The sequence below is a fragment of the Pelophylax lessonae genome, assembly GCF_965119305.1.
Source record: "Pelophylax lessonae genome assembly, chromosome: 6".
NCBI classification, from domain to species: Eukaryota; Metazoa; Chordata; class Amphibia; order Anura; family Ranidae; genus Pelophylax; species Pelophylax lessonae.
In genome coordinates this window covers 28934544-29186695 of record NC_138773.1, presented here as the reverse complement: position 1 = coordinate 29186695, position 252152 = coordinate 28934544, and the positions used below count along the sequence as shown (strand labels likewise).

Genomic DNA, 252152 nt, shown 5'->3' with positions numbered 1-252152 from the left:
ATATGTCCTCAAATTTTCCTGGTACACTGTCTGCATATGGTCACGATTGCTCATATATTGTCATGGTTGCCTGTTTGTTGCCCCCACATAATTACGGCTGCCAGCCTGTTGTCTGCATATTGTCATACTTGTGCCTTTGTTATCTGTACGTATACATCCTATAAGGTGAGCACATACTCTTAAGGGGAGTCACAAGAGCGGAGGTAGAACACCAGACAAACCGCTCCACAGCATTGCAGCTAAGGAACATCTATTAAAGTGTCAATAGAACCCTGGTGATTGGGACTAATTAAAATCACGGACTCAGATACACATTTGGAAGTTTTGATTGTAATCATTGATATCCGTGTACTATGGATGTCGATAGAGTGATGTTGTATTGCAGTTATATTTTTTATTCCGCATCTAATTCATTCGATTAATTGAATGTTTTTCACTGGATAAAATATCATTGAATCATATAAGCACTTAAAGTGGAGTTCCACCCATTTTTACAAGTTGAGCTGTATGTAATTCCCTTTAAATATGCTTTTGGCAATGTAAACTATTTTTTTTTTAAGGAAATACCGTGTATCTTCTGTATTCATCTGCACTTCCGGGTCCTGCTGCTTTCGGCGATTACGTCACTTGATGATTCGCAAGGGCTCCTGGGACATGTATCCCAGCAGCCCTTGCAATTCACCTAGTGATGAAATCTCGTGTGATTTCCAGTTCTCAGGTATGTATTTCATTCAGTCCGTGCTCCGCCCCGCCTCCTCTCAGTGACTGAAAGCATTACATCCCGTAGAGCTCACTGAGAGGAGGCGGGGCAGTTTGTCCTCCTTTACATCAGTGTCTTTGTCAGAGTCCTCCTTTACATCAGTGTCCCTGTCAGAGTGCCCCTTTACATCCAGTGTGTCCCCATCAGATTGCCCCTTTACATCTGTGTCCCCGTCAGAATCCTTCCTTTACATCTAGTGTGTCCCTATCAGAGTCCTATTTTACATCCAGTGTCCCCATCAGAGTGCCGCTTTACATCTAGTGTGTCCCCGCCAGAGTCCTCCTTTACATCCAGTGCCCCAGTCAGAGTGCCCCTTTATGTGTCCCGGTCAAAGTTCCCCTTTATTATTTCAGTCAGAGTTTCCCTTTATTTTTCTGGTCAGAGTTCCCCTTTAATATTCCGGTCAGAGTTCCCCTTTAATATTCCGGTCAGAGTTCCCCTTTATGATTCCGGTCAGAGTTCCCCTTTATGATTCCGGTCAGAGTTCCCCTTTATTATTCCAGGTCAGAGATCCCCTTTAATGTTCCGGTTAGAGATCCCCTTTAATGTTCCGGTTAGAGATCCCCTTTAATGTTCCGGTTAGAGATCCCCTTTAATGTTCCGGTCAGAGTTCCCCTTTATTATTGAGGTCAGAGTTCCCCTTTAATGTTCCAATCAGAGTTCACCTTTATGATTGAGATCAGAGTTCCCCTTTATTATTTATATATTACATCCGTGTCCCCGTGTGGTCAGAGTTTCCCTTTAATGTGACTGTTCTGTAATCAGATAATATTCCGCCATTTCTCACGATGAATCTCACATAAGAATAATCCGTTCCGTCCCGCCATGCATTATTCCACAGGACACCGGTCTGGAAATAATGCAAAATTTCGTCATTAGGTGATCCGTAAGGGCTGGTGGGATACATGACGCTGCTATCCCAGGAGCGCTTGCGAATCGCCGAGTGACGTAAGCGCCTGTAGGCGGCCGAACCTGGAAGTGCGGATGAATAAAGAAGAAAAACGGTATTTCCTTACAAAAAAATAAAAAATAGTTTGCATTGTGTCTCTCTCTCTCTCTCTCCTTCTCTCCTTCTTTCTCTCTCTCCTTCTCTCCTTCTCTTCTCCTCTCTCTTCTCCTCTCTTCTCCTCTCTCTTCTCCTCTCTCTTCTCCTCTCTCTTCTCCTCTCTTCTTCTCCTCTCTTCTTCTCTCTCCCGACGTCTCTATAGCAACCTGTACTATGCCTAAAGCATAGTACTGCCCATGTGCGGGATTGCCATCTGCATTCTGGGTAGCCGGAATGTACAGCAATCAGGAAGAAGGACACTAGAATTTAAACTGCGGCTTCAGATGCCCTTAGTAAAGATGGCCACGCACAGGCAGCGATTTTAAAAGTAAGATTTGTACTAAACAGATACACTGTTAAACTCATAAATATGCAAATAGCGAGATGTATTAATATTAATGGGCTATTTTTGTTTAAAAAATGATTCTGAGGGTGGAACTTCGCTTTATTACGGATTTTGACACATTGAGGATTTATTATATGTAATAATCATTTTAGATTTCGCTATTCATTTAATATATTTTTTTATTGGTCACAGTAATATTAGACTTTATCACAATGGTATTTGAATGCACAGCACTTTTACACATATTTAGTACGAGTTTTCAGCACTTACCTTAAAGGGGAGTGATCAGTGCAAGCAGTTTTTTTACATAGTAGTTCACGGGATTATACATATTATTGTTATTCTATTTGCCGATTAAGCATTTTAACATTTGACTTACTATTGCCTGTGTATTGTATACAATTATGTATTGCCAGGACTGATATTTTCTGTTTCTGTATTCTGAAGTCACTGCTGTTTAGAGGCTCATATTAAAATGATGTAATCCCCTGTATGCCTTGATTATAAAAGCATGCCACTACAGGCCGTCCCCGGGTTACAAACATCCGACTTACAAACGACTCCTACTTACAAACGGAGGGAGACAACAGGAAGTGAGGAGAAATCTACCCCTAGGAAGGGAAATTCACTCCTGTAAGAGTTCTCATGGGAATAAGGGGTCTCTACTGGAGCTTTCTCACCAATCCTTGTTTCCACAACAACCCAAACATTTTCAAAATCCAATTGTCATAAGGACAGAAAGTGAAGGGAAATCTTCTGAACAGGGGTAGAGACAGCAAAACAAACCTTACAGGGGTGTTACCCCTTCCCTATGCTATCCAAAAATCGTAAAAATTATTTTTTTGGCTGAAGCGACACTTACACAAATCTACCTTTTCCGACTTGCCAAGAAATTCAACTTAAGAACAAACCTACAGACCCCACACTCACAGCCCCTCCAACCTTCCTAACCCCACACTCACAGTCCCTCAAACCCTCCTGACCCCACACTCACATCCCCTCCAACCTTCCTGACTCCACACTCACAGTCCCACCAACCTTCCTGACCCCACACTCACATCCCCTCCAACCTTCCTAACCCCACACTCACATCCCCTCCAACCTTCCTGACTCCACACTCACAGTCCCACCAACCTTCCTGACCCCACACTCACAGTCCCACCAACCTTCCTGACCCCACACTCACATCCCCTCCAACCTTCCTAACCCCACACTCACAGTCCCACCAACCTCCCTGACCCCACACACAGCCCCTCCAACCTTCCTAACCCCACACTCACAGTCCCTCCAACCCACCTGACTCCATGCTAACAACACCTTTACCCCTTCCCCCTGTGTCACCCATCCACTCTGCTGTGACAACTGTCTCTGCTGTACAAATTTACACGTTCTGAAACACTTTGTCTAGTATTAACTAAAAGTATAATTTTTATAATCTGCTGTCAAATGGAAGCCAAACAAGACAGCAGACACAAAACAGTTAAACATGTATTAGGAATTGTAGCACTTATCTGAAAGTTCTGCAGTGAATGTTAAGGAACAGAGCAAACATAGATTAGAGATATACTAACACAGATATGTGTCGGAAGTGCTGCAGTCAGAACATAGAATAAAGGAATAAAACATGCTTAATTTCATATACTGTGTTCTTAGTCACTTCAACTGTCCAATCATGTGAAAAACATCTGCACCCATTTGGGTATTTAAAGCAAACAGGAATTTGCTTTTCATATGATTGAATAATTGAAGTGAAAACTGTGAATCAACCCAAATGTATAATTATTCACACAACTAATAATAGTAATAATAAAGAGTAATAACATCAGAGATTATTGATCCAGGGATTATTAACCACTGTCTGCGGCAAGTCGGCTCTGTCGGCTCTGGCGGCAAGTCGGCTCTGTCCCGCGAAACGATGTACCTGTACATCGCTTTGTGAGACTGCTAGCCAGGGCGTGTGCCCATTCGCCACAGGGGAAGCCCATCAGCGGGTCCGGCAGCCGCGATTGCTGCCGGGCACCTGCGATCGCTCCCTGTGGAGACAGAACACAGCAGACTGCTGTTCTGTCAGTGATGAACACAGGGGTCCTGTGTTCCTCTTATTTAGGAACACAGGTCTCTGTGTTCATACAGAAAGCCCATCCCCCCACAGTTATAAAGCACCCCCTAGGGACACATTTAACCCATTGAGTGCCCCTGGTGTTAACCCCTTCCCTGCCAATGTCATTAGCACAGTAACAGTGCATATTTTTAGCACTGATTACTGTAGTAATGTCACTGGTCCCCCCCAAAAGTGTCAAAAATGTCAGTTAGGGGTCCAATCTGTCCGCCGCAATGTCGCAGTCCTGCTAAAAATCGCTGATCGCCGCCATTACTAGTAATAAAAATTACAGTTTGTAGACACGATAACTTTTGCGCAAACCAATCAATATATACTTTTTGGGATTTTTTTTACCAAAAATATGTGGCAGAATACATATTTGTCTAGAAAGATGAAAATTCAGATTTTTATTTTTTTTTATTGGGAATGTTAGATAGCAGAAAGTAATATATATATATAGATATATATATATATATATATATATATATATATATATATATTTCAGAATTGTCGCTCTTTTTTTGTTTATAGTGCAAAAAAAAAAATCGCACAGGTGATCAAATACCACCAAAAGAAAGCTCTATTTGTGGGGAAAAAAAGGACATCAATTTTATTTGGGTACAGCGTCGCATGACCGCGCAATTTTCAGCTAAGATAACGCAGTCCCGTATCGCAAAGAAAATGGCCTGGACATTAAGGGGGTAAAACCTTCCAGTCCAGAAGTGGTTAATTGAGGGAATTTCTGAATGCCTTCCGGGTTATCATGTTTTCCACACTGTAGAAAATTGGACCATGCTTCTTTGTTTTTTATTTTGTATTTTTATTCCTTCCTCCGGATCAACTGTGTATAAACGATTTTGTAAATTACGTTTTTTTTTTTTTTATTGGTTGAACTATATGGACCTTTAAGTTAGTTTTCAACATGACTAACTGTAACTATGCAACCTAAACCCTAAACTTTCCACATTTTAATTGACATAACACACAATGAAACTTTCAAAATTGGAATAAAGAGTAATATAGTTCACCAAAACACTGAACCAAACACTTTGGCTATCAGAATGTTAATAAGGATTGGGCTCTATCTGACCATGCTCATTATGACTGAACAACATTGGTTTAACCCTTCCGTGCATCAGTTGGTTTTCCACTAAGAAGGCAACTCTAGATGGCATCTGTCGGACTCCCCTCATTCCCGGAAGGAGTGGAGGTAAGAAACACCATATACACTTTAAAAATGCCTGCTCATTCCAATAGGTTTGTCAAAAAAGAGTATTAATACCAGAGATGGTTGATCCAGGGAAAATCCAACTTCCTTCTGGGGATCAGGAAGAATTTATTTTCTTCCCCACTGGAGCAAATTTGTCCATGCTTTATAGTTTTTATTAACTTATTCTGGGTCAACTGTGGGTATAGGATTGTGCATATGGAGGGTTTTCTATTTATTATTTATTTTTTCTTTTGTTTCAACTGGATGGACATGTTTTTTTTCCAACCTGACCAACCTATGTAACCTAAACTTCAAACTTTCCTCATTAACTTGATCCAGAAAGTCATGATGGCACACAGGATGTGTGTAGCACATCCAGTCCAGCCAGGACTCCCCCTTCCACTCCCCACCAATTAGCGGCTCTGATTAGTCAAAGCCAAAGTTAGGCCCCTTTCACACAGGCAGACCGTTCAGATCCGCCTGTCAGTTTTTTTTTGCGGATCTGTACGGTCACCCCATGCATCTCTATGGGGCATCGGATGTCAGCAGAGACATGTCCGATGACATTCGATCAATCAAATCTGGGCGGATGGAAACCCTATTTTCCATCCGTCCAGTGGATCGGATCGGATGAGAACAGACAGACGGTCCGTTCCCATCCGATTCCTCCATAAAGATGCATGGGGACCTAACAGCTGTGTCTCCGCACACAGACCGGAGACACAGTTGTCATCCTCCTGCTCAGCGGGGGATCGGCAGATCGATCCCCCGCTAAGAAAAACTGAGTCCGCCTGTCAGACTCCCTGTGTGAAACAGCCCTTACTGTGTACACCATGTAGCTCTTGCAGCTGCTGCTGTAAAAAAAGCGGTCTGACTTAATGATTGATGTATTTAATCTTGTTTTTTTTTTTTTTTTTAAATCTTTCATGACTTTTTAACGTTTTTAGCTGTCTATATCAATGGGAAATAAAAAGATGCAAAGTAATTTTTTTTTTTTTTTAAACATTGTTCAGATGGGAAAAGAAAGATACAAAGTAACATTAAGAAACATTGTTCAGATGGAAAATAGAAAGATACGGAAAGTAACATTGTTTACAAATATTGTTCAACAGGAAATATAAAGATAAAAAGTAACATTGTTTATAAACATTGTTCACTTGAGAAATGGAGAGATACAGAGTAACATTGTTTATAAACATTTAATCAATTGGGAAATAGAGAGCTACATAGTAACACTGTTTATAAACATTATTTAGCTGGGAATAGAGAGATTCAAAGTAACCACTAATTCCAAAACTGGACCTAGACATGACATAGAGCCGATGCTGCCCTACTGAGATCAAGGAATCTTGCAACTGCATAAAAGATAAAACAAATGGTGCAAATGCCTAGTGCATTATTATTAGCACTTTATGTAAAATAGAAATAAAATATGAGTACAAACCCACAAAATCAATGAATGTAACAGAATTGTACTTGAACTACAGAACCATATAGTCTTCAATGTTATATCTTCTGTGGCTATACCCTCTTCTTCAGAGCAAAACTCAAAATGATGTTTGTTATTGCTTTTGTGACTATGTGCTCTTTTATTTTAAATAAAGCGCTAATGATAATGCACTAGACCTTTGTGCCGCTTCTTTTATGTTTTGTGCAGTTTTCTATTTATTTACTTATTTTTACTATTGGAAATGGACTGAGTTACAAGTGACAAATCACCTATCTCAATCACCCAGCGCTTAAATGATCTTGTTGTGCAATATACATATATAACAACAAATTATTATATTGTTGATATAGAAGAGCTGCTGCCTAAACATAAAACATGAAATCAAATAAAGTGTATATCACCTCAACAATTGTCAAGAACCATATACACAAGCAGCGCTTAAACACATGACATATTCAAGGGTGTTAGGAATGCGGTTACCATAACAGCAGGACGCCAGGTGGGGACTCGATAGTACTTGCAGACTTCCTGAACGCTGACGAGCAACACGGAAGCCTGGTAGGCTCTCAATGGTGTCCTATGCTGCTCTGCTTTTATGACATTTTACGCAGTTTTTACCTAATGTGTTTGTAAGTGCATTTGTGGAGGGGGGGTTGTTTGGGCATTAATAAACCTTTACTGGCTATACTGCTCTATGTGCCCCTTCTATTTTTCTCCTATGCACTATGCTGGAGCGCTGCCCATCCAGGTGATCAGTGGTATATCTTTCTACAAGTGGATCCTTGAGAGATTCCGGTCTGGATACATCAGTGTATTTTGGACTTTAGTCATAGGTGTGCGCAGCCTATTGCATTAGGGTGTGCACCCCAGAGCTCAAATGCCTTTCTCTGCAGCCTCATCTCCATTGGACAGTATATGGTGCTCTGTGCTGAGCAGCTTCCTGTTCATTCACAAACTGAAGCACAGTAAAGACAGTTTACTATGCTTCAGTTATGAATGAACACAGTGAGAGTATTCACTGTGTTCATTTAGAAAAGGAAGTGGGGGGGGCGGTAAATACCATACTGTATTTAGTAACCCCTGTCCCCACTCTCTATTCTGGGAGTGCAACATGGGGGGGAAGCCCAGGCAATAGGGGGAATCGGCACCGCATGCAATGATTAGGGTGTACCCAGGCACACCTGGCACACCCCCTGCGCACGCCTATGGCTATAGTCTTACCAGTATCTGGTAAGTGTGTTTCCTTAGGGAGTGATGCACACGGTGAGGTGAAGGGATTGAGCATTCTTTTCCGGCTCCAGCACTGGTGACTGATCCCCTTGCGGATTCCATAGAGACTTATCTACCTCTTTCCCTATGAACTTTATCTGGACTTAGATGCCATGATAATGAATATGTCATGTGTTTAAGCGCTGCTTGTGTATATGGTTCTTAACAACTGTTGAGGTGATATGCACTTTATTTGATTTTATTTTTACTATTGGTTGAACTAGATTAATTTATGTCTTTTCTTTTCAACCTGACTAACTGCTTAAATATGTAACCTAAACTCCAAACTTTCCACATTAATTGGCATAACACACAATAAAATTTGTACAGGGGGAATAAGGGGTTGTGAGCTAGCTGAGTTTAGAGACTAAACTGAACACTTTGGTTATCAGAATGTTGATAAAGACCTGGCTCTGTTTTACAATTTTCATTATGATTAAATGACATTGGTTTAACCCTCCCAGGTTACATTTGGTTTTCTGTAGACCAAAAGGAGGCAACTCTAGATAGCAGCTTTAGGACTTCGACTTCTATTCATCTCCGGGAGAAGTTCTTATACAGAGGTGAGAAGCACTTTAGAAATGCCTTTTAAAATTCATTCACTTCTCCTTCGGTATTATCTAATCATCTTCTGGGAATCAGGAAGGAAATTATTCTTCCAGTGCTGAAGAAAATTGGACCATGCTTTATAGGGGGGTATTGCCTTCTTTTAGATCAACTATGGGCATAGGGTTTATATAGAGATTTTCTATTTATTTATCTTTTTCTTTTGGTTAACCACTTGCCGACCGCCGCACGACTATCTACGTGGGCGGTCAGCCCCTCACAGGCAAAGTGACGTAGGTCTACGTCGCTCGCCTGTGAGGGTTTAGGGAGCGAGCGCGCGCCACCGGAGGCGCGCTCCCGCTCCCACGTGGTCACGGACCCCCCCGCGCGTGTGACCGGCGGACCCGATCGCCGCCGGCCACTCTGCGATCGGCGGGGGAGAGGGAGAAAGTCAGGCAGCTTGTGTAAACAAGCTGCCTGTCATTCTCCTCTCTGTATGAGAGATGATCACATGGATCTACTATGTAGATCCATTGATCACTCTGCATACAGTTGAAGCCCCAGCCAATCACAGTTAGAAGCACGCCCCTAGGGACACACACAGCCCCTCCCTCTCAAATAAAGTTAACCCCTTCACTACCAGTGTATTTTTACAGTAACAGTGCATATGTATAGCACTGATTACTGTAGAAATGTCACTGGTAACCCCAAAAGTGTCAAAAATGTCAGTCAAGGGTCCGATCTGTCCGCCGCATTGTCGCAGTACCGCAAAAAAATCGCAGATCGCCGCCATTACGCGTTAAAAAAAAAAACAACAAAAATGACAAAAATATTTCCCTTTGTTAGTAAACGCAATAACTTTTGCGCAAACCAATCAAAATACGCTTTTTGCGATTTTTTTTTTTTTACCAAACATAGGTGGCAAAAAGACAAATTGGCCGAAAATATTAAAAAATTTTGATTTTTACATTTATTTTTGGGGGAATTTCATATAAAAAAAAGGGAAAAAATATTGCTATTTTTGCAAAATTTACGCTCTTTTTTTGTTTATAGCGCGTGATCAAAAAATCGCACAGGTGATCAAATACCGCCAAAAGAAAGCTCTGTTTGTGGGAAAAAAAGGACGCCAAATTCGTTTAGGTACAGCGTCGCACGACCGCGCAATTGTCCGTTAAAATCACGCAGTGCCGAATCGCAAAATACCCCCTGGTCAGGAAGGGGGTAAAATCTTCCGGGGCTTAAGTGGTTAAACTAGATGGGCTTGTGTCTTTTTTTTTTCAAAATCATTTTTATTAAGATTTTACAATTTACAATGAAGACCCTGCAATATACACCTTAGGTATAGATTTGTTCTCCAACATTGAGAGGGGTAATATACTTAAATGAAAACGTAAAGATACAGTGATATTTTGTCAATTACAATATAACAATGACCAATATTGTTCCTCCCAGGGTGTGTTCGTTATTGCGTATAACCTTTTTTTATTATTATGTAATATATCTGGTAACGTCAAATAATACAAAAATGAAAAGGCATTACCAGAAAAGAAAATAACATGCAGTAGAGTGCATGGAGAATGCCTGGGCTTCAGGTATTGAGAAAATATGGGAAGTTTCAAAGTCCTGTTCTAAATTGTTGCCATACTGACCATCTATCGCAGAATTGATTTTGGGTACATTTGTTGTACGCCATTTTTCGTTCAAAGCTGTGGATAACATCCATTTGTTTTTTAACCCCTGGAATACTCGGATCATTTGGGGATTTCCAGTATTTTGCAAGCAGAGTATGGGCTACTGATAAAATGGCTAGGGAGATGTATTGCATATGAGGGGGTGGAGTTTTTGCAGGTTCACACTGAGAAGTGCTTGTGCTTCATTTGCTTTAATGAGTATGACAATTATCGTTGAGTTGAGTCTAAAGACAGAGCTCCGATAACTCCTCAGGCTGGGGCATGACCAGAGCATGTCTTTCAAAGTTTCCACCTGCCTGCATCTCTTCCAGCAAGTGTTGTCCCTAGCCTGGGAGAATTTAGATATGTTGTAGAGGGTTAAATACCATCTTAATTTAATTTTCTGGCTGGTTTCCCAATAGTTAATGCATTTTGAGCATGAGTAGTTAAATGTAATGACTTTCAGCCACTGTTCATCAGATAAAGATATATTGAGGTCTTCTTCCCATTTGTGCAAAGTGGATGGTTTAATGAAGATTATTTTTGATTACAAGGAATTATATAAGATATTCCCTTTTTTCTTGGTGAATTGGCAGTCCAAAATGACCACTAGGGTTCAGGGATGGTCAGGTTGGAGATGGCGTATTTACAGATATAATTAGTCAGTTTGGCATATAAAATAAAGTCCTTTTGTGGGATGTCATTTGTAAAGGTTAGTGTGGTGAACCTAATTAGTTTCTCTCCTTCCATCAAGTCTGATATGGTTTGAATCCCCTTATCTGACCTATATGCAAAGGTATTCCTTTTCAGTGGAAATGTGAATGCACATAGTGGCATGGGTATTACGGCTTAATGGTTGTTTTTGCAACTAGTTTTCAGGTAGTATGACCATGCTCGCAGAGAAGCTGCAATTATTGGATTAGGGATCGAAATGTGTAAACAGTCGAAGGAGGAGATTAATAGAGATTTTAGATTGCCTGGGGTGACTTGTGCTTGCTCTAGCTCAGTGGTCCTCAACCCTGGCCCTCAGGGCCCACTAACAGGCCAGGTTTGCAAGATAACTGAAATACATCCCAGGTGATATCATTTGCTGCTCAGTGATTGCAGTACTCTAATCTGCATCTCCCCAAGGTAATACTTAAAATCTGGCCTGTTAGTGGGCCCTGAGGACCGGAGTTGAGGACCAATGCTCTAGCTGACTCCACAATTTGAAATCGGCAGAAGCTATCCAAGACTTCAATTGTTCCAGCATTGTGGCCATGTGGTAGTCTTTGAATATAGGGATACCCATGTCTCCTACACTCCTGTGTTTAGATAATGCGGCAAGGGGGCATCTTGCACATTTATGTTGCCATATGAACTTAAAGAGCATTGTTTGTAGGGACTGGTAGAAAGAGTTAGGGACATTGATTGGTAATGTTCTAAAATAGTATAATATTTTTGGGAAAATTAACATTTTTGAAGGCTGTCAATCTCCCTGATCAGGAGAGGTAGCATTTTTTGAGGGGGTCTAATTCCTTGTGTAGTGAGTCAAGCAGAGGAATAAAGTTAGCCTTATATAGGTTGGAGAAGGGGAACGTAATGTCAATACCTAGGTACAACAATGATCCCTAGACCCGCGGGTTTGTTGAGATGTGGATGCCTAACAGATGTGATTTATTGTCATTAACTTTATAGTAAGAAATCTAGATTGAATGCCTGTAACACTTTTTGTAGACACCATGCTGCTGGCATTCCCATCTAACAGCGGGGCCACAGTGGAAGCACAAGGCAGAGGAGGAGGAGGAGGTCGCCAACGCAACCAGGGCAACGCCAGCACCTCAGAAGGCAGGGTTAGCATGGCCGAAATGTGGAAAAGCTTTGTCAGCACGCCACAACAAACAGCAGCACCAGCAGCTCAGATGGAACGTCTTAGCAGGAGCCAGCATTTTACCAACATGGTGGAGCAGTATGTGTGCACACGCCTAGACGTACTGAATGAGGGGTCTGCCCCCTTCAACTTCTGGGTCTCCAAGTTGGCCACATGGCCTGAGCTTGCCCTTTACGCCTTGGAGGTGCTGGCGTGCCCTGCAGCCAGTGTATTATCTGAACGGGTATTTAGCACGGCTGGGGGCGTTATCACAGACAAGCGCAGCCGCCTGTCCAGAGACAATGTGGACAAGCTCACGTTCATTAAAATGAACCAGGCATGGATCCCACGATACTTTTCCGTACCTTGTGCAGAATAGCAATGGATACCGACCTTACCCACCCATTGTTCCATTTTTGCTCTTTCTCACTCTTTTGGGGTGTACCCTCATTTAAAATTTCTGAAAAGAAGCAGTGTTGGCTACCTCGTCCTCCTCATCAGGGCCAGATTAACGTAGGAGCTATTGTAGCTGCAGATAGAGGCCCCTACCTTTATATAGGCCCCGGGTTGGCCATATTCACTGTTACCGCTCTTCTGTCACTTGTAAACACAGAAGTCTGGCTTCTATGCTCGCTTCCCCAGGCAGCACCCTCAGAACCTCCCCACACAGCGCGAAGGCCGGACAAGGAGGGACACTTGCCGATGCATGGATGTGTTTATGGGCTTCGGAGACAGCATCCCATGTTGAATTAGGCATGCATGGCTGCACCCTTCCTCCTCTGGGTGCATGCCAAGGCACAGCCCTTAAGGCCCTTCAAAATCCTCAGCACCAAGCCCATGATGCTCTTAATCTGGCCCTGGTCCTCCTCCACCGCCGCTTCCACCTACACCGCCCATAGGTGTGCGCAGCCTATTGCATTAGGGTGTGCACCCCAAAGTTGAAATACACATGCATGTGTTTGCCTACATGTACATGGCCCCGATACATTACCCTCCCTGCTGGCAAAGAGAAATAGAGCACAGCAGGTCCGAGGGAGATCTTTCCCATCTCCTCACTGGCAAACAGAGCGATAATGCTATGTGCCCTAGGTGATTAGGGTGTGCCCAGGCACATCCGGCACACCCTGTGCGCACGCCTATGACACCGCCACATCCACCACCTCAACCTCCCTCCTACTCCATATGGGCCTCGTCCTTCAGAGATGAAGAACATTGTTTTATTTTTCTGTTTTTTTTTGTTGTTTTAAGTTATTTCCCTATCCACATTTGTTTGCAGAGCACTTGCCATGCTCTTAATTACGTTTTGCTGCCATTTGCAGCACTCTAGCCCTTTCCTTTGGTGTTTTAGAGCCATTTTAGTGCCTGAAAGTTCGGGTCCCCATTGACTTCAATGGGGTTCGGTGTCTGGGAAAAGTTCGGCAAAAGTCCGGGACACGGACCCGGACTTTTTTTTAAAGTTCGGCCGAACCCGTCGAACACGGACATCTAGGTGTCCGCTCAACCCTAGTTATTATATATTAAAGAAATAAGGCCTTTACCGCTAGGGTCTTTGAGGCATATATTTTCATAAAAGGTAGGGGAATCTAGGTTGGAAATTGGATAATATTTATGAAAAAATTGTCGAATTTGTAGAAAGTTGCAATGCTCTGAATTCGGAATATTGTACTTTGACTGTAGGGAAGAGAAATCAACAAAACTCGAATCAGTGATGAATTTAGACAGAGTTATCAGGTTTTTATTAATCCAGGGAGAAAGGATACTTGTGTTATAAAGACCTAATGGAAATTTTGGGTCACCAAGGAAAGGTGCATTAATAGGAGTTGTAGAGGACAAATGGAATTTAGAAACATATGTTCTCCAGAGAGATAGTGACTGTGAGACAAGTAAAACAGTTTATTCTCCCTTATCATATCTCCGGAATTCTATGGTCAAAAAATATTCCAATTTTTAGCTTATTTTCTTCACTTATAAATGCAGTTTAAACATATAATTCCCTATAAAAGTGAATGTTAGGGAATAAAATGAAGCTTTTTATTGAAAAAATAGGGCTGATTTTATCTTTCATCCCGTGAGTACAGCAGTCTGTTCTACAGAAGCCGGTCTTACCATCAGCCTCAGCCGAATGTGCATGCTGGAAAACCAACATCCGAATAGCCAATGGCTGCAAACGCTGATCAGTGTGTTCTGGCGGGGGAGGGGAGGGCCCCCCTGTCAGAACACAAAGACACAACGAGGGAGATCGCTGTACTAACATCACTTTGGTTTAGTACAGAAATCTCCCCATTTTTTTTATTTCAGCCCGCTGGGTTGAATGATAACAGAATTATATGATGTACCCAGCATTCGTTTCTTACGTTACTTTTTGTATCATTGGTAGGCAATGCATTTGACTCACATCATTCCCTTTTCTTCCATGTCTCAGTTGCTCTCTTTTATTATATTCTTTCTTCCCCCATTTCCCTCCTTTTTCCCCTCTATTTATTCCTACAACTATTTGTGTGTTTTCCCTGTTTCTTTTTTTTCCATTTCTTCTTTTTACCTCCTTCTCCTTTCTGTATTGGATTTTAAAATCATTATAACGTTTTTTTTTTTTTTTTTTCTAAAATAACAAACGTGGGGGATTTACTAAAACTGGTGAACTCAGAATCTGGTGAAGCTGTGCATACTGGCCAATCAGCTTCTAACTTCAATGATGCAAACAAAGAAAAGCTGCTCAGGTGAGACCAGGTATTCCGGTGCGAGTCGGATCCATCATCCAAATACTTCACAGCCAAAGGAAAAAATTGACCGCACTCAGGAATGAATGAAATTTGAAGTGCTTTAATTCCTCATCAAAAATAAATACAGACAGTGCATCACAGGAACATGCAACAGTATTGGCTTTCGACCAATACAAGGAGGCAAATAGGAAGTGTAAACACGAAATCAGGATGGCTAAAATAGACCTTGAAAGACAAATAGCGGATGATAGTAAAAAAAACCCAAAGAAATTCTTTAAGTATATCAACAGCAAAAAAACTAGGGCAGAGCATATTGCACACATAATTAACAGGGATGGGAGGATGGTTACAGAGGACACTGAAAAAGTAACCGTGCTGAATGCTTTTTTCTCGTCAGTCTTTACTCAGGAAACGGAGGGGTACACTGACCATGACTGTATGGTTAGTAGTAGTACACAGGACTTGCCACTATGGCTAACAGAGGGTGAAATCAGGGAAAGGCTGGATAAACATAACACAAACAAATCGCCAGGCCCGGATGGCATACATCTGAGAGTACTCAAGGAACTCAGTAAGGTTATATCCAGACCACTGTTCCTGATCTTTGCGGACAGTATTAGGACAGGAGATGTACCAGGAGAGTGGAGGAAAGCAAACGTGATTCCGATATTCAAAAAGGGTCAGAGGCATATACCAGGAAATTATAGGCCTGTCAGTCTGACATCAGTAGTATGTAAACTTCTGGAGGGGATGATAAGGGACTATATCGTAGAGTTTGCTAAGGACAACCGCATCATCAGTAGTAACCAGCACCGGTTTGCAACTGGGCGTTCTTGTCAAACCAATCTCTTAACATTCTACGAGGAGGTGAGCTGTGAGCTAGATAGGGGCAGACCAGTGGATGTGGTGTACCTAGATTTTGCTAAGGCGTTTGATACAGTTCCCCATAAGCGCTTAATTTATAAAATAAGGTCTGCAGGTATCGACAGCAGGGTTTGCTCTTGGATACGGAACTGGCTTGAAGGGCGGGTCCAAAGGGTGGTAATAAACAGCGCATACTCAGACTGGTCTGAGGTAGCAAGCGGGATCCCCCAAGGCTCAGTCCTAGGACCAACCTTGTTCAATTTATTCATAAACAGCATTGAGGATGGGATCAGTAGTTCAATATCAAAAACAAATTTTGGGACAGAGAAAGACGGGGCTTTACGGGCCTGTGGGAGTGGAAGGATCAGAAAATAGAACCAGTAGTAAAATCAAAATTACATTTTATTGGTTTCTCAAAATATAAAAAAACAAGCATGGATGACCATGCATGTATATTAACGAACAATTACAACATACAATGATTAAAATATAGTGTCACTGTAATTATAGAAACATATCCCATAAGGGTTTAGAAGCAGAAAAAACAAAGCCTGTATAGGTGGAAGGTAGGTCTCAAGCTGGATTCGGTCACGATAGGTCGTGACCGAATCCAGCTTGAGACCTACCTTCCACCTATACAGGCTTTGTTTTTTCTGCTTCTAAACCCTTATGGGATATGTTTCTATAATTACAGTGACACTATATTTTAATCATTGTATGTTGTAATTGTTCGTTAATATACATGCATGGTCATCCATGCTTGTTTTTTATATTTTGAGAAACCAATAAAATGTAATTTTGATTTTACTACTGGTTCTATTTTCTGATCCTTCCACTCCCACAGGCCCGTAAAGCCCCGTCTTTCTCTGTCCCAAAATTTGTTTTTGAACCCTAAATAGGGGTAAGGGCCAATTTGGCACGGTAACTTTTCTGTCTACAAATAGTTTAATATCAGTTTTTGCAGATGACACAAAATTAGGCAGGGCAATAACAGCACAGCATGAAGCAGATATCCTACAGAATGACTTGGACATAATAACGGAGTGGGCAACGACATGGCAAATGAGGTTTAACGTGGAGAAATGTAAGGTTTTGCACTTGGGGACTAGAAACATAAAAACACAATACACGTTAGGAGGGAACCCTTGGGAGAATCAAAAATTGAGAAGGATCTGGGAGTCTTGGTTGATGATAGACTAGGCAACAGCATGCAATGTCAAGCGGCAGCTGCCAAGGCTAGCAGAATATTAGCATGCATAAAGAAAGGGATGTATTCCAGAGATAAGTCTATAATCCTTCCACTTTATAAAACTCTGGTCCGACCTCATCTGGAGTATTCTGTCCAGTTCTGGTCAGCCGTCCTCAGAAGGGATGTGTTGGAGCTGGAGAGGGTCCAGAGAAGGGCAACTAAACTAATTAGGGTATTGGAGGACCTTGATTATGAGGAGCGTCTGCAATCGCTTGATTTATTCTCCCTGGAGAAGAGACGCCTGAGGGGGGACATGATAGCAATTTTTAAATATCTCAATGGGGATCTAGGCTTAGAAAAAAAGCTGTTCAGTCGAAGGGATTACATGAGGACTCGAGGGCATACAATGCGATTAGAGGAGAAGCGTTTTAACCTCAGGCAACGTGGGGGGTTCTTTACTGTTAGGGCTACAAGATTGTGGAATTCTCTACCACAAGAGGTGGTTTCTGCGGGAAGTATGGTGGCTTTCAAAAGACTACTAGACGTACATCTCAAGGATCAGAACATTCAGGGGTATGCAAGATGATTATAGCCACACACACCTACACAGGTTGAACTGGATGGACTATTGTCTTTATTCAACCTCACCTACTATGTAACTATCGTAACAGGTTGATGCTTTTCACGATCTCTTACTCATAACCACATGGTGAAACGCGTCAACCTGTCGCATGTTCCTGTGATGCACTGTCTGTATTTATTTTTGATGAGGAATTAAAGCACTTCGAATTTCATTCATTCCTGAGTGTGGTCAATTTTTCTTTGACTGTGAAGCCTCTAACTTTAGCATGTAAAAAACTGGAAGCTGATTGGTTTCTATGGAGAGCTGCATCATATTTTTCACCCTCAAGTTTTAGTAAATAACCCCCATTGCATAGTCACTGTACCTGTTCTGTGCAATGGTTTTGCAAAGAGCAGCATCAAACCTCCTCTTCTGGGTTCCCCCAGTGGGGGTCTTGTCTCCTCCTCTTCTCTGAGTGCCCCATAGCAATCCATTTGTGGGCAATCTTGTGGTCACGCTTCCGAGCTGGGCTGTGTGTCCCTATTGACACACACGGTGTGGCTTGGCCCTGGCCCCAGGCTCCTACAGGAATACCACTACATAAAGAAAAAAGTTTTAAAAAAGCAGTTTCCCTTATTTTCTGTCATAACCACTTCCGCACTAGCCCCCGCACTTGTACGGCGGCAGTCTGGCGTTCCCAGGCAAAGTGTCGTACATGTACGGCGCTCGCCTGGGTGGAGCTAGTGGGCGATTGCACACTGCCGGAGGTGCGCTTCCACCCCCGCTCGTCAGCTGGGGAGCCAGCGCGTGTGGCCGGTGGCTCCAATGGCCGCCGACCCCTTGTGATCTCCCGCAGCTGTGAGAGAAGGACGGACGGCTGATGTAAACACAGCCGTCTGTCATTCTCCCTGAAGTGATCACAGATGTCATGTGATCCTGCTATATAGGATCGCATGTCTCTGTGATTACTTCAAAAGCCACGCCCCCTAACAGTTAGAATCACGCCCCTAGGCTCACATTTAACCACTTGATCACCAGTACAGTTAACCCCTTCCCTGCCAGTGTCATTATTACAGTAACAGTGCATATTTTTAGCACTGATTACTGTAGTAATGTCACTGGTCCCCCAAAAGTGTCAAAAATGTCAGTCAGGGCTCCAATCTGTCCGCCGCAATGTGGCAGTCCCACAAAAAAAAATTGCAGATCGCCGCCATTACTAGTAAAAAAAAAAAACAATAAAAATTACATAAATCTTTCCCGTAGTTAGTAAATGCAATAAGTTTTGCGTAAACCAATCAAAATATGCTTATTGCAATTTTTTTTACCAAAAATATGTAGCAGAAAACAAATTGGCCTAAAATGTTAAAAATTTTAAGTTTTAATTTTTTTTGAGAATTTCATATAAAAAATGGGAAAAATATTGTTATTTTTTCAAAATTGTCAGTCTTTTTTTGTTTATAGCACAAAAGATAAAAATCGCCAGGTGATCAAATACCACTAAAAGAAAGCTCTGTTTATGGGAAAAAAAAGGATGTCAATTTTGTTTGGGTATAGCATCGCACGATCGCGCAATTGTCCGTTAAATTCACGCAGTGCCAAATCGCAAAATAGGGCCTGGTCATTGAGCAGCCAAATCCTCCGGTCTGAAAGTGGTTAAAACATATCAAATAAAAATGTCTGGACAGTACAAATGCCTCTTTTTGGAAAGAAGAGACCCCAAGGTGATCTCATTTTTTTTTTTTGCCCCAATTTTTTGGAAGTTAAAAAACATGCTGGATTTGAGGTTGGTAAAAAAAACTTGGCACTTGGTAATGTGCACTAGATACATAAATGTACAGGTCACACATAGAGGGAGGAGGAGGTGAAGGGGTTAACATACAGGTCACATACAAGGGGTTAATTTACAGATTTGCAGGAAAAGGGAGCTGAGGAGTTAAAGTATAACTAAACAAAATATACATTTTTTTTTTTTTTTTTTTTTTTAGTTTTGAAAAGAAATGAGAGGAATTAGAACATCTGTTGGGTAAGATTCACCCTCTCTCTTAACCATTCTCACTGAAAGTGAAAGTAAAAGAAAATCACAAATGTTTGGGATGTCTGCAGGACAGAAATAGCAGCAAAATCTTCCAATGGGGACACTAGTTTTGGTAACTCTGGTGACAACTAGGGATTAGCTCATTTTAGAGGGCTTTGCTCTCACTTCCTGTTTTGTTTATGGGACAGGAAGTGAAGGGAAATCTCCCCAATGGGACACAGATGGCAAAAATAAACCTGACAGGAGCTATAACCCTCCCTTATACCCCCCCCCAAAAAAAAAAGTGTTGCTAATAGTTCTACTTTAACCGCTTGCTGACCGCCGCACGACTATTTACTGCGGCGGTCAGCCCCTCACAGGCAAAGCGACGTAGTACTACGTCGCTAGCCTGTGAGGGTCTAGGGAGCGAGCTCGCGCCCCCGGAGGCGCGCTCCCGCTTCCGCGTGGTCACGGACCCCCACGTGCGTGTGACTGGCGGACCCGATGTCCGCCGGTCACTCGGCGATCACCGGTGCAGAGGGAGAAAGGCAGGCGGCTGATGTAAACAAGCCGCCTGTCATTCTCCCCTGTGTAGGAATAGTGATTATACGGTTCTACTATGTAGGACCGTTGATCACTGTTCCTACACCTCAAGTCACAGCCAATCACAGTTAGAATCACGCCCCTAGGGACACACATAACCCCTCCCTCTCAAAAAAAGTTAACCCCTTCACTGCCAGTGTCATTTTGCAGTAACAGTGCATATGTATAGCACTGATTACTGTAGTAATGTCACTGGTAACCCCAAAAGTGTCAAAAATGTCAGTCAAGGGTCCGATCTGTCCACCGCAATGTCGCAGTACCGCAAAAAAAAATCGCAGATCGCCGCCATTACGCGTTAAAAAAAAAACAACAAAAATGACAAAAATCTTTCCCTTTGTTAGTAAACGCGATAACTTTTGCGCAAACCAATCAAAATACGCTTTTTGCGATTTTTTTTACCAAACATATGTAGCATAAAACAAATTGGCTGAAAATGTTAAAAAATTTTGATTTTTACATTTTTTTGGGGGGAATTTCATATAAAAAAATGTGAAAAATATTGTTATTTTTGCAAAATTGACGCTCTTTTTTTGTTTATAGCGCATGATCAAAAAATTGCACAGGTGATCAAATACCACCAAAAGAAAGCTCTGTTTGTGGGGAAAAAAAAGACGTCAAATTAGTTTAGGTACAGCGTCGCACGACTGCGCAATTGTCCATTAAATCACGCAGTGCTGAATCACAAAATAGGCCCTGGTCAGGAAGGGGGTAAAATCTTTCGGGGCTTAAGTGGTTAATATACATGTCAGATTAAACGTATACTGTAGTGCAGCCTTTTTCAACCAGTGTGCCCAGGCACCCTGGGTTTCCTTGAGGTTTCATCAGGGGTGCCGTGGCAACATGGCTAAAAATTGCCCAAAAATTGTTTTCAAAAAAAGGTTTTCATTATGCACAATTACATCCTTCTAACTGCCGGCATCCTAACGACCATTGGGATAATCAGTTGATAAGGAGGATGTCAGTGGCCTGCATAGCATCCTTGTTTGACCCTCCCCTGCCCCTCACATTAGCTGAATGATAGAGAAAGACTGAGGGAGAAGAGAAACATTGGAATACTAGTCATTACCAGTTTACAAAAGTGTATTTGCTTTGGAAGAATAAATCACCTCTAATGTTGGGTGTCCTACTTGGACTTGTGGATGTTGCTGCTTTATGTAAGACTACTAGAATAGCTTTTACATTTTAGAATGGGGCGCCTTGAGACTGCCTATAATTTTGAAAGAGGTGCCTTGACTGAAAAAAGGTTGAGAAACACTGCTGTAGTGGGGTGAATGACAGTGAAGGTAGATTTTTATACTGGTGGCACTGTTACTGGAAAGCACTGGTGCAGGCTGGCGGTCAAGTGGTTTTCTTTCCGATCAGGGCTTCCTGATCACCGCCAAATAAGTGAAACATGACTGCTGGCTGCAAACTTTTTTTTAACTTTCTGTGCTGGTATGATTAGCCACAATGATCACATGGTACAGAGCCACTCTCATTGGCTCTGTACCTTTTCCCTATGGTCTGCTGTGTCCAATCACAGGGAGATCACAGGACTGCAAATGCACAGGAGCTCAGCTCCCAGAGGGCATTGTGGTATGATGGGGAGGGGACTGGTCATCCATGTACAATGGCTCATCTGCCAGAGGTTCAAAGAGATGACAAGACTACAAGTTGTGTATAAGAAGTTTTTATTTTTGTGCTCATTACCTCTGTTAGGTGTTCTTAGCATCAGTGAAGTTTACAATCAATTGACAAAAAAGTGTTATCACACCAAACCCTGAGACTGCAATCTAATTCCTAAACCCAATCCTAATGTAGACCTTTCAGTAACTTTACAAGACTGAATGACTGACATGTCACAGTAAACAACACTATAATTATTTTTAAAGCTCCACATTTTATCATTAAACATCCATCTTCATTCTTGAAATCCGTTTGAAACTTTGCCTAGGCTTAGATAATGTCACCAGTCTGCTGCAGCAGGAAGAAGCATTTCCTCAGTCTCCCCTCCCCCAGTGATAGCAAGTTATAAGGTGAGAGGCTGCAGAAGAGGCTGGTTTGTGTCAGACATTAGTGAACATGGCCAAGAACTGCTCAGGCACAATTATTTATTTGACTTTGTCATCTATGAGCCGACATCTCAGCCCTGGCAGCAGATGGTGACCCTGGGTGATGCCTGAACAAAGATGGCGCTGTCTGAAGTGAAAAGCAGATGAAGATATTGTCAGGGAAGTGCTGTGATCTCTGTGAGAGGTAATAAACACCTGGAAGAGTTAAACATTAACAATCATGTACTTAACATAAAAAGTATATGTGACGTTAGATCGGCTTTAAACCGACAATATAATCTAATCTAACCAGTTACTTAGGGCTCTTTCACACGGGCGTTCCGTATGTCCGTTTTTCATCTCATCCGTTTGCGGATGAAAAACTGACATAATGTATCTCTATGTAAATACGGATGTCAGTGGATGATCATCCGCTGACATCCGTTTTTCGTCAGTTCAGTTCAGTTCAGTTCAGTTCAGTTCAGTTTTTTTGAACGGAAGAGAACCCTATTATTTCTTCCTTTCAAAAAAAGGAACTGACACAAAAACGGATGTCAGTGGTGTCATCCGATGACATCCGTATTTACATAGACATGCATTATGTCCATTTTTCATCCGCAAACGGATGGGATGAAAAACGGACATACGGAACGGATGGCACAGGTGTCATCCGTGTCCGTTACAAAAAAAAAAAAGGAACTGATCGGGCAAAAAAAAAAGGAACGCCCGTGTGAAAGAAGCCTTACACTTACCCACCCCTAACTATTTACCCCCCCCCCCCCCGATCATCGCTTCTCACACCCATATAATCATTCCAAAATATGACAATTCCGTTATCTTAGGTACAGCAAAAGAAAGATAATAAGAAAGGATTCATTTATCCAAATTATACATAAAGTAAGAAAAGGAAGAAAACATCACTGAGATTAATATGAGATTAATATGACAATGCAACCTGGTTATACATGGAATATTCACACCTAAAATCATCTTTATTTAAGAAAAAAAATTAGGGTTACAAAATTCACAGAGCAATTTCCCCAGGAGAGTGAATGTACATTCATTCTGTGTGAATGGGGCAAATAAACAAATGTTATTATGCCATTTCCTGTGCTGGAATAATATTTCCATTGATTTCATATGGAAAATACTGTATTTGGCCACTAGATGGCACTATTTATGGTAGGAGATATGTAGCACCTTCTAGTGGCCAAATCCAGTATTTTGTAGATCAATATAAAAAACTTTCATGTTTTGGTATTTTCTGTTTTGAATAAAAAAAAAAAAAATGTCCAGCCCAGGAAATGGTCCAATGACATTTGTCCATTTGCCCCTTTCACACAGAATGAATGTACATGTACTTTCACTGGGCGAATTGCTATGTACATTAATTATAAGTACACCCCTTAGTGATAGCAATATTATTTCTGTAGATTGTAATGGGAGGACTGGATATCAGAACACAATGAGGGGATTTAGCAAAACTGGAGCAGACAGAATCTGGAGCAGCTGTGCATGGCAACCAATCAGCTTCTATCTTCAACTTGTTCAGCTTTGAAAATAAAAGATAGAAGCTGATTGGTTGCCATGCACAGCTGCTCCAGATTCTGTCTGCTCCAGTTTTGATGATTTGTGAAACTCCAATGTTGTTGGGGAAAGCAATCCTCTCCAGGACATCCCACATACATTACTAATATTTTACCAAATGTTCTTGTAAATCCCTTCCCTACTTCTGTTCTGTAGATTCTGAGATGTTTTTTTTTTTTAGCACAAATGATGAAATCCATTACCATGAGTGCTAAATAGAAGTTCTGTCTTATTATAATCGTAGTACAATAAAATATTCCTAGAGAGATATCAAATATGTAAAGCGACTTTACCATTCCCAGTACAGTGCTAGGAATGATAGTCAATGGATACAACAATCACCTGGAATATGAATTGGAATGTTCTGGAATCTTCTAAGAGAAGCAATGAGCCCATTATATCATCGGGGGAATGAGAATTCTCAGACATTCTGTTCACACCCTGATTACTGTGGCCATGATTGTGAGGAAAATATTTTAAATGTTTCTCCAATTAGAGAAAATCAATGAAAGGTTATTTTTAATAACAGTAAATGATTTGCAGATAATAACTTGGATGAGGAATTACACGTTGTTGATGTGTCTTCTCTGTTTAGGTATGGAACATTTCCTTTATGCTTTGCAGAGCTTTTTCTTTTGTGATGGAATTCCAGCCATACGGTATTTTTGCTGGTTTTGCATCGTATTCTTCAGCAAACTTCACATTAAACTGCACAAAAATAAATTTCCAGTAATCTGATGACTCATTGTTGAGATCTGGTTGTATGGCCCAATCTGGATAAATGGTACGATACTCCCTGTATGGGTGTGATTTCCATTCTGTGTCTGAATTTTTAAATGTAACATTAGATACAACAGCTGAACTGCATATATCCGTGGTTAAGATTTCAGTATCACTCCATCTGTACATCCCCAATCCTTTGGGTCTATGAAGAGTAGCAAAGTGCTTATTGTGTTTATCACCTCCGCCCTCACAGGGGACTTTACAGAATGGACATTGCTTCCCACAGCCAACAACCTTCCTGAACAATACATCCTGAGGCTTCATCGTCACCCTGGAGAGTACAGACTTTATATCCATAGATTGCAGCTCCGATAAGACTTCTGTTTCTGTATCTTGGAGGAAGAGCTGAATGTTAGATGAAAATTGACCACCTTTAGCTGGGTTCTGGTAAGCGACCAATTGCATCTTATCCTGTGGGATTACTAATTCTTTCTTTAGTATTTCACATACACTTTTCAGAAAACCTGAGACTGATGGATTATTAACAGCGTTTTCTTCATTAAGAGCGACTCTTATCTTTTGGAGCAGTGGAGAGAGCAGCTCTTCCTGTAATGGTTCTAGGATTTGGGGATTTGCATATGTTTCAGTGTAATGTAGTATCCAGGCTTTTGTATATTCCTCATATCTCCGTATATACTTTACATATTTCTGGAAGGACCATTCTTTCAGCAGCTCCTCCAGTAAAAACTCTTGAAAAAATGTTCTACTGCAGAATTTCATGTCTGAACTTACTATTCCATCCACTATTTTCTGTCCAAGATGGTGGAAAATATATTCCTTCATTGCTGGTTTTAGGCATTTCTCACAGAATTCTTTGGCTTTAGTCTGACTTATGTCTTTCTCTTGAAATATGTTGATAAATGTTTCTAAATATCCAGGCTTTAGTTTCTCCAAACACAGTTTTGGATCGTTCTCTTTAATGAATTTATCATGCATCTCCTGAAACTCTCTGGAAGCTTTTCCAAGAATGTAAATCTTGATATCCAGTTCAAACTGAGTGGACAAATGAAGATTTTTGGACTGTTTATTAATCTCTGTTGTAATCATATGAAGTAATTCCTGGCAGTAGTTGTCACAATAGTCCTCTCCAGTTTCTATCTTCTCTCTGATATATTGGTTACAGTTATCTATAAGAGAACGAGCAAAATCATTTATTTGGTGAAAATGTTCTTTTCTCTGCTTAACACCAATTATTTTTAAAGCTGTATCTGTCAATTTCTTCCACCATCCACTCTCAATATATTTCTCATCTATTTTGAAATCAGGTTGTATGGTATCTGCCAAGTCCTTCACACCCAGTAATTGTTGATTTACAGCTGATCCTTTCTTGCTGATGTCATTTTTCAGCTGATGTAACATAGATTTACTGACAATGCATGTTTTTAATTTTTCTATCTGTAGATCTGTCAGTGTCTTCTCCCACATTTTCTCAAATTCTCTCTTTAACTCTTCATTAGTCAGATTTTGTCCATTCTCTCTGCACTCTCTGAGGAGTTCTGTGATTTTGTCTTCAATCAATTTCTGGGAATTATTTCTGATATTCTGAATCTTGAATTTTCCTTTCTGAATAGAAACCGCCTCATCCAACTTCACAAGAGAATTCCTTCTCAATTCCTCCTTCAGGGATGTTGTGCTCAGAATAAAATCTTGTTTGTATCTTTCTATCAGATGAACATTTTCATTTTTATTGTCAAAGTAGTTTTCCAGCAATTTCAACATTTCACTTTCTCTAATAATCAACAAATCATTGAGCTCATTATTAAATTCGGAGCAAAGTTCATCACTTAGACTCTCTAAAGTCTGATTCTTAATGTTTGTCTCTGTACGGATTAGCCAATCGTGGACAGATTTTCGGAACTCCCATCCCCACTGTGAGTATTGTATAGACAGGTTATTATAAGCTTCTGCCACCAGGCTGTTCCTGAAGCTGAAGAGGAATTTCTCATGTTTTACAGCATTCCATAAACTTTCTATCCATATTTTAAAGTCAGGAATAGTTGAAGGCTTGTGCAGAGACTTTTTGCTTGTCATTAATTCTAATAAATACTTTTTTAATTCAGACACATGTTCACTGTACCCAGAATTTACTGGGGCCATTGGTGGAACCCCAAGCCAGAGTCCAGGAATGTACCAGTTGTCCTTCTCCAGATTGTAGTTCATCACATCACTGAAAGATTTCATATGAGTTTGATTTTCCATCTCTGCAGCTATTTTTGTCATTTCATTCAGCTGTTCCAGAAGTTTTTTCCTGTCTCTCATGTTCTTGTCATGAGCAGACACATCACTCACATTCTGATGTACAAACTGGCAGTTGGGTCTCTTTCCTATTTCTTTCATTCTAAGGAAAGCATGGACCACAATCTGTAAAATATCCTTCATTTCTGTTGTGTTTTCCATGGCCATATTGATGATGGTGATATCACTCAACCCAACCACTAGTGTGGCCAGTTCATTGTCATGTTCATAACTGCCCTCCAAGGAAGCCAACTCTGGAGCTTTCAGCCCCTCAGTGTCAATCACCAGGATGAAGTCACAGCCCAGCTCCTCCTGGAAGTTCTCTTTCACTTTAAGAAGAGTCATGAAGGCTCCTCGTGTGCATCGTCCACTGGCCACCGGGAACTGCAGACCAAACATGGTGTTGAGAAGAGTGGATTTTCCTGTACTCTGCACTCCCAGCACAGTGATTACTCTCATTCTGCATTTTCCCCCTGTTTTGTTGTCCAGCTCATTTAGAACATCAGTTATCCACCGTAGAGGAATGTTGGAGGCATCTCCGTCTATCAGCTCCAATGGGAAACCATTTAACAAGAGATCGGCAGCAATTCCTGGCAGTCTAATAAATTGTCTTTTGCTTTCAGCTATTATTTTCTTTGTAGTCATGCAACATTCAGCTTCATAAAACTGTCCCATCTCACGTAGGAAATGTTCAATTCCTAAAGAGCTGGCAGAGATTTTCTGGTCTATCTGTCTGAGTTCTTCATTATTATTCTGCATATTGTTACATTTTTCTTTGTATTCAGCTTGTAGATTAGAAAGATGATCTCTAGCAACTGAATCAAGTTTAAATTTCATCCATTTCAGAAAATATTGTTTCTCAGTCTCAGACAAATCAGTGATTGCATGAATAAAGAGTATTAAACCATGGGGCAGATCATGGTTATATTGTTTCTCACGTATTGAATTGCATTTCTTTATCAGTTCATCTTGATATTCTTGTGTGTCTTTACCACCTTGCTTTGTCATTCTGCAAAGTTCCTTTTCCACTTCAGATAACTCTCTCCAGAGTTGTTCCTGTAACTGCATAATGTTCTTTTTGTACTCAGACACATCTGTTATTTCTTCTGTAATTTTCCTGGCATATTCCCTGGCCTTCTGACATTCAGGAACTCTCTCATCCACTTGCATGTCCAATCCATGAATTTCTTTCCCAAGGTCTCTCATATTATGTTTTTTTTGTGTACTCTTTAAGAAATTAATAATAGTACTTTGTATTCTTTTTACAAATGCTGCCTTGTTTGCTGTGCCTGCATTTATTATCACATTTGATTTTTTGAACTTTAGCACTGGCTTTAAGTCTTGAAGGGTCTTCAGTGTCTGTGTACTCACAGTTTTGCCGGAACCAGGAGTAACAATGAAGTAATACTGGGTGTCAGTGGTAGGGAAGGATGATAACAGTGTGAATTCCCTCTCAGACATTTCCTCAATGAATATAAACACAGCTGATGAAATTCTTGTCAGAAACATGAACTGGTCCCAGTTGGTCTCCAGGTCTCCTCGTAGGTTGGTCACTGCGATGGGTTCTGGGAAAACATCAGACTTACCACAGGGAAAATACCAGGAAACTTCTACCAGTCCATCAGATATTTCCCTCTTAATGTTCCCTCCATCCATGTTGTCATGTATGAAGAAGTTATTATTTAGCTGAGCTGGATTAAGAACTTGGTTCAGGATTTTAGATTTGGATAATTTGTTTTTTCCCAATCTGACATAAGAGAAGATTGGCATGGAAGTATTCACCACATTTTCTTCTCTAAATCCTTTTTCATCTGCTATTGATTGAGGTCTCCACTTCTTTACAATATCTCTCATTGCCCAAAGCATGAGGGTGCAGTGTGACCCCTCACCAGCAGGGAGCAGCAGAGGGACAGCAAACTGACACATGGACAATTTGGTTACAATCTCTTGTTGGAGAAAACTGTCTGAGCAATGCAGGAGGAGACACAGGACATCCAGGGGGTGAATAGAGGCAGATGAATTATCACCTGGAACTAAAGAATCATTAAATAGGTTGTCATCATCATCATCATCATCATCATCATCATCATCATCATCATTGTATACATCAACACCAGTAGACTGATCTTTCTCAAGAAGAATGTCTCTTGCAGTCCTGTTTAGGGCCATGAGTTTCTTTAAGTAATTCCAGGGAAGTTCCTCCACAGTTTTCGGTGATCCATCATGCACATTCTCTAAGCCAACACTCAGGATATCTTTCAGGGTCAATTTTGAATTCAGATAATTTTCCATATTCATTTTTTTTGCAAGCTGATGAACAGTAGTCTTTCTGGTATAAAGTTCTGTAAGAAAAGAGATGTTTAATGTTATCTGTTTCTACATTACCATTCAGTCCACTTACAAAATTGTAACCAACTGGAGAATACAGCAAAGTCAAGCAAGCTGCTACAACCACAGTAATCCATACAATGACAGTGAGGGCCAGATTTATGTGTGATTAGGGATTGTTTAACCGCTTCTGGACCGGAAGGATTTCCCTCTTAATGACCAGGCCATTTTTTGTGATTCGGCACTGCGTTACTTTAACTGACGACTGCGCGGTCGTGCGACGCTGTACACAAATAAAATTGATGTCCTTTTTTTCACACAAATAGAGATTTCTTTTGGTGGTATTTGATCACCTCTGTGATTTTTATGTATTGCGCTATAAACAAAAAAACAGCGACAATTCTGAAAAAAAAAACAATATTTTTTACTTTTTGCTATAAAACATTCCCCAAAAAAATTATTTTTTCATAATTTTAGGCCAATTTGTATTCTGCTACATATTTTTGATAAAAAAAATCCCAATAAGCGTACTTTGATTGATTTACGCAAAAGTTATCACGTCTACAAACTAGGGGAAAGATTCATGTAATTTATCAAAGGGTTAAGTGTATGCCTAGGGGGTGCTTTCTAACTGTGGGGGGGGGGGGCATGTGGAATCAACACAGAGACCTGTGTTCCTAAATAGGAGGATCACAGAAGCTCTGTATTGATTCCTGAGAGAACAGCGGTTTGCTGTGTTTACAACAGCAGACCGCCGTTCTCTCTCAACGGGGAGTGATTGCAGGTACCCGGTGGTAATGACTTCCCTGCTGCCTAATGGGGGCGGGGGCGCGCCCCGAGGTGCCCCCCCCGCGCACCGCCATAAAAGGTACGGCGATTCACGCAGCCGTGCCAGCCTGCCGCAGTATATCTGGGGCTGGTTGTCAGCAAGTAGTTAAAAAATATATATATTACAATGTATTTATTTCCTAGTGTCCCCATGACAGTGAAAGATACCTCATATTTTTTACTTTGGGATTGAAAAGCACTGTCAACTTTTCTGTGTTTTTATCTAACTGACCGAGTCAGCTTCTGAGAAACTTCTCCAGTAGGGTGCTTAGCATAGGCATATAGGGTAGGGGTAGGTTGGTGGGTGGTTGTCATGTCCTCCATGTTTTCCTCGTTTGTTGCCAAGCAAAGGTCATGTGAGAGATCTACCCCAGGGTGGGTTCTTCTGGGCTATGCTAGGCACTTTGATTAGGGTAACTGCCTTACATACAGGGTACATTTACATGGACAGATGACTAACTTTAATAAACTCTCCCGAGGTATTATACATCACCACAGTCACTGATCCATTTAGGAGGGACAGGCAGAGCCAATGCCCACTCCACCTGTCCAGCGTATCACCACTAACTCAGTCCCAGTAATGGTATAGAGCCTCGTCGTGCACCTAGCACTGACCCCATGTGTGCGCTCACTTAACTATTCTGTACCTGTGTACGGACTGGGGACCTCTGCAGTGCTGATCTGCTCTCGTTGCTTTGGGAGACAGACTGTTTACAGAGAGATTGCCGTCAACAACTCCTCCTGCTAGAAGTTGTCCCACCCATCACATAATGTATACATGCTTATGATAGACTGCTAGAGAAACCTTTGTTACCCCTGGTAACCACTTGTATCCTAACACTGTACCAGCTCTTGTACAACTAATGTGTTTATACCCAATGTGCTTAGCTGACTCGAACTGTAGGCTTTATGTGCTGGTTACTTGCATTACACCCCTTGAGTATCTTCAGACCAGGCAAAGAAAATGTTTCAAAAGCACACGTAAATAACATAGCATGACAGTAACACAAAAGCAACAATCTCTCTCGAAACTAGTCCCCAGCTCATGCGTGTGGCTGCCCCAGTGTACCTGCACAGGTAGGGGTCCATAACTGGCCGAGTCCATGATGGCAGGATGACAGGATCCAGGACTGGCATCTTTTAGGGGGACTGCATACCTTAGCAATCACCTTAGGCTAAAGCAGGATCCTGAGGTTGGCGGTGCAATAGTCGAGGTCTCAGCATTTCCAGCAGGCTAACAGGACAGAATCCGGTAACGGTAACATCAGTAACTTCAGAATTGCAGTAGCTTCTCAGCTGCAGTTTTGTGCCCTGTCCCATCTTATATAGCACAGGACCAGTGGGTAAGACCCGAGGAACCCACTAAGAAAGAACTATGAAACATATTTAACACTAACCCTCCAGACTGGGGCAGCATAAAACTCTACCTGTCTACAAGCACAGCACTGTCTTTCAAGGAGACATTTTCCTCAAACTGGCCCTCCCTCCACCTAAAGTCCATGGAGTGAAATATTCAGACTGAATGGCTAGTTGTTAGAATGTTAGAATTACACATGTCAAACATTGTAAAACCAGAAATGAGCGTAATACAGACTGCCCACATACGTCCGGGTACTGACCTGGGGAACACGTAGCAATGAAAAAAAGTTTTTAAAAATGATCGTTTTTAAAGGAGCACTGATTTACTGATTTTATTAAAGGCTTAAAGTGAAACTATAAAAATGAAAAATTCCTTTAAATATCATGCCTGGGGGGGTCCCTTGAATGTGCATGTAAAGTAGTGCATCTCTACGATGTATGTAGCCTGCTGCAGCTATACTGACATTTCTAAAGCAAAAAATGTCATATACAAATATACATACAAATTTCAAATGGCATGTACTTGTCATACAGGTGACAAAAATTGGGCCTTTGGTGTTGGTGGTGCCTGAACATTGTAACCAACCCCTCGCAGTTACTCTTGCTGGGCGCAGGAATGGGACCTGCAGGTAAAAATTCCATACAAATTTGAAATCGCATGTTCTTTAGGGATCGACCGATTATCGGCAAAGCCGATTTTCAGAGGGCCGATATTCACTTTTCCCGATTATAACGGTGTCGGCCCCGGAACTTGCCAATATTACCGATATTGTGCATGGCGCACACGTGACATCATTGCGTGTGTCTCATTCTGCCTTTTTAGGCCACCTCCCTCGCCTCGGACAGCCTCAGACAGTGTGCTGCATCCACAATTCCTCATCACCATGCCATGGATTGGCAGCAAGCAGCCATCCAGCCACCCACATCCTCTATGCCAGCCAGCTAGCCACAGCAGGGTGCCAGCCAGCCAGCCAGCAGCCACAGCAGGGTGCCAGTCAGCCAGCCACCCCACAACAGGGTGCCAGCAGCCAGCCACCCCACAACAGGGTTCCAGCAAGCCAGCCACCCACAACAGGGTGCCAGCCAGCCACCCTCCCCACAACAGGGTGCCAGCAAGCTAGCCACCCACAACAGGGTGACACCAAGCCAGCCACCCACAACAGGGTTCGAGCCAGCCAGCAGCCACAGCAGGGTGCCAGCCAGCCACCCACCCCACAACAGGGTGCCAGCAGCCAGTCACCCACCCGCCCCACAACAGGGTTCCAGATAGCCACTTACCCCACAACGGGGTGCCAGAAAGCCACCCACCCCACAACAGGGTGCCAGAAAGCCACCCACCCCACAACAGGGTGCCAGCAGCCAGCCAGCCAACACAACAGGGTTCCAGATAGCCACCCACCCCACAACAGGGTGCCAGCAAGTCAGCCACCCACAACAGGGTGACACCAAGCCAGCCACCCACAACAGGGTGACACCAAGCCAGTCACCCACAACAGTGTGCCAGCCAGCAGCCACAGCAGGGTGCCAGCCAGCCAGTAGCCACAGCAGGGTGCCAGCCAGTCAGCCACCCACCCCACAACAGGGTTCCAGCAAGCCAGCCACCCACAACAGGGTTCCAGCAAGCCAACCACCCACAACAGGGTGACACCAAGCCAGCCACCCACAACAGGGTGCCAGCCAGCCAGCAGCCACAGCTGGGGTGCCAGCCAGCCTTCAGCCACAGCAGGGTGCCAGCCAGCCTGCAGCCACAGCAGGGTGCCAGCCAGCTCCCCACCCCACAACAGGGTGCCAGCAACCCACAACAGGGTGCCAGCAAGCCAGCCACCCACAACAGGATGCCAGCAAGCCAGCCACCCACAACAGGGTGACACAAAGCCAGCCACCCACAACAGGGTGCCAGCCAGCAGCCACAGCAGGGTGCCAGCCAGTCACCCACCCACCCCACAACAGGGTGCCAGCAGCCAGCCAGCCATCCACCCGGCAACAGGGTTCCAGATAGCCACCCACAACAGGGTGACACCAAGCCAGCCACCCACAACAGGGTGACACCAAGCCAGCCACCCACAACCAGCCAGCATTCACAGCAGGGTGACAGCCAGCTAGCAGCCACAGCAAGGTGCCAGCCAGCCACTCACCCCACAACAGGGTGACAGCCAGCCAGCAAGCCAGCCACCCACAGCAGGGTGCCACTGCTAGCAGCCAGCAACATTTTTAACCTTATATTGTCTCTTTCAAATTGCAATGGAGATGGGATGTAGAGTAAAGTGTAATCTGGGACTATTTCTCATCTCAACCATCTCCAGGAAAAGCAGCGATGTGCAACACATGCACAAACAATGTAAGCATGGGATCTGTAACTGCAACAAAAATAAGAAATACGTCAAATCTTTGGGCCCATCTAAGAGTTCATCATATTGAATTATATCATGCAGCACAGAAACAAAATGAATCACAATGTGAAATACCTCCTCCACTATCCCAGGCAACAATAAGAGATATGTTTCAGAAAAAAAACAGGTGGATAAATTCAAATGGAAGATCCCAACTGCTGGACAGAGTAATCACAGAGATGATGTTACTGATTACCAGCCATTTACAATGGTATCTGACTCTGGATTTAAGCGGTCGATGTCCATAGTTGAGCCAAGGTACACAGTGATGCGTGAGAAGTATTATCGAACCGAAATGCTGGGAAAGATTCACCAAAAGGTCATTGAGAAAGCAAAGGCTATGCTGAAACCAGAGAATGCTGGCAGTTCACTCTCATTCACGACTGACTGCTTGTCAGGACAAACAGAGTCACTAATGAGTCTTGCATGCCACTTCATTGACAGCGGGTGGACAAAAAGGCAATTGGTGTTGAATACAAAAGTGATGCAAGGATCCCACACTGAGTACAGTAGAGAAATGTTTCTAGGCATGATTGAAGACTGGGGAATCAACAAAGACCAAGTGATGCTTGTGCTCCTTCGAGACAACAGAGCAAACACGTGGAAAGGAATGACGCTTGCTGATGTGTCAGACCTCAGTTTCATGGCACACAACATCCTCCAACTTCTAAATGATGGTGTGTCAAGCCAGAGAGCTTTGATTTTTTTAAATTTGACAATTTTTATTAATTTTTATGTACACACAAAACAAACAAGTGATACAGAAAAAAAGAAAAAAAAAAGGAGAAATGTTTAGGGGACAAGAATACCAACACATATTATTTAATTATGGCATCTGCTCCCAAACATCCCACATAGGAGAGTAAAAAAAAAAGGGGGAGGGAAGGGGGAGGGAACGTGCCCCTAACCCATGTTAATCTGGTGTATATACTGTACAACGCACTAATGTGCATACATGCCACCTGCCTAATTCTCATCTTTTTCAAGGAGGATGTAAGTTCCTCCATCTTATGTATCTCTTTTACTTTAGAGTACCATAGCGCCAAGGTAGGCGGCTGGGTTTGTCTTCACATAGCAGGTATACACGCCTTTGCAGAATTCAAAAGTCTAAGTGTTAATGATTTTCGATATCTTTTTAAAGAGCTTTTCGTGAGATGAAGTAGACATAGGGCAGGGTCATCTTGAACCTCTACCGCAGTTAACTGTTTAATAACTAAAGCAATTTGTGTCCAAAACACCTCCATGGAGGGACATAACCAAAAGATATGTAACATAGTCCCTACCTCCGATCCACAATGCCAACATCTATCCGAACTTCATCCATTTTATGCAACACCTCTGGGACTCTATACCACCTGGTGAGTATTTTGTATCCTGTTTCCTGGGTTTTACTGTCCATTGAAGACTTATGGACTGTAGTCAAAATCTTGTTTACCTGTCTGGGAGTCAGGGATACTGCCAGTTCACGTTCCCATTGACGTATAAACGGCAACTGTTGGCCTTCTTGGTTCTCTGTCAGCCATGTGTAAAATAAGGATATCAAATGTTTAGGTGGAGTATTTGAAATACATATCTTTTCGAAAGGGGTTAGTTTACGTGGAACGTACCCCTTTTGCTGACATGTCCTCAGAAAATGTCTCAGTTGAAAAATACTGAGATAATCAAGATCAATATCTGGCCAAGCTGTTATTTCCTCCTGGGTAGGTATATGGCCTTCCTGCCACACGTCAAATATACAAGTCTTGCCAGCCTGTGCCAAGCGTCGCATTTTCGCATTTATACATCCAGGGGGAAATTCCGGATTACCCAGTATAGGTATCAACGGGGAGGGAACTGGAGCTATTTTGAAATGCTGTTGAATATGTCGGGTTTCTCGTATTGTCGCCCCTATAGTGGGGTGTGAAAAAAATCTTGTCCTTGGGAGAGAAAACTGACCACGGTACTGGGGGGGTCATCTGGCCCGCCTCACCGACTTCCAATCCAACCCACAGTTTATTGGCCATATTGCAATTCCAATCCACTACTCGTGTCAAATGGATAGCCCTATAGTATCGAAATACATCCGGTAGCCTATCCCCCCCTGTGATTTTATCAAAGATAGAGTCTGTAGCCGGATTCGCGGTGACCTAAAGGCCCAAATAAAAGAGCGGAACATCACCTAATCTGGTGAAAAAAGCAAGGGGAATTGTTATTGGAAGGGCCTGCATTACATACAAAATCCTGGGTAAAATATTCATTTTGAGCGCATTGCACCTGCCAAACCAGGTTAGAGTTAGTTGCTGCCATATCCTCAGGTCGGCTTTGATCTTCCCTAATAAGGGAATAACATTTTTCCTATATATGTCCAACGGGTCTGCTGTAATTTGAATCCCCAGGTATTTTAATGAACCCTCAACCCAATAAAACGGGAAGGATGCACGTAATTGAAGTTCCTCCTGCAGTGGCATAGAAATGCTCAACGCAGCTGACTTGGTAAGATTGATCTTATAATTGGCTAATGTTCCATATACTCTAAGTGCCTCCAAAATATTTGGAAGTGACACAGTTGGATTAGTGACGAAGAACACAAGATCGTCCGCAAAATCGGCTACCCTGTGCTGTTAGCCACCGATCCACATCCCTGTTATATCTGGTGATCTGCGAATTGAGCAAAGTAGGGGCTCAAGTGTTAAAAAAAAGATAAGAGGCGATAATGGGCAACCCTGCCTAGTCCCATTCGAAATTAAAAATTATCTGATCTCCACTCATTGGCGCGTACTGCAGTTGAAGGGTTGGCATAAAGTGATAAAATATATGTCAACATCTGTGGACCTAATCCAATATATGACAGGGTGGCCTCGATAAAATTCCAGGCCACCCTGTCAAAAGCTTTTTCCACGTCCGTTGAAAGCAATACCATCCTGTTATGAGATTCATGTGCCGCATGGATAATATCTATTACCCGGGTTGTATTATCCCTTGCCTCGTGTGATGGTTAAAAAAAAAACACCTGATCAAAATGTATCAGGTGGGGGATGGAAGGCACGAGGCGGTTTGCAAGTATTTTTTCCATAAGTTTTATATCACAATTTAAAAGTGAGATGGGGCGGTAGCTGCCACATAGTAGAGGATCTTTCCCCTCCTTGAATATAAGGGTGATATACGCCCTTAGTGAGTCTGTGGGCAGCTCCGACCCATCCTGAACTGAGTTCATATGCCTTAAAAGGGGTTGTATTAGGTGTGTCTTAAAGTATTGATAGTAAGGTAATGTAAGCCCATCTGGTCCAGGGGCTTTATGTGTTTTGGCCTGTGATAGTGCAGCAACCAACTCATTATCTGTAATCTCACCTTCCATAGCTAATGTTTGTTCTGCCAACAGCACAGGCATTCCGGAATCTCGGAGATAGGATTCTATCTGCTTTAGCTTTTTTGCATGGTCCAATTTCCCTCCCCCTGAGGTCTGTAAGTTATATAAGGAGTGGTAAAATGAGCAGAACTGCAATCGCCGACGAGGTATGCACCTCCCCGCCACCCGCCGTCTTTATGTGGGAAATATGTGTTTGTTTCCTTGGGCCCCTAAGTGTCCTTGCCAACATCACCCCTGGTTTGTTTGCAAATTCAAAAAAATGTCTTTTGGACCATATCAATTTCTTCATTATTTTTTGGAAAAGAAGGTTATTTGGCTCCTCTCGCGCTCGAGTGAGAGGGGCTAAATGTTCGATAGCCACTGATCTTTTGTGCTGTCTACTGAGATCTTTGATTTGAGAGAGCAGATCATTTACTTTTTTCTCCTGAGTTTTTTTACGTTGAGATGCCAACCGCATTATGACCCCCCGTACCACACATTTATGAGCCTCCCAGATTGTTGAGGGGGACAAGGTATCATCTTTATTTTCTAGGAAATAATTACCTAACGCTTCCTCTATTTTGTCCCTAATCTCTGGAATTTGTAGCAGTGACTCATTCAAGCGCCACGAAGAAGGTCTAGGTGGCCTAGAGTCCCAATCCATGCAAACATGTGCCGGGGCATGGTCTGACATGGAGAAGTCATCGATACAGGATGAGAGAACTAGCGGTAAATCCGACTGAGGAATCAATATGCGATCAATTCGGGTGAAGGCATTATGGATCGGGGAATAGTAAGTAAAATCCCGTACATTCGGGTGCATTAGCCGCCAAGGGTCAACCAGATTTAAAATGGAAAGTTCTTGCTGTAAGCGTCGCAACCGAGCATACGAGATACAGTAAGACTTCTTTGAAGTATCCATAAGAGGTTCCGTAAAAAAATTAAAGTCTCCCCCCATTACTAAATGACCTTCCCTAAATCCCAGGACAAAAGGTGTTAACTGCTGTAAAAATGCCAGGTGGTCTGAATTAGGCAGGTAAACATTCACCAGTGCCAATACTCCCCTTCACTAGTAAATATCTTCCCATAGGATCTGTCAGTACCTCCTTTAGTGTCCATGACATCGCTTTGGAAATGAGGATACTAACCCCCTTAGATCTAGTAATGGGAGAGGGAGCATGATATACCCAGGGAAAATCTCTGTTGCAGAGTTTAGGTAGGAAATCCTTCCTAAAATATGTTTCCTGTAAAAATGTTATTTGAGTGTGATGTTTTAAGTCCTGTAACAGGCGTATATGCTTCTGCGGAGTGGACAAACCTCTGACATTAAGTGTTGATATCTTACAGCCAGTATCCATGTGTCTATGGAGACTCGGTGTTATAGATATCCCCCCTCCTCCTCCCCTCTCCCCCCTCTCACAGCCCCAACCGAGGCCATAAGTACAGGTAAGGAACACAGAAAAAGGAAGGGAAGAAGGGAAAAAAAATTTAACAGATACCCCCCACCCTCCACCCAACCCTTATATGTTCACTCAACTAAAAAAAAGGAAAAACTTCACGCAACCAGGCACGTCCTAATATGGGGTAGGTGTGATCGGCTGGCTCCACGTGAAAAAAAGCATATGAGAAATCCGAAGATTTATATAGACGAAGGAAAAAGAAAAAATTCCACCACTATATATTCGGAGCCGTGAACCGAGTGGGCCCACCTCTAATGTATATATAAAGGGGAGGGAGAGGGGGGAAGGTCCCCCCCCCCGGAGAAAAAGGGGGGAGGGGGGGGAGACATGGAAGGAGGGAGGCACGGGAAGAAAAAGAGAGAAAATTCCCCCCAGCCCCCCAGTCCCCTCCCCATCCACCATAACACCCGGAACCCCGCCACTGACCAACTTGATTTGCCACATGGCCTTATAATTAGTGTTGAGCGAACACGGACTGTATTATTCGTGTTCGTACCGAATAATTGGATTTTTTGTACCCGAACACGGACACGGACACTTTACTGTATGTTCGGGTAAAAATCCGTGTTCGGTCGTTTTATTTCCGGGTTTTGCATGCTTTGGCGCTCTTTTCATGGCGGGCTTTCAACAGCCAATCAACAATCGTTTAACTGGTGTGCCTTAAGCCATCCCAGCCATGCCTGCAAATGTCTCAGTAGCTGTGATTGGCCGTCTGAAGCATGTGACCAAGTCTTTATAAGTTCGAGGCAGCCGCAGCGGCGTCATTCTGCTGCTTAGATCAGGGACAGAGCACACATCAACGTGCTGGCTGCTGATTAGGGAAAGACAGGCAGGAAAAAACCATTTGTGTCCGGATAGGATTGAGGGACAGGTCGGAGTGTTTAGGCAGGGCGAGTTGTAGGCATTTTAGGGAAAGAGTCTGCTGAATTATAGGGTCAGTGTCTTCTACAAACTACAATCGATATTGCTGTGTGGGGGGTGGGGTGACTCTGCACTCAATCCTGATCTACGATCTCTTCTCAATCCTGTTAGGGAGAGGCTGCTGCTGCTGAATTTTAGGGAAACTGTGTTCTACAAACTACAATCGATATTGCTGTGTGGTGTGGGATAGGAGATAGGCAGGTGTCAGTGATCCACATCCATTTTTCTGTGTGTGAGCTGCAGTGAACACAATCTTTTTGGGCTGCAGTGAACACAATCTTTTTGGGGTTCAGTGAACAACGTCCTTTTTGGGGTGCAGTGAACAAAATCTTTTTGGAGTGCAGTGAACAAAATCCTTTTTGGGGTGCAGTGAACAACATCCTTTTTGGGGTGCAGTGAACAAAATCCTTTGTGGGGTGCAGTGAACACAATCTTTGTGGGGTGCAGTGAACACAATCTTTTTGGGGTGCAGTGAACAAAATCCTTTTTGGGGTGCAGTGAACAACATCCTTTTTGGGGTGCAGTGAACAAAATCCTTTTTGGGGTGCAGTGAACACAATCTTTTTGGGGTGCAGTGAACAAAATCCTTTGTGGGGTGCAGTGAACACAATCTTTGTGGGGTACAGTGAACAGAATCTTTGTGGGGTGCAGTGAACAACATCCTTTTTGGGGTGCAGTGAACAAAATCCTTTTTGGGGTGCAGTGAACACAATCTTTTTGGGGTGCAGTGAACAAAATCCTTTGTGGGGTGCAGTGAACACAATCTTTGTGGGGTACAGTGAACAGAATCTTTGTGGGGTGCAGTGAACACAATCTTTGGGGGGTACAGTTAACACAATCTTTTTGGGGTGCAGTGAACAAAATCCTTTGTGGGGTGCAGTGAACACAATCTTTGTGGGGTGCAGTGAACTTAATCTTTGTGGGGTGCAGTGAACAAAATCCTTTGTGGGGTGCAGTGAACACAATCTTTGTGGGGTGCAGTGAACACAATCTTTTTGGGGTGGAGTGAACAAAATCCTTTTTAGGGTGCAGTGAACAACATCCTTTTTGGGGTGCAGTGAACACAATATTTTTGGGGTGCAGTGAACAAAATCCTTTGTGGGGTGCAGTGAACACAATCTTTGTGGGGTGCAGTGAACACAATCTTTTTGGGGTGCAGTGAACAAAATCCTTTTTGGGGTGCAGTGAACAACATTCTTTTTGGGGTGCAGTGAACAAAATCCTTTTTGGGGTGCAGTGAACACAATCTTTTTGGGGTGCAGTGAACAAAATCCTTTGTGGGGTGCAGTGAACACAATCTTTGTGGGGTACAGTGAACAGAATCTTTGTGGGGTGCAGTGAACACAATCTTTGGGGGGTACAGTGAACACAATCTTTTTGGGGTGCAGTGAACAAAATCCTTTGTGGGGTGCAGTGAACACAATCTTTGTGGGGTGCAGTGAACACAATCTTTTTGGGGTGCAGTGAACAAAATCCTTTTTGGGGTGCAGTGAACAACATCCTTTTTGGGGTGCAGTGAACACAATCTTTTTGGGGTGCAGTGAACAAAATCCTTTGTGGGGTGCAGTGAACACAATCTTTGTGGGGTACAGGGAACAGAATCTTTGTGGGGTGCAGTGAACACAATCTTTGGGGGGTACAGTGAACACAATCTTTTTGGGGTGCAGTGAACAAAATCCTTTTAGGGTGCAGTGAACACAATCTTTGTGGGGTGCAGTGAACAAAATCCTTTTTGAGGTGCAGTGAACACAATCTTTGTGGGGTGCAGTGAACACAATCTTTGTGGGGTACAGTGAACACAATCTCTGAAGAATACTTCTGAAGATTTGAGGGTGCTGCCTGTTCCATACTCCTCCTCCTACTGCTCAACCATCCTTTTAGGGGTACAAACAATAGTAATTGGGGCCTAGTGTGGTGGTGTACGTGTGAGATACATACACTTTCTTTTTGATCATATTTTCTATTCCGTTATTCAATGAAAACCTTTGGGGATCAATTAAATTGCGTGATAGTCTGTGTCGGTACGTGTGAGATCCACCTTTCCAAGTTTTTGGGGTTCATCTCATACTTCTGAAGATTTGAGGGTGCTGCCTGTTCCATACTCCTCCTCCTACTGCTCAACCATCCTTTTAGGGGTACAAACAATAGTAATTGGGGCCTAGTGTGGTGGTGTACGTGTGAGATACATACACTTTCTTTTTGATCATATTTTCTATTCCGCTATTCAATTAAAACCTTTGGGGATCAATTAAATTACGTGATAGTCTGTGTCGGTACGTGTGAGATCCACCTTTCCAAGTTTTTGGGGTTCATCTCATACTTCTGAAGATTTGAGGGTGCTGCCTGTTCCATACTCCTCCTCCTACTCCTCAACCATCCTTTTAGGGGTACAAACAATAGTAATTGGGGCCTAGTGTGGTGGTGTACGTGTGAGATACATACACTTTCTTTTTGATCATATTTTCTATTCCGCTATTCAATTAAAACCTTTGGGGATCAATTAAATTGCGTGATAGTCTGTGTCGGTACGTGTGAGATCCACCTTTCCAAGTTTTTGGGGTTCATCTCATACTTCTGAAGATTTGAGGGTGCTGCCTGTTCCATACTCCTCCTCCTACTCCTCAACCATCCTTTTAGGGGTACAAACAATAGTAATTGGGGCCTAGTGTGGTGGTGTACGTGCGAGATACATACACTTTCTTTTTGATCATATTTTCTATTCCGCTATTCAATTAAAACCTTTGGGGATCAATTAAATTGCGTGATAGTCTGTGTCGGTACGTGTGAGATCCACCTTTCCAAGTTTTTGGGGTTCATCTCATACTTCTGAAGATTTGAGGGTGCTGCCTGTTCCATACTCCTCCTCTTACTCCTCAACCATCCTTTTAGGGGTACAAACAATAGTAATTGGGGCCTAGTGTGGTGGTGTACGTGCGAGATACATACACTTTCTTTTTGATCATATTTTCTATTCCGCTATTCAATTAAATCCTTTGGGGATCAATTAAATTGCGTGATAGTCTGTGTCGGTACGTGTGAGATCCACCTTTCCAAGTTTTTGGGGTTCATCTCATACTTCTGAAGATTTGAGGGTGCTGCCTGTTCCATACTCCTCCTCCTACTGCTCAACCATCCTTTTAGGGGTACAAACAATAGTAATTGGGGCCTAGTGTGTTGGTGTACGTGTGAGATACATACACTTTCTTTTTGATCATGTTTTCTATTCCGCTATTCAATTAAATCCTTTGGGGATCAATTAAATTGCGTGATAGTCTGTGTCGGTACGTGTGAGATCCACCTTTCCAAGTTTTTGGGGTTCATCTCATACTTCTGAAGATTTGAGGGTGCTGCCTGTTCCATACTCCTCCTCCTACTGCTCAACCATCCTTTTAGGGGTACAAACAATAGTAATTGGGGCCTAGTGTGGTGGTGTACGTGCGAGATACATACACTTTCTTTTTGATCATATTTTCTATTCCGCTATTCAATTAAAACCTTTGGGGATCAATTAAATTGCGTGATAGTCTGTGTCGGTACGTGTGAGATCCACCTTTCCAAGTTTTTGGGGTTCATCTCATACTTCTGAAGATTTGAGGGTGCTGCCTGTTCCATACTCCTCCTCCTACTCCTCAACCATCCTTTTAGGGGTACAAACAATAGTAATTGGGGCCTAGTGTGGTGGTGTACGTGCGAGATACATACACTTTCTTTTTGATCATATTTTCTATTCCGCTATTCAATTAAAACCTTTGGGGATCAATTAAATTGCGTGATAGTCTGTGTCGGTACGTGTGAGATCCACCTTTCCAAGTTTTTGGGGTTCATCTCATATTTCTGAAGATTTGAGGGTGCTGCCTGTTCCATACTCCTCCTCCTACTGCTCAACCATCCTTTTAGGGGTACAAACAATAGTAATTGGGGCCTAGTGTGTTGGTGTACGTGTGAGATACATACACTTTCTTTTTGATCATATTTTCTATTCCGCTATTCAATTAAATCCTTTGGGGATCAATTAAATTGCGTGATAGTCTGTGTCGGTACGTGTGAGATCCACCTTTCCAAGTTTTTGGGGTTCATCTCATACTTCTGAAGATTTGAGGGTGCTGCCTGTTCCATACTCCTCCTCCTACTGCTCAACCATCCTTTTAGGGGTACAAACAATAGTAATTGGGGCCTAGTGTGGTGGTGTACGTGTGAGATACATGCACTTTCTTTTTGATCATATTTTCTATTCCGCTATTCAATTAAATCCTTTGGGGATCAATTAAATTGCGTGATAGTCTGTGTCGGTACGTGTGAGATCCACCTTTCCAAGTTTTTGGGGTTCATCTCATACTTCTGAAGATTTGAGGGTGCTGCCTGTTCCATACTCCTCCTCCTACTGCTCAACCATCCTTTTAGGGGTACAAACAATAGTAATTGGGGCCTAGTGTGGTGGTGTACGTGTGAGATACATACACTTTCTTTTTGATCATATTTTCTATTCCGCTATTCAATTAAAACCTTTGGGGATCAATTAAATTGCGTGATAGTCTGTGTCGGTACGTGTGAGATCCACCTTTCCAAGTTTTTGGGGTTCATCTCATACTTCTGAAGATTTGAGGGTGCTGCCTGTTCCATACTCCTCCTCCTACTCCTCAACCATCCTTTTAGGGGTACAAACAATAGTAATTGGGGCCTAGTGTGGTGGTGTACGTGCGAGATACATACACTTTCTTTTTGATCATATTTTCTATTCCGCTATTCAATTAAAACCTTTGGGGATCAATTAAATTGCGTGATAGTCTGTGTCGGTACGTGTGAGATCCACCTTTCCAAGTTTTTGGGGTTCATCTCATACTTCTGAAGATTTGAGGGTGCTGCCTGTTCCATACTCCTCCTCCTACTCCTCAACCATCCTTTTAGGGGTACAAACAATAGTAATTGGGGCCTAGTGTGGTGGTGTACGTGTGAGATACATACACTTTCTTTTTGATCATATTTTCTATTCCGCTATTCAATTAAAACCTTTGGGGATCAATTAAATTGCGTGATAGTCTGTGTCGGTACATGTGAGATCCACCTTTCCAAGTTTTTGGGGTTCATCTCATACTTCTGAAGATTTGAGGGTGCTGCCTGTTCCATACTCCTCCTCCTACTCCTCAACCATCCTTTTAGGGGTACAAACAATAGTAATTGGGGCCTAGTGTGGTGGTGTACGTGCGAGATACATACACTTTCTTTTTGATCATATTTTCTATTCCGCTATTCAATTAAAACCTTTGGGGATCAATTAAATTGCGTGATAGTCTGTGTCGGTACGTGTGAGATCCACCTTTCCAAGTTTTTGGGGTTCATCTCATACTTCTGAAGATTTGAGGGTGCTGCCTGTTCCATACTCCTCCTCCTACTCCTCATCCATCCTTTTAGGGGTACAAACAATAGTAATTGGGGCCTAGTGTGGTTGTGTACGTGCGAGATACATACACTTTTTTTGATCATATTTCCTATTCCGCTATTCAATAAAAACCTTTGAGGATCAATTGAATTGCGGGATAGTCTGTGTCGGTACGTGTGAGATCCACCTTTCCAAGTTTTTGAGGTTCATCTCATACTTCTGAAGATTTGAGGGTGCTGTCTGTTCCATACTCCTCCTACTCCTCATCCATCCTTTTAGGGGTAGAAACAATAGTAATTGGGGCCTAGTGTGGTTGTGTACGTGCGAGATACATACACTTTTTTTGATCATATTTCCTATTCCGCTATTCAATTAAAACCTTTGGGGATCAATTAAATTGCGTGATAGTCTGTGTCGGTACGTGTGAGATCCACCTTTCCAAGTTTTTGGGGTTCATCTCATACTTCTGAAGATTTGAGGGTGCTGCCTGTTCCATACTCCTCCTCCTACTCCTCAACCATCCTTTTAGGGGTACAAACAATAGTAATTGGGGCCTAGTGTGGTGGTGTACGTGCGAGATACATACACTTTCTTTTTGATCATATTTTCTATTCCGCTATTCAATTAAAACCTTTGGGGATCAATTAAATTGCGTGATAGTCTGTGTCGGTACGTGTGAGATCCACCTTTCCAAGTTTTTGGGGTTCATCTCATACTTCTGAAGATTTGAGGGTGCTGCCTGTTCCATACTCCTCCTCCTACTGCTCAACCATCCTTTTAGGGGTACAAACAATAGTAATTGGGGCCTAGTGTGTTGGTGTACGTGTGAGATACATACACTTTCTTTTTGATCATATTTTCTATTCCGCTATTCAATTAAATCCTTTGGGGATCAATTAAATTGCGTGATAGTCTGTGTCGGTACGTGTGAGATCCACCTTTCCAAGTTTTTGGGGTTCATCTCATACTTCTGAAGATTTGAGGGTGCTGCCTGTTCCATACTCCTCCTCCTACTGCTCAACCATCCTTTTAGGGGTACAAACAATAGTAATTGGGGCCTAGTGTGGTGGTGTACGTGTGAGATACATGCACTTTCTTTTTGATCATATTTTCTATTCCGCTATTCAATTAAATCCTTTGGGGATCAATTAAATTGCGTGATAGTCTGTGTCGGTACGTGTGAGATCCACCTTTCCAAGTTTTTGGGGTTCATCTCATACTTCTGAAGATTTGAGGGTGCTGCCTGTTCCATACTCCTCCTCCTACTGCTCAACCATCCTTTTAGGGGTACAAACAATAGTAATTGGGGCCTAGTGTGGTGGTGTACGTGTGAGATACATACACTTTCTTTTTGATCATATTTTCTATTCCGCTATTCAATTAAAACCTTTGGGGATCAATTAAATTGCGTGATAGTCTGTGTCGGTACGTGTGAGATCCACCTTTCCAAGTTTTTGGGGTTCATCTCATACTTCTGAAGATTTGAGGGTGCTGCCTGTTCCATACTCCTCCTCCTACTCCTCAACCATCCTTTTAGGGGTACAAACAATAGTAATTGGGGCCTAGTGTGGTGGTGTACGTGCGAGATACATACACTTTCTTTTTGATCATATTTTCTATTCCGCTATTCAATTAAAACCTTTGGGGATCAATTAAATTGCGTGATAGTCTGTGTCGGTACGTGTGAGATCCACCTTTCCAAGTTTTTGGGGTTCATCTCATACTTCTGAAGATTTGAGGGTGCTGCCTGTTCCATACTCCTCCTCCTACTCCTCAACCATCCTTTTAGGGGTACAAACAATAGTAATTGGGGCCTAGTGTGGTGGTGTACGTGTGAGATACATACACTTTCTTTTTGATCATATTTTCTATTCCGCTATTCAATTAAAACCTTTGGGGATCAATTAAATTGCGTGATAGTCTGTGTCGGTACATGTGAGATCCACCTTTCCAAGTTTTTGGGGTTCATCTCATACTTCTGAAGATTTGAGGGTGCTGCCTGTTCCATACTCCTCCTCCTACTCCTCAACCATCCTTTTAGGGGTACAAACAATAGTAATTGGGGCCTAGTGTGGTGGTGTACGTGCGAGATACATACACTTTCTTTTTGATCATATTTTCTATTCCGCTATTCAATTAAAACCTTTGGGGATCAATTAAATTGCGTGATAGTCTGTGTCGGTACGTGTGAGATCCACCTTTCCAAGTTTTTGGGGTTCATCTCATACTTCTGAAGATTTGAGGGTGCTGCCTGTTCCATACTCCTCCTCCTACTCCTCATCCATCCTTTTAGGGGTACAAACAATAGTAATTGGGGCCTAGTGTGGTTGTGTACGTGCGAGATACATACACTTTTTTTGATCATATTTCCTATTCCGCTATTCAATAAAAACCTTTGAGGATCAATTGAATTGCGGGATAGTCTGTGTCGGTACGTGTGAGATCCACCTTTCCAAGTTTTTGAGGTTCATCTCATACTTCTGAAGATTTGAGGGTGCTGTCTGTTCCATACTCCTCCTACTCCTCATCCATCCTTTTAGGGGTAGAAACAATAGTAATTGGGGCCTAGTGTGGTTTTGTACGTGCGAGATACATACACTTTTTTGGATCATATTTCCTATTCCGCTATTCAATAAAAACCTTTCTAGGGCAAGATCTTAAATTACAGAAATATGAGGAGACCGTCAAATAAGGGCCGTGGCCTGGGTCGTGGTGCTGCTGGTAGAGCTCCTGTTGCAAGGAGAGGACGTGGTCGATCTGTGCCAGCTACACGCACAAGTGAAACACCTTCCTCAAGTGTGAGTAGGCGACAGAACCTGCATCAGTATTTGGTAGGGCATCATACGCCCCTAGAAGTGATGAGGCCAGAACAAGTGGAGGCGATAGTAGATTGGTTTGCTGCTGACAGTGCCTCCAGTTCCTTCACATTGTCTATCACCCAGTCTACTGCAGAAAGGTCACAGTTGGCACCTGCAGCCGATGTCCAACCGTCTTTCACCTCACCCCCTTGCAAATCAGGCAAGCAGTCTGAGCCCCAAGCCATACAGCAGTCTCTTCTTCTTTTTGATGACTCTGTCAGCAGGGTTTCCCAGGGCCATCCACCTAGCCCTGCCCCAGAAGTGGAAGAGATTGAGTGCAGCGATGCCCAACCACTTATTTCTCAAGATGAGTACATGCAAGGATCATCGCAGCACGTCTCCGATGATGACGAAACGCAGGTGCCAACTGCTGCGGCGTTCAGCATTGTGGAGACCGACAAGGAGGGCAGGGGTGAAGACTGGGTGGAAGATGATGTGGAGGACGATGAGGTCCTCGACCCCACATGGAATGAACGTCATGCAGGTGACCTGAGTAGTTTTGAGGAAGAGGCGGTGGTCGCACAGAGCCACCAGCACAGCAGAAGAGGGAGCAGGGTGCAGAAGGGGAGCGGCCGTGCCCTAGACACTAAGCCCGCTACTGCCCAACGCAGCAAGGGAACGAGCGCACCAAAGTCAGCTCAAAGGAGTTCTCTAGCGTGGAAGTTCTTTAGAAAATGTGCTGATGACAGGACACGAGTGGTTTGCACCCTGTGCAATCAGAGCTTGAAGCGAGGCATAAACCTTCTCAACCTGAGCACAACCTGCATGATCAGGCATCTAAGTGCAAAGCACGAGCTGCAGTGGAGTACACACCTTCAAAACCAAGAAACGTCTCTGGCTCATCCTGCTTCCTCTTCTGCTGCAGTCTAGGCCGCTCCAGCCACATCTGTTGTGATACCGGCACCTGCCACCCCGCAAACAGACGATCTGTCAGCAACACCACCACCTGGGTCACCAACAACCATCTCCACAATGTCCCGTGGAAGCGTTCAGCTTTCCATCTCCCAAACACTTGAGAGGAAGAGGAAGTACCCCCCTACCCACCCGCGATCCCTGGCCCTGAATGCCAGCATTTCAAAATTCTTGGCCTTTGAAATGCTGTCATTCCGTCTGGTGGAGACGCACAGTTTTAAAAACCTTATGTCGGTGGCTGTCCCACAGTACGTCGTGCCCAGCCGCCACTACTTTTCCAGGCAAGCCATCCCTTCCCTGCACAACCAAGTGGGGGAAAAAATCAGGTGTGCACTGCGCAACGCCATCTGTGCCAAGGTCCACCTAACTACCGATACGTGGACCAGTAAGCACGGTCAGGGGCGTTATATCTCCCTAACGGCACACTGGGTAAATGCAGTGGCGGATGGGCCTGAGGCGGATAGCAATTTGGCGCATGTCCTTCCACCACCGAGGATTGCAGGGCGCTTCAGTTTGCCTCCTGTTCCTAACTCCTCCTACTCCGCTTCCTCATCCTCTACCGCCTCCTCATCCGGACAGCGTAACACCTTCACCACCAACTTCAGCACGGCCAGGGGTAAACGACAGCAGGCAGTTTTACAACTTGCCTGTTTGGGGGACAAACCACACACCGCGCAGGAGTTGTGGAGGAGCATGGAACAGCAGACAAATGAGTGGTTGCTGCCAGCGAGCCTCAAGCACGGCCTGGTGGTGTGCGATAACGGGCGAAATCTCATAGCAGCTCTGGGCCTAGCCGGTTTGACGCACATCCCTTGCCTGGCGCATGTGCTGAATTTGGTGGTGCAGAGGTTCCTTAAAAACTACCCCGATATGTCAGAGCTGCTGCAGAAAGTGCGGGCCGTTTGTGCGCACTTTCGGCGTTCTCACCCTGCTGCTGCTCGCCTGGCAGCGCTGCAGCGTAACTTCGGCCTTCCCGCTCACCGCCTCATATGTGACGTGCCCACAAGGTGGAACTCCACCTTGCACATGCTGGAAAGACCGTGCGAGCAGCAGCAGGCCATAGTGGAGTTTCAGCTGCAGCACGCAAGCGTGAGTCGCTCTGCGGAACAGCACCACTTCACCACCAATAACTGGGCCTCCATGCGAGACCTGTGTGCCTTGTTGCGCTGTTTTGAGTACTCCACCAACATGGCCAGTGGCAATGACGCCGTTCTCAGCTTAACTATCCCACTTCTATGCCTCCTTGAAAAAACAATTCGGGCGATGATGGAAGAGGATGTGGCACAGGATGAGGAGGAGGAGGAGGATGAAGAGGTAACATTTCCAAGGCTTTCAGGGCAGTCATTCGCAAGGGGCTCCGAGGGTGGGTTCCTGCACACACAAACGCCAGGGACACAATTGTCCAGCAGGGGCACAGTTCTGGAGGATGAGGAGGATGAGGAGGAGGAGGAGCTGGAGGAGGAGATGGAACCATGTTCACAGCAGGGTGGCACCCAGGCCAGCTCATGGCCATCACTGTTGCGTGGCTGGGGGGATACAGAGGACACGGACGATACACCTCCCACAGAGGACAGCCTTTCGTTGCCTCTGGGCAGCCTGGCACACATGAGCGATTACATGCTGCAGTGTCTCCACAACGACCGCCGAGTTGCCCACATTCTAACTTGTGCTGATTACTGGGTGGCCACGCTGCTGGATCCCCGTTACAAGGACAACGTACCGTCCTTAATTCACTCACTGGAGCGCGATCGCAAGATGCGCGAGTACAAGCGCACGCTGGTAGACGCCATGCTGCTGGCATTCCCACCTGACAGCGGGGCCGCAGTGGAAGCACAAGGCAGAGGAGGAGGAGGAGAAGGAGGAGGTCGCCAACGCAACCAGGGCACCGCCAGCACCTCAGAAGGCAGGATTAGCATGGCCGAAATGTGGAAAAGCTTTGTCAGCACGCCACAACAAACAGCAGCACCAGCAGCTCAGATGGAACGTCTTAGCAGGAGGCAGCATTTTACCAACATGGTGGAGCAGTATGTGTGCACACGCCTACATGTAGTGAATGAGGGGTCTGCCCCCTTCAACTTCTGGGTCTCCAAATTGGGCACATGGCCTGAGCTTGCCCTTTACGCCTTGGAGGTGCTGGCGTGACCTGCAGCCAGTGTATTATCTGAACGGGTATTTAGCACGGCTGGGGGCGTTATAACAGACAAGCGCAGCCGCCTGTCCAGAGACAATGTGGACAAGCTCACGTTCATTAAAATGAACCAGGCATGGATCCCGCGGGACTTTTCCGTACCTTATGCAGAATAGCAATGGATACCGACCTTACCCACCCATTGTTCCATTTTTGCTCTTTCTCACTCTTTTGGGGTGTACCCTCATTTAAAATTTGTGAAAAGAAGCAGTGTTGGCTACCTCGTCCTCCTCCTCAGGGCCAGATTAACGTAGGGGCTATTGGAGCTGCAGCTCCAGGCCCCTACCTTTTATATAGGCCCCGGGTTGGCCATATTCACTGTTACCCCTCTTCTGTCACTTGTAAACACAGAAGTCTGGCTTCTATGCTCGCTTCCCCAGGCAGCACCCTCAGAACCTCCCCACACAGCACGAAGGCCGGACAAGGAGGGACAGTTGCCGATGCATGGATGTGTTTATGGGCTTCAGAGACAGCATCCCATGTTGAATTAGGCATGCATGGCTGCACCCTTCCTCCTCTGGGTGCATGCCAAGGCACGGCCCTTAAGGCCCTTCAAAATCCTCAGCACCAAGCCCATGATGCTCTTAATCCGGCCCTGGTCCTCCTCCACCACCGCTTCCACCTACACTGCCCATAGGTGTGCGCAGCCTATTGCATTAGGGTGTGCACCCCAAAGTTTAAATACACATGCATGTGTTTGCCTACATGTACATGGCCCCGATACATTACTCTCCCTGCTGGCAAAGAGAAATAGAGCAGAGCAGGTCCGAGGGAGATCTTTCCCATCTCCTCACTGGCAAACAGAGCGATAATGCTATGTGCCCTAGGTGATTAGGGTGTGCCCAGGTACACCCAGCACACCCTGTGCGCACGCCTATGTCACCGCCACATCCACCACCACCTCAACCTCCCTCCTACTCCATATGGGCCTCGTCCTTCAGAGATGAAGAAGAACATTGTTTTATTTTTCTGTTTTTTTTTGTTGTTTTAAGTTATTTCCCTATCCACATTTGTTTGCAGAGCACTTGCCATGCTCTTAATTACGTTTTGCTGCCATTTGCAGCACTCTAGCCCTTTCCTTTGGTGTTTTAGAGCCATTTTAGTGCCTTAAAGTTCGGGTCCCCATTGACTTCAATGGGGTTCGGTGTCCGGGAAAAGTTCGGTAAAAGTCCGGGACACGGACCCGGACTTTTTTTTAAAGTTCGGCCGAACCCGTCGAACACGGACATCTAGGTGTCCGCTCAACCCTACTTATAATTTAACCCTCCGTCCTCCTCTAAAAAAGAGAAAAAAAAAAAAAAAGGAGGAGGAGGGAGAGGACACATACCTAATATAACAGCATTCCATTATATTTTAACAATCCTCTAGAAAAAAGAAAAAGAAGAAAAAAAAAAAAACAGGACCAGCAGAAAATAGAGCAACGGCTCGCAGGTCAGGAGATGGGCAGCACCCCCCCCAAAAAAAAAAAAGGGGGGGAGAGGGCCCTGCGACTATTTCCCATGTTCTGGGTACAACTTCTTTGGGGGCCAGAGGTCTTTACAGGTCCTAAGATGTAATAGAGACTTCCTCTGTTTCTGTTCCTGTGAGATTCCTCCGACGGCGTTGAGGGCGAGATAATGAACGGGTTGATAAAAGTCCTCCAGGGCCCCCACTTCCATATAAACTCAGCCAGTCATGAACAGGTATTGGGGAGATCCCAAGAAATGAAAACAAATCCGGAAGTTGGTCATGCCACCTTAAAAAAAACGTTTTTTTATCTCGTATGACCACTAAATGGAATGGGTGGCCCCAGTGATAAGTAGCCTTTATCCTGTATATCTCTTCTAACAGGGGATTCAGCATAGCCCTCATCCGCAGGGTGTTATGGGAGAGATCTGGTAAAAATCGCAATTGGGTTCCCTCAAAGTACCATGGGCCCTGATTCCAGGCGTGCCTCATAATCTCCTCCTTGAATGCATAAAAATGGATTCTAATTAAGACATCGCGTGGGTATTCTATTCCTGCACTGCGTGGGGCTTTAACCCTATGGACCCTATCTATTTCGATAGGTTCTGTGAGCGCACGCTCCATTAACCCATTTATAATCTTCACCACGCATTACTTAAGATCAGGGCCCAAAACAGACTCCGGAAGACCTCGAAGTCTAATATTGTTTCTACGGTTACGATTTTCATTATCATCTTGCTTAAGTTGTAAAATAGTAATCTGTTTTTGTAACAACAGCTGTGAATGCTCTAATTCAAAAATTCTAGAGTCAGATAAGGACTGTGCCTCCTCCACCATACCAGCCCTGTCCTCCACCTGATCCACTTTTATCTTGATGGAATTAATTTCACCTTTTAGGTTACTCACGATTGTAGTCGCCATGTCGCTGATGTCTTGCTTAGTTGGGATGCGGGATACAAACTCCTTCCATTCAGTGACAGGCAAATATTGAGGTGATAAGATTCTAGGAGCCTGTATTGCCCCATGTTCTTCCATGACTGGATCCTGAGGGGGGGAGTCTCGTGTGAGGAGAGGAGAGTCTCCCATCTTGTCCGTAGTTATTTGTTGTGCTTTTTTTTGTTGTGGAGCAGGGCCTGCGGGTCCAGTCGTCGGGGGTCGTGTCAACGCCATCTTAGAGGCAACTGCGCAGCTTTGTATGGCGGCGGGTCTTCTCAAAAAGTAAGCGGTAATGTCTGCCCACTGCCTAATAACCTCCGGCTGTGCTGAAGTCTGAGTTGCCAGCATGTATGCTGCACATATGGGGGCCAGGACACTGACTGCAGAGGCGCGAGCACCGCTCCGACTCACGGGGCTCCGGCTTGCTGCATGCTCACGGCGCCATTACCTAGCCACACCCCCCAGAGAGCTTTGATTGATATATGTTTTGAGAAGCATGAAGAGAATAAAAATGTTGTGCTAGCAAGTCTTTTGGATCCTCGATACAAGAACCATGCTTTCTCTTCTGATGATGTATTGGCCAAGGCAAAACAATGGCTGACAGAAGATATTCAACAGGAGGTGCAGGAGGTTCCTGCCAAAAAGTCAAGTCCAGAATAGCATTTTTATAATCTGGAAGAGCAGCAGGATGCTGCAAAAACAGAAAAATGTCCAAAAAGGAGACAACGAACAGAAGAGAATCTTCTTGATCGTGGTCAAATTAATGTCATGTTCAGTGTTTTATTGGGGCCTCATGCGGAGGATTCTTCTGAATCTGCAATAATGAGCCTGGATGATGAACTTCATCTCTATTTGAAGGAACCAGTAATTGACAGAAGTAGTGGTGATCCTCTTTAGTAGTGGAAAGAAAATGAGGCACGCTACAAAAGACTTTCCTCTCATGCTAGAAGATACCTCTCAGCTTCTCTTTCCTCTCCTTTACCAAGTGAGCATGTAAATGCAGTGGCAGCAATATATGACAAAAACAGAAACCATTTAACAGGTGAACATGCTGAAATGTTATGCTTTATGTGTCAAGATATGAAAATATATTAAAGACTTTTACATTACATATTCATATTCATTATATAGTCTAGAGTTCCCTCTTAGCTAAAAATATATTTTCAATAATAGTTTTAGAATTCAGTCTGTTATTGCTGGTTATTGCGCAAATGTGTCAAAAGTTGTTTTCCAGATGATGTGAAATGTTCTGCCAATGTCTTATCAAATTCTCAGAAAAGTCTAAAAATTCCCCTTGGCATAGATTATGATTATTCCAGTAAAGAGTCATTAATCTCACATTATCCATCATTTTAATTGTCAAGTTAACCTTTAGCTCATCTCCTTTATGGGTTGAGTTGACCATATGTCTTTTTAAGTAATAATCAACAAAGAATGTATTATGTAATCTTTTGTTTGGACTTGTGCCTGCCATTAACTTGTATGTAAAATTTGTTCATAAAGAGGCTGTACTAAGCTGTAAAAATCACCACATATACTCAGTCGTTTGAGATGTGGTCCTTGCAAGAAATACTCTCAGTAAACTTACAAGAACAGATGCAATCTGATTGGCGTAGATGTCCTTTATTTCAACATAACATTTGGTGACCCCCGAATCGTGTCTTTCTAACTGCATCTCTGCTGCGCCATCACCCCACCACAGGAGGGACAGCACAGAGGCCTCAGGTGAGAAACATTTTTATTTCTCATATTGAAACTGTCTTTATCTGATGTGTGGTGTGCCAGTTGGGGAATGCGGCTAGGAAAGGTAACATGTTTCCTTTGAATTTAATTGCATTCTGTCTGTGTATGGTTACTGAGATTATTACATGGTACCAAGGGGAAACACTGTGCATGCAAAATATTATTTTCTGAAGTACTTCTCTTTTCTCCTTATTACCAGAAATGACAATATAAATATAGTTGTATAATAAGGGACGTATTTAAGCAGGTACCACTATTTTCTGAAGTGAGTGTGTGTTGTTGAAAGACCAATGTGGTAGTATTAGGGCAGGTATTGCCTTAAACCGCAGTGTCTTTATGACCTGCTGAGTGTTATTTGGATTAGGGAGTCAGAGAGATACTAGCCTATTTCCACTCATTAAAGAGACGTCTTTTCTGAGCATAGAACTAAGTGAGATATCTCAAAGTATTGTACTGGGCTAATAAGAAAGAAAGAAAATAACCGCAATATAGGTGAAGTAAATAAGAAAAAAAGCTGCGACTTCAAGTGTGACCACACCCCCAAAATTCAGTTATAACAAAAACCGCGCTAAATGGGATGGAACTAGTAAAAGTCCAAATAAACAATAATGTCCAATATTCCACACTATGAATGTTGTGAAATGGAAGAAGTGTTGTCAGTCCAAACTCCCTCTAGGTAATGCGCTTACCCGAACATGGAATAATTAAAGCCCAAAATCCACATCGGTAAACTTGATGACGTGGTAGCTGTCTTTAGATGAGTCACCGGATACTGGATATGTGAAATCATAAAAAATAGAGAAACGCCATAGCATAAAATCCCACAAATAAATTGAAGTGCTTGTAATTAATGAATCACCAGTGATGTGTTTAAACTATATTGGTAATGGTGAGAACAAGAGTGAATGAATCCAACAACCAGCTTTAGTACTGCTTACCAGAAATAAATGTATTAAAAACAATTAAAAAGGAGCCAAAAACCAGGTATAATAGGAGGAGCTCTTCACCAAAAGGAGGAAACCACCAGATGTTATCCACCACTGATAGGTCAGTCCCTTACCAGACTGAGTGCAAAACAGTCTAAAGAGTAAATGAGTCCAAGCCTCTTACCAAAAGTAGGTAGCTAGCAAGTATTGGATATCGTGGATGGCTGGACCTCCAAATCCCCACAGGAACAAATAAAGCAGATCAGACTCCGATATAGTTGACACAGAGGGTAATTGTTGAATCCCTTGGAAGCTCAATGGTGGTCGGTCCCAAGTAAATAAAACATAAAAACCGCCATAGTGTAAAACCGCAATATGTTTAATAAATTAAAAAGTAGTACACTCACATGCAGACAGATGAACAATGCTCGTACTAGCCGCCAGACGGACGGCTCCGCACATCCGCACTCGTGACTGCACACCTGCGACCCTCCGCCCTGTGACTGCACACCTGCAGCGCCACCGTGTCCCTTTTCTTTGTCCCTCTGGGGTCTACGGGACGTTTTGGGATAGTGCCTTTTCGGCGGGTCGTCGGCCCAGCCACAGACAGCACAAGGTTGTCTGAGTATCTACATCTGGTTTTCTTTATATGTATGTGTTGGGTGTGTTATGTTCATGGCTTCTGTCCCCTGTTCCGGTACTGTTGTAAATGGCGTTGAGAGTTCTGTCGTACAACATTAAGGGCATGAACTCTATACAGAAGCGGTGGTTAGCTCTTAAGGAGTTCCGCTCCTCTGGTGCGGATGTTATTTTGATTCAGGAGACGTATTTCAGGGATGGGGGGTCGTTCAAATTTGCTTCCAAAATGTTCCCTATGGCTTATGTTGCTAGCGATCCCTCTGGTAAAGGGGGAGTAGCGGTTTTGATTAGGAAATTGAAAAGTACCTGGATCCTCAGGGACGGGCTATTGCCCTGGTCTGTGAGTTCCACTCAGCCTCCTTTACCCTGCTTAATATATACGCTCCTAATACTGGGCAAATAGCTTTTCTGGACACTGTCATGGCGAAAGTTTCCCGCTTTGCCCAACCCTTCATGGTGGTCGGAGGCGATTTTAACCTTGTGATGTCCCCCCATAGAGACAGGCAACCCTTGGTTGGTGGTAATCCGTCAAACCGCTTGATAGCCCAATCCAGGGCCTTCCGTAGATGTGTGAGGGCGCATAAATTATTCGACTCCTGGCGGATTAAACACCCTACTTCTAAACAGTTCACTTTTTATTCCCAGCTCACAAGATGCACTCTAGGTTAGATCATTTTTTGGTATCCGCCCCTCTCATCCCCTGCACGGTGCATTGTGACATACTTCGATTACCTGGTCGGATCATGTGCCTGTGGTCCTAGAGCTGTCCCTTGCCCCCACTTCCACGAAGACCTGCCATTGGAGTCTTAATGAACGTCTTCTCCAGACCCAGGTCATTCGAGATAGACTGGCTTCTGGGTTGACGGAATTTTTTACTCTCAATGTGGGCTCCGTGGACGATGTCTCTACGCTCTGGCAGGCCCACAAAGCTGCCTTTCGGGGCTCTTGTATTGCTGAGGGCTCCAGGCTAAAGAGGGAGGAGGGCTGTCAAAAAGCCTCTCTACTGGTTGATTTGCGGGTGGCGGAGGCTCGGCTTGCGGGGTCTCCCTCGGTGGCAAATTTTAGGTCAGTTGTGCACCTCCGAGAGTGTGTTAAATCTCTAGATTTGTCTAAAGTAGCTAAGTCTCTATCCTGGGCCAAGCAGAAGTTTTATGAGTTTTCTAATAAGCCCCACAGGATGTTGGTCAATAAACTTAGACCCCGGCCCTTCCACTCGGTTCCTGACCTATTGGTCCAGTCGGATGGATCCCCCACCCACTGCCCGTATACTATGGCCAAAGTGTTTGGTACCTTCTAAAGTAAGCTTTATAACTGCCTTACCCCTGAAAATCGTTTTATCTTTACTCAGGAACGTTTCAATGACTTTTTTAAGGATCTGTCCCTTCCCAAATTGTCAGCGTCTGCCCTGACTATGTTGAATGCCGATATTTCAATAGAAGAGCTGGCCGCTACCATTAAGGAGCTCCCTTCCCAAAAATCCCCCGGCCCTGATGGTCTGCCATATCTTTACTATAAAACCTTCCAGCCCATTCTTGCACCCCATCTGCTGAAACTCTATACCTCTTTACTTCAAGGGAAAGTCCCCCATCCCCAATTTACTCACTCTTTTATATCAGTCATCCCGAAGCCGGGGAAAGACCCTTCCCTCCCTGATAATTATCGTCCTATTGCCCTGTTAAACTCGGACTACAAATTTTAACTAAGATCCTAGCTAATAGGCTGTCCACCCTTATTCCCAAGCTTGTAGACAGAGATCAAGTGGGGATTGTTTTGTCCCGCTACGCAAGTCATAATACCAGACACACCATAGATCTGATTGATCTTTTGAATAGGTACCCCCGCCTGGCCTTGGTTCTAAGTTTAGACGCCCAGAAGGCCTTTGACTGTCTAAGCTGGCCATACCTTTGTGCTACTATGCAGCGCTTTGGTTTTCAGGGTCCCTTTTATAGGGCTTTAGAGGCCTTATATTCGCCCACGACGGCTCAGGTGCGGATGTCATCTGCATTTATGTCCCCTTCTTTTGAGTTGCATAATGGCATCCGTCAGGGGTGCCCGTTGTCTCCTTTGCTGTTTATACTATGCTTGGAGCCCCTGGCGGCGGCCATTAGACAACACCTTAGTGGGGTGCTGATGAGACAGCGGGAGTATACTTTGTCTCTATTTGCTGACGACATCCTCCTGACCCTCACTGATCCGTTGCTGTCTTTGTCTTCCCTCCACGTGGTCCTGTCCTCCTTTGGGGCCATCTCCGGGTATAAGGTTAATGCTACGAAAACGGAGGCCTTACCTCTTCATATCCCCCCTGGGCTCTTGTCCCATACCCCTATCGTTGGTGCACGACTACCCTTTCCTATTTGGGGATCAAACTTACACCCTCTTACGGGACCCTATATCAACAGAATTATGTCCCTTTGTTTAAAGAACTCCTAGGCTCCTTGCGTCAGTGGATGGGTTATCCCCTCTCGTTATTGGGACGGATTAATGTCCTAAAAATGTCCATCTTACCTAAACTACTATATTTTTTTGACACCTTGCCGGTTCAGGTCCCCATGTCTCAATTGAAATTCATGCAGCGTAGTTTCTTGAATTTTATTTGGAATAATAAGGTTCACAGGGTGGCTTATTCTGTGGTTTTTTCCCTGAGGAGGAGGGGAGGCCTTGGAGCTCCAGACATTATCAAGTATTATTTTGCATCCCACCTCCGGGGGGCAGCCTCCTGGTCTTCTCTGGTGGCCCCTAACCGGTGGTCGGAAATTGAGAGGGCTGTTCTTTTTCCGGTTCACCCCTGCTCTTTGTTGTGGTCGACTAATCTGCACTCGGATAGAGTCCTGCGTACCATGTGCCTTTCACCTATGCTTTGCTCTTTGGATGTGTGGTTCAAGTGTTATAGTAAGTACTCTCTCTCCTCGCCATGTCCGCTGCTTACTAGTGTACCCTTTAATCCACCCATCTCTGATGGCCTGCAGATAGGACGGTGTGGACGTGGTTGCAGGCTCCTCCGTTTCAGCTACATAACCTTGTTCATCCGGTCTCCCATACTCTATATCCCTTTGAAACTTTGCGAGAGAAATATGGTATTTCTAAACATACTTTTTATTTTTACCTCCAGGTCGGCCACTTGTTTCAGTCCCTGATGGGTTCTTTGACTCTGGAGCGGCCCACGGCCTTTGAGCAGTTAACGGCGCAGGGGCCCCACCAGAGGCATCTGATCTCTAGCATTTATAATATTTTACATGACACGCATCCCCTGGTGGAGGATGCTCATCTCTATATGCGCAAATGATCTGCTATACTACAAAAGCCAATTTCTCTGCAGATGTGGGATAAGATATGGACCACGGCTTTCAAATCTTCTCGGTGTGTGGTGCAGAGAGAGACTACCTTAAAAATTTTGTTATTCTGGTATAGGACCCCGGCCAAATTACATAAGATTGACCCGTCTTGCCCTGCTGCTTGCTGGCACTGTAGTACTGGGACGGGCACTCTATTTCATATTTTCTGGCAATGCCCTCTTATTCAACCTTTCTGGGCAATGGTGGAGTCGAAGCTACAGTCAGTACAAGTTTGTCTCTCCTGTTGGACCCCCTACACTATAGCCTGGGCCTTCCCTTCCCCGGGGTCTCCAAGCCTACCAGGCGGTTGCTATCTTTCCTTTTGGTGGCTGCTAGAAGAGCAATCCCGTTGTGTTGGCGGCAGACGGGGCCACCAGATGCTGTTCTTTTTCAACGCCTGGTGTTGGAGATACGGAGAATGGAATTCCTAACTGCTACGGCTCATGACGAAGTCACGCGCTTCAACGCTGTATGGGCTGATTGGGATTTGCAGGACTCTACCCCGAGTTGAGTGTATGGTGCAAGTGGCTGTTTGCTGTTTGCTATGAGGTACTTTCTATTATCCTGTACTTTGGTGACTATGGTTTATATCATATAATCTTTCTCCCTTGTGGAATACTCTTTTGCAATTGCGTGTTCCAACTGGGACTGTTTGACCTTGTTTTGCAATGTTATTGTTTATTGTCTTTTCTTTTTAGGGGTCCCCTACCCCTTGTTTGTTACTTATCTATGCTTATATTTTCAATAAAAATTACAATTAAAAAAAAAAAAACATCATGTAAAGTGGTGCAAAATTACTAAAAAAGCCTATAAAGAGGATCCCTCTAAATGGTGACCACCAGAGGGCTCCCTGAGTACGCCTACAATTGATGCCTTGGTTAACTTGCTATTTAAAATGTCTGATTGTGGGGGAATTGAATGTCTAGCAGCCTGGGAAGAAGTATCAAAGAAAGAGGTGAAGCCCCCCCCCCTTATAAAATGTGCCCAGAGAAAGCTGCTTTAACAAATAGATGAAGAAGAGTAATGGAAACTGTTTTATCAGGGAAAACATAGTTCGCCGTAGTTGGCAGGACACTTTGAGGTTATTTTTTATATAGAATTATAGATAATGAGAAATTACATTTTGCTCATGGGTCCCTGTGTGAAAGGGAGCTCTGGTGCAAAATTTTGAAAATTGGCTACTTTCCAAGAAAGGGTTCAAATGTAAATATCTTTGTTCCCGTTATAGTTATGGAACTTATTTTTGGACAGAAAGGGTTACCGCAATTAGTGTGACCATTGGACCCTGTTGGCACTGAGCCAAAATTTTTAAAACAGATTAACTTTTTATCTGATTATAGTTTTTGAGTGATATTTTAGGGGTGTCCTCTATTGAAGGAGGGGAACCTCTGGTCAGGTTTTTGTAAAATTGACACGAGACCAAAGAGTTTTTTTTGTAAGATTGGCATGGAGCCAAAAAGTTTTTAGTTTTATCCGATTGTAGCATACAAGTGGTATTTGATGTGCCATCTCTACTGATGGCCATACCATCCGATGCTACCCACTTTTACAGTGAAGTGATGTTTTTTTTTAACGTCCTAGTAGAAGAGGAGACAAAGCCATCTTTGTTTCCTGTTTTTCAGTCCGGGTAACTGACCTGGTATAGAAATGCCCTTAAAATTAGGTGATGGAGGTCAGTATACAGCAAGGATAGGGAAAGATTATGTCCCTTAGGCTCCATGTACACGGGACGTTATTAAAAGTCCCTTTGAATGCTGGAATTTTTAGGACGTTTGAAACGTCCGTTCAGTCGCGTTTGTACCCGCGTTTAGTGGGCGTTTAGCAGCGTTTAGCAGCGTTTGCGTTTAGAAGCGTTCCTAGAGGTCATAAAAATTATTCCCCTTTAAAATGGAAAAACGCGAACGCTAAACACGGGTCATCGCGTTCAGCCGCGTTCAGACGCGTTCGGACGCGTTCGGACGCGTTTGTGCGTTTAAAACGCCGGGAAACACACGTTCGAACGCAAATAATTGCGTTCTAAAAACAGTCCCTGAACGCAACTGCCTGCAAATGACTGTAAACGACCTGGTGTACATGGACAGATAAGATAAAATGTAGATGGGTTCAGGGGCTTCTGAAAAAAACGCCCAACTGCTCCTAAACGGCCATTTCCAGCGTCCCGTGTACATGGAGCCTTAGAAGCCCCAAGAAATTAGGACAATTATAGAAGATCTCCCAAACATTGCTAAGTGTCTTAAAGAGATGGTATAAAAGGTTGATGTTAATGGATAAAACTCAGCAAGCTACATATACAGATATGTGGATTTTGATTGATGGTACAGTACATGAAAAATATGTGGATGTATGGAACACATTTGGAAAAAATAAATAAATAAGTGCGCATGAATAAGGGATATTGAAGGTAGAGGCAGATGGCCAAAATACGTATGAAACAAAGATTGATAGGTTGAATGAAATTCTAAAGGAATGGGTAACAAGCATGTTTGATAAAGGACAGGAGATGCAAATGTTATTGGATGTTGTTCAGAAGGAAGGTGAGGATGTATTGAACAATCGGAATAGATTCAAAGATGCTATACAGAAGCATAGTGATTGGGCGACTGAAAGTGAAGATGACATGAAACGACCTAAAGTGATAAATATTTTTTGTAAGTGGATTGTTGTCTGAGATTAGAAAAGAAATGGAGCTCTGCATAGTGGGCTGGAGAATTAAACCTGTCCCTGAGTTGGTTGACATAGCACAGATAGCTTGTGAAGTGTTACAAAAAAGAAAGTTAAAAATAGAGAGAAAGGGAAAAACTAAAATAATGAATATGCAAGTCCCGGAGGTTAAGGAAAAGGTTCCTGAACCCAGGGGAGTGCCAGTTTGTATAGTACAGGTGCCGCCAAGAGGAGTTCCCATGGCGGAACCTCCTTATCCCCTGTCAGGAGTAGTGTACATTTCCAATTATGGGGTCCTACCAGTGGCGGCCCGCCCATAGGGGGCACAGGGGCACCGCCCCCCCCAAACACAAGCAAAAAAAAAAGATTAAAAAAAAGAAAATTTTTCGCCCACTAGGGGCGCCGGACTTAGTGCTGGGTAGGGGGGATAGGGTTTTTGACCCCACCCTTGCCTGGCAGAGGCGCCGATTGGCGCTCTTCTGGGGGTCATCGGGGGGCGCAGAGCAATGCGCCCCGACACACCCCACTTTAACGATGTCCGGGCTGTAAATGGTCCAGAGTCCAGCCTGGACCAATCGCAGGAGGACATCGGACCTGGTGACGTGACGCCTGGGGGTGGTGCACCGCCCCGGCGTCACGATCACCTTCCGTTCCCACCCGCGGCCCGGTGCAGAGAGAGAGGAGCAGCGATCGATACAAGAGTAGCGTGACCGTGGAGGAGCTGATAGTCGGACGGATCGGACATCGGAGTGAGTGAGGTGTAGCCGACCGCGACCTACCGTAGGACTGTAGGAGACGTCCTGAATCCTGGCTCACCCCACCACAGACCGGCACTGACTGAGACGAGACCAGTCTCCTGGAGTCCCACCAGGTCAGACGAGTCCTCGAGTCGACTTCAGGCAGGCTGCAGGCGCAGCCGCGCAGCCAGGGAGGGAAAGTAGACACAGTCCCAGGCTCCCAGCAGTGTGTGACAGACCGTCAGGGACCAGCAGCAGCCCAGCTAACGGTAAGTGAAGAACTTTGAAGTGGCGATATTAGACAATATGGCAGCGCACTGTGTGGTTTTTGTGAAGCTGCATGCCTGTACATTGACCTGTTCCATCATGCCTGTACATTGACCTGTGCTATCATGCCTGTACATTGACCTGTGCTATCATGCCTGTACATTGACCTGTGCCATCATGCCTGTACATTGACCTGTGCCATCATGCCTGTACATTGACATGTGCCATGCCTGTACATGACCTGTGCCATGCCTGTACATTGACCTGTGCCATGCCTGTACATTGACCTGTGCCATGCCTGTACATTTACCTGTGCCATGCCTGTACATTGACCTGTGCAATGCCTATACCATCACCTGTGCCATGCCCATACCATCATCTGTGCCATGCCTGTACCATGACCTCAAAGTCACGCAATTTTTTTACTGCGTTTTTTGCCGCAAAGCAATACCTATTAAATTTTTCTTTTTTCGCCCCCCCCACAAAATTTTTGAGCACCAGCCGCCACTGGGTCCCACAAGCGTTAAAGGAGAAGCTAGATGAATGGCAGCCCCCTAGAGGATCCATATTAGTACAATATGTCGATGATCTTTTGCTAGCCTCCCCCGAAGAGCAGGCCTGTATTGAGGATTCCATTTCACTGATGAATTTTCTAGCCAAAATTGGCCAAAAGGTAGACGCCTCTAAAGTACAGTGGGTGCAATTAAAGGTACAATACCTGGGACATTGCATCTCGCAGGGTGTCAAGCATCTAACTGATAAACGGAAAAAAGTAATTGCTAAACAACAAATGCCAAAAACTCGAAAACAATTGAGAGCATTTCTAGGATTGGTGGGATACTGTAGGCAGTTTTTACCCCAGTTTTCTAACAGTGCCCAGTCTTGGTTTGCCAGATTATAGCAAAGATCTCTTTGTATTTTGCACAGAAATAAATGGACATGCAAATGGGGTATTAACACAACACTTCTGTGCCAAACATCGCCCAGTGGGGTACTACAGTTACCCATTGGACAGCGTTGCTCCCTGGATGTCTAAAATCAGTAGCGGTGGCTGCCCTACTGGTTGAGAAAACTGTAGACATTGTATTGGGCAACACTTTGTATTTGATGTGCCCCCATGATTTGGAGGCTATGTTGAATAGTGCCTATACTAAACACTCCTCAGTACAGAGGATAACACATAATCATTTGATTTTGTTATCAGCTTCCAACCTCAAAATCCAGCGCTGCCAGACTCTGAATCCGGCTACTTTTCTACCGGAAGCTGACAGTGAGGAAGTTGATGATTCTGAATACCTGATACATGATTGTGCTGCCTCTATTGATGAAGTAACAAAACCCAGATCTGATCTTCAGGATTAACCCATTGCTGGTCTGCCTGCATGTGCAGACTTGTTTGTGGATGGATCATCCCTAAGGAGACCAGATGGTCTGACCTTTGCCGCTTGTGCAGTGGTAAATGGCGATAACCGACTACTACATACAGAGATTCTAACAGGTTCCAGATCAGCATAGGCAGCAGCATTAACAGCTCTCTGTGTTGCTTTGGAATTGGGAGAAGGTGACTCTGTTAATATCTACAGTGACTCTGCCTATGCTGTAGGTATATTGCACAGTTTTGCACAATTATGGCAGGAAAGGGGTTATCTGACAGCAACAGGAACACCCATTCAGCACAAAGAGTTAATTGTCAGATTGTTGTCTGCAGTTCAATTGCCCCTTAAAGTAGCAGTAATCAAATGCAAGGCACACACTAAGTCTGATGATTATGTGTCTGTGGGGAATGCTTTGGCTGATAAATATGCCAAAGAAGCTATTCACTCTTATCAGCCACCTGCAGTCTCTACATTTTTTGTCACAGAGCTTCAGGTAGACCTTAGTGTTCTTTTGGCCCTACAGGAAAGTTCACCCCACCGATCCACTTGGTCTGCAAAAGGAGCTGTTTGTGGACAGGATGGTCTGTGGAGGTTGAATGACAAACTGATTGCTCCACCAACTCTTTTTCCTTCATTGTTTGCCTTGAGCCATGGGCCTTGCCATGTCTCAACAGGAGGGATGTGTCGGGTCGTGAACAAACAGTGGTGGGCCCCAGGTTTTTATACATATGCTGCTAAATAGGTTAATCAATGTGCTGTATGTCAAATGCATAACAAAGGTAAACCAGTGCCTACTCCTATGAAACACAATCCGCATACTGAGGAGCCGTTTCAAATTGTGCAGATTGACTTCTCAGATATGCCCCCTTGTGGATGATTCAAGTATCTTTTAGTTTGCATGGATCAATTTTTGGGCTGGGTGGAAAGTTACCCAACCGCAAAGAATGATGCCAGAATAGTAGTTAAGTGTCTTACTAGAGAATTGATTCCCAGGTTTGGTATGGGAGCTGTGATCTCTTCAGACAGAGGTACACACTTTGATAACAAACTAATAGCAGAGGTAATAGATATTTTGGGACTGAAACAAAAGTTACACACACCTTATAGACCACAGGCTAGTGGGATGGTGGAACGCAGTAATCAAACCCTAAAAAGGTATCTGGCCAAGATGACTACTAATGGAAAAAGTACATGGGTAGAAACATTGCCCATAGCCCTAGCAACCATCAGGACTACCCCTAAGGAGAAACATGGACTATCACCTTTTGATATATTGTTTGGGCGCCCCCCAAAAAAGACTTCCTACAGTTTCTGTAACATCAGAAACAGTGACTTTAATAAATGGTCAAGACGCTATGATAGACTATGTACGCAATTTGGCAAATGTGTATTCTGATACTTTTTCCAAAGCAGGACAACCAGTGGACCCAAGTGAAAAGACTCATGGACTATATTCTGGAGAGTGGGTGTATATCAAGAATCACACCCCCAGGACTACTCTGTCCCCTAAGTGGAAAGGACCGTTCCAGATTATTCTTGTGTCTCCCACAGCTGTAAAGCTAAAAGACTACAAGTATTGGGTGCATGGTTCCCATTGTAAGAAAGCAGTAGCTTTGAACAAACATACAAGCCAGTGTACTGTTGGCAAGGACTTTTCTGTACCTTTGCCTCCTAGGTCATCTCCACCATTGACTTGGGCTCGAGCCAGAAGACTACGAATATGGAAGAATGTATCTTATAATGCCTAGAGCCGATCTGCATCTCTGAGGAATTATCCTGAGTGGAGAAGCTTTGGTGTGGATCACAGTCATGATGTATGAATGGATTCACATGATAAAAAAAGGTGAGACGCATGATACCTTTTTCCTCAATGCTACTGTAATGACTAAAAAGTTACACATTACCACAGAGCCTGGAGTTGATCAAAGGCTGAAGAGAGACTTACATGCTAAACTGGGAGAACCCTTCTATAATTCCTTTGTGGCTATGCAGTTGCAAGCTGCCAAGAAGTTGGAAATCACTAAATGTTGGAATGTTGGATATGCACACACTCACCTATCTCGCATAAGACTTAATAATGCCCTTACTAGGTATATCCAGTACCCTAGCTGAGATAGAAGACAGTGCTCATTTTGGTGATATCAGTGCTAATATGGTTGACAAGGCCATCTCACTACTACTATTTACCAATGCCCCAATGAGAATACCAGCAGTATGTATTAACTTTACCCGCATTTATCTGCCAGAACTGCTTGAAAAAGGTTACAAGAATACTGATCGAGTGATTGGAGACTCGCAGTGCATGGATGTCAGGTATTGGTTTGATGGTAAAGATGTTATGTGGAGTAAAGATCGATATCAGGAATTGCATGATTTCACACACCGCCAACATTCACACCAGAACAATTAGAAGTTATTAATGTGCCTGCTACATGGTATATGAGTGACAATGAGTTTAAAGAGACATAATTGCATAAAATCCCTGCCCATTTCTTCAAAAGAGCCCTCACTGAACAGGATATTCCAGTACAGGCTATCCCCGGACAAGTGGAAGATGATACTAGCAGAAATTAGGAAACTAAAGATGACACTGAAGAAGAGACTCATTTTAAAATACCACCCCCTATTCCCACTCAAAATATAGGCCCAGAAAGAGATGATGATGATACTGATATTGAGTCCCATGATAGAGAGATAAGACCAATATTTTCTATACCTTGGGTGAATAGATGTTGTATTAAAAAAGCCTTCATTTTTATTATAGATTTAGCTGACTTAATGGTTTAGCATAACTGCTCTGTATGACAGAAATTTCATATTGATGGCCACTGAATTAAAAATGATTACAAAGGAGGTTTTACAACACCAGCTGGTGTTGGATTACCTTACTGCTAGTCAGGGAGGAATATGTACCGTAGTGGGAACCTCATACTGCAATTATATAGGAAATGATACAAAAGCCGAAGATGCCATCATTTCACATGTAGAAAGGGCGCAGCAATTAAAACTGGATTTTCGTGGGGGCGTGGCCTGGAGCGGCATGGAGTAGGACGCTAGTGACTAGAGCTCCGCCGGCTGATCATCCTTTAACCCCATTTATCCTGCATCCCGGGCCTTACTTTTGGCTTCACGGCACCCTCCTTGTGCCCTAGTACCTCAGGCACCATGTCGCCGCCGAAGAAACCCACGGACACCGTGGCTAAACTCGACAAATTTCGCCGACAGGAGAAGGATGGCTCTTCCCAAGATGGCGCCGAGGCGGGAGCGGGAGGTAGCGTGGCGACTGCGGACACGGTCCGTGTTCTGGATGCGATCTCGCTCTGCCAGACCTCCCTCACGGCCAAAATCGAGGAGATCAAAGTTGACATCTCCCTGATCCGCCAGGACCAACAGAAGCTGCGTGACCGGGTCGGCGAGGCTGAACAAAGGATCAGCGGAGTGGAGGATTCCCTGCTCCCCCTGCAGCATGTCTCTGATCGTCTTCAGCTCCAGGTGAGCCAGCTTTTGCTCAAACAAGACGACATGGAGAATAGACTGAGGCGGTATAATGTCAGGCTGATTGGTCTCCCGGAAGGGGCAGAGGGCAGAGACCCGGCGGATTTCCTGGAGCGACTCCTGACCGATACTTATGGGCGCGAGGCCTTCTCCCCCACATTTACCGTGGAACGAGCCCACCGTTTATCGGGGAAACCCCCTCCTCAGGGGGCGCCTCCCCGCACCTTTATTGCTAAGATGTTGAACTATCGAGATAGAGACACCATCCTGCGCTTAAACAGGGAAAAGGGCAATATCCCTTATGGAAATGGACGGATTGAAATATTCCCCGACTTTTCGGCCAAAGTGCAGAAAAAGCGCAAGACCTTTCTTGAAGCCAAACGTAGACTACGTGTCAAGAACATAAAATATGCCATGTTGTTCCCGGCTCGTCTGCGAGTGGAGGGGGGAGACAGAGTTCATTTTTTTGATGATCCGGAGGCTGCCATATCGTGGCTGGAACACTTGGACACTCGGAACTGAGCTCCCCCCCTGCCTCTTCTCTGCTACCCGCTGGTGACCGGCTTATTGGCACTTTCTCTCACCTGGCAGCTCCCTCTCCGGGTTGAGTATCCTATACCCTTGTCTGGAAGGTGACTATGACTGCTCCTGTGCTGCCTTGACCTCCCTCACTTTTATCCTGCCCGGTCCACGAACCATCCACTGGTCTGGAGGGGGACCACGCTATTCTCCTATGTGCCTTGATATCCTCCCATGTATGCCTTTATATCTCTGTGTCTCTCTCTCCCCTCCTTTTTCGCCTCGGTGATCATACTCTCTTTCTACCTTCTCCTTTATCTCCTCCTATGACTCCATGTGTGTTGTTGAATACTACTGCCCATGGGCTTTCTTGGCCGGTGGGCCCTAGTCCTCTTTTCTTCTTCTTCTCTCTTACCAAACCCCTCTTTTCTTCCCCTTTTCTCTACTTTCTTCTCCCCTCTTCTTCTTTTTTCTTCCTCTTTCCTTACTTTTGGTACTCCTTACCCAGTTTTCTAGCTTTCCTACGATTGTGCCTTTACTACCCAGCGAAGTTTCGCCCGAGGGCTCTGTGTTAGGCAGAGCTGCGCACCAACCACTCCTCCATTGTCTGTGTGGACGGTGGGGGTATATGCTCAGGCTGTTGTTTTCCTGGGCCAAATGCTGGACCTGTTTTTCCCCTCATTTTTGTGCGGGGGTTTTTTCTTATGCTCCTTATTTTCTTAAGTTTTACAGGTCCGGATTCTGTTGTGGTTGGATATGGGATTGAAATGCCCGCACATGTTTGGGTTGGTGCAGGGCGGGGTGGGGGGAACTGTTTTCTTTATTGTTCACAATTGATCAGTATCCGTGGGAATGTATATTGTTTACCCTGTTAAGTTTTCTACGGCTATTTGCAATTTTTATGGAACAACTGTCTCTGTGCCTGACCGAGGCTACTCCCTTAACATGCATTGTAACTCTTATTATTGTGGGTCAAACGGGACTCCCGGGGCTCCTGCGCAGCTTGCTGCTACCGACAATTAATAGCCCAACTTAAATTTCTAACATGGAACGTCCGGGGCCTGGGCGACAGGATTAAACGCTCGGCAGTGTTTACCTCTCTTAAAAGCCAGCGTGCAGATGTGGTGGTGCTGGTGGAGACCCACCTTGAGGGCAGACTTCAGATGGCACTCCGTCGCCCGTGGATTGGCTGGACGTTCCATTCCATGTTCACTTCCCATTCGCGGGGTGTGGCTATACTCGTGGCCAAGACTGTACATTTTGAGCTCCGGGGATCCCTAGTAGACCCTCAGGGTAGATTTGTGTTTCTTTCTGTGCTGCTGTATGGGGAACCTTTCCTACTTATGGCGTATTATGTGCCCCCCCCATTTTCCTCTACTATCCTTATGGAGGGCCTGGATTTTATGATGTCAAACCCCCACATACCAGTACTCTGGTTGGGGGATTTTAATAATACCCTGAATCCTAGTTTGGACAGACTTCATACGGTGCCCCCGTCCTCTCCCTTACCCACCTCGACTAGATTTGCTAGACTGTTGACGGAATTTAACCTCTTTGACACCTGGAGAGCTACATACCCTGATAAGCTGGCCTACTCCTGTTACTCCTCTGCTCGTCAGTCCATGTCTCGCATAGATTTTATCCTGGTCTCCCCTTCCCTCCTCCCACGCCTGTTGGACGCTGGTTTCTCGGCTCGGGGTTTGTCGGATCACTGTCCCTACTGGGTGAGGATTAGTTTTGGCCGTGACCGTCCCCCCCCGGCGTGGAGGCTTAACCCACATTGGCTCGGGCTTCTTCCTGAGGAGGCGGATGTGTCATCGGTTTGGAGACAGTTTTTTGCGGAGAATGACCATTCTGCTTCCCCGTCAGTGGTTTGGGAAACGTTTAAGCTACATGTCAGATCCCATTTAACACATGCAATCAACAAGATCAAGACTGAATCTTTGGAGAGCTATAATGGCGCTCTGCGCCACTTGGCTGCGGCGGAGCAGGCCTTCCAGGCGGCTCCAACGCCGGAGGGAGCCGCGCAGCTTAAACTGGTGACTAGGGTGGTAGCACAGATGGAATACGAAAGGGCTCGTAGGAAGTTATTTTTCCAAAAGCAGAAACTGTTTGAGCACGGGGAGCGAGCGGGTAAGCTCTTGGCTTATCTGGTGCATTGCGAAGATAGACCCCCGGTGGTGATTAAGTTGCGCTCACCACAGGGTTCTTTGACCGCTGATCCTAAGCAGGTAGCTGATTTGTTCAGGGAATTTTTTCGGGATCTTTACACTTCCGTGGCCCCAGCGGATGACTCTCGAATGAATGCTTTTCTGGCCTCTATAGAACTCCCCCAATTGTTGGCCGAGCAGGTAGAGTCTTTGGAGGCCCCGCTTACGGTGGAGGAGATCGTGGAGGCCATATCGCAATTCTCGAGAGCCAAATCACCGGGCCTAGACGGCCTCCAAATAGAATTCTATTCAGCATACGCTGAAGACTTGGCCCCACGCTTGTTGGCGTTGTTTACAGATATCTTTGAGACCTCTACTCTGCCACCATCCATGAGAGAGGCTCTGGTGGTTCTTATACCTAAGCCCGGTAAGGATCCGCATCGTCCAGAGTCCTACAGACCTATATCCCTTCTCCAGGTTGACGTGAAAATTTTGGCGAAACTCTTATCCATTCGGGTCAACAAGGTCCTCCTCTCTCTGATCCACACTGACCAGTCGGGCTTTATGCCCGGCAGGAACACTTCTTTTAATTTGAGAAGGCTATTTATGAATTTACAGGCCACGCACGATAATGTGGGAGCCAGAGTGGTGGTGTCCTTGGACACCGCCAAAGCTTTCGACTCTGTTGAATGGAGGTTTCTTTGGAGATGCCTGGAGGGGTTTGGCTTTGGCCCGCATTTTGTCCGCTGGGTGCAGGTTCTGTACCAGGCACCGGTGGCCAGGGTGTTGGCAAACGGCTGGACGTCTGCTGCTTTCCCTCTTAGTAGGGGGACACGACAGGGTTGTCCGTTGTCCCCACTGTTATACGCTCTAGTGGCGGAGCCCCTGGCCATTGCTATTAGGACCCACCCGGATATAGGCGGCCTCCGCGTAGGGCCTCTGGAGGAGAAGATTAGCATGTACGCGGACGACACGCTGCTGTTTCTTGCGGACCCAGAGGCCTCTCTCCATACAGCGCTGTCCCTGATTGGCAGCTATGGCCAATTCTCGGGCTTAAAAATTAACTGGGATAAGTCCCAAATCCTGCCCATCGACGATATCTCGTCGGTCCCCCACAACCTTGAGTTCCCCTTGTGTAGGGTGGACCGTATTAAATACTTGGGAGTTCAAGTCACGAAGAGAGCGTCTGATTATGTCCCGGACAACTTACTACCTCTCCTTTCCATGGTCAAAATGCGGACTCAGATTTGGGCTAGACTGTCATTGGGGGTCATGGGACGCATCAATCTGATAAAGATGGTGTTACTCCCAAAACTGCTCTATGTCCTGTGGCATTCCCCGATATATCTCCCACTCCGGTATTTTCTTCAATTGGAATCTCTTCTTAAACCGTTTGTCTGGGGATCCTCCAGGCACAAATTGTCCTGGTGGAAACTGAAGAATGCTACCAATCTAGGGGGGATGGCTCTCCCTGATTTTAATTTATACTATATTGCAGCGCAGTTGTCTCATTTTTTCCATTTTAATTCTTCTGATAGGGATAGATTCCTAGCGCTCCTTGCACCGTCTCAGGCCCATGCACTCACAGATCCACTGTCTCTCATAGTCTCGGGTATACGGGGGGCAGATAACAGGGACAGCAGGACTTCAATGTTGTATCACTATCGGAGGCTGTGGGATGTGGTCTCGAGCAAGCTGGCCCTCCCGGACCTTCACGAATACACCCCCTTGTGGTGCAATGCCTCCCTTCCTGAGTTCCAGACTATACCCGATGTGCATGTGTGGGTACGACACGGAATCTTATTCTTGTCTCATCTCCTCACAAATGGTAATATTAGGAACTTTGAGTCCCTCTCCAACAGGTTCCATCTTCCCCCCCATATGCATTATAGATATCTTCAACTGAGACACGCTTTCCAGACACAATTCCCTCAACCTCTTCCTGCCCTTCCTCCAGTTCCTGTGCGTGCTGGAAGTGGTTAGCTGCTCGGACCCTAGTCACCTCATTTCGATCTTATATACTATGTTGCACGAGCCGGCGTCCACGGTCCTTGCTTATGTCCCTAAGGCTAGATGGGAGGAGGATGTGGGAGCCCTGGAGGAGGACGAGTGGAGCGACGCCCTGGATACTTGTAAACTGGCCTCCCCTAAATTGTCCGACCGCCTTACGCAAATATATATCCTTCATCCTGCGTATCTTACCCCCATCCTGACAGCCAAATACAGACGTGACACCTCAGACACCTGCCCTATATGTAAACGGGAGCGGGGAACTTTTTATCACTTGTTGTGGAGCTGCCCAGAGGTTCAGGGCTACTGGGCACAGATAGTTAAATTCCTGCATGACACCATGGGCTCTCCTCTCTCACTGGTCCCCAAGCCGTGTCTATTGGGTATATTTCCTGACACCAGCATGAATAAGTGTACCACTATCTTTCTGCATGAGGTCCTGTTCTCTGCCCGAAAGCTGATTGCGAGAAGTTGGATGCGAGATAGACCTCCTGCTTTTCATGACTGGCTAAGGGAAGTTAATGTCACTATTCCGTATAAGAAACTTCTGTATACTCATCGTGGATGTCCCACGAAATTTACTAAGATATGGGACAGGTGGACCCAGGCCCCGGAGACGTGTATTGGACCCGGTGTCCCGTCCCCCTCCCCTACATAGTTCCCTGGTCCGCAGGCCATTCACAGTGTTCCTCGGTCCTCACGCCTCACGCTGTCGTGTAGTTGTTCCATGCCATTGATACTTGTTTGGGTTACTTTCCTGGGTATGTACTCGCAAATATGTCCTTGGATACTCATACCCTGTTGTTCTGGTCATTGCTTGGCTGATTATTTGTGGATTACTGCATTACCCTGTTACTGTTATTTGCACTTTTTTTGTTCAATAAAGAACTGTTTGGTTAAAAAAAAAAAAAACTGGATTTTCGTAAAGAACATACCGAAACTGCCTGAATTGGGGGTAGCTGGGAAAGCTGGCTTTCTTGGCTAAATCCTGCCAACTGGTTTACCGGTATTGGAGGGTTGTTCGCAGGTATATTGCATGGTATCCTGTATATTGTTGGAATTATAGTATTGATCATACTGGTAGTTAGATGTGTACCAATGCTATGCAAATGTTGTATGAAAATGGCTACTGCTCGTACTAATACTGGTTCTTTTGAGCTCTCAAGGTCTCGCATAAAGACGGCCCATGAGATGGTTACCCGCATACCTGGAGTTCAACGTAACGACACAGAAGAAGTTTGAAATTCAAGTTAGATGAATACCAAAGAATTCTAACCACAGGAGGGAATGTCAAGATTTGAAAATATATGAAGAGCATATCGTTATATAGTCAAAGAGTCCCCTTTAATATACTAAAAAAATATATTCTTCTTAATGCTTAGAATTCTAGTTGGTATGTTTTAAATACTGTGTCTCACGTTGTCCCAGAGGATATGAAATGTTCTGCCAAAAATGATAAAGTTCCCGGAAAGAGATGTTTATGAAATAAGCCCTTATTACCGTAAAATGTTATTTTCCCTAACATATTCAATCTTTTTTAATTGTCAGACTAACCTGTCACTACGCCCTTGCTAGGTCAAAATGACCCGATGTGTAAATGGGATTTTCCACAAGGAATGTATTGTCATCCGCCTAGATCTATATTGTGAAATCTTGTGTAATATTGTGAAACTTTGTGTAATCTGTAACTTGGGCTTGTGCCCGTTTATGTACTATAAAAGCTCTGTAACCAATATAATCTGGGTCACATATCTGTTGGAAGATGTGGACCCGCTGTATGGCGTATATTCTGAGTAAACATATGGAGACGAATGCAAACCTGATTGGCGTAGATTATTTCAAGGCTCAAACTTAACATTTGAACTTAACATGAACTTAACATAGGCACCCTAAATCAGGGAGTGTGTTACTGGCCAGATTACCAGGCGAAAAGAAAGGTAAAGAAATCTAAAAAAGAAAACGAGTGCAGCCACCACATCTAATGATTTGAAAGTTGCAAGTTTTTGGGTTTGGGCTTATTACCACTACCAGGTTACATAGTTACATAGTAAGTGAGGTTGAATAAAGACAGTAGTCCATCCAGTTCAACCTGTGTGGGTGTGTGTGGCTGTAATCATCTCACATAGCCCTTAATGTCCTGATCCTTGAGATGTAAGTCTAAGAGTCTTTTGAAAGCCACCATACTTCCCGCAGAAACCACCTCTTGTGGTAGAGAATTCCACAATCTTGTAGCCCTAACAGTAAAGAACCCCCCTTGTTGCCTGAGGTTAAAACGCTTCTCCTCTAATCGCATAGTATGCCCTCTTGTCCTCATGCAATCCCTTTGAATGAACAGCTTTTTTTCTAAGCGGAGATCCCCATTGAGAAATGTATAAATTGCTATCATGTCCCCCCTCAGGCGTCTCTTCTCCAGGGAGAATAAATCGAGCAATTGCAGCCGCTCTTCATAGTTAAGGTCCTCCAATCCCCTAATCAGTTTAGGTGCCCTTCTCTGGACTCTCTCCAGCTCCAACACATCCCTCCTGAGGACTGGCGACCAGAACTGGACAGAATACTCCAGATGCGGTTGGACCAGAGTTTTATAAAGTGGAAGGATTATAGTCTTATCTTTGCAATACATCCCTTTCTTTATGCATGCTAATATTCTGCTGGCTTTGGCAGCTGCCGCTTGACATTGCATGCTGTTGCCTAATCTATCATCAACCAAGACTCCCAGATCCTTCTCCATTATTGATTCCCCCAAGGGTTCCCCTCCTAGCGTGTATTGTGTTTTTATGTCTTTAGTCCCCAAGTGCAAAACCTTACACTTCTCCACATTAAACCTCATTTGCCATGTCGTTGCCCACTCTGTTATTTTGTCCAGGTCATTCTGTAGGATATCTGCTTCATGCTGTGCAGTTATTGCCCTGGCCAATTTTGTGTCATCTGCAAAAACTGATAACGAACTACTGATCCCGTCCTCAATGCTATTTATGAATAAATTGAACAAGGTTGGTCCCAGGACTGAGCCCTGGGGCACCCCGCTTACTACCTCAGACCAGTCTGAGTATGCGCTGTTAATTACCACCCTTTGGACACGCCCTTGTAGCTAGTTCCGTATCCAAGAGAAAACCCTGCTGTCGATACCTGCAGACCTTATTGTTATAAATTAAGCGCTTGTGGGGAACTGTATCAAACGCCTTAGCGAAATCCAAGTACACCACATCTACTGGTCTGCCCCTATCTAGCTCACAGCTCACCTCCTCGTAGAATGTTAAGAGATTGGTTTGACAAGAACGCCGGTTTGTAAACCCGTGCTGATTATTGCTGATGATGTTGTTGTCCTTAGCATACTCTACGATATAGTCCCTTATCATCCCCTCCAGAAGTTTACATACTATTGATGTCAAACTGACAGGCCTATAATTTCCCGGGATATGCCTCTGGCCATTTTTGAATATCGGAATCACGTTAGCCTTCCTCCAATCCCCTGGTACATCTCCTGTCCTAATACTGTCAGCAAAGATCAGGAACAGTGGTCTAGATATAACCTTACTGAGTTCCTTGTGTACTCTCGGATGTATGCCATCCGGGCCTGGTGATTTGTTTGTGTTAAGTTTATCCAGCCTTTCCCTGATTTCACCCTCAGTTAGCCATAGTGGCAAGTCCTGTGTATTACTACTAACCATACAGTCATGGTCAGTGTACCCCTCCATTTCCTGTGTAAAGAGAAAAAAGCATTCAGCACGGTTGCTTTTTCAGTGTCCTCTGTAACCATCCTCCCATCATTGTTAATTATGTGTGCAATATGCTCTGTCCTAGTTTTTTTGCTGTTGATATATTTAAAGAATTTCTTTGGTTTTTTTTTACTATCCTCCGCTATTTGTCTCTCAAAGTTGATTTTTGTTACAGGAGTCACTTTGGGCATGGGGGTTGTGAACCCCAAATTCCTTTAGAGAGGTCGGGGGGCACCATGCCCAGCCTTATGGGGCTCTCTTATGTTCTAGTCACCCTGCATCTGTTATGGATGCAGGGTGATCAGGAGGGTGGTGAACACTGAGAATATGGTTTGGACTACTACAAATGGGACAGTCATATTCAGGAATAATGTCTCCCTTGTAAAATGATGATTTTATTCCCTGTACAGCATGAGGTCTCTGGCCAGGAAGACCAACTCCTAATATGGTTATTCCAGGAAGTTCAATGAGGAGACGGACTGTCTGAGGTGGCTTTCCATTCACCTATTGTCAGGTGTGCTAATGACCTCACCTGTTGTCTGCTAAGGGATGTATTGACACTCAGAGTAATGTGTATTGAGGGCTCGTTATGAAACCATTGTTCTGTGTCTGGCTATTGTGTACATTGATTGTCCCCTGGGGGCTTCTGTCTCCTTGCACATGGCAGTCCTTCTGGTCAAGCTATCTGACCAATCACTGCTGACTCATTTTCAAGCCCTCATTTGCATGGCTGGAGAGGACCTTATGGGGAACTGCAGGTACTGTGCAATTGACCAATGGGAAAGCGATTGTTGGGGGAAGGATGTTCCAAATTCTGTATAAAAGTGTGCTGTGTTCTTCCAATAAATGTTCTTCCTGTTTGAACTTACATACAGCCTTGCCTGGTGTTTGTTCTAATGGATTCCGGACGGCACATAGCTGTAGTTCGGATCCCGGATCCTTGGTTGACCAAACCATCAGACGTTGCGATCTGCAAGCTGACTCACTAGAAACAGAGGAGTGTCGGGAGAGCGGAAGCGAGCGAGCAAGGGTCTCGTCACAATTTTAGCCATCTTGATTTCTTGTTTACTTTTCTTATTTGCCTCCTTGTATTGCTCGAAAGCCGATACTGTGCCCTCTGATTTATATTTCTTGAAGGCCAATTTTTTTCCCCTAATAACTTTTTTAACGCTGCGGTTTAACCAGCCAGGTTTGGCTTTGTCTCTTCTAAATTGATTTCCCATAGGAATGCACTGCAAGATGCATTTGCTTAATATGTTCCTAAAGCATTCCCATTTTTCCTCTGTGGTCAGTGATCCCAAGGTTTGGTCCCAGTTTACCCTTTCCATCAATGAGTACAATTTTGGAAAGTTTGCCCTTCTGAAGTTTAGGGTTCTTATGTTCCCCACTTGCCTTGTTATATTGTTATTTATACTAAATGTGATCATCCTGTGATCGCAAGAGCCCAGGTAGTCCTGGACTCCTACCTCCGAGATTAGGTCTGGGTCATTAGTGATCAATAGATCCAGGACTGCGTTTTCTCTGGTAGGGGAATCCACCAACTGTGACATGTAATTATCCAGTAAGGTTTCCGTGAATAGACGGGCCTTCTGTGAGTGTGCAGTCCCCTCATCCCAGTCAATTTCGGGATAATTGAAGTCCCCCAATATGATGACTGATCCCAATTTTGCCACTATACCCATTAGTGCTAAAAATTCCAGCTCTACCTCCTCCCCTTGGTTAGGTGGCCTATAGCAAACCCCCATAATTACTTTTCCCTTTTCTCCTTCCACATGGAGTTCTACCCACACAGATTCTAACTCCATGCTCATCCCATCCGTAATGTCACTCCTCTCTATCACCTTTATATTGTTCTTGACATAGAGACATACCCCTCCCCCTCTTTTTCCTACCCTGTCCTTCCGGTACACCGAATACCCTTGGATATTGGCCAGCCAGTCATGTGAGGGGGCGACCAAGTCTCTGTTATTCCCACAAGGTCTATGTCATCCTCATGTACTAACATTTCCAATTCATCCATTTTATTAGCTAGGCTCCTGGCATTAGCATATACCCCTCTTAGTTTTACGGAAGTTAAATGTGATTGGCGGTTATGTTTATTCCTGTTTGGTCTGAGGTTTTCCCGCACAGCCCTGCCAATTGACGTTGTGGACCTACTGTCGCTGCTGACTCTACAACTGCCTTCAGTCCTTTGCTCCCTATTGACTGACTCTACTTCTGAGCCCTCCCCTCTGTCTCCTAGTTTAAAAGCCCCTCCAACTTGGTGGCCATCTTTCTCCCCAAAAGAGCTGTAGCGTCCCCATTAATGTGCAGCCCATCCTTACTAAAGAGCCGGTAGCCGACTGAGAAGTCAGCCCAGTTCTCCAGGAACTCAAACCCCTCCTTCCTACACCAATTCCTCAGCCACTTGTTAAGTTCCATAATCTCCTTCTGCCTCTCTTGTGTGGCTCGAGGTACAGGCACTATTTCAGAGAAAACCACCTTGGAGGTCCTATTCCTCAATCTATTACCTAAGTCCCTGAAATCGTTCTTTAGGATCCTCCACCTCCCTTTTACTTTGTCATTAGTGCCCACATGCACCATGACCGCTGGGTCATCCCCAGCCCCGCACAATAATCTGTCTGCCAGATCTGCGATGTGCCAAACTCGGGCGCCTGGTAAACAACATACTGTTCGGCTACCGAGATCTTTTTTACAGATTGCCCTCTCTGTCCTCTTGATAATTGAGTCCCCAACTACCACAACCTGTCTAGCCTTTCCTGAGTTACGGCCCCCCTTCTTCCTGGAGCCGCCCCTCCCCTGGTAGCTGGGGGAGGGCGCCTGCTCCAGCACTGCCACCCCTGAGCTGATATCCCCCTCAACCTGCAACTCGGCAAATTTGTTAGGGTGTACCAACTCAGGACTGGCCTCCCTGACACTCATCCCTCTACCCTTCCTAATGATCACCCAGCTGCGTACCTCTGCTGCTTGTGTCTCCTCTATTCCTCCCTCCTCTATGCTGGCCCCTTCCAGCGCCTGATGGGTAATGTCCAAGCTCCTTTCCAGGTTGTTGATGCTACGCAGTGTTGCCACTGTGTTCTCTAGGTCCAGGATCTGGTCTACCAGAGCAACATCTTGCACAGCAGTACTCGCCCTCGATTGGTTCATCCAGGAACGCATACATGGCGCAAGAAGTGCACTGAGTGTGCATCCGCAATCCTGTCAGACATTATTACCCACTACTCTATGGGGACAGGCATTAGACAATCAACATTCTGAAGTCCATTGTACACTTAACCTCCCTGGCGGTATGATTATGTCAGGAATTACATACCAAAAGCGGTACAATTGTTTTCATGGAAATTTGGCGTTATGTATTATAGGCCTACAATTCTTAGTAATTACTGACTTAAACCTGACCAAAACAAGACTAGTAGACATCCCAGATGTGATAAATTTGAAACACAAACGCATGAATTATAATCGAATCAATAATATAATTTTATTATATAATATATAATATATATAATAAAATTATATTATTGATTAGATTATAATTCATGCATTATATATTATATATAGATATATGTGTGTATATATATATATATATATATATATATATATATATACACACACATATATATATATATATATATAATGTATAATTGCATTATAATTGAATCAATAATATAATTTTATATATATATATATGTGTGTGTGTGTGCATATATATATACATATATACACACACACATATATATATATGCATATATATATATGCATATATATATACCGGTATATATATATATATATATATATATACATATATATATATATATATATATATATATATATAAAATGTGTTATGTGTTTGTGTTTTGTGCAACATTTTTTTTTTTTTCTTTGAATTTCCCTCCCTACTTCCGCTCCCATGCAGCATTGCTGCTGCAGGGAACGGAGCTAGGAAGTGATCACACCGACTGAGGACGGAGGAGCGGCGGGCGGGATGCATATATATATATATATATATATATATATATATATATATATATATATATATATATATAAAATGTGTTATGTGTTTGTGTTTTGTGCAACATTTTTTTTTTCTTTGAATTTCCCTCCCTACTTCCGCTCCCATGCAGCATTGCTGCTGCAGGGAACGGAACTAGGAAGTGATCACACCGACTGAGGACGGAGGAGCGGCGGGACTCTCGGCTGGCGGTCACAGCAATGAGAGATCATCGCTGGATCGCCAGGAGAAGGTAAGAGAACACCGCTGCGCTCTCTGCAATACTACCCCGAGCGTGACTCGGGGTTACCGCTCCTGATAGAAAAAATCAACCCCAAGTCACGCTCGGGATCACCACCAGGGAGGTTAAAAAACAACTTAAAATGATCCTGTCTATTATCCCCCCATGTTGTTCAGTGAGTTGTCCCTCTGACCTTCGTGCTATTCCAGGACTCATTAGTGATGTGGAAGTAAGAAAAAGGAACTACTAAACACCACTGGTGACCCAAGAGATTGAAGGGCCTGGAAGCGGGGCAGGCTGTCACAAGGTAAGTATTCACTTGCTACTTTTCCAGATATAGTTATTTTACATTTTAATGCTTAAAGGGGTTGTTAACCCCTGAAATGAAAAATGAACAAAGCAAATCTTCCGATAGTGTGTACTTACCTTGGTCTATAGTACTTAGTGTAAATTCTGTCAAATTTTCCCTTCCTCTGCTATCTGCATGACTCACTTGTGATAGTTTATCCCAAACTGGGACAATCCTACTCCCTACCCCTCCCTCTCCAGCTCACAGCAGGTGATTGATAGCCTCACTTTTGCATGTTCCCCTATGAGACTGTGTAGAGGGGGTGTGTCCATTCCCTTCACTCAGGTTTTAGAATAAACTCTGCTTTGGGCTCTGTGCTGTGCAGTGTGTGATATCAAATCCCCGACCCCTGCCTCCTTGAAGCTCGGAAATACTCTTTGATCGGTGTACCTTGAATGGTTCTGGAGATGACAGGCTGCAGGTAAACTGGTACAACTAATGTAGGAATATTTTGTTTCATCTCTGTGTATCATCTGATGCCAGTCACTTCACTGTATATAGGGTTTAAGACAGAGTGACTTTAAACTGTTTTTTTATTTGTAAGTATGTAATGGGCTTTAAAGCTGACCTCCAGCTTTTCATACACTTTATTACCAAGCTGGCCCAAAATAACTATGTCCCTCACTAACATGTGAGGTTGCTGGATCTGCAGTATTAACTGTATGTAGCTGAGGCTACATACTGTACAGCATACCGCACTGTGTTCCAGGTTCGAGTCGAGACTTCCAGTCTCATACCCAGAACACAGAAGAGTCTACCACAACGGTGCTCAGCCATATACAGGAAGCATTGTATTCTATCAATAAATACAAAGCTTTCTCTAAATGACCTAGTCAGAGGTTGTGACATCATCAGCTTGCCTTTCTAACTCCTCCAATCAAAAGAAGCTTTGTATTTATTGCTAGAATACAACGCTTTCTATGAATGGCTGAGCGTAACTGTGATAGACTCCACTGTGTTCCAGGTATGAGTCTGGAAGTCTCAGCATAAACCCGAAACACAGTGCGGTATGCTGTATGTAGCCGCAGCTACATACAGTTTGTACTGCACATCCAGTGGCCTCGCATGTTAGTGAGGGACATAGTTAGTTTGGGCCAGCTTGGTAATAAAGTGTTTGCAAAGCTGGAGGTCAGCTTTAAAAAATGTCCCATTTCTAAAATGTCTCATTTATTTATTCCCCCCCTCTGGGACCAAGTGCATTTATTACTTGGTCTCATTCAAATTCATCCCTTAATTGCGAAGCAGCATGGTCAGACTGTTCTCTCCCAATGTCCAACCATGCTGTAAGAAAAGAGACAAATTTGTGGGTGACCGCTATGGTCTCAGGCAGCAGGGTCCACTTGTGAGACCAGTGATGCCATTCACAAAGATCATACAGCCTCTGATGTTGTGTGTATCTGCAGGCTGCTTCTAAAGATATACAACTGATGGATCACACAGCCCTACAGCACTGAGTGATTTTTTTTCCTTTTTGAATGAATGATTGGTGCTGCTGTGCTGTGTCAAACATGGCCCCAGTCTGACATTGCTGATCATTAATTCATAAAAGTGAAAGATCACACAGTGCTGCCATGCTTTGTGATCCATCAGCTTTGGCTGTGTATGTTTACAAGCACCTGGCAGATAGATCACACAGCACCACAATGCTGTATAATATTTCACTTTTATGGATGAACAATCAACATCACTTGTTCATTGTTAAAAGTTGCAAAGAAACAAGTGGTAAGCTCTTGACCTTGACATTGAGTCACTTGTAATTAAGAAAGAACTTGTGTATAATCTCAACCAGGTTCAGTTCTGAACCAGCAAACTGTTGACATTACTGGTCCATTGAGCTATGGTGAGGGTGGGACATTGACTTCATATGACCATATGCAGCCACAGCTTATTGGGCAAGGAATGACAGCTAGCTTCTGGGTTTTAACCCAGTCCTGGTTTTGAACAAACTCAAGCTTATCCCCACTTGTAAAGAATTTGATATCTGTTAAAAAAAAGAAGCTTAAATCTTACAGTTCCAGTAAACCCATTTGTTGAAATGCCTGGAATACCTGCTTCCCCCACCACAAACTGATTTCTAACATTGTCTCATACATCGCCACAGGATGTACAAGACAGTTTGAGGAACCTTTGCTAGCAGAGGGGGAAAGGAGAACTCGACCCATCTGGCAACTCAAATACTTGCAGGGGCTGAGGACGCAGGGAAGAGGCAGTGATTTAATAAATGGATCTCTAGAAATAAGGTAGCTGTAGAACATTTTTTATTGCAATTATCTAATTCTTTACAAGTGATTCTGTGCTGGCAGGGTCCCTTTTAAGAAGGTTTAATGCCTTGGTGTGAAAATGGTTAAACCAAATTCATACAAAGTTAGTCATGACAGTTATTCATTTTAATCAATTTATTGATAAAGGTAACTCACCCAAATCATGCAAGGCTGAAAACTCAAGACGAGGCTTCTTACATTCTGGCTCTCCATTCTGTGGAATAATGTCTGACATTCTATCCATTCTCTCATGTTCCTCGGACATATGCACATCGTTATACTCCTGATTGGTGAGAATGCTTAGCGGTTCAACTTCATCCTCAATCTCTTCAAAAATTTGTGTTTCTGACACCTTATCAAGGGAAGCCATGATGTGTAGATATGTCTGAAATGGAATATAAAGGACAATGATAAGTTACTGTAGCCGTTAAAGTGTATGAAAAGTCGAAACTTTATTTGTACGTTTTTGATAGTAAGGAAGGAAAGAAAACCCCTGTTAAAGGAGAAGTACAGCCAAAGCTCGTTTGGCTGTACTTCTCCTAAGGATCACAGGATGTGTAATGTACATAGTGCAGGGGTCAGGAGTAGTGCAGGGGTCAGGAGTTTGTAATGTACATAGAGTAGGGGCCGGGGGTGTGTGATGTACATAGTACATGGGTCATGGGTGTGTAATGTACATAGTGCAGTGGTCAGGAGTGTGTAATGTACATAGTGTAGAGATCAGGATTACTCAGCTGGTTCCCAAAAAAACATTAAATAGTCCCATTTCTTCTCCCAGCCCCCAGCTAAACAAATGGGGTGCGGGGATTTTTTTTTTTTTTTAACTTTAAAGATTTTTATTAAAGTTTTCACATTAACAGTTGGTAACAAAGTACAGTTCAAAACAGCAAAGTGTAATACACATGAACCAAACAGTTGTACAGTGCTTAATACTTTCTTAAACATCCAATAAGTAAGTGGTCATATCCTTCAATATCAGTTATCAATCGGTGCGGAGCCCAGCCCCAACGGACACCCCAATGGGTTCAAACTGTGTCTCGGTGTGGGGGCAGCGCAACCAATTTGATGTTTTGTCTGACCATCAAGGAATTTAACTTATCTTTAGTGTTTCATTTCTTATACTTTCAATAATTATCGGTTTCAAAGGAAAACAAACAAGTAAAAAAAAAACTATAAGCAATAGGCCACGGCAATAGAGTATAACAGTGTCCAAGCACAGTCATATATAAAGGCATGTTCATGCATGGGCCCCCTCCTGGAAACTGAGGAGGACCTTTCAGATGTTATCATACCATGGCTGAACAACAAAATAACAACTGATATGATCAATCTTAAGGGTTTAGAGAGAGTGAAAAGAAATGAAATGAAGAAAAGAGAACATGAACGGGGGGGGGGGGGGGGAGGGGGGGTGAAGAAGAGGGGGGTCCGTAAACTCCATAAAAAAAAAGTAGATAGGATTCTGCGCAAAGGTAATATACCACCCTTGTGTGAAAGCAAAAAAAAAACAATGAGGTTAGAAGCCCATGAATCATAAGTTGACCTTCATGTATTGGGCCCAGGGTAGCCAGATCTCCTCGAATTTATCTTTGGTGTTCAGGAGAATACTGGCCAATTTTTCTTGGGTCATAATCCAGGAGATCTTCCGTTTAGCCTGGGTGAGTGAAATAAACGGTTGTTTCCAATGGCGAGCAATGGTGATTTTGGCCCCCAAAAGAATAAAGAATATTAAGGCTTGGGTAGATTTATGGAGTTTAGGAATCCTCTGGTTCAGGAGAGCAAGCTCAGGAGATTGCGGGATCGGTACCCCAGTGATCTTTCGAGTGATACGGAAGATTTGGTTCCAGAACCCCCTGATTCTAGGACATTGCCAGAAGACATGTGCCATGGTACCCACCATTGAGCAACCCCTGAAGCAGAGAGGTGTAGAGTTAGGAAAAAGCTTTGCTAGGCGATATGGGACTAAGTACCATCTGGTGAAGACCTTCGTACTAGCCTCCAGGAGTGAGGAATTTAGACTGCCTTTCATTGTGCGTTCAGCACATTGATGCCAAACCCGCAGGTCCCATGTGAAGCCTAAATCCTGTTCCCACTTCAGCATATAAGCTGCTTTGTCTTAACTATCCACCAGAGTGGCATATATGAGAGAGATTCCCCCCCTCATCTCTTGTAGCTTCGAGCACCATTGCTCGTATTGGGTGACTCGCAATGGACAAGATTCTGTTCCAGCCATGTTCTTTAGAAAGTGGTGAAGTTGTGCGAAACGAAATCTCTCTGCAGGTGGCATCTTAAGTTGAGAGACACAATAGCTATAAGAGAGTGGGCCGTTGGAATTGAAAAATTTCCCGATCCTGTAAAGGCCCTTGTCTGTCCACCATTTGAAGGCCTTGATGTTTGCTCCAGGAGGAAAGTCAGGGTTATGGAAGATGTGTGCGAGCGGGTGCCATGGGGACGTTACTCTATTAGTTCTGTGGATAGTGTCACATAATGAAATGGAGTGAGACAGGGTGGGGGAAAGAATGGACGGTCTGTCTTTAGGGCGTTTCCAAATAAGGTAATCTATGGTATAGAGGTGGACCGCTTGCCTTTCCATATGAACCCAATCTGGTTTGCTTCCCCTGAGGTAGACACTGGAAATCTGAGCCAGTTGTGCTGCTTGATAATAAAGCCAGAGGTTAGGGAGACCCAGGCTCCCTTGTTTTCTGCATCGAAACAGAGTGGACTTGTTGACGCGGTGCCCCGCCTTACCCCACAGGAATTTGATGATAGCTGACTGGAGCTTGTGTAACTGGGCTTTGAGAAGAGGGATGGGGAGTGACCTGAATAAATAGAGGATTCTTGGGAGAAGGGTAATTTTTATAGCATTCAATTTACCCAACCAGGATAGACCCAGCTTAGACCAGGTTACCAAATCTGATAGAAGTTTCTTAAACAGAGGAACGTAATTGGCATTGTATAATTGGTCAAAGGAGGGGGTCAACTGAATACCCAGGTAGGGAATAGCATCGTTGCACCATGAATAGGGAAAATGGTCAGTAAGACGGTCAACCAATTGTTGAGGAAGATTAACGTTGAGGGCCATAGATTTTTTAAAATTCACCCGCAAGCCCGAAACTTTGCCGAAGGTCTCCAGAATTTTATGGATATTCGGCATTGAAACTAGAGGGGAGGAGACGAAGAGGAGGATGTCATCCGCAAATAATGCGCATTTATGTGTAGAATGTCCGCAACTAATCCCATGGATATCTGGGTGGGAGCGGACCGCGATCGCCAGGGATTCTATTGCTATCGCAAAAATTAAAGGAGAAAGGGGGCAACCTTGCCTAGTGCCTCTGTTAATGGGGAAGGGGTCGGAGTATAAACCTTGTAGTTTAATTTGGGCCGAAGGTTCAGCGTAAAGTGCGTTCAGGACGGACAAAAAATTTGGGCCAAAGCCCCATTTTTTAAGAGTTGCAAAGATGTATTCCCACGAAACTGAATCGAATGCTTTCTGGAGGTCAAGAGAAAGCAGAAGACCTTGTTGTGAATGACCCCCATCCCATCCCGTCTGTAAAAGAGAGACAATATCAATCGCCCTCCTCACTTGATCGGGCCCCTGTCTGCCAGGAATGAAACCGACCTGGTCCTTATGCACATAAATGCCAATAAAAGAAGCCAGGCGATTGGCCAAAACTTTCGTGAGGATTTTGAGATCGTTATTGATCAGCGATATCGGTCTGTAGTTGCCGACATCGCTGTGGTCCTTACCCGGTTTAGGGATGACAGATATGTATGCCTGGTTCGCGTGTTTGTCGAGGGATTTCCCTCTCCGGATCGCATTAAAGAACCTAACTAAGTAGGGGGTAAGGGTGTCGGCAAAGGTTTTATAATAAATAGGAGGGAAACCGTCTGGGCCCGGTGTTGAAGAAGGACGGAGGCCCTTGATAACCTCAAGTACCTCCTTGTCGGTAATGGGAGACTCGAGGGACTCGCGGTGGGATGAGCTGAGTTCAGGGAGGGGGAGACCCTCCAGAAAGGAGTCTATCACAGTGCGGTCACTGGGGCTTTCCTTCGCATAGAGTTTCGTGTAGAATTGGTGGAATGTATCCATAATAGTTTTAGGGTTCTGTGTTAACTCTCCCGAGGATGCACGTATCTTAGGCAGGGAAAGTAGGCGATATTTAGGAGTCAGTTTACGGGCAAGATATGGACTAATTTTGTTATTATTAACATAGAAGCGGGCCGTTTGCCAGCGTAGGGACCTCTCAGCATCTGTAGTTAGCGCTAAGTTTAAGGCCAGTTTTGCAGTGTCTAACCGAGAAAGGGTCTCAGGCGTGGGGTTGTGTTTATTAGCTTTGCTGCATTTTCGGAATTCTAATTCCGAGTTGTGGATATGTTCTAGCTTTTCGCGTTTGAGTCTGGCAGCCATTTGAATGAAATGGCCCCGAATGACAGATTTATGTGCCCCCCATAATGTCGTTGGTGCCGTGTCTGGAATGTCGTTTAGAGTAAAGAGTAAAGTATTCCTTCATGGCTTTTTCTATAGTGACGCAGCGAATCGAGTCATTGAGGATTGATTCATTTAGACGCCATGGAGAGGGGTTTTTCCGGGACTGGTTCGTCTGGATTTTAAGAAAAACCAGAGAGTGGTCAGACCAAGAGATATCCCGAATTAATGATTTCTCCACTTGGGGAATATCCGAGGTGGGAATGAATATGTGATCAATTCTCCCAAAAGACCTATGGGGTGGGGAGTAGTGCGTGAAGTCCCTGGTCGAGGGGTTAACCTCCCTCCAAATGTCAACAAGACCGTGTTCGTGAATAAGTCGGGTAATGCGGGTACTTTGTTTCGAGGGCCGGATGGGATGGGGTCGCATTGGGTTTGATTTATCCATGGATGTGTCGAAGGCAATATTGGAGTCGCCGCCTATGATAATTCTACCTTCGAGGTGAGGGGACAGGCGATTCAACATGTTGGAAAAAAAGGGGGCTTGGCCTTTATTAGGGGCATAATACGACACAAAAGAAAAGAGGACCCCATCAATGTGTCCTTTGACCAGAATATAACGTCCCTGTGGATCAGCGATCGTTAGAGAGTGTGAGAAGTTAATGTGCTTGGCTAGAAAAATGGCAACCCCGTTGTGCTTAGTAGGTGCGTTGGCCAAATAAAATGAAGGGAATTTATGGTGGACAAACCGGGGCCTATAGGATGCAGGGAAATGGAGGACCTCGAGTTTTTGCGAGTGGTAGTGTTGGAATACTTTGCGTCGCTTAATTGGGGAATTAAGGCCTTGTGTGTTGTGAGATGCCACCTGCAGAGAGAGAATCCCACTCACCGAGTCAGCCATCAGGATGTGGAGGGCAAACGCTTGATGCAAAGTGGAATCCTTTCAGGAGGCCAGCATGAAGGAAATCTGGGAAAATTTTCGCTTCTTCAGGAGGAATGGATTCTGGAGATGAGTTCTGGGCCTGCATGTAGAAACCTAGAGACAGAGGGAGGGGGAAGAGTAAGTAAAGGAAAGGGCAAGAAGAAGAAAGGGGGGAAACATCCAGGTACAAGAGAGTCCTGGGGGAGGAACCGACAGGGCCAGTGGGACCTGGCTCTGCCAAAAAAGAACAAATACCTGCACCCTGTAAAATACAGGGTACAGTCCTGGGAGTGCCGGTGAGCAACATGGTCTCCGGGACTCGACAGGAGGAGGCGCACTCAGGCCGCTCCGCTCCGGAGGCTCCAGCCCGGTCTTAATACAAAAAAAAAAGAAAAAAAAAGAAACACCTATGATCCATATTGAAATCTGCAATTGGCAGGCCCTCAAAAAAAGGGTGAATCCACGAATTAAAAAAAAAAATAAATAAATAAATAAATAAAAAAAAGGGGGGGGGAGGATGCAAAAACGAGGGCCCAACCGAAAAGGGGCGAAAGGCCGGAACGTCTCAAAAATCACGAGTAAGTGGTTGTAGCAGGGAAAATCCCCTCCTGCCTAAAGAGAGTTGAGAAGGTGCTACAAAAGGAATCATGGTCGCATCTCACGGAGGATGGGCGTCTCGATGGCGTTTAGATTGCTGCTTATTCCATGTAGAAGATGGAGGACTGATTGGAGGTGGACGCTTGGATGAATTAAACTTGGAGGAGGAGGACATGTCTTGTGGTTCCTGTGTGGTGATGCCCAATTGGAGTAAGATGCGTTCCCCATCCTGGAAGTTAGAGAAGCCATAAGTCTTATTCTTGTGCGTAAAGTTCAGGCGGAATGGGAAGGACCACCAGTATTTTAAAGATTTGTTAGAGAGTGCCAGCAGTAAAGGTTTAAGCGCCCTCCGGCGTTGGATGGTGGTGGGAGACAGGTCTGCAAAAATTTGTACCGTATGACCCTGAATAGTGAGATTGTCCATACTTCTGGCCTTTTTAATGATGTCCTCTTTAATCGAGAAATAGTGTGGTTTGATGATAATGTCCCTAGGGAGACCATCCTTGCGGGGGGGTTGCAGGGCCCTGTGGGCTCGATCAAGCTCCAGTTTGTGCTCAGGGATGTCTGGAATGAGGTCTTTGATAAAGGATTGGATGATCGGAATATCGGTGATCGATTCTGGGAGCCCCCTGAGGTGGAAGATCTGCCTTCTGCTCCTATTCTCTAAGTCATCACATTTAGCGAGAGCAGCGTCTAGCTGGTCCTGGAGCGATTGGATGCATGCAGTATTCTGATTGGCCCGCGTAATTGTTTGATCGACCGCAGATTCGATCGTATCGATACGGGTTCCCAAGTGTTGCAGGTCCGCTTTGATAGCAGTGGTGATTTGGTCTGGGCCAGGTCATTGGCTAGCATTTCAGAAAATTTGGCCATAAGAACTGTCAGGTCTGGGGAAAGGCCAGGAGTACAGGGAGAGGCCTGCTGAATCATGAGGTGATTTAGTGGACTGCAGGGCCCTGGAGATCTCTGTAGCTGTTCCATTGTCCTGCTGAGCAGGGATTCCGTGGAGATAGGGGATATAAAGGCAGGAAGATTGGCACTTACTGGGGTCAATGGGTGAAGACAGAATCCGTGACTAAGGATGGCATGTCCGCTATGTCAGCTTCCCCCTCTATCGCTGCTGTGTCTCCTTGTGACAGAGATGCGGTCGCCATCTTGGAGGGGAGCTGTGCCGGACCTTCGAAACTTAGCCGACGGGACACTTCTCTTCTGGTGCCCGCCGACATGCAGAGGGAGTCCCTTGTGTTGCCCGAGGTGGATGCCACTAAAAGCGGGCTATATAGCTGCAGGGAGCCGAAGCCGAAGCCTTAGATGGAGCGGAGCGGTGCGGGAGCTCACAGACTAGGCGTCCATCGCCGGAGCTGCCGCGCATGCGCCTGCTTTTTTTTTTTTTTTTAATCGCTGTAGACCATGAGAACATCCTGAAGTACAAATCCCCACTCTGCCCCACTCTACCACCAGGCCTCCTGCTAAATTTCAGGGGCCCGGCCCCGTATAGGAGGACTGGTGTCAGGGAAATGGCTATAGAAGAACTGGCAATGTTGCCAGTAGTACTAAGGGGCACATCTGGCGCATCCCTGTATGCCCTGGCATTAGAGCAGTGAGCAGTAGGCAACGGCGCATGCAATGCATGACGGATGCAGCCACCTGCTGGCCTATAAAGACTGCTGTGGGATCCTTCAGATTGCTGGATTATAGTCAGCCTTACTGTGTTCCTGAGCTCCTGTATACTTCTTTGTGATTTCCCTGTTCTGACCCGGCTTGCTCCTGACTCTACTTAATCTCCTCCTCCTGGCATTGACCCTCTGGCTTGCTCCACCAACCTTGCTCCTGTTGATCTACTGTGCATGACCCCGGCTCAAGGACTTCTCTTCATTACCTGTCAGTCCTCCTGTGTATGACCCCAGCTCATGTTACAGACCTTGTTATCATTCCTGCCTGCTTCCTGGATTAAGGAATTCAGCTAGTCCCTGTTTTGCTACCTGCCTTATCCTCGGACTGACTTGCTGTGTTTGACCCTCAGCCTGGACTTTACCACTGCTTCCATTGAGCACAAGAGCGCCTCTGGAGCTCTCAAGAGGCTTCCACCTTGCCGTGTATTCAGCTCTTCCTGCACTCTCCAGGTGTCCACAGGCTCAGCTCTTCTGCACCCTGTTGGCAACTTGCGCTACTTTGGGCCTGTGGCGGCCGGCCGATAGGGGGCGCAGGGGCGCCGCCCCCCCAAAAAAAAAAAGATAAAAAAAATAAAATAAATTTTCTGCCCACTTTGGGCGCTGGACTCATTGGTGGCTATGGGGGGGGGGGGGTTTCAACCTGGCAGAGGCGCCGATTGGCGGCCTTCTGGGGTGTAACCAGGGCGCAGAGTACTGCGCTAAAACACCCCCCTTTTGTGATGTCCTGGATCATGATTGGTCCAGACTTCAGCCTGGACCAATCATACAGCAGAGAGAAGCAGCAGTCGGTCCGGTCATGAGAGAGTCAGCACAAGACAAGCAGGTAAGTGAAGTTGAAGCAGGCGCTGCCTCAGTGCCTCCTCTCTCTCCTGTGTGCGGAGTCCAGTGGGGAACTTAGTGTCAGAGTCTGACCAGTCCAGGACACCTCTTCCTCCTCTCCCAGCCAGCAGCAGCATACCTCCCTGATGATGATGATGATAGGTGTCCTGCTGCAGCTGTGAGGGTTAAGTGTCTGAGTGTCTCCAGTCCACATACACTGTCCCCCCTGCTGGCCCCGCCTCTCCCCCTTATCTCCGTTCTTCTTCCCAGCAACATGCTTCCCCTCCTCGGGCTCTTCTGCAGGCGGCTGCCGAGTGACTGCTCTACTGTGTCAGTGAGTAATGTGTTCTGCCATGATCCAGGCTCTCCCTCCCCCCACCTCTGATAACTTTCCCAACTTTCAGCTTCTGCAGAGCTTCATGGAGGGGGGGGGGCTGCTGGGTCTTGTGGTGCTGGGCAGTGATTGGCAGCTATGGAGTTCCCAAATCCCTCCCTTCTCTCTATCTCTTCATCCCAAACAAAGCCCCATCCCTGTCTCTCCACCTTAACATTCCCAACTTTCAGCTGCTGCAGGGCTTCATGGAGGGGGGTGGGGGCTGCTGGGTGTTGTGGTGCTGGGAAGTGATTGGCAGCTCTGGGGTTCCCAAACCCCAAATTCCTCCCCCCTCACTGCCTCTTCACCCCAAACAAATCCCTCCTCGCCTCCCCTCCACTCCAAACAAAGCCCCCCTTCCCTGCCTCTCCACCCTAAACAAACCCACCCCCCTGCCTCTCCACCCTAAACAACCCCCCTCCCTGCCTCTCCACCCTAAACAACCCCCTCTCCCTGCCTCTCCACCCTAAACCAACCCCCCTTCCCCTGCCTCTGCGCCCTAAACAACCCCTCCTCCCTGCCTCACCACCCTAAACAACCCAACCTCCCTGCCTCTCCACCCTAAACCAACCCCCCTCCCTGCCTCTCCACCCTAAACACCCCCTCCCTCCCTGCCTCTCCACCCTAAACAAGCCCCCCCCTGCCTCTCCACCCTAAACAAACCCACCCCCTTCCCTGCCTCTCCACCCTAAACAAACCCCCCCCTCCCTGCCTCTCCACCCTAAACAACCCCCCTTCCTTGCCTCTCCACCCTAAACAAACCCCTCTCCCTGCCTCTCCACCCAAAACAAACCCCTCTCCCTGCCTCTCCACCCTAAACAAACCCCCCTCCCTGCCTCTCCACCCTAAACAAACCCCCCCTCCCTGCCTCTCCACCCTAAACCAACCCCCCTCCCTGCCTCTCCACCCTAAACCAACCCCCCCTCCCTTCTTCTCTACCCTAAACAAACCCCCCTCCCTGCTTCTCCACCCTAAACAACCCCCATCCCTGCCTCTCCACCCTAAACAACCCCCCTTCCTGCCTCTCCACCCTAAACAAACCCACCCCCCTGCCTCTCCACCCTAAAACCCACCTTCCCTGCCTCTCCACCCTAAACCACCCCCCCTCCCTGCCTCTCCACCCTAAACAAACCCCCCTCCCTGCCTCTCCACCCTAAACAACCCCCTTCCCTGCCTCTCCACCATAAACAAACCCCTCTCCCTGCCTCTCCACCCTAAACAACCCCCCTTCCCTGCCTCTCCACCCTAAACAAACCCCTCTCCCTGCCTCTCCACCATGAACAAACCCCTCTCCCTTACTCTCCACCCTAAACAACCCTCCTTCCCTGCCTCTCCACCCTAAACAAACCCCCCTCCCTGCCTGTCAAGGGGTAAATATGAATACTTTTTCAAGGCACTGTTCCTTGATTACTGAAGGCCCCTTTCACACTTGTATGACGTCAAAGTCACGCAATTTTTTACCGCGTTGTTTTCTGCGAATCAATACCTATTACATTTTTCTTTTTGCGCCCCCCCCCCCCCCCAAAAAAAATTTTTGAGCACCAGCCGCCACTGCTTTGGGCGCTATACCTCCTGTACAGCCTTCAGGGGTGTGCTGCACTTAGACACAAGGGGAGCCCTCTCAGCACCTTGGCGTTGGATCAGGTACATGACAACTGGTGGTGCCTCCTCATCGACTGCCCTGCACATACTCTTAACTTTGGGATAGTACCTTGCCAAGGGGAACCTCAGAATTGTCTCTACATGGATAAGGAACTGGTACCTGGCCTACATTGGTGGCTAGGATACATGCTGGGATTGCATGATCACAATGCAAACAAAGCTGTTATGAATGAATCTCATTCATATACCAGCTTTGCATCCTATACCAGTGTATACCCACAGCTTCAACAGCTGAATGAAGCCCACCAGTCCTTAGAGGAACAACACAACAGTAAATGAACCTGTCTCTACAGCAGCATATATGGGACCTGCAAGAGAAGCAGAAGATGACACTATGAGCTAACATCTACGTCTGTTGATCTGTGAAGTCTGTAGTCACATTTAAGGACCAATAGGGAGTCTCAGAGTCAGCTAGAGCCAAGTTTGACGTTAAAGGAAGTCAAGAGTTCCAATCAGTTTCAGCGGGTATTATCTTTAGATAAATCCTTGTATTTTCACATAACAATGGGATGTATGAGACCACAGACTGACATGATGAATCTATACATTTAAATGACCATGTTATATAATGATACAAGTGTATTGAAAAACAGATGGAAAGTAATTTTGTGTGATCCTCTATAATGTCTGAAACTTTGGAATAGTAATGAAATTAACTTATTAAAGGATTAAAGACTTTTAAAGTAGAATTCCAGCCTAAACCTAACTAGCCCTAAAACTGTCCCCGCCCCCCTTTCTAACATCTATGTCGACTAACCTATGTAAAAAAAGATGTACGGTATCTCGCAAAAGTGAGTACACCCTTCACATTTTTGTAAATATTTTATTATATTTTTTCATGTGAAAATACTGAAGAAATGACACTTAAGCTACAATGTAATGTAGTTGTTAAGATGTAGTTAAAATGTTCCTCTTGTCTAGGACTTAGGACATATCTGAATATGACTGCCACCCAATAGGTATTGCACCATTCAGGCTTTGCTAGTCATGATCCAATATAAGAGATTATCAAATAAAAAAAGATTATAAAAATTCTACACCAAACAACGTTTATCAAAGTTTTTTTTTTTTTTTCAAATTTGGTAGATGCAGCATTTTTGGCTTATTTTTTCATGATACTTGGAGGAAACTGATAACTGTCAAGGTAAATCTATATTTAGTTGGAGATTAGGGTTGTGCGAACACGGACTGTATTATTCGTGTTCGTACCGAATAATTGGATTTTTGTTACCCGAACACGGACCTGAAAACTTTACTGTATATTCGGGTAAAAATCAGTGTTCGGTCATTTTATTTCCGGGTTTTCATGGCGGGCTTTCAGCCAATCAACAAGCGTTTAACTGGTGTGCCTTAAGCCATCCCAGCCATGCCTACAAATGTATTAGTAGCTGTGATTGGCCATCTGAAGCATGTGACCAAGTCTTTATAAGTTCGAGCCAGATTGCGTCATTCTGCTGTGTAGTTCAGGGACAGAGCACACATCATACGTGCTGGCTGCTGATTAGGGACAGACAGGCAAAAATCATTTGTGTCCGGATAGAATTGAGGGACAGGTCGGAGTGTGTTAAGCCCCGTACACACGTACCGATCGTCGGCATACAAATGTTCGTCTTTTCTCCCCGGGATGTCGGTGTCTGCTGAAAAGTGCAAAGACAGCACAAGGACAGCACAAGAATTTTGTCCGCCGACTGCAGAAGTGATGTCATGTAATGGTTAACTTTCCCTGTGTTTTCTATTTTCTGAGCATGCCCAGTCTTGCAAATCTGCGGTCTGTCGGCCGAATTCTGTACTGACACGCGAACAATCGTCCGTTCAAAACAGACAAAAATTTTCATGTTTGCACGAAAGACTTTTGTCCGCGGATTGTGCGCAGACATCTGTCGGAGGCACCATACTAACACGCATACAATCGGCAGATCTTTCGTCCGCCGACGTTTGTATGCCGACGATCGGTACGTGTGTACGGGCCTTTAGGCAGGGTGAGTTGTAGGGCATTTTAGGGCGAGGCTGCTGATTTTTAGGTTCAGTGTTCTACAATCGATATTGCTGTGTGTGGGGGGGGGGGGGGGTTGCAGTGACCGATCTTATCAATCCTTTTAGGGAGAGGCTGGAGATAGGCAGGTGTCAGTGGTCCACATCGATTTTGCTGTGTGTGGGGTGCAGTGAACACAATCTTTTTTGCCCACTGAGGAGGAGGGAGAAAAGTCTTTTTCTATCAGTCACTGTGTGCAGCGTTTTTCCTTCAGTGCTGTGCTGTGCTGACTGTGATCATACACTGCTGTGTTCAGTGTTCACATGTGCTATTATTGAGAGATTTCAAAAGTTATACACTTTTTTCTATTCCACTATTCAATATACACCCTTGGGTTAAAAAAATTAAATTGTGGCATAGTCTGTACTAATCTAGTTAAAAATTAAAAACTTAAAAGGGGAATTTTTTTTCCCTCCATAGCCTGCAGCAGAGCTGGTCCACATCGATTTTGCTGTGTGTGGGGTGCAGTGAAAACAATCTTTTTTGCCCACTGAGGAGGAGGAAGAAAAGTCTTTTTCTATCAGTCACTGTGTGCAGCGTTTTTCCTTCAGTGCTGCTGTGCTGACTGTGATAATACACTGCTGTGTGTGTTCACATGTGCTATTATTGAGTGGTTTAAAAAATCATACACTTTTTTCTATTCCACTATTCAATATACAGCCTTGGGTTAAAAAAATTAAATTGTGGCATAGTCTGTACTAATCTAGTTAAAAATTACAAACTTAAAAGGGGAATTTTTTTTTTCCCTCCATAGCCTGCAGCAGAGCTGAATGATATAAGACACTGCTGTTCACATGTGCTATTGATAAATCACACCAATTTTATATCATATTTTCTATTCCGCTATTCAATAAAAACCTTTGGGTATAAACAATTAAATTGCGGGATAGTCTGTGTTGGTACGGGTGAGATACACCTTTCCAATTTTTGGGGTGCATCTCATACTTCCGAGGATTTGAGGGTGCTGCCTGTTCCGAACTTCTCCTACTCCTCATCCTGCCTTTGGGGGTACAAAAAATTGTAATTGGGGCCTAGTCTGGTTCTGTACGTGTGAGATACATACACTTTTTTTGATAATATTTTATATTCCGCTATTCAATAAAAACCTTTGGGTATAAACAATTAAATTGCGGGATAGTCTGTGTTGGTACGTGTGAGATACACCTTTCCAATTTTTTGGTGTGCATCTCATACTTCTGAAGATTTGAGGGTGCTGCCTGTTCCGTACTCCTCCTACTCCTCATCCTGCCTTTGGGGGTACAAAAAATAGTAATCGGGGCCTAGTCTGGTTCTGTACGTGTGAGATACATACACCATTTTTTGATAATATTTTCTATTCCGCTATTCAATAAAAACCTTTGGGTATAAACAATTAAATTGCGGGATAGTCTGTGTTGGTACGTGTGAGATACACCTTTCCAATTTTTGGGGTTCATCTCATACTTCTGAAGATTTGAGGGTGCTGCCTGTTCCGTACTCCTCCTACTCCTCATCCTGCCTTTGGGGGTACAAAAAAATAGTAATTGGGGCCTAGTCTGGTTCTGTACGTGTGAGATACATACACCTTTTTTTTGATAATATTTTCTATTCCGCTATTCAATAAAAACCTTTGGGTATAAACAATTAAATTGCGGGATAGTCTGTGTTGGTACGTGTGAGATACACCTTTCCAAATTTTGGGGTTCATCTCATACTTCTGAAGATTTGAGGGTGCTGCCTGTTCCGTACTCCTCCTACTCCTCATCCTGCCTTTGGGGGTACAAAAAATAGTAATTGGGGCCTAGTCTTGTTCTGTACGTGTGAGATACATGCACCGTTTTTTGATAATATTTTCTATTCCGCTATTCAATAAAAACCTTTGGGTATAAACAATTAAATTGCGGGATAGTCTTTTTTGGTACGTGTGAGATACACCTTTCCAATTTTTGGGGTTCATCTCATACTTCTGAAGATTTGAGGGTGCTGCCTGTTCCGTACTCCTCCTACTCCTCATCCTGCCTTTGGGGGTACAAAAAATAGTAATTGGGGCCTAGTCTGGTTCTGTACGTGTGAGATACATACACCGTTTTTTGATAATATTTTCTATTCCGCTATTCAATAAAAACCTTTGGGTATAAACAATAAAATTGCGGGATAGTCTGTGTTGGTACGTGTGAGATACACCTTTCCAATTTTTGGGGTTCATCTCATACTTCTGAAGATTTGAGGGTGCTGCCTGTTCCGTACTCCTCCTACTCCTCATCCTGCCTTTGGGGGTACAAAAAATAGTAATTGGGGCCTAGTCTGGTTCTGTACGTGTGAGATACATACACTTTTTTTGATAATATTTTCTATTCCGCTATTTAATCAAAACCTTTGGGTATAAACAATTAAATTGCGGGATAGTCTGTGTCGGTATGTGTGAGATACACCTTTCCAATTTTTGGGGTTCATCTCATACTTCTGAAGATTTGAGGGTGCTGCCTGTTACGTACTCCTCCTACTCCTCACCCTGCCTTTGGGGGTACAAAAAATAGTAATTGGGGCCTAGTCTGGTTCTGTACGTGTGAGATAAATACACCGTTTTTTGATAATATTTTCTATTCCGCTATTCAATAAAAACCTTTGGGTATAAACAATTAAATTGCGGGATAGTCTGTGTTGGTACGTGTGAGATACACCTTTCCAATTTTTGGGGTGCATCTCATACTTCTGAAGATTTGAGGGTGCTGCCTGTTCCGTACTCCTCCTACTCCTCATCCTGCCTTTGAGAGTACAAAAAATAGTAATCGGGGCCTAGTCTGGTTCTGTACGTGTGAGATACATACACCGTTTTTTGATAATATTTTCTATTCCGCTATTCAATAAAAACCTTTGGGTATAAACAATTAAATTGCGGGATAGTCTGTGTTGGTACGTGTGAGATACACCTTTCCAATTTTTGGGGTGCATCTCATACTTCTGAAGATTTGAGGGTGCTGCCTGTTCCGTACTCCTCCTACTCCTCATCCTGCCTTTGGGGGTACAAAAAATAGTAATCGGGGCCTAGTCTGGTTCTGTACGTGTGAGATACATAAACCGTTTTTTGATAATATTTTCTATTCCGCTATTCAATAAAAACCTTTGGGTATAAACAAATAGATTGCGGGATAGTCTGTGTTGGTACGTGTGAGATACACCTTTCCAATTTTTGGGGTTCATCTCATACTTCTGAAGATTTGAGGGTGCTGCCTGTTCCGTACTCCTCCTACTCCTCATCCTGCCTTTGGGGGTACAAAAAATAGTAATTGGGGCCTAGTCTGGTTCTGTACGTGTGAGATACATACACTTTTTTTGATAATATTTTCTATTCCGCTATTCAATAAAAACCTTTGGGTATAAACAATTAAATTGCGGGATAGTCTGTGTTGGTACGTGTGAGATACACCTTTCCAATTTTTGGGGTGCTTCTCATACTTCTGAGGATTTGAGGGTGCTGCCTGTTCTGAACTCCTCCTACTCCTCATCCTGCCTTTGGGGGTACAAAAAATAGTAATTGGGGCCTAGTCTGGTTCTGTACGTGTGAGATACATACACTTTTTTTGATAATATTTTCTATTCCGCTATTTAATCAAAACCTTTGGGTATAAACAATTAAATTGCGGGATAGTCTGTGTCGGTACGTGTGAGATACATACACCTTTTGATATCATATTTTCTATTCCGCTATTCAATCTACACCTTTGGGTAAAAACAATTAAATTGCAGGATAGTCTGTGTCGGTACGTGTGAGATACACCTTTCCAATTTTTGGGGCGCATCTCATACTGCCGAGGATTTGAGGGTGCTTCAGTCTTCCTCCTGCCTGTTCCGAACTCCTCCTACTCCTCATCCTGCCTTTAGGGTACAAAAAATTGTAATCGGGGCCTAGTTTGTGTTTGTACGTGTGAGATACACAGTTTTGTAAAATTTGTCCTATTCCGCTATTCAATATACACCCTGTTTGAGTGTAAAAAATTAAATTGCGGAATAGTCTGTATCGGTACATGTGAGATACACCTTTTTAAATTTGTTTGGCGCATCTCCTTCTACCGCGAGGATTGCAGGGCGCTTCAGTTTGCCTCCTGTTCCCAACTCCTCCTACTCCTCTTCCTCATCCTGCCTTTAGGGTACAAAAAATTGTAATCGGGGCCTAGTCTGTGTTTGTACGTGTGAGATACACCGTTTTTTATCCTTTTTCCTATTCCGCTATTCAATATACACCCTTTTGGTGTAAAAAACATTAAATTGCGGCATAGTTTGCATATTTGACTGTCAGATACACCCGTGCGATACTGTTGTTGTTTTGTTCCGCTATTCAATAAACACCTTTCTAGGGCAAGATCTTAAATTACAGAAATATGAGGAGACCGTCAAATAGGGGCCGTGGCCTGGGTCGTGGTGCTGCTGGTAGAGCTCCTGTTGCAAGGAGAGGACGTGGTCGATCTGTGCCAGCTACACGCACAAGTGAAACACCTTCCTCAAGTGTTAGTAGGCGACAGAACCTGCATCAGTATTTGGTAGGGCATCATACGCCTCTAGAAGTGATGATGCCAGAACACGTAGAGGCGATAGTAGATTGGTTTGCTGCTGACAGTGCCTCCAGTTCCTTCACATTGTCTCCCACCCAGTCTACTGCAGAAAGGTCACAGTTGGCACCTGCAGCCGATGTCCAACCGTCTTTCACCTCACCCCCTTGCAAATCAGGCAAGCAGTCTGAGCCCCAAGCCATACAGCAGACTCTTCTTCTTTTTGATGACTCTGTCAGCAGGCTTTCCCAGGGCCATCCACCTAGCCCTGCCCCAGAAGTGGAAGAGATTGAGTGCAGCGATGCCCAACCACTTATTTCTCAAGATGAGTACATGCAAGGACCATCGCAGCATGTCTCCGATGATGACGAAATGCAGGTGCCAACTGCTGCGGCGTTCAGAATTGTGGAGACCGACAAGGAGGGCAGGGGTGAAGACTGGGTGGAAGATGATGTGGAGGACGATGAGGTCCTCGACCCCACATGGAATGAAGGTCATGCAGGTGACCTGAGTAGTTTGGAGGAAGAGGCGGTGGTCGCACAGAGCCACCAGCACAGCAGAAGAGGGAGCAGGGTGCAGAAGCGGAGCGGCCGTGCCCTAGACACTACGCCTGCTACTGCCCAATGCAGCAAGGGAACGAGCGCACCAAAGCCAGATCAAAGGAGTTCTCTAGCGTGGAAGTTCTTTAGAAAATGTGCTGATGACAGGACACGAGTGGTTTGCACCCTGTGCAATCAGAGCCTGAAGCGAGGCATAAACCTTCTCAACCTGAGCACAACCTGCATGATCAGGCATCTAAGTGCAAAGCACGAGCTGCAGTGGAGTACACACCTTCAAAACCAAGAAACGTCTCTGGCTCATCCTGCTTCCTCTTCTGCTGCAGTCTCGGCCGCTTTAGCCACATCTGTAGTGATACCGGCACCTGCCACCCTGCAAACAGACGATCTGTCAGCAACACCACCACCTGGGTCACCAACCATCTCCACAATGTCCCGTGGAAGCGTTCAGCTTTCCATCTCCCAAACACTTGAGAGGAAGAGGAAGTACCCCCCTACCCACCCGCGATCCCTGGCCCTGAATGCCAGCATTTCAAAATTCTTGGCCTTTGAAATGCTGTCATTCCGTCTGGTGGAGACGCACAGTTTTAAAAACCTTATGTCGGTGGCTGTCCCACAGTACGTCGTGCCCAGCCGCCACTACTTTTCCAGGCAAGCCATCCCTTCCCTGCACAACCAAGTGGGGGGAAAAATCAGGTGTGCACTGCGCAACGCCATCTGTGGCAAGGTCCACCTAACTACCGATACGTGGACCAGTAAGCACGGTCAGGGGCGTTATATCTCCCTAACGGCACACTGGGTAAATGCAGAGGCGGATGGGCCTGAGACAGATAGCAATTTGGCGCATGTCCTTCCACCACCGAGGATTGCAGGGCGTTTCAGTTTGCCTCCTGTTCCTAACTCCTCCTACTCCACTTCCTCATCTTCTACTGCCTCCTCATCCGGACAGCGTGACACCTTCACCACCAACTTCAGCACGGCCAGGGGTAAACGACAGCAGGCAGTTTTAAAACTTGCCTGTTTGGGGGAAAAACCACACACCGCGCAGGAGTTGTGGAGGAGCATGGAACAGCAGACAAATGAGTGGTTGCTGCCAGCGAGCCTCAAGCCCGGCCTGGTGGTATGCGATAACGGGCGAAATCTCATAGCAGCTCTGGGCCTAGCCGGTTTGACGCACATCCCTTTCCTGGCGCATGTGCTGAATTTGGTGGTGCAGAGGTTCCTTAAAAACTACCCCAATATGTCAGAGCTGCTGCAGAAAGTGCGGGCCGTCTGTGCGCACTTTCGGCGTTCTCACCCTACTGCTGCTCGCCTGTCAGCGCTGCAGCGTAACTTCGGCCTTCCCGCTCACCGCCTCATATGTGACGTGCCCACAAGGTGGAACTCCACCTTGCACATGCTGGAAAGACTGTGCGAGCAGCAGCAGGCCATAGTGGAGTTTCAGCTGCAGCACGCACGCGTGAGTCGCTCTGCGGAACAGCACCACTTCACCACCAATAACTGGGCCTCCATGCGAGACCTGTGTGCCTTGTTGCGCTGTTTTGAGTACTCCACCAACATGGCCAGTGCCGATGACGCCGTTGTCAGCTTAACTATCCCACTTCTATGCCTCCTTGAAAAAACAATTCGGGCGATGATGGAAGAGGATGTTGCACAGGATGAGGAGGAGGAGGAGGAGGAGGAGGAGGATGAAGAGGTAACATTTCCAAGGCTTTCAGGGCAGTCATTCACAAGGGGCTCCGAGGGTGGGTTCCTGCACAAACGCCAGGGACACAATTGTCCAGCAGGGGCACAGTTCTGGAGGATGAGGAGGATGAGGAGGATGAGGAGGAGGAGCTGGAGGAGGAGATGGAACCATGCTCACAGCAGGGTGGCACCCAGGTCAGCTCATGGCCATCACTGGTGCGTGGCTGGGGGGATACAGAGGACACAGACGATACACCTCCCACAGAGGACAGCCTTTCCTTGCCTCTGGGCAGCCTGGCACACATGAGCGATTACATGCTGCAGTGTCTCCACAACGACCGCCAAGTTGCCCACATTCTAACTTGTGCTGATTACTGGGTGGCCATGCTGCTGGATCCCCGTTACAAGGACAACGTACCGTCCTTAATTCACTCACTGGAGCGCGATCGCAATATGCCCGAGTACAAGCGCACGCTGGTAGACGCGATGCTGCTGGCATTCCCACCTGACAGCGGGGCCACAGTGGAAGCACAAGGCAGAGGAGGAGGAGGAAGAGGTCGCCAACGCAACCAGGGCACCGCCAGCACCTCAGAAGGCAGGGTTAGCATGGCCGAAATGTGGAAAAGCATTGTCAGCACGCCACAACAAACAGCAGCACCAGCAGCTCATATGGAACGTCTTAGCAGGAGGGGCAGCATTTCACCAACATGGTGGAGCAGTATGTGTGCACACGCCTAGACGTACTGAATGAAGGGTCTGCCCCCTTCAACTTCTGGGTCTCCAAGTTGGGCACATGGCCTGAGCTTGCCCTTTACGCCTTGGAGGTGCTGGCGTGCCCTGCAGCCAGTGTATTATCTGAACGGGTATTTAGCACGGCTGGGGGCGTTATCACAGACAAGCGCAGCCGCCTGTCCAGAGACAATGTGGACAAGCTCACGTTCATTAAAATGAACCAGGCATGGATCCCACGGGACTTTTCCGTACCTTGTGCAGAATAGTGATGGATACCGACCTTACCCAGCCATTGTTCTATTTTTGCTCTTTCTCACTCTTTTGGGGTGTACCCTCATTTAAAATTTCTGAAAAAAAGCAGTGTTGGCTACCTCGTCCTCCTCAGGGCCAGATTAACATAGGGGCTATTGGAGCTGCAGATGAATGGATGTGTTTATGGGCTTCAGAGACAGCATCCCATGTTGAATTAGGCATGCATGGCTGCACCCTTCCTCCTCTGGGTGCATGCCAAGGCACGGCCCTTAAGGCCCTTCAAAATCCTCAGCACCAAGCCCATGATGCTCTTAATCCGGCCCTGGTCCTCCTCCACCACCGCTTCCACCTACACTGCCCATAGGTGTGCGCAGCCTATTGCATTAGGGTGTGCACCCCAAAGTTTAAATACACATGCATGTGTTTGCCTACATGTACATGGCCCCGATACATTACTCTCCCTGCTGGCAAAGAGAAATAGAGCAGAGCAGGTCCGAGGGAGATCTTTCCCATCTCCTCACTGGCAAACAGAGCGATAATGCTATGTGCCCTAGGTGATTAGGGTGTGCCCAGGTACACCTGGCACACCCTGTGCGCACGCCTATGACACCGCCATATCCACCACCACCTCAACCTCCCTCCTACTCCATATGGGCCTCGTCCTTCAGAGATGAAGAACATTGTTTTATTTTTCTGTTTTTTTTTTTTTTTGTTGTTTTAAGTTATTTCCCTATCCACATTTGTTTGCAGAGCACTTGCCATGCTCTTAACTACGTTTTGCTGCCATTTGCAGCACTCTAGCCCTTTCCATTGGTGTTTTAGAGCCATTTTAGTGCCTGAAAGTTCGGTTCCCCATTGACTTCGGTGTCCGGGAAAAGTTCGGCAAAAGTCCGGGACACGGACCCGGACTTTTTTTTTAAGTTCGGCCGAACCCGCCGAACACGGACATCCAGGTGTCCGCTCAACTATATTGGAGATCTCTTTTGTTGCTGTGCCACTATTGGGGTCTAAGGCTGAGTTCACACATATGTGAATTGGATGTGGGTTTCCCGGCATCCAATTTGCATGACAGGTGAGTGTGACCGGTTGCCAATAGAGCCGATTCACACAGGTCCGGGGCGGCTGCGGTCCACATTCAAAAAGGGTCCTGTGCCCCTTTGGGTCCAATTCACGTGCAAATTCAGGCAAAAATCGGGACCTGAGTCACACCTGAACCGGTGAACAGGGACACACCAGACCCCAGGGACGTGCCCAGGGCCGCATATGTGGGAACCAAGCCAATAATGGACTAGTTTAGAAAATAGTATTGTATAAATGTCCCCTCTTTGTAATTGCCCCAGTGCCAAATGCAATTTCATGTAATTTTAAATGTTTTCAAAATATAATTATAGTGATTCCCTATTGTGTATGCACTACACCAGTTAGAGTACAAAAATAATGTAGCACTTTTTTTCTCCAGCACTTTGTAATAAAAAATACTTAAATATTTAAGCCCCGGAGGATTTGGCTGCTCAAAGACCAGGGCCTATTTTGCTATTCGGCACTGTGTGACTTTAACGGACAATTGCACGGTCGTGCGGCACTGTACCTAGATGAAATTGACGTCCTTTTTTTCCCACAAACAGAGCTTTCTTTTGGTGGTATTTGATCACCTGTGCAATTTTTACTTTTTGCGCTATAAACAAAAAAAGAGCAACAATTTTGAAAAAATAACAATATTTTTCAAATTTTTTTATATAAAATTCCCAAAAAAAGATGTAAAAAACAATTTTTTTTACATTTTAGGCCAATTTGTTTTCTGCTACATATGTTTGGTAAAAAAAAATTGCAATAAGCGTATTTTGATTGGTTTGTGCAAAAGTTATTGCGTTTACTAACTAAGGGAAAGATTTATGTCATTTTTATTGTTTTTTTTTTTTACTAGCAATGACGGCGATCTGCGATTTTTTTTGCGGGACTGCGACATTGCGGCGGACAGATCGGACCCTTGACTGACATTTTTGACACTTTTGGGTGTACCAGTGACATTACTACAGTAATCAGTGCTATAAATATGCACTGTTACTGTAAAAATGACACTGGCAGGGAAGGGGTTAACTTTATTGGTGATCAGTGTGTTAAATGTATCCCTAGGGGCATGACTCTAACTGTGGGGGGCGTGACTTGTGATGTAACAGCAGAGACATGCGATCCTACATAGCAGGATCGTATAGTCTCTGCAGTTACACCAGGGAGACTGACAGGCGGCTTTGTTTACATAAGCGGGAGATCGCGAGTGACCGGCAGACATTCACTCGCGCGGGGATGTTAGTGAATGAGCGGGGGTAGGCTTGTGGGCGAGCGACATAGCCCTACGTCATTTTGCCTGTAGGGGGCTGACTGCCGCAGTAAATAGTCGTGCGGCGGTCGGCAAGCGGTTAACGGTTAAACCTCAATACTTATCATATATATAGCTACACTGATAAAATAATTGTTTCAAATGTCACTCTTATTTCAGTGATAAACTCAAAACACGGTGCATTGAAATAAAACTCAGTCCCTTGCATTATATGCTGTATTACAAAAAGCAGGAAAGTTCCATATACAGAATATATAAACAGCAAAATCTCATGTGCAAATCTGGAATTATCACATTCGTATTGCATTCACCAATGTGAAAACGTAAATCCCTAACTAGTAGCATCACGGATTTGGCTTTTTAAACTCTGTTGTTAACTTGAATAACTACAGTATCTTTAGTGTTGAGGAACGTGTTCTCAATCCCTTTTATATGTGCTTTCATGCACTTTATATGTGCAAACCTTCATTTACTGCTATGTATGATGTGGCCAATATGGTCTTTCTGTATTTTTTTCAACTCAATAAAGTCTTTATGGAACTAATAACAACATTAAAACAAAAAAATAAAAATAAAACAGGATTTTTATTAAAACCATTTACCCCAGTGTAAAATCTTATGTCATTAAAAAAATATATATTTTTCATTTTTTTAGAAAGGCTAATTAGTTAAATTAACCAAGGCATATTAATGCTGTAAAAGTTGGCCCGAGCATTAAGGCTTCAATGCCTTTGTCACAAAAGGGCTTATAGGGCATACCCCATGACCAGCAGGCAAAGATTATACTTACTCCTTTCAATTTTTTTTTTTTTTTTTGTCACAAACATGCAAAATTAAGGCAAGGAAATGCAATGAGATGTAAGTTGTTCCGGCCACAGAAAAAAAAATTCAATGAACATACCCCCGGGACAGTCAGGGCTAGTGCATTCCACAATGGATAGCCTCTGATTTGTCCCGGTTCGCACTTACATTTTAGAAGAAATACTTACTTTTAAAATTTCTTCTCCAGCGCTGCCATATCAGGTGTGGGCAGCTTGAAGCCAGCGCAATCCTCTTCTGCGTCCTCTTCCATCCCACGATGCACTGCGCCGACCCTGCCGTCACTTCCGGGTCTTCAGCGTCATCCCTGCACAGCTTCTGGGCATGCCCAGAAGCTGTTTAGCAAGGTATGACGGCGCCTACACCGGAACTGACGTCAGGGCCGGTGCAGGGGCATTGATTCCTGGGAGCGATGACGTTCAGCTCCCAGGAATCATTGCAAAGCGGAAGTGACGGCACGGGCCGTGGCCGCCGAGGGAGGAAGTGGAAGAAAGGTGAGTATATTTTTCTGCAATTATAAGGTAAGTAAAAAAAAAAAAAATCGTAACTACCCATTTCTTTTTCAGGTGAGCTATAGCAAGCGGATGGCCCAAAATCGACTATGTCAATTTTGTGGCCGGAACTCCGCTTTAAATTTACGTAAAATGTGTGCCATATTATGAAACACAGCCAGTTTAAAGGCCTTTCTATAAATATGAGCAATCATTTTGGTTGAATGCTCACTAAACAGACAACCCTGGTCTGATCTCAAGGAACAACAGTGACTTTTGCAAAAAAAAAATATATTATTATTATTTGCACAAAAAAATAGGGGAGCTAAAACAGTTTCAATACAATTCCATACAAGAGGGTTAGGAGGACTCTGTTATTGAGATCTTACAATCTAAAATATTTTGTATGTTTATAGAAAGTTCTTTCATAAGAAACATTTTACATAGTTTATGTTAGGCTCCAATACAATACATATAAATATACATCATGTTAAAAGAAAACAAAATAGTTACAGTTGCAGAGTTTATATAAATAAATACATATTGCCTCTAATCTCTTACCTTTTTATAGAAGCACAGGCACCCTGACAGACTCCAGTGTTGCTGTGCAGAGGTTGGATACTCTAGGAAATGAAAAGTGTATCTTCAGCCTTCAGGGCTCTCTATATATAGAGACAAACATTTACTTTCACTTTCATGATTCATCATCGACTGAGTTTCAGAGAAATCAAATATCTAAAAATGCACATTGTAATTCAATGCCTTGCAGTGGAGATCTGAGACAATAGACCATTTCCTGGAAATCCCCAGGATTGCAAGGAAGCTACTTGAACAGATTAGTTTCAGTTCTTGATGTTAAAGTGACACTACGGTTTTTTTTTTTTTCTATAACCACTTAATGACCAGGCCATTTTTTTGCAATATGACTATTTGTTAATTTAACTGACAATTGCGCAGTCCTGCAATTCTGTGCCCAAATACAATTGATGTATTTTTCCCCCCCACAAATAGATCTTTCTTTTGGTGGTATTTGATCACCTCTGCAGTTTTGATTTTTTGCCCTATAAACAAAAAAAAAAAAAAAAAGACAATTCTGAAAAAAAACAACAATATTTTTTATTTTCTGCTATAAAACATTTCCAATAAAAAAGATCAATATGTATTCTGCCACATATTTTTGTTAAAAAAAAAAAAAATCCCAATGAGTGTATATTGATTGGTTTGCGCAAAAGTTTTTGCGACTAGAGGATAGATTTATGTCATTTTTATTTATTAATCTTTTTATTACTAGTAATGGCGGAGATCAGTGATTTTTAGCGGGACTGTGACATTGTGGCGGACAGATCGTGTGGCAGCACCTGGAGAGCTTCTAAAATGTCAGATGGTTAAGTCTGACAAGTCTGATTCTGACAGACGCACAGCTTGTAGAAATCTTGTAGAACTACAGAAGCCAGCAGGGAAGTTGTGGTCACACAGCCCCCACTCCTCACATAGCCCCCGCTCTCTCCCCTGCTATGTGTCTGTGCTTTGTGCATAGATACACAGGTGTCAAAACCACAAAGTGTATGGCTGAATTCGCATCCGCACAGGAGATCGTATGTAATGAAGGAGCAGTGCGCTCCGATATTACATGCGATCAGCGCACCCGCAGTAGTGTGAACCGGCACTTAATGCTCACTAAACAGACAACCCTGGTCTGATCTCAAGGAACAACAGTGACTTTTGCAAAAAAAAAAAATATTATTATTATTTGCACAAAAAAATAGGGGAGCTAAAACAGTTTCAATACAATTCCATACAAGAGGGTTAGGAGGACTCTGTTATTGAGATCTTACAATCTAAAATATTTTGTATGTTTATAGAAAGTTCTTTCATAAGAAACATTTTACATAGTTTATGTTAGGCTCCAATACAATACACTTACATATAAATATACATCATGTTAAAAGAAAACAAAATAGTTACAGTTGCAGAGTTTATATAAATAAATACATATTGCCTCTAATCTCTTACCTTTTTATAGAAGCACAGGCATCCTGACACACTCCAGTGTTGCTGTGTAGAGGTTGGATACTCTAGTCTAGGAAATGAAAAGTGTATCTTCAGCCTTCAGGGCTCTCTATATATAGAGACAAACATTTACTTTCACTTTCATGATTCATTATCGACTGAGTTTCAGAGAAATCAAACATCTAAAAATGCACATTGTAATTCAATGCCTCGCAGTGGAGATCTGAGAGACAACAGACCATTTCGCGGAAATCCCCAGGATTGCAAGGAAGCTACTTGAACAGATTAGTTTCAGTTCTTGATGTTAAAGTGACACTAAAGTTTTTTTTTTTTCTATAACCACTTAATGACCAGGCCATTTTTTTGCGATATGAGAATGTGTTCATTTAACTGACAATTGCGCAGTCATGCAATTCTGTACCCAAATACAATTGATGTCCTTTTTTTTCCCCCACAAATAGATCTTTCTTTTGGTGGTATTTGATCACCTCTTCAGTTTTGATTTTTTGCCCTATAAACAAAAAAAAAAAAAAAAAGACAATTCTGAAAAAAAAAACAATATTTTTTATTTTCTGCTATAAAACATTTCCAATAAAAAAGATCAATATGTATTCTGCCACATATATAAAAAAAAAAAAAAATCCCATTAAGTGTATATTGATTGGTTTGCGCAAAAGTTTTTGCGACTAGGGGATAGATTTATGTCATTTTTATTTATTAATCTATTACTAGTAATGGCAGAGAACAGTGATTTTTAGCGGGACTGTGACATTGTGGCAGAACCTGGAGAGCTTCTAAAATGTCGGATGGTTAAGTCTGACAAGTCTGTTTCTGACAGACGCACAGCTTGTAGAAATCTTGTAGAACTACAGAAGCCAGCAGGGAAGTTGTGGTCACACAGCCCCCACTCCTCACATAGTCCCCGCTCTCTCCCCTGCTATGTGTCTGTGCTTTGTGCATAGATACAAAGGTATCAAAACCGCAAATTTATCCTACTGAACTAACAGGAAATAGCCAGAATGTGTTAAACTGTTGATCTGATAAGAAATAGCTGAGATTTATGTCTTGCTCAGGAAGCAACAAAACTTTTGAAGCTCCACTTCAGGACCAGATGAGATCTTTGCCTTTTGGTTTGGGATAATAGTCAGCCAGGACCTCTTGACGGTATTTGAAGGAAGGGGAGCCTTATCTCCTCCCGAGGAAACCCCAAGAAAGAGGATGGTTGCGCATCTTGGGCAGACCTCAGCCAGTTAGTTATCCCGGGTGGCAAAGAACAGTGTGAATGCTGTGCTTGCGATGTTGCCTGGCAATGAAGTGAAGTGATAGTGGACCCTGTGTAGACGCAGTTCTCAATTGGGCACAGGGCCGGCGCCAAGCATAAGGCAGCCAAGGCGGCCGCCTGAGGGCACCAGAGGAGGGAGGGCGCCAAAGCAAGGGAATCCCCAGCGACGAGCGAACCGTACTGTACCTGCAGCCAGGCTTAGTAGTACACTCACACTGTGTTGACTGAACAAGAGGAGGCTGCGCCGCACAGCCCCGCCCCCGGCCGCTGTTTATTTCACTGACCTGGCTGGCTGTTCAATTCGCAGCCTTGCAGGCAGCAGCATAATCCATCCATCCCCTACAGTCAGGACCGTGACTGTGACTGTCCCTTGTCGGATGTTTACTTTCTCTGGAGCCTGAGTTGGTGGGCGGGGTCGGGGTGTGTAGCTGCCTCTTCACTCCTCCTACAGAGACTCCTATCCTACCCTCAGGCTGGCTGATCTTGAGAAACAGGAGGAGACATCACAGCAGGCAGCCCGGGAATCTTCATCACCTGCTATTGCTGTAAGTGACTGAGCAGTGCACACACTGTCACTACATACATTACAGCCCTAACCTGCCACACTATATCACCCTAACCTGCCACACTATATCACCCTAACCTGCCACTTATCACCCTGACCTGACTCTATCACCCTGACCTGACTCTATCACCCTAACCTGCCAATATACCAACCCAACCTTGCTCTATATCAACCTAACCTGGCACTATACCACCCTAACCTGGCTCTATACCACCCTAACCTGCCAATATACCACCCTAACCTTGCTCTATATCAACCTAACCTGGCACTCTACCACCCTAACCTGGCTCTATACCACCCTAACCTGGCACTATACCACCCTAACCTGGCTCTATATCACCCTAACCTGCCATCTATACCACCCTAACCTGCCGTCTATACCACCCTAACCTGGCTCTATACCACCCTAACCTGGCACTGTGCCACCCTACCCTGGCTCTATACCACCCTAACCTGGCACTAACCACCCTAACCTGGCTCTATATCACCCTAACCTGCCGTCTATACCACCCTAACCTGCCAATATACCACCATAGCCTGGCTCTATACCACCCTAACTTGGCACAATATCACCCTAACCTGCCACTTATCACCCTAACCTGCCATCTATACCACCCTAACCTGCCAATATACTACCCTAACCTGGCTCTATACCACCCTAAACTGCTGTCTATACCACCCTAATCTGCCAATATACTACCCTAACCTGGCTCTATACCACCCTAACCTGCCACACTATATCACCCTAACCTGGCTCTATCACCCTAACCTACCACACTATATCACCTTAACCTGGCTCTATCACCCTAACCTGGCAATATACCACCCTAACCTGGCTCTATACCACCCTAACCTGGCTCTATACCACCCTAACCTGGTTCTATATCAACCTAACCTGGTTCTTTACCACCCTAGCCTGGCACTATACCACCCTAACCTGGCTCTATACCACCCTAACATGGCTCTATATCAACCTAACCTGGCACTATACCACCCTAACCTGGCTCTATACCCCCCTACCCTTGCTCTATACCATCCTAACCTGGCACTATACCACCCTAACCTGGCTCTATATCACCCTAACCTGCCACTTATCACCCTAACCTGCCGTCTATACCACCCTAGCCTGCCAATATACTACCCAAATCTGGCTCTATACCACCCTAACCTGCCACTTATCACCCTAACCTCCCATCTATACCACCCTAACCTGCCAATATACTACCCTAACCTAGCACTAAATCACCCTAACCAGGCACTAAATCACTCTAACCTGCCACTTATCACCCTAACCTGGCTCTATATCACCCTTAACCTGCCACTTATCGCCCTAACCTGCCGTCTATACCACCCTCACCTGCCAATATACTACCCTAACCTGGAACTATATCACCCTAACCTGGCACTAAATCACCATAACCTGGCACTAAATCACCGTAACCTGGCTCTATACCCCCTACCCTGGCCCTGTACCACCCTAACCTGGCTCTATATCACCCTACCCTGGCACTTATCACCCTAACCTGCCGTCTCTACCACCCTAACCTGCCACTTATCCCCCTAACCTGGCTCTATACCACCCTAACCTGGCTGGCACTATACCACCCTAACCTGCCGTCTATACCACCCTAACCTGCCACTACATCAGCCTGACCTGGCACTATACCACCCTAACTTGGCACTATACCACCCTACCCTGGCTCTGTACCACCCTGCCCTGGCTCTGTACCACCCTGCCCTGGCTATGTACCACCCTAACCTGGCACTATACCATCCTAACCTGCTACTATACCACCCTGCCCTGGCTCTGTACCACCCTAACCTGGCACTAAACCATCCTAACCTGCTACTATATCACCCTACCCTGGCTCTATACCACCCTAATCTGGCTCTATATTACCTAGCCTGGCACTATACCACCCTAACCTGGCACTATATCACCCTAACTTGGCACTATATCACCCTAACCTACTACTATACCGCTCAAACCTGGCACTATATCACCCTAACCTGCTACTGTATCACCCTAACCTGCTACTATACCGCTCTAACCTGGCACTATATCACCCTAACCTGCCACTATACGATCCCTATACCACCCTAGTCTGCCACTGTGACTGTACCACCCTTACCTGCCACTATACTACCCTAACCTGCCACTATAACACCCTAGTCTGCCACTGTACAGTCACTATACCACCCTAACCTGCCCCTATAATGCTACTATACCACCCTAAAATGCCACTCTACCACCCTATGTGTAATGTAAAGGGGTCCAGAGGTGTGGGGGCTGTGTAATGTAAAAAGGTCCAATAATGTGGGGGGCTGTGTAATGTAAAGGGGTCCAGAGGTATGGGGCTGTGTAATGTAAAGGGGTCCAGAGGTGTGGGGGCTATGTAATGTAAAGGGGTCCAGAGGTGTGGGGGCTGTGTAACGTAAAGGGGTCCAGAGGTGTGGGGGCTGTGTAATGTAAAGGGGTTAAGAGGTTTGGGGGTTTTGTAATGTAAATGGGTCCAGAGGTGTGGGGGCTGCGTAATGTAAAGGGGTTCAGAGGTGTGGGAGTTTTGTAATGTAAAGGGGTCCAGAGGTGTGGGGCTGTGTAATGTAAAGGGGTCCAGAGGTGTGTGGGCTGTGTAATGTAAAGGGGTGCAGAGGTGTGGGGGCTGTGTAATGTAAAGGGGTCCAGAGGTGTGGGGGCTGTGTAATGTAAAGGGGTTCAGAGGTTTGGGGGTTGTGTAATGTAAATGGGTCCAGAGGTGTGGGGGCTGTGTAATGTAAAGGGGTTCAGAGGTGTGGGAGTTTTGTAATGTAAAGGGGTCCAGAGGTGTGGGGGCTGTGTAATGTAAAGGGGTGCAGAGGTGTGGGGGCTGTGTAATGTAAAGGGGTCCAGAGGTGTGGGGGCTGTGTAATGTAAAGGGGTTCAGAGGTTTGGGGGTTGTGTAATGTAAATGGGTCCAGAGGTGTGGGGGCTGTGTAATGTAAAGGGGTTCAGAGGTGTGGGAGTTTTCTAATGTAAAGGGGTCCAGAATTGTGGGTGTTGTGTAATGTAAAGGGGTCCAGAGGTGTGGGTGTTGTGTAATGTACAGGGGTCCAGAGGTGTGGGGGCTGTGTAATGTAAAGGGGTTCATAGGTTTGGGGGTTGTGTAATGTAAATGGGTCCAGAGGTGTGGGGGCTGTGTAATGCAAAGGAGTTCAGAGGTGTGGGGGTTGTGTAATGTAAAGGGGTTCAGAGTTGTGAAGGCTCAGGAGGAGCGTGGTTTGAAGGGTGTACAGCACAGTCAGTGATCGCCTGACCCTGTTCCTGCCTACTACCCTGCTGGACTGCCTGCTGCTAGGCTTTGCCTACTTTCCACTGGTGTCCATCCGGCACTCCTGCTCCGCTGCAACCCGCTGATGGATTTGGCCTTCTCCTGTCTCCTGCTCGGTGGCGTCCATCCGGCATTCCTGCTCTGCTGCAACCTACTGACAGACTCAGCCTGCTCCTGTCTCCTGTTCAGTGGTGTCCATATGGCACCCCTGCTCCGCTGCGGTCCACCGGCAGTATTCCCCTGTGTGGCTAAGCTACTATCAAGACCAATAGGCACTCGTGCCCCTCTGCACTCCTGTGCTACCTGTCTGCTCTATCAGAGGTGTAAGATAGGCTTTCCTCATCATATCAGGCTCTACTACCACGTATGTGACAGTACAAGACAGCCATGTCTGAGCCTGAACGAGGAACCTCTCCCATGGACGAACTGTGCCAACATCTGGCAGATCTCACACAAGCCATCAAAAGCCTGCAGGAGGGTTACACACGACTTGAGGAACGTGTCCAGACTTTGTCATCACCGTCTGCTTCTCCTGGTACTGCTTCTTCATCAACCACATCAACCACTCACGCTGAGGTACCCGCAGCATCCGCTGTTGTGATGCTACCATCTGAACCAAGAGTTCCTACCCCTGAAAGATTTGCAGGAGACCACAGCAAATTCAGGTCCTTCCGTAATGCCTGTGAACTTTATTTAGCACTACAACCTCGCACCTTTTCACTTGAATCCATTAAGGTGGGATTTGTAATCTCCTTGCTGCTAGGTGAACCCCAGTCATGGGCCCATCGCTTACTGGAACAAAATAACTCTGTGCTGTCGACCCTATCTACATTCCTGGATGCTATGGCACAGCTCTATGAGGATCCACAGCGAACCACTACTGCAGCCCTCCATGCGCTCCAACAAGGCCGCAGAGCGGCCGAGGACTATGTAACGGACTTTAGGCGATGGAGTGCTGATACCAACTGGAATGATGCTGCCCTCCTTTATCAGTTCCGTTTAGGGCTCTCAGAACCCTTGAAAGACGAGTTGGCCCGAGTTGGAGTTCCAAACTCTCTGGAGGCTCTAATGAACTTAGCCATCCAAATTGATCGACGGCTGAGGGAGCGCAGGTCTGAGAAATCTACCAGCCTATCTCACCCTGTATGGATGTTACCACGAATAGTCAGCACACCGGGCCCAGCTTCTCCAGTCCCAATGGCACCCACCTCTGACGCTACTGAACCCATGCAATTTGGTCTACTTCGACCCTCACTTTCACCTGAAGAACGTCAGCGCCGTCGCCAGAATAATTTATGCCTCTCCTGTGGGAAACCCGGTCATTATGTGAGGTCCTGTCCTGCCAAGCTCCGTAAGTGTCTGTCCATTTCTGTCAAGAGACTTTACTCACCTAGCTCTTCCCATTTCATTACAGCTTCCAGGAAGAGCTATCCAGGTATCGGCCATAATTAATTCGGGGGCCTGCAGTTGCTTTATTGATCTGTCATTTGCAGCTCAGCATCAGATACCATTGCTGCCCAAGACTCAGAGACTTTCAGTCAACCTGGCTGATGGATCTTTCATCAGATCTGGGCTTGTCACCCAAGAGAATGTTCCCTTACCCACGACTACAACCACTAACCATAAGGAACTTGGACGCTATTGCTTCGCCCTTGTTTCCCATCATACTGGGTATGCCATGGCTACAATCCTTGCATTAACTGGGCCACGGGAGAAATCAAGTTTGAATCAGCCTACTGTCAACAGCACTGCCTGCAGGAACCTCCCCCTCTGTCTTTGTTATGTACAGACTCTGATTCTGACATATGTTCATCTGTACCTGCAGCATACCGAGACTTCCTGGATGTTTTCAGCAAAAAGGGAGCAGAGACTCTTCCTTCCCATAGGCCTTATGACTGTCCGATTGAGCTACTTCCTGGAGCTGAAGTGTATTTTCCCCCTAACTGAACTTGAGCTTGTGGCTCTAAAGGAGTACATTGATGACAGTCTGAGGAAGGGATTCATCCGCTCCTCTACATCTCCTGCCGGGGCTGGCATCTTTTTTGTTGAGAAGAAGGATCATTCCCTTCGGCCCTGTGTTGACTACCGTGAACTTAATAAGATCACGGTCAAGAACTGTTATCCTTTACCATTGGTTCCTGAACTTTTTCAAAGACTTAGAGCAGCAACCATTTGCACGAAATTGGATCTGCGAGGGGCATACAACTTGGTCCGCATACGGTAAGGTGACGAGTGGAAAACTGCTTTCTTCACCCGATTTGGGCATTTCGAATATCTGGTTATGCCCTTCGGTCTGTGCAACACTCCCGCTACATTCCAACACTTTATCAATGACATTTTTCGGGACTATTTGGATCTTTTTGTCATTCTGATGATGACACTCTGATCTTTTCTGCCTCTCTAGAAATTCATCGGGGTCACGTCAGGAGTGTACTTTCCCGACTCAGACAGCATGGTCTGTATGCCAAACCTGAGAAATGCGAATTTGAACGTCAAAGTATCCAATTCCTGGGCTTAATAATCTCCACGGAGGCTATAAGGATGGATCCCCAGAAGGTCTCCACCGTCTTGGATTGGCCAGCTCCCACAGACAAGAAAGGGATACAGCACTTTGTAGGGTTCGCAAATTTTTATCGGAAATTTATAAAAGAATTTTCAGCCATCATCTCCCCCATCACACAACTGACCAGGCACAACAACCAGTTCTGCTGGACACCTGAGTCACAGTCGGCCTTTCAAAGCCTGAAAAGACTATTAACTTCTGCACCTATATTAAGACACCCTGACCCAGCCCTGCCATATGTCCTGGAAGTAGATGCCTCAGAAACAGCAGTAGGAGCAGTATTGTCACAAAGGCAAGGAGCCAAAGCTTTATTGCATTAGGGTTGCCTTCTTTTCCCGTAAATTTTCGTCGGCAGAAAATAATTATGATGTGGCAGACCGTGATCTTTTAGCGATTAAAGCTGCACTTGAGGAATGGAGGTATCTCCTGGAAGGGGCAGCTCACCCAATATTAATTTTCACTGACCACAAGAACCTGGAATATCTGAGAACTGCAAAATGCTTGAAACCACGCCAGGCGAGGTGGGCACTGTTCTTCTCGAGGTTCGCCTTTCACATTACTTACAGGCCTGGGTCAAAAAATATCAAACCAGTTTTTGATCCACAATACATCAAAAGAGGCACTGCATCATTAGAAAAACAGAGTGATATTATTATCCGCCCCGTGGATAAGGGCGGTGGATTAGTGATCCTCAGTGGAGTTTACTATAGAGAGGAGATGTCAAGGTTGCTTAATGACCAAGATACTTACCAGGTCCTCCCAGCTGATCCCATGTTGGAATTCAAAGTGGAATTACACGGTTTGGTAACCAGAGGTGAGCAGAGTGGAATTTTAAATAAGAAGGAAGCCCTTTATCTAGATCCTCTTTTCTATAGAACCCCTATCATCTATTGTATGCCTAAAGTACACAAAAACAGGGAGAACCCTCCGGGTCGCCCGATTGTAAACGGAATTGACTCAGTCTCTGCGAGATTGGGGCAGTATATAGATTATCATCTACAACCAGTGGTCCAACAAACAAAATCGTACTTAAAAGATACTAAACACATTATACAAATCTTGAGTACTTTATCCAGCACATCAGCAAGTATATTAGTTACAGCTGATGTCGGATCACTTTGTACAATAATCAGTCATTCAGATGCGTTGGATGCAGTTTAATGGTCCCTTACGAATTCTGATCTCACGAGGAGGCATAAGAAGTTTCTCTTTCGGAGTCTCAGATTCTTTTTACGGAAAAATTATTTCTGGTATGATATTATCTACAAACGAGGGGAGTGGCAATGGGAGCCAGATTTGCCCCCAGTGTGGCCAATCTCTTCATGGCCCACTGGGAGGAAGACATCATCTTTGGCAGCCCACCCCCTCAGTTAGCCTGTTACAGGCGATATATCGACGATCTATTCCTTATCTGGGAAGGAGACATGGATAGTCTCCAAACTTTCATGAATAGGATGAACAATAATGATAAAAACATCATCTTAACATGGAATATCCAAACTGATAAAGTTATATTTCTTGATTTGGAAGTGTATAAGGAAGAAGGCCGGTTTAAAACTGGTAACTACTTTAAACCAACGGATCGCAATGCCTATATACCTTTGGAGAGTTGCCACCATAAATTATGGCTTTGCAACATACCTCGGAGTCAATTTATGCGGCTCAGACGCAATTGTACCACCGATGAGGAATATAAATTGCAATCCGAGGTGCTGGCCAGTCGCTTCCTTGAAAAAGGTTATACACTGGGAGACATCCAAAAAGAGATAACTAATGTCGGTAACATCAATAGGGAGTCTTTGATTATTGATAAAAAAATTGAAAAACCCCAGTCTGATTTCCGTATTGTGTTGGACTATAATGTCCAACACAAAAAAGTAGAACGCATCATTAAAAAACATTGGGAAATTCTGAAGCACGATAAAATCTTGGGTCCTGCCTTATCAGAAGGTCCGAAATTTGTATACCGCAAGGCACCCTCGTTGAGGGACAGAATTGCGCCAGGTGTGGTAGATCCCCCCGGTTACCAGGGAGAACTGCCTCTTTTCGTTTCTCTCTGGGTTCTATGCATGTGGTAAATGTGCCACGTGCAGGAATTGTAGGAGAAACGTTAAAAAGAGAAAGGAGTTTATATCTACCGCTACGCAAAAAACCTACAAGATTAATAATCTGATTACTTGCACTACCCTAGGGGTAGTGTATATGTTGGAATGCGAATGCGGCCTACAGTATATAGGTAGAACTTCTAGAGCCCTCCATGTGCGAGTCGGTGAGCACGTGAACAATATAAAGAAGGGTCTTATCACCCATAGCGTCTCCAGGCATTTTAAACGTTGTCATCAAAAAAATCCCACCGGATTAAAATTCTGGTGGATAGAAAAAGTTAATCGCCATTGGAGAGGGGGGAACTTTGTACGGCAATTAAGCCGTCATGAGTCATTTTGGATCTACGAAGCCAAGGTTTTATCGCCACTAGGACTCAATGTGAACTTTGATCTAAATTGTTTTATTTCCGACAGATGATTATATTTTCCTTTTTTGTACGGCTTTTTAGACCATTTAGGAATATTTTAACATTTTAATATTTCAAAACGTCGCTATGTTTAATTTAATATATCGACTGTTTTAAAATAAATTTTATGATGTTGGTTGTGGTGTTTTTATTATGTAATGTGTGTTTTTTATGTAATTTATTATGTAGATTTATTTGCAATATGATATTATATATGTAAGAGGTCGAGGTACTCCTGCCATCTAGTGGTTGTTCTGGGATAGTAAGGGATTTGTGGCATTTTTGTCCATGCCATATCCTGTGTAATATAAGGATGATGGTAATATTTAATAATTTTAGCCCCATTGGACGTTCCGATTGGAGGTATATTTATTTATTTATTTGCATTTGGCAATAGAACTTTCGGAGTGTTCTTCCCATATTAAGAGGACTCAGGGAGTTGCTATGGCTTCCAGATGCTTTGATTAGTGTGGTAGTGACGTCTCATGTTATTAACTTCTGGACCGGAAGGAGAACGGGCGGTTGCGTGGCAACTGCTTCCGCTGTTTACATATAGACGGAGTTAGGGATATATATCCTGGCCTGTTGGTGGTTGTCCCCGCCCCACTGAAGAAGTCCCGCCCACGGACGCAACGTGTACGGGGGGACGCCGCATGACCCGCCAGCTATCCCGGAAGTAAGGAGGAGATTAGCAGGGAGACGCCGACCTCGCTCCATTGTCTGCAGTATTGCTATGAGAGGTGCTTTTATAACTTCACCATCATGTGAGTGCAATATTTTACCATATTAATAAAGTGTGTGCAACATTAACAGAGAGCACTTAGATCTCCCTTATTGTTTCCTCATACATGCATGTTGTGGAGTGGTACTTACATCGGACACATTGGAACCAATAATGAGAGAGAGGAGGATTGCTTTTTTCTGAGTACATTCTTATAAGCGCATAGACCCTGCAGGGTCGCTTTGTGGAGGTGAGAGGCAGTAATACCTGTGGTGATGGGAGTTTATACACCATTTGTGCGTCCTTTGCATGGCTTCAAGTCGTTCCAGCACTTGGGTGTTTTATGTCATTATTAAGGATTTGCCTGTCACACCAGTTTCTTTGCATTTATGGACTCTCTATGATGGACTATGTTACACTTATATGAGCAATTTTTAGCAGTTTTGAAGATATATGAAATTGCGCTGCACTGTTTTTTGTTATATTGTTCTGGAAGGAGATTTAGATTGCCTTTTAGTGTCCAGCTGCCAGTTTCACTTATACTTATTACAGTAAAACCTTGGATTGCGAGCATAATTCGTTCCGGAAGCATGCTTGTAATCCAAAGCACTCTTATATCAAAGCGAATTTCCCCATAAGAAATAATGGAAACTCAGATGATTCGTTCCACAACCATTTATTCATAAATCCTTCAATTTATAGTCCATATAAAAAGATTATAGCATTACGATAGGTTGTGTAACCATAAAATGTCCATCCACAAATAGCCGCTTCCACAAGGGGAAGCAAAATCCAGCAGGAGCTACAGGGTATCAAAGAGAAGAGAGGCGCCTCTAAGTGTAGCAATATGGTTCCATTTAATGAAGGTTCAACATTTAGCAACTCACATGGTTGATGAATAAAACAGGCACATCTAAGTATGCAGGCATCTGGGGTAAAGCTGTCCACATAGACCATCTTCTTCACCGCCGGCTGCTAGTCTGTAATCCTGATCGGGAAGACCACCCTGCAGTAAAGCGATCTGAAAGCGAGGGGCAGTATGGAAAGGATGACGTAGATGACGGTGCGGAGGATGGTCCTATGTGGACAGCTTTACCTCTGATGCCTGCATCCTTAGATGTGCCTGTTCCGATCATCAACCATGTGAGTTGCTAAATGTTGTACCTTCATTAAATTTAACCATATTACTACACTTAGAGGTGCCTCTCTTCACTTTTATACTCAGCTGTGACTTGAGGCTACTTGTATATCAAGACATCGCTTGTATATCAAGTCAAAATTTATTTGAAAATTTTGCTTGTCTTGCAAAGCGCTCTTAAACCAAGTTACTCTCAAACCAAGGTTTTACTGTATCTTCAGTTCAGCGCTGAATATCCTATTACTTTTAATAGTTCAGAATCTTCTTGTCCTAGCACATCGGCAACCCCCAACTCATGACGTTTGCAGGACCCTCCATGGATATGTAGCCAGGCAGGTTCTGCCAGAGCAGTGCATCTCCCCGTACTCCACACCGCAGCTCCGTAGCATGAAAAACGATCTGCCTCCGCCCACTGTCCGCAGCTGTAGCCTACATCCGTAGCATGAATCTCCGCTGTAGCCATCATCTCTGCCTCCGCCCTCTGCAGCCCTCATGGGTTAATCATATCAAGGTATATTGGGCTCGGCGCTCGGCTTGTTTGGTGGTAATCCTGCGCATGCAGGCAGACCGCCTCTCTCTGGGAGATCGATTTTCAAGCTACACCGGCCCGCAAACTGTCCTGTGTCAGTTGTTCTGGTGGGGGACTGTAGTGCTCTCTGAGTCTGATGACTACACACACACACAGCGGTCGTACACCGGGCCAGTCTATTGTCCATAGAGAGGATGGGCGGTGACCTCACAGGCGGGTTCACCAGCAGCGGAGGGGTTAAAGCGCCACATAGGCGAAGTGGAGTACGGTGCAGACTGACACATGGAGGGGGGAGGGGAGGATGGCTAGTCATATATACAGCCGATAATTGGATTTGTAGTGGTTTTAGCTGAGGTCATTAACGATCTGGTCTGAGGTCTCTCTCTGTTGGGGGCATGTATGCTGGTCACTGCATTGGGGGCATGTACGCTGGTCACTGCATTGGGGGCATGTATACTGGTCACTACATTGAAAGGGGGCATTTATACTGGTCACTACATTGAAAGGGAGCATGTATGCTGGTCACTGCATTGGGGGCATGTACGCTGGTCACTGCATTGGGGGCATGTACGCTGGTCACTGCATTGGGGGCATGTATGCTGGTCACTACATTGGGGGCATGTATGCTGGTCACTACATTGAAAGGGGCCTGTATACTGGTCACTACATTGAAAGGGGGCATGTATACTGGTCACTGCATTGAAAGGGTGCATATATACTGGTCACTGCAATGAAAGGAGGCATGTATGCTGGTCACTACATTGAAAGGGGGCATGTATGCTGGTCACTACATTTTAAGGGGGCATGTATGCTGGTCACTACATTGAAAGGGGGCATGTATACTGGTCACTGCATTGAAAGGGGGCATGTATGCTGGTCACTGCATTGAAAGGGGGCATGTATGCTGGTCACTGCATTGAAAGGAGGCATGTATGCTGGTCACTACATTGAAAGGGGGCATGTACGCTGGTCACTACATTGAAAGGGGGCATGTATACTGGTGACTGCATTGAAAGGGGGCATGTATGCTGGTCACTACATTGAAAGGGGGCATGTATGCTGGTCACTACATTGAAAGGGGGCATGTATGCTGGTCACTACATTGAAAGGGGGCATGTACGCTGGTAACTGCATTGAAAGGGGGCATGTATACTGGTCACTACATTGAAAGGGGGCATGTGCAGTGGGTACGGAAAGTATTCAGACCCCCTTAAATTTTTCACTCTTTGTTATATTGCAGCCATTTGCTAAAATAATTTAAGTTCATTCTTCTTCCTCATGAATGTACACATAGCACCCCATACTGACAGAAAAACACAGAATTGTTGACATTGTTGCAGATTTATTAAAAAAAGAAAAACTGAAATATCACATGGTCCTAAGTATTCAGACCCTTTGCTCAGTATTTAGTAGAAGCCCCCTTTTGATCTAATACAGCCAGGAGTCTTTTTGGGAAAGATGCAACAAGTCTTTCACACCTGGATTTGGGGATCCTCTGCCATTCCTCCTTGCAGAACCTCTCCAGTTCTGTCAGGTTGGATGGTAAACGTTGGTGGACAGCCATTTTTAGGTCTCTCCTGAGATGCTCAATTGGGTTTAAGTCAGGGCTCTGGCTGGGCCATTCAAGAACAGTCACGGAGTTGTTGTGAAGCCACTCCTTCGTTATTTTAGCTGTGTGCTTAGGGTCATTGTCTTGTTGGAAGGTAAACCTTCGGCCCAGTCTGAGGTCCAGAGCACTCTGGAGAAGGTTTTTGTGACGAGACCAATCTCGCCCCATTGCATTGGAGGAGCCTGGTTGCCCGCCTGCTGCCTTTGGACTATGGACCAGGCTTTAAAAGATTTTGGCTCCATGGCGATTAAACTGTATTCGTGGGGTCTGAGTGCTATTCACTTAATAACGTGCACTCCGACCTGAGCTATCTGGGGATATGTAACATGTCTATGTTTAATGTATAAAAAGTAACTTTATATATTTTAAAGCATAATACTGTATTTGGGTCCCCATGTGGATAATGGAGTCTTGCCTCTATCTTGGAAGCTAAACCTTCTTCCTGTAAACTGTAAGGCACAGGAAGTCCACTCCTAATATGGTCATCCCAGGAAGTTCTGAGGAGACAGACTGTCTAAGGTGGCTCCCCATTCACCTTTTGTCAGGTGTGCTAATGACCTGACCTGTTGTCTGCTAAGGGAGATATTGACACTCAGAGTAATGTGTATTGAGGGCTCGTTAGGGAACCATTGTTCTGTGTCTGACTATAGTTTACATTGATTGCCCCCTGGGGTTTCTGTCTCCTTGCATTGGTCAAAGCTATCTGACCAATCACTATTGACTCATTTTCAAGCCCTCATTTGCATGGGCTGGAGAGGACCTTATTGGGAACTGCAAGTACTTTACAATTGACCAATGCGAAAGCGGTTGTTGGGGGAAGGATGTTCCAATTTCTGTATAAAAGTGTGCTGTGTTCTTCCAATAAATGTTGTTCCTGCTTTAACCTCAACACGGAGCTTTGTCTCGTTCTTGGGGGGATTCACTGTATGCTGTTGGAGACTGATTGCTAGGAGTGTAAGCTGATGTATGCCTTTCCTGTTCGTCTGCTAGCAGCTAATTGTGAGGTTCCAGGTTGGAGTCCTATTTTGTATCCAGTTCGGGAGTTTGGTGTTCTGCAGTAGCTGTGCCTGTCTCTCAGAAAGGGGCATATCGCCTTAACGGATTTTAACCCCTTGTCTGCTGAAACGGTCCGTTACAATTGGTGGCAAGCGGCGAAATCGTTCCTACAGCCAGAAGGACAGCTACAGGAGACACCATTGCTCTGGATTTTACAATTGAGGGCAACGCTTGTCCCAGTACAGCGACCCTGACAGCACCAGCATGGAACCAGCAGTGGAGTTCGATGAAGGTGCCATGGATGACCGAGATGCAGTCCGTAAAGGCATCTGGTACCAGGCACTGGGTATGGTGGAATACCAGCGGGGTGAGAGACTCCCCAAGGAAGACCAGCGACTGCAGAAGCGACTAGCCGCCCTGCGGATGCCCTTCCTGGGAGAGCAGCCCCTGGAGGAATGGATAAAGGAATTGGAGCTCCGGGTATGGCAGGAGATGTGGCTGGAGGATGCCTACCAGGCGCTCTGGTGGTATGGGGCACAGTACCTGCCCTGGACAGCCGAGCATGACAAGCCAGAGGGAGAGGAGTTTGATGGCCCTGGCTTGTTATGGGAGTCTTTTTCAGAGCTGGAATTTGGGAGCCCTACACAAGCCCGCTTCAGTGATCTCTTGGAGTGGAGGGAGAGCAGGTATGACTGGGACGACACTCACGAAATTGAGCAAGACCTGGTCCACCTGGTGACCCGGGAGATGGAGCTAGAACAGGGCTACCAGCAGCTGTTCCAATACTATGAGAAGGCTCAGCAGGAGAGCAGCAGGACAGACCCAGAGCCAGACCCATTCAGAGGGGACGAGATGGTAAAGTTTTACTGGGAAGATACCCCAGGTGGCCGGTAGACATGGGACCGAGGTTTCTCCACCGGTCCTGCAGGGAATTGGGAGCCCAGTCTCCATTCCCCAGCGGCAGTGTAAAGTGCAGGGAGAGGAGAGCAGCGTCCTCCCTCCCCAGCGGCAGGCTGAGTTACAGGGGGCAGAGGTAGTTGTTCCTGCCCCCCCAGCAGCAAAGAGATATGCCAGGAAGGCAGTGTGAAGTAAAGGGAGAGGAGAGCAGCGTCCTCCCTCCCCAGCGGCTGGCTGAGTTACAGGGGGCAGAGGTAGTTGTTCCTGCCCCCCAGCAGCAGAGTGATATGCCAGGAAGGCAGTGTGAAGTGCAGGGAGAGGAGAGCAGTGTCCTCCCTCCCCAGCGGCAGTGTGATTTTTTTGGGAATTGGGAGCCCAGTCTCCATTCCCCAGCGGGAGATAAAGCAGGGAATTGGGAGCCCAGTCTCCATTCCCCAGCGGCAGTGTGATGTGCCGGGAATTGGGAGCACAGTCTCCAGTCCCCAGCGGCAGAGTATCCAGCAGGGAATAGAGAGCCCAGTCTCCTTTCCCCAGCAGAAGAACTCTGTATTGGGAGGAGAGACAGTCGGTCTCCCTCTTCAAAGACTGGAAGTATGTATGGGAGAGGAGATTGTTACCACCTCTCCCCAGCAGCGGATCATTAATGGGCAGAGTGTTCTATTGGGAGAGGAGCTTGTTACCCCCTCTCCCCAGCGGCAGCTTAATGTACCAGGGGGAGACTGTAAGCCCCCCACTGGTGCAGATGGGACCGTGGTCTCTGCACTTACCACACAGGGGGTAGGGATGGTCGGTCCTACACCCCCACGACAGAGCTGTGTATCCAAGGGGGAGACAGTCAGTCTCCAGCCACCAGGCTCCAACCAGACTACTCCGGTGGTAGTGCTGGCACCAGGACAGAGTACCGCTGGTCTTTGCCCACTCAGCAACCCACCCAGGCAGCCTACCAGTCCCCTACACAGCCGTGGTGAGGCACCTGGACATGGACAAGCTTCTCCTCTACCCAGGTGTAGTAACCATTTTTTGTGGGTGGGCTGTACTGTTTTTTCTGCTTTATGGGTGGGCTGCTGGACTAACAAGGGCACTGACCGGCAGGAGGTCAGGTACCCTGTTAGTCTTTTTGGAAACGGGGAGAGATGTGACGAGACCAATCTCGCCCCATTGCATTGGAGGAGCCTGGTTGCCCGCCTGCTGCCTTTGGACTATGGACCAGGCTTTAAAAGATTTTGGCTCCATGGCGATTAAACTGTATTCGTGGGGTCTGATTGCTATTCACCTAATAACGTGCACTCCGACCTGAGCTATCTGGGGATATGTAACATGTCTATGTTTAATGTATAAAAAGTAACTTTATATATTTTAAAGCATAATACTGTATTTGGGTCCCCATGTGGATAATGGAGTCTTGCCTCTATCTTGGAAGCTAAACTTTCTTCCTGTAAACTGTAAGGCACAGGAAGTCCACTCCTAATATGGTCATCCCAGGAAGTTCTGAGGAGACAGACTGTCTAAGGTGGCTCCCCATTCACCTTTTGTCAGGTGTGCTAATGACCTGACCTGTTGTCTGCTAAGGGAGGTATTGACACTCAGAGTAATGTGTATTGAGGGCTCGTTAGGGAACCATTGTTCTGTGTCTGACTATAGTTTACATTGATTGCCCCCTGGGGTTTCTGTCTCCTTGCATTGGTCAAAGCTATCTGACCAATCACTATTGACTCATTTTCAAGCCCTCATTTGCATGGGCTGGAGATGACCTTATTGGGAACTGCAAGTACTTTACAATTGACCAATGGGAAAGCGGTTGTTGGGGGAAGGATGTTCCAATTTCTGTATAAAAGTGTGCTGTGTTCTTCCAATAAATGTTGTTCCTGCTTTAACCTCAACACGGAGCTTTGTCTCGTTCTTGGGGGGATTCACTGTATGCTGTTGGAGACTGATTGCTAGGAGTGTAAGCTGATGTATGCTTTTCCTGTTCGTCTGCTAGCAGCTATTCGTGAGGTTCCAGGTTGGAGTGCTATTTTGTATCCAGTTCAGGAGTTTGGTGTTCTGCAGTACCTGTGCCTGTCTCTCAGAAAGGGGCATATCGCCTAAACGGATTTTAACCCCTTGTCTGCTGAAACGGTCCGTTACAGTTTTTGTCCAGGATATCCCTGTACTTGGCCGCATTCATCTTTCCCTCGATTGCAACCAGTCGTCCTGTCCCTGCAGCTGAAAAACACCCCCACAGCATGATGCTGCCACCACCATGCTTCACTGTTGGGACTGTATTGGACAGGTGATGAGCAGTGCCTGGTTTTCTCCACACATACCGCTTAGAATTAAGGCCAAAAAGTTCTATTTTGGTCTCATCAGACCAGAGAATCTTATTTCTCACCATCTTGGAGTCCTTCAGGTGTTTTTTAGCAAACTCCATGCGGGCTTTCATGTGTCTTACACTGAGGAGAGGCTTCTGTCGGGCCACTCTGCCATAAAGCCCCGACTGGTGGAGGGCTGCAGTGATGGTTGACTTTCTACAACTTTCTCCCATCTCCTGACTGCATCTCTGGAGCTCAGCCACAGTGATCTTTGGGTTCTTCTTTACCTCTCTCACTAAGGCTCTTCTCCCCCGATAGCTCAGTTTGGCTGGACAGCCAGCTCTAGGAAGGGTTCTGGTCGTCCCAAACGTCTTCCATTTGAGTATTATGGAGGCCACTGTGCTCTTAGGAACCTTAAGTGCAGCAGAAATCTTTTTGTAACCTTGGCCAGATCTGTGCCTTGCCACAATTCAGTCTCTGAGCTCTTTTAGGCAGTTCCTTTGACCTCATGATTCTCATTTGCTCTGACATGCATTGTGATCTGGAAGGTCTTATATAGACAAGTGTGTGGCTTTCCTAATCAAGTCCAATCAGTATAATCAAACACAGCTGGACTCAAATGAAGGTGTAGAACCATCTCAAGGATGATCAGAAGAAATGGAAAGCACCTGAGTTAAATATATGAGTGTCACAGCAAAGGGTCTGAATACTTAGGACCATGTGATATTTCAGTTTTTCTTTTTTAATAAATCTGCAACAATGTCAACAATTCTGTGTTTTTCTGTCAGTATGGGGTGCTATGTGTACATTCATGAGGAAGAAGAATGAACTTAAATGATTTTAGCAAATGGCTGCAATATAACAAAGAGTGAAAAAGTTAAGGGGGTCTGAATACTTTCCGTACCCACTGTATACTGGTCACTACATTGAAAGGGGGCATGTATGCTGGTCACTACATTGAAAGGTGGCATGTACGCTGGTCACTGCATTGAAAGGGGGCATGTACGCTGGTCACTGCATTGAAAGGGGGCATGTACGCTGGTCACTGCATTGAAAGGGGGCCTGTACTGTGGGGTTTGTGCTAGGGGGCCTGTTCTGTGGGATTAGTGCTAGGGGGCCTGTACTGTGGGGTTTGTGCTAGGGGGTCTGTACTGTGGGGTTTGTGCTAGGGTGCCTGTACTGTGGGATTAGTGCTAAGTGGCCTGTACTGAGGGGTTTGTGCTAGGGGGCCTGTACTGTAGGACTAGTGCTAGGGGGTCTGTACTGTGGGATTAGTGCTAAGGGGTCTGTACTGAGGGGTTTGTGCTAGGGGGTCTGTACTGTGGGATTAGTGCTAGGGGGTCTGTACTGTGGGGTTTGTGCTAGGGGGTCTGTACTGTGGGGTTTGTGCTAGGGGGGTCTGTACTGTGGGGTTTGTGCTAGGGGGCCTGTACTGTGGGGTTTGTGCTAGAGGGTTTGTACTGTGGGGTTTGTACTAGGGGGCCTGTACTGTGGGATTAGTGCTAGGGGGTCTGTACTGTGGGGTTTGTGCTAGGGGGTCTGTACTGTGGGGTTTGTGCTAGGGGGGCCTGTACTGTGGGGTTTGTGCTAGGGGGCCTGTACTGTGGGGTTTGTGCTAGTGGGTCTGTACTGTGGGGTTTGTGCTAGGGGGTCTGCACTGTGGGGTTTGTGCTGGGGGGTCTGTACTGGGGGGTTTGTGCTAGGGGAACTGTACTCTGGGGTTTGTGCTAGGGGGTCTGTACTGTGGGGTTTGTGCTAGGGGGTCTGTACTGTGGGGTTTGTGCTAGGGGGGTCTGTACTGTGGGGTTTGTGCTAGGGGGCCTGTACTGTGGGTTTTGTGCTAGTGGGTCTGTACTGTGGGGTTTGTGCTAGGGGGTCTGCACTGTGGGGTTTGTGCTAGGGGGTCTGTACTGTGGGGTTTGTGCTAGGGGAACTGTACTGTGGGGTTTGTGCTAGGGGGCCTGTACTGTTGGATTAGTGCTAGGGGGCCTGTACTGTGGGGTTTGTGCTAGGGGGCCTGTACTGTGGGGTTTGTGCTAGTGGGTCTGTACTGTGGGGTTTGTGCTAGGGGGTCTGCACTGTGGGGTTTGTGCTAGGGGGTCTGTACTGTGGGGTTTGTGCTAGGAGGCCTGTACTGTGGGGTTTGTGCTAGGGGGTCTGTACTGTGGGGTTTGTGCTAGGGGGTCTGTACTGTGGGGTTTGTGCTAGGGGGCCTGTACTGTGAGATTAGTTCTAGGGGGCCTGTACTGTGGGTTTTGTGCTAGGGGGTATGTACTGTGGGATTTTTGCTAGGGGGCCTGTACTGTGGGGTTTGTGCTAGGGGGCCTGTACTGTGGGGTTTGTGCTAGTGGGTCTGTACTGTGGGGTTTGTGCTAGGGGGCCTGTACTGTGGGATTAGTGCTAGGGGGCCTGTACTGTGGGGTTTGTGCTAGGGGGTCTGTACAGTGGGGTTTGTGCTAGGGGGCCTGTACTGTGGGGTTTGTGCTTGAGGGGTTTGTGTGGGGTTTGTGCTTGAGGGGTTCGTGCTGGTGGGGTCTGTACTGTGGGGTTTGTGCCACTCTCAGTCAGTGTATCCCATAATAGGGTGTCTCTCACAGTATATCCCATAATAGGGCCCCTGCTCCCTATTATGGGATATACTAGTACTGATGGACTCCTTAATATGTGATATATTGGGAGATTTTTTCATGCAAGCAAAATACAGGGGACAAAATGGGTGGAGTCTATAAGGGGTGGGGCTTCTGAGAAATGGGTGGGGTCAAAATGGAAGGGTGGGGTCTTGCGCCCCACCATCTTAAAACTTCACCAGCTGCCACTGGTCACAGCGGTGGATGAAATAATCTCTCTGGTGATCCTGGCTACACAGTGATGTCTCCTGTCTGGTGGATTGGTCTCTTAAAGTGATCTCACACTATATGAACTTTGTTTGAAAATTTCACTCTATGTGTTGGACTGATGTATATGGATGAGTTTAAATCTCATTTCATTACTATTGATGTCTGCGCTGCTAATACTTTTATTTAAATTCCATCTGGGATTTGAGTGTTGTATTGTTTTTTAATGTTTAATATTTAAGTAGCTGCGACCAGTCTTTACTTGCAAAAGTTTTTTATTTTGTAAGACATGTAGATTAATAACATACAATCTCAGGAAATATTGCATAAGAAAGGTATACAATGTGTCATATACAGAGCCCACTCGGGAAGGGACTTTGTAATGATAACAATGGCAACAATGCAATACGAGTTAGGCATGGTTACTAAAACAGTATTACTAAAACGTCTGAGGATCAGAACAGAATCCCAGCCCGCAAGCAAAGCACAGAAAAATATAACCGTGGACCTCCATGTAAGTTACAAACGCCCTCTGTAAACCAGGAAGGGGAACCCTTCCCTGAATCTTATGAACTGGGGTTGCATATAATCACCCTCTGAAGATATAGGTCCTGAGAGAGGTAGATACCCTATAAGCCACAAGAAAGGAGGAAGTATGGAATATCCGAAAGGAAGAAAAGGAAAGGAAAAGAAGGAAAGAACACAAGAAGAGAAAGGGGATAGGAGAAAGGATGGAGATGCTGGAGTGGATGCAAGAAGGGATCGGGTGGAGAAAATACAAAACACAGACAATTAGGATGAGGGAGGTGAGATGTACAGACGCCAGGGTTCCCATACTGCTTCAAATTCCGCTTGCTTGTCACGGAAGATGCTGACCATCTTCTCCTGGGTCATGATCCAAGAGATTTTGCGTTTGGTCGCCCCCATTGAGACCGAGGGGGACTTCCAAGCCCGAGCCAAGGTAAGCTTCCCCCCCAACAACATGAAATGCATGAGCTTCAAACTGGTTCTGGGCCCTTTTACACCAGAGCCAAAAAGCAGCGCTACTTCCGGGGTCCTGGGAGCCGGAAGCCCAGTAACTTTGCGGATCAGACTAAACAATTTATTCCAAAAACTACGGATACGCGGGCATTCCCACCAAATATGGAGCAAGGAACCCTGATGTCCGCACTCGCGAAAGCAAAGAGGATCAGTCCCCGGGTACATTCTGGCTAGACGGGTGGGAACAAGGTACCAACGCGTAATAATCTTAACATTAGCTTCAACTAGAGACATATTCAAGATACCTTTAAAAGCCCTCCGGAAAATGGAGTTCCAGGTGTCCGGTTCCCACGATAGCTCCAGATCCCTTTCCCAGGAAAGGGCGTAAGCGGGCTTGTCAGGTGAGTCGATCAAAGCCCTGTAAATCAACGAAATACCTCCCCTCTGGACTTGAGCTTGTGCACACCAGCATTCATATGAAGTGGCCCGGGGTTCAACATCTGAACCTGCGACCATAGATGATAGGAAATGTCTAATCTGGTGCAACCTAAATTTTTCTGAGGAAGGCATATCAAGCTTACTCGTACAGTGTGCGACTGACAAGGGGCCCTGAGGTGAGAGGAAGTGTCCTATCCTGAATAGTCCCTTGTTGGTCCACCATCGAAAAGCCCTTATGTTTAGTCCCGGAACAAAGTCCGGATTGTTAAAAATATGTGTCAGGGGTTTGTGAGCCGAGATAAGTGCAGGATGTGTATATAGTCTATCGCACAGCGCTAATGAGTGAGAGAGGAAAGGTGCCAATACAGGAGGTCTCCTACTTGGAGGAGCCCAAACCAAGTAATCTATGGTGTGATTAGGGACCGATTGTCGTTCCATATCAACCCAATCCGGTCTGCCCCCCATAGCATATACCACCGAGAATTGTGCCAGTTGGGCTGCCTGGTAGTATCTCCGAGGCAGGGGGACCCCTAGGCTCCCCCTGTAAGCGGCTTCTGAAGAGGACCCTCCGCGGGAGTCGGGGACCTCTGGTGCCCCAAATAAACTGAACTATCTTGGATTGAAGACTCTGCAATTTCCCTTTAGTTATCTGTATCGGGAGTGATCTAAAAAGGTACAATATCCTGGGGAGAAGGTTCATTTTAACAGAATGAACTCTTCCCAACCAGGAAATGTTCCCTCTGGCCCAAAGTTCCATATCGGTAGACAATTTAGCGAACAGAGGCGGGTAGTTGGCTTGGTACAAAGAGGAGATGGAGGCGGTCAAATTGACCCCCCGGTACGGGATAGAGGTGGTGGCCCAGGAGAACGGAAAATTTTCCCGGAGGGTCTGCAACATTGATTGCGGGAGACTGACGTTCAAGGCTATTGACTTAGAGAGATTTACCTGGAGGCCTGAGATTTTCCCAAACTCATCCAACAGTCGGAGAAGATTGGGACTAGTAATGAGCGGTCTCGAGAGGAAGAAGAAGGTCATCAGCGAACAATGCGCACTTGTGTTCTCTACCCCCGCACGAAATCCCTTTAATAACAGGATGGCTTCTGATTGCTATAGCCAGCGTTTCGATGGCCACCGCAAAAATGAGGGGGGACAGTGGACAGCCCTGTCTGGTCCCCCTGTGTATCGGAAACGCGTCCGAATAGTGGCCCTGCAGTTTCACTACTGCGACCAGTCTTTAATTAGACTCATTGACTATCTAGTACTTGTGTGCTCAGGGGATATATTGCTTTTTTTGTAATATTTTATTTTGTGTTATTGTATCTTTTACCCTTGCTGCCATGGAGGTTATAAAATCCCTTAATTCTAGGAAACTAGATCTTAAAACTATTTTTAAACAAAACGTGGTCACATCAGTAGATGAGGATCTTTCTAATTTATTAAAAACTCTATATTTGACATTGGAAAAACAAGTGAGGGCCTGGTGGGACATCTCCACCATTGAAATGTACCTAGCTGAAGGGATTGTCAGCAGAGGTTTGAGGTGGGATGTGGCCCCCCAGGACGGCTTGGATGATGCCGAGTCTATGAAGGAGTGGATGGACTTCTTTCATCAGGCCGGCATGGATCTTCAAACCCTCGTTTTGAAACAAAAAAAGAGGAAAATGGAGCTCATTAATATTAAGATTAGAGATTTGCAGTCTAAAATAGACAATGTTTTAGAATAAAATTATTTAAAAGAGTTCAGTGAAGGGACTAAGAAAAAATTGGACAAAATAGACAAGGACACTCAAAAGAAAAAGGTAAAGAAATTCATTAGGGATAAAACTGGTTTTGATAATAAACTGATTTTTAAGTGGCAGGTGGAAAATACTACTAAAAATGAAGAAGTCATTTTGGAAAAAAAATGGAGGGGTGCGTTCGGGTGGATTAAATATTGTTCCAAATACGCCCACCCAAGTTGCCACCCCTAGAAGACCACCTAGAAATCAATGGGAACCTAGGAGTGGTACTCCTAATTGGAGACAAAATGTGGGAGGTCAGAATTCAAACCATTATGAAAATAGACAATGGATCGAAGTACCTCAGAGAGGGAGAGCTTCGAGAGGTTCTGGTAATGGTAGAAGAGGTAGGGGAAACCATAAAGGGGCCACCTATCCACATCATGGAGGATATGTCAACCCTAATTTAACTATTATCAACCTCTTATTGATCAGGAAGCACCAACTGGCCAATCTTCAAGAGGTCGTCCTTTTTTAGTGAGAGGGAGGGTATGGGGGAGACACCGTCCCTACCAAAATGAACATCAGGGGGAAATGAGAAGATCAGGAGAGGACCGCATACAAGAAGGGGTGTTAGGGCTGGACGAAGAGTCCAACACAAGAAAAAGAAGAAGGGAACAATGAACCAAGGTATTTTCAACCTTAGTCAGGTTGAGCTAACCAAAAAAGAACTACATATCTTGGATCAGGGCTTGAAATGCGCACCTCAATGCACCATGAATAAATTTAACGTTTTAATTGATGCCCACAAATATATCAGAAAACGTAATCTTAAAAAAACATTTTCTGAATAATCCAGTCACCTCAATAAGCATTGAAACTCTGGGAGGTATGTTGAATAGTGGTTTGAAAAATAAATCCATTATGAATCCCCAGTTGAATAATAATCATTACATAGAGGTGTTTAAAAATCTAGTGTTGGAGGACTTACAACAGTTGACACCCGGAAAAAAGGTCTATAATAATAGTAGACATAATGCAGACGGTCTAAAATCCTTAGAAAAAAGAAAGGAGATTATTATAAGACCAGCAGACAAAGGAGGGGGAGTCGTTATTTTGGACAAAAGCTTTTACCATCAGCAACTGTCCAATATGTTAAGTGATGAAAACACTTACACCAAATTGTCTGCTGATCCAACAAATGGTTTTGAGGAGAAACTCAGGTTTTTCGTCAACTTTGGTTTCAGGACACATGTTCTAACTAAGAAAGAAAAAAAGTACCTAACCCCTAGTGTATGTAGAATTCCTACAATATATACTCTCCCCAAAATTCACAAAGATGATAAGTGTCCACCTGCTCGTCCTATTGTCAAAGGTATTGGTTCTGTGTCTGCAAGGCTGGGACAATACCTTGACAAATTTCTTCAACCAAGTGTTACATCCACCAAAGCCTTTTTAAAGGACACAAATGATTTGTTGGTATCTTTGGGTGATGTGTTGTTGAGTGGGGACTCGTCGGCCTTCTTAGTGACCGCCGACATGTCCTCACTTTACACCATCATCCAACATGATGATGCCCTCCTTGCCCTTAATTGGGCCGTCAGCAAACGGGATTAAATTCCCTTTGCCCAAAAGAGATTTATACAGAAGTCTCTGGACTTCTGTGTATCCCACAATTATTTTTGGTACCACGATCAGTTTTACAGCCAAAAGATGGGTGTTGCCATGGGCGCAAATTTTGCCCCCAGTTTGGCAAACATCTTTATGGCTGAGTGGGAAGATAAGTTTGTTTTCAACCAGTCGAGACAGGAATTGCGATATTACAAAAGATTTGTCGACAATATCCTGTTTATTTGGGAGGGCACTGAGGAATCTCTTCTATTGTTCATGTCCCATCTGAACTCTAACTCTAATAACATTAGGTTGGAGTTTCATTGGTACATGACCAGTATCCAATTTTCGGATGTAACCATTTTCAGACAGTGGAATGGGTTTGCAACTAGGGTATATTACAAACCAACCGTTCGTAACAGTTATCTGTCAATCATGAGTGTCCACCATCCCACTTGGTTAAGAAATATACCTAGGGGCCAATTCATGAGAGTCAGTCACAATTGACCAGGATTATCTAGGCAAGAATTTCAAAATTCAAAGCCTTATCACATGTGATACCACACATGTGGTGTATGCCCTTATGTGTCCATGTAATTTAATACACATTGGTAACACTAAACGGATCGTTAAAAAATGGGTGGGGGAACATGTTTCTAATATCCTGAAGGGGTTCAGGGACCATAGTGTCTCTGACCACTTCAGGAGATTTCCCCAACGTGACCCCCGAGGACTATTATGTTTTTGTGTATAATTGTTTACTTTTAAATATACTTTTATATATGCTATATTGCCCACTTCCAGTGGGTATTTATGGAGTTAAATTGTATTTTGAGGTCTTGTGGCATTTAGATATTCACACGCAGACTGGTATGGCTGCATTAATTTTCTGTCGCATATCATTAATGGCATTAATAATTGCAGAAAATCTCGGCATTGGGTTCTTTTCTGTTTAAATTTATGATATTTTTTTGTCATACTATATCATATTCACGCTATTTTTTCGCTGGGGTGGATGGGAGAATGTTCCTCCGTACGCCGAGCCTGGATATTTACATATTGGGCATGTTATACGATTAGTTAAGCAGCAGCTGTGTGAGCATCTGCCTTTAAGTCCTGGGACGCCGCGCTGTGGGTTCACGCTCTTTGACAAAGTCGGAAATGACGAAACGCGTCAGAGCATTAACCAACGGTGACCAGAAGAACTGGGGGACACAAACGGAATGATCGGAGCATCCTGACACCAGCATGGAGAGGGAGAGGAACCGTTATCACCCGCGACTGTGCCCTAAGTAGCTATATTTGCAATACTGCATTTGAACTGATAGTGTATGTGAGTGTATTTTCATTTTTTGTGTGATGAATAAATGTGGAAGTTTTATACAATATCACACTAATGCGGCCTTTTATCTTTCTCTTGCGGCTGAGTCATCTTGGTACATCTATGGATGGTCGGGTGCCAAGTGATGTTTAAAGGTGCATAAGGATTACTTGGTCAATAGTGTCCACATTGAAGACAGGTGATCAGGATTTGAGCCAGTGTGGAAATCAGCATTCCTCCGCTTGTTAGCCTTACCTGTGAAAGTGGGTGGACCACAATTTCTGGTGAGTTTCCATCCTCACTTATTGTCACAGCGGTGGATGAAATAATCTTTCTGGTGATCCTGGCTACACAGTGGTGTCTCCTGTCTGGTGGATTGGTCTCTTAAAGTGATCTCACACTATATGAACTTTGTTTGAAAGTTTCACTCTATGTGTTGGATATTGATGTATATGGATGAGTTTAAATCTCATTTAATTACTATTGATGTCTGCGCTGCTAATACTTTTATTTAAATTCCATCTGGGATTTGAGTGTTGTATTGTTTTTTAATGTTTAATATTTAAGTAGCTGCGACCAGTCTTTAATTAGACTCATTGACTTTCTAGTACTTGTGTGCGCAGGGGATATATTGCTTTTTTTGTAATATTTTATTTTGTGTTAATGTATGGTCCATACTGAACTGACCGATAGATACTGAATGGCCTAATATCTACTCAAGTGCCCTATATATATATTGATATCAATGTATGGTCTATACTGAACTGAATAATAGATACTGAATGATAGACTAGAATACTAGATACTAGAATTGATAGATATACTCAAGTGGCCTACATATATATCTAGTAATTTATGGTATATACTGCCCTGCTGCTATATATGGAACTGAGCGATAAATACGTAATTGCCTAAAATAAACAAACTGAAGTGCCTGTGTGTGTATATGTATGTATATATATATATATATATATATATATATATATATATAGTACTTTGTGGTATATACTGCACTGCTGAATGCACTTCACTATCTGATCTCTTAAATTGTAAAAAGCACAAATCTCTCTCCCTGCCTCAACCACTTCCTATCTCACCCGCACACTGTACACACAGCTTCTATGTGAGCATGCTTTGGTCAATTACATAATGCACTGCAAGCACGCAGTGCATTATGGATGCAAGTCCTCGAATTTCCCACAAAGAAGCCCATTTGTTCTCCATTGAATGAACGGGCGAACTAACGTTCGACTCGAACATGAAGCTCTCCGCTCATGCACTGGTGCGGTCAAGTGGCTTTCTTGCTGATCAGGGCTTCCTGATCACCTACACATAAGTGAAACATGACTGTTGGCTGCAGACTTTTTTTTACTTTCTCTGCTGGTATGATTAGCCACAATGATCACATAGTACAGAGCCACTCTCATTGGCTCTGTACCTTTTGCCTATGGTCTGCTGTTTCCATGCACAGGGAGATCACAGGACTGTAAATGCACAGGAGTTCAGCTTCCGGAGGGTGTTGTGGTATGATGGGGGAGGGGACTGGTCATCCATGTTCAATGGCTCATCTGCCAGAGGTTCAAAGAGAACACAAGACTACAAGTTATGTATAAGATGTGTTTATTTTTGTTCTTATTACATCTGTTAGGTGTTCTAAGCATCAGTGAAGTTTACAACCAATTGACAAAAATGTGTTATCACACCCAAACCCCAAGACTGTAATCTAATTCCTAAACCCAATCCTAATGTAGACCTTTCAGTAACTTTACAAAACTGCAGAACTAAATCACTGACATGTCACAGTAAACACCATCATTATTTTTAATGCTCCACATTTTATCATTAAACATCCATCTTCATCCTTGAAATCCATTTGAAACATTGCCTAGCTAGGATTAGATGATGTCACCAGTCTGCTGCAGCAGGAAGAAGCATTTCCTCAGTCTCCCCTCCCCCCAGTGATAGCAAGTGATAAGGTGAGAGGCTGCAGCAGAGGCTGATTTGTGTCAGGCATTAGTGAACACAGCCAAGAACTGCTCAGGTGCAATTATTTATTTGACTTTGTCATCTCTGAGCGGACATCTCAGCCCTGGCAGCAGATGGTGACCCTGGATGATGCCTGAACAAAGATGGCGCTGTCTGAAGTGAAAAGCAGATGAAGATATTGTCAGGGAAGTGCTGTGATCTCTGTGAGAGGTAATAAAAACCTGGAAGAGTTAAACATTAACAATCATGTACTTAATATAAAAAGTATATGTGATGTTAGATCGGCTTTAAACAGACAATATAATCTAATCTAACCAGTTACTTACACTTACCCACCCCTAACTATTTACCCCCGATCATCACTTCTTACACCCATATAATCATTCCAAAATATGACAATTCCGTTATCTTAGGTACAGCAATAGAAAGATAATAAGAAAGGATTCATTTATCCAAATTATACATGAAGTAAGAATAGGAAGAAAACGTCACTGAGATTAACATGACTATGCAACCTGGTTATACATGGAATATTCACACCTAAAATCATCTTTATTTAAAAGGAAAATTTAGGGTTTCAAAATTCACATAGACATTTTCCCAGGAAAGTGAATGTACATTCATTCTGTGTGAATGCGGCAAATAAACAAATGTTATTAGGCTATTTCCTGTGCTGGATTAATATTTCCATTGATTTCATATGGAAAATACTGTATTTGACCACTAGATGGCACTATTTATGATAGGAGACATGTAGCACCTTCTAGTGGCCAAATCCAGTATTTTGCAGATCAATATAAAAAACTTTCATGTTTTGGTATTTTCTGTTTTGAATTAAAAAAAAAAAAAAAAATGTCCAGCCCAGGAAATGGTCCAATGACATTTGTCCATTTGCCCCTTTCACACAGAATGAATGTACATGTACTTTCACTGGGTGAATTGCTATGTGCATTTATTATAAGTACACCCCTTAGTGATCGCAATATTATTTCTGTAGATTGTAATGGAAGGACTGGATATCAGAACACAATGAGGGGATTTAGCAAAACTGGAGCAGACAGAATCTGGAGCAGCTGTGCATGGCAACCAATCAGCTTCTATCTTCAACTTGTTCAATTAATTAAGCTTTGAAATAAAAGATAGAAGCTGATTGGTTGCCATGCACAGCTGTTCACGATTCTGTCTGCTCAAGTTTTGATGAATTCCAATCTGTATGTGAAACTCCAATGTTGTTGGGGAAAGCAATCCTCTCCAGGACATCCCACATACATTACTAATATTTAACAAACGTTCTTGTAAATTCCTTCCCTACTTCTGTTCTGTAGATTCTGAGATGTTTTTTTTTTTTTTTTTTTTCTTAAATGATGAAATCCATTACCATGAGTGCTAAATAGAAGTTCTGTCCTATAATAATCATAGTACAATAAAATATTCCTAGAGAGATATCAAATATGTAAGGCGGCTTTAACATTTGCAGTGCAGTGCTAGGAATGTGATAGTCAATGGATACAACAATCACCTTGAATATGAATTGGAATGTTCTGGAATCTTCAAAGAGAAGCAATGAGCCCATTATATCATCGGGGGAATGAGAATTCTCAGACATTCTGTTCACACCCTGATTACTGTGGCCATCATTGTGAGGAAAATATTTAAAATGTTTCTCCAATTACAGAAAATCAATGAAAGGTTATATTTAATAACAGTAAATGATTTGCAAATAATAACTTGGATGAGGAATTACACGATGTTGATTCTCTGTTTAGTTATTGAACATTTTCTTTAAGCTTTGCAGAGCTTTTCCTTTTGTGATGGATTTCCAGCCATCCGGTATTTCTGCTGGTTTTGCATCGTATTCTGTAGCAAACTCCTCATTAAACTGCACAAAAATATATTTCCAGTAATCTGATGACTCAATGCTGGGATCTGGTTGTATGGCCCAATCTGGATAGTATGTACGATACTCCTTGTATGGGTGCCATTTCTCTTCTGTGTCTGAATTATTAAATTCTTCATTAGATACAACAGATGAACTACATATACCAGTGCATAAGATTCGAGTATCATTCCATATGACTCTCCCCAATCCTTTGGGTCTGTGGATGGTAGCAAAGTGCTCCTTGTGTTCATCCCCTCCGGCCTCACAGGGGACTTTACAGAATGGACATTGCTTCCCACAGCCAACAACCTTCCTGAACAATACATCCTGAGGCTTCACCGTCACTCTGGAGAGTACAGACTTTATATCCATAGATTGTGGCTCTGATAAGACTTCTGTTTCTGTATCTTGGAGGAAGAGCTGAATGTTAGATGAAAATTGGCCAACATCAGCCGTGTTGTGGAAAGTGACCGCTTGCATCTCATTCTGTGGGATTACTAATTCTTCCTTTAGTATCTCACATACACTTCTCAGAAAATCTGAGACCGATGGACTTTTACCAGCATTGTCTTCATTAAGAGCGACTCTTATCTTTTTGCCCAGTGAAGAGAGCAGCTCTTCCTGTAATGGTTTTAGGATTCGAGGGGTTGCAAATGTTTCAGTGTGATTTAGTATCCAGGCTTTTGTATATTCCTCATATCTCCGTATATACTTTACATATTTCTGGAAAGACTTTTCTTCCAGCAGCTCCTTCAGTAAAAAATCTTGAAAAAATGTTCTACTGCTGAATTTCTTGTCTGAACTTATTATGCCGTCCACTATTTTCTGTCCAAGATGGTGGAAAATATATTTCATCATTGCCGGTTTTAGGCATTTCTCACAGAATTCTTTGGCTTTAGTCTGATTTACATCTTTCTCTTGAAATATATTAATAAATGTGTCTAAATATCCAGACTTTAGTTTCTCCAAACAGAGTTTTGGATCATTTTCTCTAATGAATTTACCATGCATCTTCTGAAACTCTCTGGAAGCTTTTCCAAGAATGTGAATCTTGATATCCAGTTCAAACTGAATGGACAAATGAAGATTTTTGGATTGATTTTCAATCTCTGTTGTAATCATATGAAGTAATTCCTGGCAGTAGTTGTCACAATAGTCCTCTCCAGTTTCTATCTTCTCTCTGATATATTGGTTACAATTATCTATAAGAGAATGAGCAAAATCATCTATTTGGTGAAGATGTTCTTTTCTCTGGTCAAGACCAATTATTTTTAAAACTGCATCTGTCCATTTCTTCACCCACCCACTCTCAATATATTTCTCTTCTATTTTGAAATTAGGTTGTTTGGTATCTGCCAAGTCCTTCACACCCAGTATTTGTTCATTTACAGCTGATCCTTTATTGCTGATGTCATTTATCAGCTGATTGTACATAGATTTACTGACATTCTGTGTTTTTAATTTTTCTATCTGTAGATCTGTGAGTGTCTTCTTCCACATTTTCTCAAATTCTCTCTTTAACTGTACATTATTCAGCTTTTTTTCCTTCTCTCGGCACTCTTTGAGGAGATCTGTGATTTTGTCTTCAATCAATTTCTGGGAATTATTTTGTATATTCTGAATCTTGAATTTTCCTTTCTGAATAGAAACCGCCTCATCCAACTTCACAAGAGAATTCCTTTTCAATTCCTCCTTCAGGGATGTTGTGCTCAGAATAAAATCTTGTTTGTATCTTTCTATCAGATGAACATTTTCATTTTTATTGTCAAAGTAGTTTTCTAGCAATTTCAACATTTCACTTTCTCTAATAATCAACAAATTGTTGAGCTCATTCTTACATTTGGAGCAAAGTTCATCACTTAGACTCTCTGCAGTCTGATTCCTAATCTTTGTCTCTGTACGGATCAGCCAATCATAGACAGTTTTTCGGAACTCCCATCCCCACTGTGAGTATTGCATAGACAGGTTATTATAAGCTTCTGCCACCAGGCTGTTCCTGAAGCTGAAGATGAATTTCTCATGTTTTACAGCTTTCCATAAACTTTCTATCCATGTTATAAATTCAGGAATAGTTGAAGGCTTGTTCAGAGATTCTTTGCTTGTCATTAATTCTAATAAATACTTTTTTAATTCAGACACATGTTCACTGTACCCAGAATTTACTGGGGCCATTGGTGGGGTCCCAAGCCAGAGCCCAGGAATGTACCAGTTGTCTTTCTCCAGGTTGTAGTTCATCACATCACTGAAAGTTTTGATTTCACTTTTATTTTCCATCTCTGCAGCTACTTTAGTTATTGCATTCAGCTGTTCCAAAAGTTTTTTCCTGTCTCTCATGTTCTTGTCATGAGCGGACACATCACTCACATTCTGATGTACAAACTGGCAGTTGGGTCTCTTTCCTATTTCTTTCATTCTAAGAAAAGCATGGACCACAATCTGTAAAATATCCTTCATTTCTGTTGTGTTTTCCATGGACATATTGATGATGGTGATATCACTCAACCCAACCACTAGTGTGGCCAGTTCATTGTCATGTTCATAACTGCCCTCCAAGGAAGCCAACTCTGGAGCTTTCAGCCCCTCAGTGTCAATCACCAGGATGAAGTCACAGCCCAGCTCCTCCTTGAAGTTCTCTTTCACGTTAAGAAGAGTCATGAAGGCTCCTCGTGTGCATCGTCCACTGGCCACCGGGAACTGCAGACCAAACATGGTGTTGAGAAGAGTGGATTTCCCCGTACTCTGCACTCCCAGCACAGTGATTACTCTCATTCTGCATTTTCTCCCTGTTTTGTTGTCCAGCTCATTTAGAACATCAGTTATCCACCGTAGAGGAATGTTGGAGGCATCGCCATCTATCAGCTCCAATGGAAAACCATTTAACAAGAGATCGGCAGCAATTCCTGGCAGTCTAATGAATTGTCTTTTGCTTTTAGCTATTTTTTTCTTTTTAGTCATGGAACATTCAGCTTCATAAAACTGTCCCATCTCACGTAGGAAATGTTCAATTCCTAAAGAACTGTCAGAGATTTTCTGGTCTATCTGTTTGAGTTCTTCATTATTAATTCGGATATCTTTACATTTTTCCTTGTAATTAGCTTGTAGATTAGAAAGATGATATCTGGCAACTGAATCAAGTTCAAATTTCATCCATTTCAGAAAAGATTGTTTCTCAGTCTCAGACAAATCAGTGATTGCATCAATAAAGAGCATTAAACCACGGGGCAGATCATGGTTATGTTGTTCCTCATGTAGTGAAGATTGTCTCTTTATCAGTTCATATTGATATTGTTGTGTGTCTTTGCCGCATTGCTTTGTCATTCTGCAAAGTTCCTTTTCCACATTAGATAACTCTCTCCAGAGATCTCCCTGTAATTGCATAGTGTTCCTTTTGTACTCGGACACATCTGTTATTTCTTCTGTAATTTTCTTGGCATGTTCCCTGGCCTCCTGACATTCAGGAACTCTCTCATCCACTTGGATGTCCAATCCATGAATTTCTTTCCCAAGGTCTCTCATATTATGTTTTTTTTGTGGACTGTTTAAGGAATTATTAATAGTACTTTGTATTCTTTTTACAAATGTTGCCTCGTTTGCTGTGCCTGCATGTATTATCACATTTGGTTTTTTGAACTTTAGCACTGGCATTAAGTCCTGAAGGGTCTTCAGTGTCTGTGTACTCACAGTTTTGCCAGAACCAGGAGTAACAATGAAGTAATACTGGATGTCAGTTGTAGGGAAGGATGATAAAAGTGTGAATTCCCTCTCAGAAATTTCCTCAATGAATATAAACACAGCTGATGAAATTCTTGTCAGAAACATGAACTGGTTCCAGTTGGTCTCCAGGTCTCCTCGTAGGTTGGTCATTGCGATGGGTTCTGGGAAAACATCAGACTTGCCACACGGAAAATACCAGGACATTTCCACCAGTCCATCAGATATTTCCCTCTTAATGTTCCCTCCAGCCATGTTGTCATGTATGAAGAAGTTATTATGTAGCAGAGCTGGATTAAGAATTTGGTTCAGGATTTTAGATTTGGATAATTTGTTTTTTCCCAGTCTGACATAAGAGAAGATTGGCATGGAAATATTCACCACATTTTCTTCCCTGAATCCTTTTTTTTCTGCTAATGACTGAGGTCTCCACTTCTTTACAATATCTCTCATTGCCCAAATCATGAGGGTGCAATGTGACCCGTCACCAGCAGGGAGCAGCAGAGGGACAGCAAACTGACACATGGACAATTTGGTTACAATCTCTTGTTGGAGAAAACTGTCTGAGCAATGCAGGAGGAGACACAGGACATCCAGGGGGTGAATAGAGGAAGATGAATTATCACCTGGAACTAAAAAATCATTAATTAGGTTGTCATCATCATCATTATATACATCAACACCAATAGACTGATCTTTCTCAAGAAGAATGTCTCTTGCAGTCCCGTTTAAGGCCATGAGTTTCTTTAAGTAATTCCAGGGAAGATCCTCCACAGTTTTCGGTGATCCATCATGCACATTCCCTAAGCCAACACTCAGGATATCTTTCAGAGTCAATTTTGATTTCAGATAATTATCCATATTAATTTTTTTTGCAAGCTGATGAATAGTAGTCTTTCTGGTATAAAGTCCTGTAAGAGAAGAGATGTTTAATGTTATCTGTTTCTACATTACCATTCAGTCCACTTGCTAAATTGTAACCAACTGGAGAACAGCAAAGAAAAGCAAGCTCCTACAACCACAGTAATCCATACAATGACAGTGAGGGAGATCTATGATAATCCAGATTTATGTGTGAATAGGGATTGTTTAACCACTTCTGGACCAGAAGGTTTTCCCGCTTAATGACCAGGTAATTGTTTGTGATTCGGCACTGCATTACTTTAACTGAAAATTGCGCGGTCGTGCGACGATGTACCCAAATAAAATTGATGACCTTCTTACTCACACATAGAGCTTTCTTTTGGTGGTTTTTGATCACCTCTGCGATTTTTATCTTTTTGCTCTATAATTAAAAAAAGAGCGACAATTCTGAAAAAGAATATATATATTTTTTACTTTCCGCTATAAAACATTCCAAAAAAAAAAAATGTAAAAATCTAATTTTGTCATCAATTTAGACCAGTTTGTATTCTGCTACATATTTTTGGTTAAAAAAAAATCCCAATAAGTGTTTATTGATTGGCTTGCACAAAAGTTATTGCGTCTACAAACTAGGGGAAAGATTTATGTCCCTTTTTTTTATTTATATTTTTAACTAGTATTAGCGGTGATCAGCGTTTTTTAGCGGGACTGCGACATTGTTGCGGACAAATCTGACACCTGACATTTTTTTCACACTTTTGGGGGTACCAGTGACATTGCTACAGTAATCAGTGCTAAAAATATGCACTGTCACTGTACTAATGACACTGGCAGGGAAGGGGTTAACATCAGGGACAATCAAAGAGTTAAATGTGTCCCTAGGGAGTGCTTTTTAACTGTGTGGGGGGTGGGCTTACTGAATGAACACAGAGACCTGTGTTCCTAAATAGGAGGAACACAGGATCTCTGTGTTCATTGCTGACAGAACAGCGGTGTGCCGTGTTTACAATGGCAGACTGCTGTCCTGTCTCTCTGGGGAGCGATGCCGGGTGCCCGGCGGACATCATGGCCACCGGACCTGCTGATTGGTTCCCCCTGTGGCCAATCAGCATGCGCACGCAGGCATCTGGCTGCGCGAGTGCCCCCACTAGCGGTTCCCGCGAAACGATGTACAGATAAGTCATTTTGCGGGACAGAGCCGACCTGCCACTTGATATGTAAGGCAGCTGGCTGGCAAGCAGTTAAAAAAAATATATTACAATTGATATATTCCTTGATGTCCCCATGACAGTGAAAGATGCCTCAGATCTTTGTCTTTGGGATTGAAAAGCGCTGTCTTCTTATCTGTGTATTTATCTAACTGCCCAAGTCAGCTTAGTTCTAGCTGAGCACAAATAAGAAACTTCTCCAGTAGGGTGCATAGCATAGCCTTGTAGGGTAGGGGTAGGTTGGTAGGGGGGAGTTAGGTCCTCCATCTTTTCCTCCTTGTTGGTTGCCAAGCAAGTTTTACATGAGAGATCAACCCCAGGGTTGGTTCTTCTGCGCTATGCCAGGCACTTTGGTTAGGGTAACTGCCTTACATACAATTACTTACTCAACTTCAAAAAAGGCACCATGCCTCTTACTAAATACCTTGGACTGTCTACTTTCCAAAAAGGGTCATTTGGGGGGTATTTCTACTGTCCTGGCATTTTTGAGCCTCAAGAAATTAAATAGAGAGGTAATGTATCGGGGCCATGTACATGTAGGCAAACACATGCATGTGTATTTAAACTTTGGGGTGCACACCCTAATGCAATAGGCTGCGCACACCTATGGGCGGTGTAGGTGGAAGCGGTGGTGGAGGAGGACCAGGGCCGGATTACGAGCATCATGGGCTTGGTGCTGAGGATTTTGAAGGGCCTTAAGGGCCGTGCCTTGGCATGCACCCAGAGGAGGAAGGGTGCAGCCATGCATGCCTAATTCCACATGGGATGCTGTCTCTGAAGCCCATAAACACATCCATGCATCGGCAACTGTCCCTCCTTGTCCGGCCTTCGTGCTGTGTGAGGAGGTTCTGAGGGAGCTGCCTGGGGAAGCGAGCATAGAAGCCAGACTTCTGTGTTTACAAGTGACAGAAGAGCAGTAACAGTGAATCCAATAGCCCCTACGTTAATCTGGCCCTGAGGAGGACGAGGTATCCAACACTGCTTCTTTTCACAAATTTTAAATGAGGATACACCCCAAAAGAGTAGGAAAGAGCAAAAATGGAACAATGGCTGCGTAAGGTCGGTATCCATCGCTATTCTGCACAAGGTACGGAAAAGTCCCGTGGGATCCATGCCTGGTTCATTTTAATGAACGTGAGCTTGTCCACATTGTCTCTGGACAGGCGGCTGCGCTTGTCTGTGATAACGCCCCCAGCCGTGCTAAATACACGTTCAGATAATACACTGGCTGCAGGGCACGCCAGCACCTCCAAGGCGTAAAGGGCAAGCTCAGGCCATGTGCCCAACTTGGAGACCCAGAAGTTGAAGGGGGCAGACCCCTCATTCAGTACGTCTAGGCGTGTGCACACATACTGCTCCACCATGTTGGTGAAATGCTGCCTCCTGCTAAGACGTTCCATATGAGCTGCTGGTGCTGCTGTTTGTTGTGGCGTGCTGACAAAGCTTTTCCACATTTCGGCCATGCTAACCCTGCCTTCTGAGGTGCTGGCGGTGCCCTGGTTGCATTGGCGACCTCTTCCTCCTCCTCCTCCTCCTCCTCCTCCTCTGCCTTGTGCTTCCACTGTGGCCCCGCTGTCAGGTGGGAATGCCAGCAGCATGGCGTCTACCAGCGTACGCTTGTACTCGCGCATCTTGCGATCGCGCTCCAGTGAGTGAATTAAGGACGGTACGTTGTCCTTGTAACGGGGATCCAGCAGCGTGGCCACCCAGTAATCAGCACAAGTTAGAATGTGGGCAACTCGGTGGTCATTGTGGAGACACTGCAGCATGTAATCGCTCATGTGTGCCAGGCTGCCCAGAGGCAACGAAAGGCTGTCCTCTGTGGGAGGTGTATCGTCCGTGTCCTCTGTATCCCCCCAGCCACGCACCAGTGATGGCCATGAGCTGGCCTGGGTGCCACCCTGCTGTGAACATGCTTCCATCTCCTCCTCCAGCTCCTCCTCCTCATCCTCCTCATCCTCCTCATCCTCCAGAACTGTGCCCCTGCTGGACAATTGTGTCCCTGGCGTTTGTGTGTGCAGGAACCCACCCTCGGAGCCCCTTGCGAATGACTGCCCTGAAAGCCTTGGAAATGTTACCTCTTCATCCTCCTCCTCCTCATCCTGTGCCACATCCTCTTCCATCATCGCCCGAATTGTTTGTTTTTTCAAGGAGGCAAAGAAGTGGGATAGTTAAGCTGAGAACGGCGTCATCGGCACTGGCCATGTTGGTGGAGTACTCAAAACAGCGCAACAAGGCACACAGGTCTCGCATGGAGGCCCAGTTATTGGTGGTGAAGTGGTGCTGTTCCGCAGAGCGACTCACGCATGCGTGCTGCAGCTGAAACTCCACTATGGCCTGCTGCTGCTCGCATAGTCTTTCCAGCATGTGCAAGGTGGAGTTCCACCTTGTGGGCACGTCACATATGAGGCGGTGAGCGGGAAGGCTGAAGTTACGCTGCAGCGCTGACAGGCGAGCAGCAGCAGGGTGAGAACGCCGAAAGTGCGCACAGACGGCCCGCACTTTCTGCAGCAGCTCTGACATATCGGGGTAGTTTTTAAGGAACCTCTGCCCCACCAAATTCAGCACATGCGCCAGGCAAGGGATGTGCGTCAAACCGGCTAGGCCCAGAGCTGCTATGAGATTTCGCCCGTTATCGCACACCACCAGGCCGGGTTTGAGGCTTGCTGGCAGCAACCACTCATTTGTCTGCTGTTCCATGCTCCTCCACAACTCCTGCGCGGTGTGTGGTTTGTCCCCCAAACAGGCAAGTTGTAAAACTGCCTGCTGTCGTTTACCCCTGGCCGTGCTGAAGTTGGTGGTGAAGGTGTTACGCTGTCCGGATGAGGAGGCGGTAGAGGATGAGGAAGCGGAGTAGGAGGAGTTAGGAACAGGAGGCAAACTGAAGCGCCCTGCAATCCTCGGTGGTGGAAGGACATGCGCCAAATTGCTATCCGCCTCAGGCCCATCCGCCACTGCATTTACCCAGTGTGCCGTTAGGGAGATATAACGCCCCTGACCGTGCTTACTGGTCCACGTATCGGTAGTTAGGTGGACCTTGCCAGAGATGGCGTTGCGCAGTGCACACCTGATTTTTCCCCCACTTGGTTGTGCAGGGAAGGGGTGGCTTGCCTGGAAAAGTAGTGGCGGCTGGGCACGACGTACTGTGGGACAGCCACCGACATAAGGTTTTTAAAACTGTGCGTCTCCACCAGACGGAATGACAGCATTTCAAAGGCCAAGAATTTTGAAATTCAGGGCCAGGGATCGCGGGTGGGTAGGGGGGTACTCTCTCTTCCTCTCAAGTGTTTGGGAGATGGAAAGCTGAACGCTTCCACGGGACATTGTGGAGATGGTTGGTGACCCAGGTGGTGGTGTTGCTGACAGATCCTCTGTTTGCGGCGTGGCAGGTGCCGGTATCACTACAGATGTGGCTGGAGCGGCCGAGACTGCAGCAGAAGAGGAAGCAGGATGAGCCAGAGACGTTTCTTGGTTTTGAAGGTGTCTACTCCACTGCAGCTCGTGCTTTGCACTTAGATGCCTGATCATGCAGGTTGTGCTCAGGTTGAGAAGGTTTATGCCTCGCTTCAGGCTCTGATTGCACAGGGTGCAAACCACTCGTGTCCTGTCATCAGCACATTTTCTAAAGAACTTCCACGCTAGAGAACTCCTTTGAGCTGGCTTTGGTGCGCTCGTTCCCTTGCTGCGTTAGGCAGTAGCAGGCGTAGTGTCTAGGGCACGGCCACTCCGCTTCTGCACCCTGCTCCCTCTTCTGCTGTGCTGGTGGCTCTGTGCGACCACCGCCTCTTCCTCCAAACTACTCAGGTCACCTGCATGACGCTCATTCCATGTGGGGTCGAGGACCTCATCGTCCTCCACATCATCTTCCACCCAGTCTTCACCCCTGCCCTCCTTGTCGGTCTCCACAATGCTGAACGCCGCAGCAGTTGGCACCTGCGTTTCGTCATCATCGGAGACGTGCTGCGATGGTCCTTGCATGTACTCATCTTGAGAAATAAGTGGTTGGGCATCGCTGCACTCAATCTCTTCCACTTCTGGGGCAGGGCTAGGTGGATGGCCCTGGGAAACCCTGCTGACAGAGTCCTCAAAAAGAAGAAGAGACTGCTGTATGGCTTGGGGCTCAGACTGCTTGCCTGATTTGCAAGGGGGTGAGGTGAAAGACAGTTGGACATCGGCTGCAGGTGCCAACTCTGACCTTTCTGCAGTAGACTGGGTGGGAGACAATGTGAAGGAACTGGAGGCACTGTCAGCAGCAAACCAATCTACTATTGCCTCTCTGTGTTCTGGCCTCATCACTTTTAGAGGCGTATGATGCCCTACCAAATACTGATGCAGGTTCTGTCGCCTACTAACACTTGAGGAAGGTGTTTCACTTGTGCGTGTAGCTGGCACAGATCGACCACATCCTCTCCTTGCATTAGGAGCTCTACCAGCAGCACCACGACCCAGGCCACGGCCCCTATTTGACGGTCTCCTCATATTTCTGTAATTTATGATCTTGCCCTAGAAAGGTGTTTATTGAATAGCGGAACAAAACAACAACAGTATCGCACGGGTGTATCTGAAAGTCAAATATGCAAACTATGCCGCAATTTAATGTTTATTTACCCCAAAAGGGTGTATATTGAATAGCAGAATAGGAAAAAGGATAAAAAAACGGTGTATCTCACACGTACAAACACAGACTAGGCCCCGATTAAAATTTTTTGTACCCTAAAGGGAGGATGAGGAAGAGGAGTAGGAGGAGTTGCTAACAGGAGGCAAACTGAAGCGCCCTGCAATCCTTGGCGGTGGAAGGAGATGCGCCAAACAAATTTAAAAGGTGTATCTCACACGTACCGATACAGACTATGCCGTAATTTAATTTTATACACTCCAAAAGGGTGTATATTGAATAGCGGAATAGGAAAAATGTTATAATACGGTGTATCTCACACGTACAAACACAGACTAGGCCCCGATTACAATTTTTTGTACCCTAAAGGCAGGATGAGGAAGAGGAGTAGGAGGAGTTGGGAACAGGAGGCAAACTGAAGCGCCCTGCAATCCTCGGCGGTAGAAGGAGATGCGCCAAACAAATTTAAAAAGGTGTATCTCACATGTACCGATACAGACTATCCCGCAATTTAATTTTTTACACTCAAACAGGGTGTATATTGAATAGCGGAATAGGACAAATTTTACAAAACGGTGTATCTCACACGTACAAACACCAACTAGGCCCCGATTACAATTTTTTGTACCCTAAAGGGAGGATGAGGAAGAGGAGTAGGAGGAGTTGGGAACAGGAGGCAAACTGAAGCACCCTGCAATCCTCGGCGGTAGAAGGAGATGCGCCAAACAAATTTAAAAAGGTGTATCTCACATGTACCGATACAGACTATCCCGCAATTTAATTTTTTACACTCAAATAGGGTGTATATTGAATAGCGGAATAGGACAAATTTTACAAAACGGTGTATCTCACACGTACAAACACCAACTAGGCCCCGATTACAATTTTTTGTACCCTAAAGGCAGGATGAGGAAGAGGAGGAGTTCGGAACAGGCAGGAGGCAGACTGAAGCACCCTCAAATCCTCGGCAGTATGAGATGCGCCCCAAAAATTGGAAAGGTGTATCTCACACGTACCGACACAGACTATCCTGCAATTTAATTGTTTATACCCAAAGGTTTTGATTAAATAGCGGAATAGAAAATATGATCAAAAAAAGTGTATGTGTCTCACACGTACAGAAGCACACTAGGCCCCAATTACTATTGTTTGTACCCCTAAAAGGCTGAATGAGGAGTAGGAGGAGTTTGGAACAGGCAGCACCCTCAAATCTTCAGAAGTATGAGATGAACCCCAAAAACTTGGAAAGGTGGATCTCACACGTACCAACACAAACTATCCCGCAATTTAATTGATCCCCAAAGGTTTTTATTGAATAGCGGAATAGGAAATATGATCAAAAAAAGTGTATGTATCTCACACGTACAAAACCACACTAGGCCCCAATTACTATTGTTTGTACCCCTAAAAGGCTGAATGAGGAGTAGGAGGAGTATGGAATAAGGATGATCGAACTTTTGAAAAGTTCGGTTCGGCCAGAACATCCGAACTTCCCGAAAGTTCGGCCCGGATTTCAGAACCCTATTGAAATCAATGGGACCTGAACTTCAGTAATCAAAAAACACCATTTTTAAGCCCTAAAACCCAATAAACGCCCCTAAAAAGTGCCCAGGGTTCTGGGTCATGCCCCATTAACTATGAATCACACAAAAAAAGTTCTTAAAAATTGTCATTTTTGATAAAAAAAGCCAATTATTGAAAAAATTAAAAAAAAAAAAAAAAAAAGAGATTTTTTGATTTTTACTTTTGATTTAGTATCTGGGGGGTCTAAAAGGTGTGCATGTGAAGTTTCAGTTCTGTAGCATGTCCAGAACCATAAAAAAAGATTGTTTGTATTAGAAGACATTCAGGACAGGGGGTTGGCTTCTCTGCTGTAACATCTTGCCGGTTTAATAGAAGGCATTTTTTTGGGTTCTTTGCAGTCAGGAAAAACATCTGAACTTGTGTATAGTGGTACTGTGCACAAGTTATGATGTTTTGCCTGCCTCCAAAAACACCCAAAAAATGACAGCAAAAACACACCTGTGCATTTTTTTTGACGCTAGCGTTTTTTTGGCATTTTTTTGGGGTTCTTTTGAGGCAGGCAAAACATCTGAACTTGTGTATAGTGGTGTATATACACACATCCATATATTTATATACACACCTAGACATATATAGGTGTGATAGTAGCAGAAATATATGCTTGCGCTAATGAAATCATTTACAGTAATATATTTCTGCTACTATCACACCTATATATGTCTAGGTGTGTATATAAATATATGTATGTGTGTATATATACCACTATACACAAGTTCAGATGTTTTGCCTGCCTCAAAAGAACCCCAAAAAATGCCAAAAAAAACGCTAGCGTCAAAAAAAAAATGCCCAGGTGTGTTTTTGCTGGCATTTTTTGGGGGTTTTTGGAGGCAGGCAAAACATCAGAACTTGTGCACAGTACCACTATACACAAGTTCAGATGTTTTTTCTGACTGCAAAGAACCCCAAAAAAATGCCTTCTATTAAACCGGCAAGATGTTACAGCAGAGAAGCCAACCCCCTGTCCTGAATGTTTTCTAATACAAACGATCTTTTTTTTTATGGTTCTGGACATGCTACAGAGCTGAAACTTCACAGGTACACATTTTAGACCCCCACAGATCTGAAATCCAAAGTAAAAATCAAAAAATCTCTTTTTTTTTTATTTTTTCAATAATTGGCTTTTTTATCAAAAATGACAATTTTTAAGAACTTTTTTTGTGTGATTTTGTGTCTGGGGGGTCTAAAAGGTGTACCTGTAAAGTTTCAGCTCTGTAGCATGTCCAGAACCAGAAAAAAAAAGATAGTTTGTATTAGAAAACATTCAGGACAGGGGGTTGGCTTCTCTGCTGTAACACCTTGCCGGTTTAATAGAAGGCATTTTTTGGGTTCTTTGCAGTCAGGAAAAACATCTGAACTTGTGTATAGTGGTACCGTGCACAAGTTATAATGTTTTGCCTGCCTCCAAAAACCCCCAAAAAATGCCAGCAAAAACACACCTGGGCATTTTTTTTTTTGACGCTAGCGTTTTTTTTGGCATTTTTTGGGGTTCTTTTGAGGCAGGCAAAACATCTGAACTTGTGTATAGGGGATATATATACACCTATATGTCTGAATTTATACCCCTAGACATATATAGGTGTGATAGTAGCAGAAATATATTACTGTAAATGATTTCATTAGCGCAAGCATTTATTTCTGCTACTATCACACCTATATATGTCTAGGGGTATATATTCAGACATATATGTCTATATATACACCCTATACACATGTTCAGATGTCATGTCTGACATCAAACATGTCCTCAAAAAAGCACTGGCAGTGGCAGCCCCTGCAGCATAAAAAATGCTTGCTGGTGAGAAGCCATATGGGTGTTCCGAAGCGATTCAGAGAAATGATCATTTCTCTATAGCGGTCACCCTGCTATGGAGGGGTTTTGTCACCCTTCCATAGCAGTCACTGCCAGTTAACCCTACACTACACTACGGTCCCCTTACACTTAACACTTTCCCTACAGAAACTCAATTTTTGAAGCTAACTTAAGTGTAAAGGAGCACTCTAACTACACTAGATATCCCTTTCCTCACACTAATAAATAGCTAAATGACACTTTTAAAGTAAAATGAACAGAACTGCTTCCACTCTCTTCCATGTCCAGTATAACAATGCTAGGAATATGGCGGGGGCGATCTTATATACTGGGGGGCGTATTCACTAATGATTGGTCTAGGGACCCCCTAGTCACTCCAATCACATTCCTAGCATTCTTCTGCCCCCTCAATTGGCTTTTGCTAATGGTTCTGGTCCTATTACGGGCTTTTAAAGCCCATTTCCTGAAGCATTGCATTTTGGGCGGTTCTGGTTGCCGAATTCCGAACTTTTTGGGCAAAAAGTTCTAAATTCGGCCGAACCTCGAACACCCAATGTTCGGGCCGAACCGATGGTGGACCCGAACTGTTCGATCATCCCTAGTATGGAACAGGCAGCACCCTCAAATCTTCATAAGTATGAGATGAACCCCAAAAACTTGGAAAGGTGGATCTCACACGTACCAACACAAACTAGCCCGCAATTTAATTGATCCCCAAAGGTTTTTATTGAATAGCGGAATAGGAAATATGATCAAAAAAAGTGTATGTATCTCACACGTACAAAACCACACTAGGCCCCAATTACTATTGTTTGTACCCCTAAAAGGCTGGATGAGGAGTAGGAGGAGTTTGGAACAGGCAGCACCCTCAAATCTTCAGAAGTATGAGATGAACCCCAAAAACTTGGAAAGGTGGATCTCACACGTACCAACACAAACTATCCCGCAATTTAATTGATCCCCAAAGGTTTTTATTGAATAGCGGAATAGGAAATATGATCAAAAAAAGTGTATGTATCTCACACGTACAAAACCACACTAGGCCCCAATTACTATTGTTTGTACCCCTAAAAGGCTGAATGAGGAGTAGGAGGAGTATGGAACAGGCAGCACCCTCAAATCTTCAGAAGTATGAGATGAACCCCAAAAACTTGGAAAGGTGGATCTCACACGTACCAACACAAACTATCCCGCAATTTAATTGATCCCCAAAGGTTTTTATTGAATAGCGGAATAGGAAATATGATCAAAAAAAGTGTATGTATCTCACACGTACAAAACCACACTAGGCCCCAATTACTATTGTTTGTACCCCTAAAAGGCTGAATGAGGAGTAGGAGGAGTATGGAACAGGCAGCACCCTCAAATCTTCAGAAGTATGAGATGAACCCCAAAAACTTGGAAAGGTGGATCTCACACGTACCAACACAAACTATCCCGCAATTTAATTGATCCCCAAAGGTTTTTATTGAATAGCGGAATAGGAAATATGATAAAAAAAGTGTATGTATCTCACACGTACAGAAGCACACTAGGCCCCGATTCCTATTGTTTGTACCCCTAAAAGGCTGAATGAGGAGTAGGAGGAGTATGGAACAGGCAGCACCCTCAAATCTTCAGAAGTATGAGATGAACCCCAAAAACTTGGAAAGGTGGATCTCACACGTACCAACACAAACTATCCCGCAATTTAATTGATCCCCAAAGGTTTTTATTGAATAGCGGAATAGGAAATATGATCAAAAAAAGTGTATGTATCTCACACGTACAGAAGCACACTAGGCCCCAATTACTATTGTTTGTACCCCTAAAAGGCTGGATGAGGAGTAGGAGGAGTTTGGAACAGGCAGCACCCTCATATCTTCAGAAGTATGAGATGAACCCCAAAAACTTGGAAAGGTGGATCTCACACGTACCAACACAGACTATCCCGCAATTTAATTGATCCCCAAAGGTTTTTATTGAATAGCGGAATAGGAAATATGATCAAAAAAAGTGTATGTATCTCACACGTACAAAACCACACTAGGCCCCAATTACTATTATTTGTACCCCTAAAAGGCTGAATGAGGAGTAGGAGGAGTATGGAACAGGCAGCACCCTCAAATCTTCAGAAGTATGAGATGAACCCCAAAAACTTGGAAAGGTGGATCTCACACGTACCAACACAAACTAGCCCGCAATTTAATTGATCCCCAAAGGTTTTTATTGAATAGCGGAATAGGAAATATGATCAAAAAAAGTGTATGTATCTCACACGTTCAAAACCACACTAGGCCCCAATTACTATTGTTTGTACCCCTAAAAGGCTGGATGAGGAGTAGGAGGAGTTTGGAACAGGCAGCACCCTCATATCTTCAGAAGTATGAGATGAACCCCAAAAACTTGGAAAGGTGGATCTCACACGTACCAACACAAACTATCCCGCAATTTAATTGATCCCCAAAGGTTTTTATTGAATAGCGGAATAGGAAATATGATCAAAAAAAGTGTATGTATCTCACACGTACAAAACCACACTAGGCCCCAATTACTATTGTTTGTACCCCTAAAAGGCTGGATGAGGAGTAGGAGGAGTATGGAACAGGCAGCACCCTCAAATCTTCAGAAGTATGAGATGAACCCCAAAAACTTGGAAAGGTGGATCTCACACGTACCAACACAAACTATCCCGCAATTTAATTGATCCCCAAAGGTTTTTATTGAATAGCGGAATAGGAAATATGATCAAAAAAAGTGTATGTATCTCACACGTACAAAACCACACTAGGCCCCAATTACTATTGTTTGTACCCCTAAAAGACTGAATGAGGAGTAGGAGGAGTATGGAACAGGCAACACCCTCAAATCTTCAGAAGTATGAGATGAACCCCAAAAACTTGGAAAGGTGGATTTCACACGTACCAACACAGACTATCCCGCAATTTAATTGATCCCCAAAGGTTTTTATTGAATAGCGGAATAGGAAATATGATCAAAAAAAGTGTATGTATCTCACACGTTCAAAACCACACTAGGCCCCAATTACTATTGTTTGTACCCCTAAAAGGCTGGATGAGGAGTAGGAGGAGTTTGGAACAGGCAGCACCCTCATATCTTCAGAAGTATGAGATGAACCCCAAAAACTTGGAAAGGTGGATCTCACACGTACCAACACAAACTATCCCGCAATTTAATTGATCCCCAAAGGTTTTTATTGAATAGCGGAATAGGAAATATGATCAAAAAAAGTGTATGTATCTCACACGTACAAAACCACACTAGGCCCCAATTACTATTGTTTGTACCCCTAAAAGGCTGGATGAGGAGTAGGAGGAGTATGGAACAGGCAGCACCCTCAAATCTTCAGAAGTATGAGATGAACCCCAAAAACTTGGAAAGGTGGATCTCACACGTACCAACACAAACTATCCCGCAATTTAATTGATCCCCAAAGGTTTTTATTGAATAGCGGAATAGGAAATATGATCAAAAAAAGTGTATGTATCTCACACGTACAAAACCACACTAGGCCCCAATTACTATTGTTTGTACCCCTAAAAGACTGAATGAGGAGTAGGAGGAGTATGGAACAGGCAACACCCTCAAATCTTCAGAAGTATGAGATGAACCCCAAAAACTTGGAAAGGTGGATTTCACACGTACCAACACAGACTATCCCGCAATTTAATTGATCCCCAAAGGTTTTTATTGAATAGCGGAATAGGAAATATGATCAAAAAAAGTGTATGTATCTCACACGTACAGAAGCACACTAGGCCCCAATTACTATTGTTTGTACCCCTAAAAGGCTGAATGAGGAGTAGGAGGAGTATGGAACAGGCAGCACCCTCAAATCTTCAGAAGTATGAGATGAACCCCAAAAAGATTGTGTTCACTGCAGCCCACACACAGCAAAATGGATGTGGACCACTGACACCTGCCTATCTCCTATCCCACCCCACACAGCAATATCGATTGTAGTTTGTAGAACACACTGTCTGACCCTAAAAATCAGCAGACTCTGTCCCTAAAAGGATTGCTAAGATAGTAGATCGGTCACTGCAAACCCCACCCCACACAGCAATATCGATTGTAGTTTGTAGAACACTCTGTCTGACCCTAAAAATCAGCAGACTCTGTCCCTAAAAGGATTGCTAAGATCGTAGATCGGTCACTGCAAACCCCACCCCACACAGCAATATCGATTGTAGTTTGTAGAACACACTGTCTGACCCTAAAAATCAGCAGACTCTCTCCCTAAAAGGATTGCTAAGATAGTAGATCGGTCACTGCAAACCCCACCCCACACAGCAATATCGATTGTAGTTTGTAGAACACACTGACCCTAAAAATCAGCAGACTCTCTCCCTAAAATGCCTGCAACTCGCCCTGCCTAACACACTCCGACCTGTCCCTCAATTCTATCCGGACACAAATGTTTTTTTTTTCCTGTCTGTCCCTAATCAGCAGGCAGCACGTTGATGTGTGCTCTCTCCCTGAACTAAACAGCAGAATGACGCCGCAGCGGCGCTGCCTCAAACTTATAAAGACTTGGTCACATGCTTCAGACGGCCAATCACAGCTACTGATACATTTGTAGGCATGGCTGGGATGGCTTAGGCACACCAGTTAAACGCTTGTTGATTGGCTGTTGAAAGCTCGCCATGAAAAGCGCGCCAAAGCATGCAAAACCCGGAAATAAAACGACCGAACACGGATTATTACCCGAATATACAGTAAAGTTTTCGGGTCCGTGTTCGGGTAACAAAAATCCAATTATTCAGTATGAACACGAATAATACAGTCCGTGTTCGCTCAACCCTTGTCGTCAGTACATCAGGATTGATTCATTTTTAGATATATCCCATAGTTTGTGGACTCTATACCTTTCCTACAGACTGAATAATCTACATTGATTTGGTTTATTTTCACCAAAGAAATGTAGGATACACTTTGACCTAAATTTATGAAGAAAGATTATTTTTTTTGCAAAATGATATAACAAACAAAGAAAAACACTTTTTTTTTTCAAAATTTTCAGTTTTTTTTTTTTAGTTTGGCCTGGGCAGGAAGGGGGTAAAAGCGCCGGTATTGAAATGGATATACAGTATATATTTGAAAATTGATTAATCCTGCTGATTTACTGACGACCTATCCCATTTTTTGAAGACAGTATAAACATTCCCTAAATGACAGTCCAAGGTATTTCATAAAAGGAATGGTGAGTTTTTTAAGTTGCAATTTTTTGTCACTATTTTTTTAAGAAATAAAAAAAAATAAGAAATTAAATAAATTCGGGATTTTTTCCACATTTATTTTTACATACTGTCACCAGTGCAATGCAGCACCACCATATGACTAGCTTGGCAGTGATCAGGGATACTGACTGTGGACAGTATGTAAAAATAAAAATAACTTTTTTTTGAATTTTGTAAATCATTTTTTTTCTTTACAATTTTTGTTCTTTGTTTTACACTTTTTTTTTTTTTTTTACATATTGTGACCAGAGCATAATAGTTTCACCATAATGACACTGTACTATGCTGGGAAGTGATCAGAATTTTATTTTACACTATGATTGCTTATAAAAGTGATGATTGTTGTTATAAGCAATCATTTGTATGAATGGCGTCCATTCATGTGCCATTGTGTACAATTGTGATTGGCCACGGCTATCACATGGCACAGATGCACTGTGAGTGGCCTCACCTGTACCTTATGATCACTGTGACCAACCACAGAGATCAACACTAGTAATGATCGAACTTTTGAAAAGTTCGGCTCGGCCAGAACATCCGAACTTCCCAAAAGTTCGGGTCTGGATTCCAGAACCCCATTGAAATCATTGGGACCAGAACTTCGGTAATCAAAAAACACAATTTTGAAGCCCTAAAACCCAATAAATGCCCCTAAAAAGTGCCCAGGGTTCTGGGTCATGCCCCAGAGACTATTAATCACACAAAAAAAAGTTCTTAAAAATTGTCGTTTTTGATAGAGAGCCAATTATTGAAAAAATTATTGAAAAAAAAGAGATTTCTTTGGATTTAGTGTCTGGGGGGTCTAAAAAGTGTACCTGTGAAGTTTCAGCTCTGTAGCATGTCCAGAACCAGAAAAAAAAGGTAATTTTTCTTAGAATTTCAATAGCGCAGGGATGTGGCTCCGCTCCTTTCACACCTGGGCGTTTTTGTTTCAGGCGTTTATTGGGCATTTTTTGGGCGTCTTTGGAGGCAGGCATGACATCTGAACTTCTGTATAGGGGTATATATATATATATATATATGTGTGTGTGTGTGTGTGTATACATATATATATATATATAGAATCAAAAAACACAATTTTGAAGCCCTAAAACCCAATAAATGCCCCTAAAAAGTGCATAGGGTTCTGGGTCATGCCCCAGGGACTATTAATCACACAAAAAAAAGTTCTTAAAAATTGTCGTTTTTGATAGAGTGACAATTATTGAAAAAATTATTGAAAAAAAAGAGATTTCTTTGGATTTAGTGTCTGGGCGTTTTTGTTGCAGGCATTTATTGGGCATTTTTTGGGCGTCTTTGGAGGCAGGCATGACATCTGAACTTCTGTATAGGGGTATATATATACACACATATATATATATATATATATATATATATACACACATGCACACATATAGGTGTGAAAGGAGCGGTTCCCTATCCCTGCAAATAATTTAATTAGCGCATGGATGGGGTTCCGCTCCTTTCACACCTATATGTGTGTATGTGTATATATATATATATATATATATATATATATGTGTGTGTGTGTATATATACCCCTATACAGAAGTTCAGATGTCATGCCTGCCTCCAAAGACGTCCACAAAAAAGCCCAATAAACGCCTGAAACAAAAACGCGCAGGTGTGAAAGGAGCGGAGCCACATCCCTGCTCTACTAAAAATTCTAAGAAAAATTATCTATTTCTTCTGGTGGTCACCCTAACATGGATGAGTTCGGTCACCCTGGCAGAGCAGTCAGAGTCAGTTCACCTTAAACTACATTACAGTCACCCTGACACTTAACACTTTCCCTACAGAAACTATATTTTTGAATCTAACTATAGTGGTATATAGTACCCTAACTACACTGCATATCCCTTTCCTCACACTAATAATTGCAAAATGACACTGGAGCAGCAGGAGTAACACAAATGCTTCCAGTCTCTTCCACAGCCTCTCTATTACAGTGCTAGAGATTTGGCAGGGCTATGTTATATACTGGGGGGTGTATTCACTACTGATTGGCCTCTGGACCCCCTAGTCACTCCAATCACATTCCTAGCATACTCCTGCCCCCTCAATTGGCTTTTCCTGACGTGTCTGGTCCAATCACAGGCTTTTAAAGCCCAGTTCCTGTCCCATTGCATTTTGGGTGGTTCTGGTGCCTCAAAAAGTTCTGAATTTGGCCGAATTTCGAACAGCCAATGTTCGGGTCGAACCGATGGTCGACCCGAACCGTTCGATCATCCCTAATAAACACAATAGTACACAATTATTGGCATTAATGGAAGGCACCCATGGTGTACAATTGCCATGTGATCTGATGTGATTGGTCACATCGAACACATGATCATATTAGTACACAATAAATGGCTATGAAAAAAAGCCATTGTGTACATTCGATGTATGATTGTGACTGTGATCGACCAATAACATTGATATGTGATTGGTCACCGCAATCATTTGGTACCAGGGTCTGCCTGGTACAACAATTTGTGTCTTGTGGACACATCGGGTGACAGATCGAGCCGCAGCATAGCCACAGGAGGAACACACCTGGCACACACCTGGAGGATGTTATATGGCATCCACCCAGGATAATGGTGCTCCTGCCTGGCTGTTTTATTACAATAGGCTGGAGGGGGGGGGAGATTGTTAAAAAAATTACTTTAATGATGTATTTATGATTATAGAGCTGCAATAATTTGTGTGTTTTATATCTGCCTAGAGTTCTGCTTTACTACAAGAGCATACAAAGTGATAATTAAACAAGTAGCCTCTTCCAACCTTTTCTGTTCCAGCTTGACTGAGCTCCTGTGTGCTAAGCCAGCTTCATAAAGACATGGTTTGATGAGTTTGGTGTGGAGGAACTGGAGCATCCTGCACAGAACCCTGATCTCAACCCTACTAAACACCTTTGGGATAAATTGAAAACTTGATTTTGAGCCAGGTCTTCTCATCCATTATCAGCACCTGACCTCACAAATGGGTATACATTTCATTAGACACACTTCATAGAAGGGTGGAAGCTGTTATAGGGTGCATAGTGGGAGGGGACGGGGGGAAAAACGTTATATCAGTGCAGAAAAGGTAATCTATTCTGGTGAGGACATTATGGGGATTGGAATAAAAGGTGAATTCCTTATCTATGGGGTGACGGAGCCTCCATATGTCGATGAGATGTAGAGAATCCATAGTAGAGCTTAAAAGTGTGGGGGTAGAGAGATCTTGTGTGTTTGCAGTACATTTAGGAGGGGAGCGGTCATCCACTTTGTGATATATGCAGTTAAAATCACTGCCTACGATTAGCGGAAGATGGGGGTATTGTAGTAATTTTGTTGAGAGATCAGTGAAGAAACATGCCGAGGGACTATTGGGAGCGTATATGTTAGAGATTATGAGGTCGCTATGGAAGATCCTAACATGAAGGGATATAAAACGGCCGGAATCATCCGTTTCGGAAGCTAGTATTTGATGTGGGAGATTTTTATAGATTAAGATCAGAACCTCTGCTTTGCGGCCCACTGCGTCCGAACACAGGACCGTTCCCACCCAGAATTTTTGGAGTCTGAAAAAAATCTGCAGATGTCAAGTGTGATTCCTGTAGAAGGGCTATGTCGGTTCTCAACCGTTTGAGATGACGGAGGATTTTGCTACGTTTCGTGGGGGATGTTAACCCCTTGACGTTCCACGATACTATTCTCATAAGTTGGGGGGGTAGATGAAGGATGTAAGGTGGGCATTTTACGCTGTGCTCAGTTGGAAGAGGTATTGTGACTAACTTGGTGAGCTGAGGGTATAAGGAGAGAGGTGGCAAAGGTGAACATGGCCAAATAGGCCAGAAGGGCAGGAAAGGTGTGAAAGGATAAAACCAAATGGAGGGTATGTAGAGAGAGATCCATGTCAACATACTCCTAAAAGCAACATAACAACTAAGGAACTTCGCTTTTTTCCACATGACAACACCGGGAGCCAGCTCCAATGCGACCGCGGACCAGAAGCTGGTATGGCACTTCCCACAGATACAAAGAGAATACAATGCTAGTGTGGAGGTCCCGAACCCGGCAGCCCGGTGACGTCAAAGAAAAGAGAGAAGGACATACATATGGAACCGGAACAGTCATAGAGAACGAAGATAAGAAAAGCATGTATCACAACTGCCGACAGCACCTGGTGATGAAAAAGGTTCAGAACGAGGAACCAAATGCAGTTACTGAAGGGGGGAAGAGAGAAGGCAATAACAGTTACCATCCATAGAGGTTCAACGTGCGTTGTGCCAGGAAGTGGGGCCCGAGAACCTCTGACGCTTGGGGGAGTCTTTCCGTGGGCTGCGTTGTTCCAGAGATCTGGCAAATGGATTAGCTCGGGAGGAGGGAGCGGTGGAGTTGTTGTCGGGTGCCGCAGATCTCAGAAATGATTCCGCTGCGGAGGGCTCATGGAAGGTAAGTTGCTCACCGTTGGGGGCCTTCAGGCATAAGACAGCAGGGAATGCCAGGTTGAATTTTATTTGGCATTGGTGAAGTTGTGAGCAGACCTGCTGAAAGGCTTTTTGTTTCTTCAAGACCTCACTGGAATAATCGGCAAAAATGAGAATTTTGGCACCATCCACTGTGAGAGGAGAAGTTTGTCTATACTTCTGTAAGATGAGCGATTTGTCAGCGTAATTAAGAAATTTTGCGATGATGGGACGCGGAGTGGTACGCTCCGAAGAGGGGGATCCCAGCCGGTGGGCGCGTTCCACAGTGCAGGGGCCCGACAGGCCCAGAGCCTCAGGGATGCGGTTGGAGCAAAAGCCCAGGATGTTTGAGGATTGGAGCGATTCGGGCACCCCTACAAATCGCAGATTGCTGCTCCAGGATCTGTTCTCCAAGTCCTCAAGCTTCTGAAAAATGAATTGGTTAACCTTGTCTTGTTTCTGTTCAGAAGCTTGAGCTTGGTAGATTTCATCTTCTATGTTAGAGAGCCTGTGTTCCACTTCATTTAAAAGAGATATGTGCTCCCCCAGCTCCTTCTTAAAGAACTGCATTGCAGCTGCAATAGCCTTCTCCACTGAGGCTGTAATGGTCAGGGTGAGAATGGCAGCCACTGCCTGGACTATATTTTGGGTTTGTATGTCCCCAGATGAAGGGGGAGTGGAGGGAGGATCGCCGCTCACCTTCATTGTGGGCATATCCGTGATGGAGGAGGAAAAGGCTGCATCCCCGGACTCGATTTAAGCGGCGGGTGGGACCGATCGTGCTCTGCTCTTCTCCAGGAAACGACCCATGAAGGTGGTAGATGTGTGAAAAAGGTCCGGGACCTGGATGGGGCTATGGGGAGGCTTTGTAAGCGGATTAGAGAGGTCCGGGTGCGGGAGCCGTAGCGCGGAGCTACCTCTTCATGCGGCGCCGGAACCGGAAGTGTAAAACGTTATATCATTACTCCATATCATCATAATTAACATCCCTTTCCATGATTTTGGGAAGGGACATCTAACAGCAGGGCTTTTTAAAGTGGGAACATGGGGGGACACGGTTCCAACAACTCCAGCACTGAATGTATGTAATGCCAAGGGGCTGCTGAGGTGTGCTGGAGCTCTACTGTTCCTGGGGAGGTCTATTGTTGCTGTGGGGTATTTATTGTTTCTGAAGGGGTCAATTGTTGCTGGGAGGGATCTATTGTTAAGGGTGGGGTCTATTGTAGCTGGGGGGGGAGCTATTGTTGCTGACTTCCGACCAATAGGATCTATTTTTCTGGTATTTTTGTTATTATTGGCAAATTCCATGCAAATTAATTAGCAGCACAAAATAATACTTGGTTCTGTATTCTCTAACAGGAGCTGTACTGGCAGGTGGGAAGTGGGTGGAACCATAGGATGGTGCTCAGAGGTGGGAAGGGGGCAAAGAAAAGGGGTGACTCCTAAGGGGGAGTGCCTGCACATATTCTTTGAGAAGAAAGCCCTGCCAAGAAGCTCAAATAGGAGTGATGGCTGGGTGTAAATTCTTTGGCCATACTTTGACCTGTATGCAGTTTATTGACACTGAAATATTTATATAATACCTGTGTTACATAGTTACATAGTTACATAGTTAGTGAGGCTGAAAAAAGACACAAGTCCATCCAGTTCAACCTATGTGTGTGTGTTTTCTTTTAACCGTACATTGTATACCCCTGTATGTTGTGGTCTTTAAGGTGTCCATCCAATAGTTTTTTGAAACTATCAATGCTCCCCGCTGATACGACTGCTTTTGGAAGAGAATTCCACATCCTTACCGCTCTTACAGTGAAGAACCCCTTACGCACTTTAAGGTTAAACCGCCTTTCCTCTAGTTTTAGTGAGTGGCCACGTGTCTTATTGTATTCCCTTACTCTAAATAGTTTGTTCCTTATGCTAGGGTCGCCAGTACAGTATTTGTACATTGATATCATATCCCCCCTCAAGCGTCTCTTCTCCAGAGAGAATAGGTTCAGTGCTTGTAGTCTTTCCTCATAGCCGATGTCCTCCATTCCCCTAATTATTTTTGTTGCCCTTCTCTGGACTTTCTCCAGTTCCAGCACATCCTTCCTGAGGACCGGTGCCCAGAACTGGACAGCATACTCCAGATGTGGCCGGACCAGAGTCTTGTAGAGTGGAAGAATAATCTCTTTATTTCTGGAGTGAATCCCCTTTTTTATACAACCCAGTATTCTGTTGGCTTTGCTTGCAGCGGCTTGGCATTGCATGCCACTTCCAAGCCTGTTGTCTACCAGTACCCCCAGGTCCCTTTCCATCCTAGACTCACCCAGAGGTTCCCCCCCTAGTGAGTAGCTTGCTTTCTGGTTTCTGGCCCCCAAGTGCATTACTTTACATTTTTCTACATTAAATCTCATCTGCCATGTAGTTGCCCACCCCGTTATTTTGTTCAGGTCTGCTTGCAAGATTTCCACATCCTGCATAGAAGATATTGGCATGCCTAATTTAGTATCATCTGCAAATACTGAGATTGTACTAGATATCCCCTCCTCTAGATCATTTATGAATAAATTAAACAGGATTGGTCCCAGGACAGAACCCTGGGGGACCCCACTTTCCACACCCGCCCAATCCGAGTACTCCCCATTAATCACCACCCTCTGTACTCTCCCCTGGAGCCAATTCTCTATCCAGGTACTCACCTTATGGTCCATACCTACCTTCCTTAGTTTGTACAGTAAGCGTTTGTGGGGAACGGTGTCAAAGGCCTTTGCAAAGTCCAGATACACCACATCCACAGGCTTACCTTTATCTAAGTGGCAGCTCACTTCATCGTAGAAGGTTAATAGATTGGTTTGGCATGAACGATTTTTCATGAATCCATGCTGATTACTACTTATAATACCGTTTTCATTACTAAAGTCTTGTATGTGGTCCCTTATCATCCCCTCCAAAATTTTGCAGACTACTGATGTTAGGCTGACCGGCCTATAGTTACTGTGGGTATTGTTCTGTCTTCCATTTGGAATCCTTTCCTTTTATCTATACAGATTAATTATGATAAATTTATATATATTGTATTGTATTTAATGCAGCATGTTTGATAAGTGTAGCAGCGGCAATCAAAGTTCAGCTTTCACGGTTTAGTATAGATTAAAGTGGATATTCACCCAAAAATCAAAGTATTGCTCATCCTCTAACTAGTTTGCACCTATATTCTGGGGGTAGAGGGTACCTTTTTTGACAAATATTCACTACCACTTCCTCAGTCCTCACCTAGGTGGGAATGATATCCTCTTGGACCCCCCCTTTCTCACCCACAACCTCCTGGAACACATCCCAGGAGGATGTAGGACCATGCTCACTGTACTGCAGTGCATGTGCACTGCAGTACAGTGAGACATCAGGAAGTCAGTGGTTGTGAGACATCAGGAAGTCACAGCCAGCTGTAAAATGCATTAGATGTCAGATGTTAGTGAATGCACTTTGGTCGTCCTCTTGTGTTCTGAACATTGCGTACACCTGTTAGGGCACACTACTACTGCATACTGTTAGACAGGTCAATTTGGTTGGTCACATGGTGGTCGGTAAGTACAGCTTGGAATTTTCCTTGGCTTTTTTTTTACATATGTTGCCCCCAATGCTCCTTGCTGCAAAAGCCAGTCATAGGTGGGGGCAGTGGCTAATTCTTTGTACTGTTGATATAATGGTCAGGCAACGCACTGACACCTTTGTGGCCAAAGTGCTATTAACTGGGTGTTCAGTATGCCACTGTACCTTTAAGAAGGGGTGGGCTCCCTCCAGCCTATCTGCCCTCTATCTATCCATCAGAATGCATATGCTTCCACTGTGGAGCCTCTTAAAAGTTAGAGGTAGGGACTACAGGTAACAGGGTGCCTTGGCGGGGCCTGTAGCTTACGCATGTATTTGCAAATGTAGCAGACTAAACCCCTGTTTTAACGCATACTGTTAGATAGGTCAATTTGGTTGGTCGCAGCCTGGTCGATAAGTAGAGCTTGGAATTTTCCAGGGAGTTTTCCTTGGCCTTTTTCAACAGATGTTGCCCTCCAATGCTCCAGGCTGCAAAGGGAAGTTATAGGTGGGGCAATGGCTAATTTTTTGTAGAGCACACTACAACCTATAGTAGTGCTGCTTTAAAGGGGGCTGTCCTATCCATGTCAGCTGTCAGGAGAACTTTTTTTGAAGGTTGAGCTCTCCACTATTGAATTTGAAGGGCCCTACCACAGGCAGACTTTGTGATAGATTTACACACTGGCCAATCGTTAGTCAGGGTCTATTGAATATTGTTAGAACCCAATAGTTAATTTTCATCTTAGTCCATATCCAGTATATTTGCTGCTAATTGTTATTTTCTGCAGTTCCGCTCTCCACTCATCTGGTGGGTTGTAGGCAAAACTTTTCAGCGGTAAAAAAGAGCGAACATCAGCCCTATTCACTTTGTTATTGAATCGTTCTGCTGTTTTTGAAGTATTGAATTTATTACTGTCAAGTCAATCCTTTTACCTACCTCTTCTCTTTAGGGCTTGTTCCTTCAATAAAGCCTACAGTATGTATTGCCATTAGTGTATTAGTGTAATGTTTGGTCAAGTCAGAGAGTCATTACTAGAAATGGTGGAAAGAAATGACTAGAAATGGTGGGAGAACCCAACATTTCCAGAGGCTCCTAAAGGGGTAATTGCTACATATCAAAGTTAGTCTTTGGCTTTATGAGCAAACAATTTCACAAATGATTTCATATAATCCTACCACACATTCTAAAAATGAAAAATTATTTGGATTTATAAATTGTTCCATTATAGTTCATATACACTCATCAGGCATTTTATTAGTGTAGCACCCCCTTAAGTGTGCTACTAGTGTGGGAGTAGGCAAAACATAGTCTGGCTCATGGTTAAGCATGAGCTATGGAATCTAGGTGAGGGGTTTGCTTGAATTTAGGTTTAATGACTCATGCATGCAGGTATCAGGTGCCTCCCCCTGGATCTAAAAGTTTGGATAAACTTCTAGATGTTAGTGGACAGAGGCCAAGAATATTGATCTGCATATTCAGGCGAGCTTGGCAAATCCCCAGGCAGTGGATCTGGCAGGGTGGTTGAGCCAGTCCTTACATATGGATGAGACATGCTGGCTGGGGGAATCGGGTGGAAGTTGGAGATGCAGTGCTGAGGGGGACTGTCGGTGGCCATTGAGGAGAACCCTTGCCTGGGGTGGGGGGCTCTACTTCAGACCAGGGTTTGGGCTAATCTGGGAGGATCCCGACAACATAAGCAGTTTGGAGGGAGTCTTTCCTGTAAGGGACTTTTGCATAATTTATTTATCCGAGACTGTTGGTGCTCAAAAGGACAGTTCTAAAGTATGTACATATGGAGGAAGCCAGGTGAGGTCACTTCCAGTTGAGGCTAGAAGGAATGTGGGGCTCTCTTTTGCGCTGATAGACCACACAGGGTAGATCGTGGCTGGTGCAATGGAGAGTGATCAAATCGCATAGAATTTATTGATTTAAAAGCACTGGGATCATTGCCATGTGCAACACAGGAAAGACAGGGGGAGATTAGAGAGCTGAATGCATGGCTAAAGACCTGGTGTATGGAGGAGGGATTTGGGTTTTTAGAGCACTTGGCTCACTTTTCATTGGGGTGCAGCCTATATGCTAAAGATGGTTTGAACCTAAATGGAAGGGGGTCTGTTGTGCTAGGGGAGAGGTTTATGGGAAGGCTTGAGGAGTTTTAAAACTAGGATTGAGGGGGAGGGTGAATTAGATTATAATGGGGCAGACAGGTAAGACAGGAGTGGGTGGAACGGGGAAAGATGGGGGGAGAGTTATGGCAGAGGATAAGAAGGTTCCCTTGTTATAAACAACCATTGGAAATGGTACTATGTGTACCAAAATTAAAAATATGCAAAATAAGTGTGCAAAATGTGAGAATGAATTAAAGTGTTTGTTCACCAATGCCAGAAGTCTGCCAAGTAAAATAGGTAAGTTGGAAGCTCAGGTGAACTATGATTTAATTGGTATTTCTGAATCTTGGCTTCATTCTTTACATGACTGGGCTATTAATATTCCTGGGTATGCTCTCTTTCGGAAAGACAGGGTAAAACAGAGGGGTGGTGGTGTCTGTCTCTATGTGAGAAGTGATCTCAAAGTGAGTGTGAAAGAGGACCTAGTTGATGGAGAGTGTGATGAGTCTGAAGCAGTATGGGTTGAAATGTACATGGGTGTGCGTAATACAAAGATTATTATTGGAGTTTGTTATAGACCTCCCAGTATTAATGAGGAGGTGGAGACTCAGCTCCGGGCACAGATAGAAAGGGCTGCAAGGGCTGGGACAGTTGTAATAATGGGGGATTTTAACTACCCAGGCATTGACTGGAGTAATGGCACTGCTGGAACAGTTAAAGGGCAAACATTTATAAACCTATTACAAGACAATTTTATGGTGCAGTTTATTGAGGCCCCCACTAGAAATGATGCTCTGCTGGACCTGGTAATCTCAAACCATGCAGAGCTTATTAACAATGTTCATATTAATGAACATCTGGGTAGCAGGTACCATAATATGATTTCATTTAATCTTACCTGTAAGCAAAAAACGCATACAGGAAATACAAAAACACCTAACTTTAACGGCTTGCCGACCGCCAACAGTAATATAACTGCGGCAGTACGGCTCCCCATGCATCCAGTCACGTAGTACTACGTGACTGGAGTGCATGTGATTGCCGCCTTCCTCCCGTGATCGTCCGGGAAACAGAGAGAAGATCCGCCTGCTTATGTAAACAAAGCAGGCGGATCTTCTGTGAGACAGACAGGGACAGATCAGCAGTTTCAGCTAAGCTGAAACTGCATTCTGTCTGTGCCTGTCACAACCCCCCCCCCCCCCACAGTCAGTAAGCATACAGGCACACATTAACCCCTTTGATGACCCCCGGGGGTTAACCCCTTTCCTACCAATGGCATTATTACAGTAACAGTGCATATGTATAGCACTGATTACTGTAGTAATGTCACTGGTACCCCCAAAAGTGTCAAAAATGTCAGTTAGGGGTCTGATCTGTCCGCCGCAATGTCGCAGTCCCGCTAAAAATCGCAGATCACCGCCATTACTAGTAAAAAAAAATAAAAACCAATAAAAATGACATAAATCTTTCCCATAGTTAGTAGACGCGATAACTTTTGCGCAAACCAACCAAAATACGCTTAGATTTTTTTATCAAAAATATGTAGCAGAAAACAAATTGGCCTAAAATATTAAATTTTGATTTTTTTTGGGGGGAATGTCATATAGCAGAATGTGAAAAATATTGGTTTTTTTTTCACAAATTGTAACTCTTTTTTTTATTCATAGTGCAAAATTATATAAATTCACCAAATTATATCAAATACTACCAAAAGAAAGCTTTATTTGTGGGGAAAAAAGGACGTAAATTTTGTTTGGGTACAGTGTTGCACGACTGCGCAATTGTCTGTTAAAGTAACGCAGTGTGAATCACAAAATAGGGCCTGGTCAGGAAGGGGGCAAATCCTTCCGGGGCTGAAGTGGCTAAGAGAGCAAATTTTCCAAGGATGAGGACTGCTCTCCAAGATTTAGACTGGGAGGGAATATTGGCATTGATGAGCACAGAATAGACATGGGAAATTTTCAAAAAGACTTTATGCAAGCTCACTGCAAAGTATATTCCCCCCCCTTCCCGTTTTTTCTTGTCAGTAACATTTGGCGAATCAGCTGCATAATATTAATGTCTAGTTTACGGATCTTATATCATATTACACTATACATTATATCATTTATTAAATTTTTTACCCAGTATGCCGATTGCTTGGTACCTGGTACTAACCATGTTACTCCCCTTCCTTTACATTTATATTCCCATGGGTAATAAGTTTAACCAGTTGGCAACCGGGCCATAGCCAAAAGATGGCTACAACGCGGTCGTCTAGTTCTGGGAGGGCGTACATGGATGTCCTCCCAGAATCACGCTCCCGCGCGCCCCCGCACGCACATGGGAGTGTCCGTGCTCGCCGGGTCCCGACGCATCACGGATAGTGGTAAAGGGCCAATGAGAGCGGTCCTTTACCACGTGATCGCTCCGTCCAATGACGGAGCGATCACTTCACAACAAACAGGCGCATGCCTGGTTCATTTCCCTCCTCTCCTTGCACGCTTTACACAGCAATCGGTACAGCGTGCGAGGAGAGGAGAGAAACTGCAGTTGCACGCCTCCTCTGCCTCAACCATGCCCCATCCATGTCTAATCTGTGCCCCATCAGTGCCTCATCCGTGCCCCATCAGTGCCCCATCCATGCATCATCCGTGCCTCATCCATGCATCATCCGTGCCACATTTGTGCTTACCCATGCCAACTCAGTGCCCACCCATGCTACCTCAGTGCTCATCAATGCCACATCCGTGCCCACCCATGCCACATCAGTGCTCATCCATGCCACATCAGTGCCCATCCATGCTGTGCCACATCCATGCCATGTCAGTGTTCATCCGTGCCGCATCCATGCCATGTCAGTGCTCATCCGTGCCACATCCATGCCACATCAGTGCTCATCCGTGCCACATCCATGCCACGTCAGTGCTCATTCGTGCCACAGCCCATGCCACTTCAGTGCTCATCCGTGCCAAGTCAGTGGTCATCTGTGCCACACCAATGCCACGTCAGTGCTCATCCATGCCATATCCATGCCACGTTAGTGCTCATCCGGGCAACATCCATGCCACATCAGTGCCACTACAATGCTTATCAGTGCCCTGCAGTGTCTCACAAAATTGTAATGGGAAGTCAGGAAATGACGATGCTCCCTGCATGTTGGGCCTCTGTATTTGGTCAGGCTGTGGAAAAGTGTCACACATGTGGTATCGCCATACTCAGGAGGAGTAGCAGAATGCATTTTAGGGTGTAATTTTTTGCCATGTACATGCTATGTGTTAGAAATGTCTTATAAACAACTTTGTGTAAAAAAAAAAATGGGTTTCGGTTTTCTTTCCACATTTTCCAAAAAATTGTGGAAAGAAATGACATGTTCAAAAGACTCATTATGCCTCCTAGAACATGTGTTGGGGTGTTTTCTTTCCAAAATGGGGTCATTTTGTGGGTAATTCCATTATCCTGGTGCTCCGGGACTTTCAAAAGTGTGATAGGTCGTCAGAAAATTATATGTGTAATTTTTGCTTCTAGAACGCCTGACGGTGCTCCTTGGATGTTGGGCCTCTGTATGTGGTCAGGCTGTGGAAAAGTGTCACACATGTGGTATTGCCATACTCAGGAGGAGTAGCAGAATGTATTTTGGGGTGTAGTTGCAAGTATGCCTATACAGTGTGTAAGAATGTAACGCTCCTGCGTTTTATGTATGATGTGGATTTACAGCTGCAGAAATATTCCACTTCAGTAGTCACGTAGAGAAACGCTGAGACACCAATCCCAACTCCCAAAGACTCATCATGTGTGGATGATCTCAATTCAGCAAGTAAATACACACACTCAATAAGAAGTTCCTGGAGTGATCTATGTATATAGTAGTATAGAGGTGATAGGCTGAAGAGACAGGTTGAGTTGAGACGATAGGTGACAGACACTTGAGAGGAATGTTCTTGAGAATGAGATAGTAACAGGTGGGATGCAGATAGGTTAGCAATCATGTATGGTAGCAGATGATAGAATAGCAGGTGAACATACAGGAGAGACCAACCCAGTGCAAGAGCAGATGATAGTAGGCTCAAGAGCTAGCAATCTAGATAGTGCAGATGTAGTAACAGTCCTTAGTATGCAGAGCTAGACAGTGTAAGCTTTAGTATGAAGGTTATTGAGGTTTCCCCTGTGGGGTACTTATCACTAGTAGCAATGTAGCAGAGGAGAGGTTCGACAAGAGCGGATGATCCGGTAGTGGGATACAGGGATCAGCGCAGCGTGGTTCCGACAGCGAGGTATGCTTGCAAGCATGAGAGCTTCAAGACAGGTTAGCATCAAGGCACATCTAGGCACACAACAGGGTAGTCGTGAGAAGGGTGAAGGTGAAAACAGCATGCCGGGGGTGATCGGGTGGCGAGACACAGGATCCGAAAACAGAGGTTCAGGTAGCGAGATACAGGAACGTGTAGATTTGACATGCTGAACTCAGAGATCAGGACGCTCCAACCATGGCGGTTGAACGAACACATGTGAGTGAGAGCTAGTGATTTAAATAGCTGTTCAATCCGGCGCTCAGTGATGATGTCAGCACTCTTAAAGGGAAACACACCTATATGTGCTTCATCTATCTAGGTAGATGGAAAGCACCCGGAAATGATGTGATAGGAGGCACTGAGAGTGCCAGAACCTTACAAAAAAATAACTTTGTAATATGGCCATTTTGTGAAAAATATTTTTTTTTTTAAAAGAATCTTCATTTTGCAAAGAATTGTGGGAAAAAATTACAACTTAAAAAAACTCACCATGCCTCTTACTAAATACCTTGGAATGTCTACTTTCCAAAAAGGGGTCATTTGGGGGGTATTTGTACTGTCCTGACTTGTTAGGGTCTCAAGAAATGAGGCTGTCAGTACATCAGGTGTGATCAATTTTCAATTATTGGTACCGTAGCTTGTAGACTCTATAACCTTCACAAAGACCAAAAAATGTATTTTTATTTGGGTTATTTTTACTAAAGATATGTAGCAGTATAAATTTTGACCAAAATTTATGAAGAAAAATGACTAAATTTGCAAAATTTAAAACCGAAATGAAGAAAAATGCATTTTTTTTTTTACAAAATCTTTGGTCTTTTTTCATTTGTACCACAAAAAATAAAAAACCCAATTATGATTAAATACCACCAAAAGAAAGCTCTGTTTGTGTGAAAAAAAGGATGACAATTTCATATGGGGACAGTGTTGCATGACTGAGTAATTGTCATTCAAAATGTGAGAGCACTGAAAGCTGAAAATTGGTCTGGTTAGGAAGGGGGTTTAAGTGCCCAGTGCGTAAGTGGTTAAAGGCTAAAAGTAAAACCTATGTGGCTCACGGCCAAAGTTAAAAAATCTATAAATAAAAAGAAAATAGCTTTTAAAAAAATATAAAAATGAAGGAACACTATCATTGTTTAATTGTTACAAAGAATATAACAGAATATGTAAAAAGGAAATCAAGGACGCAAAAATTTAAAATGATCGACAGATTGCAAAAGATAGTAGGTCAAACCCCAAAAATTTCTTCAAATATATTAATAGTAAAAAGTTCAGGTCTGAGCATGTATGTCCTTTACACAATAATCAGGAGTGGGTGACTGGGGACAAAGAGAAGGCAAATGTATTAAATACTTTCTTCAGCTCTGTGTATACAAAGGAGCATGGAGGAGCTCATCACCATAATGAGGATGATATCGACACAGCCCCAAATGATCCACAATGGCTCAAAAGTGATATGGTCCAGAAATATTTAGACAGAAGAAGGGTGGATAAAGCGCCTGGATCAGATGTCATCCACCCACGCATCCTAAAAGAATTGAGCGCTGTAATTTCAAAGCCGTTTTTCTAATTTTTAGGGACTTGTTAAGGACTGGAATAGTACCAGTGGATTTGTGTAGGGCCAATGTGGTGCCTATATTTAAAAAGGGATCAAAGTCTTTGCCAAGTAACTATAGACCTGTTAGTTTAACTTTTATAGTTGGAAAGATATTAGAGAGTTTAATAAAAGACCACATAGATGTCACGGAACCATGAACCAGACGTACAACAACAGATAAGTGAAAATAAGAAAGCTTTATTGAAAAACAAGCTGTAAAGCAAAAGTCCAAACGGATGGCGAAACTGATGCAGAGTCTTTTGCGAAGCCAGGGGTCAGGAACCAGCAGGGTAGTCAGACGAAGCCAGGATCAGGAACCAGCAGGGTAGTCAGACGAAGCCAGGATCAGGAACCAGCAGGGTAGTCAAACGAAGCCAGGATCAGGAACCAGAAGCAGCAGCAGTCTTAGAAGCATGTGAACACAGGAGGACCAAGCAGGGAACTGAAGCCACAGACCTCCTATATATATGAGCTAGGCATCCAGCTCCTCCCAGTGGGAAGGAGGAGCCGCAGGGTGGGAGGCTACAAGAAACCCAGAAACCAAGATGGCCGCCAGCACATGTCAAACGAAGGAGAACAGCAAGAAAGTAAGACCATGACAGTACCTCCCCCTCAAGGGCCCCTCCTCCGCGGAGTAAAGAACGGTTTCTGAGGGAAGCGTGCGTGGAAGGCTCGGAGCAAGGCAGGAGCATGGACATCTGTGGAGGGAACCCAGGAACGCTCCTCTGGACCATAACCACGCCAATGAACCAAAAACTGCACCCGACCGCGGACCAGGCGTGAGTCCAGGATATTGCTCACCTCATACTCCTCACGATTGCCCACTCGGACCGGACGAGGCCGAGGAACCGAGGAAGTGAAACGATTACACACCAGTGGCTTCAACAGGGAGACATGAAACACGTTGGAGATCCGCATGCCAGGAGGAAGCGCAAGGGCATAGGCTACCGGGTTTACCCTGCGAAGCACTCGGAAGGGACCAACAAAGCGAGGCGCCAGCTTTGGAGTGGGCACTCGAAGGTTGAGGCTGCGGGTGGACAACCATACACGGTCTCCGACCTGGTAGGAAGGAGCAGGCGCTCGTCTGCGATCAGCCTGGAGTCTCTGGCGCTGCGCAGAGACCTCAAGGGACCTCTGGATCTGTACCCAAGAAGCACGTAGGACGGAAAGGTGATCCTCCACAGCCGGAATATCCTGGGGAGAGAATACCTCCGGTAACACGGCAGGTTGGAACCCATAGTTGGCCATGAAGGGAGATGTCCCAGAGGAAGAGTTCACCGCCGTGTTCCTGGCAAACTCAGCCCAAGGCAGGAGGTCAACCCAATTGTCTTGGTGATCGGAGACATAGCAACGAAGGAATTGCTCCAAGGCCTGATTGGATCGTTCTGCGGCCCCATTGGACTGAGGGTGGTAGGCCGAGGAGAAGGAGAGATGAATCCCCAACTGGGAGCAAAAGGCGCGCCAGAACCTGGACACAAACTGACTCCCCCGATCCGACACAATCTCCTTGGGCAAACCGTGCAACCGGAAGACCTCCCTGGCAAAAATTGTGGCCAACTCCTGTGCAGAGGGTAACTTCTTGAGAGGAACACAGTGGCACATTTTGGAAAACCGATCCACAATCATGAGAATGACCGTATGGCCTCGGGATGCAGGGAGGTCCACAATGAAATCCATCCCCAGGTGTGACCATGGGCGCTCCCCGGTGGCTAAGGGTTGCAAAAGGCCCAACGGAAGGTGCCGAGGAGACTTACTCTGGGCACAAACGGAGCATGCCGCTACATATGCGGTGATGTCGGAACGTAGGGAAGGCCACCAGAACAGACGTGAAACAGCCCAGGACAGCTGATTCTTTCCAGGATGCCCCGCGGTCTTGGAGTTATGGTAGGTTCGCAACAACCGAGTGCGCAACTCCTCAGGCACAAAACATCTGCCGTTGGGTCTCCCAGAGGGAGCACCAGATTGAGCCGCCAAAATCTGCTCACCCAGGGGAGAGGTCAGGCTGGTGCGAATGGCGGCCAGGATCTGATTCGGAGGTATGACCGAAGTTGGAATCGACTCCTCCCTGGACAGGTCGGAGTACTGCCGTGATAAGGCATCCGCCCTGATGTTCTTGGAACCGGGTAGGTAGGAGACCACGTAATTAAAACGTGACAAGAACAGAGCCCATCTGGCCTGACGTGGTGTCAATCTCTTGGCCTCAGAGAGGTAGGTCAGATTCTTGTGGTCCGTCAGGATGAGGACCGGAACCACCGAACCCTCGAGCAAGTGCCTCCATTCTTTAAGAGCCTGCACGATGGCCAATAACTCCCTGTCACCAATCTGGTAGTTGCACTCCGCGGAAGACAGTTTCCGGGAGTAAAACCCACAAGGAAGCAGAGGACCCTCTGGTGTTCTACGCTGAGACAGAAGGGCGCCTACTCCCGTCTCAGACGCGTCCACCTCGAGGACAAAGGGCAACCCAGGGTTGGGATGCGACAGAATCGGAGCTGACACAAAGGCGGACTTTAGAGCCTCAAAAGCTCGGATGGCCTCGGGCGGCCAGACCTGGGAATTACTGCCCTTCCTGGTCAGATCCGTGAGAGGCTTGGCTAGCATGGAAAAGTCCCTGATGAACTTCCGATAATAATTGGCGAAGCCCAAAAAGCGCTGCAGGGAGCGAAGACCACTGGGCTGGGGCCACTGTAAGACAGCCGAAACCTTCTCAGGATCCATGGAGAACCCCTCAGCGGAAATTATGTAACCTAAGAAGGTTACCTGGGATCGGTGAAATTCACATTTCTCAAGCTTACCGAACAGCTTGTTCTCTCGTAACCGTTGCAACACTCGTTTGACATCCAGAATGTGGGTCTCCATGGACTCAGAATATACCAAGATGTCATCCAAATAGACCACCACACACTGCTGCAACAGGTCACGGAAAACATCGTTGATGAATTCCTGAAAGACTGCGGGCGCATTGCACAGCCCAAAGGGCATAACCAAGGATTCATAATGACCGGTCCTGGTGTTAAACGCGGTCTTCCACTCATCGGCAACGGGAGCGAAATGAGCCGTGCGTTCAAGCAGGGTTTGCAACGCCACGGCGAACTGACCCAACAGGTGATCCTGCTGATCAAGTCTGGCAACCAGCGAGGGTAGTGAGGATGGCCCTGTACCGTCAGAATTCATGGCCTGTGGTACCGTGCGTTCAAGCAGGGTTTGCAACGCCACGGCGAACCGACCCAACAGGTGATCCTGCTGATCAAGTCTGGCAACCAGCGTGGGTAGCGAGGATGGCCCTGTACTGTCAGAATTCATGGCTTGGTCCTAATGACACGGAACCATGAACCAGACGTACAACAACAGATAAGTGAAAATAAGAAAGCTTTATTGAAAAACAAGCTGTAAAGCAAAAGTCCAAACGGATGGCGAAACTGATGCAGAGTCTTTTGCGAAGCCAGGGGTCAGGAACCAGCAGGGTAGTCAGACGAAGCCAGGATCAGGAACCAGCAGGGTAGTCAGACGAAGCCAGGATCAGGAACCAGCAGGGTAGTCAGACGAAGCCAGGATCAGGAACCAGAAGCAGCAGCAGTCTTAGAAGCATGTGAACACAGGAGGACCAAGCAGGGAACTGAAGCCACAGACCTCCTATATATATGAGCTAGGCATCCAGCTCCTCCCAGTGGGAAGGAGGAGCCGCAGGGTGGGAGGCTACAAGAAACCCAGAAACCAAGATGGCCACCAGCACATGTCAAACGAAGGAGAACAGCAAGAAGGTAAGACCATGACAATAGATGAGTTCTTGCTGGAAAAAAATATTTTAAGCAACAGACAGCATGGATTCATGAAAGATTCATGAAAGATTCATGAAAGACAGAAGCTGTCAAACAAACCTGATTTCTTTTTATGAGGAGGTAAGTAAAACCTTAGACAGAGGGGTGGCTGTGGATGTGGTATATTTGGATTTTGCAAAAGCGTTTGATACAGTTCCCCACACACGGCTAATGTTTAAGGTAAAGTCTACAGGTTTGGAAAGATCAGTTTGTAAATGGATAGAAAATTGGCTAAAAGATAGAATTCAGAGAGCAGTGGTTAATGATTCTTACTCTGAATGGTCTAAGGTTATCAGTGGTGTACCCCAAGGTTCAGTGATGGGACCCTTACTTTTTAATATCTTTATAAATGATATGGGGTCTGGAATTAAAAGTACCATTTTAGTCTTTGCAGATGACACTTTGCAGTGGAATAACTTTTTTACAGGATGTCTCCAACTTACAGGCTGACCTGTTTCATTGGGCAACTATGTGGCAAATGAGGTTTAATGTTGATAAATGTAAAGTTATGCACCTGGGGGAAGAATATGCATGTATCATACATACTAGGGGGAGTAGAACTGGGAATCCATAGCGGAGAAGGATCTGTGTTTTCTGGTAGATCATAAGCTTAATAATAGCATGCAATGCCAAGCTGCGGTTTCCAAAGCAAGCAAAGTCCTTTCTTGTATTAACAGAGGCATGGACTCCAGAGAGAGAGATGTAATTTTGCCCCTGTACAAATCATTAGTAAAGCCCCGTACACACGTACCGATGGTCGGCTTACAAATGTTCCTCTTTTCTCCCCGGGATGTCGGTGTCTGCTGAAAAGTGCAAAGACAGCACAAGGACAGCACAAGAATTTTGTCCGCCGACTGCAGAAGTGATGTCATGTAATGGTTAACTTTCCCTGTGTTTTCTATTTTCTGAGCATGCCCAGTCTTGCAAATCTGCGGTCTGTCGGCCGAATTGTGTACTGACAGGCGAACAATCGTCCGTTCTGGTGTCGGCATACAAATATTTTCATGTTTGCACGAAAGACTTTTGTCCGCGGATTGTGCGCAGACATCTGTCGGAGGCACCATACTAACACGCGTACAATCGGCAGATCCTTCGTCCACCGACGTTTGTATGCCGACGATCGGTACGTGTGTACGGGCCTTAAGACCTCATCTGGAATATGCAGCTCTGTTTTGGGCACCAGTTCTCAAAAAGGATATCAGGGAACTGGAGAGTGCAGAGACGGGTAACCAAACTGATAAGAGGCATGGAGGAGCTCAGCTATGAGGAAAGATTAGAGGAACTGAATTTATTCTCTCTTGAGAAGAGGAGATTAAGGGGGGATATGATGAACATGTATAAATACATAAGGGGTCCATATAGTGAACTTGGTGTTGAGTTGTTAACTTTAAGGTCAACACAGAGGACTAGTGATGGACGAACATCGGCCGGGGCGGTTCTCGAACACCAGCCGCAAATTCTTTCAAAAGTCTGCGAACCGCAAGTTAGTGGCGGGCCCCATTGACTTTAATGGGAGGCGAACTTTAAAAACCTTTAGGTCATATTTGCAGCCACAAAAGATGTACTAGCTGTGCACAAATAGTCCCAGCACATGGACAATGTCATAACAGAAGTATTGCAATTGAAAAAGTTGCCCTAAATTTTTTTTTTTACAGCAAAAAATATATTTTTTTTTCATAAATCAGCCAGAACTGACAGCAGCCGGTAAATACATATCTAATACATATAGGGTCCATTCACACATCTGTAAAATGGGTCCGCATCCATTCCACAATTTGGTGGAACCTTTACAGACCCATTGTTTTTCATTTCCAGTCTGAAAAATTAGGCATTCACAGGATAAAGTAGTAAGTGTCGGCCATTCCAGGCCCCAAAAATTAGCCCAAATGCGTTTACCTGACAGCTAAGAACATAGTATTCTGTGGCTGAACGTACATTAGGCATTCACATGATACAGAAGTAAGTGTTGGCCATAAAAGGCCCCAAAAATTAGCCCACATGGGTCGTTTTTGATGGCTAGAGGTACAGTAGGCGTTCACATTATGCAGAAGTAGGTGTCCGCCTGTATAGGCTCCAAAAATTAGCTCACATGGTTTGAACTGACAGCAAAGAACTTCATTTTTGATGGCTAGAGGTACATTAGGCGTTCACAGTATACAGAAGTAGGTGTCGGCCTGTATAGGCTCCAAAAATTAGCTCACATGGTTTGAACTGACAGCAAAGAACTTTGTTTTTGATGGCTACAGGTACAGTAGGCGTTCACAGGATACATAAGTAAGTGTCGGCCTGTATAGGCTCCAAAAATTAGCTCACATGGTTTGAACTGACAGCAAAGAACTTTGTTTTTGATGGCTAGAGGTACAGTAGGCGTTCACAGGATACATAAGTAAGTGTCGGCCTGTATAGGCTCCAAAAATTAGCTCACATGGTTTGAACTGACAGCAAAGAACTTTGTTTTTGATGGCTAGAGGTACAGTAGGCGTTCACAGGATACATAAGTAGGCGTCGGCCTGTACAGGCTCCAAAAATTAGCTCACATGGGTTTAACTGACAGCAAAGAACTTAGTATTTGGTGGCTGGAGGTACATTAGGCATTCACAGAAAAAATAATTGTCGGCCCTGAAAGGCCCCAAAAATTTGCCGTTCAATGGACATGAAATGCCTTTTATGCCGCTGTATGTAGCGAAGCCAAGGACCATGAATTGTTGTGTGTGGATGGCGGTCTTTCTGATATTTGAGGCCTGGCATGAGGAATTTCAATGAAACCTGGTCTACTGGTCACATGTGTTGAGTTCCTCAGAGATCCATGCCTCATTCTTTTTTATAAATGTGAGGTAGTCTACGCTGTCATGAGCTAGGCGAGTGCGTTTATCGGGCACGATCCCCCCTGCTGCACTGAACGTCCTTTCGGACAGGACACTGGATGGGGGGCAAGACAACATTTCCATTGCAAATTGTGCAAACTCTGGCCAGAGGTCAAGCCTGCCCACCCAGTAGTCCAGGGATTCATCACTCCTCAGAGCGTCCACATCGGCCGTTAACCCGATGTAGTCAGACACCTGTCAGTCTAGGCTTTCCCTCATGCTGGATCCGGAGTACAGCTGTCGATGGTTCGGCTGAAAGAATTATCTCATATCTGAAGTGACCAAGACATCTTCCAACCACCCTCTTCTTGCAGGCGCTGTTGGATTGCTACCCGCAACTGTCTCTCTGTGACTGGAAATTTCTCTGCCAGCGCACGGAAAAACAGGATGCAGAATTTCCAACAGCAAGGCCTGGAAGTGCTGCTTTCTGACCGCCCTCTGTGATTGTGGTAACATTTCCGCCATTTTGTGTTTGTACCGGGGGTCTAAGTACGTTGCCACCCAGTACTGGTCCTTGCCCTTTATGCTTTTTATACGGGGGTCCCCCTTAAAACACTGGAGCATGAAGGCCCCCATTCGCACTAAACTGGAAGCGGTGTAGTGGCCTGCTTCCAGCTCATCATCCAGGATAATGTCGACCTCATTCTCCTCCCCCCATCCACGGATAACAGCAGGGATCCCAGAAAGGTTTAAAGCATGCTCTTCTTGCTCCTCCTCACCCCCCCCAGCACCATCCTCCTCCTCTGACTCCTCTTCAGACTCCTGCTGTTGATTTGTCTCAGATGGAGTAGCACCCCATGGGAATTAATCCAACATTGCAACTTCCTGATGGGCAGTCACAAATAAGACACCTGAGGGGCAGGTTGTGTCGACGATGAATGTCAACAAGGCGAGCCATGGCTGTGTAAGATCTTCGGAAATTGCCCGAGATTTTCCTGGCCTGCCGCAAGACGTCCTGGACCCCAGGGTATTTACCAACCAATCGCTGCACCACCAAGTTTAGGACGTGTGCCATGCATGTCACATGTGTTATTTTGCCATGTTTCAGCGTGCTCAGCAGATTGGCACCATTGTAGCACACCACTTTACCAACTGTCAAATTGAGCAGTGTCCGCCACTGATCGGCCTGTGAACGCAAAGCTGAAAGGAGTGGAGGACCAGTGGGGCTCTTGGCTTCCAAGCACAACAGACACAGCACAGCATGACAACGTCTCACCTGGCATGTGGAATAGGTTTTGGGGATCTTGGGCGGCGCAGGAGAAGAGACGGTAGCAGCGGAAGAGGAGAAGTCAGCCATGGAGGAGAGGGAGGATGGAGGAGGAGGAGAAGAAGAGGCAGGCCTGCTTGCAATCCGTGGTGGTACAACTAAATCTACATGGGTGCCACGGGTTACATGCTTAATGGCCGTCAGAAGGTTCACCCAGTGGGCAGTAAAAGTGATATACCTTCCCTGCCCATGTTTTCTAGACCATGTGTCTCTGGTCAGATGTATCTTGGCACCAACACTGTGTGCCAGAGATATATTCAATTGCCGCTTAACATGGCCATACAGCTCTGGAATGCCCTTTTGCGAGAAATATTTCCTGCCTGGGACCTTCCATTTTGGTGTTCCAATGGCCACAAATTTACGAAAGGCCTCCGAGTCCACCAGTTGATATGGCAGTAGTTGCCGGGCTATCAGTTCAGACAAACCAGCCATCAAACGTTGGGCAAGAGGGTTATCCTGCAAAATAATTTTTTTCCGCTACAACATTTGGACCACAGAAGCCTGCCTTTTTCCAGAACAACGTGACGACGGCATCATTGAAGGTGGAGTGGAGGGCAAATGTGAGGAGAGAGGAGAAGGAGAAGGGGCTGGACAGTGAAAGCCTGGAGTGTAGCTTTGTGGGTTCTGATGGTGTTGCTCCCACTGAGCATGGTGATGGGAGTTCAGGTGCCTTCTTAAGGCAGTGGTCCCTAGGTGAGTGTTGGGCTTACCGCGACTTATGCGTTGACTGCAAAGGCTGCAGATGGCAACACTGTTGTCAGCAACGGACACATTAAAAAAAGCTCACACTGCGGAGCCATGGGAGCGCCAGATGTTACTGTACATGGTTCATGGCTCGCTCCTGATACATTTGCAGTCTGCTTTCTACCTCTTGTGCAATGCAAGTTCCGCCTGCCTCTCCTCCCTATCTGCTGGTCAGTCTCTCCCTCTGAACTCCCCTCCTCTTCCTCTTTTGTGGCCACCCACGTGACATCCATAGACACGTCATCATCCACGTCACCTTCCCCACCACTAACATTCGAGATCTCAGAGTAGGCAGCAACAGCGGGGACCAACCTCCTTGGGCTGATCTGGGTACTGTAGTCAGACTGCTGAGTGGCAGCTGTTGCTATATCCTCTTCCTGATCCGATGCCAACAATGGCTGCAAATCGCAAACGTCTTGTGATGGATCGGAAAATAATTCCAGTGACTCAAGTGGAGGGTATGTAATGGTGCTGGTGTCTTTGGGGGTACACACAGCAGAGCGTGAAGAGGGTGCAGATAGAGAGGATGAGGAGGGTGCAGAAGAGGAAGGCTGAGTGACCCACTCAACCAAGTCTGGTGCGTCCTTTGCCGTAATTGCATGCGGCTTTTAAAACTTCACAGTTAGACTCCAGCCTACTGCTCCTGCCCTACCCCTACCACCCCTGCATACGTCTCTGCCTCTTACTCTGCCTGTCATGTTTTTGAATTACCCTGTGACAAAATTCTCTAGAGAATCGCAGTATATCTGAAAAAGGTAGATAACACCCCGCTTCAATCTGGGGTATTGGGGGGCCACAGGTTTATCACACCAGTTATACAAATAATTGGCCAGTATCTGTTGTCACTGTGTGTAGCACAGTTAACACAGCAAAAGAGGCCAAATTTTTGCAGGACTAAAATACAATCTTATAAAAGTATACTGTTAAATAACACCCCACTTCAATATGTGGTATTGGGGGGCCACTGGTTTATCACACCAGTTCTTGAAAAAATTGGCCAGTGAGTTTGGCGCTGTGTGTATCAGACTTCTCTCAGAAAAAGAGGCAATATTGTTTGCAGGACACAAATACACCTATGAAAGTATACTCAGATAACACCCCACTTCAATCTATGGTATTGGGGGCCACAGGTTTATTACACCAGTTCTACAAATAATTGGCCAGTAACTGTTGTCACTGTGTGTAGCACAGTCATCACAGCAAGAGAGGCCAAATTTTTGCAGGACTAATAAACACTCTTAGAAAAGTATACTGTTAAATAACACCCAACTTCAATATGTGGTATTGGGGGGCCAGTGGTCTATCACACCAGTTGTTCAAAAAATTGGCCAGGGAGTTTGGCACTGTGTGTATCAGACTTAACACAGCAAAAGAGGCAATATAGTTGCAGGACACAAATACAATTGTAAAAGTATACTCAGATAACACCTCACTTCAATATGTGGTATTGGGGGGCCAGTGGTCTATCACACCAGTTGTTCAAAAAATTGGCCAGTAAGTTTGGCACTGTTTGTACCAAACTTAACACAGCAAAAGAGGCAATATTGTTGCAGGACACAAATACATTTGTAAAAGTATACTCAGATAACACCCCACTTCAATATGTGGTATTGGGGGGTCTATCACACCAGTTATAGTACATTAAAAGTGCTTTTGTCACTGTTTGTAGTATTGCTACAGCAACGCTCAGTCACCACACCTGTCACAATGCTGCAAAGTGCACAATAATACTACTAATCCACTATAATATGCTTTCTACAAAGTATATTATACCGTGGATTACCCCCCCCATATAATACCAAAAAAAATGCAGCCCTTTAAATTACTTTTGTGGACATTAACAGAGCGATTTGTGTCACTGCTGCCGATCTCAAACTGCCCCTAAAGCACCGACTAGATACCTGTCCCTAATCTGAAAATATACTGTAGTAGACCTATACAGAAATACCAGCCCTGAAATGGACTTTTGTGGATGTTAACAGAGCTATTTGTGTCTGGCAATCTCTCCCTCATGAGCACAGCAGACTTCTCCCTACGCTGACAAAAAAGCAGAATGTGAAATGGCTGACAGCTCAGGTCTATTTATAGGTAGGGGGCATGTCCATGTGCTGAAATGTTTTAATTGGCTGTCCCGTTCCACCTGACGGCTGTGTCATGGGTCAAAGTTCTTCCCAATGTAAACTAATATGGCCGCCGCGAACAACGTCATGTGTTGGCAAAATTGGCGGGTAGCGAACAAGCAAAATTCGCTACAAACCGACCGCCGGGCGAACCGCAAGGCCATCTCTACCAGTGGCCCCCAATACCACATATTGAAGTGGGGTATTATCTGAGTATACTTATATAAGTGTATTTGTGTCCTGCAATAATATTGCCTCTTTTGCTGTGTTAACTCTGCTACACACAGTGCCAAACTCACTGGCCAATTTTTTGAACAACTGGGGTGATAGACCAGTGGCCCTCCAATACCACATATTGAAGTGGGGTGTTATTTAACAGTATACTTTTCTAAGAGTGTATTTTAGTCCTGCAAAAAATTAGCCTCTTTTGCTGCGTTAACTGTGCTACACACAGTGACAACAGTTATTGGCCAATTATTTGTAGAACTGGTGTGATAAACCTATGGCCCCCCAATACCACAGATTGAAGCTGGGTGTTATATACCTTGTTCCAGATATACTGCAATTCTCTAGAGACTTTTGTCACAGGGTAATTTAAAAAATGACAGGCAGAGGAAGAGGCAGACCCTTACGTAGGGGTGGTAGAGCAGGAGCAGTAGGCCGGAGCCAAAGTGTGAAGTTTTAGAAGGTGCGTTCGATTACGTTAAGGGACGCACCAGACTCGGTTGAGTGGCTCACTCAGCCTTCCTCTTCAGCACCCTCCTCATCCTCTCTATCTGCACCCTCTTCACTCTCTGCTGTGTGCACCCCCAAAGACACCACCACAAACACCACCACCACCACCACCCCCACCACCATATACCCTCCGCTTGAGTCACTGGAATTATTTTCCGATCCATCACAAGACATTTGCGATGAACAGCCATTGTTGGCATCGGATCAGGAAGAGGAGGTAGCAACAGCCACTCAGCAGTCTGATGACAGTATTCAAATCAGCCCAAGGAGGTTGGTCCCCGCTGTTGCTGCCTACTCCGAGATCTCGAATGTTAGTGGTGGGGAAGGTGACGTGGATGATGACGTGTCTATGGATGTCACGTGGGTGGCCACAAGAGAGGAAGAGGAGGGGAGTTCAGAGGGAGAGACGGACCAGCAGATAGGGAGGAGAGGCAGGCGGAACTTGCATTGCACAAGAGGTACAAAGCAGACTGCAAATGTATCAGGAGCAAGCCATCAACCATGTACAGTCACATCTGGCACTCCCAGGATGCCGGCACATGGCTCCGCAGTGTGGGCTTTTTTTAATGTGTCCGCTGCTAACAACAGTGTTGCCATCTGCAGCCTTTGCAGTCAGCGCATAAGTCGTGGTAAGCCCAACACTCACCTAGGGACGACTGCCTTAAGAAGGCACCTAAACTCCCATCACCGAGCCCAGTGGGAGCAACACCGTCAGAACCCACAAAGCCACACTCCAGGCTCTCACTGTCCAACGTCTTCTCCTTCTCCTCTCCCCTCACAATTGTCCTCCACTCCACCTTCCATGATGCCGTCGTCACATTGTTCTGGAAAAAGGTAGGCTTCCGTGGCCCAAATGTTGGAGCGTAAATAAATGATGATGTCGGATAACCCAACGTTTGACTGCTGGCTTGTCGGAACTTATAGCCTGCCAACTACTGCCATATAAACTGGTGGACTCGGAGGACTTTCGGTAATTTGTGGCCATTGGAACACAACAATGGAAGGTCCCAGGCAGGAAATATTTCTCGCAGAAGGGCATTCCAGAGCTGTATGGCCATGTTCAGCAGCAAGTGAATATATCTCTGGCACACAGTGTTGGTGCCAAGATACATCTGACCACAGACACATGGTCTAGCAAACACGGGCAGGCAAGGTATATTGAAAAAAGATATATAATAGATAGATACTCAACAATATCCCTATATATATATAGTAGCGCAAACTTGTCAAGAAGCAAGTGCCAAAAAATACTGTGCCCACTGCACAAAAGTCCGAAATGCAATAAATGTCACATAGGCAGCAGGAAAAAGTTCAGAAATGACTCAAACAGTCCATATTCCTTCACTCTATCTCCTGGGATGATAATGTACAAAGACGTGTTTCTTAAAAGGATCACCACCACCACCGTGCTCCAAGGGGGGAGGAGAATTGCCCACTCACCAGATGCTGTGGCCCAACCCACTTTCGTGTTTGAGCATTCAGGCTTATAATGATAGTCACTGGTCCAGAGTATCCACAACAGGAATCACACCAGCACAGTCAAAAAAAGCTCAGCAGCATATGGGGAGGAGAGAACATAATCCCAATAGCGTGATACCGTTTAAAAGGGTTTTATTAAATAAAAAATAAAACATAAGGTAACACACTCACATGTCTTGTATGTCATCAAACGCAAAAAAAACAGTCACGAATAGGAGAGGGATGCCCTTCGGTAGATGATGTCCAGGCTCCACGCCGTGGACGCCGCGCCTTCTGGGTAATCCGAACTCCTCTTACACAGCCTGGTTACACCGCCTGGTCACGCCCCGACGCGTTTCGTGATTTTCACTTCTTCCCCGGGAGCGTGACCGCGGCGGCTTGGCGGTAACCTTAAATACCCATGCCCATCAACCCACAGGGCGGGGCCAGGGTTGACATCATCGGCCATTGGTGGTTGCTCAGGTGTGTCGACCAATCACAGACTAGATTTACAGGATCACTTCCTCTCAATTCACTAATCTCTATGGTACATTACCCTATAACCCGGAAGTAGGGTGGAGCCGAGGTTCACACCATCGGTTATTGGTGGATGCCTGTAGAATACTGGCCAATAGCAGGCTAAGACAGCACAGTAACCCTCCATCTCGCCGCTATTCACTACAATGGGCCGTCCTACGACCCGGAAGTATAACACACCGGAAGTTAATTGCACCCTTATGCTGAAAGCAAAAAAACACCAACCACTCAACCACCAATGGACCGATAGTATACATACAAAATCACAAGTGTATATACATAATAAAAACGCTGTAAATCACATCACTTTCCATTGATAGTGACGATCGTGCTCTGACCAATCATAGTGATTCAGCTTTACGCCCAATCAGCTAAAACTTCCTCCTTAATTGACATATGACCCGGAACAATAATAGCACGGATTCCCGGCCGGATGTAAGGACTTCATGACCCGGAACAATAATAACATAGAGTCCCGGCCGGATGTATGGACTCCACCCACCAGGAAGACCAAGAAGTTATTTATGTGTACTCAGTACACTATGCACAACAGCGCCATCTACCAATGGAAGTGTAACAGTGTAAGGAAAATTTGTATGGAAGTTTAATCCATATACCAAAAATATCATAATAGACAAAAACATGTCACACCAGAAAAAAAAAAAAAAAAAAGAACACGAATCTACTGGAAACTAATAGGCAAAACTAAAAATATAAATAAAAATATAAATAAGTAAAATCATTAAAATATTTAAAATAACCCTAAGCCCATAACCAACGCTAGACAGCATGAGTCACAAGCTTAGGGACATTTGTGTGTGCAGACACTTTGGGGGATCACGGTCCTCCCAAAGCACATCATCCAAAGATGAAAGATCAAATAAAAAAGATCAAGTATAAAATAATATAATATAGAGTTGGAAACTGAAATCAATAATCACTAATAAAACAATTTAAATCCAACTCTATATTTAATCCTACAGGGCTCAAAGATTGGGTCTGGAATATACATTTCGTTTCGCACTTTGATAGTTCCCTAACCCAATTGGCACCCCTCCACGGGGGTGTCACCCGCTCGACACCCCAGAATTGTAGACAACTGGGGTCCCGTTGATGATGTGAACGGAAATGGGCTGGGACACTGTGCTCTGTTTTGCCCTTAATAATATTGCTGATGTGCTCCCCAACTCTATTTGTCAAAGTGCGTTTAGTTTGTCCTATATAAATGATTTTGCAGGGACACATTAAAGCATACACCACATGCGTGGTATCACATGTGATGAAATGCCTAATGTCGAAACTCTTGACAATTGCTGCAACATAAAAGGACCGACGTCTCCTCTGATTTTGGGGGGTGTACGAACATGACTTACATCTCCCACATTTGTGAAACCCTCGTCTACCCGGAAAGAAAGAAGTATCCGGGGGGTTAAGGATCTTCTTCACCACCCTGTCCCCAAAGCTCGGGGCCCTACGGTAAATGAAGGATGGGACATCAGGCAACACAGGTCCCAATACGGCATCCAACTGCAAGATGTTCCAATGGGTTCTGAAGATGGCTTCTACTTTTTTGTGGTCCTCACAGTAATCAGACAAAAAACTCCATTGTTTATCGTCAGATCCATTTGTGGGTCTCGTCACGTTCTGCAAGCATGCAGCTCGAGGGATATCCAGAATATTTTCAATCTCTTTCTCAAGACATTGTTCGTCATATCCCTTTTGGATAAACCTCTCCTTAAGAACATTGGTTTGGGCGATATAGTCTTCTTCAAATGTACAGTTCCGTCGTACTCGCATGAACTGACCACGCGGTATATTACGCAGCCAGTTCGGGTGATGTCCACTTTGAATAGACAGGTAACTGTTTCTATCTGTAGACTTGAAGAAGACAGACGTAGTTAGTCTGCCCAAACCCTTCTTTATGTTTACGTCCAAGAAGTGGATATCCGTTAAACTCCAATTGAACTCGAGTTTGATGTTATTTGTATTAGTGGCAAACACAAAATTAAAGCAGCGCTAGCACTCAATAATAAAAATATAAATACTCTGTATGTGTGCTTCAATTAAACATATATGACACTCTCATGGTGATACAAGTTAAAAAAAGTGTGTATGGTTATATCAACCTTAATATATAACATTCAATAGTGATATAAAATATAAAGTGCTGAAAATAGTGAATAAGAACTTTAAATATGAATAGATTGCTAAAAAACAGTGAAGAAAAGTCCATAAATATAAATCAACAATCAGGTGAAATATTATAGTCCTTATAATAATCCCAAGATAAGGTGCTCCAGTGCTAGTAAACAATAAAGTGCTCCAAGTGTGAAGGGTGCCCCTCTCAGTTCCCTACTCACCAAAACGCCAATAATTAGGAGCCTTTAGAAATATTGCACATAAGCCTTGGCACCAGGATTCTTAAAAGGATTCCTCCATATGCTTTTCCCTGTTCATGGGTTCGCTTGCGCATCCACCTATCTTGCAGAGCAGCTACATGGAATGTGACCACTTCCTGTCTACTTCCTGTACTTCTCTGTAAGATGGGACCAAACAGTCACATGGTCTGCTGACATCACAAGGGTCCTTCTCCCAGTAGAAGGACCCTTGTGATGTCAGCAGACCATGTGACTGTTTGGTCCCATCGTACAGAGAAGTACAGGAAGTAGACAGGAAGTGGTCACATTCCATGTAGCTGCTCTGCAAGACAGGTGGATGCGCAAGCGAACCCATGAACAGGGAAAAGCATATGGAGGAATCCTTTTAAGAATCCTGGTGCCAAGGCTTATGTGCAATATTTCTAAAGGCTCCTAATTATTGGCGTTTTGGTGAGTAGGGAACTGAGAGGGGCACCCTTCACTCTTGGAGCACTTTATTGTTTACTAGCACTGGAGCACCTTATCTTGGGATTATTATAAGGACTATAATATTTCACCTGATTGTTGATTTATATTTATGGACTTTTCTTCACTGTTTTTTAGCAATCTATTCATATTTAAAGTTCTTATTCACTATTTTCAGCACTTTATATTTTATATCACTATTGAATGTTATATATTAAGGTTGATATAACCATACACACTTTTTTTAACTTGTATCACCATGAGAGTGTCATATATGTTTAATTGAAGCACACATACAGAGTATTTATATTTTTATTATTGAGTGCTAGCGCTGCTTTAATTTTGTGTTTGTCATTTTCCCTAAGCTTTTCTTAGTGTTGCAGCAGCTGCACCTTATATATACGTTTTTAATTTACACCTTTTCACTTGAAACTTTAAGTTTAAGAGATTATCCATTAGCGCGGGTTTTAAATTAGTTTTTCACATTATTTGTATTAGTATTCAAATAACTCATGAAGTTCAATAATGAGGACTCTGTGTCGTTCCATACAAAAATAATATCGTCTATGAATCGACGATAGAAAAGAAGTTCTGCTCTCTCCCTACAAAATACATGTTTGTCCTCCCACTCTGCCATAAAAAGGTTGGCAAGACTGGGAGCGAATTTCACTCCCATTGCCACACCTTTCTTCTGGCTGTAGAAGGACTGATTATACCAGAAATAGTTATGCCCTAGACAAAAGTCCAGGGCATTCCGGATAAACAATTTCTGGTTATGTGGTAAATCATCCCTCTTACTCAGGGCCCAATTAAGGGCCAATAGAGCATCATCATGTTGGATGATGGTGTAGAGGGATGACACGTCCGCCGTCACTAAGAAAGCGGACGAGTCATCCGCCAAGACCACATCATCCAACGATATAAGCAGGTCCTTAGTGTCTTTAAGGTAAGCCCTTGTGGTTACGACACTGGGTTGGAGGAAGGTGTCCAAATATTGGCCCAACCTAGCGCACACCGACCCAATCCCTTTAACTATCGGGCGGGGCGGTGGGCAATTCAGATCCTTGTGGACCTTAGGTAGCGTGTACACTATCGGTATTCTGCACGCACTCGGGACCAGGTATTGTTTCTCTTTTTTTGTTAGCACATGGTTTTTGTACCCCTGGTCTACCAAAACTCTAAGGTCACTTTCAAAATCACTAGTTGGATCCTTTGACAACAGTACATACGTGGTTTCATCTGCCAACATACCCTGTAATTGTTGGTGATAAAACTCTGGATCCATTATCACCACTCCCCCACCCTTGTCGGCGGGTCGGATGATAATGTCTATCCTTTGTTCAAGGGATTCCAGCCCCTCCTGTATGTGTCTACTATTGTTCTTAACAGAATGATCAATCGGTAGGTGCTGGAGGTCTTTCAGAACTAAACTTTTGAATATTTCAACTGCCTGGTTGTTTCTAACCGGGGGATTCCATATGGACTTGTTTCTCAAACCACTATTCACCACCATACCAGAATGAGTATTACTCACGGAATTAATGGGGTTACTAATAAGGTATTTCTTGATGTTAAGTTTGCGTATGTACTTATGTGTGTCAATATAAGTACTAAATTTGTTAAGGGTCCGTTTAGGGGCACACTTCAGACCCTGGTCCAGTATATGGAGTTCTTTGTCTGTTAGAGTGACAGAGCTAATATTGTAAATGCCCTGTCCTCTCATTCCCTCCTTCTTTTTCTGGCGTTGTATTCGCCGTCCCGCTCTGACTCCTCGTTGTTGCTTGGATACTGATTTGAGTTGGGGTTTGGGTTTCCCCAATGTTCCCCTTGACGTCCCTCGGGTTGGGGTCGACTCTTCCCCCCTCCCCCTGCCCCTGCCTCTCCCTAAAAAAGGTTGTCGGCGTGGGGTCCCATCTCCGGTTGCATCCTGTCCCACTAATGGTTGGTAGTAATTGTGGGTATTCACATAATTAGGCTGGGGATAGCCTCTAATGCCTCCCCTTTGGTTTCCACGGGACCTACCACATTGTTTATGGTGTCCCCTCCTTGGGGGTCCCGTCCACTGAGGTATTTCAAACGGGGTTTGGGGTCTAGTTGGAAACCTATTCACCACATTCGGTGTCCTGGGTTCATCTCCCTGTCCCATTGTTCCCGATGGAGCTCCGGATGCTTCCACTTCGGGGACTACGGAACTGGCGGAACTGTTCCATATAAAGAGGGTTCAGCCTGCCAACAATAAACCTGATTTGTTTTGAAATCTTTAAGATCCCTTTTGAATTTTTTAACTTTCTTTAATTGTGTCTCCTTATCAATTTTGTCCAGTTTTGCTTTAGTTTTCTCATTAAAATCCTTAATTGCCGTAGTTTCCTGAATATTTTCTATCTTTTTCTGTAGTTCCTTGATCTTGTCATTAATTAATTCCATCTTGCGTTTTTTTCTTTTGAGTATAAGAGACTGTAATTCTATGCCTGCTCTATGGAAGAATGAATACCACTCATTCGTGGATTCATCATCTGTCAGGCCATCCTGGGGTGCCATATCCCATCTGAGACCCCTACTGATAAGTCCTTCAGATAGGTAGATCTCAATGGTATTGATATCCCACCAGGCTCTCACTTGCTTTTCTAAGGTGAAGGCCAAAATCTTTAAAGTGGCGGTGATATTCTCATCAGGTGTAATAACCTGATTGGAGCTAAAAATATTCTTGAGATCAACCTGTCTCGATCCCAAAAATTTGATAGCATCCATAGCAGCTCGGTAATGTAGAAAAGTATATAATATGACAGCTTAAATGCCCACCGAAAACCAAATAAAGGTATAAGCTATCCCAAGCGCTTCAAATGAGGACCACTCACCAATAAATAAATTGGCTATGCAGCTACTTAACTAAAACATATGGAAAAAGATATATAATAGATAGATACTCAACAATATCCCTATATATATATAGTAGCGCAAACTTGTCAAGAAGCAAGTGCCAAAAAAGACTGTGCCCACTGCACAAAAGTCCGAAATGCAATAAATGTCACATAGGCAGCAGGAAAAAGTTCAGAAATGACTCAAACAGTCCATATTCCTTCACTCTATCTCCTGGGATGATAATGTACAAAGACGTGTTTCTTAAAAGGATCACCACCACCACCACCGTGCTCCAAGGGGGGAGGAGAATTGCCCACTCACCAGATGCTGTGGCCCAACCCACTTTCGTGTTTGAGCATTCAGGCTTATAATGATGGTCACTGGTCCAGATTATCCACAACAGGAATCACACCAGCACAGTCAAAAAAAGCTCAGCAGCATATGGGGAGGAGAGAACATAATCCCAATAGCGTGATACCGTTTAAAAGGGTTTTATTAAATAAAAAATAAAACATAAGGTAACACACTCACATGTCTTGTATGTCATCAAACGCAAAAAAAACAGTCACGAATAGGAGAGGGATGCCCTTCGGGAGATGATGTCCAGGCTCCACGCCGTGGACGCCGCGCCTTCTGGGTAATCCGAACTCACTTTTACTTCCCACTGGGTGAACCTTCTGATGGCCGTAAAGCATGTAACCTGTGGCACCCGTGTAGATTTGGTTCTACCGCCACGGATTGCATACAGGCCTGCCTCTTCTCCTCCTCCTCCTCCTCCATCCTCCCTCTCCTCCTCGGCTCCTCCTTTTCCACTGCTACCGTCTCTTCCACTGTGCCGCCCAAGATCCCCAGAACCTATTCCACATGCCAGGTGAGACGTTGCCATGCTGTGCTGCATCTGTTGTGCCTGGAAGCCAAGAGCCCCACTTGTCCTGCACTCCTTTCAGCTTTGCGTTCACAGGCAGATCAGTGGCTGACACCGCACAATTTGACAGTTGGTAAAGTGGTGTGCAAAAATGGTGCCAATCTGCTGAGCGCGCTGAAACAGGGCAAAATAACACACGTGCCATGCATGGCACACGTCCTGAACTTGGTGGTGCAGCGATTTGTTGCCAAATACCCTGGGGTCCAGGATGTCTTTCGGCAGGCCAGGAAAATCTCGGGCCATTTCAGAAGATCTTACACAGCCATGGCTCGCCTTGCTGACATTCAGTGGCGACACAACCTGCCCGTCAGCAGTCTTATTTGTGACTGCCCGACGCAACGGAACTTAACGTTGCATATGCTTGATAGGCTGCTTTAGCAGAAACGTGCAGTTAATGATTACCTGTACAAACTCTGTGGCAGGACAGGTTCTAGGGAGCTTGGGTTTTTTTCACCTAGCCAGTGGCTGCTCATGTGCGACGCATGCAGACTTCTGTGGCCATTCAATGAGATCACCAAACTGGTCAGTCACAGCCAGGGCGCCATCAGTGACATCGAGTCTTACTCCTTCTTTCTGGAGCATGCATTGCATCGTGTCATTGATAAAGCCGCCGAGGAGCAGGAAGATGAGGAAGTCGCAATGTTGGATAAATCCCCAGAGGGGGCTACGCTATTTGAGACAAGTCAACAACAGGAGTCTGAAGAGGAGGATGGTGCCGGGGCAGACGAGGAGGAGCAAGAGGAACATGCTTTTAACCTTTCTGGGATCACTGGTGTTATCCATGGATGGGGGGAGGAGAACGAGGACGACATTATCCTGGATGATGAGCTGGAGTCAGGCCACTACACCGCTTCCAGTTTAGTGCGAATGGGGGCCTTCATGCTCCAGTGTTTTAAGGGGGACTCCCGTATAAAAAGCATAAAGGGCAAGGACCAGTACTGGGTGGCAACGTACTTAGACCCCCGGTACAAACAAAAAATGGCAGAAATGTGACCAGCATCACAGAGGGCAGTCAGAATGCAGCACTTCCAGGCCTTGCTGCGAGAAATGATGCATTCTGCTTTTGCGTGCGCCGGCAGAGGAATTTCCAGTCACAGAGAGACAGTTGCGGGTAGCAATCCAGCAGCGCGTGCAAGAAGAGGGTGGTTGGAAGATGTCTTGGTCACTTCAGATATGAGATCCTTCTTTCAGCCGACCCATCGACAGCTGTAGTCTGGATACAGCATCATTGAATGCATAGACCGGCAGGTGTCCGACTACATCGGGTTAGCGGCCGATGTGGACGCTCTGAGGAGTGATGAACCCCTGGACTACTGGGTGAGCAGGCTTGACCTCTGGCTAGAGCTTGCACAATTTGCAATGGAACTGTTGGCTTGCCCCCCATCCAGTGTCCTGTTCGAAAGGACGTTCAGCGCAGCAGGGGGGATCTTGACCGATAAGCGCACTCGCCTAGCTCATGGCAGTGTAGACTACCTCACATTTATAAAAATGAATGAGGCATGGATCTTTGAGGAATTCAACAAATGTGACCAGTAGACCATGTTTCATTGAAATTCCTCATGACAGGCCACAAATATCCACCAGACCGCCATCCACCCACAACAATTCCTGGTCCTTGTCTTCACTAAATACAGTGGCATAAAAGGCATTTCATGTCCATTGAATGCCTAATTTTTGGGGCCTTTCATGGACGACAATTATTTTTTCTGTCAATGCCTAATGAACCCTCAGCCACAGAATACTACGTTCTTAGCTGTCAGGTAAACCCATGTGGGCTAATTTTTGGGTCCTATACTGGCCGACACTTACTTCTGTATCCTGTGAATTCCTAATGTACCTCCAGCCACCAAATACAATGTTCTTTGCTGTCAGGTGGGATTTAATGGAAATTTGTCATGTCCACTAAAGACAATAAACAAACAAGTCAGGCCTGAGGCCTGTGACTCCCCTCATGGACTTAATTGACAAATACCATATGTGTAAAAAAGTGTAAATTTATTCAAACAAAGAGTATATAAAACAAAAATTATACATATTACAGATTATATGTCACACATAGGAGATCATAAACATGTATATGGACAATAAATATAGAGGGCATGAATGCAAAGAATACAGTTAGCCTGACATGTTTCAGACTACTTGGGGGTCACAACCTTCTTTATAGGCTGTATTCATATTCGCATACATGTATCTAAATAAAAGCAGATATAAATACAACATCCTGCAAGAGTAAGCAAAACATCATTATAAATAACCATTTGTAAAGCAGTACTCACAAAACCATGAGGGATTGATGTGCATATTTGTCCATCAATACAAACACAGAAGGTTAGCTGATCATGAGATACTGCTAGTGAACAGGTGTTTGAACCGGTGATAATGCTGCAGAGCTGTTTCCATAGAATGGGCTTGAGGCTCCCCACTATACTGTGTCACGAGGACCCAAAACTGGTGTGATAACAGTCAACAACTCACTGTGTGCTAAAAACAAAAAATGTAGATAGTAAATATATACCTTCAATAGTGCAAACAGTGACTGATAACAGTCAAAGATAGCATAACAAACGAAGGCATGTATGCCAAATGCTCATTAAGAGCTTCATATGAAGACAATCATGGTAGCCTGAGGCAAGTTCATATGTGGATCCAGATGGTCATGGTCTTGGCCAAATGGCTTTCAAAAAAGTTTTTAGGACAGGGTGTCAGCTTAAGCCCAGTTCCATCAATGAATATAAGTACATACCTTGATTTGTTCACAAAAAGCATGAACAGCATGGGTGTTCAGTGTGAGCAGCTTGCTCAGTATAACCCCAAGACTCGGTATATATACTTATCTAATTGGCTATATAGGATGGTCTAATGCATAGCAGCTGTGCATGATGTCAGGAACTTGTGATTAAAGATTAGCGTAGTGAGTGTGGGTCCCCCGGTGAGACAGCATGCGGCGCCACCACTGGAAATCATAGCAGCATCTCGCGTCATCACGCTGCCGACACATGATTGCGTGCCACGCATGCGCAAACAGGCGAAAGCCCCAGATGGACTGCGCAGCTGCGGAAGAGGAAACCGGAAGGTGTCCAATTAGTAACCAAGGCCCTACTGCTGTATGGGGCAGCAGAGGGCCTTTGTGCGCCGGGGATGAATAGGGAAGCCAATGTCGTCCACCAATACAATAAAGGTGCAGCAATAAACCAGTACAACAAACCTGCCTGTATCAAGAAATCTCAGCTTAGCTTTTATGGCCTAGGAGAGAATATATCAAATACATACATATTAATAACACATTGACATGCCTGTGGCACAGGGCATCTCATGTTGGAAAGTGCAGGGTAGAGTGTCCCCAGCGACTGGGTGGGCTGGCGGCTCCACTCCATGGAAGAGGGACATGGGGGGATGTTGTGAATGTGAAAGAAAAGAAAAGAGGGAGGAAGGGGGAAAAAGAGAAAGTACCTTGATTTGTTTACTCACTAGGGGGGGGACCTCTGGGTGAGTCTAGGATGGAAAAGGACCTGGGGGTATTGGTAGACAACAGGCTTGGCAGTGGCATGCAATGCCAATCTGCTTCAAGCAAAGCCAACAGAATACTGGGATGTATAAAAAATAAAGAGATTATTCCTCCTCTCTACAAGACTCTGGTCCGGCCACATCTGGAGTATGCTGTCCAGTTCTGGGCACAGGTCCTCAGGAAGGATGTGCTGGAACTGGAGAGAGTCCAGAGAAGGGCAACAAAAATAATTAGGGGAATGGAGGACATCAGCTATGAGGAAAGACTACAAGCACTGAACTTATTCTCTCTGGAGAAGAAACGATTGAGGGGGGATATGATATTTCTGTACAAATACTGTACTGGCGACCCTAGCATAAGGAACAAACTATTCAGAGAAAGGGAATACAATAAGACATGTGGCCACTCACTAAAACTAGAGGAAAGGTGGTTTAACCTTAAAATACGTAGGGGGTTCTTCACTGTAAGAGCAGTAAGGATGTGGAATTCTCTACTGCAAACAGTCGTATCAGCAGGGAGCATCGATAGTTTCAAAAAACTATTAGATGGGCACCTTAAAGACCACAACATACAGGGGTATACAATGTACGGTTAACAGCAAACACACACACACACACATCATAGGTTGAACTGGATGGACTGATGTCTTTTTTCAACCTCACTAACTATGTACTATGTACTAAGTATGTCACAGCCCAAATTCACATGGCCTGACTGGAAACCTGTCAAAAATGGTTTGAAATTGGTAGTTTCATTGAGGCCTGGGGGACATGTGGCCCTAAGCCGAAAAATCCACTGTAATTCTTTTTGCAGCAGAATTGTATTGAGATCGCCACCTCTAGGATTGCACCCTAACCTTAGAGGTGGTGATCTCAATAAAATTCTGCTACAAAAAGAATTACAGTGAATTTTTTTAACATCTTTTGCATTTGAAGGATTGTTCTTACTGCGTTATCTCTTCCCTGTCTCCCGGGGATAAATCCCACTTGGTCGCTATGCAGGGCCAGACTGGCTTGCCGGGATAGCGGGAAAATTCCCGCCAGGCCGGCTGCCCTGGGGCTGCTGTCGGCTATGAGCTGAGCTCAGCTGCTCTGGGATGTTTTTTTTTTTTTTTTTCTCTCACAAGAGCAGCGGCCGGGTGCCGCCCACTTCATTAGAACTGGTGTCTGGCTGAGTGATATGCTTTTGCTGTGCAGCCACGCCTCTTTTTGTCAGCTGGCTGAGTCGGGGCTTTCACGGAGCTCCAGTACAGGTGGGAGGAGCTAGAAGAAGTTACACAGACAGCAGTCCTGATCATTGCTTCCTGCCCAGCACATTCTAACTCTCCCTGAATGAAGATCTGAGAGGACAGATGGCAGCCTTCATCTTCTCCCCGTGAGTCCTGACCTTCTCTGTCTTCCTCCCTGTACTATGCTGTGTGTAAACCTGCCCTGCAGACAGAGAGACACTTTCTTGAACAGATTAGGAATATACTGGGACATCTGAGGTGATTTATAGATGTATTCCACACACATCTTATATAATAAGTTATAGTATGTATATGGAATACATCTATGTATCACCTCAGATGTCTAAGCATATTCCTAACCTATTAGAAAAATCTGTATAAACAGCACTGAATGTAAATACATAACAGAGCCAACTCCAGGAAAGAATAAAAAAAAAGTCCACCCATGCAGTGTAGGTGTGGGGAGGGGGAGGGGGAGGGGGAGAAAAGCCTCTTTTAGGCTCCATGTACACGGGACGTTAGAAAAAACGTCCTGCAAAGCTATTTCTGACGCCGGGAAAAAGCAGCTGTTAAACGTGCTTTCAGTAGCTTTTTCCATTTGCGTTATTGCACGTTTGGCCACGTTGCTTTTAGCAGCGTTTTTCTGCCTCCATTCAAAATCAATGGTTCCCTATGGGAGCCTATTGATTTGAATGGAAGGCGCACCGCAAGTCAGATCAGGATGATCCGACTTGCGGCGCGACCTGCACTGTGAGAATCTTGAGGGGGAACTCCACCCAAAAATGGGAAAAAAATTGCGTGGGGTTCCCCCCCAGGTTCCAAACCAGGCCCTTCGGGTCCGGCATGGAATTTGAGGGTAGCCCCGCGCCGAAAAAACGGCGTGGGGTCCCCCCCAAAATCCATACCAGACCCTTATCCAAGCATGCAGCCCGGCAGGCCAGGAAAGGGGAGGGGACGAGCGAGCGGCCCCACCCCCCCTGGACCACACCAGGCCACATGCCCTCAACATGGGGGGGGTGTTGGTGCTTTGGGGCAGGGGGAGCTCTGCACCCCCCACCTCAAAGCACCTTGCCCCCATGTTGATGAGGACAAGGGCCTCATCCCCACAACCCTGGCCGGTGGTTGTGGGGGTCTGCGGGCAGGGGGCTCATCGGAATCTGGAAGCCCCCTTTAACAAGGGGGCCCCCCAGATCCCAGACCCCCTCCCTATGTGAATGGGTATGGGGTACACTGTACCCCTACTCATTCACCACATAAAAGGCAGTGTATGGAAATAACGACAGGAGACGTTTTAGAAATTTTTAATAAAAATCTTCATCCGGCTCTTCTTGTCTTCTCCTCTCCGGGGTCTTCTGCTCTTTTGCTGTCCCCTCTCCAGGGTCTTCTGCTGTCCCCTCTTCTGCTGTCCTCTCTTCTTTTCTTCTCTACTCCGGGGTCTTCTGCTCTTTTGCTGTCCCTCTTCTGCTGTCCTCTCTTCTTTTCTTCTCCTCTCCGGGGTCTTCTCCTCTCCGGGGTCTTCTGCTCTTTTGCTGTTGGCTGTCGGCTGTCGGCTCTTCTTCCTCCGGTCCTCCTCCGACGACGTCTCCTTGATTATGACGATCTCCGGTCTCTGCAGCTTGTTATATAGCCATTAGGGCGTGGCCACAATGACGTCATCGGGAGGCCCCGCCCCTCACGTCACAGATGACGTCATCTGTGACGTGAGGGGCGGGGCCTCCCGATGACGTCATCGTGGCCACGCCCTAATGGCTATATAACAAGCTGCAGAGACCGGAGATCGTCATAATCAAGGAGACGTCGTCGGAGGAGGACCGGAGGAAGAAGAGCCGACAGCCAACAGCAAAAGAGCAGAAGACCCCGGAGAGGAGAAGACCGCGGAGAGGAGAAGAAAAGAAGAGAGGACAGCAGAAGAGGGACAGCAAAAGAGCAGAAGACCCCGGAGTAGAGAAGAAAAGAAGAGAGGACAGCAGAAGAGGGGACAGCAGAAGAACCTGGAGAGGGGACAGCAAAAGAGCAGAAGACCCCGGAGAGGAGAAGACCCCGGAGAGGAGAAGACAAGAAGAGCCGGATGAAGATTTTTAATAAAACTTTCCAAAACGTCTCCTGTAGTTATTTCCATACACTGCCTTTTATGTGGTGAATGAGTAGGGGTACAGTGTACCCCATACCCATTCACATAGGGAGGGGGTCCGGGATCTGGGGGGCCCCTTGTTAAAGGGGGCTTCCAGATTCCGATGAGCCCCCTGCCCGCAGACCCCCACAACCACCGGCCAGGGTTGTGGGGATGAGGCCCTTGTCCTCATCAACATGGGGGCAAGGTGCTTTGAGGTGGGGGGTGCAGAGCTCCCCCTGCCCCAAAGCACCAACACCCCCCCCATGTTGAGGGTATGTGGCCTGGTGTGGTCCAGGGGGGGTGGGGCTGCTCGCTCGTCCCCTCCCCTTTCCTGGCCTGCCGGGCTGCATGCTTGGATAAGGGTCTGGTATGGATTTTGGGGGGGACCCCACGCCGTTTTATCGGCGCGGGGCTACCCTCAAATTCCATGCCGGACCCGAAGGGCCTGGTTTGGAACCTGGGGGGGAACCCCACGCAATTTTTTTCCCATTTTTGGGTGGAGTTCCCCCTCAAGATTCTCACAGTGCAGGTCGCGCCGCAAGTCGGATCATCCTGATCCGACTTGCGGTGCGACTTCCATTCAAATCAATAGGCTCCCATAGGGAACCATTGATTTTGAATGGAAGAAAAAAAAACGTATAACGTGGCTGAACGTAGGTTCATCACGTTCAGTCACGTTTAGTCACGTTCGGCCGCGTTTCTGCGTTTGAAACGTCGGGAAACACACGTTCGAACGCAATATAATTGCGTTCTAAAAAAAGTCCCTGAACGCAACTGCCTGCAAATGACTGTAAACGACCATGTGTACATGGACAGATAAGATAACATGGAGCTGCGTTCAGGGACTTCTGAAAAAAACGCCCAACTGCTCCTAAACGGCCATTTCCAGCGTCCCGTGTACATGGAGCCTTACCTTATTCCATGCTGCAGACAGCTCCAGTGCTCTCTTCCTCCACACAAAGACCTGACATCATCACATACAATGCAGGGACATTAACCCTGTATAGTATGATGGGGAGGCTGGAGTGTGACCACAGCCACTACTCTACATAGAAGCTGAAGGGGACAAATTACAGCACTGGAGGAAGCCTACAGGAGCAAGGAATAAGGTAAAGCTGGCTACACACAGATTGAGATTTGTCTAGTTCAGCAGGGAACAGCTGAATTTCAATCTGAGTGTAGCTCCCCCAATATTCAGGGTGTAACATGTTCTAGTTGCCCCCCTCTCCTCAGGCACCTGTACCATGTCCGCAACCTCTGATCACCTCCTATACCATGTCCGCACTGCCCCTGATATCTCCTGTACCATGTCTGCAGCCCATGACATCTCCTGTACCATGTCTTCAACCTCTGACCATCTCCTGTATCCTGTACGTGGTCTCTGACATCTCCTGTACTGTGTCCACAGCCTCTGACCAGCTCCTGTAACATATCCGCAGCCTCTGACCAGCTCCTGTAACATATCCGCAGCCTCTGACCTGCTCCTGTAACATGTCCACAGCCTCTGACCTGCTCCTGTAACATGTCCACAGCCTCTGACCTGCTCCTGTAACATATCCGCAGCCTCTGACCTGCTCCTGTAACATGTCCACAGCCTCTGACCAGCTCCTGTAACATATCCGCAGCCTCTGACCAGCTCCTGTAACATATCCGCAGCCTCTGACCAGCTCCTGTAACATATCCGCAGCCTCTGACCTGCTCCTGTAACATATCCGCAGCCTCTGACCTGCTCCTGTAACATGTCCACAGCCTCTGACCAGCTCCTGTAACATATCCGCAGCCTCTGACCAGCTCCTGTAACATATCCGCAGCCTCTGACCTGCTCCTGTAACATATCCGCAGCCTCTGACCTGCTCCTGTAACATGTCCACAGCCTCTGACCAGCTCCTGTAACATATCCGCAGCCTCTGACCAGCTCCTGTAACATATCCGCAGCCTCTGACCAGCTCCTGTAACATATCCGCAGCCTCTGACCTGCTCCTGTAACATATCCGCAGCCTCTGACCTGCTCCTGTAACATGTCCACAGCCTCTGACCAGCTCCTGTAACATATCCGCAGCCTCTGACCAGCTCCTGTAACATATCCGCAGCCTCTGACCTGCTCCTGTAACATATCCGCAGCCTCTGACCTGCTCCTGTAACATGTCCACAGCCTCTGACCAGCTCCTGTAACATATCCGCAGCCTCTGACCAGCTCCTGTAACATATCCGCAGCCTCTGACCAGCTCCTGTAACATATCCGCAGCCTCTGACCAGCTCCTGTAACATATCCGCAGCCTCTGACCTGCTCCTGTAACATATCCGCAGCCTCTGACCTGCTCCTGTAACATGTCCACAGCCTCTGACCAGCTCCTGTAACATATCCGCAGCCTCTGACCAGCTCCTGTAACATATCCGCAGCCTCTGACCTGCTCCTGTAACATGTCCACAGCCTCTGACCAGCTCCTGTAACATATCCGCAGCCTCTGACCAGCTCCTGTAACATATCCGCAGCCTCTGACCAGCTCCTGTAACATGTCCACAGCCTCTGACCAGCTCCTGTAACATATCCGCAGCCTCTGACCAGCTCCTGTAACATATCCGCAGCCTCTGACCATCTCTTTTCTTTTATCGTGTCTGCAGTCTCTGAGGGAGCCTGGAAAGAAGTTTGCTCTTATATTTATAAAGTCCTATGTGCTTTCATGTCTGTCTTATCTATATATAATACACTTTTCAAATGTGCTTTAAAACTAATGGTTTTCCCTATTATGAACAAGAAAATAATGGCGTTATGCTGTTGGGCCGGTATAACAATTCTATGGGGCTGATATGAAATTATTTCCAGGGCTGAATTTTATTCCCTGTCCGGCCCTGTCGCTATGTACCCATTCCCTCGTCATTCCCTTCATTCTTGTTGCCAAAATGTTTGTGAACAATTTTGTATCCACATTTAGGAGTGAAATGGGTCTATAGCTAGAACACAGTACTGGATCTTTCTCTTTCCAAATGACAGTCATAGATGCTAATAGGGCTTCTTTACTCATCTCAAACAACTAAGACCCTAGCCCATTCAGATAGCCCTTAAGTTTTGGGACCAAGAGCTCTTTATATTTCTTATAGTAATTAATTGTGAACCCATCGGGTCCTGGGCTCTTACCTGAGGAAGTATTTTTTATAGCTCTTTCTATCTCTTGGTCAGTAATCAGGGCTTCCAAAAGTGCTAGTTTCTCCTCCTCATCCCTTACCATCCTCGCTTTTTTTAAATATTCTTTAATTTTTTTCACTCCTAGCTAAAGCGATCTCCTGTTTTGTCAGGGTTATTTGGGGAAATTAATTTCACAAATAGAAATGAAATGTCATATTTTGATCTGTATAGAATTAGCAATGACATCCATTTTTGTCAGGTTTCTAAAAGGTTAAAATATCCTTTAACAAAAAGTGCCTATGCAGGAAAAGTGGCTATTCAACAGGTTTATCCCAGACAGGCTGTATAAATAAATAGTCTGTTGACTTTCTTTAAGATAAGGTCTAAGACAATATACCAAGGTAATCCTGTTTGTGTGGGATCATAAAATTAGTCAGCATTTACTAAAATCCTTAGTTAAGTATTTTCTATGCTTAGACCTATGTAAAACTAAAATTTACAGATATGTTATAATCATATAAGTAATATTAACACTGAAATATATATAGAACTAGCATACATAAATATGTGGGAAAGCGTTATACATTATAATGTTTCATATTTTGCTAACTTCTAACCTTACTGATTTGATGACTCATCTCTGTATGTCGAGAGGTTTCAGTAAACATTTGTAAATTGTAAGTCGTAGAAGCATCATAAACTTTTCTGGCCTTGCCAGGTGTTTAATTTAGAAAGTCTGGTTGTAAGCTATGGGTCAATATAAAGGTTCGAAGTTTATTTGAAGATAAATAATGTTGTCATACTGAACCTAGTGCAATGCAATACTGACATTTTGCTGACTACGATAATTGAAGTCTTGGGTTAAAAAGTAAAATCCAATATATATCTACATAAGATATATTAAATATTAGAATGGTGTTATCAGGATTAATCTTTATTCAGATACCTGGTGGATTGAATGGACATTTAGTAGATGAAAGCATGGTTACATTTTGTTGTGTTATAATAGTTTTAAATGAAGAAATCTTTATTTAATTTTAATATACTGGTTAACCAAGAGGTGTCACCCTATGACATCACCAGTTAATGGTTAAGATGTTCTAGCCAATGGGGATAATGTCACTGCCTCTGGGTTTAACTTATGGTAATTTTAATAGTCCTTTGTTCTATACCATATAAAAGCCCAGATGAAAGAGACACATGACACATCACATCTTGCCCAATATACATTACACTTACAACACACACACTACTAACAGCTATGCACAGACTCATCTACACAGACTTCCTTTCAATCTGCCATTTATCTGAACCTTTGAGGGACGCCAAGCGAAACTCCTCCCTAATTGGCCACCATCTTGGAAATGCAGCCATCTTAAGGAACCTGGTAACTACTATTCTAAGCTAAGCGGCCATCTTAATATGGTAATTATGCCTTGCCGTTTATTTGATTATTATTCAATATTGTTTATGTACTTCCTTAAATGTTTTACATTACATATTCAAGGGTAACGAGAGTACAATCCCAGCCGTATAAACCATATGTAGATTTTTCTCTAAAGAGATGATTTTTGTTTTTATAACATTTTTTAATATCAGATTAAGCGCATATTGGCGTATTAGTTTCATGTTTTGCATAGCCTATTCTCACTTCATCTGCAGTGAGGTGATTATCAGGTTTTGCATTGCGCAGACAATTGTGGTCTGATTGTATAGTATACATTAAATATGGTTTTTACTACATCTGGGGAAATGGTAATCTTGCTTTCGTTTCACTTTAACTTTGTTTTGGTTTCACTTTAATTTTTGAGCTACACATCACATTGCAGTTGTTGTTTGAAGTTTGTATTTTCGTGAAGTTATATCTTTTTTGGTGTCATCTTAAGTTTGATCATTTATCGTGATTACATGTCTCGTGAATAAAATTTTTTTTATATATTCCATACTGTAGACTGTTTTCACTAAGATTGGTATATGCTTTTAAAAAGATTATTCAATAAAAAGAATTCGCTAAATATAGATTTATGGAATAAGTTGAGATTCTCCTTTCACACAGATCTTTGCTTATTATTAACCATAAATAGATACTGTTATAGTCAGAGCAGTATCAACATTCTAACATAATGGAGGCACAGCGAGATATTATTAATTATTATTAATTATTAATTCTGACAGTTTGACCTCTCCTCTTACTGCATATAAATTTCCATAGTAGCTCTGGAACTCCCTTGCTATCTCGGTTGTTGAATGGACTAATTCCCCCTTTTTACTTTTGATCTTATCTATAAAGTTCGCTGTTTTCTTTTTTTTCAGGATCCTTGCCAGATTTTTCCCAATTTTGTTACTCTCAAAGTACTTCTCTTTTGCTATTTTATTGAACTCCTGTCTTATTTCTTGTTCCAACAGCTCCTTTAGTTCCTCTCTTTTTACCTCAAGTAAGTTTGTTAATTCTCCATCCAGGGTTCTTTTATACTTTTGTTCTAACTCAAAAAATCTCTTTTATTAATCTTTATTTTTATTTCTTTCCTTTTTCCTTTGTACTCCTTTAGAGATTAATATTCCCCGCATATAAGCTTTATGTGCTTCCCATACTACATCTTTTGGTGATTCTTCTATATCGTTAATTTGGAAATTGAATTCCAGCTCTTTCTTTATTTCTTTTCCCCATTTTTTATCTCTTATTAATTCTTCATTAATTTTCCAGGAATTAATTTTAGGTTGTTCTCTTTAGATTTTCATCCTTATTTTAACAGGGTTGTGGTCTGACCAGGTTCTGATCCCAACCTTCGCCTCCATCACTCTTTCAATCCATCTATGCTCGATCAACATGTAGTCTATTCTTGTATACATCCCAAGTACGGCTGAGAAGCAGGTATAATCCCTTTTTTTCGGATGTAAAATTCTCCATATGTCTGCCAGTTGACATTGATATAATTTTTTTTAATCATGTTTATCTGGGAGTTTCTGCTTCTCTGTGAGCACGAGGAGCTATCCATTTTTGGGTCCAGGCAAAGGTTGAGATCTCCCGCCAGAATCACCCCTCCTTTTCTGAAATCCATTAATTTCCCCAATATTTTCCTCAGGTAGACCGCCAGGCCCTCATTAGGGCAATATATATTTACTAGAGTGACTTCCTCCTCAAATAACTTCCCCTTCAAAAAAAGGAATCTCCCCTCAGGGTCTGTCATCCTCTCTTCCAAGGTGAACCTCATTCTTCTAGCAAAACCAATGGCTACCCACTTTGACTTTTTCTTAGGTGAGTCCGCGTAATACCATGTGGGATGATCTCGAGAATAATACGTAATATTTGATGAATGGATAACATGGATCTCCTGTAAAAATATTATATCTGCTTTTAAATATTTAATTTCCCTCATGATTTTTTGTCTCTTTATCGGTGAGTTCATCCCTCGGACATTGTAGGTAATAAAATGTACTGCTGTCATCTCTCTATTATACTTTGCTCTATGTTATCTCTTTCTCTATCATTTGTCCTCCCCTTTTTCTTTTTCTTTTTCACTCATCTGATGTTTACTTGTATATATTCCTCGGTAAAGGAACTTCTCTAGAAGAATTGGAGAACTCCCAAGGAGATTCTGCTTAAAGATGGGATGTATTACGCTTTGATACTGATATTTCCCTTCCCTTCCCCCACCCTCCCCTATTTCCCCCCCCTCCCCCCTTCCTCCCCCCCCTCCCCCTTCCCCCCCCCAACCCCTGACCCTCTACACCATGGGTACCTGGCCTCTCCCCTTCTTATGGCCAAACCAGTCAATGAACTTCCTCCCTCCTTCAATCAACATTGCCCCGAGGTCGAGTTCTGGCCATGCTCGCCTGTTCCCTCCTTCCTTCCTATTTATGGGATGTTGGTTGGTGTACACCTAAAAGTTTTGGGGTCCCGTCCGTTTTTTTCTTACTCTTCCCTCTCCTCCCACCTCCCACCTCCATACCTTGGGTATCTCCTGCCACTGATCTTCTTCCTCTGCCTCCCCCCCTGGCTCCCCTTGACCAGTCCATCCGGGTATCTTCATAATTGGGATGTTCAGGGTATCACAGAATTCTTGCATATCTTCTGGGAATCTTAACTTAACTGTCCTTCCTTCTTTCCGTACTCCTAAGCATGCTGGATGACCCCAAAAATATTGAATATTTTTTTGTTGTTTCAGGACATCCACTATAGGTTTCAGAATCCGTTTTCTGTTTATTGTTTCCTGTGAGGTCCCAAAACACCTGTAAGTCTGATCCTCCACATCTCAGTGGGGGCCTATCTCTCAGTTTTTCCCAGATCTGTGCTTTCACTTCGTACCTGTGGAACCTGACAATCATGTCTCGTGTTTTCTCTCTTGGAACATTCTGTGATTTCCTAATTCTGTGGGCTCTTTCAAATTCTATTTTTTCTGTAACTGCTTTTCCCATAAGAGGATTGAACACACTTTCCAACATTTCTTCCAACTTTTCTTCTTTTTCTGTCTCTGGCAAGCCTCTGATTCTCAATTTTTTCTTCCATTTCTATTCTCCTGGTCTTTTATCTTATATAGAATGTTTCTCTGGTCTATTTGTGTCCTCCTCGTTTGATCTTTCAACTTTTTTATCTCTTTTCCATGAGTGTCTATTTTCATTTCTGTCTCTTCTACTTTTGTCAGGATTTGGGCTAGGTCCCCATAAATAGTGGCCATCTCCTTTTTAATTGATCGCTCTAAATTTGCAAACATTTCCGTGATCTCTATTTTGGTTGGTAGTTGATCTTTAGCCCTTGATTCACCCTCCTTCCCTATTTCAGTGTCTCCAATCATCTGTGCACTATCCTTGGATAGGTCCAGACTCTCTTCCCCACTTATACCTAAAGGCTTTTGGATTTTGGACTTGTTGCTGCCCTCGGTGTCTTGTTTTGTTTTTGCACTTGGTTGTCTTTCATAGTTAGAATTTTGACCGCCCCCCCTCAGGGGTCAGATATTTTTTAATGGTCGCGGGACTTATTTTGCGGATTTTCCTGTTCCCCCTTTTGACAATTTATTTTTCATTATTGAGGGTGGGTTCTTGAAGTAAAATACTCCTAGTCCTCTTACAATTTATTATAGCAAGGGTTTAACTGCTCAAAGGGTATTCAAGGGGGCTTCCACTTGTATATTCTTTATTTCCACTTATTCACTTAATCACCAGATCAGGATAGGTTTGTAGCTGTTATAAGATCATTGATTGTTCAGGTGTTAAGTTAGTGGAGATAGCCAATTTCAGTTTAAATTAGGTATTTTGATAGAAGTATGATAGGGTAATTGGCGCTGCCAATAATTTTAAAGAATATATATATATATATATATATATATATATATATATATATATATATACAGGGGAGTGGTATATCTAACAAATGCAAGGACGATGTATGAAAATGTGATAACAATAGTATAAATAAAGGTCCTTATATATACCCAATGGTTTCAATGTAATGCCACAGTATGTATTCTAACCAACACTTGATGCACTTATAGCATTAATAAATAATTAGTTAATCATAAACCAATAAAATGAAGCAACATAAATAAATAAAATGTGTGCAGTGCCAACAGGCAATAAATATATCTCAACCGGTGGAAAATAGGTGAATCTAAAAATAAATAAATAATTATGGTGGCTGGTGTAATAAATAATATAAACACTAGGTGGCAGTGTTGATAAAAGATATAAAGTGTGGATATCCAAGTAAAAACAATTGTAAAGTGATAAACCGTGCCAAGTGGTATATTAATATCAGAAGAAAAATGTCAATGCCAAAAAAGTGAGATAATGGATATCCAGGTGAAAATCAATATGTAATACAAAAAAACTATCAGCGCAAACCTATTATATGTGATAAATTAACTCAACACCAATTCACTGTGCATAAATCAGGTGTGTGAACTTATAAATCAATAGTGGTGTCCGGCAGCATGCACCAATCGTGTTTCACAAATCACAATAAACTATAAATCATACAAAAATGTGATGCGCCAGAAATATAAAATCAAAAAGTGATGACAATAAATCATATCCAGTTCATAAGGCACATAGCAATGTGTGTGCTTCCAATAAAATGATATAAAGAGTGTCCCGTGTTCAGATGAAGAAAATCCAGTGATGAAAACAACTTGTAATCACCAATATAGTGAATCCCTCCACCAGGTGAATCAGCCTCTCACCTTTCTGAAGGACCCAAACGGGCCAGCAATCACATGTATCATTGATCAGACTTCCAGGAAAGAGCCACACTATATTGCACCTCGAGGGATCCCGGGACATATAGAAAACAGATGAAGAAATCTAGTGCTCTCCGCTTACTAATGAGGGTATGCTTTATTAGAGAAAGGCAGATCAACTCACATTTGTCGGGCACTCAGCTGTGCCTGCTGTATAATCGATGTCAGCGATCTGTTACCAGAGAGAGACTCTGCGTCGGCCGAGGAAGTCAAAGGAGCATTACGCTCGACGTAACGCGTATAGGGGGGGCGGAGCGTGCGTGGCCGACGCAGAGTCTCTCTCTGGTAACAGATCGCTGACATCGATTATACAGCAGGCACAGCTGAGTGCCCGACAAATGTGAGTTGATCTGCCTTTCTCTAATAAAGCATACCCTCATTAGTAAGCGGAGAGCACTAGATTTCTTCATCTGTTTTCTATATGTCCCGGGATCCCTCGAGGTGCAATATAGTGTGGCTCTTTCCTGGAAGTCTGATCAATGATACATGTGATTGCTGGCCCGTTTGGGTCCTTCAGAAAGGTGAGAGGCTGATTCACCTGGTGGAGGGATTCACTATATTGGTGATTACAAGTTGTTTTCATCACTGGATTTTCTTCATCTGAACACGGGACACTCTTTATATCATTTTATTGGAAGCACACACATTGCTATGTGCCTTATGAACTGGATATGATTTATTGTCATCACTTTTTGATTTTATATTTCTGGCGCATCACATTTTTGTATGATTTGAAAATCAATATGTAAAATAAATATTAAAAATTAAATATCGTGCCAAGTGAAAATAAAATAGTTTGGGATCTATAAAAACACTTTTAGGAATTCCAAGAGTAAATATACACAAATAATTAAATAGTCCGTAATAAAAGTGAAGAAAGTCCACAAATATTGATCAATATAATGATCTTCCAAAGTGGTGCAACAATAGTGTGCTATAAAGTGCCAGAAGAAGTTTTCATGGATGGAGGGGGTGCTTCCCAGTGATGGATCAGGTTGTGGGTGTCGGGTGAGGGAATTTCCGTGCTACCCTTCCTATATAACCCGCACTCACCAGAGAGCGGCACCCCTACAGGGGTAACCAGCGTTGGATTAATAGGGTGTTCCCCGAAAAAACTGCGGTGAGCCTCTCCACTCCTTCTGGGATCAAATGCACTTCCTCCTTCCAGTAATAAGGTAATTAGGCAAGCGATGTGGTATGGGATCTTGGGCAGCGCTCCAGAGTGTTAGGAATGATGTCCAAGATTATATGGATAGAAAACGCTAATATAGTGATGTACCATAAAATGTATCCATTTATTAAACAATTAACATGAAGTACTCACATTTAAAATAAAGATACAGTGTCCGTAAGCAGGTAGGGACCGCGAACCCCTCGTGTAGCGGTACTTCCGGACGCCGTGCGTCTCAGCACCGCTATACGAGGGGTTCGCGGTCCCTACCTGCTTGCGGACACTGTATCTTTATTTTACATCACTATATTAGCGTTTTCTATCCATATAATCTCGGACATCATTCCTAACACTCTGGAGCGCTGCCCAAGATCCCATACCACATCGCTTGCCTGATTACCTTATTACTGGAAGGAGGAAGTGCATTTGATCCCAGAAGGAGTGGAGAGGCTCACCGCAGTTTTTTCGGGGAACACCCCATTAATCCAACGCTGGTTACCCCTGTAGGGGTGCCGCTCTCTGGTGAGTGCGGGTTATATAGGAAGGGGAGCACGGATATTCCCTCACCCGACACCCACAACCTGATCCATCACTGGGAAGCACCCCCTCCATCCATGAAAACTTCTTCTGGCACTTTATAGCACACTATTGTTGCACCACTTTGGAAGATCATTATATTGATCAATATTTGTGGACTTTCTTCACTTTTATTACGGACTATTTAATTATTTGTGTATATTTACTCTTGGAATTCCTAAAAGTGTTTTTATAGATCCCAAACTATTTTATTTTCACTTGGCACGATATTTAATTTTTAATATTTATTTTACATATTGATTTTCACCTGGATATCCATTATCTCACTTTTTTGGCATTGACATTTTTCTTCTGATATTAATATACCACTTGGCACGGTTTATCACTTTACAATTGTTTTTACTTGGATATCCACACTTTATATCTTTTATCAACACTGCCACCTAGTGTTTATATTATTTATTACACAAGCCACCGTAATTATTTATTTATTTTTAGATTCACCTATTTTCCACCGGTTGAGATATATTTATTGCCTGTTGGCACTGCACACATTTTATTTATTTATGTTGCTTCATTTTATTGGTTTATGCTTAATTAATTATTTATTAATGCTATAAGTGCATCAAGTGTTGGTTAGAATACATACTGTGGCATTACATTGAAACCATTGGGTATATATAAGGACCTTTATTTATACTATTGTTATCACATTTTCATACATCGTCCTTGCATTTGTTAGATATACCACTCCCCTGTATATATATATATATATATATATATATATATATATATATATATATATATATATATATATATATATATATTCTTTAAAATTACTGGCAGCGCCAATTACCCTATCATACTTCTATCATTTTTGATATAGTTTTTACTATATTTTTGGGGTAGGCTGCAGCCAATTCAGTAACCAGATCCATTTGCACGGAATTTTCCTTGCATTAAATTAGGTATTTTGGTTACCACTTGTGTATGGGGTGGATGTGTGATTCACTTTAATCATAACAGGTTTCAAATGTATCATATGTTTAAAATACACTTCTTTCCCCTCTGCCCTTCTCTTTGATTATAATCAGTCTTGATGACACACACTCCTTTTTTTTTTTTGAGAGGAACACGCCACTATTCAAAATAGAGAAAGCATATAGCAAACAAAGGTTCCAGCAAAAGTACTCAGTGTCCGGGTCTTTATCCTCCAAGATATAAACCTCTACTCCTCTTATATAATACTCCTCTTCAGTTCAATCTCAGAGACAGAGGAGTTTTTTTTTTTTTTTTTCCAATGGAAAGTTCCTTTTTTCCTCCAAAATCTAGATTGGTCAGCTTTAATCCTAGAGCATTCACTAAGTAGAAATAAGGGGGGGCTTTCACCCTCTCACCTCCTCGGTAGGTCCAGTCTGAATTGGGGTTTTTATGTGCCCAAACTCCGTCTCACTTACCGGCTCATGTCTGTTCCTCCTCTGTCAACTGCCGAGGACCCTCTCCACTCTGCAGCCGGGCGCCAGCGGTCTCTAGTCTCTCCCAGCCGGGCACACATCTCCCGGCGTCACTCAATGTCTCTGCCTCCTGGCTTCCCGAGACCCGAGTCCCGAGGCTCGGCTTCCCCGAGTGTCTCACTGCTGCTTCAGCCTCGGCGGCGCCGGATCGGTGGCGTGGGAGAAGGCAGACATGTGGCTAAGGATCCCGAGGGTGAGGTAGGGTAGCGGGAGATAGAGGGATATCGGGTGGCTAGCTGCACGTAGCCATGGACGGGTTACAAACTCCTTCCACTATGTCCCGGACGAGCTCTCCATGAAGCTCAGCAGGTGCTCACATCAGACGCCATTACCAGGCTCCTCCCCCTAGTACCCTGCACTTTCCAACATGAGATGCCCTGTGCCACAGGCATGTCAATGTGTTATTAATATGTATGTATTTGATATATTCTCTCCTAGGCCATATAAGCTAAGCTGAGATTTCTTGATACAGGCAGGTTTGTTGTACTGGTTTATTGCTGCACCTTTATTGTATTGGTGGGCGACATTGGCTACCTAGTGTACTGTGTCCTCGGCACACAAAGGCCCTCTGCTGCCCCATGCAGCGGTAGGGCCTTTGTTACCAATTGCGCTATGGGGACACCTTCCGGTTTCCTCTTTCCTCAGCCACAGAATGCAACAATTTTTGCTGTCAGGTAAACCCATGTGGGCTAATTTTTGGGGCCTTTTATGCCCGATACTTACTTAATTATCCTGTGAATTCCTAATGTACCTCCAGCCACAAAATACAACAATCTTTGCTGTCAGGTAAACCCATGTGGGCTAATTTTTGGGGCCAATACTGGCCGACACTTACTTCTGTATCCTGTCAATGCCTAATGCACCTTCAGCCACAGAATACAACATTCTTAGCTGTCAGGTAAATGCATGTGGGCTAATTTTTGGGGCCTGGAATGGCCGACACTTACTTATTTATCCTGTGAATGCCTAATATTTCAGACTGGAATTGAAAATCAATGGGTCTGTAAAGGTTCCGCCAAACTGTGGAATGGATGCGGACCCATTTTACAGATGTGTGAATGGACCCTATATGTATTTGACATGTACAGTGCCTTGCGAAAGTATTCAGCCCCCTTGAACTTTTCGACCTTTTGCCACATTTCAGGCTTCAAACATAAAGATATAAAACTGTATTTTTTTGTGAAGAATCAACAAGTGGGACACAATCATGAAGTGGAATGAAATTTATTGGATATTTCAAACTTTAACAAATAAAAAACTGAAAAATAGGGCATGCAAAATTATTCAGCCCCCTTAAGTTAATACGTTGTAGCGCCACCTTTTGCAGTTTTTTTCAATTTTTCAGTTTTTTATTTGTTAACAAAGTTTGAAATATCCAATAAATTTTGTTCCACTTCATGATTGTGTCCCACTTGTTGCTGATGATTCTTCACAAAAAAATACAGTTTTATATCTTTATGTTTGAAGTCTGAAATGTGGCAAAAGGTCGCAAAGTTCAAGGGGGCCGAATACTTTCGCAAGGCACTGTATTTACCAGCTGCAGTCAGTTCTCGCTGATTTATGAAAAAAAAATACATTTTTTTGCTGTAAAAAAGAAAAAAAAATGTTTAGGGCAACTTTTTCAATTGCAATACTTCTGTTATGACAGTGTCCATGTGGTGGGACTATTTGTGCACAGCAAGTAAGTCTTTTGTGGCTGCAAATATGACCTAAAGGTTTTTAAAGTTCACCTCCCACTAAAGTCAATGGGGCCCGCCGCGAACTTGCGGTTCGCGGACATTTGAGAAAATTTGCGGCTGATGTTCGCAAACCGCCCCGGCCAATGTTTGTCCATCACTACTGATCACTGCACTCTGTGAGTTGTGCTGTACCTTACATACTCCTGACTGCTGAACTTTGTATGCTGTGTTCTATTTTGCATGCTCCTGACTGCTGTAATCCCCACATACAGAGTGGGTGGAATATTCAACATATAGCCCTGTGTACAGAGTGCAGTGGTCAGGAATATGTAACACAGAGCCCAGCACACAGAGTACAGTGTAACATGCAGTCCAGCATACAGTGTGCTGGGGTCAGGAGTACGTAACATGAAACCCATTGTACAGTTTGCAGAATTTAAGAGTATTGTCCAGGGGCCATTAATGTAACATATAACTGTAGGAGGTACAGTATCTCACAAAAGTGAGTACACCCCTCACATATTTGTAAATATTTAATTATATCTTTTCATGTGACAACACTGAAGAAATTACACTTTGCTACAATGTAAAAGTAACAGTGTAAATTTGCTGTTTCCTCTAAATAACTCAACACATAGCTTAATAATGTCTAAACCACGGCAACAAAAGTGAGTACACCCCTAAGTAAAAATGTCCAAATTGGGCCCAAAGTGTCAATATTTTGTGTGGCCACCATTATTTTCCAGCACTGCCTTAACCCTCGGGCATGGAGTTCAGTAAAGGTTCACAGGTTGCCACTGGAGTCCTCTTCCACTCCTCTACAAGGACATCACGGAGCTGGTGAATGTTAGAGACCTTGCGCTCAGCTTCTTTAGCAAGGCAGTGGTAGTCTTGGAGGTGTGTTTTGGGTCCTTATGTTAGAATACTGCCCTGCGGCCCAGTCTCCGAAGGGAGGGGATCATGCTCTGCTTCAGTATGTCACAGTCACCGGATGTGACGAAACGCATAAGATTTGGAACGCACAGCATGACGTGTGATCGTAGGTGCAATGCAAGCCGGATATTCCCCGCTCGCCACTCTGCAGCTGGTTTGCTACTAGAAAATAGGTATATAAAAACCGCGCTAACCACAAAATGTAAAGCTGCTGGCACATCCAACTGACAAAAAGTGGTGTAAAAAAATGTAAAACTAAGTGCAGCGCTAAAAAATATTAATAAAAATAATGAGCAGATGGATCAATCAATAAACCACATACATGTTCCATATAGCTGTGAACATGTTGTGAATCTATATAAAGTGAGTCCATATAAAAATAAATAAATAAAACATATATGGAGGGAGTCCAATCAACAAAATGTGAATCCTGTTGATGGTATAGAGGTAAAAAAAGCTGAAAACCGATGCAGGTGATGACACTTCTTAATAATGATGTAACAAAATGCGCTTAACACAATATGTGGACTTACAATACCTTACGGTAGGTAAGTCAAACAAGCCAGTAGAGATCAGATCAATGTGATGAAAATGAAGAACTAATATCATCGCATTCTCCTTGTAGTATGTTCTCGGTATGTTCTCGATTAGAAGGCAAAGGAAGATCTCTCATTGATCAAGGATATATGATTCACCCACAAAAAAAGAGAAAGATATATAGTGTAATACTGCCAGGGAAGCGAATGTATCACTCTAAATGACAGGTGAGGAGGTTCAAGTATAATGAGGTATATTCACTCAGGAATTCACAGTAGGAAAAACAAAGAGAGTGATAGAAACAGCCATCACCATACGTGAAATAAATTGCGTATACCAGATATATATAATCACAAATGCTATAAAGCATGCAAACGGACTTCGATCTGAAAAGATCTTCTAATCGATCAAAATCCATCCAGGAAAGCTGTGCAGACTGAGAAAGGTCCCATCACCAACCAAATGGAGAAATGGATATGCTTACCAAATCAAATGGACCTACTGTATATTGCCATATAGCAAATAGGTAGAATAAGCTTATAGATGAAAAGATGTCACATGCAGAGTGTTCAAAGTCAACAAAGAGGGTAAAGGTGGTCCAGAAAGGTCTGTTAGGTCCCGTCACAAGAATAAAGATAGCTTATATACTCTTACCAGATCATGCAGACCTGTATAGCCATATAGAAAAAACAGGTCAAACTAGACATAGTAAATCAGGGATTCCTCTGAGATGTTGTTAATACAGGATGTATATGGGCTTCTTCTCAGGGAGATGCAGGAATGTTGATTTCCTCACCAACAGCCATGTAAGTTAAGGCCCGTACACACGTACCGATCGTCGGCATACAAACGTCCGCGGACGAAGGATCTGCCGATTGTACGCTTGTTAGTATGGTGCCTCCGACAGATGTCAGCGCACATTCTGCAGACAAGAATCTGTCTTGCAAGCATGAAAATTTTTGTATGCCGACACCAGAATGGCCGATTGTTCGCCAGTCAGTACAGAATTCGGCCGACAGACCTCAGATTTGCAAGACTGGGCATGCTCAGAAAAGAAAAAACACAGGGAAAGTTAACCATTACGTGACATCACTTCTGCAATCGGCTGTAGTCGGCGGACAAAAGTCTTGTGCAGTCTTTGCACTTTTCAACAGACACCGACATTCCGGGGACAAAAGACGGACGATCGTCGGCAGACGATCGGTACGTGTGTATGGGGCTTAAGTCAAATAAAAATACATAGCGTAATACTGCTATAAAATGTATTAAAAGAAAAAAGACTGGTACTTACAAACATCCAATATTCAACAGCAAGATAAAAGCATGAAAGGCCATTTAAAACATCCTGGGATGCTAGGAAACATCCTATGGCAATATAGGTCCATTTGATTTGGTAAGCGTATCCATTTCTCCATTTGGTTGGTGATGGGAACTTTCTCAGTCTGCACAGCTTTCCTGGATGGATTTTGATCGATTAGAAGATGTTTTCAGATTGAAGTCCTTTTGCATGCTTTATAGCATTTGTGATTATATATATCTGGTATACGCAATTTATTTCACGTATGGTGATGGCTGTTTCTATCACTCTCTCAGTGTTTTTCCTATTGTGAATTCCTGAGTGAATATACCTCATTATACTTGAACCTCCTCACCTGTCATTTAGAGTGATACATTCGCTTCCCTGGCAGTATTACACTATATATCTTTCTCTTTTTTTGTGGTTGAATCATATATCCTTGATCAATGAGAGATCTTCCTTTGCCTTCTAATCGAGAACATACTACAAGGAGAATGCGATGATATTAGTTCTTCATTTTCATCACATTGATCTGATCTCTACTGGCTTGTTTGACTTACCTACCGTAAGGTATTGTAAGTCCACATATTGTGGTAAGCATATTATTACATCATTATTAAGAAGTGTCATCACCTGCATCGGTTATCAGCTTTTTTGACCTCTATACCATCGACAGGATTCACATTTTGTTGATTGGACTCCCTCCATATATGTTTTATTTATTTATTTTTATATGGACTCACTTTATATAGACTCACAACATTTTCACAGCTATATGGAACATTTATGTGGTTTATTGATTGATCCATCTGCTCAGTATTTTGGGTCACACTTGTTTATTAATATTTTTTAGCACTGCACTTATTTTTACATTTGGTTTGCTACTAGCACACACGGTCACAGACGGCCTACAACGGTCTAGGAAATACACATTTTTTTATTTTTTTTTGCCATTTACTTGTATTTTGCCCTGATATATTTTTTACCCATGGGAATAAAATTTACCTTTTAAAAAAAAAAACACTACTCTATCCGGAGCACCTTTTGTCTTCCTTCATATACTGGCCCCATTACTAACGAGGTGAGAGGAGAGGAGGGAGTCCACCATCCCATCCATCCCAGGTTTGGAGAGCCACGAGGAGACCACTATTAACCTGGAGGCTATTAAAGCGTTATTGGTCTTGATGCTATAAAGCATACAAGACTTACTTCATCTGGTAAGTGATCCACCCTTATCTTACCACGGTGGAAAAGGAACCAGAGCTGCACTATTGTCACAAAGTGAACAGAAAATTTCCACGTTGAGCACCTGCACTTTTTTTGCGTTGGATAAGCATCATTTGCACAAGAGATCCACTTTGAACTTTATCACTACAGTCACATGTTATGGACTTGATCATATAAGCCACAAGCACTTTATATTTCACTAATTATTTATTTAATGTATTTTGAATTTCACCATTGTATGAATTATCTGTGTATTATTTATTAATAGTTCTTATCAAGGTATTAGATGTTTTATATGGTACACATTAACTAGCAATTTTAATACAAAGCACCACCACTTTATCTCAAGACATAAATAATTATTTTATTATATATATTTTTTTGTATTAAGGTGTAAACACACCAGCAAGTGCTATAGGTAGCCTCACTATTAGGCTATTTTTCCATTATGTCACAATTCATGTTGGAAATCATAGTTCCCTCAATGAACTGTAGCTCCCCAGTGCCAGCAGCACTCATGCAGCCCCAGACCATGACACTTCCACCACCATGCATGACTCTAGGCAAGACACACTTGTCTTTGTACTCCTCACCTGGTTGCCACTGCACACGCTTGATACCATCTGAACCAAATAAGTTTATCCTTGTCTCATTAGACCACAGGAAATGGTTCCAGTAATCCATGTCTTTAGTCTGCTTGTATTCAGCAAACTGCTTGCGAGCTTTCTTGTGCATCATCTTTAGTAGAGGCTTCCTTCTGGGATGACAGCCATGCAGACCAATTTGATACAGTGTGCGGCGTATGGTCTGAGCACTGACAGGCTGACCCCCCACCCCTTCAACGTCTGCAGCAATGCTGGCAGCACTCATACGTCTATTGCCCAAAGACAACCTTTGTATATGACGATGAGCACGTGCACTCAACCTCTTTGGTCAACCATGGTGAGACCTGTTTGGATCCTGTCCTGTTAAACCACTTTATGGTCTTGGCCACCGTGCTGCAGCTCAGTTTCAGGGTCTTGGCAATATTTTTATAGCCTAGGCCATCTTTATGTAGAGCAACAATTCATTTTTTCAGATCCTCAGAGAGTTCTTTGCCATGAGGTGCCATTTTGAACTTCCAGTGACCAGCAGGAGAGAGTCAGAGCGATAACACCAAATTTAACACACATGTTCCCCATTCACACTTGAGACCTTGTAACACTAAAAATGTATATAACACCGGGGAAGGAAAATGGCTAATTGGGCCCAATTTGGGCATTTTCTCTTAGGGGTGTACTCACTTTTGTTGCCAGTGGTTTTCGACAATAATGACTGTGTGTTGAGTTATTTTGAGGGGACAGCAAATTTACACTGTTATACAAGCTGTACACTCACTACTTTACATTGTAGCAAAGTGTAATTTCTTCAGTTTTGTCACATGAAAAGATATAATAAAATATTTACAAAAAATGTGAGGGGTGTACTAACTTTTGTGAGATACTGTATGTAATGTATATCACAGAATACAGTTATGACAAGGAAATGTATTTTACGTTATATATATTTTACTAAATCCTTACTGTTGCACCCTGCATACCCCGCCATGCATTACATACTCTTGGTTACTGAACCCTGTATATTTTGCTGCACCCCCAGCAAAATTCCCTTGTCCTCTCACAAATCCCCCCCCCCCTCCGCCCCAGCTCTCTCACCTCTCACAAATTACCTCCCCCCAGCTCTCTCACAAATCCTCCCCCCAGCTCTCTCACAAATCCTCCCCCCAGCTCTCTCACCTATCAAAAATCCCCCCCCCCCCCACAAAGCTCTCACCTGTTCACAAATCCTACAACCCCAGCTCTCTCACCTATCACAGATCCCCCCCCCGGAAAAGCTCTCACCTTTTCACAAATCCCCCCCCCCAACACTCTCACAGATCCTCCCACCTCCTACACAAAAAGCTCTCACCTGTTCACAGAATGTCCTCCTCCCCCCGGCTCTCTTTCACCTCTTGAAGAATGCAGCCATCATGGCTCTGTTGACTCTGTTGACAGTGACGTTTCCTGCAGCTCTGCCTATTGGGAATGCAGCATGGAGCAGAGGAGGAGTTTCACAGCACTTCAATCGGCCTAGTGCTACACAGTTGTAACAGAAGCCGCTTCCCCTAGCCCCATATTTACAAAAAATGTTGGTGATTGCAGCGTCGAGACCCAGGACATCCAGCATCATATGCCCTGGGTGCCTGCAGACACTAGCACACAGAAGCAGCTTCTGTGTTACATGACAAGTGGGAAAGGCAGGGCTGCCAGAGGTGGCGGAACTGCGTTCCAGCACGTTCCGGCAGAAAAAAAAGCTCTGCCTATTTGACTGAAAATATGGCAACCTGGAGCTGTTCTGTACACAGAATGTATACTGACCACACCCCCAGAAACATAATTTCCAGCTTGTGTTATTGGCTCACCAATTTTCCCAGAACTCTGCACTAAGATACAAGTCAGATTTCTGGCATCCCCTGCAGAAACAATGTCATTTTTGGTGAGATATTCCCAATAGGAACACGTCTAAAGGAATGCAGACCCAGCAGATTTCCCCATTAGTGCTCTGCAGGTGCACAGCCTATTGATAATAATTAAACCACTCCCATTTGACTCTCTCAGCCCAGGGTCAACAAACAGGAACAAACAATGATTTCTTCAGAATAATAAAAGGTAGGAATCTGCAACAAAGTTTGGTAAATACCTTGTAATGTACAGAGATCACTCAGAGGGGAATGTTTTTTTCTCAACAAAAGTGGAGTTACGCTTTAAGCACGGAGCACTTTATCACTTTTGAGCACTTTTTATATGGACTATATGAATTGTTACTGCCACATTTAGATATATTTATTGATTTTTCATTTGTAGCATTTTTATGGCTCTGTTGACTCTGTTGACTCTGTTGACAGTGACGTTTCCTGCAGCTCTGCCTATTGGGAATGCAGCATGGAGCAGAGGAGGAGTTTCACAGCACTTCAATCGGCCTAGTGCTACACAGTTGTAACAGAATCCGCCTCCCCTAGCCCCATATTTACAAAAAATGTTGGTGATTGCAGCGTCGAGACCCAGGACATCCACCGGTAAACATCCAGCATCATATGCCCTGGGTGCCTGCAGACACTAGCACACAGAAGCAGCTTCTGTGTTACATGACAAGTGGGAAAGGCAGGGCTGCCAGAGGTGGCGGAACTGTGTTCCAGCACGTTCCGGCAGAAAAAAAAGCTCTGCCTATTTGACTCAGTGAATAATTTATTGTCTGTGAGTAGGGGAACAAAGAAGGGGAGCACGCCACTGTGGAACCTCACTGGAACAAGATTCACCATTATATATGGACATTTAATTAAAGGATAACTTCCCTTTCGTGGGGAAAAAAAGAATCGCAAATAAAGAAAAAACAATATAGCGTATACAATTGGGACACAAATCATATTGTAATTGAATGTTATTAAAAATGACCTTTCCTTTTCAATCTGCAGCTGTTGTAATTTTCTGAAAATATGGCAACCTGGAGCTCTTCTGTACACAGAATGTATACTGACCACACCCCCAGAAACATCATTTCCTGCTTGTGTGATTGGCTCACCAATTTTCCCAGAACTCTGCACTAAGATACAAGTCAGATTTCTGGCATCCCCTGCAGAAACAATGTCATTTTTGGTGAGATACTATTGGAACACGTCTAAAGGAATGCAGACCCAGCAGGTTTCCCCATTAGTGCTCTGCAGGTGCACAGCCTATTGATAATAATTAAACCACTCCCATTTGACTCTCTCAGCCCAGGGTCAACAAACAGGAACAAACAATGATTTCTTCAGAATAATAAAAGGTAGGAATCTGCAACAAAGTTTGTTAAATACCTTGTAATGTACAGAGATCACTCAGAGGGGAATGTTTTTTTCTCAACAAAAGTGGAGTTACGCTTTAAGCACGGAGCACTTTATCACTTTTGAGCACTTTTTATATGGACTATATGAATTGTTACTGCCACATTTAGATATATTTATTGATTTTTCATTTGTAGCATTTTTATGTGATTGAGTTTACCATTACAGTTTAATATACAGGATGCCCATGAAATATTGGGTTAACAATAATCAAGGTATATATGGATGAAATTTATGCTCATACTGAAATATGATATTATAGGTGTTCAGGGGTAGCGCTGTAGTTGCACGGATTATCATGGTGAAGAAACCAGTGGTGAGATGTTTGGAGCTTTGTGACATGGTGCATTATCCTGCTTGAAGGGACCATCAGAAGATGGGGACACTGTAGTCATAAAGGGATGGACATGGTCAGCAGCAATACTCAGGTAGGCCGTGGTGTTTTTAACGATGCTCAAATGGTACTAAGAGGCCCAAAGTGTGCCAAGAAAATATCCCCCACACCATTACACCACCTCCAGCCTGAACCATTGATACAAGGCAGGATGGATCCATGCTTTTATGGTGTTTATGCCAAATTCTGACCCTACCATCTGAATTTTGCAACTGAAATTGAGACTCATCAGACCTGGCAACATTTTTTCAATCTTCTTTTGTTCAACTTTGGTGAGCCTGTGTGATTTCTAGCCTCAGTTTCCTGTTCTTAGATGACAGCAGTGGCAGCCAGGGTGCTCTTCTGCTGCTGTAGCCCATCTGTTTCAAGGTTTGATGTGTTGTGCATTCAGAGATGGTATTCTAGGTACCTTGGTTGTAACGAGGGGTTATTTGAGTTACTGTTGCCTTTCTGTCACCTGGAACCAGTCTACCCATTCTCCTCTGACATCAACAAGGCATTTTCCTCCACACAACTGGATATTTTCTCTTTTTCTGACCATTCTTTGTAAACCCGAGAGATGGTTTTACGTGAAAATCCCAGTAGATCAGCAGTTTTTGACATACTCAGACCAGGCCGTCTGGCACCAACAACCATTCCACATTCAAAGTCACCTAAATCCCTTTTCATCCTCCACGTTCTGATACTCGATTTGAACTTGAGCAAGTCGTCTTCACCACATCTATATGCCTTAATGCATTGAGTTGCGGCCATGTGATTGGCTGATTAGCGATCTGTGTTACCAAGCAATTAAACAGGTGTACCTAATAAAGTGGCCAGTGAGTGTATTTATATATATATATATATATATATATATATATATATATATATATATATATAGTACAGACCAAAAGTTTGGACACACCTTCTCATTCAAAAAGTTTTCTTTATTTTCATGACTATGAAAATTGTAGAGTCACACTTCAAGAGGAGTCACCTGAAATGGTTTTCACTTCACAGGTGTGCCCTGTCAGGTTTAATAAGTGTGATTTCTTGCCTTATAAATGGGGTTGGGACCATCAGTTGTGTTGTGCAGAAGTCAGGTGGATACACAGCTGATAGTCCTACTGAATAGACTGTTAGAATTTGTATTATGGCAAGAAAAAAGCAGCTTTCAGTACAGTACAGGAAAACGAGTGGCCATCATTACTTTAAGAAATGAAGGTCAGTCAGTCTGAAAAATTGGGAAAACTTTGAAAGTGTCCCCAAGTGCAGTCAGAAAAACCATCCAGCGCTACAAAGAAACCGGCTCACATGCGGAGCGCCCCAGGAAAGGAAGACCAAGAGTCACCTCTGCTGCGGAGGATAAGTTCATCCGAGTCAGCAGCCTCAGAAATCGCAGGTTAACAGCAGCTCAGATTAGAGACCGGGTCAATGGCACAAGGAGTTCTAGCAGCAGACACATCTCTAGAACAACTGATAAGAGGAGACTGTGTGAATCAGGCCTTCATGGTAGAATATCTGCTAGGAAACCACTGCTAAAGAAAGGCAACAAGCAGAAGAGACTTGTTTGGGCTAAAGAACACAAGGAATGGACATTAGACCAGAGGAAATCTGTGCTTTGGTCTGATGAGTGCAAATTTGAGATCTTTGGTTCCAACCAACGTGTCTTTGTGCGACGCAGAAAAGGTGAACAGATGAACTCTACATGCCTGGTTCCCACCGTGAAGCATGGAGGAGGAGGTGTGATGGTGTGGGGGTGCTTTGCCGGTGACACTGTTGGGGATTTATTCAAAATTGAAGGCATACTGAACCAGCATGGCTACCACAGCATCTTGCAGCGGCATGCTATTCCATCCGGTTTGCATTTAGTTGGACCATCATTTATTTTTCAACAGGACAATGACCCCAAACACACCTCCAGGCTGTGTAAGGGCTATTTTACCAAAAAGGAGAGTGATGGGGTGCTGCGCCAGATGACCTGGCCTCCACAGTCACCATACCTGAAATTATAAGAAAAATTATCTTTTTTTTCTGGTTCTGGACATGCTACAGAGCTGAAACTTCACAGGTACACTTTTTAGACCCCCCAGACACTAAATCCAAAAAAAGTCATGCCTGCCTCCAAAGACGCCCAAAAAATGCCCGATAAATGCCTGCAACAAAAACGCCCAGGTGGAGCGGAGCCATATGCCAGTGCTAATAAAAACTATAAGAAAAATGATCTTTTTTTCTGGTTCAGGACCTTTTTAATGGAAAGTCAGATCACAAGTCGCTTCAAATAAGATAAGGAGGCGACTCCCATTGAAGTCTATGGGACAAGTCGGATACAAGTCGCCTCAAAGTAGTACAGGACCCTTTTCAGAAGTCGGAGCGACTTCAGTAGTGCCAATTAAGACGGCTCTCATTGATTAACATTGATTTTGTTATGTCAAGCGACTTGGGGCGACTTGAGGGCACATAAGTCGCCTCACAAGTCACGGCAGTGTGAATGGACTCTAATTGTACTAGGGGATTAACACTCTTTATTTTGTTTATTTTGACTCCTAGAACTATAGAAACATTTTTGTTTTTCTTTTCTTCAGCCTCCGGTACTTCCTGGCCAGTGAACATGGCATTCCTTGGGGCAGTCATGTACCAATAGGCTAGGTTTGCTTGGCTTATAGGAACTGAGACTGTTATAGGAGGTGCTAGTGCCAAATTTAGGAATTTGGGGGCCCGGATGCACTTGCAGCTGGAAGGCCCCTCAACATAGAAATTAAATTATATGACAATTAAAAAAGTGAACTGAAATGAATGATAAACCCCACGCATGTCCCAAATTCAACCAATTTCATAATTTTTGGGCAAAACTTGCTAACAAAGGTTACCCTATTCGAGAGTGTCGGATTCACCCCTTGCCCCAATCAGGGTCAAGCGGGGGAGTGAGCTTCTCTCTCATGTTTCTCACCTGCAATAAATCAATGCTGGTCATTAGCTTCACTCTCACACAATGGGGTCGGGGCTGTTGCCTGGCACTTTCCAACATTTTCCCTTGTCCCACCCACTTGTCTCTCGTAAGCAAGGCAATACATTCCACAACACAGTCATGTTAAAACAAACATCTCGAATAGTAGAATAAAATAACATTTTACAAAAAAATATGACAAGAATGACATTTTCAAAAGACTCACTATAACTTTCAGAAACTATCTTGGGGTGTTTCATTTCCAAAATGTCAACAAACTTTTAGCCATATAGTGTGCTGTATACAGTATACACCAAAATGTTTATATCATACCTGTGTGTATTGTTCCTTCTTCCATTTGGAATTCTTCCTCTTCGCCTATAAAGATTAAATATGTTAAAATGTGTATATATTGAATTATTTATTGCAGCATGTTTAATGAGTGTAGCAACAGCTAATAAAGTTCAGCTGTCAATGTTTAGTATAGATTAAAGTAGACGTTGACCAAAAACTGTATTGGTCATTCTCTTCCTCCTCCAGACTCTAACTAGTTTGCTCCTTTTCTTTGTGGATCGGGTTCCTTTTTTGACAGGTACCTACTACCATTTCCTCAGTCCTAGGTAAGAATGATATCCTCTTAGACCCCCCTTCCCCCACCTGCAACCTCCTGGAACGCATCTCAGAAGGCTGTATGACTGGTCTCATCGTACTGCAATGAACATGCACAGTAGAGAGCTGGCTGTGAGACATCAGGAAGTCACAGCTGACTACCAAATCCATCAGACGTCAGATTGATGACTGTACTTTTGTGTTCTGAACATGGTGTACACCTGTTAGGGGACACTACAGCCTATAGCAGTGCTTCCATAAAAGGGGGCCTCTCTATCCATTTCACTGTCAGCTGTCAAGAGGATATTTTTTTGAAGGCTTAGTACTCCACTATTGAATTTGAACGGACCCATAACAGGCTGACTGTGTTATAGATTTAGCCACTGGCCAGTAGTTATTCAGGGTTTATTGACTATCACTGGGACCCAATGCCTGGCTTAAAGTGGTTGTAAAGCCTTAAGGTTTTTCACCTTAATGCAATCAAGGCATTAGGGAGAAAAATCTTCTGTGCTGCAGTGCCCCCACCCCCCCTTTTCTTACCTGACCCCGATCTGATCCAGTGATGTGCACGAGCGCAACGGCTCCAGCCCCTGTTTCTCTCTTCATTGGACAGATTGATAGCCACTTGTGTTTTTTTTATCTTCTCATTTCAACAGAGTTGCTTCTAACTTAGATAGCTGGCTGCCCCTCAACCACAGTGCTCCCCACAGTACTTCTCATCACAGCACATGGACTCTGTATTTTATTTTATTTTATTTTGAACGCTTAGCTACATGTATGAACTTAATACCACTATATTGGTTTGTTCTATTAATGTCACCACTAGGGTTGAGCGAACACGGACTGTATTATTCGTGTTCGTACCGAATAATTGTTTTTTTGTTACCCGAACACGGACCCGAAAACTTTACTGTATATTCGGGTAAAAATCCGTGTTCGGTCGTTTTATTTCCGGGTTTTGTATGCATTGGCGCGCTTTTCATGGCGGGCTTTCAACAGCCAATCAACAAGCGTTTAACTGGTGTGCCTTAAGCCATCCCAGCCATGCCTACAAATGTATTAGTAGCTGTGATTGGCCATCTGAAGCATGTGACCAAGTCTTTATAAGTTCAAGCCAGCGCAGCTGCAGCGTCATTCTGCTGTGTAGTTCAGGGACAGAGCACACATTATACGTGCTGGCTGCTGATTAGGGACAGACAGGCAGGCAAAACTCATTTGTGTCCACATAGAATTGAGGGACAGGTCGGAGTGTGTTAGGCAGGGCGAGTTGTAGGCATTTTAGGGCGAGGCTGCTGATTTTTAGGGTCAGTTTTCTACGATCGATTTTGCTGTGTGGGGGGGGGGTTTGCAGTGACCGATCTTATCAATCCTTTTAGGGAGAGAGGCTGCTGATTTTTAGGGTCAGACAGTGGGTTCTACAATCGATATTGCTGTGTGGGGTGGGGTTTGCAGTGACCGATCTTATCAATCCTTTTAGGGAGAGAGGCTGCTGATTTTTAGGGTCAGACAGTGTGTTCTACAATCGATATTGCTGTGTGGGGGGGTTTGCAGTGACCAATCTTATCAATCCTTTTAGGGAGAGGCTGGAGAAAGGCAGGTGTCAGTGGTCCACATCGATTTTGTGTGTGGGGTGCAGTGAACACAATCTTTTTTGCCCACTGAGGAGGAGGGAGAAAAGTATTTTTCTATCAGTCACTGTGTGCAGCGTTTGTCCTTCAGCTGTGCTGTGCTGACTCTGATCATACACTGCTGTGTTCAGTGTTCAGTTCACATGTGCTATTATTGAGTGGTTTCAAAAATACACTTTTTTCTATTCCACTATTCAATATACAGCCTTGGGTTAAAAAAAATTAAATTGTGGCCTGCAGCAGAGCTGAATGATATAAGACACTGCTGTTCACATCATGTGCTATTGATAAATCACACCAATTTTATATCATATTTTCTATTCCGCTATTCAATAAAAACCTTTGGGTATCAATTAAATTGTGGGATAGTCTGTGTTGGTACGTGTGAGATACACCTTTCCAAGTTTTTTGGGTTCATCTCATACTTCTGAAGATTTGAGGGTGCTGCCTGTTCCAAACTCCTCCTACTCCTCATCCTGCCTTTTAGGGGTGCAAACAATAGTAATTGGGGCCTAGTGTGGTTCTGTACGTGTGAGATACATACACTTTTTTTGATCATATTTTCTATTCCGCTATTCAATAAAAAACCTTTGGGTATAAACAATTAAATTGCGGGATAGTCTGTGTTGGTACGTGTGAGATACACCTTTCCAAGTTTTTGGGGTTCATCTCATAATTCTGAAGATTTGAGGGTGCTGCCTGTTCCAAACTCCTCCTACTCCTCATCCTGCCTTTAGGGGTACAAGCAATAGTAATTGGGGCCTAGTGTGGTTCTGTACGTGTGAGATACATACACTTTTTTTGATCATATTTTCTATTCCGCTATTCAATAAAAACCTTTGGGTATAAACAATTAAATTGCGGGATAGTCTATGTTGGTACGTGTGAGATACACCTTTCCAAGTTTTTGGGGTTCATCTCATACTTCTGAAGATTTGAGGGTGCTGCCTGTTCCAAACTCCTTCTACTCCTCATCCTGCCTTTTAGGGGTACAAACAATAGTAATTGGGGCCTAGTGTGGTTCTGTACGTGTGAGATACATACACTTTTTTTGATCATATTTTCTATTCCGCTATTAAATAAAAACCTTTGGGTATAAATTAAATTGCGGGATAGTCTGTGTTGGTACGTGTGAGATACACCTTTCCAATTTTTGGGGTGCATCTCATACTGCCGAGGATTTGAGGGTGCTTCAGTCTGCCTCCTCCCTGTTCCGAACTCCTCCTACTCCTCATCCTGCCTTTAGGGTACAAAAAATTGTAATCGGGGCCTAGTTTGTGTTTGTACGTGTGAGATACACCGTTTTGTAAAATTTGTCCTATTCTGCTATTCAATATACACCCTGTTTGAGTGTAAAAAATTAAATTGCGGGATAGTCTGTATCGGTACATGTGAGATACACCTTTTTAAATTTGTTTGGCGCATCTCCTTCTACCGCCGAGGATTGCAGGGCGCTTCAGTTTGCCTCCTGTTCCCAACTCCTCCTACTCCTCTTCCTCATCCTGCCTTTAGGGTACAAAAAATTTTAATCGGGGCCTAGTCTGTGTTTGTACGTGTGAGATACACCGTATTATAACATTTTTCCTATTCCGCTATTCAATATACACCCTTTTGGAGTGTAAAAAATGAAATTACGGCATAGTCTGTATCGGTACGTGTGAGATACACCTTTTAAATTTGTTTGGCGCATCTCCTTCCACCGCCAAGGATTGCAGGGCGCTTCAGTTTGCCTCCTGTTCCCAACTCCTCCTACTCCTCTTCCTCATCCTGCCTTTAGGGTACAAAAAATTGTAATCGGGGCCTAGTCTGTGTTTGTACGTGTGAGATACACCCTATTATAAAATTTTTCCTATTCCGCTATTCAATATACACCCTTTTGGAGTGTAAAAAATTTAATTACGGCATAGTCTGTATCGGTACGTGTGAGGTACACCTTTTAAATTTGTTTGGCGCATCTCCTTCCACCGCCAAGGATTGCAGGGCGCTTCAGTTTGCCTCCTGTTCCCAACTCCTCCTACTCCTCTTCCTCATCCTCCCTTTAGGGTGCAAAAAAGTTTAATTGGGGCCTAGTCTGTGTTTGTACGTGTGAGATACCCCGTTTTTTATCCTATTCCGCTATTCAATATACACCCTTTTGGGGTAAAAAACATTAAATTGCGGCATAGTTTGCATATTTGACTGTGAGATACACCTGTGCGATACTGTTGTTGTTTTGTTCCGCTATTCAATAAACACCTTTCTAGGGCAAGATCTTAAATTACAGAAATATGAGGAGACCGTCAAATAGGGGCCGTGGCCTGGGTCGTGGTGCTGCTGGTAGAGCTCCTGTTGCAAGGAGAGGACATGGTCGATCTGTTCCAGCTACACGCACAAGTGAAACACCTTCCTCAAGTGTTAGTAGGCGACAGAACCTGCATCAGTATTTGGTAGGGCATCATACGCCTCTAGAAGTGATGAGGCCAGAACACGTAGAGGCGATAGTAGATTGGTTTGCTGCTGACACTGCCTCCAGTTCCTTCACATTGTCTCCCACCCAGTCTACTGCAGAAAGGTCAGAGTTGGCACCTGCAGCCGATGTCCAACCATCTTTCACCTCACCCCCTTGCAAATCAGGCAAGCAGTCTGAGCCCCAAGCCATATAGCAGTCTCTTGTTCATTTTGAGGACTCTGTCAGCAGGGTTTCCCAGGGCCATCCACCTAGCCCTGCCCCAGAAGTGGAAGAGATTGAGTGCAGCGATGCCCAACCACTTATTTCTCAAGATGAGTACATGCAAGGACCATCGCAGCACGTCTTCGATGACGAAACGCAGGTGCCAACTGCTGCGGCGTTCAGAATTGTGGAGACCGACAAGGAGGGCAGGGGTGAAGACTGGGTGGAAGATGATGTGGAGGACGATGAGGTCCTCGACCCCACATGGAATGAAGGTCATGCAGGTGACCTGAGTAGTTTGGAGGAAGAGGCGGTGGTCGCACAGAGCCAACAGCACTTCAGAAGAGGGAGCAGTGTGCAGAAGCGGAGCGGCCGTGCCCTAGACACTACGCCTGCTACTGCCCAATGCAGCAAGGGAACGAGCGCACTAAAGCCAGCTCAAAGGAGTTCTCTAGCGTGGAAGTTCTTTAGAAAATGTGCTGATGACAGGACACAAGTGGATTGCACCCTGTGCAATCAGAGCCTGAAGCGAGGCATAAACCTTCTCAACCTGAGCACAACCTGCATGATCAGGCATCAAAGTGCAAAGCACGAGCTGCAGTGGAGAAGACACCTTCAAAACCAAGAAACGTCTCTGGCTCATCCTGCTTCCTCTTCTGCTGCAGTCTCGGCCGCTCCAGCCACATCTGTAGTGATATACCGGCACCTGCCACCCAGCAAACAGACGATCTGTCAGCAACGCCACCACCTGGGTCACCAACCATCTCCACAATGTCCCGTGGAAGCGTTCAGCTTTCCATCTCCCAAACACTTGAGAGGAAGAGGAAGTACCCCCCTACCCACCCGCGATCCCTGGCCCTGAATGCCAGCATTTCAAAATTCTTGGCCTTTGAAATGCTGTCATTCCGTCTGGTGGAGACGCACAGTTTTAAAAACCTTATGTCGGTGGCTGTCCCACAGTACGTCGTGCCCAGCCGCCACTACTTTTCCAGGCAAGGCATCCCTTCCCTGCACAACCAAGTGGGGGAAAAAATCAGGTGTGCACTGCGCAACGCCATCTGTGCCAAGGTCCACCTAACTACCGATACGTGGACCAGTAAGCACGGTCAGGGGCGTTATATCTCCCTAACGGCACACTGGGTAAATGCAGTGGCGGATGGGCCTGAGGCGGATAGCAATTTGGCGCATGTCCTTCCACCACCGAGGATTGCAGGGCGCTTCAGTTTGCCTCCTGTTCCTAACTCCTCTACCGCCTCCTCATCCGGACAGCGTAACACCTTCACCACCAACTTCAGCACGGCCAGGGGTAAACGACAGCAGGCAGTTTTAAAACTTGCCTGTTTGGGGGAAAAACCACACACCGCGCAGGAGTTGTGGAGGAGCATGGAACAGCAGACAAATGAGTGATTGCTGCCAGCGAGCCTCAAGCCCGGCCTGGTGGTGTGCGATAATGGGCGAAATCTCATAGCAGCTCTGGGCCTAGCCGGTTTGACGCACATCCCTTGCCTGGCGCATGTGCTGAATTTGGTGGTGCAGAGGTTCCTTAAAAACTACCCCGATATGTCAGAGCTGCTGCAGAAAGTGCGGGCCATTTCGGCGTTCTCACCCTGCTGCTGCTCGCCTGTCAGCGCTGCAGCGTAACTTCGGCCTTCCCGCTCACCGCCTCATATGTGACGTGCCCACAGTTGGAACTCCACCTTGCACATGCTGGAAAGACTGTGCGAGCAGCAGCAGGCCATAGTGGAGTTTCAGCTGCAGCACGCATGCGTGAGCCGCTCTGCGGAACAGAACCACTTCACCACCAATAACTGGGCCTCCATGCGAGACCTGTGTGCCTTGTTGCGCTGTTTTGAGTACTCCACCAACATGGCCAGTGCCGATGACGCCGTTGTCAGCTTAACTATCCCACTTCTATGCCTCCTTGAAAAAACAATTCGGGCGATGATGGAAGAGGATGTGGCACAGGATGAGGAGGAGGAGGAGGATGAAGAGGTAACATTTCCAAGGCTTTAAGGGCAGTCATTCGCAAGTGGCTCCGAGAGTGGGTTCCTGCACACACAAACGCCAGGTACACAATTGTCCAGCAGGGGCACAGTTCTGGAGGATGAGGAGGAGGAGATGGAGGAGGAGATAGAACCATGTTCACAGCAGGGTGGCACCCAGGCCAGCTCATGGCCATCACTGGTGCGTGGCTGGGGGGATACAGAGGACACAGACGATACACCTCCCACAGAAGACAGCCTCTCGTTGAGTCTGGGCAGCCTGGCACACATGAGCGATTACATGCTGCAGTGTCTCCACAACGACCGCCGAGTTGCCCACATTCTAACTTGTGCTGATTACTGGGTGGCCACGCTGCTGGATCCCCGTTACAAGGACAACGTACCATCCTTAATTCACTCACTGGAGCGCGATCACAAGATGCGCGAGTACAAGCGCACGCTGGTAGACGCGATGCTGCTGGCATTCCCACCTGACAGCGGGGCCACAGTGGAAGCACAAGGCCAAGGCAGAGGAGGAGGAGGAGGAAGAGGTCGCCAACGCAACCAGGGCACCACCAGCACCTCAGAAGGCAGGGTTAGCATGGCCGAAATGTGGAAAAGCTTTGTCAGCACACCACAACAAACAGCAGCTCATATGGAACGTCTTAGCAGGAGGCAGCATTTCACCAACATGGTGGAGCAGTATGTGTGCACACGCCTACATGTAGTGAATGACGGGTCTGCCCCCTTCAACTTCTGGGTCTCCAAATTGGGCACATGGCCTGAGCTTGCCCTTTACGCCTTGGAGGTGCTGGCGTGCCCTGCAGCCAGTGTATTATCTGAACGTGTATTTAGCACGGCTGGGGGCGTTATCACAGACAAGCGCAGCCGCCTGTCCAGAGACAATGTGGACAAGCTCACGTTCATTAAAATGAACCAGGCATGGATCCCACAGGACTTTTCTGTACCTTGTGCAGAATAGAGATGGATACCGACCTTACCCAGCCATTGTTATATTTTTGATCTTTCTCACTCTTTTGGGGTGTACCCTAATTTAAAATGACTGAAAAAAAGCAGTGTTGGCTACCTCGTCCCCCTCCACCGCCGCTTCCACCTACACCGCCACATCCACCGCCACCTCAACCTCCCTCCTACTCCATATGGGCCTCGTCCTTCACAGATGAAGAAGAAAATTTTTTATTTTTCTGGTATTTTTGTTGTTTTAAGTTATTTCCCTATCCACATTTGTTTGCAGAGCACTTGCCATGCTCTTAACTACATTTTGCTGCCATTTGCAGCACTCTAGCCCTTTCCATTGGTGTTTTAGAGCCATTTTAGTGCCTGAAAGTTCGGGTCCCTATTGACTTCAATGGGGTTCGGTGTCCGGGTAAAGTTCGGAAAAAGTCCGGGACACGGACCCGGACTTTTTTTTCAAGTTCGGCCGAACCCGCCGAACACGGACATCCAGGTGTCCGCTCAACTCTAACTAGAAGCAATCGCTATATTAACCCCTTTGGGGCTTAAACCTCTGACGTCATCTATATACCTGGCCCACAGCAGTATCTGAGGTCTGCTGCGGTCAGATGACATCCTCCTCCCATTGGGCCATAAACAGATTAGCCAAACTGGGGGCATATTTAGCCCCCATGGCTACACCCCATTCTTGACGGTATAATTGGTTAATGAATCAGAAATAATTGGATCTAGTTGCAAACTGTAAGAGTTCCATGATGAAACTGATCTGCAACATTGGAAAGTTTGAATTTCTTTCAAGAAATAATCTAACAGCTCCCAAACCCAGCTCATGAGGGTTTATCGTATAAAGCCATGTAACGTCAGCTGTTACCATTCATACTTTATCTGTGGGAGTTAAGTCAGATAGTAAATTGATCACATGTCTAGTGTCTTTGATGTATGATGGGGTATGCTGGACTAGTGGTTAGAGAAAAGAGTCAATGTATTTCCCCACCCGGGATGTCACAGAGTCAATGCCACTGTCTAAGGAGCGACCCGGGGGAAGGGGAATCAGACTCTTATGCACCTTCATGAGGTAATAAATGATGGGCGCACAAGGACGTTTAGGAACTAGAAAGGCCTTTTCTTTTTTATAGAGTATATTAAGATGAAAACCTTTTGTAACCAAAGCCTCCAGTTCCTTTTTGTATTGGAACATAGGATCACATAAAAGGGGGGTATAGGTGTGCCTATCATCCAGAATGCGCTGCATTTCTGCCATGTAGTCACATCTGTCAAGCACAACAATACCCCCCCCCCCTTTGTCGGCAGTCCTAATTACATGATCCTTATTATTACATAAGGAATCCAGTCCTGCTTCAAGGTTCTTGTCCATCTTGTGTTTTCGTATTTTCATGCTGTCTAGATCTCTCAAGACAACATCACAAAACACTTTGAGGGATGGTGCTAAGGAACCTGGAGGATTAAAAAGTGAAGCATTTGCTAATCCTGAGTGTTGAAACTCAGTGGAGATGATGCGATTCTCCTTAACCGGGTTGCTAATCATATACCTTTTGATGTTTAACTTTCTAACAAATTTGTGCACGTCCATATAAGTCTGGAATTGATTCAGACATTTTGGCGGCGCAAATTTAAGGCCTTTATCGAGAATATGTTTTTCTGAATCATTAAGGACAGTATGGCTAAGATTGAAAATGCCAGCCCCTGTTACATTTTTTTTCTTCTTAGATTGTATCCTCCTCCCTCCTCTGGTTCCTCTTGTTGATCTAGTGGGCACTTGAGGCCTTGTTTTGGTTTGCATAAAGTATGGATGGTAACAGCTGACATTACATGGCTTTATACCATAATCCCTTAGAAGCTGGGTTTGGGAGCGGTTAGATTATTTCTTGAAAGAGATTCAAAAGTTCAAATGTTGCAGATCAGTTTCATCATGGAACTCTTACAGTTTGCAACTAGTGATGGACGAACAGCGGCCGGGGTGGTTCGCGAACGTCAGCCGCGAATATTCTCAAATGTCCGCGAACCGCAAGTTCGCGGCAGGCCCCATTGACTTTAATGGGAGGCAAACTTTAAAAACCTTTAGGTCATATTTGCAGCCACAAAAGACTTACTAACTGTGCACAAATAGTCCCACCCTATGGGCAATGTCATAACAGAAGTATTGCAATTGGAAAAGTTGCCCTAAAAATTTTTTTATTTTTTTTACAGCAAAAAAATGTATTTTTTTTTCATAAATCAGCCAGAACTGACAGCAGCCGGTAAATACATGTCAAATACATATAGGGTCCATTCACACATCTGTAAAATGGGTCCGCATCCATTCCACAATTTGGTGGAACATTTACAGACCCATTGATTTTCAATTCCAGTATCAAAAATTAGGCATTCGCAGGATAAAGAAGTAAGTGTCGGCCAGTATAGGCCCCAAAAATTAGCCCACATGGGTTTATCTGACAGCTAAGATCGTTGTATTCTGTAACTGGAGGTACATTAGACATTCACAGGATACAGAAGTAAGTGTCGGCCACTATAGGCCCTAAAAATTAGCCCACATGGGTTTACCTGACAGCTAAGACTGTTGTATTCTGTGGCTGAAGGTTAATTAGGCATTCACAGGATACAAAAGTAAGTGTCCGCCAGTATAGGCCTCAGAAATTAGCCCACATGGGTTTACCTGACAGCTAAGAATGTTGTATTCTGTGGCTGGAGGTACATTAGACATTCACAGAAAAAATAATTGTCGGCCATGAAAGGCCCCAAAAAGTAGGCATTCAATGGACATGAAATGCTTTTTATGCCGCTGTATTTAGCGAAGGCAAGGATCAGGAATTGTTGTGGGTGGATGGCGGTCTGGCGGATATTTGTGGCCTGTCATGAGGAATTTCAATGAAACATGGTCTACTGGTTACATGTGTTGAATTCCTCAGAGATCCATGCCTCATTCATTTTTATAAATGTGAGGTAGTCTACACTGTCATGAGATAGGCGAGTGCGCCTATCTGTCACGATCCCCCCTGCTGTGCTGAACAGTTCCATTGCAAATTGTGCAAGCTCTGGCCAGAGGTCAAGCCTGCCCACCCAGTAGTCCAGGTGTTCATCACTCCTCAGAGCGTCCACATCGGCCTTTAACCCAATGTAGTCGGACACCTGTCGGTCTAGGCATTCCCTGATGCTGGATCCAGAGTACAGCTGTCGATGGGTTGGCTGAAAGAAGGATTTCATATCTGAAGTGACCAAGACATCTTCAAACTGCCCTCTTCTTGCAGGCGCTGTTGGATTGCTACCCGCAACTGTCTCTCTGTGACTGGAAATTCCTCTGCCAGCGCAAGGCCTGGAAGTGCTGCATTATGACCGCCCTCTGTGATGCTGGTTACATTTTCGACATTTTTTGTTTGTACTGGGGGTCTAAGTATGTTACCACTCAGTACTGGTCCTTGCCCTTTATGCTTTTAATAGGGGGGTCCCCCTTAAAAAACTGGAGCATGAAGGCCCCCATTCGCACTAAACTGGAAGCAGTGTAGTGGCCTGGCTCCAGCTCATCATCCAGGATAATCTCGTCCTTATTCTCCTCGCTCCATCCACGGATAACACCAGGGATCCCAGAAAGATTTAAAGCATGCTCTTCTTGCTCCTCCTCATCCGCCCCGGCACCATCCTCCTCTGACTCCTCTTTAGACTCCTGTTGTTGAGTTGTCTCAGATGGAGTAGCACCCCCTGGGAATTAATCCAACTTTGGACTTCCTTATCTTCCTGCTCCTGCTCCTCGACGGCTTGATCAATGACACGACGCAATGCACGCTCCAGAAAGAAGGCGTAAGGTACAATGTCACTGATGGCGCCCTGGCCGTGACTGACCAGTTTGGTGATCTCATCGAATGGGCGCAGAAGTCGACATGTGCAGCCACTGACGAGGTGAAAAAAACCCAAGCTCCCCAGAACCTGTCCTGCCGCAGAGTTTGTACAGGTATCACATTTCTGCTGGAGCAGCCTATCAAGCATATGCAACGTTGAGTTCCATCGCGTCGGGCAGTCACAAATAAGACGCCTGATGGGCAAGTTGTGTCGCCGCTGAATGTCAACTAGGCGAGCCATGGCTGTGTAAGATCTTCGGAAATGGCCCGAGATTTTCCTGGCCTGCTGCAAGATGTCTTGGATCCCAGGGTATTTGGCAACGAATCACTGCACGACCAAGTTCAGGGCATGTGCCATGCATGGCACGTGTGTTATTTTGCTCAGCAGATTGGCACCGTTGTCACACACCACTTTACCAACTGTCAAATTGAGCGGTGTCAGCCACTGATCTGCCTGTGAATGCAAAGCTGAAAGGAGTGCAGGACCAGTGTGGCTCTTAGCTTCCAGGCACAACAGACGCAGCACAGCATGGCAACGTCTCACCTAGCATGTGGAATAGGTTCTGGGGATCTTGGGCGGCGCAGCGGAAGAGACGGTAGCAGCGGAAAAGGAGGAGTCAGCCGAGGAGGAGAGGGAGGATGGAGCAATCTACACTGGTGCCACTGGTTACTTGCTTGATGGCCGTCAGAAGGTTCACCTAGTGGGCAGTAAAAGTGATATACCTTCCCTGCCCGTGTTTGCTAGACCATGTGTTTGTGGTCAGATGTATCTTGGCACCAACACTGTGTGCCAGAGATATATTCACTTGCCGCTGAATATGGCCATACAGCTCTGGAATGCCCTTCTGCAAGAAATATTTCCTGCCTGGGACCTTCCATTGTGGTGTTCCAATGGCCACAAATATCCAAAAGGCCTCCGAGTCCACCAGTTGATATGGCAGTAGTTGGTGGGCTATCAGTTCCGACAAGCCAGCAGTCAAACGTTGGGCAAGAGGGTTATCCGTCATCATCATTTTTTTATGCTCCAACATTTGGGCCACGGAAGCCTGCCTTTTTCCAGAACAATGTGACGATGGCATCATGGAAGGTAGAGTGGAGGACAATTGTGAGGAGAGAGAAGGAGAAGGAGAAGAGGCTGGACGGTGAGAGCCTGGAGTGTGGCTTTGTGGGTTCTTACGGTGTTGCTCCCACTGGGTTCAGTGATGGGAGTTCAGGTGCATTCTTAAGGCGGTCGTCCCTAGGTGAGTGTTGGGCTTACTGCGACTTATGGGTTGACTGCAAAGGCTGCAGATGGCAACACTGTTGTCAGCAACAGACACATTAAAAAAGCCCACACTGCAGAGCCATGTGCCGGTGTCCTGGGAGCGCCAGATGTGACTGTACATGGTTGATGGCTCGCTCCTGATACATTTGCAGTCTGCTTTGTACCTCTTGTGAAATGCAAGTTCCTCCCTATCTGCTTGTCCGTCTCTCCCTCTGAACTCCCCTCCTCTTCCTCTCTTGTGGCCACCCACGTGATGTCCATAGACATGTCATCATCCACGTCACCTTCCCCATCACTAACATGAAGAGGGTGCAGATAGAGAGGATGGGGAGGGTGCAGAAGAGGAAGGCTGAGTGAGCCACTCAACCAAGTCTGGTGTGTCCTTTGACGTAATCGAACGTACCTTCTGAAATGTCACACTTTGGCTCCGGCCTACTGCTCCTGCCCTACCCCTACCACCCCTGCGTAAGGGCCTGCCTCTTCCTCTACCTGTCATTTTTTAAATTACCCTGTGACAAAAGTCTCTAGAAAATCGCAGTATATCTGGAACAACACCCCGCTTCAATCTGTGGTATTGGGGGGCCACAGGTTTATTACACCAGTTCTACAAATAATTGGCCAGTAACTGTTGTCACTGTGTGTAGCACAGTTAACGCAGCAAAAGAGGCCAAATTTTTGCAGGACTAAAATACACTCTTCAAAAATTGGCCAGTGAGTTTGGCACTGTGTGTAGCAGAGTTAACACAGCAAAAGAGGCAATATTGTTGCAGGACACAAATACTTATAAAAGTATACTCAGATAACACCCCGCTTTAATATGTGGTATTGGGAGGCCACTGGCCTATCACACCAGTTATAATACATTAAAAGTGCTTTTGTCACTGTTTGTAGTATTGCTGCAGCAACGCTCACCACACCAGTCACAATTTTGCACAATACAAATCCACTATAATATGCTTTCTATATTACAAAGTATATTATACGTGGATTACACCCCTATATAGTGCACTACACACCTATACCAAATAGCAGCCCTAAAAATGACTTTTGTAGACCTTAACAGAGCGATTTTTGTCATTGATGATCTGTCCCTGGTGCACACAGCATACCTGTCCCTACACTGACAAGAGACTGTACACCTATACCAAATAGCAGCCCTTAAAATGACTTTTGTGGACCTTAACAGAGCGATTTGTGTCACTGACGATCTGTTCCTGGTGCACACAGCATACCTGTCCCTACACTGACAAGAGACTGTACACCCATACCAAATACCAGCCCTTAAAAGGACTTTTGTGGACCTTAACAGAGCTATTTGTGTCACTGGCACCCTGTCCCTGATGCACTCGCCAACCTCTCCCTACGCTGACAAAAAGCAGAATGTGAAATGGCCGCCAGCTCTGGTCTATTTATAAGGTAGGGGGCATATCCATGTGCTGAAATGTTTTAATTGGCTGTCCCGTTACACCTGACGGCTGTGTCATGGGTCAAAGTTCTCCCCAATGTAAACTAATATGGCCGCCGCAAACAATGCCATATGTTTGCAAAATCGACAGGCTGCGAACGAGCAAAATTCGCCACGAACCGACCGCCGGGCGAACCGCAAGGCCATCCCTAATGGTTTTTAACTTCACTATTGTTGCTTTGTTTTTCCTGTAATATTAATATGATTCTCAGGGACACTTCTCTCTGCAAGATAGTTGGCGGTTGGTCGTGCCACCCCATGCAGGCACAGCATCTTCCCTATACAGGGTGCCTGGGTGCTGGCCGTGACCACCTCGCCTCCTCTCCTCCTCACTTACTGTGGTTTCCCCCGTATCCACCTGTATGCATCGTTTACTTTGTCTCTACAGCTTTCTGTAAACCATGTGTTTGTACTCATTGCTGTATTTACTCTTTTGTTCATTGTTCTTTGGACATTTTTACTTCACAGGTATACCTTAATAAAATGTTTGAAAAAGGAAAAATAACACAAATAAATCACCAGGCCCGGATGGCGTACATCCGAGAGTACTCAAAGAACTTAGTAAAACTAAGGAGGATGGTTACAGAGGACACCGAAAAAGCAACCGTGCTGAATGCTTTTTTCTCGTCAATCTTTACACAGGAAAAGGAGGGGTACACTGACCGTGACTGTATGGTTAGTAGTAATAAACAGGACTGGCCACTATGGCTAACAGAGGGTGAAATCAGGGAAAGGCTACATAACATTAACACAAACAAATCACCAGGCCCGGATGGCGTACATCCGAGAGTACTCAAGGAACTCAGTAAGGTTATATCTAGACCACTGTTCCTGATCTTTGCTGACAGTATTAGGGCAGGAGTTGTACCAGGGGATTGGAGGAAAGCTAAAGTGATTCCAATATTCAAAAAGGGGCAGAGGCATATCCCGGGAAATTATAGGCCTGTCAGTTTGACATCGATAGTATGTAAACTTCTGGAGGGGATGATTAGGGACTATATTGTACAGTTTGCTAAAGACAACAACATCATCAGCAGTAATCAGCATGGGTGTCAGGACCCGGACTTGAACCTGGGACCTCCATGGTGTCTGGCAATGACTCTACTTGCTGAGCTACCTGGAATGCTGGACAGCTCCCTGGACAAATCCTTGAATGATCCTGCTGTGAATCTTTATTGCCTTGAACCTTGAACCCTTTGCTCCTCCCATGAACTTCCTGTTATAAGCCATGTCTTTGCACTTCCTGGTCGCCAGAATATTGTGCCTTCAACAGCCGATATCTCGCTTGTCTCTCCTGCTGCCGTCTGTATCCTTGCTACTATCCGTTATCGACACTTGGCTTGTTCCTCGACTACTCTTCTGTTTGATCCCAACCTGCAACTACTGGTTACCGACCTTTGGCTACTCCTTGACTACGCTTCAGCTTAATCCCTATCTGCTACTGGACTCTGACTTGCTCACCTCCTGGTGGGGCGATCTTGAGGACCGCGACCTGGTGCTAACACGCAGCAAAATCCATCTCCACCTTCAGGAGCGCTGGTGAAGACCGGTTAGTACTTAGACTCCGCACCTCAGGTGAGCCTGCGTCATCTGCCTGGGTGACCTGTCAGTGTTCCTATCCTGCTGGTTCCTGTGTGCCCTGCGACTGCTATAGCTACTGGTCTTCGAGCCTGACCCCGGATCGTGACAGAATATTCTGGCCCAAAACATGGAGGCCGCTATAGCAAGCATCGTGACTCCTCTTAGGCAACAAATTGCTGAGCTGCAAGAATTTGGTGTTACCTGCCAAGAAAAAGTTAATAAACTAGAAAGTCTATTGGAAAGACAACAGAAGGAGATTCATGCTCTGCAGAGACTACTACTGGACCGAGGTGATACTATCACACATATGCCTCAGCCTTTACCATCCAAGTTTAATGGAGACCGCCATCATTACAGAGGTTTCCTAAATCAGTGTCGTTTATATTTCCAAACACACCCTGCTGCATTTCCTTCTGAGAAGAGAAAGGTAACCTTGATTCTCGAACTTCTGACTGGAGAAGCTCTAGCTTGGGCCTCCCCATATATTGAGCAGGACAGTGCCATTTTAAATAATCTGCAGACCTTTTTGACCGCAATGGATCAGGTTTTTGATGATCCCAACCGCTGTGCTACTGCTGAAGCAAAGCTGCATAGTCTGAGGCAGGGAAGGCGCTCTGTTGCTGAGTACACAGCAGAATTCAGATGTTGGGTTGCAGATACTACTTGGAACCCTGCTGCGCAAAAGAGTCAGTTCCGCCGAGGGCTTTCTGAACAGGTAAAGGATGAGCTCGCTAGAGTTGATACTCCTGATGATCTTGATGCCTTCATCCAATTATGTATCAGAATTGATCAGAGACTTACAGAAAGGAGGAAGGAGAGGCTGGGAATGTTTGCAAGTAAGAGTGGCATGCGTTTCTCTGCTACTCCATTTGTTCAGCAGGATTTCAAAGTTGCTCCTAATTCTAACACTCCTGAGCCAATGCAGGTAGATGCAATTAAGAGATCCATTTCCATTCAGGAGAAAGAAAGAAGACGTTCTGAGAACCTATGTCTTTACTGTGGAGATTCTGGTCATTATGCAATTAACTGCCCTAACAAGGTTAGAAGAACAATTGCATCGATTGATGTGATCACGCCTGAACAAATAAACTCTATTAGCCAGTCCATCTCCCCGTTGGTCCAGGAAGAAAATAAAGTAAATTCTTCACTACCTCATTTTGTCCTCCCTATTAAACTTATCTCTGAGGGCATTGAGATTCCTTGCTCTGCTATGCTGGACTCTGGTGCAGGGGGGAACTTCATGGACATAGACTTTGCCAAAAACAATATGATTCAGACAAGAAATAAATTAGCCCCAGTCGATATGGAGACAGTGGATGGTTCACCCTTAACTTCTGGACCTGTTACCCATGAAACAGTCCCTTTGGTTCTCCAATTTGAGGCTAACCATCGTGAGACCATCAGTTTTCAGCTGATTACGTCACCTAAATTTCCTGTGATCTTGGGCATCCCTTGGTTTTCCACCCATAATCCCTCAATCAATTGGGAAGCACGCGTTATAAATTTTACATCCCCCCATTGTGAGGAATACTGTAGAGAGCCTTGTCCAATTAGTTCTCCACAGATTAAGGAAACACAGTTGGATTTGGTTGCAGCACAGTCATATCCTAAACTGCCTCCACAATACCATGAGTTTCAGGATGTCTGTGATAAGAAGAACGCCGACCAGTTACCTCCTCATCGCCCATATGATTGCCCCATTGAGCTACTCCCAGGTGCAGAAATACCTTTCGGCCGCCTATTCAATTTATCAGAACCTGAATTAAAGGTGCTCAGGGAGTGGCTTGATGAGAATTTAGAGAAGGGGTTTATTAGACACTCAACATCCCCTGCTGGAGCAGCCTTGTTCTTTGTTGAAAAGAAAGACTCTACCTTACGTCCATGCATTGATTACAGGCACATGAATAAAGTTACTATTAAAAACCGTTATCCTCTCCCGTTGATCTCTGAAATGTTGGAAAGACTTCGTTCTGCCAAGATTTTTACAAAGCTTGACTTGCGGGGGGCTTATAACCTTGTTCGTATCCGCCAAGGAGATGAATGGAAAACCGCCTTTAGAACCAGATACGGACACTTCGAGTCCTTGGTTATGCCTTTTGGTCTTTGTAATGCCCCTGCAACCTTTCAACACTTCATCAACGATGTTTTTCGAGATCTGTTGGACCAATTTCTAGTTGCTTATTTGGATGACATCCTCGTTTTTTCCAATAACCTAGAGGAGCATCGCAAGCATGTTTGCACTGTCCTTGAAAGATTGAGGCAGAATCGACTTTATATCAAATTGGAAAAATGTGAGTTTGAACAAACCCAGATCCAGTTTCTGGGGTATATTATTTCACCAGATGGAGTAAGCATGGATCCTGAGAAGATTAGAGCAGTAGTAGATTGGCCTGTCCCTGGAAACGTTAAGGAAATTCAAAGATTCATCGGGTTTGCCAATTTCTACAGGAAATTCATAAGAAATTTCTCTAAGGTGATAGCTCCGATTACACAGCTGACAAAGAAAGGGGTGCCCTTTGTGTGGTCATCTAATGCTCAGGCTGCTTTTGATAAGTTAAAGACTCTGTTCACTTCTGCACCAGTATTGGTACATCCCAATCCTGAGCTACCTTTTGTAGTGGAAGTGGATGCTTCTGACTCTGCTGTAGGAGCTATCCTTTCTCAACGAAGCGGTGAAAAGATGCAGCTTCATCCTTGTGCTTACTTTTCTCGTTTAATGTCTTCAGCTGAGAGGAATTATGACATAGGGAATAAGGAGTTACTGGCAATTAAGGAAGCCTTTTCCGAATGGAGGCATTTGCTGGAAGGTACTAAGCATCCTGTGACCGTTCTCACTGATCACAGAAATTTAGAATTCATTTGTTCGGCCAAAAGATTGTCTTCTAGACAAGCACATTGGTCGCTGTTCTTTTCTAGATTTAATTTTATTATCTCATATAGACCTGGGTCAAGAAATGGTAAGGCTGATGCCTTATCACGGATGTTATCGGGGCCTTCCCAGGAGAACCATGCTGAATGCACTATCCTGCCTCAAAAGAACTTCCTAGGTGTCACAAGTTCAAAGGCATTCTTGAGTCTCCTCAAAGAAGGTTACGAGAATGACTCACTCCTCAATAATCCTCCTATGGACATCAGTCTTGAGTTCAAGAATGGCTTTTGGATTAAAACGCATCGCCTCTATGTACCTGAGTCTGCTCGGGTTGAAGTCCTCCGGTTGAGTCATGACTCAAAACTTGCTGGACATTTTGGAGTTTCTAAAACAGAGGAACTTTTATCACGCTCCTTTTGGTGGCCTGGGTACAAGAAAGATGTTAAAAGGTATGTAGCCTCGTGCCTGACCTGTGCACGCAATAAGACACCCCGAGCTTCTCCTTTGGGGTTGCTCCAACCACTCCCTATCCCATCAAGACCATGGGGGTCAATTTCTATGGACTTTGTGGTTGATTTACCCCCCTCAAAAGGAATGACCACTATCTTGGTGGTCGTTGACCGCCTCACCAAGATGGCTCACTTTATACCAGTTAAGGGGGTACCCTCTTCGGAACAAACTGCAGAGTTGATGGTTCGAGAAGTCTTCAGACTACATGGAATTCCTGAAGACGTTGTGTCAGATCGAGGAGTACAGTTTACTTCAAAGTTTTGGAAAAGCTTTTGCTCAGCTTTAGGAGTAGCAATCAACCTGTCTTCTGCTTTTCATCCTCAGTCTAATGGTCAGACTGAGAGGACCAATCAAACTTTAGAACAGTACCTTCGATGTTTTGTTAGTTATCTTCAGGACGACTGGGTGGACTATCTTCCCACGGCAGAGTTTTCTTACAACAATTGTAGACATAGCTCAACCTCTCAAAGCCCGTTTTTCTTAAACAATGGTTATCATCCAGTTTTTATTCCTGATCTCCCTATCTCAACTCCAATTCCTGCTGTAGCCAACAGATTAACTATGTTGCAAGAGATTCAGGAGAAATTAATTGAGACTTTGAAGGAGGCTCAGGAATCTTACAAGAAGGCTGCTGATAGACATCGCCGATCACTTCCTACCTTTCAAGTGGGTGACAAGGTTTGGTTATCAACCAAAAATTTGAAGGTCCATGTTCCATCTGCAAAGTTGGGACAAAAGTTTGTGGGACCTTTCCAAATTTCTGCTCAGGTCAACCCAGTCACTTTCCGTTTAAAACTTCCCGACAGTATGAGAATTCACCCGGTTTTTCACATATCACTGCTCAAGCCATTTAAGGAAAATCCCTTTCCTGGAAGAATTCTTCCGCCTCCTCCACCTGTTGAAGTACAGGGTGAAGAAGAATTTGTAGTGGAGAGAATTCTTGATTCCAGGATCTTTAGGAATAAATTACAATATCTGGTTCAATGGGAAGGATATGGACCAGAAGAAAATTCCTGGGAGCCAGAAGAAAATGTTCATGCCCCTAGATTAACAAGGGAGTTCCACCAGAGGTTTCCTCTTAAACCTGGTCCTAGGACGTCCAGCGGACGTCCTGGGAGGAGGGGAGTACTGTCAGGACCCGGACTTGAACCTGGGACCTCCATGGTGTCTGGCAATGACTCTACTTGCTGAGCTACCTGGAATGCTGGACAGCTCCCTGGACAAATCCTTGAATGATCCTGCTGTGAATCTTTATTGCCTTGAACCTTGAACCCTTTGCTCCTCCCATGAACTTCCTGTTATAAGCCATGTCTTTGCACTTCCTGGTCGCCAGAATATTGTGCCTTCAACAGCCGATATCTCGCTTGTCTCTCCTGCTGCCGTCTGTATCCTTGCTACTATCCGTTATCGACACTTGGCTTGTTCCTCGACTACTCTTCTGTTTGATCCCAACCTGCAACTACTGGTTACCGACCTTTGGCTACTCCTTGACTACGCTTCAGCTTAATCCCTATCTGCTACTGGACTCTGACTTGCTCACCTCCTGGTGGGGCGATCTTGAGGACCGCGACCTGGTGCTAACACGCAGCAAAATCCATCTCCACCTTCAGGAGCGCTGGTGAAGACCGGTTAGTACTTAGACTCCGCACCTCAGGTGAGCCTGCGTCATCTGCCTGGGTGACCTGTCAGTGTTCCTATCCTGCTGGTTCCTGTGTGCCCTGCGACTGCTATAGCTACTGGTCTTCGAGCCTGACCCCGGATCGTGACAATGGGTTTACAAATGGGCGTTCTTGTCAAACCAATCTCTTAACATTCTACGAGGAGGTGAGCTGTGAGGTAGATAGGGGCAGACCAGTGGATGTGGTGTACCTGGATTTCACCAAGGCGTTTGATACAGTTCCCCACAAGCGCTTAATTTACAAAATAAGGTCTGCAGGTATCGACAGCAGGGTTTGCTCTTGGATACGGAACTGGCTAAAAGGGCATGTCCAAAGGGTGGTAATAAACAGCGCATACTCAGACTGGTCTGAGGTGGTAAGCGGGGTCTTCCAAGGCTCAGTCCTGGGACCAACCTTGTTCAATTTATTCATAAACAGCATTGAGGAAGGGATCAATAGTTCGATATCAGTTTTTGCAGATGACACAAAATTGGGCAGGGCAATAACTGCATAGCATGAAGCAGATATCCTACAGAATGACCTGGACAAAATAACGGAGTGGGCAACGACATGGCAAATGAGGTTTAATGTGGAAAAGTGTAAGGTCTTGCACTTGGGGACTAGAAACATAAAAGCACAATACACGTTAGGGGGGGAACCCTTGGGGGAATCAAAAATGGAGAAAGATCTGGGAGTCTTGGTTGATGATAGATTAGGCAATAGCATGCAATGTCAAGCGGCAGCTGCCAAAGCCAGCAGAATATTAGCATGCATAAAGAAAGGGATGTATTCCAGACATAAGACTATAATCCTTCCACTTTATAAAACTCTGGTCCGACCGCATCTGGAGTATTCTGCCCAGTTCTGGTCGCCAGTCCTCAGGAGGGATGTGTTGGAGCTGGAGAGAGTCCAGAGAAGGGCAACTAAACTGATTTGGGGATTGGAGGACCTTAATTATGAAGAGCGTCTGCAATCGCTTAATTTATTCTCCCTGGAGAAGAGACGCCTGAGGGGGGACATGATAGCAATTTATAAATATCTCAATGGGGATCTCGGCATAGAAAAACAGCTATTCAGTCGAAGGGATTGCATGAGGACTCGAGGAAATACAATGAGATTAGAGGAGAAGCGTTTTAACCTCAGTTAACGTGGGGGGTTCTTTACTGTTAGGGCTACAAGATTGTGGAATTCTCTACCACAAGAGGTGGTTTCTGCGGGAAGTATGGTGGCTTTCAAAAGACTCTTAGAGGTATACCTTAAGGATCAGAACATTCATGGCTATGTGAGATGATTACAGCCACACACCTACACAGGTTGAACTGGATAGACTATTGTCTTTAGTCAACCTCACCTATTATGTAACTATGTAACTATGTAATATCTAGACCACTGTTCCTGATCTTTGCTGACAGTATTATGACAGGAAATGTACCAGGTGATTGGAGGAAAGCGAACGTGATACCGATATTCAAAAAAGGGCCGGGGTATGTCCCCGGAAATTATAGGCCGGTGAGTCTGAAGTCAATCGTATGTAAACTTCTGGAGGGGATGATAAGGGACTATATCCAAGAGTTTACTTACCCACTTGCCGACCGCCGCCCGACTATATACGGCGGCGGTCAGCCCCTCCCAGGCAAAGTGATGTACCGGTACGTCACTAGCATGGAAGCGAATAGGGGACGAGCGAGCGCCGTCGGAGGCGCGCTCCCGCCCCCGCTCGTGCCCGAAGAAGCCGGCGCATGTGACTGGCGGACCCAATGTCCGCCTGTCACTCGCGATCATCGGGTAGAGAGGGAGAAAGGCAGGTGGCTAATGTAAACAAAGCCGCCTGTCATTCTCCTCTGTGTAAAATCACAGATCACTCGGTCCTGCTATGTAGGACCGTTGATCTGTGCTGTTACACACACAGCCACATCCAATGACAGTAAGAAACACGCCCCTAGGGACACACTTAACCCCTCCCTCTCCAATAAAGTTAACCCCTTCACTGCCAGTGTCATTTTTACAGTAACAGTGAATATGTATAGCACTGATTACTGTAGTAATGTCACTGGTACCCCCAAAAGTGTCAAAAATGTCAGTCCAGGGTCCGATCTGTCCACCGCAATGTCGTGTATCGCAAAAAAAATTGCAGATCACCGCCATTACTCGTTAAAAAAGAAAACAACAAAAATCTTTCCCTTAGTTAGTAAACGCAATAACTTTTGCGCAAACCAATCAAAATACGCTTATTGTGAATTTTTTTTACCAAACATAGGTAGCAGAAAACAAATTGGCCAAACATTTAAAAAAAATTTAGATTTTTACATTTGGGGGGGGGGGGGGGGGGAATTTCATATAAAAAAATGTGAAAAATATTGTCATTTTTGCAAAATTGTCGCTCTTTTTTTTTTTATAGCGCATGATCAAAAAATCGCACAGGTGATCAAATACCACCAAAAGAAAGCTCTGTTTGTGGGAAAAAAAGGACGTCAAATTCATTTGGGTACAGCGCTGCACGACCGCGCAATTGTCCGTTAAAGTCACGCAGTGCCGAATCGCAAAATACCCCCTGGTCAGGAAGGGGGTAAAATCTTCCGGGGCTTAAGTGGTTAAGACAACAACATCATCAGCAGTAATCAGCACTAGAGATGTACCGAACGGTTCGCCGGCGAACGGTTCCCGGCGAACTTCGAACGTTCGCGTTCGCCGCTGTGGGCGAACATATGCAATGTTCGGTCCGCCTCCTATACATCATCATTGAGGCAAACTTTGACCCTGAACATCACAGTCAGCAGACACATTCTAGGCCAATCAGCATACCTCCCTCCCACACCCTCCCACCTCCTATAAATAAGCAAGGGCAGCATCCATTTTAGATCATTTCTGTGTTACTGAGAGCAGGGAAAGTGCTGATGCTGCTGCTGCTGCTGTTATAGCTAGGGACAGTGATGCCCCATACACA

General features: G+C 44.6%; 1 protein-coding gene across 1 annotated transcript; it reads right to left on the bottom strand.

Annotated features, from left to right (window-relative positions):
- Window positions 1–23865: 23865 nt before the first annotated feature.
- On the bottom strand, window positions 23866–163935 carry LOC309558511 (uncharacterized protein; the record flags this gene model as incomplete). Its single annotated transcript, XM_082261591.1, has 6 exons — window positions 23866–29209; window positions 73952–74223; window positions 83731–83959; window positions 87509–88041; window positions 140555–145288; window positions 163929–163935. The coding sequence occupies 6 exons, from the start codon at window positions 163933–163935 to the stop codon at window positions 24407–24409; spliced, it is 10578 nt and encodes a 3525-aa protein (XP_082117717.1). The 3' UTR covers window positions 23866–24406.
- Between the last annotated feature and the right edge of the window lie 88217 nt (window positions 163936–252152).